The sequence below is a fragment of the Culex quinquefasciatus genome, chromosome 2 (assembly GCF_015732765.1).
Source record: "Culex quinquefasciatus strain JHB chromosome 2, VPISU_Cqui_1.0_pri_paternal, whole genome shotgun sequence".
Classification (NCBI taxonomy): domain Eukaryota; kingdom Metazoa; phylum Arthropoda; class Insecta; order Diptera; family Culicidae; genus Culex; species Culex quinquefasciatus.
Window position 1 is genome coordinate 152,080,664 of NC_051862.1, and position 228,250 is coordinate 152,308,913.

At 38.3% G+C, this 228,250-nt stretch overlaps 11 protein-coding genes and 4 long non-coding RNA genes across 27 annotated transcripts; 6 read left to right on the forward strand and 9 right to left on the reverse strand.

Moving 5' to 3' along the window:
* Positions 1-6,124: 6,124 nt before the first annotated feature.
* Positions 6,125-7,383, reverse strand: LOC6041629 (anamorsin homolog). The gene is made up of 4 exons (XM_001850807.2): positions 7,106-7,383; positions 6,841-7,044; positions 6,398-6,723; positions 6,125-6,338 (listed from the first exon to the last, which is right to left on the reverse strand). Exons 1-4 carry the CDS (start codon positions 7,245-7,247, stop codon positions 6,225-6,227), a joined length of 786 nt encoding a protein of 261 aa, XP_001850859.2. The 5' UTR covers positions 7,248-7,383; the 3' UTR covers positions 6,125-6,224.
* Positions 7,384-12,612: 5,229 nt separating this feature from the next.
* LOC6041630 (protoheme IX farnesyltransferase, mitochondrial) lies at positions 12,613-14,608 on the forward strand. Its single transcript, XM_001850808.2, has 3 exons — positions 12,613-12,870; positions 13,179-13,470; positions 13,533-14,608. The coding sequence occupies exons 1-3, from the start codon at positions 12,757-12,759 to the stop codon at positions 14,504-14,506; spliced, it is 1,380 nt and encodes a 459-aa protein (XP_001850860.2). The 5' UTR covers positions 12,613-12,756; the 3' UTR covers positions 14,507-14,608.
* A 665-nt stretch (positions 14,609-15,273) lies between these two features.
* Positions 15,274-16,570, reverse strand: LOC119767426. Its single transcript, XR_005277510.1, has 3 exons — positions 16,196-16,570; positions 15,961-16,132; positions 15,274-15,906 (listed from the first exon to the last, which is right to left on the reverse strand). It is a non-coding gene; the product is annotated as an uncharacterized LOC119767426 (long non-coding RNA).
* A 3,542-nt stretch (positions 16,571-20,112) lies between these two features.
* On the forward strand, positions 20,113-23,347 carry LOC119766614. Its single transcript, XR_005277011.1, has 2 exons — positions 20,113-20,251; positions 20,347-23,347. It is a non-coding gene; the product is annotated as an uncharacterized LOC119766614 (long non-coding RNA).
* On the reverse strand, positions 22,384-47,801 carry LOC6041631 (exportin-1). Of its 3 annotated transcripts, XM_038251549.1 has the most exons (9): positions 47,644-47,801; positions 35,455-35,798; positions 33,650-35,262; positions 30,398-30,687; positions 30,224-30,325; positions 29,784-30,161; positions 29,387-29,719; positions 24,335-24,700; positions 22,384-24,276 (listed from the first exon to the last, which is right to left on the reverse strand). In XM_038251549.1, exons 3-9 carry the CDS (start codon positions 35,190-35,192, stop codon positions 24,127-24,129), a joined length of 3,162 nt encoding a protein of 1,053 aa, XP_038107477.1. In that variant the 5' UTR covers positions 35,193-35,262; positions 35,455-35,798; positions 47,644-47,801; the 3' UTR covers positions 22,384-24,126. The 3 variants fall into 3 exon arrangements, with proteins under 3 accessions (XP_038107477.1, XP_001850861.1, XP_038107478.1); XM_038251550.1 differs by lacking the exons at positions 22,384-24,276; positions 24,335-24,700 and adding an exon at positions 29,144-29,253; XM_001850809.2 differs by lacking the exons at positions 35,455-35,798; positions 47,644-47,801 and having other exon boundaries at positions 33,650-35,428.
* Positions 47,802-59,281: 11,480 nt separating this feature from the next.
* Positions 59,282-61,806, reverse strand: LOC6041633 (fibroblast growth factor receptor substrate 2). Its single transcript, XM_001850811.2, has 2 exons — positions 60,029-61,806; positions 59,282-59,968 (listed from the first exon to the last, which is right to left on the reverse strand). Exons 1-2 carry the CDS (start codon positions 61,472-61,474, stop codon positions 59,663-59,665), a joined length of 1,752 nt encoding a protein of 583 aa, XP_001850863.2. The 5' UTR covers positions 61,475-61,806; the 3' UTR covers positions 59,282-59,662.
* A 1,595-nt stretch (positions 61,807-63,401) lies between these two features.
* Positions 63,402-64,035, forward strand: LOC119766355. The gene is made up of 4 exons (XM_038250845.1): positions 63,402-63,449; positions 63,509-63,736; positions 63,794-63,923; positions 63,984-64,035. The coding sequence occupies exons 1-4, from the start codon at positions 63,446-63,448 to the stop codon at positions 64,033-64,035; spliced, it is 414 nt and encodes a 137-aa protein (XP_038106773.1). The 5' UTR covers positions 63,402-63,445.
* Positions 64,036-64,663: 628 nt separating this feature from the next.
* LOC119767903 lies at positions 64,664-65,105 on the forward strand. Its single transcript, XR_005277781.1, has 2 exons — positions 64,664-64,807; positions 64,868-65,105. It is a non-coding gene; the product is annotated as an uncharacterized LOC119767903 (long non-coding RNA).
* Positions 65,106-67,217: 2,112 nt separating this feature from the next.
* Positions 67,218-80,953, forward strand: LOC6041634 (TBC1 domain family member 20). Its single transcript, XM_038255886.1, has 7 exons — positions 67,218-67,676; positions 67,745-67,864; positions 79,081-79,325; positions 79,394-79,587; positions 79,711-79,927; positions 79,986-80,095; positions 80,156-80,953. Exons 1-7 carry the CDS (start codon positions 67,430-67,432, stop codon positions 80,379-80,381), a joined length of 1,359 nt encoding a protein of 452 aa, XP_038111814.1. The 5' UTR covers positions 67,218-67,429; the 3' UTR covers positions 80,382-80,953.
* A 4,813-nt stretch (positions 80,954-85,766) lies between these two features.
* Positions 85,767-227,919, forward strand: LOC6050527 (phosphoglucomutase-2). 2 transcript variants are annotated; one of them, XM_038257854.1, is made up of 9 exons: positions 85,767-86,042; positions 106,363-106,408; positions 140,554-140,582; positions 210,305-210,482; positions 211,196-211,458; positions 215,977-216,222; positions 216,608-217,227; positions 217,288-217,816; positions 227,019-227,919. In XM_038257854.1, exons 4-9 carry the CDS (start codon positions 210,402-210,404, stop codon positions 227,119-227,121), a joined length of 1,842 nt encoding a protein of 613 aa, XP_038113782.1. In that variant the 5' UTR covers positions 85,767-86,042; positions 106,363-106,408; positions 140,554-140,582; positions 210,305-210,401; the 3' UTR covers positions 227,122-227,919. The 2 variants fall into 2 exon arrangements, with proteins under 2 accessions (XP_038113782.1, XP_038113781.1); XM_038257853.1 differs by lacking the exons at positions 85,767-86,042; positions 106,363-106,408; positions 140,554-140,582 and adding an exon at positions 193,684-193,840.
* On the reverse strand, positions 86,044-98,528 carry LOC6041635 (acylphosphatase-2). Its single transcript, XM_001850813.2, has 3 exons — positions 98,138-98,528; positions 91,881-92,007; positions 86,044-86,660 (listed from the first exon to the last, which is right to left on the reverse strand). Exons 1-3 carry the CDS (start codon positions 98,205-98,207, stop codon positions 86,546-86,548), a joined length of 312 nt encoding a protein of 103 aa, XP_001850865.1. The 5' UTR covers positions 98,208-98,528; the 3' UTR covers positions 86,044-86,545.
* On the reverse strand, positions 117,778-130,846 carry LOC6041637. Of its 8 annotated transcripts, none has more exons than XM_038257861.1 (5): positions 130,630-130,846; positions 124,518-125,468; positions 119,171-119,323; positions 118,874-119,057; positions 117,778-118,797 (listed from the first exon to the last, which is right to left on the reverse strand). In XM_038257861.1, exons 2-5 carry the CDS (start codon positions 125,058-125,060, stop codon positions 118,427-118,429), a joined length of 1,251 nt encoding a protein of 416 aa, XP_038113789.1. In that variant the 5' UTR covers positions 125,061-125,468; positions 130,630-130,846; the 3' UTR covers positions 117,778-118,426. The 8 variants fall into 8 exon arrangements, with proteins under 8 accessions (XP_038113789.1, XP_038113788.1, XP_038113787.1 ...); XM_038257860.1 differs by having other exon boundaries at positions 130,562-130,846; XM_038257859.1 differs by having other exon boundaries at positions 130,543-130,846.
* LOC6041638 lies at positions 136,154-143,225 on the reverse strand. The gene is made up of 3 exons (XM_038250846.1): positions 142,373-143,225; positions 137,726-137,880; positions 136,154-136,165 (listed from the first exon to the last, which is right to left on the reverse strand). Exons 1-3 carry the CDS (start codon positions 142,803-142,805, stop codon positions 136,154-136,156), a joined length of 600 nt encoding a protein of 199 aa, XP_038106774.1. The 5' UTR covers positions 142,806-143,225.
* On the reverse strand, positions 148,060-191,518 carry LOC6041639 (START domain-containing protein 10). Of its 3 annotated transcripts, none has more exons than XM_038257863.1 (5): positions 191,142-191,518; positions 179,836-180,188; positions 155,557-155,695; positions 155,210-155,480; positions 148,060-149,811 (listed from the first exon to the last, which is right to left on the reverse strand). In XM_038257863.1, exons 2-5 carry the CDS (start codon positions 180,125-180,127, stop codon positions 149,347-149,349), a joined length of 1,167 nt encoding a protein of 388 aa, XP_038113791.1. In that variant the 5' UTR covers positions 180,128-180,188; positions 191,142-191,518; the 3' UTR covers positions 148,060-149,346. The 3 variants fall into 3 exon arrangements, with proteins under 3 accessions (XP_038113791.1, XP_038113793.1, XP_038113792.1); XM_038257865.1 differs by lacking the exon at positions 191,142-191,518 and adding an exon at positions 190,406-190,544; XM_038257864.1 differs by lacking the exon at positions 191,142-191,518 and adding an exon at positions 190,369-190,516.
* LOC6050529 lies at positions 196,910-197,289 on the reverse strand. Its single transcript, XR_005277786.1, has 2 exons — positions 197,183-197,289; positions 196,910-197,110 (listed from the first exon to the last, which is right to left on the reverse strand). It is a non-coding gene; the product is annotated as an uncharacterized LOC6050529 (long non-coding RNA).
* Positions 227,920-228,250: the final 331 nt, after the last annotated feature.

The following is a 228,250-nucleotide window of genomic DNA, read 5'->3' on the forward strand; positions in this document are numbered from 1 at the left end:
ATATGTACACAAATCAAGCTACTTCCAGGCATGGAAAGCCATAGATCATTTTGGATAGCGATACAGCCATCCTCTACTCGGATTCTAGACCCGTTTACGATAATTGCGCTCTGAAGATAATGAGCTTTTGTGCCTTCCTTACTAACTTGTGTTTGCACAATTGGTCGAGTACTAAAAGCAGCTGCAGCTTCTCGCATAATCTTAGATGACGCACGTCTGTTGAATTATTCGTTCGCCGTTTAATATACTGTATTCCTTATCCCCATGATCAATCAACCTGGTTTAGCTTCATGGTCAAGAAATACTATATTTGTGTGGTGAAATGACAGTTCTCTCTGAAGAAAATCGGATAGAAGTGTTCCATTGAACACTAGTTTTGTTAGTAGGCTATGATTTGGTTTGTGAATAAAATCCAAGATAAATCCTCACACTTACTTTGACACCGTTACTAAGCAGTCGTTTTTTTTTTCATTTACTCTCAGGGTTGTTACGGAGAAGTCGAAAAAAAATCCGCGCCTTCTTAAAAAAATAAAATAAAAAATTATAAAATTGATTTTTTTTCAAATTCATGAATCTAAAGATTTGATAACACAGTTCAACAAAAAATCAAATGTTTCTTGTCTCTGAGACGAGAATATGTGTTCCTAGTAGATTTTTGCCTGCTGAATCCGCATCCGGGTCCAGAATTGCTCCAAATGGTCCCAATTTTGAGATACACCCGTTTGAAATGTTAGTTTAGGCCAAAATTAGCTACTTTGTCGAATATTTTACAAAAGAACTATTGAATAAACAACTAAACCAATACATGTATCTTAAAGTTCACGTTTTCCCCTTTCTGAAACACCCCTGGTTTTTAAAATTCGATTGTTTCTACGCATATTTATAGCCATTTTAAAATTAGAATTTGACTTGCATGCAAGTTGGAAAAACTTGAATGAGAACCAACTGAAAATATAATTTTAAAATGGCTCTAAATATGCGTAGAAACAATCAAATTTTAAAAACCAGGGGTGTTTCAGAAAGGGGAAAACGTGAACTTTAAGATACATGTATTGGTTCAGTTGTTTATTCAATAGTTCTTTTGTAAAATAGTCAACAAAGTAGCTAATTTTGGCCTAAACTAACATTTCAAACGGGTGTATCTCAAAATTGGGACCATTTGGATCAATTCTGGACCCGGATTCGGATTCAGCAGGCAAAATTCTACTAGGAACACATATACTGGTCTCAGAGACAAAATCTTGTTGAATTATAATTTAAATGCAGTTCGTACTCGATGATCCTCGCCAAAGTGTCATTCAGAAACATCGTAACACGAAATTTGTATTATTTTTTTCTCAAAATTTCTCTAACCTAATAAATATGACTTCAAAAATGCTCCAAAGTTATCAGATTTTCTGTAATCTATGATGGTGACAAAAACTGTACCATTTAAGAATTTAAGAATTCTGCAGTTTTTCATTTTTTGAAAGGTTCAGAATTTAAAAATGCTGCAGTTTATTAAAGGTCGTTTTTAAAGGGGGTTTAAAGGTTCAAGAATTTAAGAATTTCAGAATATAAGAATTGAAGAATTTAGGAATTCATGAATTTTTGTTCTATTGATTGTTTTTAATATTAAAGAATTTTAAATTCTTTGATTCTGTTTTTTTTTTAATTTTTTTAAAGCTAAAGCTCCAAAAATACTATTCAGGCTATAAACATTAGGGTGGGTACGGATTTTGAAAAGTTTTCAGATCAAGTTCTGGTGTGGTTCCCCTTGCAGGGCATACCCATAGGGACTCTCACGCCAAATTTCAGCTCATTTGGTTGAAAACTGGCTTGTCTCAAGCGAGTTCAAGTTTACATGGGATTTACTATGGGAAATTTTGAACTTTCGTTCATTCGCTCCTACAGGCCTGGGGAAAACTTTTAAAAACTTCTAGGATGGCCAGAAATGAGCGGAATCATCTGGAGATCAACTATCCCTAAGAGACCAGGTCGATTCGTTCAACCCCCATCGAGCTCAACGGCAATACATCCGGGGTTTTCGGAACCAACGGTTTTCCCCAGAAAAGCATCAAATTTTCCTTAGCATGCTATGAATGCTTGATGAACACCGCGACGCCACATGTCAAACAGCTAACACGTGGACTAACATCGCCTATAAAAAATATTTTTTATTACTTTTTGAACTATACAATTATCATCTTGATACTATTTAGCTGTATTCTAAACCTCCAAATAAGAAAAAAAAACTGTTATAGTGCAAATTTTACAATCACGTGGTAGCCGTTTGACATGTGGCGTCGCGGTGTTCATCAAGCAATTTTGGTGGTGTTGATACGTGTCGGAACAAAAGCGAATTTTCTCGCGGATATTTCCAGTTCGCAAGTTTCGGGCGACGATTTCCACAAATTCGGGAGTTTAGTGATAATTCTTGGCAATCGACGGATTCCCCTGGCTGCAGCACGTCGAATGATTAGCGGATCATTAAGGTAAAGTGAACTCAACGGCTTTTTGGAGGTGTTTTTTCTGTGACTCATTTTTGTATGGGGAAAACGGGGTGCTGAAAAAAAGGCAAAATTATGATCAAAAAAGTTATTTTCGAACTTTTGTCTTCATTTACTAGATTCCCGTGAATGTTTAGTGTATGATGATGTATATTTCTTTTGTGTTGCAAATCTCATAAGTGGAAAAATATCAATATTTAGAAAGCGTTGGTATTTTTTACGGAATAAGGTGGAACAAAAAAACATCATCGGTAAGGTGATACAGGACAATTCAGTAGCCATGTTTTTTTCGCCATGTTATGGGTCTCGTGGCGCAGGGGTAGCGGCTTCGGCTGCCGATCCCGATGATGCTATGAGACGCGGGTTCGATTCCCGCCTTATCCACTGAGCTTCTATCGGATGGTGAAGTAAAACGTCGGTCCCGGTTTCTCCTGTCTCATCAGAGGCGCTGGAGCAGAAATCCCACGTTAGAGGAAGGCCATGCCCCGGGGGGCGTAGTGCCAATAGTTTCGTTTCGTTTTTTCGCCATATTTGATGATGGCACGTTACACCTTAAATTTAGAAAAAATGTCTTTCTACGGGTTAGATCTCATCTAAAATCAGTAGCGGAAAGCCAGCTTCTGTTACGTCCAATCAAGCTCATATTTGGGATTTGACCACACATTAACATAATTAATAATTGATTGTATCCAGTATAAAAATTGAAATTGAATTTTCAGAGCCGGTAGCAGATGTTAAAATGAGTTGAGTGCAGCGATGGAATAATCATCATCAAAAGAAAATCATTGAACGTCAATCAAGAGAAAAAATCCGAAGGGAGCATGGCTCTCCTCTCTCGCGCACGAAAGATCGGTAAAAGGAATCTAAAAAAAATCATCGTCTTGATTATTCGACGGAACATCTTTTTCACCACTACACTTGCAAGTGTAACGTCACACGTCGAAAAATGACCTGTCACATTTTGTAGATGAACAATGTGTGTAAACAAATTGAAATACATATTTTTAAGTGGTGCTGACAAGGAAATTCACAAATAATCATCAGCAGATCGATTTTTTTGGAGAAGTTCGGGAGCGATATTCTTTTGCGTGATTTGCCTCCTCTCTCTTTCGCAGGTGAAGGAAGTTCGCTGGCGAAAATGATTTTTTTGCGATTACTCCATCCCTGGTTGAGTGTAATAATAAATTAATTAAAGAAATCATCAACAAAAATAATCTCTTTTGAAGACTATTTCGATATTTCTTATTTAGAAAGTGCAAACAAACTTTTTCGGAAGAAAATTCAATTTTGTTTCAGTAACAACTTCTAAGAAATTGCAGACCAAGGATTGATACCTAAGAGCATGCAATGGCACTGACCTTGTTGTGTGCTCTTCGGTTGACGTCCACGTAAGGAACATCCTGGAAGGAGCGTAACTAACTACATCCGTAGTTCTGTTAGATCATCCGAATTATCTTGATCAGAACAGTATAGCTCTGGTTCCTTGCGAGTGTCCTATTTTCTTACCTCCACGTTGGCTTGGTTTTCATGATGACCTAGCTGGTGGCCTGTAGAAACGGATCGTAAACCTTTGACCACCGCGGGTCAGAGTCGAAACGGCTGAAAGAAAGGGGCGCGACAATGTGGGAAAGGGAAGTAATTTGTGATTGTAGACGGTATTGTTTTGATTCGCAGTATGTTGAGTCAACTGCTGTGGATGTACCCGAAACATCGCACAACGGGATTTTTCTTCTCATCTTTCTCAGCTACCATCTATCTCCTATTTTTATTTTGCTCTACTGATTCGTACTTCACCACTAATTCTTCTGTTTACCATTTGGTTTTGATTTTATTAACTCTTGATTCTCGTATCTCTCAATGCTTGTCACTCTTTTTTTCCAAATAATGCTGCTTTAACAAACTGTGTGTTTTCTTTAAAATAAACCTTCCCCTAATGTACTAGTGATACCAAGCCTAATTATCATTTGCCTATTCTTTGTTGATTTACTTCTTTATTTATTCATTTGAATAATTTTTTATCTTGTCCATCATAACAATAATCTAAGCTTGTTTGTTATCTCTATTTATTAACTATTGCCTATTTCTACATCTACTACATCAAGCTTATTCTTTTTATTTTTTAACACACAATTATGATTCTCTTACTATTGCTTCTTTATAAAGTATATTCTCCTTTACTGTCTTTTGTTTTCTAACAAGTGAGGTTCGAGCCCTTACTCAATTTATAGAATGATTGAAGGATTAACACAAATACTACTATTGTACTTTTGGTAAACTTTTGAATAACATGCTTAGGTCAAAAAAAAATTGTAACAAAACACCGCGACATAAGAAATATCAACAGATAAACACGACTCAACATTAGGGAAGATTTCAGGAGAAAACAATACACAGTAAAATAACAATTAGTTTTTGAATTCAAACTAAAATAAAACAGTTTTTGCTTTAATAAAAATTGATAGGCACACTATAAATGATTAGGCGCTTATACTTACATCAAACCCTACGTAATGTACCACCCCCGGCCGAGTTAAAATGCGTAACCGGAAAAGAAGGTGTGCATGCCTGGCACGAACACTCAAAGCGTGTTCTAGCGTGTTGCTCGTACTGACTCAGAGCAAGGGTAAGATGTAGGTGTAAGGGCTGTGCGTGTTCGTCGGGAACCTGGTGCATAAGATCGGTCAAGGCCCGTTCTTACACTGAAAATTGCGAATTGCGAAATTAAAGTTTTATCAAGTTTTGACGGAATTCATGGAAATTATTCTACACTGAAACCCCGATGGTTTGACACCAATTGTTGTCAAGCGAACGGGGTCTCTTTTTAGTTTGACACCCTCTTTACACAAAGCTCACACTTACTACCAAACGTTAGGTTTGATAGTAGGTGGGAGTCCAGTGTAAAAAGTGACAGTTCGTCACTTTTTAGTTTGACCACATTTGAAATAACCATTTTTGGCTCGGTTTTTAGAGGACGATGGTTCGGAACTCGAGTGTCACGTCTGTTTGTCTGTGATTAAATACTACAGCCATGACGACCCAGGTAAACGCCCCATGAAACAGGTCCTCCGAGGCCTGTACGACATGGATGTGAGTGTGCTGAAAGAAGAGCTCAAAACTCTTAAGTTGAACGTGATCGAAGTCTTCAAGATGACGAGACACAACAAGGACATCAAGTATCGTGATCAACTGTACCTGGTTCATCTCGAGAAAGGATCGACAACGCCGTCTGAGCTGAAAGCAGTTCGGGCAATTTTCAACATCATAGTGACTTGGGAACGTTATCGCCCAGTGCACCGTGACGTGACACAATGTTCGAACTGCTTGCAGTTTGGACATGGTGGAAGGCACTGTTTCATCAAGTGTCGTTGTGCAACCTGCGGAGGTGAGCACAAAACTCACAGCCAAATGCTTCAATTGCGGTGGCGACTATTCAACCAAGAATCGGAGCTGCCCAAAACGAGCTGAGTTTGTAAAAATTCGGCAGCAAGCGACGCGAGGCACCAACCAAATCGTCGCAAAACACCACCAGCATTCACGAACGTGGATCAGTTTGGGTGGTTCCAAATCTGCATTCAATGCTAGAGTTTAAAACTCTGGAATGGCTTTCGGAACGTTCAACAAGTTACTAGTCTCTGTTTAAATAATTCAACTCAAAGTTTATTATCACCGTAAATCTCCTCCAACTGTCCTATCTCTCTTTCATACACTCAAACAATATTTAAGCTTGAAACGCTCTCAAACATCAGCCTGCATCTGCGTGTCGGACAGCTGAATCTTCTCGCCCGGCTTGAAGGCCGGCATTCCCAGGTATGGACAGGTCGCACAACGGAATGCATCGCCCAGGTAGCACTGAAAAATTAATTGCAGAGATTAAACATTATTTAGAGACTAAAGAAAATGAAACTCACGCTGCCACACGAAGATTTGGCCGATTGTGCCGCGGCGACCGCCGCTCCCTTCGACTCCGCGTCCAGTTCTTCGGCCAGCCCGCAAGAACAGTCCTTGCAGGCCTTGCGCTTTCCGGTGGTGCCACACACACGCAGAGATTCCGCCGACGGTTTCACCTTGTCCTCCTCGTCCAGTAGCTCGTCCTCGTCGATTCGCTCCTCGGCCTCGTCGTCATCGTTCACGTCCAGCTTCCACACGGCGGCCACTTTGGCTTTGTTGGCGCCACCTCCCAGCGACAGCTTGGCCGCCGAACCGATCTCGTAGTTGGGCTTCTCGGCGATGTAGACTGTTGATCAGAACCATTTTTTAAAATGTTTAGTCATGTTGTCAGACAAAAACCACAAACTGATAAGTGGTTGTTTGATAATGGGTCACGTATAGGGAGATAAGACAAGACTCTAACCATTTCCCTCCGCCGATGCGATATTGATGAACCCGGACAGCAGCAAATTTGCACGGACCGTTTCTGCACCTCCGGCAGCTGAATCGTCCTTGAATACTGCCTTTCCCCTAGGCTTTGTTAGCTTCAGCAAGTGGGACACCAGCTCCGAGTTTCCGGTGGACACATTTGCCAGAATTATGTCAAACTGGGACTGGCCGTAACCACCTGAAACAGAGCGTTAAATTACATTCAAAACATAAAATAATCGAGAAATTTCTCAACCCACCCAGCAAAACTCGCTCGGCATTCTCCACATTGACCTTGACGCCGGGAATCGACTTCAGCTGATTCACCTCCTGCTCGATGTCGGCGCTGATCGTGCCGCCCCAGATGTACAGCACCTGGTTGTTTTCCTGCACGAAGTTCATGGTTTCGGTTCACCAAATTGTGAATAATAAAGAATGTGAGTCACGATGAATCGGAACAAAAATCGAAGATCTGCTGCACCGTTGTGAAACTCGCGGCACGCAACACAACTGCTGGAATGACAATTTGCAATTGAATTGAGCTGTCAAACTGGGCTGAAGATGTAAACAGTTGGTTCGTCGATTTCTGCAGGGTTGCTTTTGGGAAACATCGAGCTGTTCAATGTTGTCGTGGGTATACGTTTATCGTTTAAATAATTCTTTTGTGCAACGGTTAAAAACACTGTTTTTCAATTCTGTTTGATTGCTTTATGATCACGACGTTATAGTAGAATTCTAGCAGAATTTCCACATAGCTGTATATTTTTACAGCATTGTAGCAAAAATGTTCCACCGTTCTAGCAGGATTTTGGCAGAACCAGCTCTGCTAGAATATTTCGTGACTGGGTAATACACTGAAAATATGCCACACTTTTTATTCAAGTGCCCAAACACTTGAATGATTGAATAAAGTCACATTGTAGATCTAATTGGTTTGTGTTTCAACATCAATCCAAACCACTATCAAATGCAAGTGTTTGGGCGGTTGACTTTTTGGTATTTTTTAACATGTTATTTTCATTCGGGTGGCTCAAGCTTTTCAATTGTTTTGCTCATGAATTTGTCCCACCGTCTTGAACTATTCAAAGTGATGAGCAAAACACTTGAAAATGATCTTAAGATCTACCCAAAACAGGCACTATTCAAAGTCAACGTGATTATCCACATGAATTTAATGTGTTTCACTGATTGATTTTAGCGCAACTTTCATCGAAGGCTAGAAGCGAGGCAAGAACCAATAGCACATTTTTGTCTCCCGTCTTCAATTGGCCGGCCGCCGCAGTGGTAGCGTGCACGACTAGCAAGCGAGAACCTGTAAATCGCTTGTACGTACTTTTATTTTTCAACACCATTTAAAATTCAAGTGTTTGGCTATTGACATTATTTCATGGCCAATCACCGAAATTTCAAGTGTTTTGCGATTGATATTTGAGTGCTCTGTACAGCAGGGCCAGATCATGTTTTTTTTGAAAAGGACCAATAAACTATTGTCTTTCATATGTTTATAGGACCTAATAAAAAAAAACTCTAGATGTGTAGAACACTTCGTTGAGCTGTGTAAGTTTTGCTCAGTGTAGAGTTTTGGTACACTCAACCCCCGGTGGTTGGTCACTTTTTCGTTTGACACTTTTTTAGTTTGTACCCCGTTGGTTGGTCAAAGTCAAACTAAAAAGTGACGAACTGTCACATTTTACACGGCGCTCACGCACACTGTCAAAACAAACGTGTAGTAGTGTGTGTGAACTCTGTGTAAAATCGGTGTCAACTAAAAAGTGACCCCGTTCGTTTGACAACAGTTGGTGTCAAACCATCGGGGTTTGAGTGTAGTCCTTTCAGCTAAAGTTTTACATCAAATTCATGTTGAAAGCTAAATATACTGAAAAAACGCCACACTTTTTATTCAAGTGCCCAAACACTTGAAGGATTGAATAAAGCCACATCATAGATCTAATTGGTTTGTGTTTCAACATCAATCCAAATCCTCGTCCAAATCACCATCAAATGCAATTTTTTGGGCGATTGACTTTTTGGTATTTTTTACACGTTATTTTCATTCGGGTGGCTCAAGCTTTTCAAGTATTTTTCCCACTGTCTTGAACTATTGAAAGTGATGAGGAAAACACTTGAAATTGATCTTAATATCTAAACAAAACAAGCACTATTCAAAGTCAACGTGATTTTCCACTTGAATTTAATGTGTTTCACTGATTGATTTTAGCGCGACTTTTATCGAAGGCTAGAAGTGAGGCTAGAACCAGTAGCACAAAAAACTCTCCCGTTTTCAACTGGCCAGCCGGCGCAGTGGTAGCGTGCACGACTAGCAAGCGAGAACCTGTATATCGCTTGTACGTACTATCACAGAGTAACACAGAGTCACTAGGGTTCAAATCGTCAGATCGCAGTTCACTGGCTTTTGAGGCGTTACGTTTTTTTGCGGCAAGTTTTGCTGTCAAACTTTCAAAACAAACCAAATTTGCTGAGAAAAAGTTTAGATTTAGCAAGAGGAGATGATCGTTGAAATGATTGTGGACTATTTGCGAATGGTGCTTTCTTTAATTTTATGGTGGTTTAGTTCAGTAGACAGCAAAAATGCGCTGAGCGGGAAAAGGACGTTTTTGGCCGGCGATTCATCGTGGGGATATCACGTAGGGATCATCAACTCTTGTGATGGTAGATAAAAGGCGAGTGCGAAATCGTGTGGCCAAGTGGGTGGAAATCTGGGTTGTACAGTATGGAATACGTGGTTTCGTTAGCCAGCAGCATCGTATGGTCCTTAACAATGATATTTTCGGCAGAGAGTTTTAGTTTCTGTTTTCCTATACGTTCGTCAAACGCGCAATGAGAAAGACTCAGGCCATCAACAATTTAGGGTTTCGAAAACATGATCTCGTTATGCCGCAATGACATGGAACCAGTTCGAATAAATAAGCTTGAAATTTTCAAGCTTGATACAACCACAATACTTTTGCACGTTTTTGTTAAATTCGTTTTCTCAATTTGGTTTTAAATAATAAAAATAACTAATTTGCCATTTTCATGATTCTTTTATTGCTGCTTACAACTAAATAACAAAAAAAAAACAGTTTAACAGATCACCCACACTTCCTGCACGCGCACGCGTGTCACGCCGAAGGATCGGCTCGTTCGACTGATTTTCTTTCGCAGCTCAACAGATCACACTCCCTGGACGCACACGCTGACCGGTTTTCTCCCACGGCTCAACAGACACTTTCCACGCGCCATGTCGATAAATCGGTCCATCCTATGGAATCCTCCCACGACTTTTATGTTTTCACAACTCCAACTAATTTTCCTCAAGAACAAAAATGCACGTGATAAACAAATCAGACAGTTTGACAGACATTAATTTGTTGGAAAAAATGTGGTAACTAGATTAGATTTAAAAATATCCGTTCTAAATCATAACGCATGAAAAAACATAACGCCTGCTACCGTTACGGAGACCCAACAACAACAACCGTAACGGAGCCACAAAATTTGATGACTTTTATTCGGACTGCTCACTCTGTGTTACTCTGTGGTACTATTATTTTTCAACACCATTCAAAATTCAAGTGTTTGGCTATTGAAATTATGTCATGACCAATCACCGCAATTTCAAGTGTTTTGCGATTGATATTTGAGTGCTCTGTACAGCAGGGTCAGATCATGTGCGAAATACTTCGATGCGCTGTGGGAGTTTTGTTCAGTGTAAGGGTTCGAGGGTCGAAAACGAAACTATTGGCACTACGCCCCCCGGGGCATGGCCTTCCTCTAACGTGGGATTTCTGCTCCAGCGCCTCTGACGAGACAGGAGAAACCGGGACCGACGTTTTACTTCACCATCCGATAGAAGCTCAGTGGATAAGGCGGGAATCGAACCCGGGTTCGAGGGTCATTGTATTCAGAAAAATAAGCTTTATCTAGGGCTAGTGATTTTTCGCGATTTCGCGGAAGCCGCGTAAAGGTGTATTCACATTATACCGCATCCCATCCGCAGCCGCATCTGCACAAAATTTGACAGTACGTAGTACGGATCCGTATACGGATGCGGAACAGTGTGAATGGGAACATTTGAAATGCATTGGAGAAATCGTTTCCGTACTGTCAAATTTTGTGCGGATGGGGCTGCGGCTGCGGATGCGGTATAATGGGAATACACACAGCAAATTCTGATGTTCGTTTTCAGTTAATATTTACTGAAAACTGCACTACTGAAATTTTCAGTTAGTTTTTCGCTGAACTTAAGTTAAATTTTCTATGGAGCTGTCAAAGTTTGCTGAAATTTCAACAAGTTTTCATTAACTGAAAATTTCAGTAGTGCAGATTTCAGTAAATTTAACTGAATTCGGTAATGAGAAATTGGTGTGCACCTTAATCCGCGAAACTTGCCCTTGACCGTGAAATTTGTGATTATTTTTTATTTACATTGAAGAATGTACTTCGTTTTAATGATATTTTAGCAAATTAAATTTAAAATTATCAGTAAAATTGGGTACTAAAGCCTTATGTCAATTTTTATGTACAACGGTAAAAAACACGATTGAAAACCATTTCTGATCACTTTTTTTCATTTTAATGCAAAAAAAAAATTCGACAATACAACATTTTTTCGATGGATCAACTATGGTCGCCTTGGAACGAGCTGTCAAGTAGGAGCTTTTCTGTCAAGAAGGACCGCGAGGATAATTTATCAAAATTGATTTAAAAATCAATTTTAAACTTTTTGTGGTCGTACAAAGGGTTATTGTACTCAGAAAAATAAGCTTTATCGCTGTAAACAATTATATCAGCAATCTAAGCTTCATTTTAGGACCCAATTGGAATCATTGAATCGTAAATTCCTTTAGTAAAAAGTTTGCAAAATTTCACGAAATAGAGCTCACAACTTTTTTACTGTCTTAAGAGCGAGTCCACGAGCAAAGCATACCCCTCACCAATCTGCCTGAAATTTTCAGGGTTTGTTGGTACATATCTTGACTTTTTTTTGATAACGTCCTATAAACAAATGTAAACATTGAGTGTATCCCTTTCAAACCTTATGTCAAAGTCCATCGGAGTAAGCGGGATACACTCAATGTTTACATTTGTTTATAGGACCTTATCAAAAAAAACTCAAGATATATAATTAGCATCTGGCCAAAATATGAGCAATCTAGGTCAACGGGAAGTGGGGCAAATCGGGAGCAGCTTCTTAATTTTTTTTAACTTTCATTTTTTAAAGGGTTCAAATGGATGAAAATAAACATTTTTATGCATGTTGCACGAATATGATAAAATTAGCACCGGAAAATTTTCAATTGGGTCCTAAAATGAAGCTTAGATTGCTGATATTATTGTTTACAGCGATAAAGCTTATTTTTCTGAGTACAATGACCCTTTGTACGACCACAAAGAGTTTAAAATGGATTTTTAAATCAATTTTGAAAAATAAACCTCGCGGTCCTTCTTGACAGAAAAGCTCCTACTTGACAGCTCGTTCCAAGGGGACCATAGTTGATTCATCGAAAAAATGTTGTCTTGTCAAAAAAAAATTTTGCATTGAAATGAAAAAAAGTGATAAGAAATGGTTTTTAATCGTGTTTTTTACCGTTGTACATAAAAATTGACATAGAGCTTTAGTACCCAATTAAATTGAGATGATTTAGGACGCGTACTCCAACGCCATCAACCATTTTCTTTTCTTCACACAGCAACCCTGCGAAAAAAATCGATCAACCAACTGTCAATGCTTTTACGCACGCGAGTCGCCTCCAGCTGTCATTCGCTGTGCGTATTTTTCACTCTTTTGGTGCGCGGTGCGGTGCAAATCGATTTCAAAACAGTCACCGGATCCTCGCGGCGCCTGTGGTGGCCTGTAAATTTCCCGATTTTCCCCTGTATTCTTCGAACGATGGTGCGCGCGTCCTAAATGCATCGGATAGTGGCCAACAGTCGGCTGTGGTGTGACCTGGCCGCACGGCACCTGTCCCAGCAGCGCAGTTCTCTGGCCGCACGCCAAGGCCAACTCGGATTCGTTCGATTGGTAAGGCAGCAGAAGAAGTTTAGTGTTGTGATGATTACACAACCAATATTCTGCGAATTTTCGTGTTTATCGTTATCGATTGGATTGAAGAGTGATAAGGGCGCCAATTAGAGCTTATTAGCAACCTTAATAATTCACGATACAAGTTTCAACCATCATTTTTGAAGATTTTCTAAACAGTCGAATGACCTCTATTTTTAGATTATTTTGATTCGCAAAGATTTTTCTTGATGACGAGTCTTATCTGTTTACAACACCGTTATCTAGAGTGAAATTGAAATAAATGCGTCTTATTTTCTCTCTTTCAGTACGTGAGCAAAGCTCCAGTGAGTCAGATTAGCTCGTCCGGCGCGGCTAAATCATCCGACGAGCGTAATGGACCCGCGAAAGGAGCAGCGCCCCAGGCCATTCCGCTGGCCGTACCCTTAGTGGTGCCGTTGGACACCAAAGCAATAGTCAATGAAATTACCAAATCGTTAGAGAAGAATAGTAAAGCGGGGAAGCAGGACGATGGCCAGGTGGTGGCCTCCATTACGTCACTGCCCGGGTTTAGCCGGTTGATCTACCACTACCTGATGCTGTCCAAGATTCGGCTGACTTGTAAGTAAAATAAGGTACTAAAAACAAGATATTCTCTAATTCAAACAAATTCCCCATTCTAGCACTCGTAGTCATGACGGCGATGGCCGGCTACGCGATGGCACCGGCACCGTTCGAGCTGAGCACGTTCTTGCTCTGTTCAATCGGAACCACGCTGGTGTCCGGCTCCGCAAACTCCATCAACCAGGTGATCGAAACGTCGTTCGACGCACAAATGGCCCGCACCCGCAACCGCGTGCTCGTCCAGGGTCACCTGAGTCGCCTCCACGCGGTCGGATTCGCGCTCGGCGCCAGCACCGTCGGCGTCGGAATGCTCTACTTTGGCGTGAACGAGCTGACGGCGGCGCTCGGAGCGGCCAACCTGATCCTCTACACCAGCATCTACACGCCGATGAAGCGGTACAGCATACTGAACACGTGGGTCGGTTCGCTGGTGGGCGCCATCCCGCCGCTGATGGGTTGGGCCGCGTGCACCGGTGGGGACATCGGTGCTGGCGCCTGGATCCTCGCCGGCCTGCTCTACTGTTGGCAGTTCCCGCACTTTAACGCCCTCTCGTGGAACATTCGCCCCGAGTACCTGAAGGCGGGCTACAAAATGATGGCCAACTCCCACCCACAGCTCTGCACGAGAGTCTCGCTCCGCCACACGGGTTACACCACGGCCCTGTGCCTTTTAGCACCAGCACTGGACGTCACGAACATGTGGTTCGCCCTGGAGACCCTCCCGCTGAACGCTTACTTTGCGTACCTCGCGTACGAGTTCCACCAGAAGGCGGACAGCAAAAGCTCCCGCAAGTTGTTCCGCTTCTCGCTTCTCCATCTGCCCCTGCTCATGATACTCTTTTTACTTAACAAAAAGCACTGGGTGTTTAGCAATGATAAGCCGGAAGAGCAGCAGATTGACGAATATCTGGTACCAAATATTGTGGCCGAAGTGGGCGCCGGAAGTGGCGGCGGCAGCGGCATCAAGGCGATCGAGGACAACCTGCTGATGAACGTGGCTAGCGTGTTGCCGGCGGCGGCCGCGAAGAACTAGAAGAATTATTACATGTGAACCGCGCGCGCGCGTCAGAGATGCTGTGTAAAATATTGTTGTGTAAGATGAGCTGAATAAACGGGATGACTATTGTGATCGGAGCGTAAAGTGTTTGGATTCTGCGAATATTTCCATTTTTGAAACATCTTCTTCAATACACTGTTTCTACAGCAGTAGATTCAGCCCCGATTTTTCCGAAAACCAGATTTTTTATTCAGCAGCACACCAGTACGATCAATGAACGCCATCAGTTGTTCCTTCACGATTGTCCTTATTACATTCTCGCGAGCAGCAATATGTTGATAGGTCTGTGGTCTTCTGGTTTCTTGGATTTCGGGATTCAGAACTCCCCCTCCTTCCCTGTAACGCACTTTTCTTATAACTTTAACATGTCACAAATTAAAAACCCCTCTTCTACTCATGGACGTAATTTGGGGACCCTTTGGAATCGGAGTCACCAAGGTTCTTTCCCATGCGTCTAGGAATTCACCTGGAGACAGTGATTTGTTCACGATATTCAGCAAATGAACTGTAACCACGTCCAAACCATCCATCATGACCCGATTCGTGGCAGTTTTATCTCAAGCACAGTCCTTGAGTGACCGTACCGTTTCCTACAGCTTGTTCATCGTGATTGGCTCCGTCCCTCCTGATGTCGGCGGCGTAAATGCTGTTGATGGAATCATTGCATGGTTTACTCTGTATAAAGAACACGTTTAGAAACCTCGCCATCTCAGCATCTCCTCGTGGTCCTCCAAACACTACACTCAGAAAAAAGTACTGGCGAAATCCATAAGAACGTCTTATGACCATTCGACATCAGGATTTTATTTGAATGTCATAAGATTTTCTTATGTCTGGGAGGGGAAATTTGACAAAGCCGTCACATAAGATTTCCATCGAGCTATCTTATGATATTGGTACGAAGATTTTTATGACTTAAACAATAATTTTATTATGGATATCAGTGTTAATTAGTAAATTTTACTCGTGATTTTCATAGAGCATTCTTATGATATTTGTAAGAAGTTTTTTATGACTTTAATTATTATGTTATTATGGATATCAGTGTTTATTATTACTGTTTTATACTAGCATACATATCAAATTGAGATCTAGATTCGATTGGAAAACTATGATGGCCAAAGTTCTCCAGAACGATGTTCTCTAATCCGTTTTCATCACCGGTTCCCGAAGAGTCACGCCAAGGCAGGTTCACTGGGATGTCCTCTTTACTTTCCCGGATTTCTCCGCTTCCGCACCAGATCTGGCCGGTGGTCAAAGAACGGTGATCCGGGACGTGCAAGAGCCTCCAACTGGCGTCTCGACAGAATTGTTTTCCGGGAAGGGCTCATCGCGTCACTCTCGCTGAAGCTCGGGATTTATTCCACCGGATCGGTCTGTGGAGTGAAATTAGGTCAAATTCTGGTTCAATTTCAAACATGTGTACTTACGTTAAATTTTGCGAGTCCGTTCTGTCCGGGGGGCAGAAGATGCCGTCCTTGCCGGAGCCTCCAACTGGCGTCTCGATCGGTGAAATTGCGCTCTGGGATGGGCTTCGTTTTCACTATTGATCTGGACCGAGCCTACGGAATCGGCCACGGTTATTAACTTGAAGTCAAGGTCCTGTAAATGTAATGAAGTAATAGTTTACATGCCATAAAAAAAAATAAAAAAGCAATAACTTACGTTACGTGTCCTCCACTCGGAAACAACTTCCCACAAGTTTGCTCTTCCGACGCCATTTTAAAGTTTGGGTGAAATAAAATTGTCTTAAGCTATTTTCACACTGCTGACATTTGTAAATAGCGAATATCAAAGCTATAAAATCCATAGGAAAATCTTATGAACTTTGTTGCCAGTTCTTATAAAAAAACAACAACATGGTATTGGTCGAACATCATTGGAAAATCTTATGTAATCCATAGGAAAATCTTATGAACTTTGTTCCCAGATCTTATAAAAAAACAACAACATGGCATTGGTCGAACATCATCGGAAAATCTTATGTAATGCATGCGCTGATTCGATCTGATCTCATAAGCTTGGCTAATGCTTTCATAAGCTTAATTAGGGCATCTCCACCGCAGGGACCTAATTGCGTTGCAAAGCTAATTTGGCACCCGCGTCAAGCCCACCGCGGTACTTGTGCGAGAGCTAATTTAGGTTCGAGTTCATCCGTGTTCATCCGAATCAAAACAAAACTCAGGTTAGCTCCGGGATCTACCGAGAGCAAATCGTTTGACGGATGGTTTTTTCTAGCAAAACAATGTAATTGGGTCAATGTGAGTTTGTAAACAAAGAGTTTATCCTGCTCACGTCAGTAAATGTTTAAATTAGGAGTGATGATTGATTTTTCTATTTCAATTCTTCGAGTTTGGAGATATTTTCCCTCCCGTGCTGCAAGTTCACGTATGAAAAATGACTTTTGGTGATCTGGGGTGATGAAGTTTTGTTTTTTAGGTTAGATTGGGGCTGTGTTCGATTAATTTTGGTCAACGCATTGTCGATCTACTGCCGGACATGCAAGAGACAAGTCATTTGTATTGATTAAAAAGCAAAATTCAAGCAAAACATTTTAAATAAGCCAATACGTATTTGAAAACAAGCAATCCGAGCAATTGAGTCCTAAAATGAAACTTAGATTGTTGATATTATTGTTTACAGCGATAAGGCTTATTTTTCTGAGTACGACCACAAAGAATTTAAAATGGATTTTTAAATCAATTTTGAAAAAATAACCTCGCGGTCCTTCTTGACAGAAAAGCTCCTACTTGACAGCTCGTTCCAAGGGGACCATAATTGATCCATCGAAAAAATGTTGTCTTGTCAAAAAAAAAAAAAAATTGCATTAAAATGAAAAACAGTGATCAGAAATGGTTTTTAAGCGTGTTTTTTTACCGTTGTACATAAAAATTTACATAGGGCTTTAACCCAATTCTGATCTTAAATCCTTAAATCCTTAAATTCTTAAATTCTTAAATTCTTAAATTCTTAAATTCTTAAATTCTTAAATTCTTAAATTCTTAAATTCTTAAATTCTTAAATTCTTAAATTCTTAAATTCTTAAATTTTAAATTTTAAATTCTTAAATTATTAAATTCTTAAATTCTTAAATTCTTAAATTCTTAAATTTAAATTTAAATTTTAAATTCTTAAATTCTAAATTTAAATTTAAATTCTTAAATTCTTAAATTTTAAATTCTTAAATTTAAATTCTTAAATTTTAAATTCTTAAATTCTTAAATTCTTAAATTCTTAAATTTAAATTCTTAAATTTTAAATTCTTAAATTCTTAAATTTAAATTCTTAAATTCTTAAATTTAAATTCTTAAATTCTTAAATTCTTAAATTCTTAAATTCTTGAATTCTTAAATTTAAATTCTTAAATTCTTAAATTCTTAAATTCTTAAATTCTTAAATTCTTAAATTCTTAAATTTAAATTCTTAAATTCTTAAATTCTTAAATTTTAAATTCTTAAATTCTTAAATTTTAAATTCTTAAATTCTTAAATTCTTAAATTTAAATTCTTAAATTTAAATTCTTTTAAATTTAAATTTTAAATTTTAAATTCTTAAATTCTTAAATTTTAAATTCTTAAATTCTTAAATTCTTAAATTTTAAATTTTAAATTCTTAAATTTAAATTCTTAAATTCTTAAATTCTTAAATTCTTAAATTTAAATTCTTAAATTCTTAAATTCTTAAATTCTTAAATTCTTAAATTCTTAAATTCTTAAATTCTTAAATTCTTAAATTCTTAAATTCTTAAATTCTTAAATTCTTAAATTCTTAAATTCTTAAATTCTTAAATTCTTAAATTCTTAAATTCTTAAATTTTCAAATTCCTGATTTGAAAATTTAAAATTGAATTCAATTTTTGATAAAAATAGTGTTTTTGAATGTTAGAATTTCGGGTTTTTCGAAAAATTTATATTTTCGAATTTCTAAATTTCTGATTTTTAAGCTGTTGTAATTTGTGAATAAAATAAATACTTTAATATTAAAATTATTATTCAATTCTGCATATTATTTATTAAGAATTTTCAAATTTAAGATTTTTACTATTGAGTTTTCAGATAATAGATATTTGTTTACTCCATTTTGATTCGTGTGGATCAATTGGACAGCGCAACTGGAGGTTGCTGGTGGCCGACAGCTATGAAGACAACTTCTGTTTTTACTCATTTCGACCAAAAAACTATATCTGTCCTTTTAATTTCAAAATTCTGCATGAGATTCGGCGGGGATTTTCAATATTATTATATCGAATCAAGTATCGAATACAATATTATTAAATCGTTTGTGAGTTTCAGTCGCATACAAAAAGTAAAATTCTTGATATATATTTGAATTTTAATACATAATTAAAAAATGTGTTATTTAAAAAATATTTTTAAATTCTGAACATTCATGTTTAAAGTTTCTGTGATGATTTGCTTATATTATATTATATTATATTATATTATATTATATTATATTGGTTGATTATTTTTTATTTAAAAAATACTAAAAAATGAAAAATAACACAATTTTTCAATTTAATAAAGTCGTATTGAACCAAATTACTTGATAATCAAAATAAATGCAACTTAAACCAAAACAAAGACAAATAATTCTAAAAATCTCTGAAAAAATTAGCCACCGGCAGCTCGGGGACTTCTCGAGCACCTATCTTGGCTACTCGACGGATCCCCGATGAACTTTTTCTTCGCTGAATGAACTCGAAGGCTAATTTAGCTTTAGCTTTGCTACCCACGGTGCGAAAGTTGGGGTGCAAACATGTCGGGAGCAAATCGGATGAACTCTTTTAAAAATTTGAAAATGATATTTTATTGATGGAAGTAAACAATTAGGACATATAATGCAATTGGAAGCATGTTCTATCATGCTAGAATGTAGTTTTATTGATTTCGATCAACAAAACGGCCAGAAATTGAAAATAAATAAATTAGATCCCCGCGGTGGGCTTGATTCGGTAGCCAAATTAGCTCCCAGCGGTGCGAAAACGTGTATTAGCTACGGAGCAAAGCTAAAACTGGGGATCCAACCGATAGGTTTGCCACGCAATTAGATCTCTGCGGTGGAGATGCCCTTATAAATTTCGTTAGGGCCTCAATGGACACAGCTGGGACCTCGTTCATAAGACTTAACTTATGGTATTATTAGGAGCTTTTCTCTCAGTGTATGGGTTCGTGCAAAAATTACGTCTAAGAATAGGGGGAAGGGGGGGGGGGGGTCTGAGGTTTGTGACAGCCCATGTTAAAGGTATAGGAAAAGTGCGTGACAAGGGGAGAGAGGCGGGGGGGTTGAAATCCCAATAATCTCACGACGTAATATTTGAACAAACCCTATCTCCATTGGTGGCTGTCCTCCAGGGTGGATCAGCGATTTCAAACACCTCCAAATCATCTTTGAATCTGCGCCGCAACCCCTTATTTCGTTGTTAATCCAGCTTTTTAAGCGAAAATGGCGTTCGAATGGTGAACGCCCGAAATGCCAAAATCACGCAGTGGTACCAACATTACGAAAAAAGTGTACCATGGCATGACAGCCGCATTTTTTTTCTAATGTTGGTGCTACTGCGCGATTTTGACATTTCGGACGTTCAACATTCGAACGCCATCTTCTCTTAAAAACCTGGATTGACGATTTCGTTGATGTCCGGTGTTGGTTCACGTATACATTTCTGCATCGCTTGTACCTATTCCAGTCACTAACCATTTTTGTGCTCTTAAACTTCCGGTATGCTACCTCTTGTGTTTTTTGTATTGTATCTTGACTAATAGACTTCCTACGGCCGCCATCATTTCTGCTTCTCTCCGATTCACTCGATTTAGGTTCGTAAGAAGAATCTCATGCATCTCTCCTTAGAGTTCCGCCTCCAACTTTTCCGGGTTTTGCTATGTCCGGAAAGATGCATGCTAGTTTCCCGGGGTTGATTCCAATTGTTTCCAGGATCGGAAATCTTCAGCTGCATGCACTTATTTTTGATTACGTCACGGGACAGATTAAAATCAAACAAAGAAGCTACAAAATTTAATGCTCTGTGTAGTCCAGTCAACGCGCTATGCATACCATAGTTCGTTCGGCGAACAGGAACACGCAAGAACGGAGTGTTACGCAGCGTTCGAAGCGGAGCCATCATGTCTAGTCCTCGAAGAATGGCTGAGCACTGCAATTGAGAAGTCAAAGCGTGGGAGATCACGAGTGCACGGCTAACATTTCTACGCACTGCTAAGGTGTCAAGGTTGATCAGCTTACAGCGGCTTTTGTAACTAGGCAGATGAAATGGATCCCGCCAGGGGAGTCGACGGAGCGCGAACCGGATGAATCTTCGCTGCACACTCTCAATCCGCACCGCACTGTTCTCGTAGTAGGGACTCCATACGGCACAACAGTACTCCAGCGTTGAACGGACCAAAGCGCAGTACAGAGCCTTCAAACAGTAGACATCTGTAAAACCTTTTGCTGCACGGAATATGAAGCCGAGCTGTCGCGAGGCTTTGGAAATCATGAATGAGATGTGCGGCTTGTATACGAGTTCCGTGTCAAGACGCACGCCGAGGTCCTTGACACAGTTCTTCCGGGGGATTAATGTGCCGCAGATCTGGTAGTCAAACTTGATTGGGTTGCGTTTCTTGGAGAAAGTAATGACAGAGCACTTGATGGGGTTGACGACCATGCGGTTTTTTCACACCAGTCCGCGAAGATGTTCAGTTCATGTTGGAGGGCTTGAGCGTCGGCTGCATTATTCACTTGAAGTAGATCTTCATGTCGTCTGCGTAGGACAGACGCAGCCCAGAGAGGCAGTCGTTGTAGTATAGCAGGAAGACAAGTGGCCCGAGATGACTTCCCTGTGCGATACCCGAAAAGGCCCTCGAGGCAGCAGTCTCCAATCTTGACGTTGATTTTGCGGTCGGCCAGATAGGACTGGAACCAACGAAGGAGAGTCCCACCGATTCCCATCCTTTCCAGTTTTGCGATCGCAATGGCGTGGTTCAGCTTGTCGAACGCTGCCGACAGGTCGGTGTCGGAGCCATGACTGCTAGCTCGAAAAGTTTCGAAACGGCGCACAGTGTTGATATCCCACGATAGTTGTCAACGTTCCGTTTATCGCCTTTCTTGTGTACCGGAAACATGGATACGTGCTTCCAGAGCTTCGGAAATGATCCACTAGAGAGGGATAGATTGAAGAGGAGATGTAGAGGCTCCAGGATCCTGTCGATGCATTTTTCCAGGACAATCGATGGGACTCCGTCCGGGCTTGTCTTGTTGGACAATTTGAGCTTGGCAACGGGGAGGGACATTGCTGGCGGCGGCGGTGACTTGTTCTGGTTGCAGATCTTCTAACGTGAACACGCTCGAAAATTTCGCGCTGAATAGCTGGCAGATCTCCTCCGTATTCGATGCTGTCTCCTCTCCTAGGAACGTGGATGACGGTAACCCGATTTCTTTCCGCTGCTCGTTGATGTACTGCCAGAATCCTTTCGGGTTGGACTTGAGTTTCTTCTGGGTACGTACCTTGTGATCGGCGTGACACTGTCTGCTCATCCTTTTGTAGCAGCTGTTGAGTCGCACGTAATAGTTATGCAAAGGTAACGTCCGATGTTTAGAGAATTATTTCAGTGCCGACCTTTTTGCCGCCTTGACTCTCCTAAGCTCGCTGGTTTGCCATGGAACACGAGCATTCGTAACAGGTTTCTTCGGTACGTGCCTGTCGATGACGTAGCTCAGAATGTTAGTGAAGGTCTGTACGGCCTCGTCGAGATTGTCCTTGTCAAGTGTGTTCTCCCAGTCAATGCTTTGCAAAAACGAATTTGGGATGTCATCAATAACCTGCTTAGAAAAAAAAAGACCAATGCACGCAGTGTATACGATCTACATGAGATAATAAATGATGCTGGCTTTATTCACTTTTCTCCTTTCTCTCGCTTTTCTGTTTTTCAACCGATTTTTACTCTCTCTGTTATTTGTAACTGGTTTCTTCAAAATTATTTAAACCACAATCGTGTGTGCTCTCACGCGCATAAATTTGTCTGTAACCTCTGTTTAAACGATTTTTTTGTTACTTTCTTTCTGGCTGAGGAATAAAGACAAACACAAACGAAAAGATGTACACAATCGGCTTCTCTAGCTCCGGTGAATTTCCGCGCAAAATGATTCATGTATTCCAAGTAAGATTTTCACACAACAAACAAACATTCAAACACGCATACACTTTTGTTACCTTCAGATTTTTTGTTTTGTTTTCAACATAAGAGCAAACTTTCTCTCTCTCTCGGCTTGTTTTGTTTTGTTTCTACACAGCACGCGCGCTCTTACACGATGTATTTTCGCTACTTTAGTATGCAATTCTTATCCCTTATAAATTATTAGTGCTTACTACGCTCTCTGTTTGCTTTTCTCGCTCTCTCTCTCTCTCTTTCTCTGTTCATTTGCTGTCTATTTTGTTTGCTTTTTTCCGTATCATTCTATCGATTCGCATTATTTTGTTGTTTCTTTGCTGCTGTTGCTCCATACGGGTGTGTTTTTCTCTACGAATAAGTTTTTTTTTGTTTAATCCACAATCAGCTTAAAATCCTTGCTCACGCTCTCTCGCTATCGCTCTCTCCACCGACTTACTTCCCTTTTTCTTTTTTGTCAATCCAACCAACCCTTAAGTCCGCTGTCCGCACGACTCGCACGAAACTAAAATTCGACAAACGAAACGAAGATAGAGTTAACATCACTTTCTATACAACACCGCCAACCTAACCACAAAATCTCTGTTTTTTTTCTGCTGCTCGTACCTAAATCCTAACCACACGCGCTGCTGCAAAGTGTTTTACAAAAAAAAAATGAGACAGAATTAATAATAATAATCAACATAACTCATACCAACACGCGTCAATCCGGCAAATATAGGGTAATATTTTAATAGGGCGCTCGTCTTATAAATTAGCAGTAGTAAAAAAAGTTATAAAAAAAAAGTTGGGACCTTTCTTTACCCTCGTCACCTTCAAAGTTCCTTCCTTGTCCTGCTGCAACTATTGTTCTGTGCTGCGCGTCACACTAGAATTCGTTTCGAACGCATTCTAGCGAACTTTGCTTGATTTGTTTCGTACTATTTATTGGCACTCTCTCCTCTAGGAGAAGATGTCCGTTTGCTATTGGGATTTGCTCTGGCTGTGTTTATTTGTTGATGTTGTTGTTGGTTTGCGTTTTGCTGGCTATGTTTTTTGTTTTGTTTTTGGCTGATTAGCAGCTTCGTCAGTTTGTGTGAGTGTAGTTGTTTTTCGTATGCACTGTGAAATAAAGATGTGAATTGAGTGTGTGTGATTCTACGCTGTTTTTCTTTTTGTGTTAGAATATATTCTCTATCGAGTGGTTTTAAGATTCAGAATTTATTCCAGGTGTTTTCTCGCTTTTATATTTAACTGTTGTTGTAAAATCGCAAAGGAAACTTCTTTACCACGAGGAAAGAACGCAAAAACGATTAAATTCAAAACACTTTCTTCGCGGGCGCGCGCTCGCTCACTTCCAAATTCTGTCCGACCTCGCACCCCTTCCAATACAACACGTCTCTCTCTCTCTCGCTACAACATTTCATCACCGTCCGAACCATCGCAATCGATGCTTCACTCGTCCTGCATCTCCTCCGGCAGCTCGTGCGGGTTAATCATACCAGGCACCGTCATCAGAACTCGTCGCTTCTCCTCCTGCGCCTTCTTCAGCTCGTTCTCGCGCTCCTCCAGGTACAGGTCGGAGTCGTCCTCGCCCGTGACCTCCTGAAAAGATTGCTTTAAATCAGCGAAACTCTACATCACACGCGGATACCGAACCCACCTTAATCTGGATCAAAAAGTCCCTCAAATGCTCCTTAAATGCGTGCACGTCCTGGTCCAGGTTGAACAGCCCCGTCACGAAGATCTTGATCTGGTTGTCGGTCAGGTGGTTGAACGCCGACTTGAGCAGCGTCGCCACGTACTCCTGCACGTTCAGCACGTTGTCGGCCGAAGGGCCCAGGCTAACCGTGATCCGGCCCGCCTCCACCAGCGAGAACATGTACGCCAGGATGGTGGCGTGGTTCTGCAGGCTGGCCGTGTGCGACGTGTCCGTCACCACCGAGAAGATCTGCATCAGGATGTCCGTGAAGTAGGTCTGGTAGAAGCTCTGCGCCGCCTGCGGGTGCTGCTCGAGGTTCTGGAGCATCTGTGGTTTGGGGGAAATTGGAGAGAGCGTTAGGACGACACAGAAATGCACAACAGAGCCACGCGTGTAACGATTAAACCAAATTAAAACAACCAAAACGCAACACACACACATTTACGCGCACGCAAGCACACAAGCACTCGAATTTTAGATGTTTCACAACGAGCCAAATGCGTAAGGTAAAAACAATCACACTTCAAGCTGGGTTGTTCTCCAGAAACTGATGCATTGGGCGACGAATGCTGATTTAAATTGATTCCATACATCTGCGACTCCAATTCGCAATTCGAAATTCGCAATTTTCAGTGTAAGAACGGGCCTTGACCGATCTTATGCACCAGGTTCCCGACGAACACGCACTGCCCTTACACCTACATCTCACCCTTGCTCTGAGTCAGTACGAGCAGCACGCTAGAACACGCTTTGAGTGTTCGTGCCAGGCATGCACACCTTCTTTTCCGGTTACGCATTTTAACTCGGCCGGGGGTGGTACATTACGTAGGGTTTGATGTAAGTATAAGCGCCTAACCATTTATAGTGTGCCTATCAACTTTCATTAAAGCAAAAACTGTTTTATTTTTAGTTTGAATTCAAAAAATAATTGTTATTTACTGTGTATTGTTTTCTCCTGATATCTTCCCTAGTGTTGAGTCGTGTTTATCTGTTGCTATTTCTTTTGTCGCGGTGTTTTGTTACAATATTTTGGTCCTAAGCATTTTAGAAAAGTTTTTCAAAAGTACAATAGTAATATTTGTGTCATTCCATAAATTGAGTAAGGGCTCGAACCTCACTTGCTTAAGAAAAAGGTGAAGTTTCAAAGCAATGGACAGTGAAGGAAATATACTATGTAAAGAATCAGTAGTAAAAGAAAGATAGTAGAAATTAGAAATTATTCAAATAGATAAATAAAGAAAAGGCACATGATAAACAAAATTGACATCGCTGCCAAATTAAGGGAAAGCAGACAGTTTGTTACAGCAGCATCAATTGGTAAAATAGAGTGGAAAAGCGTTGAGAAATAAGAGAATCAAATAAGTAAAATCGAAATCAAATGAAGGACAGTAAACAGAAGCCGTTTTAGAAAATCAGTGAAACAAAATAAACAGAAAATAGTTGTTAGTTGAAATGGAAAGAAGAGAAACCCCGTTCTGCGATGCTCAGGTACATCCACAGCAGTTGACTAAACATACTGCGAATCAAAACAATACCGTCTACAATCACAAATTACTTCCGTTTCCCACGCGCCCCTTTCTTCTAGCCGTCTCAACTCTGACCCTCGCTGGTCAAAGGTTTACGAGTCGTTTCCACAGGCCACCAGCTAGGTTACACCTTGTCATCATGATGACTAAACCAAGCCAACGTGGAGGTAAGAAAATAGGACACTTGCAAGGAACCAGAGCCATGCTGTTTTGTCCAACAGCACTACGGATGTAGTTGGGCTCCTTCCGGGATGTTCCTCGCCTGGGTGTGTCAACCGACGAGTATCATCAGTATCATGCACCCTTGGCCTGCAAAGTAACTCACTGTAGATGCACACAAAACAGGAAAAAAAATCCAGGGGAAATTCTCGTATATGTGCCAGGCACTCTCTCCTAATTCCACCTAATTTGCTGATTTTTGCTTCTAAAACATTTTTTTTTGAAAAACTGTTGATAGAAACTTGCTCACGGTGTGGCTGGAACAAAATATTATAAACCGAGATACCCCATTATACGTAGAAAGTTGTGCTGGCCTGAATCAGAATCTATAAATATGAAAATATTCTATCGGTGAAAATTGCATTTTCTTAAATTTTAAGGTTTTTGATTTTTGCTACGGATTGTAAATTTCGCTGGCCTTCTAGCGCTTGCCGGTCCTCTTCGAGCATCGTCCACGTTTCGTGCCCGTAGAGGACGAGCAATCTTACCAGCGTTTCGTACATGGTACACTTTGTACGTCGGAAAAGGTTACCAGAACTTAACTGCCCATGATCGCATAAATGTCCCACACGTTTTAAATTTTGACGGAAAAACTGGATTTTTCCCGATTTCTAGAACAAAGTACTGGATGTTATAGGCTCTTTAGAAAGAGCACACGATTTTTAACCAAACTGCATCCTTAACTCAAAAGTGATGAAAATGCATATGGGACATTTATGCGATCATGGGCACTTAAGGTCTTGTACGGTCAATAATAGGCACGGCACGACTCCTGGTGATAATTTCTCATGATCCGAGGTACACAAACTGCTCCATAACCTCGAACTCGTCGCCGTCGATCGTCACGCTCGGTCCTATGCCGGTTCCTCCTGCCGGCAGATATTTCGTCTTCGCAACATTCACCTTCAATCCAACTTTCTCCGCTTCCCGCTTCAATTCGGTGTACTTCTTAGCCACCTCCTCGAACGTTCTGCCGACAATGTCCATGTCGTCGGCATAGCAGATGAATTGACTGGACCGGTTCATAATCATGTCCCGCATGATGAAGCCCGTCCATCTCATGACGCCTTCAAGCCCAATGTTGAAACAGAGCCCGGAGATACCGTCGCCTTGTCGCAGTCCCTTGCGCGATTCGTTTTGGGTCGGACATCGCACCCGAAATATTCACGCTGCCCCGTGCCTCATCCATCATTGACTTCACCATTCTGATCAGCTTCCCGGGAAAGCTGTTCTCGTACATGACCTTCCATATCGCCTCGCGATCGATCGAGTCGTGCGCGGCTTTGAAATCGATGAACAGGTTGTGCGTCGGGATCTGGTTCTCATTTTTTCCGTCGTCGATTTCCCCTCCACAGACTACTGAAGATGATCTGATACAGCATTTTGAAGGCCGCGTTGAGAATGGTGATGGCTCGATAGTTATCACATTACAACTTGTTCCCTTCCTTGTAGATTGGGCATTTAACTCCCTTTTTCCACTCCTCCGGTAGCTGTTCTGTTTCCCAGACCTTGACTATTAGCCGGTGCAGACGCCAGCTTTTCCGGGCCCATCTTACTAAGTTCCACACCGATACCATCCTTACCCGCTGCTTTGTTATTTTCAGCTTCTTAATAGCATCCTTAACTTCCCTCATCGTGAGTGCTGGCTCGTCCTCGCCGTCCACCATAAGGCTGACGTCGTTTCCGCCGCTGCCCTGGTACTACGCCTCTGAGACGTTCAGGTGTACGTCGAAGTGCTGCTTCCACATTTCGATCACCACATGCTCGTCCGTCAAGATGCCTCCGTCCTTATCCCGGAACATTTCGGCTCGCGGCATGGAGCCAGTCCGGGATTGGCTAAGTTTCTTGTAGAACTTGCGCGTTTCGTTAGAGCGATACAGCTGTACCATGTCCTGGCACTTCACCTCTCCAAAGCGAAGCTTTTTATCCCGGAAGAGATTTGTTTGCTGTCTTCGCAACTGTTTGTACGACTCCTTGTTCCCACGGGTGTTGCGCAGCAGCCACTTGTCCCGCGCTGCTTTCTTCTCGTCCCAATTCGCCTGACATTCCTCGTCGAACCAGCCGTTCCGTCGAACTCGGTCCAAGTTCCCGATGGCGCTCGATGCCGCTGCGGTGATGGCTGCTTCCAAATGGCTCCAGCAGGCCTCCAGAGGGGCTTCAGCGAGCTCACCCTCGTCAGGCAACGCAGCGTCGAGTACCCGCGCGTACTGGGTAGCAACCTCAGGATCCTTGAGCCGCTCCGGATTGACGGGCGAAGATACCAGATCTCGTGGACCTGGGACAGGTTAGCACAGATCACCATCAGGTAGTGGTCCAAGTCGATATACGCACCACGATACGTTCTGACGTCGATTATGTCCGAGAAGTGCCGACCATCGATGAGTACATGGTCGATTTGTGTCTACGTGTCGTTAGGTGATCTCCAGGTGTATTTGTAGAGAAGACTGTGTTAGAAGAAGGTTATACGGTTGCCATGTAGTGGAACTAATCGTGTCTCTCGTGTCGATATCCGCTCCTCACACAACTCCCTCACCTCCATATTTGAAGAGCTCTCAGGTTAATCGATCTTTTCCGACGACCCTGTTGTCCTTCAGCTGCCTGCAGCGCATAGCCTTCTCACAGGACTGCTCTATTTTAGCGCGATCACTATCTATGTGGAAATTCTTTCGAGTCCCCATAGATAGAAATTGTCTGCAACTGGTCGCGGTTGGAATTGAACTGAGTCTCTCACTCAGCAACACCAATTCAAGTCTTGTTTTTTCAGACATTGAGCTTATGATCTCACAGAAGCTCGTACACAATCATTCGCCGCCCAGTGCATTCAGCTTCGTGGAGAACAATCCGTACTACAACACACGCACAACGCACACACACACACCCTCACGCTCCCACCCCACCCACTCAAGATCATCATCACTTAGCAAAACCAAACGCGCTCACCGATCGCAACAAGGAGGAGAAGATCTTTAGGCGGTCGTTCCCAGTGTCGTTCGTTCGTTCGCTCATCGATCATCATCAACATCCATCATCACAATACTCATATATCATCGATCATCAACCGCCAGGACTACCAGACACGACCACAAAACACAACCACGACCCCGGAAGGATGATCGCCGGGGCTGACGACCGGGACTGAAAGTAAAACCAACAAGAATCATAGTGCTTTTTGCAAGCTGTAAGGAAACACAGAGGAACACTCATACCCACTCCTCTCTCGCACACCTGGCCTGTGTGGCACGTTCGGGCCGGGCCGGTCAAGTCTTACCTGCATCAGGATGTTGAGGCCGGTGTCGGCGACGTTACGCATCGTGTGCTTGAACGCCCACACGATCGAGTCGAACACCAGCTTGAACTGGTTCGGCGGAATGCTGAGGAACGCCTTGAAGCAGTGCGTGTTGACGGCCTGCAGCAGCTCGTAGAAGTTGGTCCGGTGCTGCGGGTAGTCCTCGAAGTTCTTGTTGATCATGTCCAGCGTGCAGTCGAACACGGCGTCGAAGATCTTCGGGATCTCGGGCGTGATGACCGCCTGCAGCTTGTTCACGATCGAGGCCATCGTGCTGAGCACGAGCGGTTCGCGCGCGTTCGGCACCTTCGTGCGCTGAAGACGGGAAGATCGTGGTTAGAGCGGGACTTGGAGGCGGCCACGATCGCGGCGCACTCACCTGGTAGTCAAACAGCACCGTCTCCAGCAGCGGCGGAATGAAGTTCTCCATCACCATTTGCGAGTCGTTCGACTTGGACACCCACTCGGAGATGAGCGTCAGGGTTTCCTTCTTGACGACGTGCATCGCCTTGATCAGCGGCTGGTTGTTGATCGCGAGCCCGTTCAGCGCGATCGCCTGCGTGATGTTCTCCGACATGATTTTGTACACGTTCAGCATGTCCAGGTAGATGCGCCCCAGCTGGGACACGTACGCGTGGCCGAGGGCCTTGCAGGCGCGTACGTTCGTCTTGAGGATGCTGCCGAGCTGCTTGACGGCGGCCATGTCCTTCAGGATGTCCACGTTCTTGGTGGCCTGCGAGATGATCTCGTCCCAAACCTGCGAGGGAAAAACTCGCGTTAGAGATCAACAACAGAGACAAGACCGTACGAGAAAGTTACCTGATTCGGCAGCATCATGTACTTTTCGATCAAAATATTCTGCTGAACCTGATCGACCTGGGCGGAAATCATGTAACCGACGGCTTCGTAGAACGTGTGCACCTGTCAACGAAAAGCAATCGCATCAATAAACACCGTCCAACCCCCCACCCTCCACCAGCTTCCAAAACCCACCTGCTGCGGCTGCAGGTCGCAGATGATCGTGCTCATCGTGGCGAGGATCTCCTCGATGAACGTGCACGACTCGTTCGGCTGCAGCTGGACAAAGTGCCGCCGGCACTTGAGCGCGATCTTGATGAACGTGTCGCACGCCATGTCCTGCACGCCGTCGTGCGTTTCGTGCATAAACTCAAACAGCTTGTTCACGACCGTCTTCAGGAACTTCCAGTGGGCGCGCAGAAAGCGCGGGTACTGCCCCACCACGTACATGATGTTGGACGCGATGATCGCCTTGTTGTCCTTGCCTGGGAGGGGCGAGAGGGGGAGAGAATGAAAGGTGCGTCGGGAATTAGCGGATTGGAGCGTGATCTTGTTTTTTTTTACAAATCTACTGAGTTGGTTAAAATAAATAGGTTTGTCCTTAGTGCTATGCGTGGTGAATATTGCACTTGATCGTAATTTATCGACTCACGATCAAAACTTCTAGAGCAAGATTTCGATCAACCATCGAGAAATAACGATCGAAACTTTACTATCGAGATTTCGAATCGAATTTCAAGAATTTAAAAATTTTAAGAGCTCTAAATTTAAAAATTAAAAAAAATATTAAAATCCATGCATTCCGTCAAAAGAATTTTTTTTATACAAGTCTCCATACAATTTTGGGGACTGGTCAAAATGGGTAAGTAAATGTATGAACTTATGTATCTTGAGCAGGGATTTTCTGATCGATTTGGTGTCTTTGGCAAAATTGTAGCTTATGATAAGGACTTTTCAGAAGAAAAAAAAACCATGCACAAGGAAATTTTATTTTTGCTATTTTTTTTAATTTACTTTTTATGACTTAAATTGAATTCCCAATGATATTTTTATTTTAATTTTTTTTCAAGAAATCATATCTCCTAAACCAGATTTTGCACCATCACGCATTTCAAAACATATAAGAAAAATTAATATGTTTTGGACTTTCTTGAGCCAGTGAAGGAGCCATTACACTATCGCAAACAAACAAACTAGCACTTTTTCGAGTTTGACAGTTTGCCAAACTCGCAAACAAGGCAAAATGTATGTAGGCTGACGTTTGTATAAACAAATCCAGCCAAACTGTCAAAAAGTGCGAGTTTAATTGTTTGTTTGCCGTAGTGTAATAGCTCCTTGATGGTGCAAAATCTGTTTTTCTTTTAATTTTTTTTTGTTGAACATCATTTTTAAAAGCAAAATCAAATTTGCAATCGAAAAGTATTTTACCTTTTTTTTAATTAAAATGTACCGTTTTCAAGTATAGCTACTTTAATTAGGGTATACTAAATTTTGTTTTTTTTTTAAGATTTTTTTTTTGTGTTTAAAGGGACCGGCCCGTGGCTTAATGGCTACGGCTCCCGCCTCATGAGCGGAAGGTTCCGGGTTCGATTCCCGACCGGTCTCCTTGAAATTATTCAACTATAATTGAACTTTGAATATGAACAAAAAAACGCATGGAATCAGGTGGGATTCGAACTCACACCTTTGGATTGGTAGTCAGATGCTCTAGTCACTCGGCCACCGAGGGGTTGACACCCCTTAAGTGAATTAATCCGTAGTGGTGAATTAATGTCACAAGGTCATTTACTATATATAATACAACAATCCCTTTCCCAACGATTCCCCTACACACACTACACACCATATTCTATAAACAACTCGAAGTGGTTGGTACGGTATGTCCTCACTTCTTCTACTTCCCCTGATGATTCCATGAAATGTGGGTTCAGTTCATAGAATCTGTCTCTTGCGGTTAATGCAACGCAGTAGGCCGGGCCGCTTTAGTGAGTGTAATACATTTCGGGGGTTCTCGAAAGTACTGCAATCATTAATAATGACAAGAAAGAACTTGAGGCGTAATCTAACCATAAGTTCTTCCCGGATGCTTTCTTTGGACTGGCTGCGCTTGTGATCGATTCGATTAGATTAGATTAGATTAAGGTTTTTTTTGTGTTTAAAAAATAATTCTTGAGAGGAAAGCACCTGAAAACAATTTTTAAAGGTTGAGAAAATTCTCTATAATTTTCTTCAAAAATCGGACAATCAATTTCAGATACAGCCTCACAAAGAATTCAACTTGATGAAAATGAATTTCGATAAGTGTCATCTAATTAGCTTGTTATTTTCAACGGACGATATTGTGGAAAATATTGGCGATTTTCAATGTTAAAAATTGAAAGTTATAGTAACAGGTTTCTAGCGAGTTGTTTTCCTGTTTTCTGTTTCCTTTACAGCAAACTTCATAAACATATTGTTTATCGGTAAACTTAAAGTTTTGTGATTTTTTAAATAAAAATATTTAAAAAAAATTATAATTTGGTCTAAACTGTAAAATAAGCATATTTATTTATTTTTAGACCTTTTTAAAAATTAGGCTTCATTTTGATTTTTTTTTTATTGCAGAGATCAGAAAATTTTGTAAAAGTTTCAATTTTTAACATTGAATATTTTCCGGGATATCGTCATTTGAATATACAGGCTGAAGTTTCATCCAAATCAAAACTGAAATTCTGAAAGACGCAAAAAAAAAAATTTGCAAAGTCGTAGAAAACGACAAAAAATTGTAATTTTGTTTATAAAGGAAATCCTAAATTCTTTATTTTTATTTTAAAAAAGACCAATAAAACTTACAAATTTTGATGCCTCTTATGCTAACTAGATAGAAAAACCAGCAAGCTTAGTACAAGAGAGCATAGAGGCATCGATTTAGTAAGTTGGGAACTGAAAAGGATATTTCTGAAACTGAAAAAAAATATCTTAAATTGAGAAATTTCTAAATCCACAATTGGAAATTATAAAATTTTGAGATTAAGAATTATTGTTTTTTTAAATAAATTTTAGATAATTTTTAAATTTGAAACTTGAAAAAAACAAAAGCTCAACAATCAAAAATAAAAAAAAATATTTAAAAGTTAAAAAAATAGTGAGTTTTTTATTTTTTCAATTCAAATTTTATTTTTTTAGATAGCTTTTGGGATAGATTTTTCCAAAAAAGTGTCCACGCATTTGTGGAAATAAAATGTCCCATCCTCGAGGGTCCCAGATCTTTGCGGCATACTTTACGCAGTGGCCTGGCCGTTTAGAAAAGAAGGATGTTGAAAGTAATTCTACTTCATTCCATATCAACAAATTATTTTTGCGGTTAAATAGACACAGTGGGGCTGGCCATTGTTAGGAATAACCCCTCTCCAAGATGCCTCGAAAAAATGTTGGACTAAAGTCTAAAGTTTGATTTGGTAGACTCACCCTTCTTGTGCTCGCACAGCCCGAGCAGCTCCTTGATGACCGTCACCAGAAACCGCTTCTCGTCGTCCTCGAAGAACGAGCCGGAGATCGAGCCGATGGCCCAGCACAGCGTGTTGAGGTTCTTCCAGGAGAACTCGGTCCCGTTGACCTGGTGGCACAGCTTCTCCGTCATGATACGCTCGGTGTCGGCGTAATCCAGATGGGTCAGATAGACGAGCGTTTCGCGCATGTTCTTGTACAGATTAATACTGTTGGTGTCTTTCATGAACTCGCGCACGACTTCGCCGTTCTCGTTCTCGACGACCAGCACCTCCTCGGGTTTGGCCATCCGCGAGATCATGATGTAGCGCACCTTGGACAGAATCTTGGCGTAGAACGAGCGCCGCTGGCTGGTGCTGTACGAGTCTTTGTACAGGTCCGAGGCAAGGCTGTTCCAGTACTCGAGGCAGATTTTGAAGATCTCGACGTCCTCGACCTCGGAGATCATCACCAGGTAGTCGAGGGCCTTGAGCACCGTGTCCATGGTTTCCCGCTTCTCGACCAGCGCCGAGTGTACCCGCAGGAAGGTGCACAGGAACATGGCCAGGTTCTGGACGAAGCACTGTTCGTCGTCCGAGCCGTTCGCGTAGATCTGGTTCATGTTGGTGCAGGCCGGGATCATGTTGTCGAACTGTTCCATCGTCTGCTTGAACATTGCTACGAAGATGTGTCCGTAGTTGGCCAGCTGCAGACCGGCAATTTCCGAGAGACATTTGAGCGTGATGTTACGGAACATCGGTATCGTCAGGAAGCGGCAGACCAGCATGTCGATCAGCTTTGTCTCGAAAATGTATCCCAGCGGGATCCAGTTCAAAAACTTTAGCAACGTTTCCAGCGTGGCGGAAATCAACGGTGCGTTCAGCGAGTTCTCCAGCACAAACTGACACAGCTGGAACACCTGCGAGAACTCCGAGCACATCGTGTCCTTCAGATGCTTGGCCTTGGTCTGCGTGATCTGGCCGGAGGAAAAGTCAAACACCTCCTCGCTGAGCAGCTTCAGGATGATCATGTTGTTGTGACAGAGCGTTTCGTTCGTCTTGGACGCGCCCACGATATCGCTGATGAACGTCTCCCAGTTGTTTGGCCATTCGCGCTTCAGTATCTGCACCAGGATGATGTTCAGCTTGTTCAGGTAAACTTTGTTCGCCTCCATCACCGTCGCATCCTGGGACGTCTTGATGATCAGCCCCACGACGTACTTCTTGATGCCTTCGCACTGATTTCGGGGCAGAATTTTCCAGCGGGTCTTGATGACCTCCTCGAGGATCTGCAGGGCGTAGAACTTGGTCTGCTGGTTCTGCGAAAACTCCAGAATGCTGTCCACCCGCGTCCACGCGTCCGGGTGTTCCTTCAGCGTCGTCAGGACATTCTGCGCCAACCGGAGCTGCTCTCCGGTACTGTTGTACAAACAGTTCACCACACTGTCCAGCAGGCCAATATCCAGCTTCTGGGAAAAGTCCAGCAGCTTGTTGGCTTCCTCCATACGAATCATTACGACCGACATCGTGTTTTTTTTTCTCGCTCGTTCTCTCTTTAGCTGCCTCTATCCCTCGTTGTTATCCTCACAAAAATAGCTAGGACAGATATCAAATGGGTACACAATTACAAAAACGAACTTCCGTTTCACACGCGCTATCACTTTTGACTTGTCGCACTCGTTCCACAGAATCAATCACTCGCACGTTCGCGCTCGCTCGCTCTCGGGCACTCTCTACCTCTCTCTCTCTGGCAGACGACGGTTGGTTGGGTTTGGGTTGCGCGCTTACATTGAATGTCCTCTTCCGCTGCGACCGCCGCTTCCGGTTTCACTCTCGCTCGCTCTCCACCAATAAATATCACGGACCAAAACCACTTTCGCTCGCGCAACCAAGGACTCGCAAATGCATTCAAAAATCTCTCGCACACACCACACGGTTTTCGCGCGACGAGCTGCCACCCCGTCAGAGATGGAACATCCGGGATTCCGTCACACACGCACACACACGCTAGATGGGGGTGCTGAAGTTGGTCGTAGTTCACTGTTGCTGCTGCCCTCTGGTGTGTCTGTTCACACTGCTGCTGGATTTTGTATCGATCTCAGGTATACCAAACGCATCAACATTCAACAATCCTGCGGGAAGAGGAGAGAAACAATCAATACCGTTGTTTTTTTTTTGTAACTGGGGTATAAAGGGGGTTCAAATGATACGAGTTGATACCGATTGCCGCGTGCTGATCCGGGGTGATGCGTGATGCTGCGCTGCTTCAATGTCTGTTTCGAGGAATGAGCGTTTCCCGAACACCGACGTCAACTTTTAATACCTCAGTGTAGGATTCTTCTCATATTATATACAGGGTTGTTACGGACGGCGCGGATTTGCTGACTAATTTTGCTCAGGCGCGGATGGCAATTTTGATAGAATTACTTTCAAGTTATTAAGAAAAATATTATCATGAAATACGAGAATTTGTGAGAATTTCCATTGAGTGCAATTTCAATTTCTTATTCGTAGATTTTTTTTCTGGAAATGTTTGTATTTTCTCAATACGAACCGTCGAAAAATTAAGATGAAGATTATGTAGAGATTAATTTTTAAATGTATGGTTGAGAATTTCTTAAATAAAATTATTACTACACTTAACTCATTTCTTAATATATCGGCTCTGAATATGTAATTTCTTTGAGTTTAGTGTAATGTTTTTTAACCTTATTTATTTTTAATTTTATTGTGGGTATATTCAATTTGACTTTGAATTTTAGATGGGATTTACCCGTAGAAATATTTTTCTAAATTTAAACATTCTTAGCGGAAAATAAAAAGATCAGAACATTGAAAAATTAATGCTCCATCATTCAAAATTAAAATTTTTAAAATTCGATACTTTTTTTATATTTTAATAGTTTTTTTTAATCAAGACTTTTAAAATTCTGATTAAAAATTTTTCGAATTTCTAAAATTCTAATTTAAAAAATCCGAAATTTCTAAATTCAGAATTTTAAAAATCTGAAATTCAAAACTCCAAAAAACTAAAGAATCAAAAATTCAAAATTTAAAGAAAAATTTAAAATTAAAAAAAATCAAAATAAAAAAAATCAAAATATAAAAAATCTAAATTTGAAAATCAAAAAATATTAAATTTAAAAAAAAATTGCAAACAAAAAAAAACCGAATTCTCACAAATCTCAAATAAAATTTAAATTCTTAGATTCTTAAATTCCTAAATTCTTAAATTCTTAAGTTCTTAAATTCTTAAATTCTTTAAATCTTAAAATCTTAAATTCTTAAATCCTTAAATTTTTTAAATTCTTAAATTTTAAGAAGAAAATATTTCAAATATTGGAAATGTAGTTTGTTTCGGAATGAAATTATAGTGAGGAATTTAGAATACAATCTGTATTAGAATTCATAGATTTAGATTTTTTAGAATTTTGAAATCTTAAATTTAGTCATATTTAAATTTTAGATTTTGGTTTTTTTGAGCTTATATTTTTGAAGTTAAATTTCATTTATTAGATTTTTAAATTTTGTTTATATTGGTTTATAATTTTCTATTTTGTTTATATTGGTCAAAATTATTGTTGTGTCCCTCTGATTTGCAAAAAGATTTTTTTTTGTGACATTTTGCTTGACTTCTCTCGAGGTGTTTTTTTAAAAGGATTTGTTGCTTTCATTCCTTCAAACGAGTTAATTTTTTTTCAAATACTTTCTGTATTAGTTTTTTTCTTTGGAAATAACATTTCTTGAATGTTGGTCGCGATTTTTTTTAAATGGCGTGCATTTCGCCCAAATTGAGGTTTCGGTCGGCGCGGATTTTTTTTCGACTTTCCCGTAACAACCCTGAAATTGACGAACTTTTCCAAAGTGATCAAATCGCTCCTAACTCAATGCAACTCTGATTGTCTTCAAACAATTACATAGTTCTCATTCCAGTTCACGTTCCAAAACTCTTCTTCTCATATAACATAACTGGACGAATCCAAACTTCATGCAACTCTGATTGTCTTAGAACATTGTCGTAGTTCTCATTCTATCCAGTTCCAGAGTTGGCTTTATTACGTCCCAAATTCCCTTCTTCTCATGCAACATATCTGGACAAATCCAAATTGACTAACTTTCCAAAGTGATCAAATCGCTCCTAACTCAATGCAAATCTGATTGTCTCCAAACAATGCCATAGTTCTCATTTCATCCAGTTCCAGCGCTGGTTTGACCACGTTCCAAAACTCAAACATATCTGGACGAATCCAAATTGACGAACCTTTCCAAAGTGATCAAATCGCTTCTAACTAACTGTTGCACACCCTGGACTAACGAAGCAACCCATTCAAGCAATCGAAGCAACCATCAATCATTCAAGCATTAATTCACCATTCTACTTCTGACACTCGAACAAACAAGAAGTAAATAAATTAGCTCTCACGAAATACAACATTGACGACGTGTTCCAGCTCCAGCGACAGCCAGTCAACGAAAACACAGTCCGTCCTACCACCATCACCCTGCTGGTGCTGTGGCGACATGCATTTCGTTCGAGACTGCGCCTACAAACAGCACGTCTGCCAGGACTGCATGCAGACCGGCCACAAGGAAGGTTACTGCAGCTGCGTGCCCAAGAAGTCCAAGAACAAGCAGCAGACGAACGTCAACAGCCTGTATGCCGCCAACTGGGTCAACTCTACCTCGAAGCGTAAGTTCCTGACGGTGAGCATCAACGGTTCCCAAGCATCTCTACAGTTCGACACCGGCTCGGACATCACAGTGATCTCGCGGAAGCAGTGGTGCGACAACATGGATTCACCGCCGCTGTCTCCCACCAAGCAGATTGCCAGAACAGCCTCTGGTAAGTCACTGTCCCTACTCGGTGAGCTTCGATGCCAAGTCACACTCGGAGGCGTCACCAGAACCGGAACTTTCTATGTGACTGACAAGCAGATCAACCTTTTCGGTCTCGACTGGATCGAGCTTTTTGAGCTGTGGTACACCCCGATGTCAGCAGTATGCAGCAGCGTCACTGGAAAGGTTAACCGCGTCAAGCAGCAGCGTTCTCTTGCAGTCAAATCGCAAGGGGAGGCAAACATGAAAACAGGTCTAGGTCCGACCGATGCAGCTTCCAGCCCGTCCGAATCCACGGCATGGCACGAAGAACATCTCCGCTGGTACTGTTCCCAATATCTCACCGCTTGAAGATGGCGAGCGATCTGGATCGCACCAAGTCGCACCCTGTGCTGGTCTTAAGGGGGAGATGTTGCACACCCTGGACTAACGAAGCAACCCATTCAAGCAATCGAAGCAACCATCAATCATTCAAGCATTAATTCACCATTCTACTTCTGACACTCGAACAAACAAGAAGTAAATAAATTAGCTCTCACGAAATACAACACTAACTTAATGCAACTTTGCTTGTCTCCAAACAATGCCATAGTTCTCATTCCATCCAGTTCCAGCACTGGTTTGACCACGTTTCAAAACTCCTCTTCTCCTCATATAACATACCTGTACGAATCCAAACTTCTTGTAACTCTGATTGTCTCCAAACATCGTCGAAGTTCTTGCATTCTAAGTACTTGAAGTTCACATCCGTGTTAGGGAAGCGCTCATTTTTTTTTCCAGTGACCAATTTTATGCATTCTAGGTACTTGACCTTTTCGTCGGATAGCGCTAATTTTGCTAGCAAATTCTCAACATTTGAATTATTTTGATAGTAAAGCTTTTTTTCTGATAATTTTAAATCTATTTACCAATAAATAATTATTTCCTGCTGTTTTTGTGCTTCACTATACCTTTCAATTCCGCAATAAAACTATAAGATTTCCCAATGTTCTACCTAGCCTTACATCAGAACCTGAACTTGAGCAACAACTGAACCTAACCCGTGTAGTCCTGTTCATTCCTGTAACCCACCCCCATTTATCGTGCGCGTGACTCACGGAACCGATTCACTACAGTCGATAATTATAGCCCCAATTGCTCCCGGCAGTGCCAAATGTCAACGATAAGCTCCAAAATGTACTGCTACATTCTCCACGAAAACACATCGTTCTGTTTATTATGTTTATACTTAGCACCCAGCATCTCGATCACCCACACTTGTTCAGGGTGAGGAACGGAGGGTCAATATTTGCGCTGCTTCGCCGACTCTTTACCTTCTTCAACTACCCTTTTTCCACTTGGACGAATGGTCCACGACCGCGGTGGTCCACTGGGAGCTTCCAGAAATAAGAAAAAAAAGTTCAACATTTCGATTGCTTCCGCGCGCTTCCGTCATTCTCATCTTTCCTCGCCACACTTTTCATCACGACTCATCTCTCCGTCACGCTGCTTTTCGCTTCTCACTTTTGGTCGCGGGTTGGCAGACTTTTCGTGTGAGGAGGAGGAGGACGACACACACAAATGCACGATTTGTGTGCGAGTATAAATGGCGTGCCATCGCATGTTCTGGTATGCGTCATTCCCATAGCAGGTCATGTCACGGTTTAGTGTCCTTTGGGAATGCCTCCTTCGATGTTTTTGGATAATCCTTCCAGAAGCATTCCGTTGACGCAACGCGAAGCCTGACGCGCACAACCTTGGCCTTCGAGCGAACACAATCATCCGTTGGAGGCGGCAGGTTGGTTGCAGCTGTTCATTCATACTTTGTTCCGTTCCAAGGGTTCAACCAGTGAAGCGTTGAACTATGCTCGACCGACGAACATGGCGTAGCGTACCGCTACGGCGTCGGGGTCATGAAGGTAAACCCTTCCGTTACCCTCTCCTCGTGGTGTGGGAACTTGGCGCTGAATAGTATACACAGCAAGAGTAGGCGCAGAAAAATCCATCGCAACTTTTCACTCTCTTTTCCCTTCTTTCCAGTACGGAATTCTGTCACGTCTCTAACTCTGTAAAGGCGCTGCTCTTGCTGAATGGAACCATTCCTCCAACAGTTCTCATCGTTCACCGTTGGCCATGCCATAGTGCTGCTGCGGCTGTTATGCTCTGTGTGTAATGTTGTGTATCTCCCCCGCGAAAAAGAAAAAAGAAACAAAGCCACACACAGAATTCCAGCATCGGGACCACCACCAGCGTCTCACGTATACTCTGTCCGTGGTGGAGGCTCATTCACGTTTCATGCTGATGGTTTGGCGTTTGGCACTATTGACGACAGGCCTGCAAAATGTTTCCAACCCAGCGTACACATGAAGCAAACCAAAATGTCAGTTCACTGCTAGCATCGGACTGTAAGCCTACTGTGTCCGTTCAACCACTGCCGCCTGACTCGTGCCGGTCGGCTGCTGGAGAATGAGAGACGTGAAAAAATGAGCTACACTCACTCAATTCGTGTCGTATGACTGACTCGTAAAATCCTCTTTAAACACTATTTTGACTATTTTTAAACAATTGAATGGTTCTAGACTGTGCAAAACACTTAAAACAACCATAACTTGTATTCAAAATTACATTTCCACGCATAAATACCAACTTTTTGTGTAAAAACTTGCTTCTTTATGTGTGTGCGTGCAACGTCGAATGAGCGTTGGTCGACTACTGCCTCGCATTGCAGCTGCTCAGTGAGCTAGGGCACTCACGACTGAGTCGGGTTTGTTTATGTCACGGTTTTGCGGTTCTGTGAATGGATCTGAAAAAATCGTGTATGCGTCGCCGATTTTTGCGTCAGGACCCCTGACATTTTCAGCTATGATTGACGATTCGATATCGAGTTTTTGTAAATATTCGCAAAATATCCCTTTTGGTAGCATCGCAGCTCAGAAGGCACGTCGGCGGATGAGTCACTTGTGACAGTTGGTCGCATTTTTTTTTTATTCTCTGTCCTCTATCTTAACCCTAACTGGCTCAATCGGTCTTGCCATCACGGAGCTGTGTGTCTATTTATAGATCTCAAGATGTATTGTTCTTGTTCATGATGGATGATGATGATCTCCAGGGGAGTCTTTTTGGAAGAGTCTTCCTTCCTTCCTCAACGCGTTGTGGTGTTGTTGATTGGACATCTTCCCGTCCTGTTTGCACTCAACCACCACTATCTGGTTCTAGCGGGGGGAGCGGCGTGCGTGGTGGTTTTGGTAATTAATTACCGGGGTTCTGGTGCTCCCAGCGGGAGCAAGGGGGTCTAGTTTGCCACCGAAAAATCGGTAACGAGGTGACCGGGCGGGATTCGATCCCTGATCGTCTGCTTGAAAGGCAGATCGCCATATTAATTAGGGGGAAATATACCCATTTTAGCCTAATAAAAGGTCGTTTCTAAATTATGCTGGATAATCTGGAGTGTTCCTTGAAATTTACTTATGATTTGTAAATATTGCTCGGTATGTTCTAGAGATCGTACCGAGGTGCTCGCATTTCCGTAAAACTTCATCAATTCCAACTCATTTAGATAAATTCGAAAGGTCTTTTGAAGCACTTCAAAATGTGCCATAGACATCCAGAATTGGTTTGAGTTTTTCTGATGACCGATTCTTCGGCTCCTTTTCAAAAAAAATCCCAAGTTTTTTTCAGCGTTCTGGCTGAAGTAGCAAAATAAAAGAGGAAACCCCCCAATGTTATTACATATTCGGAAAGATAATTGACTTTCCTTCAAAGAAATGTCATGTAGAATGAAACATATAGTTCCCGTGCTTCTCCTGAAATGAAAATGTAGCGTGACGGGACAACATCGTAAAATTGAACTTTTGATTTTTTTAAACTTTTGCTCTTCTACGCATTATCACAAATTGAAAAACAAATCTTTTACTCCTTGAACTGAACGAATTGGTTAAAATTTGAGTTTTTGCCAGCCATTTCCCTGCGTGACGGGACAACGGAAGGAGCAGATTTATGAAAAAACTCCTCTCCGATCAAAGGCTTGCAGATCTATTTTGTCAATATTTTTGGCTTTTGAGGTAAGAAAACGCAAACGGTTGACCACGCTCCATACAAAAAAAATTTTTTTTTGTATGAAAAATGAGATGATATTGAGATACCAATGAGATGAGATTACCAAAAAAAAAAAGTGTTTATGTGGTTTATGGATGGTCCCACATTAGGTATCCTCGGAAAATTTCGTGTAAGTTTGAAGTATTGGAGTTGTAAATTTGATTGCAAAAAATGCCATTTAACCATTGAATTTGAAATTTTAACTTGTTTGATATCTTTCACTGCTTTTTCAAAATGGTGGATGAGGAGAACAAAATTTCTTGAAGGTTCATTTTTCAAAGTGCGGTAAAATCAATAGTTTTTTGACAAATAAGTTTGAAACAGTCAGAACTAATGAAAAGCAAGTTAATTGATTGTAATGCGGTCAATAAACTTGTTGTAACATCAGTTTGTCTATATTTTAGTTATTTTTGGGCTCGACAAAAACTTTTAAAAATATTTGTACTAGCCTTACAAGCATATAGAAAAAAATCCCAAGTGTATTCCCCGCCCATTTTTCTATTATCGGCTGAGTTCTTTTTCTTCTAGCGTCTTTTGTGTAGGCTTAATGCTGCCATTTCTGGCATTTGTAGAAAAAGTTTCCTGGCCTCACTGGCTCACTTCCAACAGGCGCTGCTGGTAGTGTTGGTGGCCAGCCTTTGTTCTTTATTAGCCTTCGCTTCTCGCTCGGCTTTAGTTAGCTTTCGATTTGAATAGGAATATACGTTAAGTGACTCGGCGCGTTTGTTTTTTTGATAGCGCTTGCTAATTAATTCCGCAGTAACAGTTCAATAGGGCGTATCTGCGTTTGTAAACAAGCAGTCTATCCCTGTCTTACTTGACGTGAACTGTCACTTGAGCAAAAGGGATAGACTGCTTGTTTACAAACGCAGATTCGCCCTATTGAAATGTTACTTCGGAATTACATGTTCATGGATTATTTTTCAAGTCAGTGGCTAAACCATGTTTAAAATAACATGTTGCCGGTAGTTGGAAGCAATTTCATATCGGGGTGGTGCTGTTGCTCGTAAGATTATGGCCTAAATTGTTTTTTTTTTGAGCTTTAATCGAGCAACAAACTCTCCATATGGCGAATATAGGTATTTGATTAGAATAAAATCCCAACACGAAAAAAAAAATAATTTAGTATCTTCCGGCAAAAAATATGCAATTTAGGCAGCTTTCCATACAAAAAGGTTACGGAAAAGTTCGAAAACCTGTATCTTTTGAAGGATTGTGATCGGTTTGGTGTATTCGGCGAATTAATAGGTATTACTGAGGATTATTCAGGAAAAAAAAACTTAGCAGCATGAGCATGAGCATGAGAGACCACCCATGGTTGTCCTTCTCCGTTGCTGAACAGGACCGTAATATCCTATCAGCACTACCACTCAAAGGATTCAACGATCTAATGATGTTTCTCTTATCAACAGCATGCATGAATGCGCTGAAAAGATAAAACATCAAGATCATCAAAACTAGATCTGGAACAAATAGGTAACAGTCATTGGCCACCAACGGCGCCCGCCATGTCAGTTTGTAGATCTCGAGGGAATGGGACGGGAATGTTAGTTAGCACAGGCTGCTACCAAGGGTGGGTTCTATACGATATCCACACCCCCGCGTGTGCCGGAAAACTACTTCTACTTGGGATTTTGTTAGTGGGAAAGGGTAATGGCCAGGATTCATCATAGAAGATGATGATGTGACCCAATAATCAATTAATTTCGTTTAATAGGGTGGTGTATTATTCTCAAGGCAAACAATCGGATGCTGCGGATGAGACTATTCCCGTTTATTTGCTGTTGAGTTTAGCATAAATGATTCAATCTTATACAGCCGGCTGTGGAAAGATAGAATCAAAATTATGTGTAATTAAAAGGTGAAATATTATACTCAGCGTAACATATTTACGTGAAGTTGACCTGAGACTATTTATACTTTTAAATTATTATAAGATGAGCGACCAATTGATTACTGATGAGTTATGAGTTATCTGAAGGACTTGAACAATCGCGTTGAAACAATATTTGTTACCGTGCTTTACGAGCTATAATGCTAAAAAGTATTTTCGCGGGAAACGAATGGTCGAATATAATTTGTATTATGCTAACGCAATTAAGAACAAAACTTCCCATGAAACAATCGCGAATCATAGAACAAAGAAACCCGGCTGTGATGTGTATCAAATACATGACTAACAAGAAAGACGATCGCGATATTTGAATTTTACAATCTAACTAAGTAGAAAAAAGCCACGTCAAACATACGGTCAAACGACGGACAAGCATCGCAAAACGGACTCGATTGTTTTTTTTTTTTTTTTTTTTTTTTATTCAGGAAAAAAAAACTTAGAGACATTTACAAAAATGAAAGGTTCGAAAGGTCTTTTGATTACCTATCCAAGAACAAGTCGCATGATAGATTCGGACAATGTTTTTATCAAAATATCTGAGATCCGCCCTTCCAAAAGTGCATAAATTATACTTAAGTGTTTATAACTATTGATAGGGTTATCAGATCTTCAAAATCTATTGAACCCGTTGGAAAGGTCTTTTTATTACCTATTAAACGACAAGTCGCATGATAGGTCCAGACAACCTTTCTAAAAATGTATATCATGCCGGGTTTCCTTACAAAAAAAAACATTCTTTTTACAAACTTTCAGACTTTTGTTAAAAACGTTTTTTTAGCATAACTTTTGAAGTACTTAACTAAACTTAATACTTTTCAATAGCGACTTATGGGACCCCAAGACGGATCGAATGAGACCAAAACAGACAACATCGGTTGAGCCAGCGCCGAGATAATCCAGTGCAATTTTTTTTTTTTGATCAAAATCCCCCCACACGCACAGACATTTGCTCAGAATTTGTTTCAGATTCGATAGGTACACATGAAGGTGGGTCTAGGAGGTCTAATTGAGAAGTAAATTTTTCGAGTGACTATATAGCCTTTCCTCAGTATGGTGAGGAAGGCAAAATGCAGTTTTACGTTTTAACAGTAGTTTTTTTAAGTCTCATAAGAACAAAATAAGCTGTATCATTTGTTATACCACGAGCAAGTGGTAAACAGGTGGTTTTTACAGGCGAGTTTCTCTACTCGATTTGCCTTTGTCTGCGTAAAAATAGTATAAACTCAGCATCGTATTGTGCGTGTCAGAAACCGTGGATATCTCTATAAAATTACACTGACCTACAAAAAAAATTACCGCGCAGACTCAACTCGAGGGGAAGCATGAATTTTGAGGTCCCTAGAAACACGTACACTTCTTGGTGCACCTTGAATTTCTCAAAAATATTTAGACAAGGCCGAATGTCGCACTTGTATACAACCAAAAATGGGATTAGTGAACAATACTAATTCTCCATACAAATTTGTGAAAAACCATTCGGCCCTGTATAAATATTTTTGAAAAATGCAAAGTGCACTTCTGGAGTTTTTTTTTTTTTTTTTTAAAGTGTCCAATAAACAAAATTTCCAGTTTTTGCTTTTTGAGTGTTTTTGAAACCGCATTGAGTCAGGAGTATTAAAAAAAAACACCCAAAAAGCAAAAACTGAAAATTTTGTTTATGGGACCTTTTCAAAAAACAAACTCCAGACTTGTTTCTGGGGACCCAGAACATCCTCTCGAGTTGAGCCTGCGCAGAAATTTTGTTGGTCGATGTTATCAACGTGGGGCTTTGATGAATCTCTGATCGGCACTGAAATCCCAGAGGTTATCTTTTAGCTTATATAGTATCGCACGGCATGTTGCTGCTTCCACGCAAAAGAAAACTGTTGCATCGCAGACATCATCTCTGCTTGGGACGTAAGATTCAAGTACCTAGAATATCATGCCAAAAGCATGCGATGGTAACGCGTGACATCTCTAAATGTTTGGATTGACACCGCAGATAGAGCTTCAAGACAAAGTTCTTTGTCAAAATGATTTTTTTAAGCGTTTTCCTTACATTGACGAAAAGATCAAGTACCTAGAATACATACAACGGTCTACCGAAAAATAGCTTCCCTAACACGGATGTGAACTTCAAGTACCAAGAATGCATAAACTTTAAAAGTAATTCTAGCGCTTACTCATAAAAATAATTATTACTGAATTTCTAGTACCTCTACATAAATTAAACTAACATGAACTAAGTTATTCAACGCCATTCCGGTTATTGCGCGAAAAAACTTCTATTTTTTATAACTAAACAGCAATGTCATAATACTAGCACAGTAAAAAACCCTATCCTATTTATCTAACTCATTGTTCCTTACAAACTAACTTTTCTTTTCCAGAAAATTCTTGACAAACAAAAAACCTTCAAGCAAAACTTTCCCAACACCATTCATTAAGCACACTTTGCAGATTTTGCAACATCCCTCTCGCCTCAACTTACCACAACTGTCCAACCCCTCTGCCGCGCGCCCGTTTGACGTCAACCAAAACAATAAACAACCCCACTAATCTGGCAACCCTGGCCCAAACTCACTGGCTGGATGACACCAGGAAGAAAAAGACGAGAAGAAACCCCAAAAAGATGTCTCGCAAAACCTAACCTACATTCGCCTTTCTCTCCCTCTCTCTTTCTTGGCGCAGATTCCTTTTGCCATCATCCGTCGGAACTCCGCCGCCGTTGCGCTCCTCGCGGGAGGTGAGCTGTTTCGCTCACTCACTCACGGAGGGTGAGCAGTGAGCGCGAACCGTTTGGTGGGAAGTGAGAAGTCCGAAAAAAATCGCAGGAGAAACGCAGAAAAAAAGGACGCAATTACGTATTACATGCCGTCGGATGGGTTTCCGGAGGTTGGTGCGGGCACTTCCGGCCACGGAAGGTGGTTCCACTTGTGTTTTGCGAACCTAACGGGCACTTTTCACGCTGGGAAATTTCCATGCTCGCGCAGGAGGGAAAAAAAGATGAAGAGACGATGACAGACATTGAAGCAGCACATTTTTCACCACACTTGGGGGCCCCTTCCCGGGCAGCACTTCCGGCAATCTGCACCACACCCGCACGCGGCGCGACCTCCCGAACGCGGTGCGCACACTTTTGGTCACTTCCGGCGCCGAATTCACGGCGGAAAACGCCCGCAAAAATCGCTTACTTTTTCGCTCGTGACAAAGTCAACAACGCATTCACTCTCACTCACACTCTCATTCGAGAAAACCGAGCTCACATCTCTTTTTTCTTCGTTTCGTTTCACGCGCGATGAGGCTGCTGCCGTTTGGAAATCGAATCGAAGAACAACTGGCTGGCCTGCGAGTGCGACTGCCGCGGCGCGACCGAAACGAAAAACACGACGAAGAAGACGCGCGCGTCAAGGCGATCGACGGGGGAAGGTGCGCGAAACGAGCGAGACAGCTGGCGCTGGGTGGCTCTCGCTCTTGCCTTCGCGGCGAAAGGGAGCAGCGTGACGTAATGAGAGTGTTCACATACATTCGCGTGACATAAGTGTTGTCACCTGCACAGCAACGACTTTAGCTTTACACGATCAACATGTTTGCGTGAAATGTAAGATAAATTTCACCCAATTTTGATTCGGTTAATTTTTTTTTGAAAAAGAAAGAAACAACAAGTTCTTGTATGAATAAAATTCCCAAAACACTGTAAATTTTACTAATTTATTATAATACCTAAAATTCTGATTGATTCAAGTCATTTAATGAAAACTTATGAACTGTACTGTGGGTAAAGTTTGGTTGCGATTTTCGGCCAGGCAATTTAACCGTGTGCAGCGCGAAAACGAAACAAACAAGGTTGGTACAGATTCGAAAGAAGGTGGGAATCATGTGTGATCCCAGTTCGGAAAAGTCGTACCGACCTCGGACAGAAGTCAAACGAACTTTCGAATTGAGTCTTAAAATTATGTTAAGATCTCTCGAGTTTTTTTTGATTAGGTCCTATAAACATATGAAAGACAATGGTTTATTGGTCCTTTTCAAAAAAACTCTGGATCTTAGTTTAGATTTATGAATTTATCGTTCCCAATGATGAAGCAAATTTTCCTAAGTGAAATGACACTTTGAACGACCACAAAGAGTTTAATATGGATTTTAAAACTGATTTTGAAAAATTGGAATCGCGGTCTTTCTTGACAATGTTTTTTACTTGACAGATCATTTCGAGGAGACCATAGGTCTAGCCATAGGTAGTGTTTATTTTCATCCATTTTAACCCTTAAAAAATTAAAGCTAAAAAAATCAAGAAGCTGCGTTTTTCTGGTGTCATCTAGTATTCTGGAAACGAACTTGATTTTCAATAAGGGCCAATACACAGCTCCAAAGGAAAGGGGTCAAGAAATAGCTTTACGAATAGCAGAACAAAGGAGAAGGAGCGATTTCTTGGGGCTTTGCTTCACCCTCTCTGGCTTGCTTACTCTGCCGCTGCTGCCCGTTTGAAATTTGCCTTGACCGGTTCCTTCCGAAGTGCGTTTATCGCTTAAACGTGAATCGAAGATTTTTTTGAACTTTTTTTTTTCAAGGGTTAAAATGGATGAAAATAAACATTTTTATGCATGTTTCTATTGTGAAATTGTCTCAGAACACGAATATGATAAAATTATCACCAAAAAATTGCAACGAAAAAAAAAAAACACTCAAAGTAAAAGTGTCTATTTTATGTGTTATAAACTGCCTTACCCAAAGCGTTATCAGTCTCAGATGGTAGTCCCAGATGTCTCCTACAAGCTCCAGGTGGAATCGAGTCGATATCTGGATGGAACACTTTTTTATTTGAGTTTGAAAATTGTGCTATTTTTTCACTAACAAACTTTGTGTCCCGATTTGCCCCACTTCTCGTTGACCTAGAGTGCTCATATTTTTAGCCAGATGCTAGTTTTATATGTAGGGGAGAGTGGGGAGACTTGATCCCCGGGGACACTTGATCCCAAGCCTGTATCTCGTCAGCATGTGGGTAAAACTATTAGCTTTGTTCTAGAAAGTTGTGCGAAATTAACTAAAACTCATTGTAGAAAACAAAGCAAAAAAATATAAAATGTTTAGATTGAGTTACACACATTTTTCTAAAACGAGCTGCAAAAACGTCCAAGAGATCTTTTTCTTTGTTTTGATATCTATAGAAAACACTCAAAAATTATTCAAAAAATATTTTTATACATGAATTGTTTGATAAACTTATCAACTCCAAAACCCTTACGCATTTGATGTTAAATTTATCGTCATACTATTTTTACAATCAATTGTTTAAAAAAGTGCATTTAGGGAGACTTGATCCCTGCATTTTTACAGTCACTGGAATCAGCCTCAAGATTAATTAATTGGGCTGGGTTTTCATACATAGTTTCCTTTAGTATAGTTGTACATAACTTACTGCAGTTTGAACTTTTTTTCAAAAGTTTTGTAAACAAAAAATTTCCAGCTTCTGTAAACATGCTTAATTTTGGTCTAAAAAATAATATTTTAAGTTTTTAAATATTTTACATACTAAACTTTTATATTTTGAACACAAACGTACAGGTTTTATGTGAAATTGCTGTAACTTATAGAAAATTAAAAGTTTGGATGAATAAGAAACATTTTGCTTAAGATTTCTGCAAAATGTTGAAAGGGGGATCAAATTACCCCTAACATTTTTAAAATGCCGGTTTAAAATATTTTTTTAAAACGCTTGGCATGATTCGAATAGTTCATCTGATGAATTACCCTTATTAGCCAAACATAGATGAATGTTTAAGCTTTCAATTCATGCAAAAAGTTTATAGTTTTGTGAGAAATTGACAGAGTTATGTGCGATACAAAAAAAGGGGATCAAGTCTCCCCACTCTCCCCTACAAACATTCCCTGAAAATGTCAGGCCGATTCGCTCTTAATGCAAAAAAAAAAATGACAAGACAACATTTTTCCAATGGATCAACTATGGTCTCCTTGGAACGAGCTGTCATCAAGAAGCCCCTTTTCTGTCAAGAAGGGCCGCGAAGTTAATTCGGTAATTCGGTAATTTCGGAATACACCCTTCCGGCAGCAGCTGAAGATTCATGCAGTCCCACGTCGCATGTTCGGGTGTAGACCTACGGAAGACCTTGCCGCGAGGATAGGTGAGTAAGACTATACGAGCCACCTACGGCATAATTCCTCGGGCTCCCCAGGTCAACCATTAGCTACCCCAGGTTCTCCGTGCAGGACGCATTGGGGGTAGAAAGCGGATAGAATAAGCAAAAGATCAAAGCAGGCCGCGAGGCATACTTTTAAAGTGGTTTGTATCTGCAAAGGAATTTGTATTAACAAAAGGATCAAACATAAAAAGGCGATACTAATTAATACTTCCCTGCGACCTTGGAGGTCTCTCGGTTGGACATATAGCCGTGGACACCATACTTGGTAGCAATCCTCGTCAGTCGGTGTGGTATTGATCACAGTTGGTGTTTTTTTGCCCCTCCATCGTCTGTTGTATCCTGCGGCTGCGTAGCAAGTCAGATACTCGCTCATTCAGTTTGGAACGAAAAGAACAAAAGAGAACACAAGAAAACATTAGATTCTGATAGTGAGTTTCAACTCAGCTGTAAAGTGTAATATCATATTAAATATAAATAATTATAATAATAATTTCACTTCATGATTCTTTATAGACACTTTATTTATTTTGCTTTCACTATCACTTTCACTATTTCTTCGGGTCGTCTAATTTTCGTCGTGTTCCCGTACTTGGAGAATTCCGCATGACTAATCACTGTTGGTTTGTAGTCTCATGTCGAACATGTTACTAGCTAACACAACAGTGACACAGAAACAGAACTTTACAAGCACGGGAATTTCCACACGACCTCCCAGTGAATTAATACCGAGCTTTACCTATTTTAATACTACTATTACCTAAAATGTCCAAAGCAGCTCAGTAAAACTCACTGGGAGCGTTCCACAATTTAGCCCCATCCGGGGGGAGCTTATCCCTTTGTACCCTCGTGTTTGTTTCCTTTGATCAGTAGTCTAGGTAGTCCAACAATGTTCAGCACAAGTTTGAATCGAAAGCAATTGCTTCAACAGCTGAACGGATCAAACTGTTGCTTCCCTTGCTGAACTAACTATTCTCCTGTTACTAAGGAAACAAAGGATAAAACATCATGATTTGATGTTCTAACAGGTACGTTCAACTAGCCAGCTGCGAGACCCATCAGCCCGGCCGGGAACCAGTCCATATCTGTCGAGTACAGCATACGGTGTGGTTCACAAAATATCAAATACAGTGAACACAACACTAATGCCATACATATGGACTGGCGGGATGGAAGCACGTGGACACCTCCCCCCAAGAAGGGCCGCGAAGTTAATTTCAAAAAAATGATTTAAACATCCATTTTAAATCCTTTGGGTCGATAGGATCATTACACTCAGAAAAATAAGCTTTTTCGTTGTAAATAATTATATCACAAAAATAACCTCGAAAATAACCTTAATTTTAGGATCCAATTGAGCAATTCTCTACCAAAACCGGAAATGGATTTTATCTGTATTTTTTTATTTGGCTCAAACTTTGTGTGGGCCTTCCCTATGACCAAATAATCTATTTAGTGTCATTGGTTAACCCATACAAGTCTCTATTCAATTTTGGCTGCTGTCCATACAAAAATGGTACGTAAATATTCAAACAACTGTAACTTTTGAGTGAATTTTCAGATCAATTTGGTGTCTTCGGCAAAGTTGTAGGTATTGTTGAGGACTATTGAGAAAAAAAATAGGTACACGGAAAAAAATTGCAGATTTTTTAATCACCTTTTTTTTCACAAAAAGTCAGGTCCCAAAATACGTATTTTTTGATTTTCGAGATTTTTTGATATGTTTTAGGGGATAAAACCCCGCAACTTTTGAGCCATAGGGAAACATGGTCAAAAAATCTGCCGCCGCGTTATAAATTTTTTAAATAATAGTGATTTTTGGAAAAAATCAAAATTTCATGCAAAAACTAATTTGAAGTTATTTTTTAATGCAAAATTTTATTTGCAATCGAAAACTACTTTACAGATTTTTTTGATAAAGGGCTCCGTTTTCAAGATATAGCCACCGAAAGTTTGATTTTAGCGAAATATTTGCAGTTTTTTGATTTTTAAAAATTGTGACCATTCCCAAAAATATTTTTTTTCAAAAGGTCAGAAAATTCGCTATAAAATTGTCTGAGAGACATTGAAGATTGGACCTCTGGTTGCCGAGATACAGCGGCTTTTAGAAAAAGAAACAAGAAAATTGAAGTTTTCGAAGTTTCACCCAAACCATTTTCCATTTCCACCATTTTCTAATGCCGATATCTCAGCAACAAATGGTCCGATTTTGAAAATTCGTGAAATTTTCCGATCATTCCGAAAAAAATTTTTTGAAAAAAATTAAATCAAGAGTAGCATTTTAAATGGGCGTAATATTCAATGTTAGGCCCTTTTAAAATGTTAGTCTTGATTTAAAAATTTTCAACATTTATTTTTTCGAAGAGATCGGAAAATTTCACGAATGTTTCATGTATTAACATTGAAAATTGGTCCATTAGTTGCTGAGATATCGGCTTTAGAAAATGGTGGGTTGTTTGGGTGAGACTTCGAGCACAAAAATCTCAGAAAATCTCGAAAATAAAAAAAAATTAGTATTTTGGGAAATTGAATTTTTGTGAAAAAAAAAGTTGATTAAAAAATCTGCAATTTTTTTTTCTTGTACCTATTTTTTTTCTCAATAGTCCTCAACAATACCTACAACTTTGATCAGAAAATTCACTCAAAAGTTACAGCCATTTTTGTATGGACAGCAGCCAAAATTGTATGGAGACTTGTACGGGTGAACCTGGGTGCTGAATAGTGGTTCGCAAAACGGCCTCAATTTTGAGCTGTCAAAGTGGAACCAATTTACTGTTCGCCAAAAGTAGAAAGTATTGTGATCGATCATTAAAAATTGTTTAGTTTTTTTTTGCAACAATGAAAAATTTGTGGCTTTTGAGAACCTGGGGTTGAAGTCAAGAGACCTTAAGAAAGTTGAAGGCGAGATAGTATTTTTTCATAATTATGAATAGAAGTTGTTTATGGAGTCGATGCGGTTGTATCCATCCAGAAGCTATTGTTTGATTCCGTTTGAAAACCTGGTCTAGTGAAAATCCTTTTTGTTTGTTGGATCATCTTCGCTAGAATTAGCGAGGTCTTTTCGTTGGATCAGGGAGAGCTGCAGGATTCCAAAATCAGCCAGGGAATTAATTTGCGACATCGCAGAATTTCACTCTCGCCGCAGATCTTCGTCACCCGTAGCAAAGAAAAATATCTTCTAACCGAAAAACGCGACAATTTTCGAGCATAAAACAGCTCCAAACATCAAAAATTTTGCGTTACGTAATAAAAGAACGCTCCCTAGTTTTTGGCTTGTGTCTTGTCTAGTTTGTTTGTTTTATTGTCATAATCTAATACCTCCTTAATTTCCAAAAAGCAATGCAATCCACTTTAACGACCCCCGGGTCTTTTGTGGTCTCTGTTGCAAGATTCTGCTCATTTCTAAGCGTCCGAAGGTTATGTGTGGTGAGTCACCCAAAACTCTTTTACGCAAATGGACCGACGTTTTACTTCCCCATCCGATAGAAGGCCAGAAGGATAAGGCGGGAATCTCGAACCCGCGCCCCATAGCAACTTAGGGATCGGCAGCCGAAGCCGCTAACCACCGCGCCACGAGGCCCCAATTTTTCCTTAATTTTCCATATTTTGCTAAAAAATCAAAAATAAATTGTAGATTTTCCGTTTCGTAAATTTTCCATAAATGTTAATGAGTGCAATTTTGATGTCACAAAGGTATTAAAAGAAATTGCTGAATTATTTAAAGGAGCTATTACACTACGGCAAACAAACAAACTCGCACTTTTCGACAGTTTGCTAGTTTGCCTGGATTTGTTTGTACAAACGTCAGCCTACATACATTTTGCGAGTTTGCCGCAAAAAAGTGGGAAAAAGTGGGAGTTTGTTTGTTTGCGGTAGTGTAATGGATCCTTAAGAGTTCGACAGACTGTAATATTTTGTTCCATAGACAAAAATACTTTTTTTTTGTAATAAACTAGTTATCTTTATTTCCAGTTTCATAAACTTACTCGATAATAATCATATCCTGTACTTCGATTTTTTTGGTAGCTTACATCTAATTTTGGCAATATTTTTTACAATTTAACCTTCTATAACGAAACTCATATTGTTTTGTTCTTCTTTTATACTCCTGTCTCTCCAAAACTCATTAGTACGCGATGACCAACTTATTATCTCTGACGTTGTGTTTTAGGGCTACTACAGCGGCAATCAATTCGTCATTTACATATACATATTTCTTATATATTTTCTTTATTTTAATTAAACTATGTTCTGTGTGTGTTTTTTTGTCACTCTGCACCGAATGCTTTACATTCCATCGTCTAGTACGACCCTCAGCAAACATTTACAATGTGCTTCGTGTGCTTGTATGTACAAAAAAAAAAAATTATTAAGGTAAATTTAACTATTTTACTGCACTCTCCTTTTTGCTGGTGCACACACTGATGGGCGCTAGACCGAACTTTACTGTTTCAATAATATCGTCACTGTTATGTTTTTTGTTTGTTTTATTTTAGTTCGGTTTAGTCATCGGTTGAACTTTTTTTTATTTCTCCATAATACGCTTTGGCTTCTGACCGGTTTGGCGTTTGTATAAGTGTGTAACATGCTAATATATTAAAGTTAGAAATATTAAAGACCTAAAAAATTCACGCGTTTTGCATTTGGTACTGGTAAACAGATAAAAAGTAAAAATCAATCGACATTTGTGCAGCGTTGACGTATTATTTTATAAAGCTTGTTTCAAACGTAAATCAGTATTAGGCAAGATTTGCATGTGGTATTTAAAATATCAGCTAAAATATCTTGTTCAACAATGATGCTTTATTCAATCACAATTTCAAATAGAAGTATAAATATCATGACAACTTCAATTAAATCTATGGAAATTTGAACTGGATAATCGAATCTATAAATTTTCTCGCTTCTAACTGTAGCATTTGGTTTATAACAAATTAATTGTCCTTTTTTTCAAACTTGAGGTTTATTTCCGTACGCGAAAAACTGTTTAAAGTTACACTGATGTGTTCTCACCTTGTTTTAGTTATTATTATTTTTCAAACCTTTTTTCTATTTTGCCTTTTGATTATCTTAAAAGATTAAATTTCAAAACAATCTAAATAAAATAAAAGAATTATTGAAAATTTAAATGAAAATTACTATTCAAAATATAACCTTTCAATAATTATAACTATAACAATTATAAATCCCACCTTTTTGTATGAATAGCAGCTCAAGGACGCATTAGACTATGACAAACAAATAAATTCGCGCTTTTTCGTGTTTGACAGTTTGTCAAACTCGCAAACAAAACTGAATGTATATGCCGGCTGACATTTCTGCAAACAAACGCAGGCATACTACCAAACTGTCAAAAAAATTGTTTGTTTGTTTGTCGTAGTCTAATACGTCCTTCAGAAAACAAAACAAGCAAATGGTTGTGCGTTTGTGAGTGTGTCAAATGTGCACTAAATTCGCTAATTGGAACGACTGACAGCTGTCAAAAGCTTGTCAGCATCAGTTAGACAACTGGTTTATACGTTTGGGCGCTTTTAAACCCGTAATCGTTCGAATTAAAAAATCTGTATCTATTGAATGATTTTTGTTATCGATTTGGTGTCTTCGACAAATTTGTAGGAATGAATTTGTCGATGAGGACTGCTTCTAAAAAAATGATACAAGAAATTTTGATGTTGCTAGTGTTTAAAATCACTTGTTTTTACTCAAATTTGATTTAAAAAAAAACAAATTTATTATAATACTCCAAAAATTATACAAAGGAAAAAAATCTTTGATCAAGTATGACTTTTTGAAAAAAAAAAAAAAAAAAAACATTGTTCAAAAAAAATATAGAAGGTGGTCAAAAAATGTGGTCCATTTTTTTTATGTCAAATCAAATTTGCAATAAAAATACTATAGTAAAATTTTGGTTTTGTGCACCTTTTCAAAGCAATAGCTTTTTTTAACTAATTTAAAAAAAAAATCACAGTTATTCAGATGAAAAAAAAAACTATTTAAAAAAAAAGAATTTCGAGGGGCTAAAAAAGATGTCTAAATTTTTTTTCTGAACTTTGTTAATATTTTTTTGATTTTTCAACAAGTTTGACATTGATTTTTTTTTTTTTCGTTGACATTGAAATACACTCAACCCCCGTTGGTTGGTCAAAGTCAAACTAAAAAGTGACGAACTGTCACTTTTTACACGGCGCTCACGCACACTATCAAAACAAACGTTTTATAGTGTGCATGAACTCCGTGTAAAAGGGGTGTCAAACTAAAAAGTGACCCCGTTCGTTTGACAACAGTTGGTGTCAAACCATCGGGGTTTGAGTGTATTTGTTTCCTATATGTCGGTAATCAAAAACTAGGGTTAATTGGGCAAAACTGAGAAGATTCCTGTTTTATTTTATCTTTGGATGGCAGCAAAAAAGGCCGTATCAACAAAGTTCAAAAAAGCAAACTGTAGAAAATTTTCTCAGTCCTTCCAATTTTTTTTTTATTTGGGCACTATTTTTAAAAATTGAAAAAACTGTTTTTTAAGTTAACTGAAATTGCTATAATTTACAAACGCTACCCAATTTTTTCTGACTGCAAATTTGATTTCACAATTAAAATAAGTACTCGATTTTTGTAACCTATTCTGAGTATTTTTTAAATACTATTTAAAAAAATATAAATAACTCAAAGAATGTTTTTGTCATTCATGGAATTTGGAATATTTTTTAAATCAGGAATTTTAAAAATACTAAAATCATAATTTGATACAGGCTCATTTCGCAAATTTATTTTAAAATGCCGAAATTCTAAAATTTGGGAATTTTTGGATTTCAAAATCCTAATAATTTTAGATTCCAACATTTAAAAATTCTAGAATTTTGGAACTTGAGAATTTATAATTTCAGATTCCAATAGTTTCAATATTGAAAAAATCACAAAAATGTTTAATAAAATATTTAAATAGCGTCAACATGAAAACAAGTTGAATACACATTTCTTTTTTTAATTTGTGATTTGGTGTTACCAAATTTTAGATTTGAATTGATTTTTTTTGCAATTTTAGAATCTAAAACTTTTAAACTTTTTAAATGCGAGAACCAAAAAAAAAAATTTTAAGGTCCTCAAATTATAGATTTCATTATATTTTTTTTTTAATTGAAGATTTTATATTTTTGTAGTATAAGATATTATTGTTGAAGTTTTGATTTTTGAATTTAAGGTTTTTTAAAACGTGAGATTTAAAATTTAACTATTTTAGAACCTAAAATAAGAATAAAATCAGCCTCTTTTTTCTTTGATCCGAATTCAAAAAAATAAAATTTGGGGAAATTTGGTGCTCTTTTCAATACAAAGTGTTTTGATTGTTGAAAATTTACCCCAACATAAAAAAGTCAAAAATATTTTTGTCCCTCTCAAAATATTTTTTTATGAAACTATATTTTTTTTTGTTAAATTTAAATCAACGCTACATAAGCAACATACGTTTCCCGCAGTAGAATACCACCTTCACACGGCTTTAAAACATTTCATGCAAATTTATAGAATTTTTGAACAGTTTCTGGATACGGTATTGATTTTTTTTCGTGTGCGGAAATAAACCTTCTTTTCATTTCTTTCTATTTAGCTAACATGGCCTTTACAAACATGATCTTAAATGAAATTACATAGATTTTCTAGATTTCTGGAGTTTTTTTTTAAAAAGGTCCAGTAAACAAAATTTTTAGTTTTTGCTTTTTGGGTGTTTTTTAATACCCCTGACTCAAGGCGGTTTCAAAAACACCCAAAAAGCAAAAACTGGAAATTTTGTTTACTGGACCTTTTAAAAAAAACTCCAGATTTGCGTTTTTTTGTGCAGTTGAACTTGAAAATAAAAACGTCAGTTTTAAAATGATTTATACAATTGTGTACATTAGGTATGTTCACAGACAAACAGACAGGTTAAAAAAAGTAATAAAAATTAAGAATGCGTAGCTTAATTTTTTTTACTTTTTGACCTTTACATTTCCGCTTAAAGCTCGTTTTTAGCAAGGTTGTTAATCGAGATAATTGTCGTCGATAATATTATCGTCAAAACGATAACGATAATGGCTATCGTTATCGTCGGGACATGCATTTTAACTGATTTTCAGTTGATAAAACTTTAATTTTCATTAAAATTTTGAAGTTTTTCGAAAAAAATATTTGTTTTTCCTGATTGTTCAGGCCGATATAAACTTTGAAAAATATTTGCAACGGCCTAAGTTTCAAAGCATTAATACAAAAAAAATCCCTAAATCCGGTCCTTTTTTAAAGTACTAAAATTTTCATAATTTGAAATATGGGTATCAAACAAAGCGAAATTTTAGCTGCATTTTCACTGTTTTAAATTGTTTTGAATGAAATACTAAAATTTTCACAAAATACCGTATTTTCTCGAAAATACTCAAATTTTCATAATTCGCAATATGTGTATTAAACGATTTGAAATTTTGCATGCATTTTTAATGTTTGAGAGTTTTTTGAATAAAATTCTAAAATTTTCACAAAATACCGTTTTTTTTTAAAGTACTCAAATTTTTATAATTTGCAAAATGGGTATCAAACGAAGCGGAATTTTACCTGCATTTTCACTGTTTTGGAGTTTTTTTTAAGGAAATAATAAAAAAAACTCTAAACCAGTGAAAATGCAAGCAATATTTCGAATCGTTTGATACCCATATTGCGAATTTTGAAAATTTGAGTATTTTCGAGAAAGTACGGTATTTTGTGATTTTTTTTAAAAATATTTAACGTTTTATTTTTTATCGTTATCGAACCTCGATAATTTTATCGTTGATAACCTTGGTTTTTAGAATCCAATGAAGCACCGGATTTGAGTGGTAAAAATGATGGCGCCAGCATTCAAATTTGAAGTGGCCGTTATGCTTAGTTTGGCATTCTTTAAAAAATCCCGTCTGTTTGTCCATGATCTCACAAGTATAAAAAAATGCTCAGAAAAATAGATCATGAACAACTAAATCCCGGAAGTAGACGTAAGTTTAACCTTCCAGCCAAATCAAAATCCATAAATTACCTGTCCTCCTCCTCCTCCCCGCCGCCCCTAATCGCTAACCGAATTGCTCTGGCGGGCCAGCGGCGTAGCGACGGTCGAGTTGTGGCGCGTCTTGCGCGAGCCCTCGCTGTCCAGCTCGGACGAGGGCGTGGTCGAGTTGCTGAGCGCGTTCGTTTTGGTAAAGTCGATCGTCGCGTACCCGAGCGACGCCTTTTTGGGACTTTCCGGGGGCAACAGGGCCCCGGTCAGGGGCGGCGGCGGCTGCGACGAGACGGGGGTGGTGGTGGTGGTGGCGGCGGCGGTTGGGGCTACCGAGTTAGGGTTGGCGGTCGCTTCCGATGGGTTGGTTGGGTCCTGAAAGAGGGGGGATTGTGTTTTAGAGGTTTTAGGTAAAATTCGAGAAGGCGAACAAACCCCATTTACGATATTGTTGTTGGCCGCGGTGGGAGCACTTCCGGTCGGGGACGTGACCACGGCCGCTGCGGTGATGTTGTGCGACGAGTTGGACGCGTCCAGGCACAGCTCGATGTAGTTCACCTTGCGGTCGGTGCCGGTCGGCGTGCACGGCTCGGAACTGTCCAGCGGGAGGTCCACGTTGGCGAAAATGTCCGGCTTGGAGTACCGGCCGCGTGGGATGACGGCGGATTTGATTTCGCCCGGTTCGAGGTTTTCGTAGCAGCGCGTCGGGTCGATCGAGTAGGTCGAGTTCATGCGGAGGTGCGCCAGCATGGTCGGCACGACGGAGGTTGGCGTTTTGACGTTCTGGTACTGGTTCTCGTCGAACGATCCGCCGTTGTTGTTGATGGAGATTAGACTAGAGTTACTTTTACTGGCAGGTTTCACTTTTGCTTTGGAGACGCTTTCCGGGTTGTACGCGATGTTGACGTTCATGTACATCCGCGACGGGTCTAGGTCGGGCGGGTCGACGGCAGTTGAGGAGGTCGCCGGGTCGGCTTCGACACCCGGAGCTTCGTCAAGCGGTGGAATATCCAACGACATTCGGTGCACGGTTGATGTCACGATTTTCCCGTCCTTCGTCATCATGGGGAACTCCTGGTACAGATTACTGACGCCGTGGTGAGCGCTGTTGGTCGCACCGGACGATGCTGGCAACGGATTTAACGTCGTAACTTCCAGTATGTTCGTCACGCTGTTTGGTGACCCCGGGGATGTCACGTCCGGACTAATCGGTCCACTACTAACCGAACTTAACCGCAGTCCCTGCTGGAACCTAGACACAGTCGTTTGTGGCAATCCTCCCCGGTTGTTCCCGGAAGGTTCCAGATACGGATCGTTTGGAAGAGTGTCCGTGCTTCGACTCTGGTTCGAGTTCGAATGGATCGTGCCGTTCGGACTAAGCGATTGGCTGGTCGTAATCCCACCCCGGTTGATCACAAAGTTACCGGTTCCCGTCCCATTCGACTGGGTTCCGCTGCGGGTCGCCGTATTATTCTGCGAAACGCTCTGTCCTCGCACGGCTGGCCCCGCCGACGCCACCGGAATCGGGTACGGGTCGTTGGGATTCGTGTTTTCGTCGCTGTAGATCCGGCCCTGGATGTACGACTGGACCGTGTAGAACAACGTCTCCGCCCGCCGGCACTTGAACGCGTAAATTCCTTCACCGGTCGTGCACCGCCGGCCCGCCTCAAAGCTAAATTGGTCCACGTTGTACCCATACCTCCGAAGGCATTTCAGCGGCCACGTCGTCGGGTCCTTCCCCTTCCGGTACAGGGTCAACTCGGTCCGCGACACCTCCAACTGGCCACTCCACAACTGCTCGCCGTCATCGTCGACGTTTATGACGTGAAAAATATTCGGATGTACGTCATTTATATCCTTCTTCGAATTGATGCACCCCATTCTCTTGCAACGGGAATCTGCTACGCGCACCGCAAATCCAAAAAAAATCCCGTCTCAAATCATCGTCTTCCGACCCGCACCAGCAACAGCAATGACAACAGAAAGGGAGTTCGGATCCATTTCCCAAACGACCTACACCCTCAAAATCCTACCCATCATCGTAGCTTCCACACTCCTTCAATAGATACACTTAATCGTCCCGCTGGGCAAGCACACCGATTTGCAATCCGTATTTTCGTCGTCTTTTTTCGGCGGAGAATCGAAATGGAAAATTTTATTTTCAATAATCTTCTAATATTTGTGCTCTTGCTCTTCTTCCCTCCTGGCCTGTCGCTTTTCTTTTCTTTTCGTTCGCAGGTCAACTTGCACGCAAGCTGGGGTTTGTTGTTCTAAATTTGGTTACGCAAGACGCGCGGCCTGTCATCGCGCGAGAAGGTTTTGTTTTCGAAATTTTCGGAATAAATATTGAAAGGGTTTTAAAAATAAAACTTTTTGAATTTGCATCCATTTTTTTGAGTTTTTTTTTAAAGTTATATAAATTTAATGATATAATTTTTAATATTTGAAAAAATAGTATTGAATGAATTTGTAAATAGTATTTTAGAGTTTCTAAACTTCTTATTTTTAAAACTTTTAGAATAACGACTTGTTATTTCTGAAATTTCCCAAAATTCGAATTTTCGAGCTTTTGAATAAATACATACTTTAATACTGAAATTATTATTCAATTCTGCATATTTTGTATCTTGAATTTCCATATTTTAGATATCACAAATTGTTGAAATTTACTTTAGTTTTTTTTAATTTGTTAGTAATTTGAAATTTTCAATGTTTTTTTTCATAATTCCGAATTTTTTTGAATTATTTGTATTGCTGATTTTCAAAATTTCTGATTTTTTTTATTGATTTTTTCAGTCAGAAAATTGATATTTGTAATTGGGTACTAAAGCCCTATGTAAATTTTTATGTACAACGGTAAAAAACACGATTAAAAACCATTTCTAATTACTTTTTACATTTTAATGCAATTTTTTTTTTTTTTGACAAGACAACATTTTTTCGATGGATCAACTATGGTCCCCTTGGAACGAGCTGTCAAGTAGGAGCTTTTCTGTCAAGAAGGACCGCGAGGTTAATTTTTCAAAATTGATTTAAAAATCCATTTTAAACTCTTTGTGGTCGTACAAAGGGTTATTGTACTCAGAAAAATAAGCTTTATCGCTGTAAACAATAATATCAGCAATCTAAGCTTCATTTTAGGACCCAATTGTATGATTACCGTCACCCTGGTTTCCTTCATTTCGGTCCCGTGGATAAATCGGACAGCGCACTGGACTCACAATCCAGAGGTTGCTGGTTGGTCTAACTTGGTCAAGATTGGTAAAGACAAGGGGAAATTTTCGTATGTTTGGCAGCCCAAGTAACCATCCAGCATTACTAGAAATCATAAATCAGATGCAAAATAGCATTCACCAGCTAATCAGCTGTAAAACGGCAAAGATTAAAGCAAATCAGCTCTAAAATAACTGCATCGATACACACAAAAAAATATTATGGTAATGACAAAAGTAACTTACTTTTGAATTAATAAGTGGTTAAAATTTGCTACATTAAAAGTTTTTTTCTTGTTTTGAAAATGAAAACTTTTACTGCTACAGTTTTTGAAAATCTCATTGCTAACTTATTTAAAAGTTTTAACTTTTAATTCGACTGTATAATTTCTTTCATTTTGTCGTTCTCGTGAAACCGTGTACGTCTAAGTCCAAAATGTAAACAAACGTTCAGGTGATTCCGGTGGTTAGTGAGTGGTGGTCCACGACGTCAATCAAAACAGAACGCGTCCGCAGCCAGGACTTGTACGCGGATACCTTCGAAGGAGGATGGTGCGGAACAAGGTTAGGGATTAGGAAAGTTGGTTTTCAAAGGATGAGGCCAGCTTCCTGCCGGATCTGCAGCTGTTTCACGACCGAAATGGGTAAGAAGGAAGCTTGGGTGTTTGGTGGCGTTTGTGTTTGATTTTGTTTGTTTTTGTAGGACGCCGTTTATGCGGATGTGAATTTGCACCGGTTGTATTCGATAAAGTTAAATTTAGCGGTGAGGATAAGGATCCGACGGAAGAGGGAAACGACGAGAAGCGATCGGAGGTGGTCAGCGCGGATTTTGCAATCGGTGCCGGCGGTTTACGACCATCAGCAGCATTATGTGCCGGAAGTGATGACGGGACAGTGTGGGATGTCCTGAGGATCCGCAGTCCATTTCTCGGTGCGGGACATGTATGACGAGTATTACATAAACATCCGGAAGAACAGTTTGCACCAGTCCTGGAAGAACCGTCTGTACGAAAGCCACAGGTCCTGAAGCTGTCGTACTCGGATTACTTCCAGAGGTTGGAGCGATATCCGACGAACCTGATCAAGAACATCTACCTGGAATACCGAAGAAGTCACCGGTGAGTATTGAGAATGTGTTCAGTGTCTAGCCAATTTAATTTACTTTCAAACTCTTTCAGCAACTCCGCCCGCAAACTCTCAACTCGCGACGGCGCAGCTTCGGCCGGATGAACTGGCAACATCTGTGCCATTCTCGAAGGAGGACGATGTGATCGGAAACTATCGGTTCAGGCGCTTCACTTCCCAGTCGGAAAACGTCGACTCACCTTCCCGAATTAACACCCAATGGCCAACTCCTCCAAGCCTGTCCTGATGATGGCCGGCAACGAGACCACCCTGTTCTCTACATCGCTATCGCGCTCCAAAATGTAGGCCGCGATGTTAAGCAGCATAAGCAGCAGTTTTAATATTAAAATAAAAATAGAAATAAAATCCATCACATTTTTCGAAAATCATCACTGTAATGTTGAATGTTATTTATTGTTACCATAAAAAGTTTCTTCTTATAATAAAAGTAAAAAACTTTTACCGATACAACGATTTTGTTCCAGAAGTGCATGGTAGTATCAAAAACTTTCCAACTTTTAAATTAATAAGTTTGAACTTTCTACGAATATTCACCAACGCGAACTTTTAATCCAACGAACGATCTTTTTAAATTTAGAGTATTTTTTCTTTGTGTGTAACAGCCGTTTTAGAGCTGATTACCAGCTGCCACTAGCAACACTGTTGTAAATTGTCAAAAAACTGGCAACACTGTCTGTCGTGTTGACCGAGAGTGAAAGATTGCGACTGAGAAAGAAAAACAAAACGGTAAAAAACTCTCGCTCACTCCGTCACTGCTATAGATCAACAAAACCAAAATAATCATGGTGATGAAAATTTGGATTCGGGTAAATTACTGCTGGAGGCGAGGCTGGAGCCTGTTTTTCTTCTAACTTTCGTGAGTATAGCATAAGATTATTACTTAAGAATCATCTATTAATAAACAAATATATTTCAGGATGCATCAAACAATGTATTTGCCATCCAACGTGGAAAACAGCGGCCGTTCCGGACCATCAGCAATTGGCAGGTGCATTTTCAATTTCAAGGCTGCAGCTGCTGCAGACTTGACCGGAATTGAACGTTGGAATGCAGACTTGATGGGCTTGCGGTGCTCCGGCTGAAGGTTCAGGTATAGGAAATTTCGATGAACAAATGATTAAATAAGATCAATAAAAGTACATAAGTCAAACTAAGAGTTACGCATGTTTTTCTCCGAAATTAAAAGATTAATTGACTCCAGGCTTTCTAGGGAGACAATTTGAAAGAGGTTTTCAGAAAATGTAACAGTATCTGAAGCTGTTCAATCTCGTCAACAAAACATTTCCCAAACAGGCGTGACGATACGGGTACAGGAACCATCCAGTAAACATCGACGAACACTTCCATCATCTGGCATCAAATCCCCAACAAAGCAAAATCAATCAAATAAAATGATTCACCTCCGGTCAGCTGAGCGTCGGTAAAGTGGTAACAAACAAACCAAAATAGAACAGACAGGTGGAGGAGAAAGGAAGAGAGAGAAAATATTTTTGCTCCTCTCATTTTTTTTTTGACATTAATGACAATTGTGCAGGGTTGGATCGCCAACAGTAGGGGCCCAGCTGTAAAACAGAAATATAAAGTCCAAAAACAGCTGCAAATCGGTTGTAAAAGCGCTTTTGGTGCAATTTTGAAAACTGTTTAGCTGTTATGCGTTGCACTAAATGCGCTTATAGTGCTGAATAATTTCCTGTTTTAGTGCTGTTTGGTTACTTGGGAGGTTAAGCACTCGCTCCATCCAATTTGCCGATTTTCACTATTTAAACAACTTATTTTGGAAAACTGTTTATAGAAACTTGCTTGCTCACTTCCTATTAAACTATTTATCAAAAAAAAAAAAAAATGCGTTTAATGAGCTGTAATTGAACGTCAAAGTGCTGATATGGCAACATTGGATGCACGCTGGAATTAGATGCAGTTTCCCTACATCTTTTTTTAACTCGAGGATCCATTTCGACCAAAAAACTAAATCAAGATTCTGCATTTTGAAATTCGGCCGGGATATATCGAATACAAAAATATTAACAGTCGCATTCAAAAAGAACAATTTCAATTTTTTGATTTTATCATCAAAATATATTGCCTTGCAAAGTTATGGAAATCGTCGTCATTAATCATTGATTGCCTACTAGGACGTCAATGATTGTACCACAGACAAAGACATCCGCGGGGAACGTGTCGCCCACGATCGACCCAACGTCGTAAAAAGGACGACCAGCAGCAGTCCACGAAGGATAAGCAGGTTGCTCCGAAGGAGATGACTCCAACATAGGATCCGGCTTCCTCCACAGTAACGGGCGCCTCAGCAGCTGCCTCAACATCGGCGGGCTGTTGAGGAGGCCCCCGGGTTAATAGTGGGGCAAAAGGTATGTCCTCGCTAGTCAGCCGCTCGTATGACCCTGGCCAAGACTGCCCCAATCTTGTCCAGCAAAGCCTGGATTGTGGATCACCGTTAAAATTCCTGAATTCCATCATAATTGTTTTGTTTTCATCTGCTGCCTCACACGTGCTCACGCTCAACTTAAAAACACACATCACACACACTGAGAAAAGACGGGTGAGCTGTCACGACAGCAGCGTCATCAGCGCCGGGTGAGTGGATGCCGAAACAAATTTGCATTTGAAATAACCGGATAAGGACGATGGTTCGGCACTCGAGTGTCCCGTCTGTTTGTCTGTGGTTTGTACATGATGCTTTTTGAAATGTTTGCATCGAAATGTGGTGTTTTGAATCATAGATTCATAAAAATAATTCATTTGAAGAAAATGTGTTCCTGGTGGTGTTCTGGTGTCATGTTCGTTCGTCCGTGCCCAGTCACGAAATATTCTAGCAGAGCTTGTTCTGCCAGAATCCTGCTAGAACGGTGGAACAGTTCTGCTAGAATGCTGTAAGAATATCCAGCTCTGTGAGAACTCTGCTAGAATCCTGCTAGATCGTCGTGACTGGGTGGTTAGGCGTCATCCATAAAGTATGTCACGCTCCAGGGGGGGGAGGGTGACGGGGGGGGGGTCTGAGAAAGTGTGACATTGCGTGTTATAAGTATAGGGAAAGCGTGACAAAGGGGGGAGGGGGGGGGGGGTAAATTTTGGCAGGTTTTAACGTGACGTACTTTATGGATGAAGCCATTAAGTTACTGACAATTTTAAGACCACATTTAGTTATTTCAAGATCCTCTCGCACAACTTCCTTCAACCGTGCATATTTTAGTACAAACTTCATCCAACTTTTAGTACAAAATTCCAGCAGCTGTCAAAGTGTTTTGATTGAATCATTTTACGCGAGTGTTGTTTTGAATCAGCCCGAGAGTTCACAGTTCGAATGGCAAACATCGTCACCGCTGCCGCCACCGCCGTCGTCTTCGTTTGTCCGCGGAAAAATCGATAATCAATCCGTGTACTTGTTTTTTGCGTCCACCGTTCGCCGGGAATGCTATCTGCTTGAAGCCTTCCCCGTGTGAAGTATTTGTTGGTATGAAGGATGGAGAAGGTTGAACAGCTCGATTCCAGCGTCACCAGCAACTCGATGACGGACCACAACAGCAAATCGCTGACCTCGTTCGAGGCGGACCGTAGCTTTACGGAGTTTTGCGATGAAAACAGTCGGTTGGTTGAGGACATTCGGGAATCGCCGTCGCCGACGTCACCCTACGGGAAGAATGTTGCCCTGGTGCAGCCCAACAACCACCGGAGGTCGGACGAACCGACCGAGCTCAGCTTTGAAAAGTGTACGGGGTCAAGAACTTATGGACTAAAGTTAAGCTTTATTAATTCCTTTCACTTTTTCCGCTTTTAGTTCCTGAAAATCACGAAGAAAAATTGAAACGTATCAAAATCGAAAACGCTTTGGACGATTCCGCGACAACGCAGGACGAGTGGAGGAAGTTTGCGAAATCCGAGTATGGTCTCATTAACGGTATGTACCCGCCACCACCCCAACCCTCAACAATCGTCCATGTGAAACCACCTTTTTGTTTGCCTTCTTTGAAGGACGTTTCTTGTCTTCGATATTGAGCTGTCTTGAGCGCCTCCTCATCCCACCTCCTCCACGCCAAAAAAAAAAAAAAAAAAAAAAACAGCAGACGCAGAGAAAGTGCTTCTTTCGTGGAGGGAGGGAGGTGTGCGAAAAAAGCAGCAGCAGCTCCAAAACAGACGTGTTGTAGGAGGAGATTGCAATGCAGTTTTTTTTTATTGCTGTTATTTTGGACGAGTTCGAATGTGTTTAATTGCTTGATGCGCGCGGGTCACTGACGCGAAACGAAGTGGTCAGTCGAAATATAAAAACAAGCGCGCAATTATGTAAAGGCCCCGAGCGGCCCTGTTATCAAATTGAGTGGCCGGAGTGGTTGAAGAGCGATTTGGGACGGTTGAAGAGCCAGAGGGGGGTCAAAGGTTGAACAAGAATGAGCTGTCGGGGTGACTCATTTTTTTTGAGTCATTTGGTGTATATTTTATTTTGAAACTGGATTATGTTAAATTTTTAAAGGCTTTAAGATAAAACATTTAGATTTTGTAAACAAATTAAAAAGATTTAAGAGAGAGTTAGAGTACTTTGTCAAGTTTATTTTGGATCTTTTGTAATTTTCTTATTGCCTAAATTGTCTTCCTTAACCTGATCAAAAGTGTTAACTAACAAGTTATCGTACCCAATAAATCAACAAATTACAAAACAAATAGATAAAAACTCAAAATTTTGTTAACACGTTTGCAACAAAATGCTCTTATCTAGATTGTTGCATTATTAGTTTTCTATACTAGCAGATAGAGCTTCAATAACCGTGACTCGGAGAATACGTATTTTCGCGTTACATTCCTGAACTAGATAGTTAGCTTGCTATCTTCCTTTTTCTCGACTGCAACAAACTTTGAAACTACAGTATTTTCTTTAAAACTGCATTTGAAAACTCGAAATATTAAAAATCTGGTCCAATAGCATTAAAAAATACTTTTTGGTTCAAACTATTAAACTTTTTGCCTTCCTCACCTTACTGAGGAAAGGCAATAAAATCACTCGAAAAATGAACTTCCTTATTCGACCTTCATAGATCTAGGGTTTTTTCTCAAAATTTATTTTCCCTAAAAGAGCACCCAGCTCGCAAAATCTAAACGTAGAAATATGTACCCTCCCTGCAAAGGCCTATACTGCCGTTCTACGCATAATTGTCCCATGTCAGTTTTGGATGATTTTGACTTTATGACATTTTTAAGTTTAGTTTGATGTGTATTTTAAGAAAAACACATAAAATCTGCTACTTTGTTCGGAAACTTATCAAAAACAACACCAAGTCTGTTTGTCCCATCGTTGTACTTCTACGCATAATTGTCCTACCAAGTATTTTCTTTCGCGAAATCATCAGTTTTACTAAGTATTGTATCTTGTTTACCTGTTGTATAGCAAGATAATCACAAATAAGGGTGATAAACTGCTAACTGGGGCGATTAGGGACACATAGGGTGAAAAGGAACCCACGGGACAATTATGCGTAGAAACACAGAAATCGGTCGAAAAATTTCAATCGCGTTTTTCTCAGTTGCACTTTTTTGAACATGGGACAATTATGCGTAGAACGGCAGTATAGGCCACTCAAAAAACCTTCCACCACATAGATGCATGAAAATTCCTGTGGCAGCCAATTTTTGTCCCAAAACATTGTTTTACATGAGTCATGCAACAATCGCTATGCATTCATTTAATTTCTTCTTGATTTTCACGCAGCATACACTCACACAACTAAATGTCACGTGAAATTCATGCCTGAAAATTTGGAGGCGTGGCTTGCAGTCAGCTGCTTGTTGGTTTGCATGATAATCATGCAACACCCGCATGGAAACTGGTATGGAAAAAATCCATACACCTTTTCATGCAACATTGTGGTGAAATTGTTAGTGTAAGTTGGTATGGTTGGGATGGTGCATGGAATTCCTGTCTGAAAATTTCTAGCTGGGCGTGCAAGTCTCCAGCCGGTCAGTTTGCTGCTGATTCTCATCAACTGAACATGGTTTCGGTTTTTTTTCTCGTAAAATTTGGAACTCTAATCGTTTCTCTGCTTGCGGTATTTTTGTCGGAGTAAAATATTAGCGTAAAATAGTAAGTACCGCCATCTGGGGTCAATCGGGACTACAGTCTGAATAGGGACAGCAGTGTTTAGAGCACTTAAAGGTTTTAAATTTGGAAAAGGATGTACACATTTTGTTGATCTGAGTCTGTTCTATCCGAAACCAACAAGAAAAATCAAAATATTGTGCTCTAACATGGTTAAAACTGCTGTCCCAATTCACCCCAGTTGACGGTATTAGTTTCATCATTTGAATTTACTGCAACCGTAACGTGACATTCTTGTGATGTGGGGTATGACTGTATTGGTATATTTGAAAATGCATACAGCCTAGCCACCAGAGGTTCACGTAGATTTGGCATGAACATCCATATGGAAAATAACCACATATATTTTCATGCAACATTGTGGTGAACATTATTTTGAGTGATATGAATTGATCTCAGTTGAAAGGCTCTCCAAATCTCTGAATTGCAAATGTAACATCCTGGAGCAGAACTGTTAAATTCTAATAAAAACACAATTGAATTGAATTAATTCGACCTTCTAGACCCACCCTGACGTATACAAATCGACTCAGAATCAAATTCTGAGCAAATGTCTGTGCGTGTGTCCGGATGTGAGTCCGTGCACCAAAATAACATGCACTCAGTTATCTCCGGACTTGCTGAACAGATTTGGACCGTTTTGGACTCATTCGATCCGTCTTGGGGTCCTATAAGACCCTAGTTAATATTAGGAAGTTTATAAAAGTAGTTCAAAAGTTATGCTTAAAAGCGAGTTCCGCTAATGTTTGTAAAAAGGGTGATTTTGGTAAGAAAACATGTATAATATATAATATATATTGTATAAACATATTTTTAGAAAGATATTTGAAAGACCTTTCCAATGTGCATAAGATATTGAAAACTCTTTCAAAAGTTATTAGCACTTAAGTATCATTTTAACACTTTTTGGAGGATCTTTGTTATTTCGATGAAAAAGTCCATCATGCGAACCGTCTTTAGTAAGATAATTGAAAGACCTTTCCAATGAGCCTAAAACATCGAAGATTTGATAATCATATTAAAAGTTATGAGCACATAACTGCCGTTCTACGCATAATTGCCCCATGTAATTTTTGAACAATTTTGACTTTTTAATATTTTTAAGTTTAGTTAAAAACACATAAAATCAGGTACTTTGTTCGGAAATTCATCAAAAACAACACCAAGTCTGGTTTGTTCCACCGTTAAACTTCAACGCATAATTGGGTCCTTAAATTATGCTCAAATTTGTGATATTATTGTACACAACGATAACGGTCATTTTTCTGAGTACAAAGACCCTTTGTACGACCGCAGCATTTAAACTGAATTTTTAAATCATTTTCAAAAAAAAAAATGACTTCGAAAAAATGTTGTCTTGTAATTTTTTTGTTTGCATTAAAATAAAAAAAAATTAATATCAGAAATGGGTTTATATTGTTTTTTTACCGTTGTACAAAGACAATCTTATGGGAAATTGGACGAGCTTTCCGGTAAAAATATTTTCGAGACTGAAAAATCAATTCTGTCATATAGAAATTGCCAAAAACCATCAAAAAACCTATTTTTTCAACATTTTTATTTTTAAAACCACTGTAACTTCACAAGGATTGGCCTTAGGACAGTGGTCAATATGGAGACTTTTATGTAAAATTGTCTGGAGAATCGACTCTCGTGTTCGGTTTTTGAAAATCTTGATGTTTAGAGCACTTTTGAAAAAAAATACAGTTTCAGTAAATGATTTTTGTATTTATTTAGGAGAGTTGCTCCATCCTGCATTTTTCGTGAGTCTTTTTGTAACATATGGCTGTTTTCGGCTTAGCAGTCTTTTTGTAACATCTTAGGCTATTTTCACAAAAATTTTGAACGAAAAAAAATCGTGGGCTCACCTTCAAATTTGACTTTTGAACTTAAAAATCAAAAAATCTCATGAAAGTGGCTTGTTTTTTTCTTTCAGTGTATTTTTTTCGGAAAGCCCGTCAAATTTCCTACAAGTTTGTCTTTGACCACTTTTTGATACGATGCAACGGCTTCGAGATACAGCAATATTTAAATTACGAAATAAAAAAATATTTAAAACACTTACGCACTTCTCAAATGTCATTATCGAGTGAAACTGGCTCCATATACACAAAAATTGCTTATATAAGCGTAGGATAACATGCCAACAAAGTTTAATTGAAATCGGAGAGGGTCGAGAAAAAAAATCCTAAAAAATTCCTGTTTTGGGCTGGAATTGCTCTATACTTAAATAAATCATATATCTTTAAATTTGGAGTAATTACAAAGAAAACTAGGTAACTGAAAATAAGGGTTTGAAAACTTTTTAGTAGTGTACAGATAAGGCCATAAATGCTACTAAAAGTATTTCAATGAATATTGATGAGAAAGTTGCAATTGAACCCCATGAAAAATGTCTATTTAGCTTTCAAAAAGTCGGGCAATAGCAGCTCTTTAACCTGCTTTTTATTTCAATATTACAATTGGGTACTAAAGCCCTATGTCAACTATTATGTATAACGGTAAAAAACACGATTAAAAACCATTTCTGATCACTTTTTTTTATTTTAATGCAAAAAATAATATTGACAAGACAACATTTTTTCGATGGACCAACTATGGTTCCCTTGGAACGAGCTGTCAAGTAGGACCTTTTCTGCCAAGAAAACCCGTGATTTTTTTTTTAAATTGAATTAAAAATCCATTTTAAATCCTTTGCGGTCGTTCAAAGGGCCATTGTACTCAGAAAAATAAGCTTTATCGGTGTGAACAACAATATCACAAATTTAAGCTTAATTTTAGGATCCAATTTGTAGTATTAAAATAATTATACTATGAATTATATCTATTTAGAAATTCGCAATTCGCAATTTTCAGTGTAAGAACGGGCCTTGACCGATCTTATGCACCAGGTTCCCGACGAACACGCACTGCCCTTACACCTACATCTCACCCTTGCTCTGAGTCAGTACGAGCAGCACGCTAGAACACGCTTTGAGTGTTCGTGCCAGGCATGCACACCTTCTTTTCCGGTTACGCATTTTAACTCGGCCGGGGGTGGTACATTACGTAGGGTTTGATGTAAGTATAAGCGCCTAACCATTTAAAGTGTGCCTATCAACGTTCATTATAGCAAAAACTGTTTTATTTTTAGTTTGAATTCAAAAACTAGTTGTTATTTTACTGTGTATTGCTTTCTCCTGAAATCTTTCCTAGTGTTGAGTCGTGTTTATATGTTGCTTTTTCTTTTGTCGCGGTGTTTTGTTACAATTTTTGGTCCTAAGCATGTTATAAAAGTTTACCAGAAAAACAAAAGTAATATTTGTGTTAATCCTTTAACCATTCCATAAATTGAGTAAGGGCTCAAACCTCACTTGTTTGAAAAAAGGGTGAAGATTGAAAACAATAGACAGTAAAAGAGAATTTATTTTATAAAAATCAAGAATCAATAGTAATAGAATGATGAGCGTATTTTAAAGAATAAAAATGAGAAGCTAGATGTATTAGATGTAAAATTAGACAATAGGTAATAAATAGAGATACAAAAAAAAACTTAGATTATAGTAATGCTAATTTATAGGACTGATAAAGAATTATTTAAATAAATAAATTCGAAATAAAATCAAATTAGGCAAATGATAAATAGACTTGATATTACTAGTACAAGAAAAGTATATTTTTAAGGAAAAAAAAAAGAACAAAACAAAGTTTGTTACAGCAGTATCAGTTGGTAAAAAAAGAGTGGAAAAACTTTGAGAGATAAGAGAATCAAAAGTTAGTAAAATCAAAATCAAATGATGGATATTAAATAGAAGAATCAGTGAAGAACTGGGAATCAGAAGAGCAAAATAAAAAATAGGAGATAGGTGGTAGCTGAGAATGAAAAGAAGAGAAACCCCGTTGTGCGATGTTTCAGGTACATCCACAGCAGTTGACTCAACATACTGCGAATCAAAACAATACCGTCTACAATCACAAATTACTTCCCTTTCCCACATTGTCGCGCCCCTTTCTTTTAGCCGTCTCGACTCTGACCCGCGGTGGTCAAAGGTTTACGATCCGTTTCCACAGGCCACCAGCTAGGTCATCATGAAAACCAAGCCAACGTGGAGGTAAGAAAATAGGACACTCGCAAGGAACTAGAGCTATACTGTTCTGATCAAGATAATTCGGATGATCAAACAGAACTACGGATGTAGTTAGTTGCGCTCCTTCCAGGATGTTCCTTACGTGGACGTCAACCGAAGAGCACGCAACAAGGTCAGTGCCATTGCATGCTCTTAGGTATCAATCCTTGGCCTGATATATCTATTTAGAAATAAAAAAAAACTCAGGTTAAAAAAATTCCATCTTGGAACGGTTCTTTTAAAAGACCAGAGTTTCAAAAAGAACCGCGGTTCTTTTTTGTGAGCGATGGCTCGTTCGCTCTTTTTAGTGTACCGGCTCTTTGAACAGTTCGCTCTTTTTTGTCCACCTCTAGTTTGTTTGTTACTTTAAATACATACCATACCAATCAGCATAGCGCACCAGGTACGCGTGCTGTAGCAAGAAGACGCTTCCATCTTTCTCGGTCTTGTGCTGCTACTCTCCAATTTCCCAGGTTACAGATCTTCCGGATATCACCATTCACTTGATCTCCCCACCGTGCGCGCGGTTTCCCTGCTCTTCTGCCTGTTCCGCCAGCTGGTTCAGCGCGGTCAAATAGCAGTCTGACAGGCTGGCCTTCGTCCATTCGGGCGACATGGCCGGCCCACCTGAGCCTCCCGATTTTCGCCTGGGTGGCGATGGTCGGTTCTTCAAGAAACGCGTGCAGTTCGTGGTTCATGCGTCGTCGCCACACTCCGTCAGACACCTGCACTCCACCGTAGATCGTTCGTAGCACCTTCCGTTCGAAAACTCCAAGGGCACGTTCGTCCTCCTGCCGCATCGTCCAGGTCTCGTGGCCATAGAGGACTACCGGTCTGATCAGTGTTCTGTACATCGTCAGCTTCGTGCGGCGTTGCACTCGATCCGAAGTGAGAGTTTTCCGTAATCCGAAGTACGCACGATTCCCAGCAAAAATACGAGTCCGGATCTCTTTGCTGGTGTCGTTGTCGGCGGTTACCAGCGATCCCAAGTACACGAACTCGCTCATCTCCTCCAACTCATCACCATCCACAGTTAGAGGGGTGAGACTTGGGGGGCCGACATCCTTCGAGCCCCTTCCTCTCATGTACTTCGTCTTCGTCGTATGCATGCCAAGTCCTACACGCCTTGCTTGTACCTTCAGTCGGGTGTAGACGTCCATCACCGTCTCCAGGTTTCTTGCCACAATGTCGATGTCATCGGCAAAAGCAAGCAACTGGTAGGACTTGTTCATAATCGTGCCACTCGTTTCGATGCCCGCCCTTCGAATAATGCCCTCAAGGACGATGTTGAACAGCGCACAGGATAAGCCATCACCTTGCCGCAGCCCTCGGCGTGATCCAAAGGGTTCCGCTAATTCCCCCGAAACACGCACGTGACACATCACACCATCCAAGGTAGCCTTGATCAGCCGAGTCAGTTTATCCGGGAATCCGTTCTCGTGCATAATCTGCCATAGCTGCTCGCGGTCGACTGTATCATAGGCCGCCTTGAAGTCGATGAAGATGTGATGTGTGGGCACGTTGTACTCACGACATTTCTCGAGGATCTGTCGGAGACAAAATATTTGGTCCGTGGTGGCGCGCGCGCCAGTGAAGCCCGCTTGGTAGGGCCCCACGAACCTCCTTGCGTGGGGTGACAGCTGACGGCAGAGGATCTGGGAGAGGATTTTGTAGGCCGCGTTGATAAGCGTAATGCCGCGGTAGTTGCCGCAGTCCAGCTTATCGCCCTTTTTGTAGATGGGGCACACGACACCATCCATCCATTCCTCCGGTAGCTTCTCCTCCTCCCAGATCTGGGAAATCACGCAGTGAAGCGCCCTCGCCAGTTTCTCTCCTCCATATTTGAAGAGCTCACCGGGTAACCGATCCTTTCCGGCAGCTCTGTTGTTCTTCAGCTTCCTGATCTCCCTCTTCACCGTCTCCAGATCAGGTGCTGGGAACTGTTCATCAGCTGCGGGCGCTCCAAGGTTGACTCCATCGCCGTCTCCGTTCGCTTCATCGCCGTTGAGGTGCTCGTTGAAGTACTGCTTCCACCTGTCCAGCACCTCGCTCTTGTTTACGATCAGGTTTCCACCGCTGTCCCTGCACACGTCGGCTCGCGGCACGAAGCCTTTGCGGGACCGGTTCACCTTCTCGTAAAACTTCCGCGTTTCGTTAGCTCGGAACAGCTGCTCCATTTCTGCGCAATCCCGGTCTTCCTGCTGGCGCTTCTTGAGCTTGAAAACCGCGACTTGCCGATTCCGAGCCTGCCGGTATCGTTCCACGTTCCCTCTCGTCGCCTTGTGCAGCTTCCTGTCGTAAGCTGCCTTCTTCTCGGCGGTAATCCGTTGGCACTCGTCGTCGTACCAATCGTTTCGGCTGACTCGGATCGCACTACCCAGTGTGGCTTCCGCTGCACTGCCGATGGCTGAGCGAATACGGCTCCAACCATCTTCGAGCGAGACTGCGCCAAGTTCCTCCTCACCTGGCAGATTCGCTTCCAGCTGCTGCGCGTAACTGTGGGCCACTTCCCCGTTCTGGAGACATGCGGTGTTGAACGAAGGGGCCCGCCGGCTTCGGCGTTGGTTAAACACCGTCGACAGCTTTGAGCGCATGTCAACTCCAACTAGGTAGTGGTCCGAGTCAATATTCGCACCGCGAAAGGTGCGCACGTGCGTTACGTCCGAGAAGAATCGGCCGTCGATCAGGACGTGGTCGATTTGCGTTTTCGTCCGTTGGTCAGGTGATGTCCAGGTGGCTTTGTGGATGTCCTTGCGAGGAAAGTAGGTGCTCCTGACCACCATTCCACGGGAGGCTGCAAAGTCGATGCAGCGTTGGCCGTTGTCGTTCGTGACCGCATGTAGACTTTCTGGGCCTATTGTCGGTCGAAACATTTCCTCCCTTCCGAACCGAGCGTTCATGTCCCCAATGATGATCTTTACATCCTGCCGCGGACAGCCGTCGTACACCTCCTCCAGCGTCGCGTAGAATGCTTCCTTCTCATCATCGGTCTTTTCTTCGTGGGGGCAGTGCACGTTGATGATGCTGTAGTTGAAGAAACGGCCTCTTATCCTCAACTTACATCCGCTCGCTGATCGCCGTGAAGCCGAACACGCGATCCTGCATCTTGCCCCGCACGATAAAGCCGGTACCCAGCTTCTTGTCCTTGCCGCCGCTCAGGAAAAAACGGGAATTGGTCTGCCGACCTGGCCAGTCGAGCACCTGCTCCTCCTCCAAGCACACCTCCTGCAGTGCCACAACATCGAAGTTGCGAGGTTGCAACTCCTTCGCTAAGGCGAATTCGAAACCCAAGAAATTCAAAGACCTGCAGTTCCAGGAGCCGAGTCGCCAATCGGTGGTCTGCTTTTCTATGGGCTTCTGCCGTTTGTTCCGGATTTCTAGCCTTCTTGCCATTCGCGATCCTCTTTTTCGGTAGGCAGCCTTATCAGGGCTGCGCTACCTAGTCTCGGGGTGGAGAACCACCTAAGGGCTACCGAGACCTAGCCCCGGTTTTCTCACGACACCGTAACGGGGCTTTTATCTCGAAGCCTAACGGTCTTCATATCCGGAAGAGGACGTCTTCTACTGTGTGTGTAAAAGCGTTTCACTACTAGCAACAAATTTCACAATAATAAAATTTATTTTATTTTTTGCAAAAAAGTTTAAAACTTTTTGCCCGTTTTCTTTTTTCAAAAATTGCACACTCGGCACACCGCGCGCGGTTTCAATCAGTGTGCGTATACGCAATCGACACAACTGCACTGCCACTGGTCTTGTTGCTACACCACACTTAGCCCTTTGTTCTGCTTGTTTGTCCCGCGACGACGACGATGGATGGCAAAAATAAATTCACTTTTATTGCCCGGCCGTCGATTGCGGCCGTCGATTGTTACTTTAAATGTTTCATTAAAAAATCACAATTTTATATTTTTGTTCAACTAAGTTTTAAAATGTTTAATCAAATTGATGTCAATTTCAGGTTAAGTTTTAAAAATATAAATAAAATAAAATCCTTTGACTTATTTGACTTGAAATAATCCTATTTATCAATGTTTTCATAATTAAAATTGAGGTGAAACGGGACGCCAGTTTTTGAACAACTTCTGTTCAACTTAAACCAATTTCGGAACTCGATCGATTGCTTGCTATCGCTCTTTTAAGTTGTGTTTGTTTTTGGGACGACATTTTTTTCTTTGTTTACTAGTTGCAAAAGTGCGGGGAACCCACGCGACTTTTAAAAGTGAACGTTTTTTTGTGATTTGGAGGGGGTTAAGGAGAATTTCATCGGGCCAATGAAATATGGTTTAATTTGTTAAGTTTTTTTTTAAATTGTTCGTTTGGTAGTGTAGTGTAAAGGCTGTCGTGCATTATTTAGTTTATATGCATATATCCATAAACTACGTGCACACTTTTTGAAATCTCAGACCCCCCTCCCCCTCGTGGACAATTTCCATACAAAACTTTTTTTTTGTATGGAGCCTGGACTAAAAGCCCTTCCCTTAGCATCGCAGCTCGGATGGCTTGGCGACGGATTTATATTAAATAGTCCTCCCCAAAGCATCGTAGCTCGGGAGGCATCGGAAAACCAATACCATATCCTAACAGAAAGAAAAGAAGCATATCATTCACAAGATGCTTGGATGAGATGCTGTGTTGTCAGGAATGGAGCGACAAACTCCATATCTGATGAGTTATCTAATTCATGTATTGGACTAACATTCCTACCTTTGTTGAACTGCAGGCTTCGTGGGAAGGCGACTGTATTGACGAATAAAGTAGGAATCTTCAGGTGTTAAAACGTGAACGGATGATTGGCTCCCACTGATCATTTTTGATTCATTTTTTAATTTCAGCTGATCTGATAATAACGGAGTGTCAACAATGCTCATGCTCAAAGTCAAATGTTTGAATAGAATTTTTTATTCTCAAATTTTAACTCGATAGATGACCTCCGCCGCAAGGTGTGGCCCCTGCTCGTCGGCGTCGACCCCACCCAGGTCGATCCGGCGCCCTCGCTCGAGCAGCTCAACAGCCACCCCGAGTACAACCAGGTGGTGCTGGACGTGAACCGCTCGCTGAAGCGCTTCCCCCCGGGCATCCCGTACGAGCAGCGTGTCGCCCTGCAGGACCAGCTGACGGTGCTGATTCTGCGCGTCATCATCAAGTATCCGCATCTTAAATACTATCAGGTTTGTTGTTTTGTGGAAGGGAACTTGTTTTCCGATACAATGAACCGATTTGTATGTGTTTTTTGCAGGGTTATCACGATGTGGCCATCACATTTCTGTTGGTGGTCGGGGAGGAGGTCGCATACCACGTGATGGAAATCCTGTCCACGAACCACCTGGTGGAGTGCATGCAGGAAACGATGGAACCGACTCAGCGGAGGTTAATGTTTATCTATCCGCTTGTGCGCAAGGAGAGTGCGTCGCTGTGTGACTTTCTCGAACGGTAAGTCCACGCATCCTTCCTCCCCTGTAGATTCTGTGAACTGTGCTTCGTTCACGCAGTGGGGCTGGCTGCTTTATTTTTTGTAATGCATTATCAATGGGAAAATTATTCATATTCCCGCAGCTCAACCGTGGGCACTCTGTTCGCCCTCCCGTGGTACCTGACCTGGTTTGGCCACAGCCTAAACTCGTACCGGTCCGTGGTGCGACTGTACGACTACTTTCTGGCCTCCGAGTTTCTTCTGCCTATATACGTGACCTCGGCGATCGTGCTGTACAGACAGAGTGAGATCTTCCAGGAGGACTGCGACATGGCCTCGCTGCACTGCTTGCTCTCGCAGGTGGGTCGTTGTTGGACGATTTATTTGTAACGATTTTTAAAATGATTTTTCATTTTAGTTACCAGAAGACTTACCCTTTGAATACCTGCTGAAGAATGCAGAGGAATTGTACCGTAAATATCCACCCAAAATGATTGAAAAGGACGTGGAGAATATGATTGCCAAAGAGTAAGTACACCTGAATTCTCGTAATCCGCTTCAAACCCTTAACCAACCTCCCAAACCCAGGAAGCAGCAGCGCCTCAAGGAGGAGCGGGACCGCGAACGGCGGAAGGCCGCCTACAACAAGGGGGTCGCCAAGCCGGGCCACAACTCGCTCATCGGCCGGTTATTCCCGAACCTACCGCTGACGCGGCGGTCCGTGTTTGTGACGACTGCATTTTCGATCCTGGTCGGATTCTGTGCCTATTACTACCGCGCACACCTGATACCGCTGTCGGCGGCGGTCAGATGAGTCGAGCTGTTCCGGCGGATTCCGTCGACTTTCACGTCCGTCGCCGGCGGCCCACTGACCAGCAGCTACTGAACTGAACTGGACCGGAAGGAAGGGATTTGCATGACTTTGCGATCGCAGAGAGAGAAAGGGAGAGGAGAGAAAAAAAGTTTTAAACGAGAAATGTGATTATTTTTTAACAAATATGTTCATATAGTGTTAAACATGGCCAAATGGAAATCACGCGAGATAATTAACGGTCCGTTTTGTTCGCCAAAATTTGTCATTGCAATAAAAAGAAAATGAACCACATTTAGTTCGTACACATTCTGTATAGTTTCATCAAACCCTTGTGTACATAAAGTGTACGTTGATTAGCTTTGCATGGAATAAAAAGTGGCTTGGTAAGTTTTCCTGGGTGAAAGCACATTATTATCTAAGATTACAAAAAAAAAGAAGTAAATTGTTAACTGTAAGCGAAACAAAATGTGAAAATTAAACCACTAGGATGTAAGCCAACGCACTCTGTTGATGAATAAGATCTATGGAAAATGTATAATACTTTCACTCACTGTTTTATTGGATAAAAAAAATACTGTAATAAATAAGGATTTATCACATGTTTTTCATTCCATATCACTACAAAAAAAGAAAAAAAAAATACCCGCCCAAATCTACACATCTTTTTACTCCTAGAAACCTTCCACCCCAGGATTCGAACTGACGGCCTTAGGATTGCGAGTCCAACCGCCGACCAGCGACTTCACCGTAGCAGGCTTGACCAACGGGGTTCAAACTAAAACGTTACCTATTGCACCTTTAGGTGGTTGGTACCTTCCTCACATTCATATAGTACATCGTCACTTGTGTACTATCTTGTTACACGACCTATCTTTTTACAGCAGTGTGTAAATAACACTTAAGTGCTCATAACTTTCAATAGGTTATCAGATCTTCGATGTTTTAGGCTTATTTGAAAGGTCTTTCAATTACACCGACCAACAAAATTTCTGCGCAGGCTCAACTCGAGGGGAAGCATGAAGTTTGGGGCGCCATTTGAAAAAGGTCGTATGAAAGCTTAAAATGCTGTTTCGAAGGTCTCGGCACAGTGGTCTCGGGACCAAAGAGCCTATGTATGAAAATATTGTTATCAAATTCCTCGGGAAATTGTACATAACATGGGAAAATTGTACATAACATAACAAAAATGGTGAAATTATAAAACAGTCCAGAATCGATTATCTGAAGCCTCGATTATCCGAAGGTTTGTATGGGACAATCGAATCACGAACAAAAAAATGTTCTTCTATTTTTTTCATTTTCTTGTTTTTCGAGTTCTGCGACCCCGTTATAGTCAAACTGATGCATACACGCCAATTTATAATTACTGAATTCAGTAAAATTTGCTGAAATCGAACCCAGGCCGACTGGGTGAGAGGCAATCACGCTTACCCCTACACCACGGTTCCCGGCTGAAATTTTCAGTAAATGAAAACTTGCTGAAATTTCAGCAAACTTTGAAAGCTCCATACAAATTTTAACTGAAGTTCAGTGAAATACTAACTAAAAATTTCGGTAGTGAAGTTTTCAGTAAATATTAAATGAAAATAACGAACATCACAATTTCCTGTGTACTAAATTTTTTTTTCTCAATATTTCATAACCGACATTTTGGCCGCCATCTTGGATTTAAAAATTCCTAATCACTTTAGAGTAGTTTACGTTTTTTTTCGTGATTCGATTTTCCCAAGTGATTTTTTTCCGAGGATAATCGAGTATGGCTGTAAAAGATAACTGGTTCATATTTTTTTTCAAAGAAAAAAACATTAGGACCGAGATTAGGACATTATTGTGTCCGATTCTATAATAATTACAAAACCAGCCACGGGCCGCATTTAGTGACCATTGATCTATATCAACTGGTGATTAATATGGAAATCTTGAACAATACATAGAAAATAAGAATACAAACTACAGAACTTTCGATGACATTTAAGTTTGAATTCATAACTATTTGCTTATGATTTTCAGCTTCCGGAATTGGAATTGGCATTTTTTCTCAGAATTTCTATCCTTTTCAATGAATTGTGTAGAAGGTTATTGTTTGAAGTTAATTTTTTATTTTAACTAAGATTTTAACTGTATTTCCTCGAATTACCGGTTAGGCTTGAGCTGAAAGCAATGCAAATAATTAACGATAAAAATTCAAACAAAGAAAAATCAGGCTTAGGGGCAGGGGGGCAGAATGGACCGCCTAAGGGAAATGCACCAAAAACCATAGAAAAACATAAAAATTTATGAATCCAGTGTAGTAGGCTTATGCTTTGGAATGTTCCCTTCAATGTTGTTGTTCAATGTTGTTCATACTTGGTGGATGAAATTGTTTTACTTAAAACTATTTTTGAGCCACCTTAAAAAAAAGTTTTTTCGACTTACTTTCCAGGGTGCGGGGCAGAATGGACCACCTTGCGTGGCAGAATGGGTCACCTTAGAAAACAAGCCATTTCTTCTAATACAACGTTGAAGGGTGATGAACGGCCCGAGCGGTTTAGGCTTTCAGGATTTTTTTGTGATATTTACTTGTAGAGTCAAAACAGATCAGTAAACTTCACTTATTTGTATATTACACTTTTTAAAGATTACATTTTTGCGGTAACACTCTCAACCTTTTCGCGCACGATCACATCACTCAACTTTTTGTTGCTAATTTCATTAAGACTTTCGTCGAGCCAATTCTCTACGTTGAAGCCAGACTTGTCCTCCAGACCTCTTCGCCGAGCCATGCCAGACCCCGAACTCCTAAGTCCCGGGTGGACTCTTCATGGCGGCTAAGTCCCGACGGACTCTTCACAGCGGCTAAGTCCCGGCGGACTGCGGCCTCCACCGCTAAGTCCGGCTGGACTGGGGCCTCTGCTACTGGTGGCTGCTGGCGGGTCCGGCTGGTCTGGGGCTTCTTCAGGATCTGGAACTGGACTGGAACAAGAACTGGAACTAACTGGAACTAACTGGCCTCCTCAAGAATTTTGGGGTTTTTTTAGTCAGTCCCCGAAAACTCTACTAAATTTTGTTCTACTAAAAGTGGTCCGTTTCGATGAGAAGCATCGATGAACCTCATGAATTAAATTATGCAGACCTCTGCAATTCTTCATGACTTTCCGTATGGTGTAGTGAGTACACCTCAAAATCGGAAGTCATGGGTTCGAACCATTGTCGTGAAACTTTAAATTATGTTATTGGAATATCAAAATTATGTTCCTAAAACATTCTCCAAATTGTTGGTCAATAATGAGAAGGTCGAATTCTCCATTGAACAAACATGCCAATGAATTTGGTTAAGCCACACCCTCAATTTCCCCTGTGTAATAACATCGCACATTCATAATTGAAAGCTTAACCATTTTTTTGTTTGCCTAACAATTGGCGAAATTTAATAAAGGGCTTTTCAGGTGAGGATGACTCATGATCCACACCTGTACATAAGCTTAATTATTTGTCGCGCAACGCGAGTCGACGGGTAAAATTATTTATGCTTGCGTAAGCGCGCATGGTCAGAACTGTGGTGAGGTTCGAAAAATTGACAAATTTAATGATTTAAATTTGAGGTCGTTGCAGTGATAAGAAATTACTTGAGGGACCTTTCCATTATAGTTTCCATGAAATTTGATCACTTTTATAAAAATAGTAACTTAAAAAAACAAAGATTTTTGAAAATAGTGTAAATCTGTCGAAAAAAGACACTATTTTTACAACTAAGCGTCAAAACAACTAAAAAATCAACTTTTGTTGCATTAAACGTGATTTGTGAAGCTACCAGGAGTGAAATAATCCATTTAGCTAAATTTTTTTAACTTTTGATTGTTTTTATAAGGCAGGAAAAGGGTGGTCCATTCTGCCCCCAAGTGGATTTTAATTTAACACATCCACCACCAAGCCTCTAAATGATTTTATGGTTCCGTTGTTGTTTGGATACCTTGGTAGTAGCATCTAGTAACGTTATAAGCATTGAGCAAACTTTTTCAAACAATCCAATTTTTCAGAAAGCTTATTTAAGAACCTCGAAATAAACAACATTTGCGTGGTTATTGTCAATAAGTTTATATTTTTGCTCATAATTCGAAAAATACAATGAATTCAAACGTCGTTTTCGGTATGGTGATGCTATTTGACGTCCTTTATAAGACCCTTGCCTTACAGTTGGTCTAAATCCATTCTAAAGCCCAAAACCAAGGGTGGCCCGTTCTGCCCCCCCCCCTGCCCCTACCAACTAAGGCCAACTTTTGTTCGGCCGCTGCGATGGCGCGGCGTCGGCCGGGATTGCGACTGCAGAGCAGGTTCCAAAGGCAGATCATGCCCACCAATATGGCCACTGCAATACCAATCAGCAGGTACAGCATCAACTGGTGCTGCTTTATCATTTTAAATAGTTTACAACCAAGTTTACAACGGATTCACCAGTTTTTTGTTTTGATTTAAAATTCAATTGGGTACAGTAAAGCCCTATGTAAAGTTTTATTTACAACGGAAAATAACACGATTAAAAACCATTTCTGATCACTTTTTTTCATTTTTATGCAAAAAAAGTAATTGACAAGACAACATTTTTTCGATGGATCAACTATGTTCCCCTTGGAATGAGCTGTCAAGTAGGATCTTTTCTGTCAAGAAGGACCGCGAGGTTAATTTTTCAAAATTGATTTAAAAATCAATTTTAAACTCTTTGTGGTCGTACAAATGGTCATTGTACTCAGCAAAATAAGCTTTATCGTTGTAAACAATAATATCAGCAATCTAAACTTAATTGTAGGACCTAAAATTGGGCATTATTTGTTCCTTGATTTATTGTAATTTTTTTGAGGGAACCTCTCCCAGACTTGGAATAAAATTAGGATTGGCCTTATAAAAAATATTTTTAGACGTTAAATTTTCTGATCTTACAATTTACAGAATATACTGTTTTACAATAAATTCTAATAAAATTAAAAAGAATCGCCTGATTTCGCGGAGAGTTTTTATTGCATTTTATTGCACAAGTCGTGTTTGCTTGCAGCACTGCCGCCGCCGAGCCGACACCAACGTTGCCAGATTATTTTGAGGGAAATCTGCATTTTCTTAAAAATAAATCTGTATTTTATCTGTATCTTGTCGAATTAGAAGTCATAGAAGACTTTTTTAAATTTTTAACAACAGATTCAAGCTTTTAAATCATATTAAAGCATAAATTAATAACTAAATTGTTAAAACTTTCAAATATAACCGTTTTAAATAAATCTGTATATACAGATTTTTGGGATTTTTGGGATCGAAAAATCTGTAAAATACAGATTTATCTGTATATCTGGCATGGCTGGCCGACACAACGCGCGAAACGTCAAACTTGCCAGCCGGTCTGTTTATTTACGTTTTCTTCATCGTATCGAGTTTTGATCGCGGCGCGGATTCAAAACTTTTAATAGTTTAATTCCGGGTATTTGTGCTTGTTTTAAGTGTTGAATGTGATTGTGATTGCTCGCTGAATATCTTTTGGAAAGTTTAGTGTCGAATTGCGTCCAGTAAACACCAGTTTTCTTCTGTGAGATTCTTCCTGTAGCCCATAATTACCGGCGAAAAAAAGTGTGACCACGCAATCGCACACCTGTTGAGTTCGAGCAGGGACCGGTCATCAACGCTGAAGAAAGTGAGCTGGTAAGTGGTAATAAATCTGTTTATTTCATTAATAATTTATCTCTTCTTCTATCGTAAATTAAATAAGTTCAACTTAAAAGCTAGACAGCGCTGTCTCTAAATAAAATTTCTTCGGATTTCAAGAGAAACTAAACAAAAAACTGCTGAAGAATGGCCATCTGAAGCCATCACCTCACCTTTCACTGTTTGTTTCGATACCGGTATAGAATAAGCTTGTTCGTGATTTGTTGTCCTCTCCTAGAAGCCTTCTGAGTGTGTAAAATAAAGAATCTAATCCAGTTGTAACAAATATACATACAAAATACAGCTTTTTTTCAATGGGATTTGCGCCCCTTTCCTCTCAAAAAACAAGCAGTATTATATTGTCACGAATAGGCTGCTAAAATAATTAGCAATATCATGGTTTTAGAGCACATATTTTGTCTAATATTAGCCACAGTTTTGATTAAAATTAAGCGCAGTATTTGATGAGGAGGATGAGGAGCACGAAGGGAGGGGGTGCCTTAGAATCTAATCGCAAAGTCTGTGAATGCGAACCGCGAAAGCGTGCCCCAGTTTGTGAATTCCGACTTGTCGATCTTGCAGCCAGGAGAACCGGTTTTCGACAGCCAATCAACCCTGGAACGGAACAAAAAGATGAAAAATTAGATGTTTGCTACCTCTTTTCGGGAGTTTTTGTTAACGTATATGATTATTTGATGTAACGGTAAGGGTTCAGGTTGATTTCCAAGTAAAATGTATCGTTTTAAACATCAAGATTTTGAAAAAGAAATCAAATATTTGATAATAGATTTCGAAAACATGGCCACGATCAGAACGAAACGGCACGAAACAAAAAATCAGAGAAAATCGTAGTTTTTCTGCAGTATACCTAATTCATCACGTTTCGAAATAATCGGGGTCGATATAAATACAACCCAGAGCGCAAACATTCCTTGCTACGCTCGTTTTTATTGTCAATATCAAGAGCGTTGGATAAAGCTCTTGCTCAAGAAAAATAAGAAAAACAAGCTCACGATCCTCGAACAAAATATCAAAATTTGTGATGGTTAGCTAAAAAATGTATTTACCACCATGGCTGTGAGAAGATGCAAACATATATTTGGTGAGGCGCGGGGGAAGGTTGAGTGAAATCCTACGCCGGCCGGTAACCGATTTTCCTACCACCTCAACCCCCTTGACGACGATGACGCCGATTTGGGGGTGTCGTTGAACGGAAAGTGGGTTGGTTGATCTTTGATGAATTTTCTAGATCAACGTTTCATGTCGGTGCTATCTTCAGTGTTTCTCACACAGGAAAAGAGTTAAAACGAAATTATTTGAAATAGTTCCAAAGAAAAATGTTCATTTTGAGTCAATTGTTGACGTTGAATAACATCTAACTGGGGAGGGGAAAATCTGATTTTTTTCTAAAAAAGTACCCACTTGGTTTGTACCAAAAGGCCTTGACTGGGTGATAGCAGACTTCGAGTCAAACATTTCATTAGAGCACAAAACCAAAACTTAAACATTCGGGATTATTCCACTATAAAATTCATTAGTACACTCCCTACATGCCTTCCAAGAATCAGATTGATACACAATTAGATTTTTTTTTTTACCCGATTCGGTAAAGTTTACGGAATTTTCAACTGCTGAACAGTTCGGTAAACTGAAAATTACCAAATTCGGTAAAAATTAACCGAAATTCGGTAATGAAGTTTATTATTGTTCATCGTACAATCTAAATTCGGTAAAATTTTGTTAATTTTTACAGATGGTTTATCGATCTAAACTTTACCGATTTTTCAATTACCGAATTCGGTAAAAAAAATCTTAGTGTGTAGCAACGTGAAAAGTGAAAAACACAAAAGGTCATGTAACAATGTTAATTCCAAACCTCCAAAAAAAAAAAAAGTTCGAATGAGCCCTTTTTTTTCTTAGTTTTTTGTAGTTGAAGAACTTTTTGCGATATAAATCTAGATTAAATTTTCAAAAGGTCCCTTCACACTTAGAAACCATCTGTCAAAATTAACAAAATTTTACCGAATTTCGGTTGTACGCTGAACAATAATGAACTTCATTACCGAATTTCGGTAATTTTCAGTTTACCGAAGTGTTGAGCAGTTGAAAATTCGGTAAACTCTACCGAATTCGGTAAAAAAATCTAAGTGTGTGCATAGGAAACCCATGACTCATAAATTGTTTTGAAAATTTACTCTCGACGTGAACTTTTCATTTAAAAACGATGTTAAGTTTACTTTTCACCAAGGATTTCTGCAAAAAAATCTTCGTCGAACTACACTCTGCGGCTGCTGTTCTGTACTCTATTGAAAAATGTATCCAATTATCAAAATTGCCACTGAATTCCACATTATTTTAAATTAAATGAAAAACAATCAGGTGACAGCGCTTAAGGGATCTGGTACGTTTCGCCGAATGGACATTTCGCCGAATTAAAAAAAAGATTAATATTAAAGGTAAACAAAAATTACCAAAAGCTGAAACAAAGAACGATTCATGTTTGAAAGAATGCAAAAACTCACAGAAGTATTCTCAAACCATTTTTTAATTCGGCGAAATGTCCCGCACCATTCTGACCTGGTTTTGATAAATATTTTGCAACAATATTGTATAGGGCTTAAATGCTAGTAAAAAATCATACAAATTCAAGAAAATATAAAAATTTACCAATTTTACATGCTGTCTTTCAATTCGTACCAAACTAAAACAGGATCATCAATATTTTTTGTTGAGAAGTGTTATTTGTTTATCAAAGTGTTTGGACAGTGAGTAAAATGAATCCATGCTTAACATCCATAAAATTACTTTAATTATTTTTTTCTGTGACCATTTTGATAGAATATGAACAACATTGGCACATAAAGTTGAATGAAAACAAAAATCATGCAAAAATTATATATTGTTGATGGCAATGAACTTTTCCAGAACAGGTCTTACTGGTTTCAGATCATGTGTAATATTCATGTTTTTCATATTGAATCTTCTTACAACCTTTCGTAGCTCCAGTGCTTAGTTAATATTTAACTTCATATTGAGTTTCTCGAATACTACCTATTTATTGAAATTTTGAAATTAAATATGTCTTTATTGAACTTTCTTATAATAATTACATTTATTTTACATGCTAAGTGGTATGGCCAAATGCTCTTCATCTTTTCGTTTTATTAATAACTGATAACATTTATTTTATTTGCTTCAAATTGTTTTACATTATTGCATTTAATCGAATACATTTGGGTAAAAAAGAAAAAAATAATCACTTTAATAACTAATCCTAACTTAAAACTAAAAAAATAAATTCATTGAAATATTCAAAATCATTAGAACGAGTAAACTACGAACTGTATTTTAAGATAAATGCTCCAAGCGTTCTTACTTGTTCCTGGCGAGTTTTGCAACCACGCAGTGTTGTTGTCATCTCGATGAAAATGTTCAAAAGTTCTTGTGGTGAAAACAGGTCACTACTGCCTTCACCCGTTGATGCTGGTTGGTTTTCCCTCGGTTGCTGACTGAAGCCTGGAGGTGTTGTATTCTCTGCAACTCTTTGCCGCTGATTCAACGGCAATGGCTGCAGATTTGGAACCACTCGAACAGATCCTGCTCCTGGTGACGCCAAAGCAGGAAAATCCACGTCCGTGTATGCTGGTGATGTTTTGCGACGATTTGGTTGGTGCCTCGTCGTCGCTTGCTGCCGAATTTTGACAAACTCAGCTCGTTTTGGGCAGCTTCGATTCTTGGTAGAATGGTCGCCGCCGCAATTGAAGCATTTAGCTTCGATGTTCTCGTTGATTGTTTCGCATGCTTGAGTTTTGTGCTCACCTCCGCAGGTTGCACAACGACTCTTGATGAAACAGTTCCTTCCACCATGTCCAAACTGCAAGCAGTTCGAACACTGTGTCACATCACGGTGCACTGGACGATAACGTTCCCAAGTCACGATGATGTTGAAAATTGCCCGAACTGCCTTCAGCTCAGACGGCGATGTCGATCCTTTCTCGAGATGAACCAGGTACAGTTGATCACGATACTTGATGTCCTTGTTGTGTCTCGTCATCTTGAAGACTTCGGTCACGTTCAACTTCAGAGTTTTGAGCTCTTCTTTCAGCACACTCACATCCATGTCGTACAGGCCACGGAGGACCTGTTTCATGGGGCGTTTACCTGGATCGTCATGGCTGTAGTATTCAATCTTGGTGTTGTTCAGGAAATCCCGAACGTAGTTGTAATCCTTTCTGGTAGGTAGCAGAATTTTGAGTCCATCAGCACACAAGCGAATGGAAGCTCGTAAAGCACTAGATTTGATAAATCCGGTCAGCCACTTTCGCACCGAATCCGATGACGATGTTTTTTCCCGTCGTTCAAATTCTTCCTTCTCGCTCACGTCCACAGGGAGGGTAGCGAACTGGTTTCCAGACGAATTTTTGAGCGTCCTTGCTCAAACTGCCTGGCTTTGCAGGTAGCGCTTCGGCATTCTTTAGCTTCTTCAAATCTGCCGATCCTGCTGGTGAGGACCGCCTCTTTTTCTTGCCGTGAGGCATTTTTTGCACTTTAAAGCACTTTTCAGGAGCTAATATCCAGGAGTACCTCACTGATCGGTGGTCCACAAGGGAGACTACTTATTTAACAAATTCTTGTTGCAAAACCCTCTTTGAAATATTTAATTGATACCAATTCAATTTTCATCCATGTTAGTCGCGGTAAACAAAAACGAAAAAAAAGGAAGGGGTAAATAACCTCATTTACAAATTTTATAACACCAATTTTCGTTTAAAACGTTACCAAAATTAAAATAGTAAATTTTCATTCCATAGTACTGTAATAATTGCTGTCTAACAAATAAGCAAGATCTATTCTCAGTCGGAAAGCTTCAGAAATTAATGCTATTTAAAATAAACCTTTACATAAAATTTTCAGACGTACTGATTAGCTCAATATAAACAGTAAATTGAATCCAGAAGAGAAACAATCACCAGTTGTGTTGGTCCGAGCCGGGATTTGAACCCCAATCTACCGCTTACGAGTCGGAAGCGTTACCACTAAGCTACGTAGACCACGCAACCAAAATTTCAGCATTTTTTTGAAATTTGAACTAGTTGAAGCAAAATACAAAATATCTGGAGTTTTTTTTTTTTTGAAAAGGTCCAATAAATCAAATTTTCAGTTTTTGCTTTTGGGGTGTTTTTTAATACACCTGACTCAAGGCGGTTTAAAAAACACCCAATAAGCAAAAACTGGACCTTTTCAAAAAAAAAAAAAAAACTCCAGATATAAATATCATTTAAAAAATGATCTTCAACATGGAAAAATCAGCTGACCCTATTTGCACCATCTGTCTTATTAAACCCATTTTTGACGGTTTTAATAGTGTTCTACAATTTGTGCGAGACTGAAAATAGGCCAAGGTCATGTGAACATTTCAGAAAACAAACAAATCATTTCAAGTGGGGAACCCCTGCCTAAACTTACGCGGTAACCGATCTCAAACTTTTTTTTTGCGATCTCTTAGTACACGCCGGTTGAAAGACGCTCGCACGGTCTTAAAACGAAGATGACAACTTGATGTAATCAGCCGTAAGTTGCCTCTGTGCGCGTCGCGCGTTCGGTCAGTATTTTTAGCAAAGATTTCATACTAGACGCGCGAAAATTACGCTCCCATGAGGGGCAATGAATTGGTGTCTTTCTCTCTTCGAGGTTGTTTGATATGATGCTTTAAATTAGATAATTAATTCACCCATTCTAACCTTAACCCAATTACCACCAGAGACAGACGGAATGTGTGTGTGTGTCGATAGGTTTACATCTATTTCTGTTGAAAAATACTGAAAATATACTTACATTTTGCCGACATCACCCTTGGCGCCCTGCATTTTGCCCATGATGGTGCCCTGTTTGGAGTTTTTGACCCATCCTTTGATGCCAAGGGCTAAGCAGTTGTCTCTGCAGTGTTTTGTGAATCCACATCCTGTGTTGTGTTCGATAAAACCGGAAAAGAAAGCAGGAAGAGGAAAAGGGGGGGAAGGAAGGTTGTTTTTATTGAAGATATGGCCAACAGATAACGTTACACTTCTCGTCACTGTCACAGGACGCGATGGATAAAGGACCTTTGCTGGAAGACACAACCCGATGATGGCCATCAAATGTGAGACACGAGCAATAAATTACGGTCGTTGGCAGCTTGGAAACGGGCCTGCAATTAGGTAATTGATGTGTCCGCGGTGCTAAGTTTAGCATTTCGCTGGAATGTTTCGTTTCGATGTGCGGAAATTATCGTTTGGAATTCCTTAAATGGCAAAAGTCGCTGGAAATGCGCTACAATATTTTGCATTTCTATGTTTTATCTACTGCGACACTCTTTGTTATATTTTTGAAACTCATCGAATAATGTTTAAATTGATCAATTAGTTGAAGAAAATGAAAACCCAGTAAACAATTGATTTTTTTTAAAAGTTACTTTAAATTTGAAATATGGCAAAAAATATGCCTTTTTATGATGTCCTTTTAACAAAAATAATGTAGTTGGACAACTTATTACTTTGAAATGTTTTTGAAACATTCATCAACAACTTTGATAAAATCTGTCTAGTGCCTACAGTTTCTCTATTGGTCTAATCTGAAAAAAAAAAACTGAACAATATATATTTTGGAATTTTGATCATTTTAGTTATTATTTGTGGGGAAATACATACCCCAGCATTTAACAGTTTTCGAAACAGATGTGTTTAGTTCTAAGGAACGAGATTTTTTGTGTAAATTTTGTTGCAAACGTCCACATTAAAACCCTCAACATTTTCATATCAATCATTTTTAAAATTTTCAAAATTAGTATTAGTACTTAGTATCTTTACAAAATGGATTCGTGTTGCTTTCCAATGTTTTAAAAGATGTATTTCTGATCATAATCTATGATAATTTTGAAAACAAATTAATTTTTTGGATTTGTTATTTCCTCCGAATCGAGGTTGGGTAGGGGAAATATACCCATTTTCGGCACACTAAGCTTTTCGACCTATTCTCGTCACTTTTGCAGTTATCCGCTATTCAAACAACATTTTCAGATAGATCAGCAATAGAGAGTTGCTTGCTCACTTTTATTTCTGGAGCAACATTATAAAAGGCCACATAGCCATTTTGACAGCTGCAACTATTTTGAAAATTTCGAAGTGTTAAGAGGTTGCTGGGATGGCTATATATCTAGAGTTTTTTTGATTATGTTCTATAAACATATGAAAGACAATATTTTATTGGTCCTTTTTTAAAAAAAAAACTCTAGATATGAGCAATTCTCGCTGAAACCGTCCCACTAGATGCACATGTTCTCAAATCGTGACGGCAATGCTCTCATTCGATTCAGCGCACCAAAAAACTATAAGAACAACCTTCGAACCAATGAAAATGTCAGCCGTTAGCCACCTGTAAATAAAAACATGTTTTGAACTATGGATTTTTTCGAAAAAATGCCCTAATTTGAAGAAATGATATCTCCCAAAATACATTACCAAACATCAAAAACTTATATATCGTTGGAAAGGTAATCACGAGGGCTTTCTATCGCACTTTGATAAACATTTGAAAAATTATTTTTTCAAGGGTAATTTTAAGGGTTTTTGGGAAACTTACTCTTAATTTTGAATTTTGACCGTGTTCGCAACCACTTATCATTACGCAGCCATTTTCATTCGAAAGATTGGACGATTTTGCATAAAATCAACTTGAGAAAAGTAGTGTAATGAAATAGTTTTCGTATAGTTATTAGCGGATGAAAGAAATTGGTAAAATTTCAGTTAAAAATAATCAAAGCTCAGACTTCAGAAATGAGGCTTATTTACAGGCAAAACAAAGCAGGATTGTATTTGAGCCGAATATACAGTCATCTGAGGCAAATCTGGACATGTAGGATGAATAGGGACAGCTATTTCAACTATGCTTTCACTCATTAGATCATATTTTTAATTTGTTTTACGTAAAAGCATACATAAATAAACAAGTTTCTAAATTTGAAGCTTTTAAGTACTCTGAAAACTAATGTCCTTACTTAGACTGTAGTCTCGATTCGCCACATTTCACTGAAGTAATATTTTATGTACAGAATTTGTTTCAGGAAGGTCTGCTTTATTTGTATAACCTCAATCGTACACATAAAAGTGCAAAGTTGAAATCAATATTTTTTGATCAAGTTAAAATTTGGTGGGGCTGTTGATACCATCAACACTAGCAAGAAACTCGATTTTCGTCTAAATCGAACTACGCCTTTTTATTTGACACTACCCCAAAGTTTCGCTTTTTTTTGCAAACAATGTTAAAAACCTTCATTTTCAAACTGCTATATCTCTAAAACCGCAAGTAGTACAAAGTCGAGCAAGAAATTCACTAGAAAGATAATTTTACGTAGAATTTATAGGTGTAGTCTGTTTTTCAATTAAAACTATTTTCAGTGTATTTATGTTGCGCAAATGAAAACTTGATACATAGTTTTCCTATTAAGAGCAATTAAATTTAAAGTTGAATGAATCCCAACATATTTTTTGCATTAAATAGAGAAGAGCGGGGCAAAGGTACGCACCTAGTGACAATCATTCTGTCACCGACCATACAATATTTTTGATTCGATGTATATACAAAATGGTACCCCTATCACTTGCCTTCAAAACGTAGTACCTAGGTACTACGTTTTACCTCAAATCGCTTTTATGTCGAGAACTAGGCAATTACCATAAAAAAAATTAAGTGCGTAGCTTTGCACCGTATGTGGGGCAAAGGGATTTTTATTTTTTTTGTTTTTAAAGTTAATTTTCCATACAGTTTTCATATGGGGGTTGTTATTTACCCCAAATAAAGATAAATTTATCGTAAATTGACTTGTGTCAAATAAAAGGGCGTAGTTCGACTTGGACGAAAATCGAGTTTCTTGCTAGTTTTGATGGTATCAACAGCCCCACCAAATTTTAACTTGATCAAAAAATATTGATTTCAACTTTGCACTTTTATGTGTACGATTGAGGTTATACAAATAAAGCAGACCTTCCTGAAACTGAAATTATGTACATAAAATATTACTTCAGTGAAATGTGGCGAATCGAAACTACAGTCTAAGTAAGGACATTAGTTTTCAGAGTACTTAAAAGCTTCAAATTTAGAAACTTGTTTGTTTATGTATGCTTTTACATAAACAAATTAAAAATATGATCTAAAGAGTGAAAGCATAGTTGAAACAGCTGTCCCTATTCATCCTACATGTCCAGATTTGCCTCAGATGACTGTATATTCGGCTCAAATACAATCCTGCTTTGTTTTGCCTGTAAATAAGCCTCATTTCTGAAGTCTGAGCTTTGGTTATTTTTAACTGAAATTTTACCAATTTCTTTCATCCGCTAATAACTATACGAAAACTATTTCATTACACTACTTTTCTCAAGTTGATTTTATGCAAAATCGTCCAATCTTTCGAATGAAAATGGCTGCGTAATGATAAGTGGTTGCGAACACGGTCAAAATTCAAAATTAAGAGTAAGTTTTCCAAAAACCCTTAAAATTACCCTTGAAAAAATAATTTTTCAAATGTTTATCAAAGTGCGATAGAAAGCCCTCGCGATTACCTTTCCAACGATATATAAGTTTTTGATGTTTGGTAATGTATTTTGGGAGATATCATTTCTTCAAATTAGGGCATTTTTTCGAAAAAATCCATAGTTCAAAACATGTTTTTATTTACAGGTGGCTAACGGCTGACATTTTCATTGGTTCGAAGGTTGTTCTTATAGTTTTTTGGTGCGCTGAATCGAATGAGAACATTGCCGTCACGATTTGAGAACATGTGCATCTAGTGGGACGGTTTCAGCGAGAATTGCTCATATGTAGTTTTACACATCGAATTTTGAGAAAAAAGTTTCCTGAAGCTAGAGAATTACTAGAGAAATATTACAAACTGTCAAAATGCTTATCCGCCCTTTTCTCGTGTTGCTCCAAATTTGAGCTATTTTTTACTTTGAAATAGTCAAAAACACTTTATGAAAGCTGTAATTCATGATCAAAGTTCTGATAAGCTGATTATAGAAATGGGCAGAGAAAGGGTATATTTCCTCTAATATTTAAAACAAGTTTGCAAAGAAAGGCAAATTTTATTTGAAATTTTCGTCCTCACGTTGAACATTAAAAAAATGGGTGCAAATTAATTTATTTGTTAAATATAAAAATTCAATCAAAATAATTTTTCAATCGATTCTAAACCATTTCTCGGGTTAGCTTGCAAAAAAGATCCTGAGCGCCATGTGTAAACAAAGCCGTTTTTTCGATCAATTCTAGTTTAATCTACGAATTATAAACTTCATAAATGGTTTAGATTGTTCATCTTGCACGTCTTTAAACTTATTCAAAAAAAAAAATATTTTGATTTGGACCCTTTAAAAATAAAAAATAAAAAAGGAAAAGGAATTAGCTCAATAATATTCTAGTTTACAAGATACTTCCGCCAACTGGGGAAAATAAGGATTACAGTCTGAAAAGATACAGGAGATTTAAGAACAAACAAAATTTGGAAATTTGTGTTATAATTGTTTAGTTCTGTTCCTGTTTTAACCGAAGTCATTCAAAACATTATGCATAAAAATAAATGGCTTAAATAGTTGTCTTAATTCGTTACATTTGTCCTGATTTCCCCCAAGATTACGGTATTTGATGAATAATAATTTAATATGATATTTTGTTTTCAAATTTAAAATCATAAATATACGTAAATATAAAAAATACCCAGTATTTAAAAAAAAATTGATATAGATAATAGAAAATATTTGAAGCGCTAGGTATTTTGTGGATCTTTAAACTATAATTTTAATAATTTTCACTGATAAGCCACATTAATGCTGATATATGCCGAATACAAATTTTAATGCTTTAACATTCTTGTCGATTACTATGTACACAGCAAAAATTCTGATGTCAAAATCGCATGCAAAAGCATGCACATCACCTTCGTCAAAAAAGACACTTAATATTACACACTGCATGTGCAATTTTTGTAAACACAAAAAAAAGTTGCGGCAGCACCAATAGTAAGGACTGGCGCCTTAGCCCACTCGGCCTCAGATCGATGAACAATGGAAGGGATAAACGCATATATGAGCTTGACATTGCAGTCATGTAGGTTTCCCATACTGATAGGCTACTCGTTTCAGCGTGTAATATTACACTTAATTTCATATAATATTGCAAAATTTATTTTACACCCAGTCCCATTACATACACGCAGCTGGATTACTATTTTTTTGCTGTGTATTGAACTTGTCATCTTTTTCCACATCTAAATCTGAATGTCCCGACCAAAATTGATTTCTTTTTTCAATTTCAGGAATTCCTGGGACAAATTATAAAAAATCCGCGGGATTCGGGAATTCCCGGTTTTTTACCATAAAGTACGAGATTTTTTTTTAAAAAGTAACTTTTATAAAGTTTAGCTGTAAAACAATTGCATTTTCGTCTTATCCCTACTCTTCTATACAGAATAAATTGTTTGTTATACATTCTGTTTATTTCTGAGCATTATTGAAATTTGTTTAATGAAAATTGCAAATAAACAAAACCAAATTATTTTTTATTGCTTCGTTCGATCGTTTCGTTCGTTGGCGTCGTCGACCGATATTTCGTTTTTTTTTTGTTTGAAATTCCGCGACCACATCGAGTTGTTTTATTTTCGTTTTTTTATCACTCTCGCTTCACGGCTGAACGGCTAAATTTTCTTCTTCAGTGGATGGTTTCGAAAACCGAAGATCATCAGCACCAGCGTGCCACAAAAGTGGAACAATCGGTTTTTAAAAATATTTTCATTTTTAAACCGCGCTCTCAAGTGGCATCAATCAGCAGGTTTAACAAGGCACTAACTGCTAAGGCTTGGATGTGTATGTGTAAGAATTTGTAGGAATTTGGTATTTTTAGGGTTGTTGATAGAATTTTCTAGAATGCCAACATTTCACTGAATATCACTTATTTGTTATCATTATCAAATGCATCATTGCAGAACTTGTTACGCCATCATCGGGACTGTCTTCCTCAGTGCCAACAGAGATAGAGAGAGAGAGTTCATTCATAGTAGTTCAACGCACCTTGCACCTGGCCGAAGATCTCGAAGTCGCACTGAACTAGCACGTGATCCTGAACGTCCTGGACACCCATTTTGGAACAACTGAAGTGAAGGACAAGTTTCCGCTAGTGGCAAACAGGCAAAGCACCGAAAGTTCTAGAAACGGTTCACTGACGCCGCTGGCGTGTGCAGTCCGAGGGCTTCTTCAAACTGCTAAAAATATCCTTGGCCGAGAGCTTGCACTTTCACTTAGGTCACCCGCGCCACACTCCGAGAAGAATGCTCTAGAAATAAGGGGGGTTGGTTTTTTTCTTTTGTCTTCGCTGATAAGAGCTCTGCCGCCGAGAACTGATCTGTTTCCGTTCCGTCGATCGACTAACGAGGCTGCCAAAGTGAGACTGGCTTAAGCCGCGGCCCGGTTCGTGATCTATGTTAACTTGGATTTCGGGGTTCGGTTCCGAATTGCGCGCGCGCCCTCTCTCTCTCTGTCTTCGCCCGAGTTTGTGTGGGTGTGAGGATGCGCAATCGCGGGACTCGCGCGGTGATCGATTGTTTGATGCTCGTGGGGTTTAACGGTTGGCGCCGAAAGTTCGGGGGCAATTTTTCGAAGAATTGACCAACAAATCATTTAACTCCGTGCTTGTTGTTTGGAAATTCAAAAATGCCTCCCAAAACCTTTGAGCTGGCTTTGGAAGTATTTAATCCAGCGGATTCATATAGGTCCAGAGGTTAATCCAGAGGATTCATATAGGTCCCAATAGGTACAGGTACCACAGTATCACATTACTGTCTTGACAAACTCGGCTCAAATTTTGAATTAAAAATATTTAAACAGTCCCAATCATGGCTAGGGCAGATTTCTTTTTTTTTAACTCTAGATTTGATTTTCCTCCCTTTGCAATAGGAGTTTTTCGTTTTGAAAATAAGTATATTGCATTTTTAGTCCTTTTGAAATTTAAGCCCTGATTTTAAAATTTTCAATATATTTTTTTCGAAGAAATCAAAAAAAATCACGAATGATTGATTTTTTGGCATTGAAAATAGGATCTGTTTCAGAGATATCATCATAAAAAATGAGTGTAGTTTAGAAAACCTCAATTTTATATAAAAGTCGTAGAAAGATATATAAAATGGACAAATTTTTTTTAAAGGAAATACACAGGAACTACAGACATTTCTCAAAGTTTTTTTTTCACTCTACCGCTACCATCAAGAAATTCTAGCAATCTATCTTTTTATTCTCATATTAACTTCTAGAGGTACAAAAGTTTAAGGTTTCAACATTTTTGAGTGCATTCTTATGCATTCTTTCAAACATGAGAAATTCTTTCAATTTTCAGCATATAATTTGTAATCATTTCTATGAATTTCTGCATTCTTGATTTTCTAAGCGTTTTTTTTTATTATTTCTGTTTGTTTATGTGGGTAAAATTTTCATTTTAAACTAAAAATCTTTTTCTATGAGTTTTTACATACTTTTAAACATGAGCAGTTCTATGAATTTTTAGTTTGTAATTTTAAATATTTTTTGTTACTTTTCGTATTCTTTGTTTTTTTTTGAGCAAGTTATTTTTTTTATTTCTGTGATTTTTTGTATTTTTTCAACCATGAGCAGTTCTTGAAATTGACGATGCACTACCTTCCCTTTACTAAGCAATCGAATCCAGAAGGGAAAAGATCACCAGTTTTGTTGGTCCAAGCCGGGAGTTGAACCCCGATCTACCGCTTACGACGCGGAATCGTTACCACAGGGCTATGTGGTTCGGTCAAATAAAAGTAATTTTTTCCCATGACCCATGAAGAGTATCGGGGCCGAATTTACAATGCGTATTCAGTGGCTTTATCTTAACTTCAATGTAAAATTTTATGCAATTCGGCGAAACATACCATTCGGTGAAACGACATTCGGCAAAATGTACCAGATCCATTAATTAGCAAGCGCTTTATAAAAAAACATACGCACTGAGTCACCAAGGATTCCTTAGGCAAAAATAAGTTACTGAAAATTTTGAGCGTGTGGTGTCCATCGTAGAACCCCTCGGTGTTGTGTATTAGTGTGCGTGACATCGTGCTGTCTCTGCTGCTGTGAGCTCATTCCATCTTGACACGTTAGACAAGCACCACATAATGGCGATGAGAGGGATCATTTTTTAGTATTTTCTACTGTTTTTGAGCTAGAATTCAGTTTAATTGTTGATTTTTCGCGTGCTCTATAAAGTGTTATCAGTTGTATATAAAAAAAATCCATTTGGAAAGGTGAGAAAAGGCGAAAATTTAGTGATTTAAGATTGGCGTCATCGAGGCTTCTATTTTGCCGTAGAGAGAAAAATGTTGGCGTCGGTTGGGCCAAAAGCGGTGACTTGCATTTTTGCTGACTGTTGATGATTAGATTCATCGAGCGGGTGATGTCCATGATTAAATTCATGGAGGAATGATTGTTCATGATTTAATTCATGGAGGAATGTTTGTTCATGATTAAATTCATGGAAGGTGCTTGCTGACGATTCGATTCTTGAGAAATTTTAAGTAATGATTGTAGCCGCTGATTAAATTCATCGCATGAAAACAATGATAGGAACTGAACGAATGTGACAGTTCTTGGGAGTGACGTTTGACGACGAATCAAAGTTGATTTTGAAAGAACTGCTCTCGAATGTTTACTAAAGGTGGATTTGTGTTCTACAGGGAAATGGAAGGGGAAGAGCAAATGGACGGTGAACCAGTCAATCGGCCCGTTGTGCTGCAGATACAGACTGCTTCGCAGTTTAACCCCGCAGCGTACAATCTCCCGCAGTTCAAATTCAAGCATTTGCCGATGCAGGAAGTGCGAAATGCTTGGAGCTTGTGGATCCGTGGGTTCGAGCGAGTCATGGCGGCGTCTGGAATAACGGTCCCTCGCGATAAGAAGATCCAGCTGCTAGCCATGGGAGGTCTCGAGCTGCAATGTGTATTCGATAGCATTCCTGGTGCTGATGTGGAAGACGACGATGTGCCGGACTCGTACGCGGTTGCGAAAGAGAAGTTGAACAATCACTTCGCCCCGAAGCGACACGACAGTTTTGAAAGATACTTGTTTTGGACGATGAAACCGCTAAACGACGAGCCGATCGAGAAGTTTGTGGAAAGAGTACAGCTTAAATCGGATAGGTGCTCTTTTGGCAGCTCGGTCCTGGAGAGTCGGCAGATAGCCGCTGTGGACAAAATCATTCAACACGCCCCCGAGAACCTCCGAGAAAAACTGCTGGCCAGAGAAGATCTAACCTTAGACGAGTGCGTCAAGATCGTGAATTCCCATCAAGCTGTAAAGTATCAAGCATCAAGAATGAACCAAAACTCGACAGCGGAAACATCAAACGTTCAGCGAATCTTCAACGAACAATCAAAACGATCGGCTCCAATCTCAAGGTCAGGTCGGCAAGATCTCAACCGCCGCTGTAACAGATGTGGCTACGATCAACATCCCGAGAACGGACAGTGCCCTGCAGCGAATCAGATTTGTTTGAGATGCCAAGGTGTTGGCCATTTCAAGTCAGTCTGCCGTTCAAACCAAGCGGTATGTTTTGGTTACTTGTGGTAGTTCACATTTATAATAATACATACAATTTCAGGCTAAAAGACGACTACTTCCCAGCTCGTCTCACCAACACCAACCGTTCAAGCGATCGAGAAACGTCATGAAAATTGATACGCAGGAAAACATCGAAGAAGAAGAAGAAAACGAAGAGGTTCCGGCTTACAGTGTTGGTGACGCCGACGAGCTCATCGACTGCTGCGTTGGGGGAGTGAACATTGAAATGCTGATTGATTCAGGATCGAGGTACAACCTGATCGACGACACAACCTGGAGGCTCATGCGTGTACAGAATGTGAAGGTCCAGAATCTGCGAATTGATCGAAGCAAAACGTTCCTGGCTTACGGAAAGGTTCCCTTGAACCTGTTGGCTGTTTTTGACGCGGAAATTCGAATTGTTGGTTCATGTCAAACTGTGGCAGCTAACGCAACGTTTTATGTGATCGAAAAAGGCCAACAGCCGCTGCTGGGAAAGATCACAGCTCAACAGCTTGGAGTATTGCGTGTTGGGTTACCCAGCTGTCAGGAAAATATCTGTAACATGACTACAACGAGCAATCCGTTCCCGCACGTTCGTAACGTTGAACTCGCCATCCCGATCGACAGGAGTGTTCCGCCGGTCATTCAACCATTACGGCGATGTCCGATTCCACTGTTGGAAAAGGTGAAAGCTAAACTGGACGATTTGCTGGTACGGGATATAATCGAGCGCGTGGAGCGGCCAACGTCGTGGGTGTCGCCTCTTGTACCGATACTGAAGGACAATGGAGATCTGCGACTCTGCATCGACATGCGACGGGCGAACAAAGCGATTCAACGTTTAAATCATCCGCTGCCAGTGTTCGAAGAGATCCTTCCTCGAATTCGAAACGCCAAGTTCTTTTCGCTGTTGGACATGAAGGAGTCTTACTACCACGTGATGCTTGCCGAGGACTGCAGGGATATAACAACGTTCATAACCAACTGGGGCTTGTACCGCTTTAAACGGTTGTTCTTCGGCATAAACTGTGCGCCAGAGATGTTTCAGAACTTGATGGAAAGTCTTGTTCTCGCGGTGACTGGAAATGTGGTAAGAAGCAGAAATGTTTTTTTTTCTCGGTCATACGCTTCCAATAACTAACTTTTAATAATCAGGTAGGTTTCATTGATGATTTTTTGGTGTTCGGAGAAACAGAAAAGGAGCACGATGAAGCGTTAAAGGCGGTAATCGAGCGGTTGAATGTGTTGGGAATTCAACTCAATCATCACAAGTGCAAGTTCAGGCAAACGGAGGTGATCTTCTTGGGACACAAGCTTTCCGCACAGGGAGTGCGACCGTCGGACGACAAGGTGATCTCGATTTTGAACTGCCGTGTGCCTTCGACCAAAGAGGAGCTTCGGAGCTTCTTAGGTCTGGTAACCTTTGTGTCTCGATTCATACCCGATCTGGCGACCGCTAACTCCCCGCTTCGTGAGCTGATCAAACAGTCTGCTAAGTTCGAATGGAACCGTTCTCACCAAGAAGCGTTCAACACGATCAAAGAACGGATCGGGTCAATGAACTATCTAGGCTATTTCGACCCGAAGGACCGAACCTTGGTGGTAGCAGACGCATCTGGAGTCGGATTGGGAGCGGTACTAATCCAGTTCAAGGGACACCAGCCGCGAGTGATCAGTTACGCCTCGAAGAGTCTGACGGAGACCGAAAAGAAGTACCCCCCCATTGAGAAGGAAGCACTTGGCATAGTATGGGCTGTGGAAAGATTTCGTATTTATTTGCTTGGGATCACATTTGAACTAGAAACTGATCATCGACCATTGGAAAGCATCTTCACCAGTACCTCGAGACCAACTCTCAGGATCGAACGGTGGCTGTTACGACTTAAGGGCTTCAGATTCGTCGTAGTCTACCGGAAGGGTTCCGCCAATCTGGCCGACCCACTTTCTAGAATGGCTTCACATGTCGATGACAAGCATTGGCAGGAGGAATCTGAGGTTTACATTCGTCGTGTCGTCTGTACGTTTCTGTCGACTTTAGGAAACGATTCGCTCGAGGAATTCGACGCAGAAACTGAACAGGTCATCAGATCGGTTCAGGTGGCAGCCGCCGTTGATATTTCCGAGGTGATTGAAGCTACTAAAAGGGACGAAGAACTATCAGCAGTGGTGGAAGCTATTATGACATCGCGTTGGAACAGCCCGAAGGTTAAGGCGTTTGCTCCTTTCCAAAATGAGTTGAGCTATGCCTACGGGGTTGTGATTCGCGGAGCCAAGCTTGTAATTCCCAGCGTTCTTCGTGACAGAATGTGCCAACTCGCGCACGAAGGTCATCCTGGGCAAGAGGTGATGAAGAGCCGATTGCGCGAAAGGTGTTGGTGGCCACTGATGGATCGTCAAGCAGTCAAGGTCTGCGACAGCTGTGAGGGTGCCGTCTGGTACAAGTAGAAGCGCCTCCGGAACCAATGAATCGACGTCCGATGCCAGACAAACCATGGGTCGATTTGGCCATCGACTTCTTAGGACCGATGCCAACTGGGGAATATATCCTGGTCGTTGTGGACTATTACAGTCGTTACATGGAGTTAGAAGTGATGCGAAAGATTACAGCCCAGGAGACAGTTACGAGACTCAAGAAGTTGTTCAGGACATGGGGAAACCCGAGGACGATTACTTTGGATAACGGAAGGCAATTCATTTCGCGGGAATTTGGTGACTTTTGCCGAAGTATGGGAATCGTTTTGAACCATAGCACTCCTTATTGGCCACAAGCGAATGGTCAAGTTGAACGCCAAAATCGGTCTCTTTCGAAGCGGTTGAAGATCTCCAATGCGCTACATGGCGATTGGAAAAAGGAGTTGGACGATTATTTGATACTCTACAACAACGCACCGCACTGCGTCACCGGAAAGGCTCCTAGCGAACTCCTGCTAGGTCGAAAGTTACGCCACAAGATTCCGCAAATCGACGATCTTAGCACACCAGTACTTGGTTCGGATTTTCGCGATCGAGACACACAGAGGAAGTTCGACGATAAAACGCGAGAAGACATGAAATGTGGGTCAAAACTCAGCAATATCCAAGTTGGTGATACGGTTCTGATGAAAAATCTCCACCCCCAAGATAAACTCTCCACAAATTTCGGCAAGGAGCAATTTGTGGTGAAGGACAAACGGGGTTCTAACGTGACAATCCAATCGAAGGACACGGACAAATGCTATGATCGAAATGTCTCACACCTAAAGAAGATCGTAGAACCCGGACAGTCTGGAGACGACTCGGCGGATAGCTCAGAAGATCTGGAAGTACAACGGCCACTTCGTCATGCGTTTGGTCAAGGGGAATCGTCATCAAACCAGCAAACGGAGGGAAGATCATCGGAAATTAGAAGGTCCTCGCGCGTGGTGAAACCTTCACTGCGGTACAGTCCGTAATGTTTGAGAAAACGTAAATCAACGCGTTACAACATTTGTTTAACTTGTATATATCATACTAAAATAAAGGAAAGGAGATGTGGTGTCCATCGTAGAACCCCTCGGTGTTGTGTTTTAGTGTGCATCTTGACACGTTAGACAAGCACCACAGAGCGAAATCGGTTAAAGTTTAAGGATCTTGTTTAAATCGTTAATAACTTGTCAGGGTTAACTCGGATCGTTTTACGGTCTTCGACAAAGTTGTTCGTGTAACATTTTACATAAGATTCTCACACTTGACAATGATCCACACACATTTAAGCCACCTTTTGGCGAAAATTTGGCTTTTTCCTATACATTTTTTCGAAATTTCCCATATAAACTTCAACGATAAAAAATTACCCTTAACCCTTAACCGATTTGGCTTAAATTTGGCATAGTTAATTATTTTTACCCTAAGAATCGATTCAGGGGGTATCTTTTACGATATCCAAAATTTCCATTCTCCTAGTGTACACGCAATATTCAAACACGACCGCTTATTAAGCTTGGAATGGGTATATTTTCCCTACATTGAAATTAAAAAATATCTTTAAATCTATTATTATTTTTTATTTATTTGCGTTTTAGGACCACTTAACTCAAGAGTCATTCGGGTCCGATTAAATCGAATAAAAAATCAAAAGATTCCTTTTTTGGTCCCATAAAACATATAAAAAATGTCAAAAATAAAAAAATATGTATTTTGGAAATTTAACTTTTTATCATAAAAAGTTAATTAAAAAAAATGTATTTTTTAAGTGTTCCATTTGGACACCATACTGGAATGCATGCTCCAGCTCACCGTGGAATTTTTTTATTAAAAATGATTTCAAATCAACATGTCGGCTGTCTGCTGTCATATTGGCCACCATCTTGAATATCTCGCTCAAAACTAGGTGTCCATCCATAGACCACGTGGAAACTTTTTTTTTGTAAATCGAGAATATCAAAATTTGCTTAAAATAGTTAAATAATGCTCCCTTAACAACTTAACACAGTGTCTTTTAAAATTTTGATTGATTTAACAAAAAAGTGTTGACTCGTTTCGTCAACTACTGCCCTCTTGTATCAAAACAGAGCATTAACGGGCGCGTCTTTGCGGCATGTGATCCCGAATGTTTTGCTTGGTCTGACAAAAGACAACTACTATTGCTACAGTAGAACTCCGATAGTTTGGCAGCGATTGTTCTCAAAAGAAATTTGTAGTGAAAGAGATGAGTAACAATGGTATTCTTTTCTTTTTAGTTTTCATCTTTTGAAAAAGCGAGCACTACACCATTCAAACAAACAGGTAAATACTTAAAAAATCGTAAATCTGAAATGCTTTAACCATCGAGTTTTTGCTGTACTTTGCGTTCATTTTCTTCTCTTAGCCACAAGATTTATTTTTAATTGATTTCGGCACTACACGGCAGACCGGCAACGACAGTGTATGGTGTCAATGTGGTGAGAAATTGCGACTCGTCCGCCGATTTTGAGCCAAAAATTGACAGCGTCAGATCGGCGGTCGCCACTTTACCCAAGTCGATCGATGTGGGTTTGTGCTTGTCGGGTTGTTGAGTTGTTGATGCGCAAAATGGGTTCACTTTGAGCGCATCGAGAAATTTCCAGCTTATTTTGGTGGAAAATAGCTACAATTGACGTATATTGAGGAGGAAAATTGCGTTTCGGATTTCGGTTTTGCGTTACATTGTTGCATTTTTTGTTTTTAGTTATTTTTTGGTGGCATATTGCATATGTTTTGATTCTGAAACTTCTTCAACCAAAATAAAAGAGAGATTTCAAATTAACAATTCAATCGGAAATAAAAGTTCATCAAACGTTGCTCACATGACTTGCTCATGGTTGGTTTCCGAGGAAATTTTCCGCCTAAAAGTTTCGGCTAGAACGAGCACCGTTCTCACATCACACGAAGTTCCCTTGACCTTGGCATCACTTCAAATCTCGTCGGTCGCCCTCTCGTGAACGCCGGGATGGACGATGAACTCGAATTAAAAATGTGAATTACACGGTGACATACAATTTCCGCTGTTCGAGTATGAAAAAAAAAAAAACCAAACGAATGTGATGAAACAAGTCATCAGAACAAGGGAAGTTTGGGTAAACGTGGCAAAAAATATTAAAATCTGTTCAATTTGGCCAAAGCGTGATTCTAAATAAATGTTCAATTTTCAAAAAAGGTCCAACAAAGGTCAAACTTCTCTTTTCGATTTGCCACTACCATGTTTTTGGTTTTTGGTCAGTCATGCCAATTTCCGAATGAATTGCCGGTGAAAGTGCCCTCGATTGCCTCATATTAGACTTTTTTCTGTTCATTTTAATTTTCAGGAACAGGAACAACAGCTACATTTTGGTTGTATCCGGCTAAATAGCTCACGGCTTGTTTTTTTTTGTTGTTTTAGGGGTAGTTCTTTGCTCTCGTTACGATTTGGCACGGGTTTTGCAGGGATGGCCAGTCGTTTTGTTGTGGTTTTATTTCGATTCATTGCATGTGTTGTATTGTAGTTTTTTTTGGCTCATGTTCACATCGTCGACGGTGGATGGGTTGTGGGGATTTTGAATGTTTTCTCGCTTCATAGAGATTTCATGATAAATTTAAGCTTTTCTAAAGGATTTTTGAACTTGAAAAAAAAAATATCCCATTAACGTTCGTCATCTAATAACATTATTTGTTCTACTACAATCACGTGTGGCCATTGCAAATATTTTTCAAAGTTTATGTCCTTCCTTAAAAATTATTCCGAAAAATTGGGCAATTTTTTTTTCATAAAACATCATAATTTTAATGGAAATAGAAGTCTAATCAACTGAGAACAATCTAAAATGCCTTTTTCAGCATTGATAATTAAATTTAGTTTGTTTGGGCTCGTTTAATAATACTTTGAACTTTTATGAAATTACAATGTTTTTACAAAACTTTACGTAATTACAAAACTTTTTTTTCTCGCAAAAATAAAATTTTCGTCAATATTTAGAAATGTTGGAAATTAGGGTCGTCAACTCACACAGCAGTTGCCCCGACCCCTCTTCGATTTGCGTGAAACTTTGTCCTAAGGGGTAACTTTTGTCCCTGATCACGAATACGAGGTCCGTTTTTTGATATCTCGTGACGGAGGGACGGTACGGCCCCTTCCATTTTTGAACATGCGAAAAAAGAGGTGTTTTTCAATAATTTGCAGTCTGAAACGGTTAAGAGATAGAAATTTGGTGTTAAAGAGACTTCTATGTAAAATTGTACGCCCGATTCAATGGCGTACTCAGAATTCCGAAAAATCTTATTTTTCATTGAAAAAAACACTAAAAAAGTTTTAAAAACTCTGCCATTTTCCGTTACTCAACTGTAAAAAATTTTGGAACATGTCATTTTAAGGGAAATTTAATGTACTTTTTGAATCTACATTGACCCAGAATGGTCATTTTTTCATTTAGAACAAAAATTTTCATTTTAAAATTTCGTGTTTTTTCTAACTTTGCAGGGTTTTTTTCAGAGTGTAACAATGTTCTACAAAATTGTAGATTAGACAATTACAAAAATTTTGATATATATTTACATAAGAGGTTTGCTTATAAACATTACGAGTTATCGCGATTTTACGAAAAAAAGTTTTGAAAATGTTACTTTTTGCGTTTCTCTTTGTTTTGTTGCTCATTACTGAAAACATAATATTTTTTCAGTGTAGTAACCTGGATAGTAAATTAGCTTATATCTGTAAGCCCATACATCCAATTGAAATGTAGTCAAAGACAAACTTATGGGAAATTGGACGAGCTTTCCGGTAAAAATATTTTCGAGAGTGAAAAATCAAGTCTGTCATATAGATATATATATATATAAATTTGACTTTTAAACTTTAAAATCAAAAAATCTCATGAAAGTGGCGTATTTTTTTCTTTCAGTGTATTTTTTTCGGAAAGCTCGTCAAATTTCCTACAAGTTTGTCTTTGACCACTTTTTGATACGATGCAACGGCTTCAAGATACAGCAATATTTAAATAACGAAGTACAAAAATATTTAAAACACTTACGCCCTTCTCAAATGGCATTCTCGAGTGTAACTGGCTCCATATACACAACAATGGCTTATATAAGCGTAGGATAACATGTCTACAAAGTTTCATTGAAATCAGAGAGGGTCGAGAAAAAAAGTACCTAAAAAATTCCTGTTTTGGGCTGGAATTGTTCTATCTCATAACCGTTTCAGGCTGCAAATTATTGAAAACACCTCTTTTTTCGCATGTTCAAAAATGGAAGGGGTCGTACCGTCCCTCTGTCACGAGATGTCAAAAAACGGACATTGTATTCGTGATCAGGGACAAAAGTTACCCCTTAGGACAAAGTTTCAGGCAAATCGAAGAGGGGTCGGGGCAACTTTTGCCGATTTCGTGTGAGTTGGTAGAGAGTTACCCATTAATGATTGCAAAGTATCAAATTCGGAAGTAACAAAACATAACTTAAAATTTAATTATATAATTATGAAGTGTAGAATATGAATTTTTGTCTGGCTTGTGTATAGTTGATATATGCTGATGAAAATTCAGTAAAATTTTATTCCATCTAAGAGAAAAAATTGATGAACTACCGTCATCAGGGGTGACATTGGGCTACCTTTTGATGAAAACAAGGTATTCCAAAAATTCCATATAAAGGTATTTAAGAATACAGTACTTGTTCGGTAACTGGGCTGACAACGTACCCCAGTCACCGAATGCTGCTCGCTAACTGGGCTGAACGAAAAATTACGAGGGGACCACCGATGCAATAATAGCTTCCTGATGAAATATGAAAATAGAGGTTGCTCAAATTTATTGACAATGCTTATTTTTCATATCTCTTTAATTGTGACTTGAAATTAAATAAAAGTTTGAAAAAAGTTGTTTTATTTATTGAACATGATTTTTGCATTCATTAACCCCTCGGTCAATGCGATTTGTTTTGGTTTTTTGACATTTGTCAGCTTTTTACGGCTACGGCCCAGTTATCGAATGCCCAGTTAAACAACGCCCAATTACCGAAAAAGTACTGTATTAAGTTTAGCTTTGAAAATCTTCTTTTGCTAATACCGTTTGTTGTGGCGCTAAAAATACAATTTCATAATATAGTGCGGCAACCCGAAAAGTCTAGACGCCTCATGTGTAATTCAATTCAAGGGCTTCAAGCGGTTGTGCAATGCACTCCTACATATAGCGTCAATGCATAGTTTTGAGTTGCTTTGTACGCTCTGGGGGGATTCAGGAAACGAATCCCTTGAAAACATGTTTATCTTCCTCCCTCAGTTGTTTAAAGTTTGCAAGTGTAATTAAGGGAAATTGTCCATCATAAACGAGGCGCGTAACACTACAGGCTGCCTTGTGGCATTGTAAACCAGAATGACAACTTTATATCCACCCCGGTAAGGACAAACCTGTGTCCTACAATGGCCCGGCAAAGATGACCCATTTACCCCAACGGAACGGACGGGATGTTTGGTTAGGGCTTCAATCGCGTGCAGGACAAGGACTGAGCTGAGCTGTTTGTTTACGTTTCAGTTAGCTCCTCTCTCGGAGGTAAAAATAAAAGGTTTGTTGATACGATTAGCACCTTTCTGCACGGGTTGCACAGATTTGTTGGCTAAAGTTATCACCATTCAAGAGTCACCTGCGAGGGAGCTGATACAAGAATCTTGGGCCGAGTCCAAAACGGGGGTTATTTTTTGCTCTACTTTGCGGCTTGATACAATGTTGTGGATATACATCAAGGACAGCGTGTATGAGACCAGTTGCAGTGCATTGGCATCATAAGATGCTTCCTGGCGGCATGGCCGAGACTTCCTTCATGGTTTCACTTTCAGTGCCGGATGGGACCCTCGGTCGTGCGCCAGAGGCCTTCGCGTAACCTTTGGGACCGATGCCAAAGAATGTTTCTCTCGTTTGTTCTCGGGCACGGTCAAGATTTGCACAGTTTTGCCAACGAAAGATGTAGTGAAATCTAGTCCCACAATAGTTCATCCAGACCATGAATTCCTCGAATCACCTCGCCATTCTTCCCTTAATAGCTCTTTTGTGACATTGTAAGCCCAAGACTCGCGCGCCGTTGATTCCGCACGTTTTTATGATGGCCAATTTATTACCAGAAGTCACACTGTTTTGCATACTCGGCCCACGCCCCCAAAGTTAGTGTATATGTTGATAAAGTTGGCGGCTTTCTTCGCGCCATATCGCCATGTTGCGCTGCTGCTTTCGTGCGTAGGAGTAAAAATAGACAATGGCGCTTACATAAGTTTGGCTTACACCACGTGACGTATTTCACTTGAGTTTGGCGCGTTTTTTTTCTCGGCTGTATTTGTTAAGACAGGCGATGGATGTCAGTTTGGGATGATCTACGGCCGTGATGGATATCATCAGGCGTTTCCTCGTCCAGGAATTTCAAGTTTAATTGTTTTGCTAGAATGTGGTACGATGTGGAATTTTGCGCCTCATTTTGAACCTGCATCAACAAAATTAGGTAGCGTTGTCAACGTGTTTTCATCAAGATATAATACCCCTAGAGGAGTTGCCGTGTCCTACTGATTACGGTGCACCGCGGTGTTCGTTTCGTTAGCAAATGCTACTTTTCGAAATTTGATGAAAACTTCGGCTTGAAGTACTTTGAACACCTTGAAGTACCTATCTTCCATTTGCATGGAATAATTCTTGAAGTTTCTGGTCAACAATCAACAAATTACGTACTCCAATACTCTGCTAGATATAATACTTACCCTGTATTCAATTTGTCATTTAAATTGAAATCAAGCGCTCAATGTTCCTATGAAACATTGAAACCTGTGTTGCTCCTGATCACATAAATGTCTCATATGCATTTTCATCTTTTTTAAGTTATTGATGCAGTTTGGTTCAAAATCGTGTGCTCTTTCAGAAAAGCTGATTATTGAAAAAAACTATGTTTTTTGATGAATTTCAACATCAACTTTCATTTCAAATATGTTTGGACGCTGAGCCAATGCCAAAACAATCAATCAAATAAAAATATGAGTTTACAAAAACTGTGAAACGTTTCGCTGAAATATTTCATAGTCGTCCGAAGAACAGGGAAGTCAAAGCAGAAATTTATGGTTCTGATTTCCTCGATTGTTTTGATGTTAACAGCTTATTTGAGACCTAAAGAATGCCATTCACTAAAATTTCATATTTGTGCAATTCATAAGCAAAATAGAGTGTCCGGAATTTGAATCAAAGGTGTTCGGATTTCGAATCAGCTTTTATCAGTGTCCAGGATTCGAAGCACAACAAGTCAATCTAATTTTGAAATTCTGAAGAAAAATGTTTAGAAAAGACATATTTTTAATGTAATATATTAAAATATATACTGCATCCTGAGGATATTTCTACATTTCCAACTTATTACATGATTTTTTGCCTATCATTTGTGTAATAGAAAAATGATATGATACTAAGTGTCCGGATTTCGAATCATGACGTTTTTTATGCGAACATGGGCAGTGTGAAAATCGACGTTGAATAACATTAAACTAAATGCAATTTATCTACACTGAAAACAAATCATGGTAAATTTACACGTGCAACATAACCTCAATAAACGTGTAAATTTACATCTTTTTACTGGCAATTCAACATATTCCACATAAATAGAGGTTGGATTATATCGAAAAGAAGTAATATTCAACCATCAAATTGCTCAATTTTATAATTTATCTTGGTTTTTACGTGTATCCATAGCTGCAGCAATTTATTTCAGGTAAAGTGTTTATTCACCTACACATTTTCATAAATTTACGTAATTCAATTCAATACGTCAATTTTACGTCATTTGTAGATGGCGTCTTGTCCAAAAATCAATCGATTTTGTTATTGGAGACGCATGGTCGGTTTGCAATGTGTAACACACCATGCGTCCCCATTGAGAGGATATTTGCAATGAACTTTCCCCGATCTTTACTGAATGATGTTATTTCATGGTTTTTATAAAGTCGAAATCATTCAACAACTTGCCATATTGCCGGTAGTAGCTATGCGTGCTGTCTCGTACCTTTTTATCGTCGTCTTCGATGTTTTGTTGGCAACTAAAACTGTTTTTGACTGACTTGTGACTGATTGGCCAAATATTTCCGTCACTCAACCAACTCCCCACCATCAGCTGAGAATATGGACTCGTGCGTGATAAAAATAGCGCTCGTTTTGAAGTTGCTCAATATGTCAATAATGGATTTGTCGCCTGAAGCTAAAGTGTGCTTTCGGGTCAATGTGATTTATTTATAGGGTCATTTGGAAGAAACTATTTGGCAAACTCCGTGGAAATTTTCCATTTCATTTTGATTTTTATTGTCAACCATTTCTTCTGATATCGCTTTGATTATCTTATCGCTGCCGTAAATTAGTGTGATATTTAGCAGAACCTCCGCTATCCGCGCAAAGTGAGAGAGGTCATAAACGGAAACTTTCATTGTTTTTGTGTCTTATTTGCGTTTCGGAACGGCTCTCGCATAGTAATAACGGCTAAATATAGCATCGCGTGGCGTGGCGTGGCCGTTATCATCCGTCGTATTTAAACGGACCTGTCGCACACATCCTCTTCGCTGCAAGCAAGCTCGACCCACCGCCCTTAATCCACATCAGGGGCAGATATCTGGAATGTTCTGGTGGCCTCGCGCGATAGATCGTGGCCACTACAACAACGTGAGCTGATTAAAACGCTAATTAGATAATTGTATTGTGATTTTGTTTTCCTTCCGACGTCATCCTCCCTGACGGACGGATGGGCAGACAGCCTCTTTCGCTCTCTCTCCGTTGGGGGGACATCATCAGCTGCGAAGTGGTTGTCGTATGGCCCCGGCGCTCATCAGCGATAAATTGTGTGAGTATGTTGATCTTTCCTTTCGCACAATATTTACCTTGTCTCTTTCTCTTTAAAGCTGAAACGAAAACGCTGTATTTTATATTTCCAGAGAGTGGAAATTTGTATTTCATTTGCTGGTCTGGAAATTTTTACATTAATGTAAATTAAAATTAAAATGTTTGAAAAGAAACCTTTGGCTGCAAATATTCATATTTGCCTTAAATTCAATAAAAAAAATAACTTGACATCTTTTTATAAATTTTTAAGAGATGTCAAGTTATTTTTTTTTATTGAATTTAAGGCAAATGTGAATATTTGCAGCCAAAGGTTTCTTTTCAAACATTTTTCCAAATGCAGTTTTTGTTACATAAAAGCTCACAATTCACACACACTCACATACATAGAAAAGCACACTCATATAATACACAACCACACTCATTCACACAAACTAATAGAAACTCACACCATTACACATTCACATACAACCACTTTCACACACACAATCACGCCAAGTCCCACATTCACACATACGTATACCACACATTCACGCACACAAACACAACCGCGCGTAGTAAGGAGGCATGGCATTTGAAATTTGAAAGTCAAAAGTCCTCAGAAAACAAAAAAAAAAGTTGTCAAAAAAGCCAATAGCACTATTAAAATTCTCAAAATTTGTATTCTTCAATTTTCGATTTTTTTTTTCGTTATACTCTAGGGGACTTAAACAGAATATTTTGCGTTAGGGTTTAGGACAGGGGTGCTCAAAGTTTTTGGAGGCCGGGCCAAATTTATAAAAAAATGTTATTAAAAAAAATATGTTATTTTAATTTAAAATTTTAAATTAAAATTAAAAAAAAAGTCAATTTAACATAATAGAAACCACAAAATAACGGTTTTCTATCGGTATTGTTGATTTTATTGTTTCAGGTATTTAAAAAAACAAGTTTTTAGCTGAATGTACTTGTGTATTTAATTAATTTGATTGCACTAAAATTTCTTTTTTTGAAGTTTCAAAGTTTTTTGAAAACATATATTTTTGCTCCTGGTTTTTCGAGCCAATTTTTTAATAATGGGGGAGGAATGGGTTGATCGACAAAAGCTTTGTAAAATATTTGCAACAAACTTGATCCTCCGATTTCGACATTTTGTCTGCCTTAATCAGTTGGTAGTCAATCAGATTCGTTATCTAACTATAATGAGTTCGAATCCCGAAGGAAGTGCAATGTAAGTTTGAGGGTCAGTTCATAAAAGGGTCATTATGACTTGCAAACTAATAAAGAAAACTTGTATTTTTGCAACTATTACAGAATTCTACCTGAGTCAAACTTGAACGTTTTTTAAATATTTCCAAAAATGTTTGACGAAAGTTTTGACGAAATTTACTAGTTTCACACACATTGAAACGTGTGAAATTGTTTTAATTATAAAATTTTTTGAATAAATTATTTGTATCCTATTATTTGTATCTAATCAGTGGGGATTTACTTTTAACATTATTCATTAACAAAAAATAAAAAAAGATTAGCATATAAAAGTATAAAATAAACCTTAATTTTGAACAAAGTATAAAATCACTTTACAAGTGGTCAACGGGCCATTTTACATGATCATTCAAAATAGGTCCGCGGGCCACAAAATATCTCCTCGCGGGCCATACTTTGGTCACCCCTGGTTTTGGATGGTGCAAAATTTGGTTCCGGAAGTATGATTTTTTTTGTAAAACAAATTAATTTTAAGGAAAAGTCGAAATATTTCCAAACTAAATTTCAATTAGCATTTTTAGATGAAAAATTAAAGTTTTTTTTTGCAATTTAGATTTTTTTTATAAAGGAAAAACACTCCTTCAAAAATATTTTCTTCAAGCAAAGGAAAAATTTCCTACGTTTTTTTGACTTCCTTGATCGGACTGCTGTTTACTCATACAGATACAGCCTCTTAATGTTTTAATTTGTGAAAAATATGTTTTTTCAATGTCATCTTATTTCCCCTCATTTCTGAAATCGCAAAATCTCGGAAACTCGGAAATTAATATGAATTGTCACCGTTAAAATATTAAACTTTTGTGAAAGTTTCTGTTCTTTTCTATCAAAAATAATTTAAAAATCCAAAAATTTTGTCCGACATTTGAAAATGTTCAAACCAAGTGTTTTTATTCATTTTAAAGTTACTTTTGATTCTAAAATTTCGAAATTATTATTATTGAAAAGGGCGAAAAAAGAGCATCTTTGTTAAAATCGGCCCGAAATCTGGGGACAAATTTTTTTTTCCAAAATAAACTTCAAAATTTCATTGGAAATTCAAGTGCAATCAGCTGAAATCGATTTTAAATGCATTCCCTTGCGTTTAGAATATTTTTTAATAAGTTTGGATTCATTCCAAAATCCCCTGATTTTTTTTAAAATTTTCGATGTAATGAAACGCAAATTGTTTATTTTTGCTAAAAACTTTGGGATTGTAAAATTGAACTTTTTTTTTGAAAACTAATGATTGCAAAACAACTAAATTAGTGTAAAATTCATTCTAAAACACCTTTTCATTCAAATGTTGAGACTATGGCTTGGGACCATCCAGAAACTACGTGGACACTTTTTTGTAATCTCAGACCCCCCCTCACCCCTCGTGTACAATTTTCATACAAAATACGTCTTTTTTGTAAGGAGCGCGGACAATCGCTGACCACGTGGTTTATGGATGGTCCGCTTGCTACTATTTTTTAAATTTATTTTTAATTTTTGAAGATCTTTTAAAGATCTGACAAGATCCTGCTGCAAAATTTAACTCTGATCTACCAGAAACAGTCAGCAGTCGTCGGTCAGCGCAGTGAACTCTTTTGACGGCCTTAAACATATCGGTATTAAGCGGACGCGTGGTCATTCGGCAAAGTACGGACTAATAAAAAATTAAGTCATTTAGCATTAGTTGCGTCCATTTGGATGGGATGCTGCTTTCCCCCGGAGCAGCAGGTCGTGTGTTCATTCAGTACGATTCAGCGTGGAATTATTTCGTTGTACGAACCTGGACCGGATGCAGAGGCCTTCGCACGGAACGGGCCCCGCTTCATTCAGGTCTTTGCTAATTTACCAATGAGCCGGGACCAGCATGATGCCAATAAATGAGTTATGTGTGGCATTTTGCTCAATTTGCCGTGAACACTGTCAGTTGGAGCGATGATGTTTGCACTGAAATCGTCATAACCGTGAAATAGTTTGTAAACTTCTCTGGGGCAAACTACAACGAGCACTTCCTTTGCCGAATGGGGAAACGGCAATCTCGTGAAGAGGCCCTTTGGTGGCCTTGGTTTGGTTTGCTGAGGGTGTGGAAGCCTTTCATGTTTGTGTAAATGTTTGATTGTGTAGTTTACAGAATATGCATGATTGTTGAACGCTGTGAAATGTTGTGAATCGGAGAACATTCTCTGGAAATGTTCGGAATTCACAAATTCAAAGGTAAACTGGTGACCGTGAAACACTTGTTTGGACTTGTCATGATCCTGCAAATTATCCTCAAGAAAATGGTGGATAATGGAGAGGTTCAATGTTGAATGTTTTCTGTATAATACAGGGCAACATATATTTTCTTATGAAGATTGCAAAAACAGACGACGGAAAATTTTGTGTGTTTCTATTAAATATCTTTATTTCGTCCTTGTCAAAGATTATGTATAACATTATAATCTATCAGTGATATTTTGTATGTACAGAAAAAAAAGTGTTACCTTTCGATGCACTTGTTATATACACATTAAATTTTTGTTTTAAATTTATAAAATGTTTGTAGATGAATTTCAAAGCTAAATTGAATAGATAAAGGTAGTGAAATAATTGCAAGGATTTCTGCGAGTAAGTTTAAGATTTATATTTATTATTCTAAGACATACGAAAACGTATTCATAAATTAGTGGAATGCTTCCAGCGAATTGTAGTGTGACTATATACATTGTTCCAGGTGTTGTTTTTTTTTAACCAATCAGGGGTGGTGCTTATCGTCTAATTAATTTACACTTAGTGCTACCATCAGCAAATTTTAAGATATAAAAATACTCTCACAAGTAGCCAATCGCGCGGGGTGATTTTGGCATAGGTATCTCAAACGCTTTCAACAGGTGTCGACAGGTAGCGAGATTTGTCGCTCGATTTTTTTTTCTCACGACAAGTTTCGCTATCTGTCGACAATTTGTATTTATAAGATTAACCAAAAATGTATGAAATAGCTAACAATACCATATGACAAATAACATACGTTAAATTACGGACGTGTTCGACATATCTCGACAGGTACCGAGAGTTGACGTGCTTGATATCTCGTATGTTCACTAACATACTTTTGTCATAATACTACGTGAAACGTTGAACATAATTTGTCGAATGTAATCACCCCGGTAAACTTCGCGGATGGACCATTCAGGTTTGCGGTGATCGATCCTGTAAGGTCCAATTGAAAAGTTATGTAGATTTAGATTGTTTGCGTGTTTTGTTTCGGTCACTGTTTGTTTTCGTGCGTGTTGTGATCACCATTGCTCTTAGGATTATCGATTATCGTTAGTGGCACGGCATCTAGATTTCGGTTGATTTGGTGGTTCTGTTCGACCTTCGTGTTCGGTTTTTTGTCCACGATGACGACGTTGTTAAACTCCACCCGGTTCAGGGACTCGAGGATCTTCTTCTGCTTCTTGGTGCGTTCCTTCTGGAAGAACAACCTGATGTAGTACACCGGGAAGACCACGCACTGGCCGGCCGGTTCTTCGGCATCGATGTACACGCCCCGGACAAGGACCGAGTTTGAACAGTTCAGCAGAATCAGCAACAGCAGTGAGACCACGTGCGTTATCCAGTTGCTTAGCAGACGATTCTCTGTAAAAAGTTGATCAAATAAAAAAAGTGATCCCCACTAACAAGGCCCCAAGGCCCGTCACCAATCCGGTCGTACCTGGTAGGAAGTAATGGTCCAGCAGTTGCCATACGCCTCGCCATACGTTGATTGTGCCAATGAAGCTGAAGAAAAGGAACAAATCCGCAACAATGACGCGCCAAATGCCAGTTAACCGATCACATGTCCATCGCATCAGCGGCTGTAGCGAAAATGTGACTGCGGTCACACCATAGCCTATCAACTACAGAAAAATACCCTAATCAACCTTTTGTATAGGACTATAATAAGTAATTTGTACACAATTCGTGCAGGGATTCACACTAAAGAGGTTTCTATTGCCAATTGAACACTTACCACGGAGGCCCACGCCGATAGTGCCTTGTCCTCGGGAAACAGTTCCATGTCAAGCAGGACCCATAGCCCTCGCCAAACGAACACGACCAGTGAGCCGATCACCAGCACCGAAAACATGCAATCCAGGATGTACAGTCCCGGCTGTTTGGAGCCCTGTTGGAGTACGAAAAAAGAAAATTGATAAAAATGGTTGCGCATTAGGGTGCCCAGAAAAAAATGACCCCCTGCTCCACAAGCCGAAAACGGGTTTTGCGTTATGATGAGTGCAAATTAACCTTCTAGCGCAGGCCTGCCCAACGTCCGGCCCGCGGGCCGGATCCGGCCCGTGAAGCCATTTTATCCGGCCCGCGACGGCTTTTCAAAAAAGTTCTATGACCGGCCCTTAAGGCTGTTCATGAAGTATTATATAAATAAATTTATTGTCTGAATTAAAAAAATTAAGCTTGAGATCAAATTTTCACATATTATAGGAACATTCTTCATGTTTGAATTTAATTCTTATAATTATTAAATTGATATTTATTAACTGAAAAATTTTGCAGGAAAACAAAATTATCCATTTCGTAAAATTGTGAAATTCATGAAAAAACTTGGATTGTTGTCTTAAAATTTACAAAAAGAGACTAAATGTTATTTCTTTCAGTTTTAACTGTGTTTACTTCAAATTGAAGTTTTTTTTTCTAATTTCTTTTTTTTCTAATTTCTTTTTTTTTAAATAAATAAAAGTTGGCAAAACTAATGAATTTTTCCAGAACAACTTTTTAGTGATAAAGCTTTTTTTTTTTAAAAAAAAAGCTTGAAAAATCAAATAATTCTGAAAATAGATCGTGCAAAAATTTAAAAATATTGAAAAAAATAACAAAAACTTCAAAAAATTGCAACGATTATTCAAATTTGAATGTTTTTTTAAATAAAAAATATATATCAAGGTATTTAATTGCAATCGTCAAAAACAATATCTATACAATTTTAAACAAACAAAAATTAAAATAAGTCAAACAAACATATTTTTGAGTGTTATCTTTGTTTTTCATTCTTAAAATCAAGATCAAATATAAGTTCCGGCCCGCCACTGCTTCAGAAAAATCAGATCTGGCCCGCAGGGCCAAAAGGTTGGGCACCCCTGTTCTAGCGCTATAGTTTTTTAAACGTTTAATTTTTTCTTGTTCAATTTTTTTAAATTTGAATTTGACTTGTTTATTTTTTTCTACTATATTTGTCATATGCTGGGTGCTGAAAAGACAGAATGCGTAACGTGATTTTCGAAAGCTCCCCACTGCTCCCCACTAATACAACTGCACTACAGCTGTTAACATAAACAAAGTAGATGGCTATGTTCAAGCTCAAGCGTGACATATTTTTTGCTACTGAAGTAAATTGTTTTGAAACATTTTGGATCTGTTAATGTTAAAGTTTTCGCTGAAAAATTAAGTGCGTCGCGTTTTTTTTCTTCGTAGACTGAACGATGGGAGGCCAAAATAGTTTTTTTTGTTTTCAACGTGATGAAAAAACAAAATAAATTATAGATCGATCACAATACTTGCCACTTCTTAGTAGCATTTTGCGAACAGTAAATTGGTTCCGCTTTGACAGTTCTAAATTGAGGCCGCTTTACGAACCACTATTCTGCACCCAGGTCTTATGCTACCCCCTCCTATCATTTTCATTAGACTTTTTTATTTATTTTTTTATATTTTAACAGCGAATAAAATGACGTTGATACTTTAGATGAAATGCATAGCTAATTTCTTTTCAGGAACATGTATTTGATACATTTACCTAAATTTGCCTAAGAACTGAACTCTGTGTTTTTTTCTTAAAAATGTGTTTTTTTGGTGAAAGTCCAAAACAAAGTTTTTGAATATGTGAAATGAAGTTTATATTCTTTTTGGACCCTTATTTTTCAAAATCTGAAAATATATATTTTTTAAAAATAATTGCAAAATTATTCAATCTCCTCCCTTGAACATTCCTTATAAAAACAATGTGCATAATCAATAAAGTGGAAAATTGAAACTATTTTTCCAAAAACCTGTAAAATTGATTGTATATTATTCAACCCTCTACTGCCCAAATTAGATTTTTCGAAGATTTTTATTTTTTTCGTGTTCAGGAGGTCATTTTGCGCAACTTTTGTTCTACAAAAAAAAAATACTTCTCTTGTTTTTATGTTTTCTTGCTGCATTATTAGTATTTTTATTTGCATTTATCATGTGTAGTTTTTTTTTATTCTACCAACTCCTATCATTATCTTTTACCTTTCTATTTTTTCCATGTTTTACAGCCACTTTTTTATTTTTTGCTTATTTTTTTTACATTTTGCTATACCATTGTCATTTTAATGGTAGAAAAATGCCTAGAGGCATAATTTGGGACATTGACCCTAGAAAAAATGACATTTTTAAAATAATTGGAAAGTTACATAAAACAAAGGAACTTCAGACTCTTAAATATTCTTGAATTTAATGAGTTTTTTTTAAGGTTTTACAAGCATATGAAACACAATAGCTTATAGGACCTTTTCATAAAAAAAAACTCTAGGTTCTTCATTCCAACGCATTAAAAAATCAAAAATCGGTTGAAATATAGGAATTTTTGGCGATTTTTCAGATCGAAGCCCGCCTAGAGGCTCGGGAAACAACCAATTTACTGTTTTTTACCCTTTTTATAGAATTTCAATTTGTTTTAACTTTTCTGATTTTTTTTAATTTTTTTCTATTTTTTTTTAATTTTGTGCAGATTTAAAGCCAACTCACACAGCAGTTGCCCCGACCCCCCTTCGATTTGCGTGAAACTTTGTCCTAAGGGGTAACTTTTGTCCCTGCGCACGAATCCGATGTCCGTTTTTTGATACCTCGTGACGGAGGGGCGGTACGAACCCTTCAATTTTTGAACATGCGAAAAAAGAGGGGTTTTTCAATAATTTGCAGCCTGAAATGGCAGGCCAAGGATTGATACCTAAGAGCATGCAATGGCACTGACCTTGTTGCGTGCTCTTCGGTTGACGTCCACGTAAGGAACATCCTGGAAGGAGCGTAACTAACTACATCCGTAGTTCTGTTAGATCATCCGAATTATCTTGATCAGAACAGTATAGCTCTGGTTCCTTGCGAGTGTCCTATTTTCTTACCTCCACGTTGGCTTGGTTTTCATGATGACCTAGCTGGTGGCCTGTGGAAACGGATCGTAAACCTTTGACCACCGCGGGTCAGAGTCTAGACGGCTAAAAGAAAGGGGCGCGACAATGTGGGAAAGGGAAGTAATTTGTGATTGTAGACGGTATTGTTTTGATTCGCAGTATGTTGAGTCAACTGCTGTGGATGTACCTGAAACATCGCACAACGGGGTTTCTCTTCTTTTCATTCTCAGCTACCACCTATCTCCTTTTTTATTTTGCTCTACTGATTCTCACTTCTTCACTGATTCTTCTATTTAATATCCATCATTTGATTTTTATTTAACTAACTTTTGATTCTCTTATCTCTCAAAGCTTTTCCACTCTTTTTTACCAATTGATACTGCTGTAACAAACTTTGTTTTGTTTTTTTTTTTCCTTAAAATATACTTTTCCTTAATGTACTAGTAATATCAAGTCTATTTATCATTTGCCTAATCTTTTTTGATTTTATTGCGAATTTATTTATTTGAATGATTCTTTATCTGTCCTATAATTATCATTACTATCATCTAAGCTTGTTTTGTATCTCTATTTATTAACTATTGTCTAATTTTACATCTAATACATCTAGCTTCTCATTTTTATTCTTTAAAATACGCTCACCATTCTCTTACTATTGATTCTTGATTTTTATAAAATAAATTCTCTTTTACTGTCTATTGTTTTGAAACTTCACCTTTTTCTTAAGCAAGTGAGGTTCGAGCCCTTGCTCAATTTATGGAATGATTAAAGGATTAACACAAATATTACTATTGTACTTTTGAAAAACTTTTCTAAAATGCTTAGGACCAAAATATTGTAACAAAACACCGCGACAAAAGAAATAGCAACAGATAAACACGACTCAACAATAGGAAAGATTTCAGGAGAAAACAATACACAGTAAATAACAATTAGTTTTTGAATTCAAACTAAAAATAAAACAGTTTTTGCTTTAATGAAAGTTGATAGGCACACTATAAATGGTCAGGCGCTTATACTTACATCAAACCCTACGTAATGTACCACCCCCGGCCGAGTTAAAATGCGTAACCGGAAAAGAAGGTGTGCATGCCTGGCACGAACACTCAAAGCGTGTTCTAGCGTGCTGCTCGTACTGACTCAGAGCAAGGGTGAGATGTAGGTGTAAGGGCAGTGCGTGTTCGTCGGGAACCTGGTGCATAAGATCGGTCAAGGCCCGTTCTTACACTGAAAATTGCGAATTGCGAATTTGCAGCCTGAAATGGTGATGAGGTAGAAATTTGGTGTCAAAGGGACTTTTAGGTCAAATTGGACGCCCGATTTGATGACGTACTTAAAATTTCGAAAAAACGTATTTTTCATCGAAAAAAAAACTTATTTATTTTTAAAACTCTGCCACTTTTCGTTACTCAACTGTAAGCAATTTGGAACATGGTATTTTAAGGGAAATTTAATGTACTTTATCGAATCTACATTAACCCAGAAGGGTAATTTTTTCATCTAGAACAAAATTTTTCATTTAAACATTTCGTGTTTTTTCTAACTTTGCAGGGGTATTTTTTAGAGTGTAACAATGTTCTACAAAGTTGTAGAGCAGACAATAAAAAAAATATATACATAAACATAAGGAGTTTGCTTGTAATCATCACGAGTTATCGCGATTTTAATAAAAAAAAGTTTTGAAAGAGTTACTTTCATAGTTTTTTTTTCGGCCCATAGATCGGAAATATATTGGATATTGGAGAAAAATCAACTCATTAATTCAAAGAATTTCAATCAATTCGTTTTTATGTGATTTTTCATTAAAAGTTAAATTTCATCGATTGTTGTGTAACGTAATTTTTGGATGACGCCTACAATTGTACGCCATAGCAAACTTAACATTCAGTAAACTATTTTCTGCCAAGAATAACGCATTCATTATCAGTATCATTTGTACAAAAAAAAAAAAAAGATATTTGGTCGATAGCAAAACAAAGATAACATTCAACCTGTAGTCTAACCAACAACATACTCTATCGGTTAGTTTTGCAGGGGTGAAACACCTCCTTCGCAATGACCGATAAGATATTTTGAAACTGAATCAAAGTGATTTCTTTATTGAACAGTAATAGACAAATAGAGGTTACTAATCCGTTATTGTGCACTGCACAGTGCGGAAGCTCGGTACTTGAGGTGACCAATTAGTGTTTTGCGTCGAGTGCTTACCGATAGCTTGAAATACGTCGGCACGTCAAAGTACTCCCGCCGGGAATCGATGACAACGACGAACGGTGACGCGGTAATGTTCCGCAGGCCCCTGAGCAGCGCCAGCAGGACGGCACAGAAGAGCGTTATCACGACTACGTAGAGCACGTTGTGCGTTGTGTACAGGTTGATAATTTCCCAGCCTCCGCGCCAGGTGTTGACACATACCGTGCCGTAAATTTCGGTGTAGAGTCGCGACGCGATGTAGTACACGAGCCGATGCTTGTCGGCGTTCAGGTGGGACCGTAGCGGCCCCTGGAAGATGTTGAAAACCAGATGACCGAAGACCCCGAGAGCTAGCGAGATCATCAGACTGGTGGGCAGATCCGACGGGTAGATGTACTCGCCCATCAGGTTCCACGTGCCCCGCCAGTAACCGACCACGAGGGGACCGATGACGCACGCGGCATACAAATTATCTAGCAGCTCCAGGAACATCCCGTGCCAGCTGCCGGGCTTCGGACTGGTCAGGCCATCCTCTATTCCAACTATGCTGCCGCGCATAATGTTTCTGCTGGTGCCACCCGGAAGATTTCTTCATATAAAGCTAATTTGTACACGGCAAAGGCAACTGCACCAATTTTCCTGGCCGCGATCACAGATTTACACACAGAATCACACACTGAACCCGTAAAATCGTCCCGTAACTGGTGCAGTCTTTACCGTCCCTAATGGCGTCACACTTTAGCACGCTATCACTCCGCGATCACCGGTCGCGATCTCGGTGTCACCGGCTGCGAATCATTTCCTGGGCTACAACTACACAGCACTGGAGCCGCCTCGAGATTGAGCCCGACCTACGACGACGGCGGCGGCGAGCGGTTTGTTTTTGTTTCGTGTGAATCTACTGGTGGATGATATGGCGCGCACTTTTACAGCAACCGGAGTAAACACTGTTGTGAAGGCTGTATCCTTTTATATGTGGGTGATAGAATTCATCTTGTCACTTGTTTGAGATAAGACGGCTTAAGAACCCGGTGGTTGATTGATCCGATTGTGGGTGGTACCGCGCTGTGCGCTGGGAACTGGTTTTGGAAGATTTGATAACCTTTTTTTTCTTCGAAAATTAAACTAATTCAACTTAAATATTATTATGCTATCGAAACGCATTTGTTTTTTGAACTTCAGTGCTCAAACTCAGATTTCAACGAGTCATGTTTGCTGTAATCTTTAAACAGTAAGCCTGGTCAATTTTATGTTGTTTCGTTGCTTTGCAAATGTTTGTGATCTTTTTTTAACGTACAAATATCATTATTGTAAAAATTAGAAATTTGTTGTATTTCCCCGTATGAACCACCCTATAACTGATGATTGCACAGGCAAGAAATTGACATCCCTTGTCAGCTAGATAGTCTGTAGTGACGCTGAATCTTGCGTGCAGTCTAAGTTGCAGGTGCTGGACATCCACCAAAGCAAGCTCAGACGCCATTGCGTACAGGTCGGTCAGTTTTCGTTTTCTGTGTTGTTATTTGGTTTGTTTTTTTTTTAATGTTTTCTTTTTTTGTTGTTTTTTATTTTTTAACAACGCCTTTAAAAAGTTGCTGAAAAAAATCAAATTACAGAGCAACCAACTATATAAAAATATATAAATAACACAAAGAGGTTAGGTTTGAAAAAAAGAAACAGTGTCAAATAAAAGTTATGCAACTAGAAGCAACATTAATATTTAATCAGCTCGTGTCGTGCCATAAACATAAGTTTTTGTGTTGACAAGACATTTATAGAAAAAAGCCAGATTAATTTGTTTTTGGAACTCATGATGAAACGGAAAATTATGCATAATATTTTTAAGGCAATGTATGTACGAAAAAGGAAATTCTTAAACATTTTTTTATAAGCAAGGCAAAAACACAACCTATAGGGTCCTAAAGCCCTATGTAAATGTTCTTTTTTCTGATTCCTAATCAGTTTTTTTATCATTTTGAAGCGAATTTTTTTTTGACAAGATAACTTTTTTTTAAGGATCAATTATGTTTTTCTTGGAACGAGCTGTCAAGTAGGACCGTTTCAGTCAAGAAAGGCCGAGATGTTAATTTTTTTAAATTGATTTAAAAATACATTTTAAATCCTTTCATACAAAGGTTAGTTGCACTCAGAAAAATAAGCTTTATCGTTGTGAACAATAATATCACAAATTTAAGCTTAATTTTTGGACCCAATTGTTGACTTCGAAATGTTGCATAAATAATTGAAAATAGATCATTTATAAGGTAATTTCAATTTGAATAATAATTGACACCCCGGAAATTTAATCAAAATGACAAATTCTCGTTTCCTGGGGTTTTGCTTCACCGAGGATTTGGATACTCTTATTATAAAAAAGGTAAAACATTGTAACATGATTTTGTGTAAAAATGAGCATGCAGTTTTTTCGTGAAAACCTATCTTTAAATTTTATTTATATTTATATATTTGACAAATCTTCAGTTTAAAAATTTCAAACTGGTTGATTGCAAAAGCAACCAAAAATTTATAATATTAATAAAAAAGGCTTAATTTGCTTTTCATACTCGTCACATGTTTTTGAGTTGCCCCAATGGTTTTATTAAGTAATGTATATCTGTTAAGATTGATCAGATGAATAAATTAATTTTCTTTTAAAAAACTCATTCTACTTCCGAAAGATTTAGCTATGAAAATTATTTTTTATTCTATTGTGCCCATTAAATATTCTACAAATCCAATATGTCTGCAAGTCTTTGTAAATCCATTCCCGTTCAGCAAACGCCACGTGATTTGTAATGAGGAACTTTATCTAACAAGACAAATTATCTTTGGAGCTGGTTGTTTCTCTTTCCGCAACTATCGCTTACATTGTGTACGTACTCATGGGCACGTGTCACCTAATGTAACATGCCAACCGTCGGATTTGATCTTACCAAGCAATTTTATCGATTAGATATGAAGATTAAGGGATTTTTTCGATTACAGACAATGAATATAATTCATCATGCTATGTATATTACGTCTATTAAACAGACGTTTACAAAAAAACGTGAACCTGTTAACGGTGCTTTACCGTGCAGTTGCGTGCAATACAAATGATTTAATTTGAGGAGGCATTCTCCTGGTAATCACATGTTTTAAACTACGGTGCGATTAGAGCGCAACGTTTAGATCCACTTTGCGCCACTGTCACTGATAAATAAGTTCTCTAAGTGCACCCGCTAACTGAAATTCTTGGTGCTTTATCTGCTGTGAAGAACCTTCCGCCTGTTGTGCTCAGGTGACAGTAGTGGCACAAAGGGCTTGTCTGTATCGGATGTAATTGGCCGTTGTAATGGGGGTATTTCTCGTATACGGTGCGCTTCTGTATCTTCCGGTTGATCTTGAAAACATCAGATAGTGATTAACTCTTACTAAGGCTAATTGATGATCGTATTAAAGACGCTGCATTTATTTTTCAGTTGTTGACAATTGGCTCTGCTGTTTATTTGCTGTTGCAGCAGCCAGGTTTGATGGCAATGACAAAAACGTTAGTAATTAATATAAGGTTTAACCAAAATTTTCATTTATTTTTGTTCAAAGGTCCGATAAGCTATTGTGTTTCATATGTTTATGGGAACTTAAAAAAACTCTAGATTTACAGTTAACCTATTTTAAAGAAATCGTAAGATGTGTCATTTCAGCAATTCCTCACGAATGATTCGATAAAAAGTTCTCCGATCGTGCTAATTTTTTTTTTGGTTCCTTAATTAGACCTACGCGAATGTATGACAAAAGGTCCAATGGACAAAAGGTCGAAAGTGGACAAAAGGTCGAATGGACAAAACGTCGAAAGGACAAAAGGTCGAATTTAAACATTTCACTTTTATATTCTTAAAAAAATAGAGGTCTACTGAATAAAAACTTGCCTCAGAGTTTTTGGAGACTATTTGAAAAAGGGGGTAGGGAGGGGTTAAACTCCCCCTAACTTTTTGTTTTCAAAGAACTGCTCATGTTTGAAAGAACGGAAAACGCGCAAAAATTATGCGACGGACAAGAATAAGAACAAATAAAAACTAAAAGTCGATTTTTTTTGTTTTGAAAGAGCCGCTCATATTTTAAAGATTGGAAAAAATCACAAAAAAATTACGAAAGTCAAGAATATGTGGTTAAACTTAAAACTTAAAAATATAATGAAAAAAAAAAAGAACTGCTCATGTTTGAAAGAATGGAACATCTCAAAAATATTATGACAATCAAGAATAGGTTGTTTTTAAAAATAAACTTCCAAAATATTTAACAAGTCGAACTTTTTTTTCAAAGAACTGCTCAAGTTTGAAAGAATGGAAAAACACAGAAAAATTATACGACAAACAAGAATAAGTTGTTTTTAAAAATAAAATAAAAACTTAAAAAATTTCAGAAGTCGATTTCTTGTTATGGGACTAACCGACGATTGTCCACGTGGGGGTGGGGGGGGGGTGGAGGGGGGTAACAGAATCACAAAAAGTGTCCACGTGGTTTATGGATGATCCCTTATGAAAGAACCACTCATATTTTAAAGAATGGATCAATTCACAAAAACATTACGACAATCAAGTATAAGTTGCTTGAAAAAAAAAATTAGAGGTTGTTTTTTAAAAAGAAATGCTCATGTTTGAAAAAAATTAAAAACTCTCAAAAATATTACGACAATCAAGAAAAGGTTGCTTTTGGAACAAATATTTGTTTTTTGAGAATTCGCCATTTTTTTTTGGATTTTTTTTGGGATAACTCACAATATTATTACAATATATTATTACAAAAACTAATATTTTTTTGGGAATGAAAAACTTCTCTAAAATGGTTTGCAAGTTATTCTGAAAATTTAAAAAAAAAATCTGATAGGATGGATAAACTCACGACCTTTTGTCCATTCGACCTTCTGTCCTTCGACCTTTTGTCGCACATCCGACCTACACCGTGTTAGGGTGGTCCAAAAATGGCTATTTTCGTCGATTTTTGCAAAAAAAACGCATTTTCAAAAAAGCATAACTCTGCTCAATTTCAAACGATTTTAGCTGTCTAAATAAAGTTAGCGAAAATAAAAGATGATTAGATAGACTTTTTAGAAAAAAATAATATTTCAAAAATCTAGCCTAATATCTGAAAAATTAGTATGAAAACATGAATTGCGGTTCCAAAAATCCCCAAAAAAATCTGACCAGAAAAAATGCTGAAAGTTTAAAAAGTTGGGTCTGCGATTTCAAATAAGTGTCCACGTGGTTTATGGATAGTCCCTAAGTATCAGTAACTTAATTTTGGCTCATGTTTTGAAATGCTGGTCTAATTGACATTTTTTCTAACTAGAAAATTCCATGATGATCGATGCGAGATTGTGACAAATTTTCCGATTTCGTTGGAGTTGACAGCGTTTTAACCCATATCTTCAAAGTAACTGCACAATCGGAGATGGTGGATGATCTCCTAAATTTTGAACTATGCGTTTTTGAATACGTTTGACTGCTTTATATATTTCACTCAATCAACAGGAAGTATCGAAACTCAATCACGTTTCTCCAAAATCAGTTCCCGCTTTTCGGGGGTGCACTAGCGTGGTACCACCGCGTGTTACGCCCATAACTCTCTCCCAGCGTAAAACCACAACCGATTCTTCCCCCGGTGTTCGCCGTCGGCATTCAAACAAGTGACACAGCAAGTGCACGCTCGTCCAGCCAATTAGGTGGCTTTGGATTCGCGCAATTTTCAGCACTCGGGTCCGGTCTCCAACCCCTGTCTCTATTTGTGTAGTACCGAAAAAAAAACAAAAGCTTCTCCAAACGGCTGCTTCCACACTTCCACGGCGTACACGCGTAATTTGAATAAATCACTTAGAATTGTTGCTGATTACATTTTTTCTTTAAATTGATTGATAATTTGATTAATAGCGCGTTAAAGTGTCAAGCCTCAACGAAATATGCGAGAGGTGCCCGCGGGCGCGGTAACCGGCGTTGATCCGGTGGACACGCTCAACTCTCTGGAGGTTAAGGTCCGGCTGGTCCGCTCGGTCTAGATTCTTCACTTTGGGTAAGGTCAGCTACCGGCGAAGCACTTGGGACTACGCGACGCGTGACGACGACTTCCGCCGACTGTGTTGCGTTGTGCGTACAGCTGGATTAGTACGGGAGATCCTCCGATGGAGGGAGCACGATCCGTCGTTGATCGCGTCGTTTGCAAAACTGCTGCGTCGATCCGACTTCCTCGAGGCACTCACAGGCACAAATTAGGCCGATTAGAGACGACCGACGACGCCGCCACAAGTGAGCGAGGGCAGTACCGAGCGGCTGGATGATCCGAATCAGCCGTAGATCAGAAAGAAACTGTTATCATTCGAATTATTCTAATCAGCAAATGGCCAGTCGGCCTGGCCGCGACGAGCGAGTGAGAGGGCGAGAACCTCAGGAGTGCCCGCCGCTGGTTGTATGCGTGTAGTGCTCACGCTATCAATCCAGAATCCGGGGGATAACTGTTTTGCTGACAGTATAAGCTCGGTAGTGCGACATAGTTTAGTATAACAACTAACAATTCGTTCCCCGTTCACTCGACAAAGCCGAATTCGATAACAAACGTCACAGTATGTGTGAGTGACAGCTGTACCTGGATTGTATTAGTCGTCGTTGTCACCGTGTACAACAGCTCAATTGAGTGGCTGTTCGGATTACGGACCGGAGCGGTACCTGCTGAGAGGAAGATTCGCGCTGTTCAACCGTTTAGTACAAGCGAATCGGTTGATCGCGTTTAGTAACCGGTTCAAGCAGCGCCACAACTCAAACTGTACTATACACTGTTACAAAGCAAAAACGTGCGTACCGTGCAGGACTGGAAAGTTCCTGAAATATTTCCAATCGGGCTCGATGCGTTTTGTTTGAGTTTTATTTATAAACACTGATAGTGACAAACAGTTTGATGATTCGGCGTCTTCACGCAAGGTGTAGGAATTTGCCCGGAGAGACGCCAACGACGCGGCCTTTCTAGAACGATTATCAGTGTTGTAAATGTACTCATTACAAGTTTGGGTCGTTCCGGGAAGAAGTACGCGACGATGGCCGATATGGTCGGCTTAGGTAAAGGGTTAGAGATCCGGGGGTTACAGCAACCGGGGAGGTTGTTGAATTCTTCTTGCAAAATCGTAGCATTTACGGATCAATTCTGATATAATTTGAATGCAAAGGTTTAGTCTAAGTCTGATGCAAATCGTTTCGTATACACAGCTAAAAAAAAAGAAATATTTTGGAATGTTGAAAATTTGGTAGGTTGAATATTACCTCTTTTGCCTTTCTTACAAAAGAAAGGTTTAAGGTTAGCTTTTAAAAAAACACTTTTTTTGGAAATCTTAAAAAATCGTGTCCGGCGGGGAATCGTCCCAGAAAAAAAATCCTATTACTAATTTGAAGGTTATGATGCGCTCTTTCGATTGAATTTTGGCCCGAAACCCGGAACTCAAAGCCTGATTTTTTAGAGCATTTTTTCTGAAATACTTGTGCGATGTCTGTATCCGCTCTTAAAAATTTGTGTCTTCCATAATTGGAAAACAATTCGTAAACCCCACAATTTTTATATTTCAGATTTGCAGCCGTGGGGTCGGAGACGAACATTTTATTTTTCGATTCACAATTTTCAACCAGTAAATGTGATCAAAGCCATTATTAAGAGGTATTTTTTGGATAATTTTACAGATATCAAATCAAAAGAATTCAGTTTCAAACAAAAAGCCATTCGATAACATGCGCCATAAACTGCTTGGGCCCAAAATTTGAAGCTTTTCCAAAATTTATTTCCAGGGATATAGCCATATTAGTGTTTTTCTTCTTATTTTTACCCTATTTTTTCCTATGAAATTTTTGGTTTTATACAGAATCATATACTGAACATCAAATTCGAAGTCCCGACTCGTTCTCGTCAAGTAGAAGCATAAACGCCAGCACATTTACGCTTGCGCGTTTTACGCTGCGCGTGAAAGTGTTCTTTGTGGCTTCTCATAATAGATCGACAAAGTGCAATATCGATACATATTTTTTTAAGTCAATCATAGACTAGCATTAAAGACTGAGTACCCTTTATTTTTTTCAATCCAATCAGTTTTTTTTTCAATTAAATATAGTTATCTTGCAATCCTTAATGTACTTCTGAAAAAATGCATTCGAGGTTTAGTCTAAGAAGATTCGAAGCTTTAGGTCAAATTCTCACTGGGTGATATCATTATGTTTCTGAAAAATATAATTGCACAATATATATTAATATAATATATTTCAATATATATTTCGGAGTTCCATCATTTTGTAAGAAAGGCTCTATTTCACCTCTGGTGATTTTAAATCGGATTTTTAGTAATATTACCTAAACAATGTGTAAAATTGTGAACCTGATGATTATTTACCACTGATGAAAATTCATCATTTTCTGATGTAATATTACACTTTTTTTTACGTAAAATCTGTCACCATTTCCCAACCCATCGTCATTTTTTTCTGTGTATACTAGATTAACTAGATTGTAACATATATCTCGTTGCATCAGACTCTTGTTGATGTTAAAAGATGAGCCTCTAAGGTTGAAGAAGTGCGAAAATTACAGAAGGGTGAATTTAGGTTTTCAAATCTTTTTATTTTAATTTTGACGTTGTATTTTACAATTGAAAATATATTAATTAATTTTAATCGGACTATTTCCAATTAAACAGAAAGGCTATCGATTATGATATGAAAATGTATGTATGCATTAAATTCACAATATCGTCGCCGTCGTGCTAACATGTCGTACGTGCATTTTTGGCCAAATTGAGTTAGGAACGCCATTTTGCGCAGCTCACAATGCCTCATCTTTTGACCTTCACAGATCCCCAAAATTCGATTTCAATCCTGAGATATTCAATGAAAACCAAAAAAGCTCCGCGGATTTTTTTCCTTTTCATATGAAAGAAGTTTCAATCTTGTCTTGCTATCTTGTCACTCCCTGAAAATTTGGGTAAGTGCGACAATTGGCCAAAGGGATTTCAGGTCAGGATGCGTTTGACGCACGTACTAGTGAGACTACCGTAAACATTTGTAATTATAACTCGGGACTCCGACAACCAAATACAACCAAACTTCGGGGCAATGCACAGAATGGTCAACCAAACAAAACGTGTTTGTTATTGTTTACATTGCGTGCTCTCGTTTTTGTTTATTGAAGGTCAAACATTAAAACGCGTTTTTCTCGGAACGTCGAAATGGCGGGTGCGACATGATAGCACGACAGCGTCGATATGAGCTTCAACGGGCCCACAAAGGGGTTTAGAAATTACAAATAAATGTCAAAGTCAAGGTGGTTCTCGCGGCACGCGCGTGAAAACGGCTTTTTCGTGATAAGCGATGAGGGCGCATTGGATGGCAGATCCGCTGTCATTCAGTGTTATGATAAGAAAACTTGATAGACAGATGTAGATGAATTTTTATTCATATACTTTGATCTGGAACTGCACGCGAATTGTCAGTGGGCAGTGCATGTGTGAAGGCCATTTACACATCACGTGGACACTTATTCAACATTTTCTTTTAAAATTCAATATAGGTCTTTATAAAAAAAAATGCATAATCGTTAATAGCTTAGAGTTGGTTTAAAGTTAAACATGTACTTTTTGATATTGGCTTCAAGATACGTTTCAGCCCGGAAGCCTGCGATTAAACTTGAATTACATGGAAGAATCGGTATCCCTTAAATGTATTCTGAAAGCTTTTATAGATTTTCGTCAAACAGTTCCAAATATTTATAATTAGTCAAGCCTTGAAGTTGAGTTCTAGTTGTGTAAATGACAAGTGATATAGTCATCAGTGCCACTTGTGCCCATAGTCATAAGCAATTCAAAAGAAATCTATTTTAAAAGGTACACATGTAGCAATATGCATATCATCTAACTGTCATATCACAAAATATTCACACATAAATAAATCGATGACGCACATCGCCGTTCATTCGTCTTTCAATCAGATCATAATATTTACCAGTTTTGACAGGCAGGCGTGGTAAGGTCGTGATACATGTACTCAATTTCCCCAACTGTCACAAGAGATAACTATTATGATCTGATTTAACAAAACGAATGGACCCAGAAAATTCCGGGAGGTCCATGATAACCGGGTGTACAGCTTCAATGATTTTTGTAATTCATCGTGTACATTTATAAATCTGGATGATAAGTTAGAAGAAGACGCAAATAACATGACAAAGGACTTTGGTATTCGCGTCATGCAATCAGATCATAACATTATGCGTGTTGGAAAAGGAAATCAAATTTGGACATTATCTTCTGGATTGCCTGAAGAGTATAAATAGATGACAGCCGCCTGTGTAAAGAGATACCAAATTGAGTTGAAATTCGGCCTGTCACTGCTGTTTGCTTTCGAACATTCGCGGCGCGAAGAAATTATCAGCAATCCATCTTTACCGTTGACAGCAGTTGAACTTTCCACTGTGGCAATCTTTGAGGAAATCTCGCTACATGCGATCAACACGTGAATTTGACATAAAACTCAGAAGAGTCACATTGGGTGTATAGATTCATCATATTTTTTTCAAGGAAGGTTATCAAAATATATGCATATGAAAAGGTTTTAATATAATGAATACTGGAAATAATTTATTTTATTTTCAATGCAGAAAAGTTTTCGAATATCCCGGCAGTGAATTGTGACAATTTGTGAGTCTAACCTGTGGTCTAACTGCTTACAAGCGACTCTACCGAGATAGGACCCAGGGAGACGACCTGGACTGAGCTAACGGCCCAATCTCTAGGTTACACAGTAAAAAAAATCCTGGTAATATTACATCTGGGAAGGGGTACATCTTTCAGGTGTGTAATTTTACCGCTTTTTTTTGTGTAATGCCACTTTTTCAGTCCAAATTGAGGTAAAATTACAACATTAAAGAGGTAACACTATTTTTTACTGTGTAGACCGGGGCCAACATTTGCTTCCCGTCCGACGGAAGGCGTGATCAGACAAATCTCGACAAATGCCACCGGGACCGGTGATCGAACCCAGCTCGACTGGGTGAGAGGCAACCACGCTTACCCCTACACCACAGGCCCGGAAAGAATGTCTAAGAGTTTGTATTAGAAAATTGACCTGCAAACGAATTTCAGAAGATTGGTTAAGAAATTTTGTTTTTTATTTCAATTATCTCTTTTTACAGTTACTAGCCAAAGTTGCAAAACATGTTTAATATTAGTTTAAAATAAAATTAAGCATTCGTAAAAGACTATTCGAATAAACTTATAAAAAAATCATGGATAAAATTTGACGATGCATTTTTTACTGTCACCATCCAAGCTTTAAAAAGCTTTTTCGCACGCGCGCAGTTGATAATCGCATTCCACGATCACCAGCGAATCTTTTTTTTAAACAATAGACTCCACCTGCACCAAGTCAGTATCTTATAGCAATCTGTCACCACGTTGAGGTAGAGGCGCCCCTTTCGCTTTCTCTGTGTACGCCGGTGACGGTTATCATCATCATCACTAGTAGCAGCTGCTATGCTAAGCTAGTGTGTGTTGGTTGACAAACACTTGAACACCAGCTAGTAGAGAAGTGCTTATCACTTTGTTGTCCACCGGACTCTGGTTGGATTTGCTCATTGTCAGAGTAACACTCAGTCGATCAGTATTCTTGCTAGAGAGGTTATAGAGCTGGGGATTGTTGAGTAGAAGCATGGTTTTCTTTGAATTTAACTTGAAAAATCTTATTTTTTTTTGAGATCACAAAAGTCACGGTGATGGTATTATATTAATTATTCAATAAATTCCACACCCAAAAAATAATCCTCTGTCATAGAAAGCTACAATGAAAGCAAGACGTTTCATGACAAAAATTGTGAACCTAACAACACCAATACATTTTCAAAGGAGAGAGAACGGCAATCAAAGATTCCTGTCACGATACTTAATTTACGCTGTATTTGTTACGGAATTTGTCCTTCCTTGTTCAGGTGTATTGCTACCTTAGGGTTTGTATGACACTGCAAAGCCGTTGATTATGTGGGTGAATCATTCAGCACTTGAGTTTACAGTGCACAGTGGGAAAAATCGAGGCAAAAAACGGACTTAATTGATGCCGATCAATTAGAACTTTCAACCGACACTTTTCTTATGTGAAAAAATCCAAGGAACCGATTGGTGATGGTGAGAACCCGCGGAAATTTGCGTAAGGCCCGTTTAAGGCCGATTTACCCTGTTTTTTCTGTTTTTATTAGTTTTAAATATGTTGCTGAGATGTTCAATATTTTGACATAACTTTTTCTTCTCCATTCTCTAATTGCATCAAAATGAGTTTCAGGTACATTTTGTGGGTTCTCATCATCACCAATCGATTCCTCGGAATTTTTCACGTGAGACAGTGTTATGTCAAAGGATTGAACATTTCAGCAAAATACTTAAAACTGATAAAAACAGCCAAAAAAAGTTGGGTACATCGGAATTTTCCGCGGGTTCTCACTATCACCAATCAATTCCTCGGATTTTTTCACTTAAGAAAGAGTAATGTCAAAATATTGAACAATTCAGCGATATATTTAAAACTAATAAAAACAGCAAAAAACAAGGTAAATTGGCCTTAAATGGGCCTTACGCAAATTTCCGCGGGTTCTCACCATCACCAATCGATTCCTCGGAATTTTTCACGTAAGAAAAGTCTCGGTTGAAAGTTCTAATTGACCGGCATCAATTAAGTCCGTTTTTTGCCTCGATTTTTCCCACTGTGCAGTGTTTGGAGGATTGGCAGGCATTGGGGTCAGGATGTCTGCGGTGGATTCCCACCGTGAAGCGTATTTGCTAAGATGTCGAGGACAGCTTGCTGCCCAGAAGTGCCCTTGTCCACGACGGCGAGGGTGACAGATTGTGAGTTGACTAATGTGTGTTTGATGTATAGATTGGATTTATTATTATTTCCGTGAAAGGAATGCTCTCGAATAGGGCAGAAGAATTGCAATGGAAACTTTTCTGTTGACACGAGGAACATTGACCTTATCACAAGATGGTTGTAGAAAAAATGATCTGATTAGAGTTGTCTTACGAGAAGACTCTCACTGGAAATTTTCCGTTTACAGACGATGACTGGGCAAAAGTGACAAAAATCGTTTTTTTTAAACCTTCATCTAGTTATGATTAAAATTCGTTTCCCAACAACATACCAAAAAATTCAGATTCCTCTTAAATTAACAAACCATACTCTTACCTGTATTCGAAACCGCGTCGGAAAGCTGAACGCACACTCCTTGTGGTCGGTCAGGATTAGAAAGGGCGGCGCGAGCAGGTTGCGGACCGATTTCATTAGCACAAGCGGAACGAAGCAGATGGCGGACACCGTCATTGCCGGCCACACGTCGTGATCTGGAAAATTGGAAAACCGGACAATTAAGGGGGCGTCTCGTGAAATGTGACTGTAACATTGGAAAGAACTAATTTGAAGCGGGAAATAACTATAAACGATGATTGAGTGGAACGTGCGCTGCTTTGGATTTGTCAGGTATTAAATACTTAAGTGTATGACTTGTAGGGTGGTTCGACATGGTCGATAGTTCAGAACATGTGTTTTTTCGGTTGCATTTAGGATCCTGAACAACTTTCTATAATTTTTGACCGATTGGTTGAGTTCATACGCTGCGCATTGCATTTTAGTTTTGTACACAGTTTTTTGAGTAATAGTACTCAAAAAATGTGTAAAAATTTAAACCTGATGAAAATTTAACAGAAACTGATGAAAATTCACCAATTCCTGATGCTGTTACCATCATTTTTTTCTGTGATAGTGGGAAACCTATTTTTCACATCATATAATTTTTTGTATTTTTTTATTTTTCACTAAACATTTCAAATTTGAGGGAAAAGGCATCGAAGCCGTTTAACGACGAACCAGTCTAATGACTAGTTATTCAAACTTAATTTCATGTTTTTTTTAAAATAAGAAGATGATTGTTCGGCAAAACAAAATCCTGAGAACGGGCCATTACTACAAAATATACTTAAGTCTCTAAGCTGTCAGTGTCTGTTCACAGTAACAAACGAACAAAAATAAATGATTTATTGTTGATATCGTGTTCATCAGCTACCCATTGCACATTTGAAAAATGTAATAAAGCTTACCATTACTAGAACTGATCAAATCCGTTTGGTTGGTTGCACACACACACACACACACACACCATTACTAGAACTGATCAAATGATCAGAATCAATAGGGCAGCTTTTATTTAGTGAAAATTAAAGAAGGTCAATAATTGGTGTAGTTCAGATTTTTTTGTGAAACAAGATTGGAGAATCGCAACTTGGGCGGAGGTTTCAAAGCTCTATTTCAAATCGGTGGTGTTTTCTTTACAGTCATTTTTTCAGTTTAGGAAAGAGAGATTGTCTTCAAGATATTTGTAGAGCTTTTCTGTTTTTTTAGGACCCCCTTCCCCCACCCTCCTCGTAGCATTTTTCCCATGCAAAAATAAATCAAATGTTGAAAACGTGGTCTAAAAATGACAACGCTATCGCCCTATGGATCGGTCATAAACATTCCACCCCCTCCATCGCACTCAAAATGCTACGTTATTTGTGCATTGTGCCTTAAAAAAACGTTACTTAATCCACCTTCAGGTGGTTGGTGCCTTCCTCATATTCACAAAGTCAATACATTCAGTAAAAATAGCAACATTCCCCCTTAACATGTTTAACAAATCAACTTTATTACTCATTTCTTTTGATATGGTTCGCAGACCATCAATATTTCTGGCTCATCGGCAAGGTCTGATAAAAAAAAACCTATCCAACGATAGTTCGCATGGAAGATTCAGACAATATTTTTATCACAATATCTGAAATCAAACCTCTAAAAAGTGTATAAATAACACTTAAGTGCCAATAACTTTTAATAGGGTTGTCAGATCCTTGATGTTTTAGGCTCATTTGAAAGGTCTTTCGATTATCTAACTAACGATGTGTCGGATGATGGACCCGGACATCATTTTTACTGAAATATCTGAGATCCGGCCTCCAAAAAGTGTATAAATAACACTTAAGTGTCAATAACTTTTGATAGGATTGTCAGATCTTCAATGTTTTGGGCTCATTGGAAAGGTCTTTTTAATACCTTTTTGAAAATGTATAACATGACAGGGTTTCTTACAAAAACCACCCTTTTTACAATCTTCCGGACATACGCCAAAATCGTTTTTTTAGCATAACTTTTGAAGTACTTTACTAAACTTCATAATTTTCAATAGGGACTTATGGGACCCCAAGACGAATCGAATGAGACCAAAACGGTCCAAATCGGTTAAGCCAGTGCTGAGATAATCGAGTGCATATTTTTTGGTGCACAGACCCACATCCCTACACACACACACACACACAGACATTTGCTCAGAATTTGATTCTGAGTCGATAGGTATACGTGAAGGTGGGTCTACGAGGTCAAATTAAGAAGTTCATTTTTCGAGTGATTTTATAGCCTTTCCTCAGTAAGGTGAGGAAGGCAAAAAGGGAAATTGGACTGTTAGATGTGAGTTAGTGAGTAGTGATGCAATCGTAATTTGAATTTTTATATTTGATCAAATCAATGAAACACTCAAAAAAAAACCCTGCAAAGTTACAACAAAAATTAACGTCCCAAAAAAAGTTACAGTTGAATAACGAAAAATGCCATAGGATTTAAAAACAATTTTTTATATGTATCGATGGCAAAACAGATTCTAGGAATATTGAGCATGCCATAAAATCGGGCGTCCAATTTTATATGAAAGTCTCATTGACACCAAGCTTCCAAATCATCACCATTCCAGGCTGCACATTATTAAGAAACCCGTCTTTTTTCGAATGTTTAAAAATGAAAGGGGTCGTACCGCTCCTCCGTCAAGAGATATCGCAATATAGACCTCGGATTCGTAATCAGGACCCTTTAGGAAAAAGTTTTACGCAAATCATTTTTTGTACATTTCCTTTACACAAACACTTCAAGTTCTTCTCGATGTTATTATTGAATTTACAGACAAATAATATTACTTTTTTCGTTTCTCTTTTCAGGAAAACCAGATAGATTCGTGATAGAAAAGGTACAGTACGTGGTTGAGACTAATAGTATTTTTTAATTTTTCATTGATAATTGCTGCGGCTCACTTCTCGTAAACACTGTTTTTTTACAGTTTTTTTTTGCAACGGCGACGAACCTAATTACTTATGCTTACTTCGGAGAAAACCATAAGGATTCTTTAAAAAGATAAAAATAATGATTAAAAAGCACGTTTTTCTGGAGACTCTGGGTGACGATTCTCGAGATTTTAAATTTCCCGGGAATCGAGAGTTGAATTTTGCTGTTTCCCGGGAATTCCCGGGACCCGGGATTTTTTTTTGCATATTCACTGATTTGTTGACATAAATATCAAAGAATTAAATCAAATTTAAAACATTTCTATAAATTCTTTTTCATCAAGTAATAGTTAATTAACACAATGTACGTTTAGCACCGAAGTTTGAATTACTTCGTGGAATACTATCTACTTGTTGAAAAATCTTTTCAAATCTGCTGGTACAAGTTCAATTCGAAACTCAAACTCAAAACTGTACCGAATTATTTTTTTTTGTGGTGGTAGACATCAATTTGTTATTCTATTATTTTTTTGATCTTTAAAAATAGTTTAAATTTCAATTTGCAAGATCTGGATTTTTGTTATAAGACAAATGAGAATCCTAGTAAATTTTGAATGTTGTTTTTTCATTCTCAACTGTAAACTGAACTGAACTGAATATGAACAAATCATCACATTATAAAAAAATGCCAAAATTCTACTTAAATAAAAATTGATATTTGGTGCCTTTTTGAAACTCAAAATTACATGCCGTCAACTGGAGCGAATCGGGACATATGGGGTGAATTAGGACAGCAGTTTTAACCATGTTGGAGCATAATATTTTGATTTTTCTGATTGATTTCGGTTAGAAGAGACTCAGACCTACAAAATGTATTCATCAATTTCCATATTAAAAACCATTAGGAACCTTATAAACTGCTGACTGTAGTCCCGATTCGCCCCAGATGACGGTACCTTCAAATTTCGAAACAACCTTGAAGGAAAAAAGTCTACTTATTTAAAATAACTACCTTGGTTTTTTACTTCTGGGCTGTGACTGCTAGTTTTTCAACGGAATATTTGGGCTCCCCAATTTAGTGGTCGGGCAAGTGGACGGGTCATCTTTACAAGTTTGATTTTACACTATCTGAATTTGTATTTTTTGCTGCATTCAAAGAAATGTGAGAAGGCAAACATGTGAAGCCTTCATTATTAAAATCTCTCGAACTCGATTTTATCCAATATTGACTTAACTTTTGGAAGAAGCACGTATCTTTCCAGGTTATGGATTATGGAAATGCTATCCACGCTCCACATAAAACAAAATGGACAATAGCTTCCCAAAGCCCTATGTAAATTTTCATGTACATCAGTAAAAACACGATTAAAAACAATTTCTGATTACTTTTATTCATTTCATTGCAAAAAAATTGACAAGACAACATTTTATGATGGATCAACTATGGTCCCCTTGGAACGAGCTGTCAAGTAAGACCTTGTCTGTCAAGAAGGGCCAAGAAGTTAATTTTCAAAATTGATTTAAAAATCCATTTAAAAAACTTTATCGTGTGAACAATAATATCACAAATTTAAGCTTAATTTTAGGACCCAATTGTACACATTGGAGGTTGAAGAAGTTCCAAAAAAGTGTCCACGTGGTTTATGGATGACCCCTTTAAATGTTTATTTTATGTTTGGTTATAGTTGGAAAACCTCTTAGCGATGTTAGAATCTTAGGGTTTTCAAACAACAAGCTACCATCTCCCGATACTAACCCAGATACATCCGCATCACGTCCCATCCGCCGCGCCAGTGCATGATACAGCTGATGCTGAACACGTACGTGTATACTTTGATCACCAGAAATCGGCGCACGGTTCGCCAGCAACTTTTCGCCTGACCCTGGCGACTCGGGCCGGAAAATTCCGCCTGCAGTGGTTCCCGCAACAGCGCGAGTGCCGTGTGCAAGATTGACCCCAGCGCGAACGAGTGCCACGCGGGAAAGTACTCCCCGTTTAAGTCCATGTAGCCCCAGGTACCCCGCCAGTGGCTGACCACCAGCGGGCTGATCACGAACAGCGACAGCAGGGTATCCCCGGCGTGAAGTATCCGTTTCACACAGGGTCGTGGCCGACGGCTGGGGTGATGATCCGATGGCTCGAGGGCCGTAAAGGTTATGGTTTCGTGGCGGAGATCGGTGGAATCCATTTTTGTGTTTGCTTTCAAGAACCCACAATTCTTCACTTCTTCACTTTACACGAAATGATCACATTCGGAGTACATCTTCTGAACTGCTACTACGGATTGAGACTGAGGTATTCCAGTTTGTGCGGGACGAACTCCGCGAGTGACCGCGATCTTGCTGAATAGGTGATAATTTGTTCAGCAATAAATGTTTTAAGATGCCGCGTGCTGCCTCACCTCTGGTTATTATGATAATTTATCATATCCAATCTTGAAACGAGAGTACTTTCCAAGGTTTTAGTACCTTTTCTTTCGACCGTTGGCATCAATTTATATTACGAATTACTCATTTTATAGTTATATTTTATGATTCGACACAGACGAACGAATTTACTGTTCCCGGTTTACTACCTCCCTGGATGTTTCTTGGAGTTCATCCGGACCTGTTGCTTGCTAGCTGAGCACTGTCTGTGGTGGATCCTATTTCTGCTCCTATAATGGGACTACTAATGGCGGGAGTTCTTTCTCTACACTCAGTAATTAGTAAAGTGACCGTTACTGTATTCTCGCAAATAGTTGAAATTCCGCATTTTTGTTTGTTTTTTGTTTTTTTATGAATGTAAGAAGTGATTTTAATATCTGGATTTTTTTTAATCACCAGTTTTTCATTTATTAGTTTACTTTAATTTACCTTTATTTAATAAAAGTTTGATTAAAAGCTTTCCCCTGAAATCAATTATTGGTCCATCACTAGGCCAAATTCCATATTTTTGCTCAATCTGACTACGGGACTCCTTCATTGGACAAACATTGAAACAGTTGCTTTTACCGTACATGTTTAACGAACGACATTTATTTGTATTTTTTATTCGCAGTGTTAGTAGATATTGAAAAATAAACATGGACAAAGTTTCATTCTGATTAAAAAATACAACAACAAAAAATGCGAAATTGTAGAGAACAACTATGAAGACTTATTTGGACGAACCAATGATGTATTAAATTTTCAACCATAATATTTCTTAAATATCGACTTATTAAAGAAGGTTCCCTATTTCGGTTTTCTGTGCAACTGAGTGTATAGTTTCTGTCCGTATCCAATTGGACCGCTGTGTCGGAAAAGCCTCACCCTCCGCGGCGTGACATGGCGTGGAGCTGGTGTCACCTCCCCGGTATTAATTTCTCTGATCAACAGTCGATTGTGGACATCAACAACAACGACAAGGGCTCCGGGGTAACGATTCTTTTATGGCACTTCTGACGACGACGACGACGACAACAACGACTGTCAGGCCAGGCGGCCCCTTCCACACACACACACACACTTCCCAGACCCAGAATTGCTCCCAGTTCCAACGGTTTTAATAGCTTAGTTTACCTTTGTCGTATCCGCCGGATGGAACCGGGGAGAGTGATGAGATTGTTGAGGGAGTGCAGCGCCGACGATAACTTCTGAAATGTGATTAGGAAAGGCACTGTGGGCGAAAGTTTGACTATTATGGTTATTGTCTTATTTTTTTTTCTTGCTTTAAACGCTGCATGTTAAACATGCAATTTAGAGAGAAATAAAAAAATAAGTTAGAAAATTAAAAAAAAATTACCGTACAGTTTTCCCATTGTTGGATTGTAAAATGAAAAGGTTGAAAGTATAGTGACAATGTTATCGTAGTCAGTAACAGCTTAAGCAGAAAATTATGTGCCAATTATCCGGTGGTTATAAAACTATTTTTAGTTTGAGGTAGTTTACATATACGCAGGAGGGGGAGTGGCATTTCACCTTCACTTGGAATTTATCATTTATGATAGTGATAAGGTTCTCTCAAAAATGGAATTACTCAGGTCACTCCATATGGTTGTTACCAGTATTTTTTCCGTTTTTTTTAATTTCTCATTCAAGCCTGCCGCATTAAGGAAAGATTAATTATCATGTAAGAAATAAATTTGCATGGGTTTTACGTTTTAATCATTGCAGTCAACTTATACAGCTGTTGCTGTCAAAAAGTATATACAAGTAGAAAAAAGAATGGGACACTTTTTGTTAAAGTTTTTTTTTTCGAAGAAGATTTTATCAAATTTCGTTTTCCCGTAATACCGCATGCAAAAACATGCACATTACGTTGGCGAGAAATGATTTTTGATGTTACACGATGAATGTGCAAATGTACAGTTTTGATGTACACAAAAAAATAAAAAATAATAACCACGTGGCATTCAAACCAAGCACAAAACGAGGGGCATACCCCCTAGCTTGCTCGGCTGTTAGGCCGTTGAACAATAAGAGTTAGAAGGAGAGAAGTTTCAAGCAGATTTCCCAAATTGATGGGCTTCAACATTCTGCTGTAATATTACATAAAATCTCATTAAAATCTGAAAAATATCTAAGATGCGGATTCTAAAAAGTGTATAAATAACACTTAAGTGCTTATAATTTTTGATAGCGTTGTCAGATCTTCAATGTTTTGGACTCGTTTAAAAGGTCTTTTAAATATCTTTTTGAAAATGTATAACATGACGGGTTTCCTCACAAAACCACCCTTTTTCAATATTCCGAACTTTAGTCAGAATCGTTTTTTAAGCAATAATTTTTGAAGTACTTTACTAAACATCATAATTTTCAATAGGGACTTATGAGACCCCAAACGGATCGAATGAGTCCAAAACGGATAGAATCGGTTCAGCCAGTGCCGAGATAATCGAGTGCAAATATTTTGATCAACATCCCACCACACCCACAGACATTTGTTCAGAATTTGATTCTGAATCGATATGTATACGTGAAGGTAGGTCTAGGAAGTCAAATTAAGAAGTTCATTTTTCGAGTTATTTTATAGCCTTTCCTCAGTAAGGTGAGAAAGGCAAAAACATTGGAAATAAGAACACTTACGTTTTTATAATTTATTGGATTGGTGATTTTACTTGTTTCATGTAAACTATGAAAATGCTTAAAAAATGAATATTTTTTGAGGTCAACTTTGGACGTGTTTTTGACTAAAATCCTCTATATTTTAGGTTTAAATAAACATATTTTTTCAAAGCAAAATGATTCAAAAAAATCTAAATTTTTATTACGGCCTAAACAGCTATTTTTTTTGCGGGGAAAATTATCAGCCATCGTTGAAAAAAAGGGATATAATACAATTTTGTCACTATCGAGATTATTGTTCCAGGTGGAGGAGGATGTTCCAATGCATCTTCAGAAACTTATTTTTCACTAAATAGTGGTTAGTTTTGGATGCCAAAGTGAAAAACTATACGGCTTATGGCAGGCCGAACGTAATTTTTTCTGCTCGTGTCATTTTTATGGAGATTCCCGTTTTTGTATGTTTGAGTAAAAATTAAAATGTATTTTCCGACAAATAAGTTCGTACGGCTTGTGATCGGTCTTAAACTCGGTGCGCGCCTGGTGACAGTGAAATTTTTTTGTTTTATCCGTGCTGTAGAAGAAAGTGTCCAAACCTCCGGCCATTTCGTCGCGTGTGTTCGATAATATTTTCACCAACCGGATGAGTTACGGGTAGCTTTATGCCGCAAGTGTGTCGAGTGCCGATGGCCATCAAGTTCTGGATCAAGAATGTCTCAACACCTCTGAAGGCCCAGCGGAAGCATAGATATATATCTTGGATGAATCGCGGGAAAAGTACCAGGAACCAGGGACGGAGAAGTTGAGCAACTCAAGATTGAAGATTTAAACTTAAAACTTCAAGATCAACATTTTTGAAGCTCGTCTCAGATGTGAAGACTCCGTTGTTTGGTGAGAGCTTTCCTTTATTATTGTCAAATAACTCTTACTTCCACTCTAACATTCATACATTTCACTGAAGACAACTACGCCAACCATATTATATACGCGGTAGGGTGTTCCCTTGGTCGTTCGCTGTGAGTTGTGGATTGCCTGCTTCTCTAATGAAGGTTCGACTGGGGGGACATGCTTATTAATTTCTCGTCGCTCCATACCCTCAGTAACGTGATGGGAGCAAGGGCGTCTATGCGAAGTGTCCCTACACCCGCTACCAATTTCCGGTGCTTGGGGAGGGAAAATCTGAAATCATTTTGTTTTATGCGCCTGTATTTGTAGCACTAAAATTCGTGCAAAAAAACTTATGCATGTGGGTGTACAGTTTACGGCGTAAAAGATGATCGAATTGTTCACCTAGCGCTCACATGTGTTTCGGGACCAAGTTGCCCGCGGGTATGGGGATCATACATACATACAAAGTGAAAAACTAAACGGCTTATATGTGAAGTTATTTGGCCAAAGATTTGGTGACGAGTTTTTTTTCTCGGAATACTTGTTTTGGTATAATAGCCCAATTTTGAATAATGAGCAATAGCTATTTAAAAAAAAACAATCCTTGAAAAGCTGTATAGAGCTCAGGAGAGCTTATAACTTCAATGTTATTTATACCAAAATTTGCGCAAGGATGCCTATACGACACTGGTCTTGAAAATAATCTCATTGTGGTCAAAGTGCTACAATAATTGTCATTTTTAGAAATGTATTTTTACGGGTTAATTCCAATTCAAAAGTCATGGCGACAGCTCCAGTCGCGTCCAATCCGGCTCATTTTTGGGATTTGGACTCAGTGCACTGCCGTTCTACGCATAATTGTCCCATGTCAGTTTTTGACGATTTTGACTTTATGCCATTTTTAAGTTTAGTCTGGTGTGTACTTTAAGAAAAACACATAAATTCTGGTACATTGTTCGGAAACTCATCAAAAACAACACCAAGTCTGTTTGTCCCATCGTTGAACTTCTACGCATAATTGTCCCACCAAGTATTTTCTTACACGGAATCATTAGTTTTACTAAGCATTATGCCTTGTTTACCTGTTGTATAGCAAGAGGATCACAAATAAGGGTGATAAACTGCTAACAGGGGCGATTAGGGACACATAGGGCGAATAGGAACCCACGGGACAATTATGCGTAGAAACACAGAAATCGGTCGAAAAAATTTCAATTGCGTTTTTCTCAGTTGCACTTTTTCGAACATGGGACAATTATGCGTAGGACGGCAGTTCACCAAACGGAACAAGCCTCTGAATGCCTACACTAATGCTATAGTGTATGCATCGAGTTGCCAAATGGTTTTTGTTTAGTCCTAGCCGTATATTAATCCGATTTGGATAAATACGACGAAAACTGAAAAATCCTAGTTTTGCAACGAGTTCCATTTTTTTGCAACTCCGAAAACTTAACTTTAACAAATTGTTGGTTAGATTCCTCTAACATCTAGAGCAGTACCAACTATATGCAACAATAAAACACGCCCAACTAAATGTTTTAAAAATCACTTTATTTAACAATCAGCCAATCGCAACGGAAACAATTTCACTCAACCAGGTTCGATACATCATATCATATCATATTCTTTTCATTGAACTGCACTACGCTCGACTTATACAATAACACCTTTCCCTCTCTTTCTCTTTATGTTTTCCGAGCCGGGTAAGAAGAGTACAAGAGATTTGTCTGCAATTACAATCATCGCAACGGCAATGGGATAATAATAATTGTGTTTTGTCACTTTTACTGTAGCAGCTAGGTTGAACAATAATAATTTCTTACGCTAACTTTGTTTTCTTAAATCAGGATAGTCTCTTTGTATTGTTTTACTTTTGCATGTTTTGCCTTTCACTTTTAGGAATGTATACAATTATTACAATTTTGTCAGTACTGGTAATTATCATTAAATTTGCCTTAACTTGCGTTTAGGAAAGAGTCACAACACATATTACAATTGCATATGCATATGCTAAACACATTCGTAAAAAGAGCTTCAAAGTCTAACTAATTGTTATCGATTTATCATAATTGATTGTAAACTTGTTTTTAATTTCTCCTTCTAATATTTTTTCTCAATACGAATTTGTTAACTTAACTATTCTACTCCTACAATTGATTTCTTAGACGATTTTAGGGTTTTCTAATCTTCTGAGAAATAGCTAGGGAAAGGCCTCCGGATTCACGAACATAAGAAATCTTTGATACATAGAAACGATTTGTAAAAGGAAAGGCGTGGAAAGCTAGATTAGTTTAGAACCTATAAAATCAACATAATTTCAAAAGAACTTGTTATATGTTCTAGAGATTTTTTTAACGGGGGTTTCTAACAGACTACAGCCACTAATATTTTTCAACGTTAACAAATAGTGGTAATTTAACAGTTCTATTTACAAATTTAATGTACACTTACAGTTCTGGCAACGTTTTTTTGGATTTGTTTGAGATTTTAGATAAAACTGTACTTTAAAACGGCGCTTACTTGTGTGTGTGTGCATTATTGAGCTTGTATTGTGTCGATCCTAAGTTAAGTCACAAAATTTGACCATTGTTGACTATTTTCTGTAATTTGATTAGGATTTTTGTCTGTTGTTGATATGAATGCGTGTTTGTGTGAGTAAAGTGCTAGGAAGTGTACTTTTTGGTTTGTTTCAAAGATATAGTAAACTGTAGAATTTTAAATTTGTGTTATCTATTCTTGTTTCTGCGCTGTGCGTAGATGTTTCACCGTGTTGCCTCCGCCGTTTCGTTACATAACTAGAATTTATTACTCAACTATCTAGAACTTCAAACTCAACAGTGATCTTCGCTTCTTCAGCCCACCTTCTTTGTCCTTTTTCTTCTCCTTCACTTCGCTGTCGTCTTTGCTTGCAGCTTTGAGAGCTTTTTTGGCTTCTTTTGCTTCCTTTTTACTGACGGCACCGTTGGAAGTTCCGTTAAGGTTTAGTTTCGCCTCGGATTTTTCCCTCCTCGGAAGCCACCGTCGTTCCGGTTTCGTGTCTTCCTTTTTGTTGTTGATGTTGCTGGTCGATGCACTGATGCCCACCGGGCTGCTGGCGGCGGTGTTGTTCAGGGATGAAACGCTCGGACTTTGGGAGATTGGAGTCACGGGGGTAACGGCACCCCTCGGAGTCACCTTTCCCGTTGCAACTCTTCCGTTTGCCGTTGGGGCACTGCTGCTGGTGGTTGGAGTTTGGGGTAGCAGCCGAGGTATGGGAATGGGGCGCGTTGTTTCGTCCAGGCACTGTAAAAAAAGTAGAACGATTAGGAAAATGTGAAATTTAAAGAAATCAATAAAAAAATTTAAACATGTTAACATGAAAAAAATGTCCACTTCGAATTTATTTTAAATACAAAGAACAAAATGATCGGCCAGGGGTTAAAAAAATGATGGAAATTTCCGAGTTTAAAATGTCACATGGGATTATCCTCAAATTAACATGAGTTTTACTCTTCAACATTAAAATCGGATCAATAGTTTTCATGATATCATCGATTGAAAATGAGAGCCGAATGGATATATATTTTTTGGAATTTAAATTTTTTGAAAAAAAGAAAATTGGATTTACTCAGCTTTCCAAATATATTTTTCAGAGATGGACTAGGAAAGACTCTTCAAAACACTAGCGTGCACAGGGTGGGGCAACATGGGGCTGTTGCCCCACCATCCTCAGAAATTTGTTCTAAAATTGGTCATGGGGTGTCCATAAACGACGAAATTTTCAAAACGCTAATATTTTTGCCCCACCTTCCTTGAGGATCTGGGCACGCTAGTGCTTCAAAACATAAAAAAAAACTTTTTTCTAAAAGCCATTTGCTTTAACTCGATTACGATGCATTTCATCAATAAATCACAAAAGTATTATTTGATTCCAAATTGCATTCATCAGTTAAGATAGATTATTAAAAGCTTTTGCGGGTTAATTTTAGATTCTTTTCAAAAATTGCTTTTTTTCAAAAAATCATTAATTGGCGATAAAACAAACGTCCGTAATACCTTTCAGCTCAATTTTGGCACTTTTTGTCACCTAAAATATATCAAAAATTAAAAATATTAAAGCGTGTTAAGTTTGTCAAAATCTAGTTTTTGTAATGAAATTTATTTTATTGATTTTTTTTTTCAGTTCACCTTTTTTGCGAATAGTAGGTAATCTGTATAACCTACATCTTTGTCGAAGACACCAAATCGATCAGCAAATCCCGATCAGATTCACGAATATTTGCATAGCACTTATCTATGGAAACCCCCAAATTTGTATGGAGACTTAACTTATCTATGGAAACCCCCAAATTTGTATGGAGACTTGTACTAAGAAACAAAATATGCAAAATAGCTTATTTTGACCTTTTTTCATAAAAAAAACATTTTGTTTTTTGCAGAACATTTTGAATCATTTTAATACATTTTGGAAGATTAAAATTGCAGCTTGATACTATGCATCTAAAAGTGCATTTTTTATTTGAGTTTATAAAAAAAGAAACTTCAAATATAATTGGTTTCCTTTTGATTTTATTGGTCGGTTTGGCGACGTAAACTTTGAAGATTTTTTTTAACGGGCTAAGTCAAATTCATGCTGAACAAAAGTGATTGAAAACTTTTAAACTATTTTCACAACCAAATTTGAATTTCCAGACCAAACAATGTTTTTTTTTTTTCAATTTCGAGAAAACCGAGACGAAGCTTAAAAAAACGGGAATTGGGTCCTAAAATTAAGCATAAATGTGTGCTATTATTGTTTACAACGATGAAGCTTATTTTTCTGAGTACCCTTTGTACGACCGCAAAGGACTTAGAGGAAATATACCCTTTCTAATCAAACACCTATCTTCGTCATATGGAGAGTTTGATGCTCGATTAAAGCTCCAAAAATACTATTTAGGCTATAAACTTACCAGCAACAGCACCGCCTCGAATGAGCAGGCAAATGTATGCCACTTACTGGCCAAAAAGATCAAATTTAATGCACTTTTGATCATAATTACTATTTTGCGAGACCATTTCTCATCATTTTGGTGGCACACACATCCACACGCAAGATGAGAGGTTAACTGCTTAACGAAAGTCGCCATCAATATTCTTTCACTTGCACTAAAGATTTCAAAGCGCTTAAGATATAAAATTGCTTCCAACTACCGGCAACATGTTCTTTTGCACATTAGTTAGTCACTTACTTGCAAAATAATCCCGAAACATGTAAATAATTAGCAAGCGCCATCAAAAAAACAAACGCGCTAAGTCTTTTGACGTTTCAATTTTGACCACCCATTCCAATCGAAGGCTGAAGAAAACCGAGCGAGAAGCGAAGGCAAATAAAGAACAAAGGGTGGCCACCAACACCACCAGCAGCGCTTGTGGTGTTGCCAGGAAACTTTCTCTATAAATGCTACTTTTCGTGAGTGTTCGTTTAAAATTTCATCACAATTGGCAGCACTAAGCAGACCCAAAAGAGCGTTGGAAGAAAAAAAGAACTAAGCTGAAAATAGAAAAATGGGCGTGGCCCAATGTACTCGACTGATTAGAATGCATTTTTGAAATATTTTTTTTAAATGATTGTAAAAGGAATAGCATAACTTTTAATAAAAGTGAAAATAAACAGAAATGTTCACAAAAAGTTGCTCTATTCGTTGGTGTATTTGGTTTTAGTGAATTTCAAGGAACACTTCAGATTATCCAGCAACATTCAAACACGACCGCTTATTAGGCTTAAAATGGGTATTAGGGTGGGTCATTTTTTTCGAAAGTGCTTGGATCCGGCTGAAATAAAGACCTCCTTGTAGAGAGTACCCATAGGGACTCTCACCTCAAATTTGAGCTCATTTGGTTGAAAACTGGCTTGTTGCTCGGGGGTTAAAGTTTACATGGAAATTACTATGGGAAATTTGTGATTTTACTTCAAACGCTTCTACAGGCTAAGCGACAAACTTTAACTCACACTTAAACTAGGTAGCCGTGTCGGGGGTGGTCCAAGGAACATTTTTCTCTAAGGGTTCATGGTCATACGTTCAACCCTCAGCTTGCGCAAAGCCGAAACATCCGGTGACGCCGGAATTCTTCAAAATCTCAGGTTTAACGGTCGACGCATGCTACGAACTTTGAATGTTGCATTGTGTGAAATGGAAAACACGACGCCAAACGTCAACAAATTAAAATGGACTCAGAAAACAACGGTTCGTCTTCGATTTTGCTGGCCCGCAAGGAGGAGCTTAAGCCCCAATTAACGCACAAAGGTATGAATATAACCAGCAGTTAATCCGGAACTAAAAAAAAATACTCGGTTTCAGGACGTGGTGTGTGATATTATTTTGGTGGAGGTCCTGTACGCAAATAACCCGATCAGTTTGGTCTTCCGTGGAAAAGGAAAACATCTCGAATACGGTTCAGCGGAAATGATAAAAAAGGTATTCAAGAGCGGCAACAAATCAAGCAAAATCGACATAAGCACGAAATTCTGTTGCAGATAAATGGGGGATTGTCTACGCCGAAGGAAAGCCATCTCTCCAATGAAAATGAATTCATAAAAAATAGTTAAATGTTAAATGGTTCTATGAATGTAATGAATAAAATTCGTGGTTAAAGTATTTGTTGTATGAAATTTTTTTGCTTTAATTTCCTATATCGAGAAATATAACGTAGTGGTTACGCTTCCCTGACTCGGACCGACACAACTGAAGATAGTTTCTCTATTTTCTTTTTTAAGTTTTTTGTTGCGCTTGCATCTTTCATTTGCTGAAATATAACAGAATATTTATCCTTTTATGGTAAGACACATTTTATAAAACTTCCTCGTCAATCCTCACACGGCAATTTCAGCCCCCAGTACTCACAACCAATCTGCCGGTAGTGCCTCAACGTGTGGGTCACAAAAGAGGCCAACTGCCCGTGTAGTCGGCAGAAACTGTCCGCCACCCGGTGCACCGGGTTGACAAGTCAGCATTGTGAAAACATAGAGCACAGTTGGTGCCTTATCCTTGTTTAGGTACGAAATGTTCTGTGCATGGAAAATACGAAACTAGTATTTTTTCTGATGTTTCTTTTCTCAGTACAAATTTGAAGCATTTTTTTATTTACATTAATCACGATTTCCCAATATCAATTACAAAATTTTATTCAGGGTCGCAACTTTTGTCACCTTCTTCAAGGCCATGTCCGGAAGGCACTTCATGTCCAGTACATGACGCCGAGCGACAATTCCAGAGATGGTGTAAACGGGCGGCAAGTTCCAACTTGCAGGTAAGATCTCTTGCCAGCTCGCAATCGCTGGGGTGTGCTTCACTAAGCTGGGGGTGCTTCACTAAATTTGGTTTGATGATCGTAAACATCTTCACAAGCATCAAAGTTCAGTACAAAATACGTTTTACTAAAAAAAATCTAAGAAACTGTTTTCGCTGCGCAGAAGTCCGTGCACGCAAAAATGCGACCTGTTCTCGGTCAACACCGTGGCCAATTGCCAATGGTCAAGCTCCTACGGGAACGGAAGTTTCTTAATTTTATTGATTCACGGTAGTTTCGAGGTTCACGATGAGGAACACTTTTTACAACAGGTTTGTCGTGATGTGTCCTGCTTGTGTTGACGTTTGGCGTCGTGTTTTCCATTTCACACAATGCTACATTCAAAGTTCGTAGCATGCGTCGACCGTTAAACCTGAGATTTTGAAGAATTCCGGCGTCACCGGATGTTTCGGCTTTGCGCAAGCTGAGGGTTGAACGTATGACCATGAACCCTTAGAGAAAAATGTTCCTTGGACCACCCCCGACACGGCTACCTAGTGTAAGTGTGAGTTAAAGTTTGTCGCTTAGCCTGTAGAAGCGTTTGAAGTAAAATCACAAATTTCCCATAGTAATTTCCATGTAAACTTTAACCCTCGAGCGACAAGCCAGTTTTCAACCAAATGAGCTCAAATTTGAGGTGAGAGTCCCTATGGGTACCCTCTACAAGGAGGTCTTTATTTCAGCCGGATCCAAGCACTTTCGAAAAAAATGACCCACCCTAATGGGTATATTTCCCCTTTTCCTATATTCAATTTAAAAAAAATACTTGGCGGCCCTTCTCGACAAAAAATGTTCTACTTGAAAGCTCGTTCCAAAGGGACCATAGTTGATCCATCGAAAAAATGATGTCTTGCTATCTTATTTTTTTTGCTTTAAACGAAAAAAAGTGATAAGAAATGGTTTTTGTCGTGTTTTTAACGGTTTTAATAAAAAAAAAATACATAGAGCTTTAAGACCCTATTCCTAGTTTTGGGAAAATCCCGAGATGAAAGAATAAACACCCTGCTCTCAAAGCTTTTGTTTGTAACGAGAAAGAATTTAGAAAAAAAAGTTCCAGCTAAATAAATAATTAAATTTGACTATATAATCAATTGTAATGTAATACTTCTAAATAATAGTAAACAAAACATTATGGAAAAGAGCTTCACATTTGATTTTGCATAATTCGAATTAATATTATGCATTCATATAAAAAAAATCTAGCTTGACGTCACAGTCTCGCAAACCCCCGCTCCCCCCTTCGTCACATCATGTCACACCAATGGTAGTCAGAGCCGGTTGATTTCAACAATTCATGTATGGATTAGTTTTTTGTTGTAATTGGAGTCAATGCAGCCGAGTCTCTTGAAGATCCGATCAAACCAATACTCACATCCTCGATCGATATCCGCGGCCCATTGATCTCCTCGGGGAAGCGCCACGGTTTGCGCAAATGCGGCTGCTGCTGCTTCCAGGCGACGTACCCAAGGGCGGCCTTCTTGAGGTCCTTCACCATGCGGGGTCCGAGCGTGTGCGTTACCTTGTTCACCAGCCACGGTGGCAGCGTCCCCTGCGGGTCACAGTGCGCCACGTACTTCAGCAAGCATCCAGTCTTTGAGTTTCCGTTGGTCTGCAGAACAAACCCCGTAATGTAGGACATTGCCCTGATTTGAGTGGGAGACAACAAAATAAGATTAGGCTCAATTTTCATTTAATTTGATTTGTGAGCGGGGAAATTACCTTACGTATCCCTTTTTAGGGGGAAAATTTTTGTGTGGCACCGAGCGGGACAGCAACATTTGTTCCCCTTGAGGTCCGGTGTCGAGCCAGGACCGTTGCAGCACAAAGTCGCGTGGTTTCAGCGGGGGTGGACAGGACACTGGAAGAAGAAGGAAGTATAGAAAAAATATGATTAAATGATTGATTTTACTTGTCGGTTCGCGTGTGCTTGATTGAAACCCATAATTTGTCCTTCCCTCCAAGTCTTCCCTCAACTTTTCCACCAATATCGTTGAATATCTTTGCTCTAGCTTCTTCCCACGTTGAAGCTCAGTTTGATTATAACGTAAACGAAGAAAGGCTGATGTGGTAGGAGTACCTCCGACAGGAGGTGACACAAATTGGACGTACATTACAGCTGGCAGCACCTGTTGTAACGTAGCTTCACCCTTTCCGGTGGGAAATCTGGTGGATACCCTTGGCATCGTGGTTGAAGCTAACTTTATTTTTTTCTCTAGCAGCATGCCATCGTTGATTGTAAATATCAAAACTGAATAAAAGAGAAGGGGGGAAGCGTTATTCCCTTTTCCCTCGTTTTTCCTCGTTTACAGCAAATATTGCCAGCGGATGTGCTGTAATACACTGCACTGTTTTATAGAGGCATGGATTCACAGCGAAAAAAAAGATATGCAAAATCAATGTATGCAATATTTTTTAAGCGTTCGACAGTTGTGGGAATTCCAATCGGTGAGTTCATTGTTGACGTTTTACTCTCGAACAGGCAGAGAGGAATAATTGAATAAATTGATTCAATTTGAATTTTACAACAGTTGTGATTTGCCATAATTTAATTGGAGCATTTTCATTTTTTTCTGTCAATTTATCGAAATTGGTACTGACGTTAATGGTTTTGTCGGTTTTCATATATTTGTAATAAATAAACGTTGAAAAATATTTGCAACGGCCTTAGTTAAAAATTATAAGTTCTCAACAACTTTGACATAATACTTTTTTTTATATTTTTTCACAGTTGGCATATTGCAGGCCAAGGATTGATACCTAAGAGCATGCAATGGAACTGACCTTGTTGCGTGCTCTTCGGTTGACGTCCACGTAAGGAACATCCTGGAAGGAGCGTAACTAACTACATCCGTAGTTCTGTTAGATCATCCGAATTATCTTGATCAGAACAGTATAGCTCTGGTTCCTTGCGAGTGTCCTATTTTCTTACCTCCACGTTGGCTTGGTTTTAATGATGACCTAGCTGGTGGCCTGTGAAACGGATCGTAAACCTTTGACCAGCGAGGGTCAGAGTGGAGACGGCTAAAAGAAAGGGGCGCGTCAATGTGGGAAAGGGAAGTAATTTGTGATTGTAGACGGTATTGTTTTGATTCGCAGTATGTTGAGTCAACTGCTGTGGATGTACCTGAGCATCGCAGAACGGGGTTTCTCTTCTTTCCATTTCAGCTAACAGCTATCTTCTGTTTATTTTGTTTTACTGATGTTCTAAAACGGCTTCTGTTTACTATCCTTAATTTGATTTTGATTTTACTTATTTCATTCTCTTATTTCTCAACGCTTTTCCACTCTATTTTACCAATTGATGCTGCTGTAGCAAACTGTCTGCTTTCCCTTAATTTGGCAGCGATGTCAATGTTGTTTATCATGTGCCTTTTCTTTATTTATCTATTTGAATAATTTCTCATCTTCCTTGTAAATTGCCCTCAATACAATCCAAGCTTGTTTGTTACCTCTATTTATTAACTATTGTTAATTTCTTTATCTACTTCATAAATTACTATCTTTCTTTTACTATTGATTCTTTACATAGTATATTTCCTTCACTGTCCATTGTTTTGAAATTTCACCTTTTTCTTAAGCAAGTGAGGTTCGAGCCCTTACTCAATTTATGGAATGATCAAAGGATTAACAAAAATATTTCTATTGTACTTTTGGTAAACTTTTATAACATGCTTAGGACCAAAAATTGTAACAAAACACCGCGACAAAAGAAATAGCAACAGATAAACACGACTAAACCCTAGGAAAGATTTCAGGAGAAAAACCACACCCAGTAAAAAAACAACTAGTTTTTGAATTCAAACTAAACATAAAACAGTTTTTGCTTTAATGAAAATTGATAGGCACACTATAAATGGTTAGGCGCTTATACTTACATCAAACCCTACCCAATGTACCACCCCCGGCCGAGTTAAAATGCGTAACCGGAAAAGAAGGTGTGCATGCCTGGCACGAACACTCAAAGCGTGTTCTAGCGTGCTGCTCGTACTGACTCAGAGCAAGGGTGAGATGTAGGTGTAAGGGCAGTGCGTGTTCGTCGGGAACCTGGTGCATAAGATCGGTCAAGGCCCGTTCTTACACTGAAAATTGCGAATTGCGAATTGCGAATTTTTTCACAGTTGGCATATTGGGTATCAAACGACGAATTTTCTGTAAAAGATTTACACTAGATCACGATTTTCAACTTTTAATACTTATTTTTTTACAGAATACACAGAATATAATATGGTTATCAAAAGATGCAAAATTGTGTATTAATTTTCACTTTATTTGATAATAATTATTGTAATTTTGCTAGCCCCAATCTCATCCTCAGATCCAATGCCTCTCCTGCAAATTGCAGGCTGCAATAGCGTCACATATTTTGTTTGCATTTGTGTGAGTTGTTTCTAGTCTTTCAGTAAAAAGCAGAAAAACTCTTCCAGGAATTAGCTTTTATGAAATTTGTTTTGTTTTTTTATTTGACTGAAATTTTGTGATCCTTACTTTCTCAATGCAAATGAGGCAATGTTGCATCATTAGATTGTAGGGATACTCCCTGATTCGATTCCTTAGGCAAAAATAAGTAACTGTGAAAATTTTGAGCGAAATCGGTTAAGAATCGCTTTTTATCGTTGAAGTTGGTGAAAAAATCTTGTTATACAAAAATGTCTTCTTTAAATCGTCAATAACTCATCAGGGTTAACTTAGACCGTTTTGCGGTCTTCGACAATGTTGCTTTTCCCCATACATTTTTGTGATTTTCCCCATACAAACTTCAACGATAAAATAGCGACCCTTAACCCTTAACCGATTTGGCTCAAAATTGGAACAGTTACTTATTTCCAGAGTTTTTTTTAAGTCCTAAAAGGTATAGTTTTTCATATGTTTATAGGACCTATTCAAGAAAAACTCAAGATTTTAACATAAAAAATTGAACCAGGGAGTATCTCTTACGATTTTCCAAAATTATATTTTTTTCTTGTCACCCTACTGTCTACACAAAAAAAAGGTGCAGGTGGTTATGTTACACATGACCAGTATGACAAAGAACTTTGCAAGATGATTGTTGATATTTTCGATTAGAATGTCTGGTCCAAATTTCCCCATGATTCCCATATAATTACGTCCTATCAAACTAAAAGGACGGAAATTGCAAGTGGAGCTGAAATAGAAATCAAGGTGAAATCAATCGACTTTCACTCACCACTCGAAAGTTACCAAGATGCTGAAATGTTTTTGCAAGGCTGTTGCAAGCAATCGGAGGCAGGAAAGTAAATTTTAACAGCAAACATTAAAACTGCCCTTTTCAGGGTTCTAATTGATTACAAAATAGTTATTTTAAATTTCCAGAAACAGATTTTCGCAGCGGCACAAAAACAATGCATCGCAGCAATCTATTTATTACTTCAATTTATTTTTACTGCTTAGCATTAGATAATGGCCAAATGCAACTTTTCATGTCCAGTATCGGAAACCATAAAGTTTGATACCCATATTGCCCCAACTCTTATGGTTCGGCAAATGTCCCCCCCATCAGAACATCCGCGGAGCCTCCGGCCATTCTGGATTGTGGCCACTACTGCCGAAATTTACAAATTTCATGTCCATTATCAAAAACCATAAAGTTTGATATCCATATTGCCCCAACTCCGGCCACTCCGGATAGTGGCCACTACTGCCGAAATGTCAAATTTCATGTCCAGTATCAAAAACCCCAAAGTTTGATACTTATATTGCACCAACTCTTATGGTTCGGCAAATTTCCCCAATCGGAACAACCGCGGGGCCTCCGGCCACTCCGGGTTGTGGCCACCACTGCCGAAAAGTCAAATTTCATGTCCAGTATCGAAAACCATAAAGTTTGATACCCATATTGCCCCAACTCTTATGGTTCCACAAATGTCCCCTTATCGGAACATCCCCGGGGCCTGCGGCCACTCCAGGTGGTGGCCACTACTGCCGAAATGTCAAATTTCATGTCCAGTATCGAAAACCATAAAGTTTGATACCCATATTACCCCAACTCTTATGGTTCGGCAAATGTCCGCCATCGGAACATCTGCGGGGCCTCCGGCCACTCCGGATTGTGGCCACTACTGCCGAAATGTCAAATTTCATGTCCAGTATCGAAAACCATAAAGTTTGATACCCATATTACCCCAACTCTTATGGTTCGGCAAATGTCCGCCATCGGAACATCTGCGGGGCCTCCGGCCACTCCGGATTGTGGCCACTACTGCCGAAATGTCAAATTTCATGTCCAGTATCGAAAACCATAAAGTTTGATACCCATATTGCCCCAACTTTTATGGTTCAGCAAATGTCCCCCCATCGGAACATCCGAGGGGCCTCCGGCCACTCCGGATTGTGGCCACTACTGTCAAAATGTCAAAGTTCATGTCCAGTATCGAAAACCATAAAGTTTGATACCCATATTGCCCCAACTCTTAAGGTTCGGAAAATTTTCCCTCATCGGAACACCCCCCGGGGACTCGGGCCCCTCCGAATTGTGGCCACTAGGTGTAAGCAAACTCGCACACAAATGAAGCTCTCCAACCCGCGTTTGTGTGTATGCGTAATTCGGTGCTCTTTCAAGCACCAAACTTGCCTCTCGATTTCCCTTCCGCACACACAAACACTCACTACCGTACTCAACCAGATTTTTGAAGAAAACTCTTTCGTGTGAATTGGCTCTGAAAAGGGCCATTTTTACGTCCTATGACGTTGATAAAACCATGCGATGATGACACTCCAAGTTGCCGGCAATTTTCCCTCCCGCGCCTGCTCTGCCCCTCTTTCCAGAACAATTCTCTTCTTCCTCTCGGCAGCTCTGCTGTGCTGCTGCTGCTTCTCGATCCTCCTCGTGCAAAGCTTCGGACTTGTTTGAGCTTCGACCGGTGGCGCGGCGCTCTTTTATAACCTCGCTTGGCTGTGACGGCTCGACGCTTTCGAAGCAGTGGCAGAGAGCAAAATTTTCTAAGTGCTAGATACTTGAATCTGATTATTGTGTTCGGGAAAGGTTGCGCTCAACCAATCAGCGACCGGGATTACTCCGGTCTGATTTTTTATTTTCGTCTTAACTTTTAAGTACTTTAACAAAGTTTTATCAACTTTACGAGGTAGTCTACTTGTACTTTAAGACTTCCTCTTTCGTTTGGTGGGTAAAACATAATGATTGTTTGAATGGGGGGGAAGATATAAGCATTTGAAAGACGACACAAATCGTTACACTTTCGCTTCGCGAAATTTTGGATTGACACCCGTAGACAGTGCCCTTAGGACAAAGTTCTTTGTCAAAAATGTGAATTTACTCGCACGGAATAAATGAATCACATGTAAACTCAGTTGATTTAAAAGTGAGATTTGACGTAAACGGTTGCATCACACGTAAAATCATGTTTTTACGTATAATTTGTTGCAAATTTACATCAAATTGCATTTAGTTTTAAATGTTTAATGACGTGCAAAAGTGTTACATTATAAATGATGTAACACTCGGAAATATTTTTTTTGTGTGTATACAAAATTGCTTTTCTAATTGATTTGGTGTATTCAATGAAGTTGTTTGTATTGATGGTGGTAAGAAATATAGATGATTTATTTAAAAAATTGCCCGTTTTTTATTTCACTTTTCGTAATAAAAATCAGAACTCCGCAACATAGTCATTTTTGAAAAAATATTATTTTTGAAATATTTTTCTAAGATTTTTTTTAAACACGCCATATGCGATATTGCTTGATTTTTCAAACTAGGTATATGATTTCAACTAACATAGATTTGATTCCAACAGATGATTATCAAAAACAATGTTTTGACCTTTGGTTAATTCCTTTTGATTTGAAAATAATCGAAGTCTTATTCATTTTTATTATTTGTGTGCATTTTGCAATGTTCAAAGATTATTCTTTGAATTATTACTTTTGAGCCCATTTTAATAATTATAAACATTAACAGCATAATTTGCACGATTTGCAATGTTGCTCAAATATCCATTCCACTTTTACCGTGTCTCAAAATACAGACTTTATACCTTGCCTCGATTGGAACAAATCACGCTACCACTTTCGGTGAACGACGCGTCTCCGCCGATGGTGGGGTTTTAGTATGTCTGCGTCTGTGCGTGTTTGTATCAGGCACCAAAGGCTCCAAACCACTCCGCTAGGTGGCGTTTCCTTCCTCTGGATTGCTTTCCATATACCCATTTGCCTTTGTGCATATTGTTGTGTAGGGTACGTTGCATCGCGAGGGAAAACGCGAAAATTGTCGACCGTTGTTGTTAAAGCGAGAATGTTGTAGGAGTGGGTGGGGCCCTTTAAGCGATATCATGTTCAGGAATCTGTTGGATTTTTCCGTATTTTTTTTCCTAAGGGTTTTTCTGTCACAAAATGGTGAAATGTCACGCCTTCTTGAAAAAAAAGGAATGCGTTGAAATTTGACGAGCTTGGGCTGCAGGGCTTTGATGTTGAAATTGTTGTGTCATTTGTTGATATTTGATAGCTTGTTAAAACTGTTGTTCAAAAACATGTTTGCATTTTGCTTTGATATATGCCCAATTGCCCACAAAAATTATATTTTTCAAAAGTTCTAAGCTGACGTACAACTTTAAACAGAATAAATTATGGTTTAAATAACATTAAAAAAATAGATCCTCGTTTACCTGCTATCATTCTTGTTTAGTAGGAAGGTGGCTGTTAAACCATGCATCAATCATTTACGGGCTAGTAAAAAGATTTAACAACCGTTTGACCCTAATCGCTCAAAGTTTTGTTTGTATCCTCTTTCAAAGTGTGCTCCGGAAGTTTCATCGTAGCTTGTTTTTGTCTCTGTTATGCGGTCTTGTGACATTCGTATATTATGTATATTTAATTTCAGATACGGATGTTCCGGATATACCGGTCTCAGGAAGCCAAAGTGATCTTTTGGGGTGTTGGAGAGGTCTTCTGAATACCCACCAACGATGGGCCGGACAATAGATCCGGACAACATTTTCATCAAAATATCTGAAATCTAGTCTCTGATAAGTAAAAAAAATACAATTAAGTGCTCATAACTTTTGACAGGGTTTTCAGATCTTCAATCTTTTGGCACGTTGAAAGGGTCTTTTGATTACCTATTTGACGATGAGGTCGCATGATAGATCCGGACAACGTTTTCATCAAAATATCTGATATCCGGCCTCAAAAAAGTGTATAAATAACACTTAAGTGCTGATAACTTTTGATAGGGTTGTCAGATCTTCCATATTATGGACTCATTTAAAAGGTGTTTTAAATACCTTTCTAAACATGTATAACATGACGGGTTTTCTAACTAAAATTACCCTTTTTACAGTCTTCCAGAATTTTGGTTTAAATCGTTTTTAGCATAATTTTAAAAAACTTCATATTATTAACTAGGGTCTTGTGGGACCCCAAGACGGATCGAATGAGACCAGAACGGTCCAAATCGGTTTTGCCAGTCCGGAGATAATCGAGTGCATTTTTTCGGTGCACGGACATACAGACATAGACACGCACAGACATTTGCTCAGAATTTGATTCTGAGTCGATATGTATACGTGAAGGTGCGTCTAGAAGGTCGAATTAAGAAGTTTTTTTTTGAGTGATTTTGTAGCCTTTTCTCGGTAAGGTGAGGAAGGCAAAAGGCGTTTAAAGTTTATCTTCTTAGTGAAATTAACAAAAAAAAAAAAAAAAAAAAACGCAAACTTGTCCTACCGCCTAAGTTTATAAAATTTTAAATTTATAAACTGTTAGATTTTATTGAAACCATAATCAAAAAATATCCGAATAACTCAAAATTGACCAAATATCTGGACAGTTAAGATAACGACATTGAATCTTTCGGCTATGACACAATAAGGCCAAAATTTATTTTGCAGTGCAGCCTGATGATTTTCTGATTCTAACAATATTTCCTTTTCATTATTTTTTAAAATTAAACCAGATCATTCGAAATAATCTTTTGAATTTCGACAAAGTTGTTTGAACTAAAATTAAACATAAGGATCTAATACTTGACAATGATTCGACTCATTTAACGCCACCGGCTGAATTTTGAAATTTTTGCTTTTCCCAATTATTTTTTTCGAATTTTTGAATACAAACTTTAACGATAAAAAGCGACCCTCAACCCTTATCCGATTTGGCTCAAAATTGGCACAGTTACTTATTTTTACCTAAGGTCGAGCCATTTTTTCTTGTCACCCTAAGAACATATGCTAAAATAAATATTTTTAAACCATTTTCAATCAAATCTACAATCAACTAAGTCGAAAAAAGTAAATTGTATGAGATTCTTTTTGCTTTTCAATAATTATCTTCGTAGTTGCGAGTCGGACTTTTACAGAGGTGCTTTTAAAATGAATGTCGATGATGAAGATTGGTAATAACAGAGAAAGATTTTTTCGAATCTTTTACACATATTTAGGAAAAAATCTTAAACCCGTACAACAATTTTACACATCAACTAAAAATTTCTTTCATCGATTTGCGTGGAATTTTCTCCGAAATTCTGAGCAAATCAAATTCTGAGCAAATGCGTGGAATTTTCTCCGAGGTCCGTTTTTTTATATCTCGTGACGGAGGGGTGGTACGACCCCTTCCATTTTTGAACATGCGGAAAATACATGTTTTCAATAATTTGCAGCCTGAAAAGGTGATGAGATGGAAATTTGGTGTCACAGAGACTTTTACGTAAAATTGTACGCCGGATTTGATGGCGTTCTCAAAATTCCGAAAAAAAACCTATTTTTCATCGAAAAAAGCTCTTTTTTAGAGTGTAACATTGTTCTCCACAGTTGTAAAGCAGACAATTATTAAAAAAAAAAAATGATATATAAACATAAGGGTTTGCTTGCAATCATCACGAGTTATTATAGGAAGGATCCACTTACGATCGTATTATCACTTATGATGAATATTTTACAATCCCTCGTCAGGAATCTCTTGTAAGCTGACAAACCAAATGGGACAAAAGCGAAATGGGTCGATGGCTTTACTCTATCAGGCCAAAAGTTTCTACTACTTCGTGGTTCAAACACATGAATGTTGAAAGGGATTTCATACGCGTAATATCAAGATTAATGTCAAACCACTACTTACTCAACGCCCACTTATGTCGGATTAACTTAAAAGATGACAATCTCTGCGGTTGTGGAGAGGGTATCACGATATCGAACATATTGTTTGGAACTGTCCAGAGAACCTTCACGCTAGATCTCAACTCTTAGACTCCCTTAGGGCCCAAGGAAGACAATCAGACTTCCCTGTTCGTGACATTTTGGCAAGTCAAGATGTGCCACATCTTCTCTGCTTGTACCGCTTCCTAAAGTCAATCAAAGTGCACCTGTAACCAGACATGCATTGGCACTGCGCGCGGTTAGCACGCGTGCTATTTTAGTGAATAGCACTGCGTTTTCAATCATAGCACTCGCCCCTGCACTCTAACTAAACTGGTAACTAAGACGTTTTTTCATTTGTTTATCTGGATTTGAGTGACGTCGACCACTCGAAAGTTATGGAAATAATTTCATCAACTTTCATTTGAAAGTTTGGTGTAGTGCTTGCATTCAAGACTTGGTATTGAAAGGTTCATGGATCTATTCTCTACAAGGTAAAGTTTTTTTTTATGTTGGTGTAATTAAAGTGCCAGCTTTTTTCTTTTAGATTATTGGAATCGGAATGGCAAGAGAAACTGAAAATTGGTTAGATGTTGACCACTTGCGTGAATGGATCAACCGCTTGTAGCCTTAGAAGCTCGCAAAAATTAATCCACACAGAAAAAAATAATTCGGTAAATTTACATCATTAATGATGTACCAAAAGTGCACGTCATTAATGATGCGAATTTACATTAAATTCATTTTAAATTTAAATGTCATCCGACGTAAACCTGCCGAACAATTTACGATTTGAAATCGTGTAAATTTCCGATGAAATCAACGTAAATTTACCCAAGATGTAAATTTTTTTTGCCCCCGTCGAATCTAAAATTAGATGTAAATTTCAAAAGCATTGTGATTTGTACACAAATCACAAATGTCTCTCAAAATGCATGCTCATGATTTTGTACTGAATCAATGCAAATTCAAAACAAAACAAAAACGTGCATTAAAGCGTTAAAAATCTACATCTAATTCAAAATTCAACGGGGCTTTAAACTTTTAAACTTGCGGTGAATGCATCTAATTTAACAGCGTTTCGCAGACGAAATTCAACATTTTTTCTACTTACGGAATAATCTGAAAAATCATCGATTGACCATAGTTGACATGCCCTAGTTTGTCGTGAAGATAATGTCATCGACTGGCTCCGCTTTAACCGGCACCGACGTTTTACACCGAGCGGATGTTCTTCGGAAGGTATGCGATCTTGTACATGGCCTAAATGAACATGCGGTCCAGAACGCACCCGGCCTTTCAAATGAAGATGGTCCAACGTTAAATGTACAAGATGGAGCTCTAGATAAGCATCTGCAGCTAGATGGAGGCCAAGTTTCGGTGCTTCCTACGACTAAACGGACATGTTCGGCGGCATATGTTGGAAAAGCTTACGCAGGTCTAAAGTGGATTTGTCGGCATCACTCGGTCCATCGACGATAAAGACCTGCAATCAATCCTAGAGTCTATTCAATTCCATACATTCCATAATCAATTGCATCTCACCTTGATATTCACGTCGAACCGGTCGATGATGGCCTTGAACAAACGGGTACAGGAACGGTACCGTTTCGCCAAAATTCAAACTTCACAGCCTTTTACAGCCAATGTTGAATGAATGATCCCTAGCGGGAAAAACTGAAAAACTGTAGGTGAAAGGCGAAACAAAGCGATTCAAAACAAATATTGTACGAGAAAAGTCAAAAACATTACACGTTTCTGGATCCTAACCATTTCGTTATAAAATAAAACAATGAGAAAGGATTAAAATCTAATTAAATTACTAGTTTGTCCCTAGAGTGTAATAGGTGGGTGTCCTAGCTAAGGCGAATGCGGCGAATGATTTTACTGAAGATAAAAAATACGCTCAACATGTGTCGTTTTTACTCATCTGATGTATAAACCGTGTTGTTTTGGAATCAATGTCTCGATTTCACACATCGCCTGTTCCATCAAATTAAATTCAAATTTTGTCGGTGGTTGTCGCTGCGTAATTGAAGAATTCGACGACGTTTTTTCCGCTAGGTTCGCTGTTGTTCCAGCGGTGTTCGGAATGACAGCCCCCATACAGTTTGAGCAGTTTTTAGGGAAAAATCGCGTTTATAATGAAAAATCAAGCATTTTCAGAAAAGTGGGGTATTGCAAAGTGTGGCAATTTCGCTAACGATCATAATGCGTGGTGATTTGTAGTGATTAATTGTGACTGGTATTTTATTTAAACGATTTTTCTAAAAAGATGATCGATAATTTGGATAACTTGAGTTAAATGTTGCAAAAGTTAAAAGTAATGATGAAATATTATGTAAAAGTGTTTAAACTTTACTTTTCTTCCCGTTTGACCAAAATATTGACCTCAAAAATGCATTTTGGTAATTTTTTGGAAATTTTTGGAAAAATTCGAATAACTAGCAATTTTTTGAGAAAATTATTGTAATTATGCTGTAATATGACTCTTATAGTTTGTTCTATCAATAATACACACATAAGGAGCATTATCAATCAAATAAATCTTTTTAAAATCAATTTTTCAAAAGATCTTTTTGGTAAATTTGAGGAAAAAACATGAAAAATTAACTCAGCCCCTATGATGTATACATCATTCGATTCGTTTATGCGATTGCCACACTTTACAATAACTTTCATCGACGTTAAAAAATATTTGAAGGAAATAAAAATCAAAAACTGCAAAAAAAATAATATTTCCAAGCACGCTGTCATTCCGAACATCGTTGCGTAGTGCTTCTACTCGCCACCAGGATGCGTGCACGTTTCTGTCGAATCTCTCAATACATAATATTATTGTTTTTGCTGTTTTGGTAAGTTTTATCTCAACAGAGATTCTTTAAAATTTATCTTAACAAAATTATAATAATCATTATTTTCATTTCGATGTAGTTGTCAATCGCGACGGTACTAGCTGACGGTTGAAGCGTGGCGCTCGTTTCATCTCAGAACTTTCTCCCGCATACAATCTTGAACCTTTTGCTGAGGTTGTGTCCGGTTCACGGCACGACCATGCTGACGGAGTACTTTAACCTGATGAAGAGCAGTCTGGTGTCCAATACGGAGAAGTTTATGGTGAGTTGATATGCAAAAAATTTACCAATCAATATTTTAGCAACACTCGAAATCATCAGGACCTTGGCTAGAACCACATCTCCGCGCCTTGAGGGAGATATCCACTCGTGGCCACCGGAACCGTTCGATTCTGCGCACCACAGCAAGGATTCGCGGACTGGCTGCCGGTGCACTATGGCCTGCTGCGGATGTCCTGCCAGAATTGTAGACTCCTATCGTGTCACCTGACCACCCACCTGAACCTGCAATGCGCCTTCAAAAACATCACACCTGATCCGACGCAGTACACTCTGGCCATCAAGAAGCAGTATGGGTCCACTTCGTCTGGCAACCGCGAACCAATAATGAGACGCGTTGGACAATAGACAACACTGAGATGACGAAGCTCAATCTTCCGGCGACGGCTAATTGCAGGGATCTCTTGCTAAGGAACGACAAGAACTTGAAGGCCATTGTAATCTTGGACGAAATCACGCCATAACGCGGTGAGTAAGAAACGCGGCTAGCAGACCCAGCAATTCCGGAAGTCTTCCGAGCAGATCTCGTACGACGCATTCTCTAGCAGCTCCGGAAGTTGCTTATTGTATTGTCTGTGAAAATGAAATTTTAAAATCAAACCTATTTCGTTTGTCGTCAATCTAAACATTAGGCAAAACAAAGTAACAAACAGTGCATCCTGCTCACGTAAGTTGATACTAGCATGCACAAAGTTTTTCCAAAATCCTACTTTCTTAACGTACTTGAAACGCTCACTAAATTCAAAGCGAATAAGTTTCTCAACAAGATTTGACAACATCTTTCGTTACCTGTTACTATCAAATCTCATTTACCTTAAACATTTGTTGTGATTGATTTATCATCGAAGCAAAATCCGGCATTTCTTGCGAAAACACTTCCACTTCACTGCGCAGCGCTCCAAACTTTAATAACACTGAACCAGTTTGTTTTGGTAGCTGCTTGTGCTGTCATTTGAAAAACAGTTGAAATAAAAATGATTTTTAAGTTTACATTCAGAAAATTTTACATCAGAAGTACAATTACATGCCATTGAAAATTTCAAATTTATGTTTTGCCAGAAACAAAAGTTCCATTTACATTAGATTCATGTGTTACATTGAATCTCAATTTAAAAGGAGGGTCTTTAAATGGAATTCAACGATTTAAATGAGAATTCAAAATTACATTAAGCATGTTTACATTTAAAACATGGTTTCAGTGTCGGGTAAATTTACATTTTTTTTTCTGTGCAGTTTATTGAAATGTACCCAATTGACCGCCAAGGCTAGTGCTAACCAAATTTTTTGGGAAATTTCTTGGGCGTGCTATAAGGGAGTGCTCAAAAATAGCCCTAGCACTGTGCAATGCGCAGTGTGCGTAGAACTTGAGGTAAGTGCTAATCTGAAGTGCCAGTGCAGAGCGTGCCAATGCATGTCTGCCTGTAACAGCATCAATCTCGCAAGCATCGCCACCCTGCAACCTAGCAATAGTAACATCTGATGAAAACTAGAACCTTAGCCCGCATAGAAGCAAAAGTCCGTCCTTAAACATAATGTATTATTAACCTCGAAACAGCCGCGAGTATTCGGCTTTCCCCCTTTACTAACCCTAGCTTTAAGTAATTATGTAAAAATGATATCCGGCTCCGTAAAACTTTGGTAGATGAGCCTAAATAAATAAAGACAGTTATATAAAAAAAAACACGAGTTATCGTGATTTTACGAAAAAAAGTAACGAGATATTATAAAACGGATCCAGATTCGTGATCAGGGACAAAAGTTACCTCTTAGGACAAAGTTTCACGCAGATTGAAGAGGGGTCGGGGCAACTGCTGTGTGAGTTAGCGGAGAATGACCCATGTGCTAAAAGAACATTACTCCATCGATTTTCATCTCTCAACCGTGTAGCATTCACTATACTTTAAAGTTAGGGTCAAGTCAGCATTCGAGGGATCAACCTTGCGCAGCCCCTCGTCAAAATGTTACTTTCTGCCTTCTGGACTGACGGATCAAACCGGACTTCTGACGGTGTGATGGACGAGTCAGAATGCAAAAAAAAGTGAGCAACATCAACCAATCAATTACGGCAAAAAGTTTTCCCTAGCTTTTCCCCGAAGGCCAGCAGGGAAGATTTCCCATCAAGGCACAGTCACCTTCACCCCTGAGTGACGACTGCTGGTTTTGGTCGCTCAGATAAGTGAGTCCTCCAGAAACAAGTTTTGCTCCCTGGAGTCGTCTCTCTCTTTTAATGCTGAAGTTTGTTGGAGGCTCCTCCGATTTGTCGAGAATAAAAAGCAATATTTATGTTTTTCCGTCGGCTTTTGACGCCAACAAAAACTTCAATCAATGTGGTTATGGGAGGAGCGCAGCAGGCACAGATTGGACTGGGATATTGAATGATTGAAAGTTGCTTCGAAGCTGCCTTTTCGAAATTAGTCGATTGTTTCGGTGGCAAATTGCACAGTTAGCATTTTGATTGAATTGACCGGATATTTGAAATAATTGAAAAGGAAAATTATAGTCCTTCCCAGAACTTAATTTTCCTTTTCCACAAATTGATGTCTAATTAAAACATACCAACCATTTCGAGAGCATACCAATCTTCAACGATGGGAGTGTTTTCCCCGAAGGACTTGGAAAATGGACGAAAGATGAAGTGACGTGGGTAGTGCTGTGTCGGGACCAATTTTCGTTCAAGTGAACCTAATCCTTGCCGGAAGCAAGGTTTTGCGGGGGGTGGAGAATTTGAGCTTCGGAAAAGCGATTTATATGCAACCCTGCTCATTGCACGTCCCGTTCTCGACTTCCGGCAACTTTCTTTTTTTGTGAGTTCATACCAAGTCCTTTCTTGCCCATTTGAGGAAGCGATTACATCTTGCCGGATCGTCGATGCATATAGAGTAGGGGCACAGTAGAAACAAGAATATTGAATTTAAAGAAATATTTAGGATTTTTCTATGGTGGTCAATCCAAGGCAGAAATTAGATAAAAATTAGGAGTTTTTCGAAAATCTTTTTTACTGTGCAACAGAGAAATCTGAGCCAACAGCAGCGGCAGTGTTGTCAGAACATTTTAGGGCTGGTTCATAGTTTAAGGGGCAGAGACTAGAGGGCTTCAGGGCGATTGAAAATCTAATATGCTGATGGTGTGTAAGTGTGTTCGATGGATGATTTAATAACACCACAGTGGAGGAGATTTCTTGCCCGGAAGCGGATTCTGAAGGATGCTAAGTTGATATGTACAGAACTTTAAACCGATGAAACGTGGAACATGATGAGAACTGTGATGAAAAGTGGCAAAGTTTGATAAGATAAAGTGTGAAAAGTTTTGCATTAGTTCACACTGTTACGACCAGTTTTGCAGATTTTTTTTTTAATTTTATGTCGTGTTGAGAAGTTAAAATTAGGCTACTTTCTGCAATGCAAACATCGTGACTTCTCTTGTTTTGCGTTTCGTTTTTATTTATTTCAGTGTACTTATTCGCATTTTGTCATTTTTTCAGAATTTTCTAATGATTTTAATCGTAGTCTAAAACCCTCTGATCATTATCTCTTGCTTATTTGGTGATTTATTTTATATTTTTGAATAAGTTTTAAATGAAGAAAAATTTCATCTTCCGAGCTTTAAGGCAAGACGGTCAAGACTTTTATAGCAGCGCAGCCAATTTTTTCAGTAGGCTTAGTGATTTTCACGCTCAAAAATTGTAAATTTCACGGGGACCTTGATTTCAAATCACCAAATTTCAACCAAATTTTATCTTTTTAATGCATGCGTATTGTCAATAACTGAGCTGCTTTTTTAATGTTCGACTTATATAGCTAAACAGATTTCGCTGATTTGCTACTATTTTATCCTTTTACATTTTATTAAATTTTATATCAAAGTTAAATTTGGCAAAATAATCTAACAATTAAAAAAACATTTTCGCAACATTTTGCCGAGTAAAAATAGTTTAAGGTTTTTATCTCACTTTTCGAAAACCAAATTAAAAATCAATGGGCAAAAATAATTTAATCAGTAACGAAATTTTCGAAATTTGAGTCAAAATCAGAACCATTTCACGGGAACCATTCACCCAAATAATCAAATATCGCGAAAATTAATCAGAACTCAGATAAAATCTGGAATCTTCTTGAAACGTGATAAAAAAAACTGTTTAATTAATCTTGAATAAACCAAGCTTGAATCTTTCAATTTCTTTTAAAATTTGATTTTTTACATATCAAATTAAATAATAGTTAAATTGTTATTACGGCGAATGATTTTTTTTTCTAAATTCAGTTAGTTTCCTTAGAAAAATTGATGAACTATTATTTAGAGTATCATGAAAATAGCAATTTTTCTTTGCTCTGATAGAACTGAATTTTTCAAACTATTTTTTTTTGCTCCTCCGGTTATATCATTGACCGTAGGAAAAGAGACTAGCGAAGTAGCGACTATTTTTACTGAGTGTTACTTTTGCAGGAATGTTTGCTTTAATTGATTTCTAAAAATAAATCAATACAATTAAAAATAAAGTGTGCAATTTTTAAGAAAAATCACAATATAATTGTTCAGTCAATTTTAACAAGTTTTTGGCTAAAAAATACAAAATTTATAAAGAATAAATTCCGAGAATATATTTTCTTCTTTGACTGATTTTTGTTTACATCTTTTAAGTATTCACAGTATTCACTTTTCAATAAATGTTGTATCAATTTCATGTTAATGTATGTTTTGCTAACAATTTTTTAAATGGTTTATATCACGCTTTTTAATTGAAAACTAATAAAATTTACTTAAAAAGTCTTTATGAGTGAAATATTTATTATGTTGTTATTTCAAAGAATTGATTTGAGAAAATTGATAAATTTCACGGGATTTCACGGAAATCTTCCAATTTCACGAATTTCACGCTGTCCGCGAAATCGTGAAAATTCACTAACCGATGTTCGAATTTTCATAGAACTGTTTCGCATGTTTTTTTAGGAGAAAAGCTCCTCCCAGAATTTCCCGTTTATCCCATTCCAAAATCCATTAAATCATTTATTATTGATGTATTCCCAATTTCAATACAACAAACGAAACGATGGGGTATGAGGTATGAAGTCGTACGATCTGCGTAAACATCAAAACGATGCGATATACAAGATTAGGGACTCTTTGATGGGCCTGTTCATAAATCTTTCCGCGCGCCTCTAATAGGAACATCGTTTTTGGTGCTCGTTTTTCTGGCGTGGAACAACAAACAGTGACAAAAACAAGATTATCTTCTGTGCCTCATCAAAAGCTTCCAATTGATAGCTTTCGCATTCATCTGCCTTTCCCTGATCATTCTTATCGGATATGCTGATTGTTAAGAAGGAGCTCGTCTTTAAAAGCAGAATTCTTCGAATAATGGTAAACAATTTTTTGGCCTCTTGACAGTGTGATTTTTATTGAATTTGAAAACTTTTTGCGAGTCATCTTAAAAAGTGTTTGTCATTTTGGCAACAAGTTGTGAAATGCACAATTGTTTTTTGAACAATTTAAAAAGCTTTTATGTTTATTGCTTTGATTTGTTTTTTTTCCATTTCGTAAAACTACTTAATTTTTCGTGTAATGTCTCTACCAAGGGCTGAAAAGTACTTTTCAGCACTGACATAAGTGCTATTTTTTATATTTTTTGTTTTAAATTGATCTTCTTGTCAGTATGTTTTGAAAGCTTACTAATGATTGTGTAATAGAATAGCCTTAAGACCTTGTTTAAAACACCAAATTTTAATGGAACTAATCAGTTTTCATTTTCCTTTTATCCAACGTGGTATCCTTAAACTGCCGAAAGATGAACCGTTTATTTGCGAAACACAATTCCCTTTCGGGGGGAGGGAAATTTATGAAGCCCAGTTCCCCCTGGGGAGTGCTTTCAACACCACCAAACATCCCCCGTGAAACCCTTTCATAACCGCGCCAAAACACTGACCAAAGGCGGCGACTTTGGTCAAATTTCGAAGAGGTTTTCCCGCGTGGGTGGTGGTGGTCGCAAAAGAAAGCAGATAAGAACGATGGTCTCCCAACCACCCACAACTTTTGGCGAAAAAACGCTTCGTGCGATAAGCTCTGGGCGAGTAATGAATTATGCAGTTGTACCCTTTTTTATAGGGAGGGGTTCGTAATTTGTGTAAATATTTCTCTTTTGTGTTTTTCTTTTCATAAGAAAAGCTTTTGGCACAGCAAAATAATAAACGTTTAAAATACGCTTCGTTAGCTTGAAGAACAAGCTGCGCGCTTAAAAATCCAATCAATGGAATGTAACGAACAAACCAGAAAACAAAACAAATCTCAAGTGTCTCCTGGGAAACTTCAGGGTTGCCATTTGGTCGCCGGATTGAAAGGGCTTACAAACACGCGCAGCCCCACCACCCGGGAACGAACGGTTTTCCGCTCTTCCATCCAGGCATCGTATTTTCCGCAGGATAATCCGGGAGATCTCGAACCCCGGGACAGAGAGGGGCAAACAAATGAACAATCTACCGAACGAACGGCAAACAAACGTAAGTCAGTGGTACCTTTTCTTACAGATGTTTACACTGAAAAAAAATGTTTAAATTTGAAGTAAAAAAAAAGATTACAAAATATCTTCCAGAATTTTTAAGACGAAATAAGAAATATTTTGGATAAATATCATTTTGAAAATACACATGAATTTTTAAAAGTGTCCGACATCCCTTGGAAACGCAATGTTGTGTTTCTCAGACATGTACTAAGGGCCGTCCCTACCAACTGTTGTACTGATTATATAGGTATTATTGATAAAGGTTGCCCGTGGCTGGGAATATCGCACGCGGGATGGAAGCCCTCAGGGAGTGGGACTCAAATTAAATGTTATTATGGTGGTATTATGTGTAAAGGGCAATGTTGCTGGTTTTAAATTTGCTCTGACTTTTATTCCATGTCCATGAATGTTAAAACAAATCTAAGTTTAATCAAATGGAGAAAGTTTCTTCAAATTATTTGAATGATATGTTTTGAATGAATGAAAAAACTTCAACAAGATGAACATGACATTTCTATATCGTTGTCCCTTTCAATCAATGATGATTCAACTTGCAAAAAAAAAAGAACGACCAATCCAATCAAACTTCACAACGGGACGCCTTTTGAAGTCAACGATGATCACTCGTTTCCGCTGTATGGAATTTTCCCCATATTGATGCTTCAACAACATCATATTGTTGTCATAGTGCTATCTCGTCGCACCTCAATTTTGGATCAATTCAATTATGTTGAAATCCTCTGTTATTTTATCATTTGTGCTGAAATTTTGAAACATACTTTTTTAGAATGGTCAAAATTATGCCTATGACAGGCCAGCACAACGGCGACGATCTGACCCTGATGGAACTGGTGGCCACCATCGTCGTTGTGTGTGTGTTGATGGTACGAACCGTGCCATAACCCTTCCAGCGATGGCCACAATCTTCGAGGAATTCTTAGGATTCTCTGCCTGAGACGGTGTGGTGAAGAAAAGGTGTGCTAAAGCTGATCAACTGGCCTGATTAAGGAGGCATTCGACCGGTGATGGGAAAGGGTAAATGTTTCCGACTTATTGACGTCCACGTCTGTCACTCCTAATAAACCAACGTATGGTTGAGGAGTGTGATGATTTCAGCGTATACTAGAATGGTCCAATTTTGGGTTCAGTTTTGTGTTACAATGAAAAACTGCTATTTCTATTCTGATGTATTTTATCTAAAAATCCAGTGTCAAAAAAGAGTACATTTGAATTCTGAGTAATTCTCTAGAATTTCTAATTTTTTTTTTATATTTTAAATTTTGTATTCTTGTATCTTGGAAAGGAATTTTAGGATCGATTTGGTTTGTTCTGTTCACTTCTGGAGTTTTTTTTTGAAAAGGTCCAATAAACCAAACTTCCAGTTTTTGCTTTTTGGGTGTTTTTGAAACCGCCTTGAGGCAGGGGTATTAAAAAACACCCAAAAAGCAAAAACTGAAAATTTGGTTTATTGGACCATTTCAAAAAAAAAAAAAACTCCAGACTTCCCACTGAGAATTTTGGCTCGAGCCTCGAGTCGATCTGGCTCGAGATCGAGCCTGAATCGAGTCGAGGTTCGAGCCAATATTCTCAGTGGGTTGTAAGTTATGATAATGACGTTTCAGAAAAAAATGAACGAAACAAAAATTTCTCGATATTTTTATTCGCTTTTTAATTACTAAAAACTATTTTATTTTAATGTTTTTAGTACGTTTTAGGGGACTAACAAAGGCATCTTTTGCGTCAAGAGGGACTTGTGTCCTATCCCTCGCTTAGTCCGAACAAAAATCCAAAATAGAGCTGTCAGCAAAATCTGTTAGACTAAGACAGTAAGCCAGAGTAAACAATTTTGGTTGTTAGCGTAGGTAAACACAAGCAACACAAGAAATCTTGTACAAATCTTAAACAAAATTTATTTTTTTCATTTCTATAACTATAAAATAATGTGTAGACCAGTAAAAAGATCAAAAAAATCGGCGTTCTGTACACAAACAATTAAATACGCAGTTAAGGGACCATCTACAAACCACGTGGACACTTTTTTGAAATTCTCAACCCCCCCCCCCCCTCCCTTCGTGGACAATTGATAAAAGATTTTCACCACCTGAACCATCTTGAAATTTGTTTAGCGGATTTGTTTTTTTTTAAATTAAATATGTCTTTATTGAACTTTCTTCTAATCATTACATTTCTTATACATGCTAAGTGGTATGGCTTAATGCTCTTCATCTTTGTTGTATTTGTCGTTTCATTATTAACTGATCACATTTATTTTATTTACTTCAAATTGTTTTACATTATTGCATTGAACAGAATACATTTGGGTAAAAAGCGGATTTGTGATTTACGTTGTTCCATCATATTCTTGAGTTTAAGTACGGCGCAATTAGGGTACCGGAGTTATTACTTTTTGAATATATTATGATCATGAAAAAAACTATAAAAAAAACAAAAATTTAAAAGCAAAATTAAATTTGCAATTCAAAATGGCTTTTCACTTTTAGGGACCGTCCATAAACCACGTGGACACTTTTTTTGGAGATCTAACCCCCCCCCCTCCCATCGTGGACAGTTTCCATGCAAATAAAATCTTTTTTATATGGAGCGTGGACAATCGCCAACCCCCTAAGGTGTCCACGTGGTTTATGGATGATAAACTGCATTGTTTTCAAGTTATAGGCATTTTTCGGTTATAAGTTTCCAAAATAGTTCATTCAATTTAAACATATTTAATGGAGGAAAAAGATCCCTTGCGAAAAACTCGGGATTGGAAACTTCAATTTTCTTTTATAAACTTTGTTGATCGGACACCTGGTTGTTGAGATACAGCCTCTTAATGTTAAAATGTTGTGAAAAGTGGGGTTTTCCAGTCCTCTGGTACCGGATTAATGAAAAACGAAACGAAGTTGACTTTATAGCTGTCGGCCACCATTGCTAGTGGGTAATTCTCCGCCAACTCACACAGCAGTTGCCCCGACCCCTCTTCGATTTGCGTGAAACTTTGTCCTAAGGGGTAACTTTTGTCCCTGAACACGAATCCGAGGTCCGTTTTTTGATATCTCGTGACGGAGGGGCGGTACGACCCCTTCCATTTTTGAACATGCGAAAAAAGAGGTGTTTTTCAATAATTTGCAGCCTGAAACGGTGATGAGATAGAAATTTGGTGTCAAAGGGACTTTTATGTAAAATTAGACGCCCGATTTGATGGCGTACTCAGAATTCCGAAAAAACGTATTTTTCATCGAAAAAAACACTAAATAGGTTTTAAAAATTCTCCCATTTTCCGTTACTCGACTGTAAAATTTTTTGGAACATGTCATTTTATGGGAAATTTAATGAACTTTTCGAATCTACATTGACCCATAAGGGTCATTTTTTCATTTAGAACAAAATTTTTCATTTTATAATTTCGTGTTTTTTCTAACTTTGCAGGGTTATTTTTTAGAGTGTAACAATGTTCTACAAAGTTGTAGAGCAGACAATTACAAAAAATTTGATATATAGACATAAGGGGTTTGCTTATAAACATCACGAGTTATCGCGATTTCACGAAAAAAAGTTTTGAAAAAGTTGGTCGTCATCGATCATGGCCGTTCATGGTCACCCGCGACAGACACGGACGACGAAACAAAGAGAAACGCAAAAAGTAACTTTTTCAAAACTTTTTTTCGTAAAATCGCGATAACTCGTGATGTTTATAAGCAAACCCCTTATGTCTATATATCAACATTTTTGTAATTGTCTTCTCTACAACTTTGTAGAACATTGTTACACTCTAAAAAATAACCCTGCAAAGTCAGAAAAAACACAAAATTATAAAATGAAAAATTTTGTTCTAAATGAAAAAATGACCCTTCTGGGTCAATGTAGATTCGAAAAGTACATTAAATTTCCCATAAAATGATATGTTCCAAAAAAATTTACAGTCGAGTAACGGAAAATGGGAGAATTTTTAAAACTTTTTTAGTGTTTTTTTCGATGAAAAATACGTTTTTTCGGAATTCTGAGTACACCATCAAATCGGGCGTCTAATTTTACATAAAAGTCCCTTTGACACCAAATTTCTATCTCATCACCGTTTTAGGCTGCAAATTATTGAAAACACCTCTTTTTCGCATGTTCAAAAATAGAAGGGGTACCGCCCCTCCGTCACGAGATATCAAAAAACGGACCTCGGATTCGTGATCAGGGACAAAAGTTACCCCTTAGGACAAAGTTTCACGCAAATCGAAGAGGGGTCGGGGCAACTTTTCCCGATTTCGTGTGAGTTGGTAGAGAATTACCCTAGTACCAACCACTAGTGTCTTCCTTTTTAACTACAAGGACTTCGCCGCCCTGGGCTCCTAAGTGTATGAAAGTATGGCACGAAGCGACGGCGCCGAATACCCATATTTACACAAAGAATTTTAGAGCGCCCGCCGCGGGATTCGAACCAGCAACCTCTGGATTGTGAGTCCAGTGCGCGGTCCGATTGATCCACACGGGCGGGACAACCGGATTAATGAATTTTTGAATAAATTATGATTTTTTGAATAAATGTCCCATATGCAAAAACAGCAAGCTGAGAAAAACGCATTTGAAGTTTGTCCCACACATAAGGCTACGTGTTAAGTTTTCACGGAAAAAACTGGATTTCCTCCTGATTTCAAGAATACACCAGACATTACACCAGAAAAGTGGTGAAATTACATATTTTCAGAGTTAAAATTACTTATTTTTTCTGACATAAAAGATGTACCCCTTCCCAGATGCAATTTTTTTTTTCTTTTTAGTCATCAAGATTTCCCAAAAAATGTATGGAGGGAGACATGTATGGGGCCATTCATAAACCACGCGAACACTTCTTTTTTGGAAATTTTGGACTTCGTTTTGGTATGGAGCGTGGACAATCGCCAACACCGCCCCCTTCTTCCTCATGGAAATGTTAATGATGTATAATGGTTTTTAAAAGCAGATTTTAAAATATTCCCACATGTTGAATTGGTTGAACAAACATTGAATTTTGAATATTTCTATCTCGCGTCAATGAGCCAATACACAGAAAAAAAATCATGGTAATATTACATCTGGGAAGGGGTACATCTTTAATGTCAGACACAATTTTTTGCTGTGTACTTGTTCCATTGACAAACCAGGAAGTAAATGAGGTACTGTAAATAAAGCGTAAACGTCAACTCCTATTTTTTGTTCGAAAATAGCGCAGCTATTTCCGCTCCACTGATTATCTCCACCAACACACGAATCAATCTACCCACAAGCCATACAGCATACTCACTCGCGTAGTACCCGACGTCGTTGTTCACGTTCAGGACCCCGATCTCGTGGCTGGCCAGCATGTGCGAGTCCCACACCTTCCGGTAGTCGGGGTCGTGCAGCACGTCGAACAGCGTGTCCGCCGTCACGTCCCCGAACTCGGTGTGTATTTTCACCATGTTGAAGTTGCATCCGGGGACGGGCCGCGTGTACACTTGCGTGTCCGACTTGGCCAGCTCCAGGGTCCAACCGTCGTGGTCGTCCACCAGGCGCTTCAGCGCGTCAAAGTCACTGTCCTCGGCGATGCGGGCCATGGCTGCGGCCCTGGGGTTTGCTGTGTGGGTGAGTGCTCACTTCCGGTTTTGATTGCCGAACCTTTTTGGGGAGAGGAAGAGAAAGGTACGAAAAGAAAACATCATTCAAGAGGATTACCTGCGGGCCGGACTTCCGAGGAGATTTTCTGCCAAAATTAAATTAGTATGTGGGCAAACATTGACATGGCTCGTTGGCGAGTGAATTTCGACGGAGTTATTTAATTGTATCAAGTTTGCTCTTCGATAGATACGCTTGATTTAGACTTACGTCAGTATGTTGGAATTAAAAAACAGTCAATTTGGTTTTTGTAATTTATGCCTGGATTTTTTTTGTAACCATCCAGTGTTAATAGGTTCTACAAAAACTGTCAGCCAATGTCTCTTAGCCAAATTTTCAACGAACACACTTACCTCTCCGTGAGCGGGTTGGAAAGCTGAATGCCGGCTCACCGGCATAGCAATCCACATCAAACGTCTGTAGATGAAACCGCACAGAACAATTTTGTGCTTACCTACCGGAAAACCGTAGACCCTAGCATAACTTGCAACTTTATGTACACCTATTTCTACCTCTCGTCAGCCGGGTTTCCAAGGTTACAATTTAGCAGCTAGAATAACATCTACACAACGGTCAAAATTGCCATTGGTAGCGAAAAGGTGGATAAAAATGTTATCAGTGGAGTTGACAGGAGTTCAGCAGGTTGACCGAATTCTCTAAACTTTGTAAGTTTTACAAAATATTTTTTTATTTATATAATCAACGGCAAGTTTATAACTTTTGAAACTTTAGCTTTTCTGAATTCTGTTTTTCAATTTATTTGACCTTTTGTGAAAAAAATTATTTGGCTAAAGATGTTCGAGATTTTTTCTAATCCACGTTATTTATGATGCCAACTTTGAACCACTCTTATGTTGCTGCTGAGTGTTAGAATTATTGAAACGGAACTACTACTCCGACACTGTCTGCAGTTCTTTGTTACAACGGCTAGCAGCACGTATGCTATAAACCATGCTCTGTCTGGCAAAAAGACAGACCTGGTGGCATATGTGGCGTACCACGAGAAGGCATATGGTTTCTTTTCCGTCTGAAGTTGCTATTTGGTCTGACATTGTAGTAATTTTCATGAAAAAATACTGTTTATCACATATAAAAAAAAAAAAAAATATTTTCACACAAATTATTCAAATTATTGTTATCCTGGAATTTCCATCCCTCCAGAAACCACTGCTTCAGAAAGAATCTCCAGTTTAGCCGCAGGACCAATTCTGCCGTGGTCATGATCCACTTCCAGCGCAGCGTGTTCCTTTTTTCCGCGAATCTTATACCGCTTGTAACCGAAACGCGGTTAGGTCCCATCCCACATAACTTCGCATAGCTCACTCACCCCAGCCAGTCGCCCAGACATGTCGTGTCCCATCATCACATTCATAGAGAGAACAGCACCCGGGCACTTCCGAACCTGCCCTGCCCCTGACTTCTGACATCCATTCCGGACCACTGAGCTCGAAGCCGCCATGCGAAAGAAAAACGAAATATTAAATTTGCATAAATGAGCAGCACTTGCACACGCTCAAAAACACACATTTTTAGGATGGGATGAACTGGCGGGTTTAATATAACGAGCTAAGTTGGTGCGGGATTGATCCACTGCGCAGGACGTAAAGTTTTATTGCGGAAGAGTTCCAGAGAAAAGCATCACTTGCACGGAGAGACTGTTAAAGGCACATCCAACAAACTTTAGGTTGATTTTTGTCCTGGCTAATGATTTGTTAAAAATATCTTTAATTTGGGCTATTTTAACTACAAAGTTAATAACTCTGCCAAAAATTTAGCAAACTTAACAACTGTTTAGAATCATAGAAATGTCACATCATTCTGTATTACCTGGAGAGAGTCCACTGTAGTTACTCATTGTCACGGAATTCACAAAATAGTTTCAGCTTTTAACATTCTTTTACGCATTTTCCCCAAAATTCTCCGGAATAGGGTCCTAAAGTGCTGTGTCATTTTTTTTATTTATAACGGTAAAAAACGCAATCATTTACCATTTTTAAGAACGTTTTATCATTTTTACGCAAACAAAAATATTGTCAAGACAACATTTTACGGTGGACCAACTATGGTCCCCTTGGAACGAGCTGTCAAGTAGGATGCTTTCTGCCAAGAAGGGCCGAGAAGTATTTTTGTTTAAATTCATCTAAAAATCTGTTTTAAATACTTTGCTATCGTACAAAGGGTCATTGTACCCAGAATAATAAGCTTTATTGTTGTGAACAAGAATATCCCCAATTTAAGCTTAATTTTAGGACTCAATTGTTCTTTCTAAACGCTTGTTTAAGATTTCAATAGAAACGTAGAAAAATAAATTTCTAAATTTTGAAGCAAAAAGTATAACTGCATTAAACGTTATTTTTTTTAAATCGATGAATCCATGATTTTTTTCTAAAGCGTTTGGTATTTTTTCCAATCTGGGCAACAGATAGGAAAAATTAATAATTTGTAAAATCCCTCAAATTACCCTATTTGATCTATATAACAAAAAAAAAAAACGTTATAAAACGGAGTCAAAAACTTGAAATAAATAAAATGCTGAAGTAGTTTTCGCAAGTCATGGGACTGCTTATTTTTCTTTAATTCTCGAACAACAAAAAGACCTTTCTTTCATCGCCAAAAAATAGTATTGAAATAGTAGTTTATGCAACAAGTTGCGAAAAGAGGATTTTTTTCAGCACGAGTCGTACATTTATCCAACGAGGTTCACCGAGTTGGATAAATACGACGTGTGATGAAAAAATCAAGTTTTGCAACGAGTTCCATACAACGTTTTTTGCAATTCCGAAAACACCCTTTGAACAGAATTATAGGATGAATGTCCATGCATTGAGTCAATGAATCGTTTAATTCAAAAAAATGTTGAAAAGTATAACTTTTCGAAACAAGTGCTGAAAAGTTCAACTTTTCAGCATCCATTTCAGTAGAACTTTTCAGCATTTGTTTGAAAATTCTGTTATTTTTGGAACAGAAAAGTAGGCTGTTTCGTCGTTCAAGAATGACAGGAAAAGTAATTAGTTTCACGACGGAATTGCAAAAATTACGTTTTGCAATTCCGCAGTGAAACTGACAACTTTTCCTGTTCTTCTGTAGAAACGAAACGGCCTACTTTTCCCTACCAAAAATAACTGAATGGAAAATTAATACCTTTCCACACCAGTGCTGAAAAGTACTAATTTTCAGCACTGATATGGGTGCTGAAAAGTTGAACTTTTCAGCACTAGTATCTAAAAGGAACATTTCTCAATATTTTTTTGTTGTTTTAAAAGGGTGAATTTACTAAACACATGAATGTTTGACATAAAATTCCATTCAAGAAGCGTTTTTCGGAATTGAAAAAAGAATGTTGTAAGCAACTCGTTGCAAAACTTGTTTTTTTCAGCACTCGTCGTATTTATCCGACTCGGTAAACCTCGTTGGATTTACAACTCATGTTGAAAAAATCTTCTTTTTGCAACTTGTTGCATAAACTATTATTAAGCACTTGTATTGAATAGTATTTTTTCAGTTTTGTTTTAGAGTTTGACAATAATCTTGCGAAAAATAACATTAAAATAACAAAACAAACTGTCCACAAACAAAAATACAATTAAGAGTGTTTTCAGGAATGGCAAAAATAATATTGTATTCAACTCGTTGTAAAACTTTATTATTTCAGCACTGGTGCATTTTAGAGTGATGATCAATTGAAGTTGACCCCTAAAAACATGTTTTTTTTAACATTGGCAAAGTCACATAAAACAAGTCTAACTTTCAACCCAAATTTTTTCTAAAGATTCAAGAGTTCTTCTTTCCGATGCTTTTTAAAGATCATAAATTGGTTGAAAAATTAATTTTCGGCGATTTTTTAGATAGAAGTCCGTCTAGAGGCGGGGTTGTGTTGTAGATGGTTAAATTAAAATGTTTTTCCTAACTTCAAATTGGCATTCGTCTGTTTGATCAACTCAAAAAGTGTCGGAAAGTGTACTGCTGTTTTTGGTGGCGATAAGTAATCAAATTACGACGCGACTCCATTGACAATTTCAAAGCAATATTCACCCCTGACTGCAATCCATAGCAATGGTAAAACACGACAAAATTAAAAAGTCAAATGATTCATGTTTGTTTTCTTCGCTGGCTTTTCTTCTATTTCCGTCCACTCTCGTGCTGGAGGGGTGGTCTGCCATTTTTCAAACCAGAAAGAAGTGCAAAGTGTATGTTTTAATTTCATCATAGCTTTTTCTCGCTTTCGTTTTTAAACATGATTAACGATTGCAATTTACCACCGCTAAGAATTGTTATAAGTTTCTAGTGCTTGGATTAACCAGCTTTTTATAGTCAAGTGTTTTTTCTCTGTAGAAATTGTAGCAATTGTTAAAGTAAATATTTGTTCTGATAGTTTGCCCAAAGAAAAGCCGTTGACATCATTTGTTATTCTTTTCAAAGTCAATATTGCCATTTGCAATCGTACACAATCATCCTGTTTACAATTAATTAACAACACAACCGCTCCAGAACAAATATTTAGCAACACCGGAAGTGCTTCGAAAGCAAATTGCCCATCTCGTGCAAACCAGGCCCCAAGCGCAAAACCAGACTCTGCCGTTTCGTGATAATTTTGCTAAATCCTCCGGCGGTGGTGGTCGCGATTAAGGGAAGCACCGTGTGGCTGGCAATACAAAATCGATAATCTACCGACCCGGTACGACAAAGTTTCGCCAGCAGTGGGACACAGTACCGTCTTGCCGTACTTTGGGGGCTTCACACTTTGGAGGGCTGTCAGTCTTCTCCAAGAGACTGTAGCAAGGTGGTGGCTGGATCTGGGAGGAGGAAGCAACTCCCACGTGGAATCGGAAACGAAAAGTTTTGGCTTCAAACCCCGCCACCAGAATACCTTTAGCATATATTAGACGCGTCGACAATGGGAAAACTTTTTTTTCTGTTTTGCCCTATTATCAAGAGGGGACAATAATTTCCTGGTGGATTTGCGTGGAACAATTTGCTTTCCATAATTCAAAAATTTGAAGGGTGCTCAATCATTCTGAATGTTGGTTTTTGAAATATGGCATAGAATAGAAAAATTTTTTTTTTTAAATTTAAGGTGTTATTTTTAAAAATAGTGGATTTACATTAAAATAAAACATTTTAAGTGCGTTACATTTGCAACTTGAAAGCAAATCATATCATATTTTCCCAAATTAAGCTTTTTTGCTTCATAATTTTCCAGGGAGTAGTTGTGGATGAATACTAGCGAATGGATCTGGGTTTGATTCCCATTTGAAAATGTTTCTTCTTCATCAAAATTAATTCCTTAAAGTTCCAAAGTGTTAAGGCTCGTCTTTAAACAACGTGATCAATTCTATCTGAATTACAGTAGTGAATTTATTTGTTTTTTTTTAATTTTGCTCAAACTTTGTCGTCATTGGTTCATACAATTTCGTGCAGCGGTCCATACAAAAATGATACGTAAATATTCGAAAATAGTAATTTCCTGATCGACTTGGTGTCTTCGGAAAATTTGTAGGTACTGATGGCTCAAACAAAAATTAAAGTTCAAAAATTTCCTAAAATTTCTAAAATAAGTCAAACTTACCACCCAAAATTTTAGAAATCGGTCTTTTTTCTTCAATTTTATTTTATGTATTTTTTAATCCGACTGAAACTTTTTTGGTGCCTTCGGTATGCCCAAAGAAGCCATTTTGCATCATTAGTTTGTCCTTATAACTTTCCATACAAATTTGGCAGCTGTCCATACAAAAATGATAGGTGAAAATTCAAAAATCTGTATCCTTTGAAGGATTTTTTTCATCGATTTGGTGTCTTCGGCAAAGTTGTAGGTATGGGTACGGACTACACTGGAAAAAAATGATACACGGTAAAAAAAAATTTGGTGATTTTTTATTTAACTTTTTGTCACTAAAACTTGATTTGCAAAAAAACATTATTTTTTTTTTATTCTTTGATAGGTTTTAGAGGACATCAAATGCCAACTTTTCAGAAATTTCCAGATTGTGCAAAAAATCTTTGACCGAGTTATGAATTTTTGAATAAATATTATTTTTTTCAAAAAATCGAAATATTCGTCGCAAAAAATTTTCAACTTCGATTATCTATGTAAAATCAAATTTGCAATCAAAAAGTACTTTAGTGAAATTTTGATAAAGTGCACCGTTTTCAAGTTAAATCCATTTTTAGGTGACTTTTTTGCAAATAGTCGCAGTTTTTCATTTTTTTTAAATTAGTGCACATGTTTGCCCACTTTTGAAGAATTTTTTTTTGGAAAGCTGAGAAAATTCTCTATATTTTGCATTTTTGAACTTTGTTGATACGACCCTTAGTTGGCCCATATTGCCATGCAAAGGTTCAAAAACAGGAAAATTGATGTTTTCTAAGTTTTACCAAAACAACCCACCATTTTCTAATGTCGATATCTCAGCAACTAATGGTCCGATATTCAATGTTAAAATATGAAACATTCGTGAAATTTTCCGATCTTTTCGAAAACAAAATTTTCAATATTACGCCCTTTTAAAATGGCATCGTATTTTCTTTACTGTGTACAAATGCTTAAAATAACATACATTCCTGATTTTAGATTATAATTTTGTTGAAGATTACAAATCAATCAGTTTCTCAGGACAAAGAGAATGCATGGACATTAGAGAACATTCAATTCACGCGCGTATGTAGCACGTTTACAAGGAAATATGATTCCCGTCAAAAATTACAAATTACTGTAATGTGTGTCCACTAATGAACTTTCATCACAATACATTGCTTCGGGAAAGCTCATTTTCCCGGATATTATCGTCCCAAAATGGCTCTTTTACGCATGTTCTTTCTTCTTCCTATTTCGGATCACTTCCCCGAGGAAACGGATCAGTTGCGTCTGACGTGCAATTAACCAAATAAATTACCTTGTCATTAATCAGAACCAGATCCGGCTGGGGACAAACGCGACACTGCCTGCAAGCAGACTCACATCAAATGTCATGTGAGCTGCTGCCGACACGTATATATAAAAAGCAGTTAAAACGAAACAAAAAATAATAATCAAAACGTCCGACATACGCAGACGCCTTCTGGTTTGTAAAGGGTAGAAAAATAAGCGTTTTGATGTGTTTCGAAGGTTAAACAATTTCGTTTCAACATGATTTCTTTTTATTGAATTGAAGTATTTTTACATTTAAATATTTTTGCGTTAAAGAGATAAATTTTATCCTTAAAATAGAAAAATGTATTTAAAAAGATACCAATAATACTTTTGGGTAAACTTTCTGGAATCAAACTACCAAAATCCACCAAACTACAAACAACAGATCGCGGCCTATTGTCAACATGACCAAACCGTGACGGTGATTGGCGTAAACAGTGTGTACCTACACAAATTGCTGTCAAGGCGCCACCCACACACTGGCTAGCCACCAAAGTGTAACTAATTAGTCACCAATGGCTCCCACGCTTCTCGCAGTCAGCAGTCAGGAAGTGTCCGGAACTGGGTGGGAAAATCGTTCGAACGAAAAATGTGTTTGACGTGGAGCGGAGGGTAAATACAATATCTGTTAAAGTTGTCGCCAACTGACAGGGCTGTTGATTCGGAGTAATTGTCTCCCCCCGAGATGGCGTTTGTTTGCCGATGGGCAGTGAGACGGTGGAAGAGTGCTTGGAAATAATGTATGGGTCATTAGAGTGCCCAGAATATGGGCCTTTTTTCAAAACGCCGTTCCACAAGCTGAATATTGTTCCTTGACCCATTTTAGGATTCTGGACTAAATATGAGCAAAATCGGTCTACATTTACCCATTGATACAATTTTCGTACGGTTTGGTCTGCAAGGTGCTCTATTTCCATCCAAACATTTTCAAAAGTGAGATTCTCATTGAAAATTTAATGCACTACAATTTTGTAAAACATACAATAGCTGTAAAACTCGATCCTGAAAAGTTATTAGCGATTTAAAAATGTCATTTTTGTATGGAAAACATTTTTTCATCAACTTTAGGCTTGGGTATTAATGGGTTTATCTTAACCAATTTCGCTCAAAATAGGCACAGATGCTTAAAATAACCCAAAAAATCGTTTTCCGCTTGTGGAGCAGGGGTTCATTTTTTCTGGCCATTAAACTGTACACAGCAAAGTACAAATTCGAAATCGACATTTTATAATTATGCTCCATACGGTGCAGCTGTTTCTACTATCTAAACATGCAAGAATCCCGATTTTCAGAAAAAAAAAATTGGAGCACCCCTTACTTTTTTGGCACCACCATTAAGTTTTGCGTTTTTTTTTCAAAAAACCTGTCCTGTCTTTTTAAATTATAAATTATTTTTTTACATAATTTTTTAAAAGGGAAAGTATACACAGAATATAATCCATCAAAAATGTTTACCTTTTTTCAGTGTTTTGTTTTGAACCTTCATTCGTGTTTGACCTTGAACACTGTTCTGTTTGAAACAGGGTTTTCGGGTTCGCCGAACAATTGTTTGAACCCGTGTTTGAACATTTGTCTAAAACAAAAGGTTTCAGCAAAACATGAGCTATGATTGAGGTTTTAAAAGTTAATTTTATTAAAATCCATGTCATTTTCAGACAAAAAAATCGTTTTTAGCTGAGAAACCCGTGGAAACTAAACAATTGTTGTCACCAGAGTTCAAACCCAAGTTTGAAACTCAGCGTGAACTTGGGTTTGTGTTCGAACATCCGCACAAAACGGAATCTGAAAAGAGTTGCTGCGTCCAAAAGTGAGAATATTTTGACAGAAGTTCAAACAATGAACGGTTCGGCCAATGGCTGGTTGGAAGTTTTACTTGTTTTATGTGACTTCGTCAATGTTTTTAAAAATGACATTTTTTAAGGGGTTAACTTTGGCTGTGTTTTTTAGTAATATTTCCTATGTTTTAAGTAAAAAGAAGTATGCAGTAATTTTTCTAGTGTCCTAGACTATGCCTCTACGCATTTCTTTTCAATTTAAATGATAATGGTGCCGTTTTATAGCAAAAAATGCGAAAAACAAGCAAAAAATTGAAAAAGTGACTGTAAAAACATGAAAAAAGTAGATAGGCAAAATGTAATGATAGGAGGTGGTAGAATAGGCCAAATACTACTAAAAACAAACATAAACTAAACAAGATAAATGCAAATTAAAATACTAAAAATGAAACATGAAAAACATAAAACAAGAGAAGTAAAGTTTTTCGTAGAACAAAAGTTGCTCAAAATGACCTCCTGAACACGGGAAAAATAAAAAAAAACCGAAAAAATTGGGCAGTTGAGGGTTAAATATATCACCGTATTTTTGTTGTTGTAAAAATATGGCCTGAAATTTATTTGTATATTCTTTTCGGCTCTATCCTCAGCCAGAGCCCAATAACAAACTTTATGAAAAATAATTTTATCTGCTTTTATATAATCCAAATAGTATATACAATTATAGAATCCAAATTGTCGATAATAATCAAATGATTTAGATTTTATGTCTTTATAACGGCACCAAAGTTTTTCAATCAAATTCTTATACATATTTGAATATTTTTCAAAGTGTCGAGTAATTAATTTTGTTCTGAGTAATTAAGTAATTAGTTACTTTACATCGATAGTTCTGGTAATTTTCGCCTGACTGCCAAGTAATTGAAAATACCAAACACTCTTGCTCTAAACTAATCTGAAGTGATTTAGAATTTTTTAAATCCAAGATAATTACCAAAATGGCCTAATTAGAATATTGAGAAATTGCATTTGGTAACTTAAATGGCAATCAACCATTCAAATTTGACTAAAATGAGGTTACAGAACTCCAGCGTGCTTCTAATATTGCCATATCAGCACTTTGACGTTCAATAATAGCTCATAAAAAGCGTTTTCAACGCAATTAGAGTGATAAATAGCTCAATTATAAACTAAGTTGTTTAAATAGTGAAAATAGGAAATTGGATGGAGTTAGGAGCGGGCGCTTAACCTGCCAAACATACGATAATTTCCCCTACCTTTTTATGATTCGATTTCCAAAGCCCCATACAAACCTTCGGATATTCGAGTCTAGACTGTAGAGGGTCAGTGATACCTAATTATTTGACTTGTCTCAATCGAAAAAGGTCAAATTTCATCTTGACAATATTTTCAATGGGATTTTAAACTATCTAATGGAAAGAAAAAAAAACGTTTTGTTTGATATAACGAGATCTAAAAAAATTCAAAACTAAAACAAACTCACTAGCTTCAACACGTTAAATTCGCGAAGTTCCACGTACCCAGCTATCGCACAACGTTTAATCCTGTTCGACGTTAATAAACACACACATCCACTCTGTACTCATTCAAAATTCATTCACGACCGTGACACGACATCCTTGCTACTAATTCATAGCTCCTGACGAGCCCGACTGACTGCCAATACAGGAGTGTGTTGCGACCGACCGACGCTGCATTAAGATGAGAAGGCTGTGCGAAGAGCAGAAAACAAACAAACCACGTGAAACATTCGAACACACACACATATGCTCCCACGTTAAAATAACAATAGCAACAATGTTTGTACACATACACATACGAATGAAATCGCACACATGTGCGGCGCGTGGAAATTCTGCTCTCTTCTACACACGGCATGTTTTCGCTAATGCAGCACTTTTCCTAATGAAATTCGACAACATAAAGCACACACGCACATACACACACACATGCAAACACATACACACACTCACACGCATGTCAAACTACGATACACTGCAGCAGTCAATCTGCTTACGATGTACTTTTTAGCATTTTGATGTACGTTTGCCCTACCACGTGGTGCCTCTTTCCACGGGAGATTTTCCTCCCTGGGTTGGCGTAAATTTACAGGTGAATGAATACAGAAGGGAAGTCGGGAATCTTTCCTTAACAAAAAACACGCACACACACACAAACTTTCACGCCATTCAGCGACTTTTGCACTATTGCTGCATTTTTGCTTCTTTTTCCTTTTTTTTTTCTTTTGCTACTTGCCTCACTTCTTTCGCTCCGGTTTTTCAATGCCGTATTTTGCCTTCTTTTTATAGCTCAATTACATTCTGCTGAATGTGCAGCTTTCCGATTCCGTTGGGGATGGGGAATGCCCCTGAATGTAGACCATCACACCAGATGACTTCAGCATCATCCCCAGTTTGAACCTTTTTTTGCTGCCTCTTCCTTGCGAAAGTAAAATTTGCCCCAAAAGCAAAAACACGCACACGCTTTTCAATTTTTCGATCCCCGAAACTTTTCTTTACGCAAAAGTAGACACGAAAAACTGAATTTTCCCGAAAAAACAAAAAAAGAAATCTCGACCGTTAATGGCAAGCGAGAGAGCACCGCGGAAACTATGTCAAGCGACAAGGGGAAAAGCTCAGTTCGTACTGACCGAGTTGGCACGAGTCCACGAGGTTCGAACCTGGCTGGCTTTCCCTTCGGGGGAAAACTCCGGTGAAGCAGTAGCAGCGAGCACGCACACCAGTGTGCACGTGAGCATTGTCGGGTTTCGGGCTGGAAAAGTCTCTCCCACCGGTGTAGAGATGGATAGGGTAACCGAAAAACGAGGAAAATTCACTTGAATTTTGGAAAAAATTGGTTGCTTGCTGCGATAGGATTTTCAAAATGACTTATTATTTGCAAAAAAAAAAACATAGCCGAGAATATTCAAACAATCCAGACTTATTTTTTTTATTTAATGAATTACTGCTACAAGCTACCGCACTATCAACTGCCAGCTGCCATGCATTTGTATAGTTAGAATTTTGGATTTTTTTGTCTTAAAATTGATTTTTTATTTAAATTTTATACAGTGAAGAAATTTCTAAGAAATTGATTTTTTTTTTCAATTGATTTTTTTTTCAATAGTCGTTCAATGAATTGACAAGCTTTAGATCTAGCAAATTGAAATTTAAAATTTAAATCTTTTATAAATATTAGGCCGTTACAAATATGTTTCACTTTCTTCCCTCAAAAATGTCCAAATAATGTTTTTTGTTGCCTAGAGATTTTTTTTCAACGAAATAGAAGTGCAATTGAAACTAAATTTTTAAACCATGTTTTAACAAATAATTAAATTGCATTTTATATGACTATCAACTGTATATCAATTATCAGTTTAAACAATCCTATTCCTAACGATTTTTTTCACGAAAAAAAAAACTTGCAATCTGTTTTCTTACAAGAGCTACGATCGGCTCGTAAATTCTTAAGTTAGAAATATGTACCTTCAAAGGCACTTAAAAAGATCTTTTTCTGAAAGGTTTCCCAAATATCTGAATTGCAGATGTTATTTCCTGTAGCAAAACTGTTAAGCTCAAACGGAACAAAAATTGAATAAAAAAACTTTTTTGTGAAACTGCATATTAAAGTTAAAAAATAAATATTTAAAAAAATAAATCCAGCATACAGCAAAACAACGCAGAAAAACAATAGTTAAATAATTTCTTATTGATAACTTTTTCCTTTTTCATTAATTTTGTTGGCTTTTTTGCATTCATTTTACGGGGTTGTTGGAGAAGGGTGCATTGAAAAGTTCGAATAATATCTGCAACGGCCTAAGAAGCACTGTTTTCAAGTCAGTATCAGGGTTGGTTTTCAAAAAAAATTGCATTTAACAGATTCTGTCATCAGGACATTGGGTCTGAGGGGTGAGATTGGGTCATACAAAAATGCTTAAATTTCCAGACCCAATGTCATTTCTGTTTATCGGTTTATCAAAAACATTAAATATCAAGGCGAAAAAATAACTAAAAATTGATATAACAAATCATGGTGTCGACTTTCATGGAAAAAAGGTTTATAAATTGCATTATACAAAAGAACAATCAAAAACAATCATCAATCATTTCTAAAATAAATTAAGCTTTACAAAAAAAAACGTAGAGATCCAAAACATTTTTGGATTGATTCAAGAACGAAGGCATTTCATGTTCTTATTCACAATGTCGAATCAGTTTTATTTCAAAAAACTTTTCAATAATTTGAAAAAAAAAACTAATTTCGAAAGACACGTGGAACATAATAGATATTTTTGAAACATTCAAATTTACGGCTAAATGTGCTAGTGCAGGCTAATTATGTATCATGTCTATAGACTTTGTTTAGTTATCTGATCTATCGCTAGATGCTTACGAATCGTGGTGCTTACGATTGGTTGTGCGCTTTGATCGGCACTGATTGAGTGATTGTTGGTCTTTGAACCAAAAATCACTTTCCTTGCTTTCAATGACTTTGTTTTGCTTCCCTTCGTATAGCCTGAAGGTGCTTATTTTTTCCCCGCTAAAATTAAAACCCTGTAAAAATCCTAGAAAAAGGTAACACTTAATAAAAAAAAATATTGCTAGCTAAAGAGTTGAACAAGCCTCCGACTGAAAAACTCTATAATAAAGAATTAAAAAAAATATTGCTAGCTTAGAAAACTGGCAACTAGGTCGTTTGAAGCTGCAACCACCTGAGCGCGAACTGTCAGCCATTCTAGTCATTCACTATCGCACAGAAAAACACAAACAGAACCAACGGCGCATGCTCCACAATTTGACGCTTCTTGCTTCGTTCGTTGTGTATGAGTGCGTCCCTAGATGTTTCTTCGATTTCGCCCAGACTTGCCGTGTTTTCGATAGTAAAAAATCAATTTGATATATTTGTGGTGTTGTGGTTTTCGAGGTTCGGTTTCGTTCCAGCTTTGCCGGTGATTTGTAAGTGGTTTATGCTTAAGTGTTACTTTGGAGTGGAACTAAGAAGATTTTTTGCTTTCCGGGATAACTGTTAGGATGACCCTGTGACATTGCCTACCTTGTGACCAAAATATTTACGTTTGCGGTGAAAATTTATGGTGGCAGCATATGTGATTATAGTTGACATTTAATTATGTTCTTGGGTGGTGAAAAAACAAGCTAAAATTTTTATTTTATTTAGTCACTTTCGATTTCTTTCGTGATCAACAAATATACGGACCACGAAAAAACAATTGACATGAAAACAATCTGTAAACGAAAGTATTCAATAAGCAGTTTACTAAACAAATTCTGTACACAATATCATACTATAGTGACTTCAAGCTTTGGGTAGAATACAAACACAACTGTCGTGACCTTCTGGAATAAATATTATGCCTACCGGTTTCATGTTTTATGCATGCATTGATTTATAAGAAACAGTCTTATTGCATGTTTGTTTAACCTTCTATAATAATTGCCATTCTCCAATTTTTCAACCAAAATTATCAAAAATATACTAAAATTTGTTAATTTTTCATGAACGTCCTGCTTAATGAAAATTCAGAAACAACTTTGTAGAACATTGTTACACTCTAAAAATATACCCTGCAAAGTTAGAAAAAACATGAAATTTAAAAATGAAAAAAAAATGTTCTAAATGAAAAAATTACCATTCTGAGTTAATGTAGATTCTAAAAGTGCATTAAATTTTCCTTAAAATGAAATGTTCAAAAAAATTTACAGTTGAGTAACGGAAAATGCAATGCAAAGTTACCCTTTAGGGCAAAGTTTCACGCAAATCGAAGAGGGGTCGGGGCCAATTATCCATGAGCAACTCTCTACGAAATCGGCCGATTTCGACCATTTTTATTTTTTGTATTTTTATATTTGACTCAAACTTTGTGGGGGCCTTCCCTATGACCAAATAAGCTATTTTGTGTCATTGGTTCACCCATACAAGTCTCCATACAATTTTGGCTGCTGTCCATACAAAAATGGTATGTAAATATAGAGAAACATGGTCAAAAAATCTGCCGCCGAGTTATAAATTTTTGAAAAAATAGTGATTTTTGGAAAAAATCGAAGTTTCATGCAAAAAATAAGTTTGACATTATTTTTAAATGCAAAATTGAATTTGCAATCGAAAAGTACTTCACAATTTTTTTGATAAAGGGCTCCGTTTTCAAGATATAGCCACCGAAAGTTAGATTTTAGCGAAATATTTGCAGTTTTTCAATTTTTAGAAAAAGTGACCATCTCTAAAAATATTTTTTTTGAAAAGTTCAGAAAATTTGCTTTAAAATTGTCTAAGAGACATTAAAGATTGGACCTCGGGTTGCTGAGATAGAGCCGCTTTAAGAAAAAGAAACACAAATTGAAGTTTTCTAAATCTCACCAAAACAACCCACCATTTTCTAATGACGATATCTCGGCAACTAATGGTCCGATTTTCAATGTTAACACATGAAACATTCGTGAAATTTTCCGATCTTTTGATGATGGCTTTACCTTAAGTGGTTTTTTTCTCGTTGAATCCAAATCGGAGTGTGAACGTGTTTATCTTTCTTCCTTCGTAACAAGTAAAGCATATACAGTCGACTCTCTAGCTGTCGATCTTCTCGATATCAATAATTCTCCATCTATCGATGAATTCTTCAGTCCCTTTAATCTGCATACTTCAATTATCTTCATTCCTCGATATTTTCCCTTGCATGAAGGATCTCTTCCCCGACGGTCCCTTGGATTCTGTTTGGTTCAAAAATCTCTTCCGGTTGTCAATAATTTCACTTTCTCATGGCTTGCATAGACATTTTTCTTGACGAAACGAAGCTTTGAAGGGTGTTTGACATTAGTTTGTTTTTGTTTGATGGACGTTGCCATGTCTCTCTCCCATAGCTGGGTATCAAGAAAAAAATATTTTCAATCGAGTCTTCATTTTGCATCGTTCTGTAAACTGATGATTCTCTTCCTCGACGGTCCCTTGGATATTGACAACCAGAGAGTCGACTGTATCTTCAAAATGATTATCTTGAAATTGGCTTTTCTCTTGTAAATAAGGACAACAACAATTCTGTCTAATTGTTTATCAGGAGATTAAATAACATGTTATCCTTCGAAGAACTTTTTTTTGGTTTTCACCTATTGTGTTCTTATAAAATTGAAAAACATCCAATATTCCAAAAAAATGTCCTAGCACTCACGATTATGCTTGAAACGATGTTCCATTATAATTCTCGTAATTGTAACGGTCGGATGAAGATGTTACTTCCAGGAACAAAACCACACTCAAACCAATGCTTCGCGCCCAAATCATAAAGCCCCCAATAAAACCCACGCACGCACTTTATCACAACATCTCCACGGAAAAGCGCTGAACCTTAGTTGCGATTGATTTTCCTCGTCGGGCCTGACGTTGCCTTCGCCGAAATAGTCGCGTGAGTTGTGTGTAATAAGTAGGGAAGCATGACTCGGCGAGTAAATTGAATTTCATGCTTGAGACGTATTAAAAATAAGCCTAAATAAGAAGACAAATGTTTTGCGGTGGCAACGAAAAATCCTTCGCAGAAGGAGACAATGTCAGGGTCGTCCTGTTGCTTCTACCATGGTTTCAGGTGCGTCATAAGCATTGTGTTTCTTTTATAAGAAGAGCAGTGACTCCTTACAAAATATTTATGCATTTAAAAAAATAACATCTGATATCAATGAGTTAATTTTAATTTTAATATTTGATATTTTTAGCCGATATTTTATTTTGGATTTCCATGTAACTTAGTGCATTTCTTGTTTGTCTAGATAAAACAAAACTTTCGAGTTATATCTAGTTGTATCGATCTATTTTAAGAGAGTCCTGATATTCTTAGTTGAATTGAAATTTATTTTAAAGACTGCTGCAACGTTCTGTGCCAAGGACTTTTAATTTATTCTGCTGCTGAAATAAATTAACGTGACTTTTCTTATCTTCATCGTGTGTTCACTTTAAAAAAGAAAACTTTTCAAATTAAATTATGCTACGATACAAAAATATATTTTGCAAATAAAAACATCCAAATTTAAAAAGTTATTTATTGCACATTTCCATCCAAAACCTCAAACCGACATACAACTGCGCAAATCATTGACCAGCTTGACGACATCTTTTGCCACCGAGCCAGCAAAGGAAACGCACTGCTTGTTGGAACTGCGCTCGTACCGTACGATGCTCGCTATCAGGTGCTCCAGATGAAGGGCAAACTTGGCGACGCACAGCACCTGTTGTCAGGAGGGAGGGAACAAAAAATCAATTAATTTAAATTACCTTTCGGGGTCCTGTGCGGTACTCACGGGAACTGCCTCCGCTGACGCTATTATCAGGATCAGCAAAAGTGCTACCTTTACAAATTTGTTTGCGACCATTTTGACGTTCTCGGCACTTTATGACTTTGTGATATTTCGCCGGGGGGGCTTTTATAGGCGATGCCTCAATAGAATTGTTTTGTGATGGTAATTAAAATGCTTGTTCAATAGACTGCGTCCGTTTAGACATACAGTAAATATTTAAATTTTATGGTTACAAAACGGCCTATTCCATTCATCGATACAAAAAAAAAAAGAATTCAAATTTATTCTCATTCATGTGCACCGACCTCTGTTCATCGAAAAAAAAATCTACTCTGAATGATTGATATCGAGCACCATTTAAATTTGAACTCGAATAATTTTTATTAGTTTAGTCATATAATTTTTATATCATTTGGAAAATTAACTTTCGAAAAAAACTTCGTCAACCCGTGAACCTTCATGTATTCCAGGGTTGTACAAATCGATGCCTCTGTGCCCTCTTGTACTAATCTTGCCAGGATTTTTATCTATTTAGCATAAGAGAGCACAGATGCATATAAATATCAAACTTTATGTTCTCAGTGACTACAGTTATCATTCCTGAAATCTCATGCTTCAAATAATTGCTCATCTTTCAGTCCTGAAATTCTCAGCGCCGAAAAGAGCCTATCACATTTTTGTGTTTACATACCTACTCGTGTTTGACATTCACCTTTTCTCTTTCATCCTCCCATTATCAAGCTTAATGTAGCTTGTCAATCACATAAAAATCTAGCCTGATTTGCAAAAATAGTGCATCGATTGCTGAATTTTAACTTTTCAAGTGATCTAAATCCTGCTGTCCCTATTTAGATTGTAGTGCCGACTCGCACTAGATTACGGTACAGAATTTTGGATGAACTCACCGTTTTAAAAATATACTCACTTTAAGGTTAGAATTTTGGAAATTATAATATTTTTCCTATTTTTAAAACTTTATGACAAGAAAACCAGTTTTAAGTTGAGACATTTTTTTTGCATTTTTTTTTTCTCTGAGACTCTGAGAAAATAGGACCATTTGTTTCTTAGGTACGAGCATACAAAGAATTTGAAGCGATGAAAATTCGTAATCCTTAGAGCAATTCTCTACGAAATCAGCCGATTTCGACCACTTTTATTTTTTGTATTTTTTTATTTGGCTCAAACTTTGTGGGGGCCCTCCCTATGACTAAAGAAGCTTTTGTGTCATTGATTCACCATACAAGTCTCCATACAATTTTGGCAGCTGTCTATACAAAAATGGTACGTAAATATTCAAACAGCTGTAACTTTTGAGTTAATATTCTGATCAATTTGGTGTCTTCGGCAAAGTTGTAGGTATTGTTGAGGACTATTGAGAAAAATAGGTACACGGAAAAAAATCCCGATTTTTTAATTATCACTTTTTCACAAAACACAATTTCTCAAAATAAGTATTTTATGATTTTCGAAATTTTTTGATTTGTTATAGGGGACCAAAGCCCGCAACTTTTGAGCCATAGAGAAGGATGGTCAAAAAAGCTGCCGCCGAGTTATGAATTTTTGAAAAATAGTGATTTTTGGAAAAAAAATCGAAATTTCATACAAAAACTAATTTTGACCTAATTTTTTTTATGCAAAATTGAATTTACAATCGAAAAGTACTTTACAGATTTTTTTAAAAAGGGCTTCGTTTTCAAGATATAGCCACCAAAAGTTTGATTGTAACGAAATATTTGCAGTTTTCGATTTTTAAAATAGTGACCTTGAGTGACCATTTCTGAAAATACATTGAAAATTGGACCTCTGGTTGCTGAGATACAGCGCAGCGGCTTAAAAAAACAGGAAAATTGAAGTTTTCTAAGTCTCACCCAAACAACCCACCATATTCTAATGTCGTTATATCAGCAACTAATAGTCCGATTTTCAATGTAAAAAAAAAGAAATTTTCCTATTTTTTTGAAAAACATTATTTTTAAAAAAGTTCCTGTTTCTTTTTCTTTAAGCCGCTGTATCTCAACAACCAGCTGTCCAATCTTCAATGATCCTTAGACAATTTTATAGCAAAATTTCTGAACTTAAAAAAAAAATATTTTCAGATATGGTCACTCATGGTCACTATTTAAAAAAAATCGAAAAACTGCAAATATTTCGTTACAATCAAACTTTCGGTGGCTATATCTTGAAAACGGAGCCCTTTTTAAAAAATCTATTAAGTACTTTTCGATTGCAAATTCAGCATTGCATAAAATTAATTAGTTCAAAATTTGTTTTTGTATGAAATTTCGATTATTTTTTTTCTTTGGTCATAGGGAGGGCCCCCACAAAGTTTGAGCCAAATCAAAAAATAAAAATAAAATCCATTTCCTGTTTTGGTAGAGAATTGCTCCTTAGTGTCATCTAATAAGCCTGTAATTTTCTACGGACCTCGGATACTTTTAATTCGATTTTCAATGTAAGAAAACTAAACTTTTGTTAAATTTCATTTTTTTTTTCAATAAAAATAATTGCAAAATTTGAAAATCAAAAAACATTCGTAAAGGTCTATAGAGCATGAGCATGAGCATGAGAGATCACCCATGGTTGCCCCTCCGTTGCTGAACAGAACCGTAATATCCTTTCAGCACTACTGATTATAGGCTTCGACGATCTAGTGGTGTTTCCCTTATCAACAGCATGTATGAATGCGCTGAAAAGATAAAACACCATGATTGCTAAAGCTAGATCAGTTGCGAATAGGTAACAGTCATTGGCCACCAACGGCGCCCGCCATGTCAGTTTGTAGACCTCGATTTTAAGGGACGGGAATGTTAGTTAGCGCAGGTTGCTACTAGGGCAGCTGATTTACTCTGTGCTTACACCCCACGAGCGCCAGGAACCTGAAAACTTGTTAGTAGGATAGGGTGTTTGGTCAGGATTCATCATAGAAGATGATGATGCGACCCAAAATCATAGTGTTTGTTGAAAGGTTTTATATATTATTCTCAAGGCAAACAATCGGATGCTGCGGATGAGACATTTCCCGTTTAACTGTTGTTAAATTTTAAATGAAATGGTTTCATCTTAGACAGCCGGCTGTGGAAAGATAAAGCCAAATAAAGTTTATTTATAGAATGAGGTGTTAAACGCAATGCTGCAATGGTAGCGTAGTCTGATTTTTAATCATATAACTATTTAATTCATAAATTTGTTACGGAAACGACGCTACGAACTCAACCATCAAGTGCCTTCCGATCTTCTTTCTGTTAGCTAGATGAGGAATCGTTGCCTCTCGAGCTACGATGCTATGGAGAGGGCTTAACACACAAACAACCGACGTCGAGCCCTCCGAGCTACGGAGCTATGGGAAGGTCTTTTCAACACAAAAAAAAAGACTCGCACACCACACAACGTTCTTGATGAATCAAAATATTATTTTACGCGATAAAACTAACGAACTAAACCGTCAAATTGCCTTCCAACCAGCGATGATGAAAAAAGGGCACTTTGCACACAAACACAACCACCCGCTTGCACTGACGGAACATTACACACAAACAGCCACACAAAAGAGACGTAAATTATCGCGAAAAAATAGGACTGCGCGTCCCCAGAAGCACTGAACTTATGACGGCATTATTCAATTATACTGACCAATCACCCCATGCACACAAACAGCCACACAAAAGAGACGAAATTATCGCGAAAAAATAGGACTGCGCGTCCCCAGAAGCACTGAACTTATGACGGAATTATTCAATTATACTGACCAATCACCCCATGCACACAAACAGCCACACAAAAGAGACGAAATTATCGCGAAAAAACAGGACTGCGCGTCCCCAGAAGCACTGAACTTATGACGGCATTATTCAATTATACTGACCAATCACTCCATGCACAAAAACAGCCACACAAAAGAGACGAAATTATCGCGAAAAAACAGGACTGCGCGTCCCCAGAAGCACTGAACTTATGACGGCATTATTCAATTATACTGACCAATCACTCCATGCACACAAACAGCCACACAAAAGAGACGAAATTATCGCGAAAAAACAGGACTGCGCGTCCCCAGAAGCACTGAACTTATGACGGCATTATTCAATTATACTGACCAATCACTCCATGCACACAAACAGCCACACAAAAGAGACGAAATTATCGCGAAAAACAGGACTGCGCGTCCCCAGAAGCACTGAACTTATGACGGCATTATTCAATTATACTGACCAATCACCCCATGCACACAAACAGCCACACAAAAGAGACGAAATTATCGCGAAAAAACAGGACTGCGCGTCCCCAGAAGCACTGAACTTATGACGGCATTATTCAATTATACTGACCAATCACCCCATGCACACAAACAGCCACACAAAAGAGACGAAATTATCGCGAAAAAACAGGACTGCGCGTCCCCAGAAGCACTGAACTTATGACGGCATTATTCAATTATACTGACCAATCACTCCATGCACACAAACAGCCACACAAAAGAGACGAAATTATCGCGAAAAAATAGGACTGCGCGTCCCCAGAAGCACTGAACTTATGACGGCATTATTCAATTATACTGACCAATCACTCCATGCACACAAACAGCCACACAAAAGAGACGAAATTATCGCGAAAAAACAGGACTGCGCGTCCCCAGAAGCACTGAACTTATGACGGCATTATTCAATTATACTGACCAATCACCCCATGCACACAAACAGCCACACAAAAGAGACGAAATTATCGCGAAAAAACAGGACTGCGCGTCCCCAGGAGCACTGAACTTATGACGGCATTATTCAATTATACTGACCAATCACCCCATGCACACAAACAGCCACACAAAAGAGACGAAATTATCGCGAAAAAACAGGACTGCGCGTCCCCAGAAGCACTGAACTTATGACGGCATTATTCAATTATACTGACCAATCACCCCATGCACACAAACAGCCACACAAAAGAGACGAAATTATCGCGAAAAACAGGACTGCGCGTCCCCAGAAGCACTGAACTTATGACGGCATTATTCAATTATACTGACCAATCACCCCATGCACACAAACAGCCACACAAAAGAGACGAAATTATCGCGAAAAAACAGGACTGCGCGTCCCCAGGAGCACTGAACTTATGACGGCATTATTCAATTATACTGACCAATCACCCCATGCACACAAACAGCCACACAAAAGAGACGAAATTATCGCGAAAAAACAGGACTGCGCGTCCCCAGAAGCACTGAACTTATGACGGCATTATTCAATTATACTGACCAATCACTCCATGCACACAAACAGCCACACAAAAGAGACGAAATTATCGCGAAAAAATAGGACTGCGCGTCCCCAGAAGCACTGAACTTATGACGGCATTATTCAATTATACTGACCAATCACTCCATGCGCACAAACAGCCACACAAAAGAGACGAAATTATCGCGAAAAATAGGACTGCGCGTCCCCAAAAAACATTCGTAAAGGTCTATATACTACAAATTGATCATTTTCCTCAATTCATTTTCAAGACCAAATCTAAAACTTTTGAAATTATTTTTTAAGAATTCTTTGTGAGGTTGTATATCAAAAAGTATGTAATTGTCCGATTTTCAGAGTCGCAAGGAGTAAACTTCAAAAAAAAATTCTCAGCATTTCAATTTTTTTTTTAGGAGTGACTTTCTTTCGTTATGCCGTTTCAAATATTGTTCAATGTTAATGTCAATATTGGCAAGACAAATCAGAAGCCAAATTTTTCAAGTTTTGTTCAAAATAATCGGAGATATGAGAAATTCCTTAAAATAAATGGCAACGGAGAAGAGCCACCTTTTACGGTGCCAAATATCATCATCTGTTTTTCCACAATAATTAATTTCCAAAAAAGTTAAGTTCCTATGATTTTTTTTATTTCGATGCTGTGCACACAAAAAAAACGCAGTTATTTATAATATTTTTAACCAGCTTGATTTTTGTATCTATTTGAAAGGGGTGACAGAAACTTTGAAAAATATTCACAACGGCTAAACTATAGAAGGTTAACTAGTTTTCTATACAAAAATCATGTTCAAAATTGATGTTTTGTAAAAAAAAAAACAGTTAAATCAGAACCATCAAATTTAAACAAGCCAATCAAGTTGCTAAAACAAGCTCTTCAAATCTATACTATAGTGTTCAACTCGTACATCTATCATAACCTTTCATCGATGGTCACATGTCGGCATATATAGACAATTTCATAGAATGCAATAAAGGAAATCTCATAAAACGTAAAATGTCCACATCTGCCCTCTGGAACAGAGTAAAATTGCAATTCCATCGTCCAACCGGTCTCATGGAGGTAAACGCAAACAGTATAGATATCAAAATTTAACGAGCTTGCAGTTTGAAGTAAGTTGGCAATTTTCTCTATCCTCCTCGGAATCACTGTAAATGTAAAACTTTCGCATTACAATTTACTCTCTCGCCATTCGTGTTGCCATGTTTCAGTTGAACTTTTGATGCTGAGTGAAAAAAATCTTTGAAATGGAAACCACTTTCCGCTTCCGAGAAAAAGCTCAAAATGAGCGTCAGTTTGTTCTGTATGAAATTCATTAGCCGTCGATGAATAAATTTACACAGCTAGAGCAATTCCCGACTTCTCGGAAACATAACGAAATCGTGACGGCACGTGTTGGACTCAATTTTCACCCTAGGATTTTCGCTCCAGTTTTCAACTTTTGCCGCAAAGAGCAAAAAAAATGCTTTAAATTGAGGTTATGGTCTTCCGTCCTTGTCCCCAGCCTGGCAGGACAAATCTCGAGAGGGTCTCACCGCCATCGTGGCACAAAATAGATCCTATCGCCGTACAAAGATGGACGGCGGACACTTTCCCAAGCGTGAAGCGAAAGCCCAGCTGGATTCAAAGCACTTTTCCCCACTGCTGTGTGCCAATGATGGCGAGAGAGCTCTTGGCGTTTGCACTTGAACCTGGAGTATCGCCCGGAGGAGGCACTCTTCACGGATGTGGTCGTTCCCAGGCCCAGGCCTGGTGTTACTGTGGCCAGAAGTGCTATTGCATAATTCACTTTGTGTCGTAACTAGAGGGGAAATTTTAACCCAAAAAGGGGGTTGGAAAGCACGGGAAAATTGGAAAGCCGACAGGAAATTCACCAATCTCAAGTGGACGGATCGGATCAGGATATTGGATGGGGCTTTATGTTGCTGACAATGTAGGTGGATCAACCTGGTCTTCGATGTTTTGGAAAATTTGAAGATAAATTTTGGGAACGATTAAACATCCTTTTCTTATTATTCAAATTAGTTCAAACGCAGACGAACATTACGATACAATGTAAACTTCCACTTTTCGCCCATAAATATTCATTTTGAAATAAATATTTAATTTTGTGTTTGCATTTTCCCTGCACCGAATCGTTTCAAAGAAAAAGTTTGCATATAAAAGCGACCGATCGCAATTGTTTCGCAGAAGCATTTCAAACGCCAGAAAGATGAAACTTGTCGCATTTAAAGCTATTTTAGTGCTTCTATTGGTGATTTCATGTGAGGCCGCAAACTCCGTAAGTATTGCTTTGACTTGTTTCTACCAGAAAAAAATTATATTTAAAATAACTATTTTTTCTTTCCATTGAAGCGTGTGAGGAACTGCTTTAAGACATTTGCCGGGCAAGTGAATGGGGATGTTCGAGCGATCAGGAACTACAATGCACCGACAACCAAGGCGTGCGTGAACAATGTACGGGCAAACTTGAGCAAATTGAAGTCGCAACTGCAGCAGCTGAGGAAATGCTTGTAGTGAAGGTTATGAAATAATTCAGTAATGGCAAAATAAACGATTTGAAATAACACCTTTTTATTTTTGAAGTCAAAAAATAACGTCGCTGGGAGTGACTATGGACTAAGAAAAAAGTCAAAAAATGTTTGAAAGGGCCATCCGTAAACCGAATGGATACTCCAAAAACCCTACCCCTTCCCCCCAATACATTTACATTCTTATACATTTTTGAAAAATTGAGATTTTTGAAAAAGAAAATCGAAAAAGAAACATTTTCAAATTATAGGCATTTTATGGTGAAATTTTTCGGAACATTTTCAGTTTTTTTTGCAATTAAAAATTTTTTTTTTTCGAAAAGTTTACTAAACTTTAAATTTTTTTAACTTTTTTTTTGTTGGACCACTGACTGGTTGCTGGAAAACAGCATTTTAAAGAATAAATTAGTAGAGGTGGGCAAAAAAAGAGCGAGCCGGTTCACTTAAAAGAGCGAACGAACCATGGCTAACAAAAAAAAAACCGCGGTTCTTTTTTAAAGTCTGCTTTTTTGAAAGAACCGTTCCAAGATGTAATGATATTTGAACTATTGTTCGTTAAATTTCAAACAATTTTTAGTATTAAATTTGTTTTTAAGAAATGAAAATGTAATTTAAAATATTTGAAGCTTTTAAAATAATGTTAAATTTTTCAAAATTTTCCCTCGGTGTACTTTTTCTGGTACTTTGATTTAACACATTTCGTTGTGATGTCTATTCTAACTTTCTTATCAATATACATTGAAAGACTATAAATAGCATTAAATTACGCTAAAATCGAATGATTTTGTAAACAAAATAAAAAAAACTTTCCAATACACAACTTATCTTAAAGAAATATATAATTTATAAAAGTCCTATAAAAATCCTCAAAAACACACCATTTTTTAAAATAGCCTTCTCCTTAAAAAAAAAGAGCGAAAGAGCCGTTCAAATGAGCCGCTCATTTTAATTAGCGAGCGAAAATGAGTGGCTCCAAAAAAAAGAGCGGTTTTGCCCACCTCTATTAATTAGTAAAAAATAGTTTATCTCAGTGTCATCTATTCAGTTCTCATTTTTCAATGCGCGGTTTCTTGGAAACTATTGTTTCTTTTTCCAATGATAAAAATGAAACTTTTGATTTTTTTTTATTTTGTAAAAACGTATTTTCGAAACGTTTAGTACAGTCCAGACTCGATTATACGCTGTCTTATTTTTGATTATCGAGCTTTAATATGACCCTCCTAAACTAATCTAAAAAGATTTGGCAATTCCAATTTGATTAAAATGAGACGTAGAATTCGAATTTGATGTTAAAAGTAAGAAAATACTAAAAATACGACGTCCCATAAAAACTTTCGGATAATCGAACTTCGGATAATCGAAACTTCGGATAATCGCGGCTTCTGATAATCGAGTCTGGACTGTACCCCATCAAATTGAGTGTCCAATTTTACATAAAAGTCTATTTGACACCAACATTACAAATCATAATTTTGAGCAGCAATTTACTGAAAACATGTCTTTCTTCGAACACTAATAAATGAAAGGGTGATTACGGACCAAAATTACCCCTTAGAACAATGTTTCCCGGATACAGTATGATTAAATTTCAAATAACTGAACATGCAACTTTTCTGAAGTATCCAAATCGTCCAGAAAATACGAGATGCCTTATTTTTTATTGTCGAGCTTAAGTATGACCCTCAATCTACTCTAGAGAAATTTATACATTTTAAATCCAAGATGGCGGCCAAAATGGCGGCGATGAAATATTGAAAATGTTCATTTCGTAATCGTAATCAACTATTCAAATTTGACGAAAATGGGGTCGCAGAACTCGAATTTGATGGTTAAAACAAAAAAAGAAAAGAAAAAAAATATATGGAGCTCTGGTTTGGAATAACTATTAATGCAAAATGGATCATTTGACATAAGGAATGCATGGACCAAGTTGGATCCAAATCAAAGTGTCCAAATTAAAAATTCTCAAGCAATTTTCCTAAATTGTAGACAATTTTCATTTAACAAACCCTTGAAATCGATACTAAGGGTACAAAACAGTTAACCTTTGCTGTAAATCCTTTCGTAGAAAATGCATTCATTTTTATTTTTAGCTAAAAGCAATACAGCAGACATTATATTGAATACATTTTTCGATATGAAAACTCAATAACATGGGGAATTTTGCTTGAAAAGTTTGTAATGAGCTCTTCTGGCATGCATGAACATTAGGGTGAAAAGGAAAAATATTTTTTTTTGGAAAAACTCAACAGATAGTTATGCTTTTCTGGGCAATTCAGAAAATCAACCAAAAATCGTTTCGATAGTTTCAGTCATTTTAGCCCTCTACTGCCCACATTTTTTCGGATTTTTTTAATTTTCCCGTGTTCAGGAGGTCATTTTGAGCAACTTTTGTTCTACGAAAAACTTCACTTCTCTTGTTTTATGTTTTTCTTGTTCCATTTTTTTTTATTTGCATTTATCTTGCTTAGTTTATGTTTGTTTTGGTAGTTTCTGGCCTTTTCTACCACCTCCTATCATTACATTTTGCCTATCTAATTTTTTCATGTTTTTACAGTAACTTTTTCAATTTTTGCTTGTTTTTTACATTTGCTGCTATAAATGATACCATTATCATTTAAGTTGTAAAAAAATACGTAGAGGCATAGTCTGGGACACTAGAAAAATTACTGCATACTTCTTTTTACTTAAAATAACGGAATTGTTAGTAAAACACACAGCCAAAGTTGACCCCTAAAAAAAGTAAATTTTTAAAAACACAAGTCACATAAAACAAGTAAAACTTCCAACCCATAAATTTTCTAAAATTTTAAGAGTTCTTCTTTCCAATGCTTTTTAAAAATCAAAAATTGGTTGAAAAATGGATTTTTGGCGATTTTTTAAATCGAAGCCCGTCTAAAGGCGGGGTTGGGTTGAAGAGGGTTAAATGTTGTACAAATCCTTTCCAAATAACCAAAACATTCGATTAATATTTGTAAATATTTGGTTAGCGAAAATAATTCAAACATCAAGTAAATCTGTACACGGATTTATTCTTGACTGAAAACTGAATAAATAAACCCAATTAAAGTAAGATAGCGTTGTTATGCCATTAAATTTGAATAATTTTTTTTTTATATTATTCTTGCTATAAAAACTAATTTTGTAATACAAGTGAGCAGTTCTCTACGGAATCGGTCTTTTTTCTTTAATTTTAATTTTTGTATTTTTTAATCCGACTGAAACTTTTTTGGTGCCTTTGGTATGCCCAAAGAAGCCATTTTGCATCATTAGTTTGTCCATATAATTTTCCATACAAATTTGGCAGCTGTCCATACAAAAATGATATGTGAAAATTCAAAAATCTGTATCTTTTGAAGGAATTTTTTGATCGATTTGGTGTCTTCGGCAAAGTTGTAGGTATGGATATGGACTATACTGAAAAAAAATGATACACGGTAAAACATAATTTGGTGATTTTTTATTTAACTTTTTGTCACTAAAACTTGATTTGCAAAAAAACACTATTTTTAATTTTTTTCATTTTTTGATATGTTTTAGAGGACATAAAATGCCAACTTTTCAGAAATTTCCAGAATGGGCAAAAAATCTTTGACCGAGTTATGATTTTTTGAATCAATAAAGATTTTTTCAAAAAATCGAAATATTGTTCGCAAACTTCATTTTTCGATGTAAAATCAAATTTGCAATCAAAAAGTACTTTAGTGAATTTTTTATAATGTGCACCGTTTTCAAGTTATAACCATTTTTAGGTAACTTTTTTGAAAATAGTCGCAGTTTTTAATTTTTTAAAATTAGTGCCCATGTTTGCCCATTATTGAAAAAAATATTTTTGAAAAGCTCAGAAAATTCTCTATATTTTGCTTTACTGAACTTTGTTGATACGACCCATAGTTGCTGAGATATTGCCATGCAAAGGTTTAAAAACAGGAAAATTCATGTTTTCTAAGTCTCACCCAAACAACCCACCATTTTCTAATGTCGATATCTCAGCAACTATAGGTCCGATGTACAATGTTAAAACATGAAACATTCGTGAAATTTTCCGATCTTTTCGAAAAAAATATTTTCAAAAATTTTAAATCAAGAATAATATTTTAAATGGGCGTAATATTGAATGTTTGGCTCGTTTGAAATGTTAGTCTTATTTTTTTCGAAAAGATCGGAAAATTTCACGAATGTTTCATGTTTTAACATTGTAAATCGGATTTATAGTTGCTGAGATATCGACATTAGAAAATGGTGGGTTGTTTGGGTGAGACTTAGAAAACATGAATTTTCCTTTTTTTAACCTTTGCATGGCAATATCTCAGCAGCTATGGGTCATATCAACAAAGTTCAATAAAGCAAAATATAGAGAATTTTCTCAGCTTTTCGAAAATATTTTTTTCAAAGGTGGGCAAACATGGGCACTAATTTTAAAAAATGAAAAACTGCGACTATTTTCAAAAAAGTTACCTACAAATGGTTATAACTTGAAAACGGTGCACTTTATCAAAAATTCACTAAAGTACTTTTTAATTTCAAATTTGATTTTATATCGAAAAATGAAGTTGAAAAAAAATGTCGACCAACATTTCGATTTTTTGAAAAAATCTTTATTAATTCAAAAAATCATAACTCGGTCAAAGATTTTTTGCCCATTCTGGAAATTTCTGAAAAGTTGGCATTTTATGTCCTCTAAAACATATCAAAAAATGAAAAAAATTAAAAATAGTGTTTTTTTGCAAATCAAGTTTTAGTGACAAAAAGTTAAATAAAAAATCACCAATTTTTTTTACCGTGTATCATTTTTTTTTAGTGTAGTCCATATCCATACCTACAACTTTGCCGAAGACACCAAATCGATCAAAAAAATCCTTCAAAAGATACAGATTTTTGAATTTTCACAAATCATTTTTGTATGGACAGCTGCCAAATTTGTATGGAAAATTATATGGACAAACTAATGATGCAAAATGGCTTCTTTGGGCATACCGAAGGCACCAAAAAAGTTTCAGCCGGATTAAAAAATACAAAAAAAATCGAATGACCGAAATCTCAGAGAATTGCTCAAGTGTCATGTTATGAACATTCTTGGTATACCTCAAGAATTAATAAGAATAATTCTTGGTTACTTTACCCTATATACCATAAACAAGTCAAATACCACTGCGATGATGTTTGTCTATGTTGCGAATCAAGCCCTGACTACGAATATGATTCAATTACTATACCAAACCGCGCACTTACGCTGCTGATAAGCCGAACGAGCTGATTGCCATTGTCTCTTGAACTGTGTGCCGTAATCGAATTAATCCGAGATTTGACTAACGTATACATGTTTCTCCCACTTGCTCGTCAACAGATTTGCCTCCCCAGTAGCAGCTTGAACTTGGCACGATCAGGACTCACCTTAAAGAAATTGGATTGAATTTTGGCGACACCACGTGGATTTGCATCAAATGGAAGTGAATGGAATCCAGTTCGATTCTGGCTCGGCCGAACTGAATGAGAAAATCTCCGAGTGGCTCCAGTGGGATAAGGTAATAACAATAATGTTGAATATTCATGCACGGTTGTTGAGCTTATTCGCGAGTGCGTACCGTACACGGAGGGAAGGGTTCGTTTACTTCCGGCTGATTGAGCTTTTGAGCTCGAGAAGAAATATTTATTTTCCAGTTGGCTTTCGATGCGTTGTACTGTTTCTGAACAATTCTCCAGAAAGAGCGTAATATTCTTCATATTACATTATTTATAAAACGCTAAAAAAAGAAATTAATATTACGACTTTTTGCATTGCAAATTTTTAAAAGAGAGTAGGGGAAATATACCCATTTTAATCACCCTAAGCCGTTCGACCAATTCTCATCACTTTTGCCATTTTCCGCTTTTAAATCCACATTTTCAGATGTACCAACAATGGAGAGTTGCTTGCTCACTTTTAATTGAGCTATTTATCACTTTGGAACAGTTAAAAACACTTCATGAAAGCTGTAATTCATGATCAAAGTGCTGATAGGCTGATAATAGAAATAGGCTGAGAAAGGGTATAGTTCCCCTATAATAGGAAATGGAAGATCTCAAAATAAAATGTAAATAAAAAATTTAAAACTTTTGAAAATCATTAATCCCAATTTAAAAAAAATTCGTTTGCTTTCAAAATACAACTGAAACGAATTTATAAAAATGGAACAATCTGAATCCTGACTGAAATCTTGAAGAATTCCTTAAAATCTCTTTCCCTTTTCTTCCTCAGAATGAAAACACCCTGAACGAAATCAAATCGCTGGTAAAGGGCGCCGAATGGAGCGCGCTGGGCGAACGTCTCCAGAAGCGGCTGGCCTTCGGAACGGCGGGGCTGCGCGGGGTCATGCAGGCCGGATTCAACGCGATGAACGACCTGGTGGTGATTCAGTCGGCCCAGGGCCTCTGCCAGTACTTGGCCGAATGCTACCCGGCGGAAGCGGACCGAAAGCGGGGCATCGTGCTGGGATTCGACGGGCGGTACAACAGCAAGAGGTGAGATTTGGATGGAAGGGCGGAGGGAGTGGGATTCACAGCTCATCAAAAGAGGGGCTTTATTCTCGTGCCGTGGTAATGAGTGTTTATTGGAGGATTGATTGTAAATGCAATTATCGGTGCTTCTGATGAATAATACTAATGCTCTAACGGAGCGTAAATCTCGGTTGGGTAACTTTTGTGATTGGTTTCTATTGTTACGAAGGGGAATTTAATGGAGCGATATCGAGCGTTCCATATTGAAACAGCATTGGAAAACAGCGATGAATGATTCCTGGTAGCGATGGTTAACATGCATGAGTAGAATTTGGCTGCATGGTAAATTTGTCCTTTCAACGAAGTATCATAACAATTTAATCACAAATATAAACCACCTGCATTCCCTTTATAAAATATGGGTTTCCGCGTTCTGGATTGAACGGTCTAAATAAATGAGTGACCTCCCAATGTATTTTACCATGTTTGAATTTTATTTAAGTGTATCTTAATTGTGAAAAAGACGACTTGTTTATGTTTATGAAAATGCTAATTTTATTTGTTAATTTATGTTTTTCTTCTTAGAATATATCATGGAGCAAGAAAATAGAGCTAAGACAAGAAATTTTCAACAAACAAAAAAATGTACAATCGATTGTAAACTATTTAATATGCATTGACAATTGTTTATTCGTCAAGGTTATGTAGACTACTTACAATTTTTTCCTACATAGCAGATATTATTTCTATTGTATTGTAGATTTTTTCGTAGTTCTGATTTAGCCATGCCGAAATGTATGTACTAGGATGTAACAAAAATGACTTTTTGGCGGGCATTCAGGGGCTGGTTCCAGTGGGTGTACTGAGTCCAAATTCAAAATATGAGCTTGATTGGACGTAACAGGAGCTGGCGCTCCGCCCTTCAATTTTAAATGGGATTGAACCCGTAAAAATATTTTTTTTCAAAAATGTCTATTTTTGAGGCACTTTAGTGGCCAAAGTTTACCAAAAACATCACTGGCGTGTGACATTGAAGTTTGGAGCATCCTAGAGCTCGGTACAGGCCTTCAAAGTTTGACATTTTTTCGAAAAAATGGCTCCAGCAAATTCAAATGGCGTCTCGGTCGTCGCGAGGTGCGACGCATATCTTTTTGGATTTGGGCTCAGTACACCCACCGGAACCAGCTCTTGAATGCCCGCTAAAAAGTCATTTTTGTTACACTCTAGTATGTACTGTAAATTTTCATTATAAAAGCGCATCATTTGGTTTAAAAAGTGTTGTATGTCTTCCCAAAATCCGTATTTTTTGTTTTTCGAGACCAAAACCCGCAACTCGAGCCTTAGAGAAGGTTAGGTCTCACTCGAAAAATGAACTTCTTTATTCGACCTCGTAGACCCACCTTCACGATACCTATCGACTCAGAATCAAATTCTGAACAAATGTCTGTGCGTGTGTCTGGATGTGAGTCCGTGCACCGAAAAATATGCACACGATTATCTCCGAACTGGTTGAATCGATTTGGACCGTTTTGGTCTCATTCGATCCGTCTTGGAGTCCCACAAGACCCTAGTTAATATTATGAAGTTTAGTAAAGTACTTCAAAAGTTATGCTAAAAAAACGATTTTAGCTAAACTTCTTAAGATTGTAAAAAGGGTGGTTTTTGTAAGAAACCCCGTCATGCTATATATTGTTAGAAAGGTATTTGAAAGACCTTTCCAACGCATTCAAAAGATTGAAGATCCAATAACCCCATCAAAAGTTATGGTCACTTAAGTGTTATTTATACACTTTTTTGAGGCCGGATCTCAAATATTTTGTTGAAAAAGTTGTCCGGATCTATCATGCGACCCATCGTTTGATAGGTAATCAAAAGATCATTCCAACGAGCCCAAAAGATTGAAGATCTGACAAACCTATCAAAAGTTATAAGTACTTTAGTGTTTTCAATACACTTTTTTGAGGCCGGATCTAAGATATTTTGATAAAAATAAGTGTTATTTATACACTTTTTTGGCTGTGGCTGTGTAGTGATTCACTTCTATGAATGCGAGGAAGGCAGCAACCACCTAAAGGTGGATTAAGTATCGTTTTTTTTTAGAAAAACTGGTAATTTTATGCATTTTTGATCTCATTTTTTTTTATTTAAATTCGAATTTTCAATCGAAAAGTTATTTACAGATGTTTTGATGAAGTGCCTCGTTTTCAAGGTATAGCCAAAAAAAGATCATGACCATTTCTGAAAATATTGTTTTTTTTTAAGTTCAGAAAATGTGCTATAAAATTATCTAAGAGACATTGAAGATTTTACCTCTGGTTGCTGAGATACAGAGCCTTAAAGAAATAGTAAAATTTTCACATTTAATATTTCGCCCTTTTGAAATGTTAGTCTTCATTCAAAAAAATATTATTTCGAACAGATCAAATAAATTCAAGAATGTTTCATATTTCAACATTGAAAATCGGACCATTAGTTGCTGAGAGATCGGCATTAGAGAATGGAGGGTTGTTTGGGTTGAACTTCAATTTTCCTATTTCTTTTTCTTTAAGCCGAGATACACTCAGCAACCAGAGGTTCAATCTTCACTGTATCTTAGTCAATTTTATAGCAAATTTTCTGAACTTTATCAAAAAACGAGGCAATTTATCAAAAAAAAAAACAAAATCAAATTAAAAAAAGATTGTCGATTGATTGATCAGAAAATTGCTTCAAAAGTTACAGATTTTTGAATATTTACGTACTATTTTTGCATGGACAGTAGGGTGCCCAGAAAAAAATGACCCCCTGCTCCACAAGAGGAAAACGGGTTTTTGGGTCATTTCAAGCATCTGTGCAAATTTTGAGCAAAATTGGTTGAGATTAACCCATTGATACCCGAGCCTAAAGTTGGTGAAAAAAATGTGTTTTATACAAAAATGACTTTTTTTTAAATCGCTAATAACTTTTCAGGATCGCGTTTTTTACCTTTGGTATGTTGTAAAAAATTGTAGAACATTAAATTTTCAATGAGAATCTCACTTTTGGGAACATTTGGACTGAAGTAGCGCACCATGCAGACCAAACCGTAAGAAAATTGGATTTTCCATACATTTTTTTCGATTTTCCCATACAAACTTCATCTCCGAGTATTAATGGGTAAATGTTGACCGATTTTGCTCATATTTGGCCCAGAGTCCTAAAATAACGGTGTTAGCTTTGTAAGCGAATAGTTCTGGGTTCGATTCCCATCTGCTCCTAACGAGAAAGTTAAGAACACAGAAATTTGAAATAATGAATATGAACGAAAGATGAAGACATGGTATCTCCTGTGTTGGATTATTGTTCCGGATGAGGATCTAATACAACCAGACCAAACAGTGGGATAAGCGTTGTGGAGCCTTCCGGTGGTGGGGCGTCCTCGAAATGCTAATGCTCATTTGGCCCAGAGTCCTAACATAGCTCAAGGAACAATATTCAGCTTGTGGAGTGAGGTTTTGAGAAAAAGTCCCATATTCTGGGCACCCTAATGGATAACTACCAAAATTTTATGGAGACTTATATGGGCGAACCAATGACTTCTTTGGTCTTTTTAGCCCTTACAAAGTTTAAGCCAAATAAAAAAATGGTCGAAATCGACCGATTTCGTAGAGAATTGTCAGCTAAAATCGGTTGAATTGGAGCGTTTTTTTTTTTTTCAACTTTGAAAATGTCTGCATTCCATGTTTATTTTTTAACAAATTTAGTATGTTTTTTTCAAATTAGTTTTTTTACAGACAGATTTTCACAGGTAAACTTTGGTAGCTATTTGCATACTTTTTTTGACTAAAACAAAGGTTTGTTAGTGAAAACACTGAAAAATTAAACCCCCCAAAGAATAAAATAAAAAAAGATTAAGTTCAAGTCATAACTAAAAGTAAAGTCATATAAAACAAATCTCCAACAAAAACTTTAAAACCCTTATACTATACTTTTTTATCACAATTAACCTCTTTTGAAGAAATGTTCTACGGGAAGTTTCCTTTAAGATACCTTCAAAGAATTTATTTATTTTTTGGGGCCAATACTGAATCATGGGACTGAAGGCCACAATTAAATGGAAAAGATCCATTATTTTATGGGGATATAGGGGAACTATACCCTTTTTCAGCCTATTTCTATTATCGGCCTATCAGCACTTTGATCATGAATTACAGCTTTCATAAAGTGTTTTTGATTGTTCCAAAGTAATGATTAGCTCAAATAGAAGTGAGCAAGCAACTCTCCATTGTTGATACATCTGAAAATGTTGAATTAATAGCGGAAAACGGCAAAAGTGATGAGAATTGGTCGAACGGCTTAGAGTGATTAAAATGGGTATATTTCCCCTAGCTTGCTTTTGGTGCAATTTTTATAAAACTAATAACCAACTATAGAAAACCGTACATAAAATGGTAATCGTAAGCTATCCCAATTCGCTCCATATGTTCTAATGATACCTACTCAGAAGCAAAAAACCTCACAAACAAAAATATAAATTTTCAAATTGATTAACCAGCTAACCATTCCGTTTCCAAAAACTACCAGATTCGCCGAGCTGAGCGCGTGCATCTTCCTGGCGCAGGGTTTCTCCGTGTGGCTGTACGGCCGGACCGTGGCCACCCCGTTCGTGCCGTTCGCGGTGCGGGAACTGCGCTGCCTGGCCGGCATCATGGTGACTGCGTCGCACAACCCCAAGGAGGACAACGGCTACAAGGTGTACTGGACCAACAGTGCGCAGATTATTTCGCCCCACGACAAAAACATCCAGGCCAGCATCCTGCAGCATTTGGTGTAAGTCCTCCCGTGTTCCGTACATATAGTGTACCTAGGTGTGTAATTTCATATGCTATATAGCTGCCAGCGGCTAATGAGGGTAAAGTTTAATTGTTTCGGTTTTGTTTGCTCACGTTTAATGAAACGGCGAACAAAGGTGTTTCTTTTTTCGTTTCGTTTACTGCCAATATGTTTGCTTTTAATTTACTCCTAGAATGTTCATGCTCCTGTTGGGTTCTTTGACACTTTTTGAACATATTTAATGAAATTAAAAGATATGTATCCCCTTTCGAGCAAATTACTCAAATGGTTGATGAATTATCACCTTTTGGTTGAAACACCTTAGTGAAATAAACACCAACACTTAGTCAAACTATTTTAACCAAGTTTCATATGTTTTTAGCCCCCTTGAATCCTCCTGGGACCTGTCCGCGCTGGCGAGCTCCTCCGTTCGGGACCCGTACGACGAGATGACCAAGCTGTACTTCGAGCAACTTTCCGCCAACGTCCCGCGCAGCTTCGTGACGGACTACAATCGCAAGAGTCCGCTCCGATTCGTGTACACCGCAATGCATGGCGTCGGCTATCCGTTCGTAGAGCGAGGCTTCGAAACCGTTGGCCTACAGCCGGTAGTGGCCGTCAAGGAGCAGCGCGATCCGGACCCGGAGTTTCCCACGGTAAAGTTCCCCAACCCGGAGGAGGGCAAATCCGCCCTGGTGTTGTCGATGAGGTTGGCGAACGAGCTGGGCAGCGATGTGATTTTGGCCAACGACCCGGACGCGGACCGGTTGGCGTGTGCGGAAAAGGACGGAAGCACTAACGAGTGGCGCGTGTTCAGCGGGAACGAGTTGGGTGCGCTGCTGGGTTGGTGGTCGATTCGATGCTATCGCGAGCAGTTCCCGGATGCCAGTTTGAGCGATTGCTATCTGCTGGCCAGTACGGTCAGCTCCAAAATGTGCCGATCGATAGCGAGCATCGACGGGTTGAACTTTGTCGAAACGTTGACCGGATTCAAGTGGATGGGTGAGTTGTCTACAAGGAGGGGATGACGTATTTCAAATGCCCAATTGTCCATCTTTTCAGGTAACAAATCTGTCGAACTAATGGAAAGTGGAAAAACCGTTCTGTTTGCATTCGAAGAGGCTATCGGGTTCATGTGCTCCCCCACAGTCCTGGACAAGGACGGCGTCAGTGCGGCGTGCCAGCTGGCCACGATGGCTTGCTATCTGCGTGCGACAGCCGGCCAAACTCTCTCAGACAAACTCAGTGAACTGTACGAAATCTACGGCTATCACTACACCATCACGTCGTACCACTTTTGTTACGATCCAGTGGTGATCGAGCGGATCTTCAACCGAATCCGAAACCTAGAGGGTGACCAGTACCCGAAAGCGATCGGCGTCGGAGGAAAGTACGCCATCGAGTCGATTCGCGATCTGACCACCGGGTACGATTCGAGTCAACCCGACGGGAAGGCGATTCTGCCGTCGAGCAAGAGTTCCCAGATGATTACGTTTTCGTTCGAGAACGGTGCGGTCATTACGCTGCGGACCAGTGGGACGGAGCCGAAGATAAAGTACTACGCCGAGATGTGTGCCAAACCGGGACAGCGGTAAGTAGTGTGCTATAAATATAGAGATAGTTTGCTATAATTTAGCAGGTGAACAGTGGGTTGGAGTATTTTCACAGCTGAGAAAAATAATGGAATATCTCTGAAAATAATTTGATATTCAAAATGGATTTTTTTTTTTGTTGGGTTGAGACCACTGCGACCATGACTTTGATCTATTGCGGTATACCCATTTTATTATCGCAGACTTCAGGATGACACGTTACCATTTAGGGTAGCGGTCATTGGCTGACGTTGCGGTATGCCCCATTCAGGTATAATTTCTAAAATGAAATCAACTACCTTACTGGGGTTTTCTTGCCAGATCTCTTTAGGGCTTAAAATAGGCCTGTTAAGAATCTGCCTTCGCCTTGCAGATAGTGCGCTGCAGTCGCATATTAGATGTTTTGATGTTTCGGTTTCACAGTCACAAAACCGACAGATATCTATTTGACTAAGACCTAGCTTTTTCAAATGATATCTAGACGGACAGTGTCCTGTTATAAGCCCGATATAGATATTTAGATATTTCTTGTTCAGATTGAGTATTTTTTTTTGATTTTTGAGTAGAGGGAGTGATGAACTCCCTAGATTGTCTCAGTAATTGTGTTTTTGTCCAGTTCAACTGAATCGTCTTTTCCTCATATTTTACAAACTCCATTTTTAATACGCTTTTTGAGACCCCGCAGAAGGGTTCTGGGCCAATGAAGTGCCCTTCTGACCCATTTCTAGCAAGAAAGTCGGCTTTTTCGTTTCCATCTATACCCCGGTGACCCGGAACCCAGTACAAATGTACTTGATTTTTAGATGCTAATTGTTTTAAAAGTTTTCTGCATTCCCATACTAGCTTAGACTGGCATGTTGGTGATTTTAGAGCATTTAACGCAGCTTGACTGTCTGAGAAAATACAAATTTTTGCAAGTCTGTAATTCCTTCTAAGACAAATGGATGCACATTCTAAGATAGCATAAATTTCTGCCAAAAATACTGTTGTCCACTGACCCATTGGAATCGATACACTAACTCCTGGACCCGTAATCCCTGCACCTGTCTTATTTCCCATTTTTGAACCATCTGTGTAAAATATGACAGATCCTAGTGAAACGCGAGGCCCTCCTGACTCCCACTCATTGCGATTTGTTTCAATCACCTTGAATGGTTCGTCTAATTTCAACGTGCTCTCCATCCAGTCACTAGTCATAAATACATTTTTGTTAATTTTTATGAAAGATATTATCTTTAGATGCTCAATGTTAGAGCTTTCCACTGTGCTTTGTATTTTCCTTAACCTCAGCGCACTCTTTGCAGCCTCCATTTGCACAAACTGGTACAAGGGAGGAATGTGAAGAGATGCGTTTAAGGCTTTGGTTGGTGTACTTCGCATTGCCCCGGTTATAGAGAGACAAACTAAGCGTTGTAGTTTTTCTAATTTTTTTTGAGTTGTTGTTTGTTTTGTTTTTGGCCACCATACAAGAGCGGCATATGTTATTCTAGGTTTTATAATAGCTGTGTAAATCCATTGTATCATTTTTGGTTTCAAACCCCAATGTTTCCCAAACGTTTTTCTGCTGATCCATAGAGCATTTGTGGCTTTGTTAATCACCTGCTCTAAATGGATGTTCCAATTCAGTTTGTCGTCCAACAACACGCCCAAGAATTTTACGTGTTTTGAGTATTGTAAATCTAAGCCGTTAATTTTTAAGGTTTTAAGAGTCAGTTTCCTTCTGCGCGTGAACGGAATCAGGACTGTTTTTGCGGCGTTAACATTAAGTTTTTCATTTCTGCACCATTGGGAAGTGAGATTAAGAGCATGTTGCATACGTTCGGAGATAGTGAGATCAAACTTTCCACGTACTAGTATAACCACATCATCTGCGAAACCGATAACTTCAAATCCATCATCTGTCAGTTTATTGAGAAGATCATCTACAACCAGTGACCACAACAGCGGAGATAATACACCTCCCTGTGGGCATCCCCTAGTGGTTTTAACAGTTAAAGTTGATATTCCCAATTCTGCAGAGACAATTCGGTTATCTAACATTGCCATAATCCACTGCACGATGCAGGAATCAAAACCTCTTTTAATCATACAGTTTTTTATAGAATTGAATGACGTGTTATCAAAAGCACCTTCGATATCCAGAAATGCTGCAAGAGCTATTTCTTTAATCTCCAGTGATTTTCCTATTCGTGTTACCAGCTCATGTAAGGCTGTGATTGTTGATTTGTTTGATTGATAAGCAAACTGAAACCTGCTAAGAGGACGTTTTTTTAAGAATTTTGATTTTATATATTCATCAACGATTTTTTCCATAATTTTAAGCATTGTAGATGTGAGACTTATTGGTCTGAATGATTTTGGGATTGTTTTATCTTTTTTTCCAGCTTTAGGAATGAAAACTACTCTAGTTTTACTCCATATTTGTGGAATGTGTCCCAAAGTGAGACTTGCTTTGAAAATATTTGAAAGGTGTTCAATAAGTTTTTTCCCCCCATGTTGTATAAGAGCTGGAAAAATACCGTCTAATCCGGGAGATTTGAAAGGTTCGAAAGAATGCACTGCCCACGCTACTTTAGATCGAGTAAATATGCTATTTGGTAAATTAGAGTTTGTAAACGTAGTCCTTGTTGGTCCACGGTCATCCTCATGTTCACCACCACCAACATTACTGGATACTAATTTAGAGCCTGGAAAGTGAGTTTACATCATAACTTTTAATACTTCCGTATTATTTTCGGTAAATGTTCCATCTGCTTTCTTTAGGCTTCCCAGACCATTAGAATGTTCCTTTGAAAGAACTTTTTGTAGCTTTGCTACATCTGGAGTTTTTTCAATTTTTTCACAGTTATATTGCCAAGATTTCCTTTGCGATTTTCTCAGTTCTTTGTTGTAAGTTGTTAGGGCACTTCGATACTGATCCCATTGTTTTGATTTTTTTGCTTGTTTAAATAGTCTTCTTGTATTTTTCCTAAGATTCCTAAGCGTTTCGTTCCACCACGGAACATCTCGATTCAATTTTCCTTTTTTGATTGGACAGCTTGCATTGAACGCTAACATGATGGCCTCAGTAACGTTCTGTGCTGCTTTGTCCAATTGGTTTTTTGTTTCAATGTTCTGTGATGATGTTAGGTTGTTAAATAGTAAATTCTTTTTGTACTTTTCCCAGTTTGTTTTCCTAGGTATTCTGTATGATAGTGTCATTAATTCTCCGGGATCATATTCAAACTCTATATGTCTGTGATCTGAGAGAGACTCCTCATCAGACACATGCCATTTTTTGATGTGTATTGTTATGAAAGGGCTACTCATTGTAAGATCAAGCACTTCTTGTCTCGTTTTTGTAATAAATGTAGGGTGATCTCCTTTGTTACATAAATCGATGTTATTCGTAGATATGTATTCGTAAAGGTCTTCACCCCTGTTATTGATGTCGGTGCTTCCCCAAATAGTATGGTGTGAATTGGCGTCGCACCCAATTATAAACTGTTTGTTGTTTTGTTTGCAAAATTTTATGAAAGAGGCAACTTCAGGTGGAGGAACTTCACTCACATCTCCGGGAAAATACGCCGAAGCTATGTAGGCTTCCGTTTCACCCCGTGCCGTGGGAATTTGTAGTTTTATCGCAACTATATCTTTGAGTATAAATTCTGTTACAGGTACAAATTTTAAATCTCGGTTTATTAAAATCGCTGTTCTTGGGTTTTCGTACGTATCATTGTAAATAATTTTGCCTTTTTTAGTGTCTAATCCCAGAACCTGTCCCTTATGGGCCCATGGTTCTTGGATTAGAGCGACACCAACATTTTCTTTTGTAAATGTTTGACAGAGGACTCCTGATGCGCCTTTAGCATGGTGGAGATTTATCTGTAAAAATTTGATTGTTTTGCTCATTTATCTGATGAAAAAGAGAGAATTTTGCATTTGATTTTGTTTGTCTTACCCTTAGGGATAGTGTTGTCTTCTGTTCTGATCATAGGAATGACCAGAAGATCTGTTGTACAAAATGGATGATCTGTTATGTAAAATAATTCATACAATTTAAATATCATAAATAATTGCAGAAGTTTGAAAAATTGCTTGTTTTAAATTTAGCGTTGTTTTTCAAAATTGAAATCAAATCCAAAACGCAATTTTCCATATTATTGTTATGCTTCTTTTAGTAGGTACTTCACTATTTCTCGGATTAGTTTTCAAAAAGACGTAAGAGCCATTGGTAAACAAAGCCCTTTTTGCATCGGTATTCGACTTACTTACGAAAAACCAATTTCAAAAATGCTTGAGATTGTTCATCTACACGTCCTTCAATCGCCCTAAACTTAAAACAAATGAAAGGTCACTGTGGCTCTTACGGCTTTTTGAAAACTCCCCCGAGATTTCATCTTTTGAAATAAAAGAATATAAAACATTAAGTTACAAGCCATAGTTTCGACATGACTTGTTTTAATATTTACGTAGGCTTATTTACTATCCAGGTTTCTACCACACTGAAAAAATATTCTATTTTCAGTTATGAGCAATGTAATTTAGCTTATATCTGTAAGCCCATACATCTAATTGAAACGCTGTCAAATGCAAATTTTGGGAAATTGGACGAGCTGTCCGTTAAAAATATTTTCGAGACTGAAAAATTAATTCTGTCATATAGACATTGCAAAAAACCGCAAAAAAAAACTATTGTTTCAACATTTTTATTTTTAAAACTGCTGTACTGCCGTTCTAAGCATAACTGTCCCATGTCATTTTTGGTCGATTCTGACTTTTTGACATTTTTAAGTTTAATTTGATGTATACTTTAAGAAAAATCCATAAAATCCAGTGCTTTGTTAGGAAACTCATCAAAAACAACACCAAGTCTGTTTGTCCCATCGTTGATCTTCTACGCATAATTGTCCCACCAAGTATTTTCTTTCACGAAATCATTAGTTTTACGAAGTATTGTGTCATGTTTAGCTGTTGTATAGCAAGAGGATTACTAATAAGAGTGATTAACTGCTAACTGGGATGATAAAGGACTTAAAGCGTGAAAATGAACCCACGGGACAATTATGCGTAGAAACACAAAAAACGGTCGAAAAATTTCAATCGCGTTTTTCTCCGTTGCACTTTTTTGAACATGGGACAATTATGCGTAGAATGGCAGTGTATCTCAACAAGGATTGGACATATAGGACAATGGTCAATATGGAGACTTTTATGTAAAATTGTCTGGAGAATCGATTCCCACTATTGAGCAATTCTCTACCAAAACCGGAAATGGATTTTATTTATTTTTTGATTTGGCTCAAACTTTGTGGGGGCCTTCCCTATGACCAAATAAGCTATTTTGTGTCATTGGTTCACCCATACAAGTCTCCATACAATTTTGGCTGCTGTCCATACAAAAATGGTATGTAAATATTCAAACAGCTGTAACTTTTGAGTGAATTTTCTGATCAATTTGGTGTCTTCGGCAAAGTTGTAGGTATTGTTGAGGACAATTGAGAAAAAAATATGTACACGGAAAAAAAAATTTGCAGATTTTTTTATCAACTTTTTTTTCACTAAAACTCAATTTCCCAAATTTTCCCGAGATTTTTTGATATGTTCTAGAGGGCCAAACATTGAATATTACGCCCATTTAAAATGTTAGTCTTGATTTAATTTTTTTCAAAATATTTATTTCGAAAAGATCGGAAAATTTCACGAATGTTTTATGTATTAACATTGAAAATCGGACCATTAGTTGCTGAGATATCGACATTAGAAAATGGTGGGTTGTTTTGGTGAGACTTAGAAAACTTCAATTTTCGTGTTTCTTTTTCTTAAAGCGGCTGTATCTCAGCAACCCGAGGTCCAATCTTCAATGTCTCTTATACAATTCTATAGCAAATTTTCTGAACTTTTCAAAAAAAATATTTTTAGAAATGCTCGCTCATGGTCACTATTTTTAAAAATTGAAAAACTGCAAATATTTTGCTAAAATCAAACTTTCGGTGGCTATATCTTGAAAACGAAGCCCTTTATCAAAAAAAATTGTAGAGTAGTTTTCGATTGCAAATTCAATTTTGCATTAAAAAATAACTTCAAATTTGTTTTTGCATGAAATTTGGATTTTTTTTCCAAAAATCACTATTTTTCAAAAATTCATAACTTGGCGGCAGATTTTTTGACCATGTTTCTCTATAGCTCAAAAGTTGTAGATTTTAGTCCCCTAAAACATATCAAAAAATCTCGAAAATCAAAAAATACGTATTTTGGGAAATTGAGTTTTAGTGAAAAAAAAGTTGCTAAAAAAATCTGCAATTTTTTTTTTCCGTGTACCTATTTTTTTCTCAATTGTCCTCAACAATACCTACAACTTTGCCGAAGACACCAAATTGATCAGAAAATTCACTCAAAAGTTACAGCTGTTTGAATATTTACATACCATTTTTGTATGGACAGCAGCCAAAATTGTATGGAGACTTGTATGGGTGAACCAATGACACAAAATAGCTTATTTGGTCATAGGGAAGGCCCCCGCAAAGTTTGAGCCAAATCAAAAAATACAAAAAATAAAAATAATCGAAATCGGCCGATTTCGTAGAGAGTTGCTCTATTGGTTTTTAAAAATTTTGGCATTTAGGCCACTTTGCAAAACAAACAGTTTTAGTAAATGATTTTTGTATTTTTCAGGAGATCTTAGGCTATTTTCTCAAGCATTTTGAATGAAAAAAAATCGTGACATCACCTCAAAATTAAACTTTTATACTTAATAATTGAAAAATCTTATATAAGTGGCGTGAATTTTTCTTTCAGTGTATTTTTTCGGAAAGCTTGTCCAATTTCCTGCAAGTTTGTCTTTGACCACTTTTTGATACGATGCAACGGCTTCGAGATACAGTAATTTTGAAATTATGAAATGCAAAAATTTTTTGGCTCCATATACACAAAAATGGGGGCTGGTCATACAAAATGGGTATGTAAATGTGTAAAATTCCGGATCCTGAAAAGGAATTTTCTGATTGATTTGGTTTCTTCCACAAAGTCGTAAGATTAGGACTTCTCAGAAGAAAAAAACTAGGAACACGGAAAATTTCTCCTTTTTTATTTAACTTTTTATCACTAAAAGTTGTATTCCCAAAAAACAGTATTTTTTTTATTTTTGAAATTTTTGGGTACTAATTAAAGACACGTTTTGAGCCATTTTGCGTGATGGTTTAGGATATACGATTTTTTTTATTATAGTTTGTTGGAAAATATCGAAAATCTGGACAAAAAAATATTGAAAATCATGTTTTAAAGCAACTCGAATTTGCAATCGAAGTGACTTAATTTTTTTTTTTTGATAAAATGTGCCGTTTTTAAGTTACAGGTGCTTTTAAGTATTAATTTTTTTTTGGTTTTTTGAGTTTAATGAATAATTTTGAAAAGAAAACGACATCAGAAAAAAATATTTTCAAAGGATGAGAATTTTTTTTTTTGAAAATCGTGAAAAAAATTGTTTTTTCCCGTTTTTGCGCGCGGCGCGTCGTAAACCACAGTTTTTAAGTTCAAAAAGTCATATGTTATGGATATTAGAGTGTAACAAAAATGACTTTTTGGCGGGCATTCAAGGGTTTGTTCCGGTGGGCATACTAAGCCTAAATCCAAAATATGAGCTTGATCGGACGTAACAGGAGCTGGCGCTCCGCCCTTCAATTTTAAATGGGATTTAACCCGTAAAAAAAGATTTTTTCAAAAATGTCACTTTTTGAGGCATTTTGGCCACTGAAGCGTTTATTTTCAACATCATTGGCGTGTAGGCCAGATCCTTGCGCATCTTTGATATATATAACATTGAGATTTGGAGCACCCTGGAGCTCGGTACAGACCTTCAAAGTTTGGCATTTTTTCGAAAAATCGGTCCCGGCAAAAAAGATATGCGTCGCGCCTCGCGACGCCCTAGACGCCATTTGATTTTGCCGGGGCCGATTTTTCGAAAAAATGCCAAACTTTGAAGGTCTGTACCGAGCTCCAGGGTGCTCCAAATCTCAATGTTATATATATCAAAAGATGCGCAAGGATCTGGCCTACACGCCAATGATGTTGAAAATAAACGCTTCAGTGGCCAAAATGCTTCAAAAAGTGACATTTTTGAAAAAATCTTTTTTTACGGGTTAAATCCCATTTAAAATTTGAGCCAAATCAGAGCACTTTTGATTTGTAGACTTCCTGTTTGACGTGGAATCGGCAGTCGCATACGTGTACTTTGTACACACTTTGTTTTGGCACTTGTATGAAACGCCAAAACAAGCGGCTTCCGAAAGGTTAGGTGAGGAAGAGTTTAATGAATTAGTGCTCAACATTGACTAAAAGTGAAAACAGATATTTATATTCACAAGTGAAATAAGAAATGGTTCCGAGTTGCTTTGGAGAATTTGAACGGTTCGCGTCGCGGTAAACACGCCGGATTTTCGTTGCCGATTCCGTTATTGTTTCCCCCCCGATTGTGTGTGTTTTTCGGTCCGAGCGGTTTCGCGTTTTCGCATTTTATTTGGTTTTATCTTTCCACAGCCGGCTGTCTAAGATTGAATCATTTATGCTAAACTCAACACCAAATAACCGGGAATAATCTCATCCGCATCCTCCGACTGTTTGCCTTGAGAATGCATAATATATCACATCATTAAACAAAATTTATTGATTATTGGGTCGCATCATCATCCTTTATGATGAATCCTGGCCATTACCCTTTCCCACTAACAAAATCCCAAGTAGAAGTAGTTTTCCGGCACACGCGGGGGTGTGGATATCGTATAGAACCCACCCTTGGTAGCAGCCTGTGCTAACTAACATTCCCGTCCCATTCCCTCGAGATCTACAAACTGACATGGCGGGCGCCGTTGGTGGCCAACGACTGTTCTCCTTTCGCACCGGCTCTAGTTTTGATGATCGTGATGTTTTATCTTTTCAGCGCATTCATGCATGCTGTTGATAAGGGAAACATCATTTGATCGTTGAAGCGTGTGACCGGTTGTGCTGATGGGATATTATGGTCCTGTTCAGCAACGGAGAAGGACAACCATGGGTGGTCTCTCATGCTCATGCTCATGCTCAAGTGAAATAAGAAATGGTTCCATGTTATCATGGAAGCGGCTTATTTAAAGAATTCACGAAAATCTTCCTTAATCCACTTGCTTTTTTATCACACTCCCACAAATTCGTCAGACTAATTTCCCTTTTCTCTGTTAACCTTTTCAGCGACTGGAACGCCTCCCGAGCCACCCTTCGCACCATGGTGGACGCCATCGTGGAGGAGCTGCTCGAACCGGCCAAAAACAATCTGACGCCCCGCTCGGAGTAGATACCCATGCACAGAAAAGGAAGGAAGTCGTTCGGTCTAGAAAGCAAAAAAAAAACGATAGCAGACACGGGTAACCACATCACATTCTCAGTTTTTTAGGTTTATTTTGTCGCGCTTACTCGCTCTCTCAATCTCTTTTCTTTGTTTTTACTTTAATTTTTCTGATGATCCTGACTTTATTTGCCGTACTCTCTGTGTCTGAAAGTCTAGTGTTCTACACTTGTTACTAGATTTTTTTTTTGTTTTATTTTGCCATTTTGGATAGTTCTAAACACACACTGCATGCACTTACTTATACATACTGAAAGATCTACGCCGTGGCGATTCCTCTAAGTTATCTACAAAATTGATCTACAATTTAGAGCACATTTGTAACATTGCGGTTAATGTTACTCTCAAGTACTATTATCAACTAACCCAGTGAGGGGCTACACACACTCAGATTTTGGTTTTTATTGATTGTGAGTCTCGAATGCGTTGTTTTGTGAAAGTCTAAGCATCTAAGATTGTAGCAAAATGTGGGGGAACATCTTCGTCTTCGGGGCACAGATACTTTCTACCAAGCTAGTTCTCTACGCTATTTACCATCTAAACTAGACCAGTTACGCTCTAGTTGGCTTTCTAATGTGTATTGTGTGTACAATATAACCTTCTTTTTTTCTGAGATCGACGGTTTAAATGCGTTGCAAATTGTCTAGGACACGTTACATAATAATCGATTGTTGTAAAATATCTTTCGTGACAAGTATGCTAATAAACGTAGAAATAAACTAATTTGTGCGAACAAAAGGAACTAAAGTTGTACTGTTTTTATTTTAATGAAATGAAAGAAAACTTCTTCGTCTCTAAAGCTCTCCACCTGGTTCTTTCATATTTTGAAGATAGTTTTAGAGCTAGTCTGATAACCTAAATTGGATTCGCTATGATTTTTTCTGATTTAGATTTTCCCTTTTTTTTATTGTTTTCTTATATCCAACAAAGTTTTTTTTAACATCACTGGTTCATTCAAACAAGTCTTCATACAATTTTGAGAGGCACTCATGAGCAATTCAAGCCAAACATTTCATTAGGGCACAAAATCAAAATGTAAACATTCGGGATCCATCAATTAGTACATTTCCTACATGCC

Excerpts from the sequence above, each read along its gene's own strand:
- LOC6041629 (XM_001850807.2), bottom strand. The coding sequence starts at position 7,247 with ATGAACTTCGTGCAGGAAAACAACCAGGTGCTGTACATCTGGGGCGGC. Across the intron at positions 7,045-7,105 it reads TGCCGAGCGAGTTTTGCTGG|GTGGTTACGGCCAGTCCCAG; the intron begins GTGGGTTGAGAA and ends GCTCTGTTTCAG. Across the intron at positions 6,339-6,397 it reads CCAAATCTTCGTGTGGCAGC|TGCTACCTGGGCGATGCATT; the intron begins GTGAGTTTCATT and ends TTAATTTTTCAG.
- LOC6041630 (XM_001850808.2), top strand. The coding sequence starts at position 12,757 with ATGCATCGGATAGTGGCCAACAGTCGGCTGTGGTGTGACCTGGCCGCA. Across the intron at positions 12,871-13,178 it reads AACTCGGATTCGTTCGATTG|TACGTGAGCAAAGCTCCAGT; the intron begins GTAAGGCAGCAG and ends TCTCTCTTTCAG. Across the intron at positions 13,471-13,532 it reads GTCCAAGATTCGGCTGACTT|CACTCGTAGTCATGACGGCG; the intron begins GTAAGTAAAATA and ends TCCCCATTCTAG.
- LOC6041631 (XM_038251549.1), bottom strand. The coding sequence starts at position 35,192 with ATGTCGGTCGTAATGATTCGTATGGAGGAAGCCAACAAGCTGCTGGAC. Across the intron at positions 30,326-30,397 it reads GCGACCTGCAGCCGCAGCAG|GTGCACACGTTCTACGAAGC; the intron begins GTGGGTTTTGGA and ends TTTCGTTGACAG. Across the intron at positions 30,162-30,223 it reads ACATGATGCTGCCGAATCAG|GTTTGGGACGAGATCATCTC; the intron begins GTAACTTTCTCG and ends TTTCCCTCGCAG.
- LOC6041633 (XM_001850811.2), bottom strand. The coding sequence starts at position 61,474 with ATGGGGTGCATCAATTCGAAGAAGGATATAAATGACGTACATCCGAAT. Across the intron at positions 59,969-60,028 it reads ACAACAATATCGTAAATGGG|GACCCAACCAACCCATCGGA; the intron begins GTTTGTTCGCCT and ends CCCCTCTTTCAG.
- LOC119766355 (XM_038250845.1), top strand. Across the intron at positions 63,737-63,793 it reads GATCCGCAGTCCATTTCTCG|TCCTGGAAGAACCGTCTGTA; the intron begins GTGCGGGACATG and ends AGTTTGCACCAG. Across the intron at positions 63,924-63,983 it reads GAATACCGAAGAAGTCACCG|CAACTCCGCCCGCAAACTCT; the intron begins GTGAGTATTGAG and ends AAACTCTTTCAG.
- LOC6041634 (XM_038255886.1), top strand. The coding sequence starts at position 67,430 with ATGGAGAAGGTTGAACAGCTCGATTCCAGCGTCACCAGCAACTCGATG. Across the intron at positions 79,326-79,393 it reads CGCATCTTAAATACTATCAG|GGTTATCACGATGTGGCCAT; the intron begins GTTTGTTGTTTT and ends TGTTTTTTGCAG. Across the intron at positions 79,588-79,710 it reads CTGTGTGACTTTCTCGAACG|CTCAACCGTGGGCACTCTGT; the intron begins GTAAGTCCACGC and ends ATATTCCCGCAG.
- LOC6041635 (XM_001850813.2), bottom strand. The coding sequence starts at position 98,207 with ATGGGTGTCCAGGACGTTCAGGATCACGTGCTAGTTCAGTGCGACTTC. Across the intron at positions 92,008-98,137 it reads GATCTTCGGCCAGGTGCAAG|GATGTGGATTCACAAAACAC; the intron begins GTGCGTTGAACT and ends AACACAACACAG. Across the intron at positions 86,661-91,880 it reads AAGGGTGATGTCGGCAAAAT|GGTTGATTGGCTGTCGAAAA; the intron begins GTAAGTATATTT and ends GTTCCGTTCCAG.
- LOC6041637 (XM_038257861.1), bottom strand. The coding sequence starts at position 125,060 with ATGCGCGGCAGCATAGTTGGAATAGAGGATGGCCTGACCAGTCCGAAG. Across the intron at positions 119,058-119,170 it reads TATCGGCGTGGGCCTCCGTG|TTGATAGGCTATGGTGTGAC; the intron begins GTAAGTGTTCAA and ends ATTTTTCTGTAG. Across the intron at positions 118,798-118,873 it reads GGACCATTACTTCCTACCAG|AGAATCGTCTGCTAAGCAAC; the intron begins GTACGACCGGAT and ends AACTTTTTACAG.
- LOC6041638 (XM_038250846.1), bottom strand. The coding sequence starts at position 142,805 with ATGGATTCCACCGATCTCCGCCACGAAACCATAACCTTTACGGCCCTC. Across the intron at positions 137,881-142,372 it reads CGTGATGCGGATGTATCTGG|ATCACGACGTGTGGCCGGCA; the intron begins GTTAGTATCGGG and ends CCAATTTTCCAG.
- LOC6041639 (XM_038257863.1), bottom strand. The coding sequence starts at position 180,127 with ATGGCCCGCATCGCCGAGGACAGTGACTTTGACGCGCTGAAGCGCCTG. Across the intron at positions 155,696-179,835 it reads CGACGTCGGGTACTACGCGA|TGTCCTGTCCACCCCCGCTG; the intron begins GTGAGTATGCTG and ends TTCTTCTTCCAG. Across the intron at positions 149,812-155,209 it reads CGCGGATATCGATCGAGGAT|TGCCTGGACGAAACAACGCG; the intron begins GTGAGTATTGGT and ends CTTTTTTTACAG.
- LOC6050527 (XM_038257854.1), top strand. The coding sequence starts at position 210,402 with ATGGAAGTGAATGGAATCCAGTTCGATTCTGGCTCGGCCGAACTGAAT. Across the intron at positions 210,483-211,195 it reads AGTGGCTCCAGTGGGATAAG|AATGAAAACACCCTGAACGA; the intron begins GTAATAACAATA and ends TTTCTTCCTCAG. Across the intron at positions 211,459-215,976 it reads GGGCGGTACAACAGCAAGAG|ATTCGCCGAGCTGAGCGCGT; the intron begins GTGAGATTTGGA and ends AAAAACTACCAG.